At 40.8% G+C, this 288,358-nt stretch overlaps 2 protein-coding genes across 3 annotated transcripts; both read right to left on the reverse strand.

Moving 5' to 3' along the window:
- Positions 1-63,658: 63,658 nt before the first annotated feature.
- GAD2 (glutamate decarboxylase 2) lies at positions 63,659-104,419 on the reverse strand. Of its 2 annotated transcripts, XM_051611901.1 has the most exons (16): positions 104,323-104,419; positions 104,013-104,072; positions 103,715-103,864; positions 102,379-102,612; positions 97,492-97,582; positions 96,574-96,686; positions 92,697-92,812; positions 82,767-82,846; positions 78,804-78,858; positions 77,304-77,420; positions 76,120-76,184; positions 72,140-72,218; positions 70,317-70,466; positions 68,764-68,871; positions 66,951-67,040; positions 63,659-66,260 (listed from the first exon to the last, which is right to left on the reverse strand). In XM_051611901.1, the coding sequence occupies exons 1-16, from the start codon at positions 104,396-104,398 to the stop codon at positions 66,087-66,089; spliced, it is 1,758 nt and encodes a 585-aa protein (XP_051467861.1). In that variant the 5' UTR covers positions 104,399-104,419; the 3' UTR covers positions 63,659-66,086. The 2 variants fall into 2 exon arrangements, with proteins under 2 accessions (XP_051467861.1, XP_051467862.1); XM_051611902.1 differs by lacking the exons at positions 103,715-103,864; positions 104,013-104,072; positions 104,323-104,419 and adding an exon at positions 102,978-103,016.
- A 1,790-nt stretch (positions 104,420-106,209) lies between these two features.
- MYO3A (myosin IIIA) lies at positions 106,210-213,043 on the reverse strand. Its single transcript, XM_051612236.1, has 35 exons — positions 213,034-213,043; positions 209,374-209,556; positions 204,869-205,003; positions 191,546-191,650; positions 190,676-190,775; positions 177,066-177,142; positions 175,692-175,837; positions 173,290-173,355; positions 172,737-172,892; positions 161,646-161,745; positions 159,547-159,663; positions 159,187-159,291; positions 159,018-159,101; positions 158,160-158,362; positions 155,768-155,866; positions 155,550-155,664; positions 152,083-152,209; positions 150,883-151,093; positions 149,001-149,148; positions 141,134-141,287; positions 139,982-140,070; positions 138,140-138,269; positions 135,624-135,703; positions 134,919-134,996; positions 132,747-132,952; positions 130,610-130,721; positions 129,724-129,886; positions 128,989-129,075; positions 126,604-126,727; positions 124,525-125,500; positions 123,682-123,820; positions 113,709-113,818; positions 111,192-111,232; positions 109,347-109,487; positions 106,210-107,559 (listed from the first exon to the last, which is right to left on the reverse strand). Exons 2-35 carry the CDS (start codon positions 209,539-209,541, stop codon positions 107,445-107,447), a joined length of 5,007 nt encoding a protein of 1,668 aa, XP_051468196.1. The 5' UTR covers positions 209,542-209,556; positions 213,034-213,043; the 3' UTR covers positions 106,210-107,444.
- Between the last annotated feature and the right edge of the window lie 75,315 nt (positions 213,044-288,358).

The following is a 288,358-nucleotide window of genomic DNA, read 5'->3' on the forward strand; positions in this document are numbered from 1 at the left end:
TGTGAAGAATAAAATATGAAGGCTCTTGTAAATTTGAATAAATGGGCAAAGGAGAGATGAGAGCTGATGAATCTATAGTGAAAGAGAGGTGATGTGGAGAGTCCAGAGATGGACTTGAAGATCAGCAATTAGTGTTTGATACAAGTGAGAAGCCAGTGTCAGCTGAGTAAACGGGAAGGGAAAGACCATATCTGGAGGACCAAGGAAAAGGATATGAAATGCGAGCCTTGCTTCAAGCTTTGACATATGGAAAGAAGGTACCTATTTAAGCACTGGAAAGGAATAATCAAGAATGTCTAGACGCAGCTGGTCTGAGAGGATCTGGATATATGTCTGAGCCAAAGATGATGCTCAATTTACAGCATGGAAGGAAAGCATGTGAAAACAAATACTTTCTTAAATCTCTTCATTTGCTCGTCTTGAACTTGAGCTGACGTCTGAATAAATGGAGAAATTGAAAAGCATACATTGCAAGTGAACCTGGAGCATATAAATGTGCATTCTAAGTAAATTCAGCAACTGGCATGCACTAATTTTTGAAGTGGTTAGTATTATCACGTACGTGGTATGCACTTGATTTGTGATTTGTGATGGCTGTGCAAAGCAAACTCTACATTTTGCTCTGGTGGTAGGGTGTTGTCACTGTGCTAGGACTTTCAGAGACCAACACAGCATCTTGAACTGTAATTTTTTCAGTATTCAGTTTTCTTTTTATTTCCTATGAAGAAAGAATTCCGTGCCTTCTGATGCAGACATAAAAAAGGAAGATGTCATTTATGTGAACATACTCCAGAAAAAAGTCTTAAACATTACAACTTTGTGAATATATGCTTGTCCTATAAAGTAGTCTTGCTTGACAACACTGCATACCACGTTTCCTCTATAAGGGTCATATAAAATGAAAAGTGTAATGCTCTTCAACCAAAGATGAATATTTCCATAGGTTTAATCTCTCTTAGGGGCTTCTTTTCCTCTATTAACTCTGGGTCTTACATTCTCCAATGCACCTGCCTCAAACATTTCTAGAGGGTAAGGAAGCCTGCTCTTTCCCTTAAAGCACAGAAGACTGATAATAATGGAGAATGAGAAGAAGGACATAAATGCACATTTGGAAGACCTGGATTTAATTTTCTGAGTCTGCCACTGGAGATGTGTAACCAATGCTAATGGAATTTAAAGCCACCTAAAAATGTCAAAAGTACTACATGTTGCCCTGGATTAAAAAATATCGTTACCTCCTTAGCTATGTGACTGTATCTAAATGACTGGAAATCTGCATCTCAGCTGTCTATGAATCAAATTATTGTGGATAACGAATAAAGAAGGAGCATTTTAGGTCTCAGATTTGTTCTGAACATACCTGTGTTGGACTGTGACCTTCTCACAAACTCTGGCCAGTTAGGTACTTCAGAGAGCTAGACAGGTGATTTAACCACAGCATAGAAACTCTAACACAGCTCCTGAAAATACTGAGCAAACACAGGATGTGAGTGAAACTAGTGTAGTACAGGAGAAGAAAGACACAAGATATTTAGCCTGCTGAACAGCCTGTTTCTTTATAGAAGCAACATTTTTGCCAGGTTAATATTATTTCTAGAAACAGAGGCCAAAACAAACACTCTTCTTGGACTATCTGATGAAAATCCATCTTGAGTAGAATAAACTCAGCTGGGTCTCGATCAATCAGTGTTTGAAATGTTTCCAGTTTGACTGTTAATGTGTTTTTTTGCCAAAATCGTAGGCTTTAAATTTATTTTAGATCTACATTGTCAAGGAAAAGTCTTTGTAATTGATCCTAGCCTATTTTTAGGATTACCAAAATAAGGTCTTGGATCTTGATGGTGGGCAAATAGCCATACTGAAAAAAGATCAATAAACATCTCACAACTTGGAACAAAGATCAATGTAAACTGTTTACAAAGGGTATTTGAGAGACCACCAAACACTGCAGCATTATTGAGGAGAATCTTGTGAGTTACTGTGCAGAATTCTGCACTAGGAACCAAGGCAGCTAATTAGCTTTTATTTTATATACAGCAAGAATGTAGTTCCTCTCCCAGGGAGAAAACGGAATTCTTCTGGTTGATAGAAAGGCACTAAGATAAGCTAATATGTGATGCTTGTTGCAAGAGGTTTCATAATAGGTTGGGAAACACACAGATCACCTGGTTTACATCTGTAGTAAAGCTCCTTCACATGGGGTAAATGAAGATCAAGTCTACAGTGTTCAGTAGCTTAAACAGTCTTAATTCAGTCATCTTTCCAAGATGAACCCCTCCTTTTTAAAAAATTCTAAGCTGGCATATGGAAACACACAGGTCTAAATGGTCAAAGGCTACTGCCTATCTTTGCTGAAGCTATTCATGGTGATACCCTTTCCATGGGTATGTCTGAAGAACTTTCCTGTATATGAAAAACGTCAGTTGTTCTTAGATAAATGAAGATGAAGAACTGGAAGCCTGTAGATGCTTCATGGTAATGTTCCCATGCTCTTTCTCCCCTCATTTGTCTAGAAAATGAGAAATTCTCATTAATTAAAAGAGAGGGGGAAAAGTGGCTATTGCAACTATTGCAACTGGAGTTTTCCCATTTTCACCCTGAACACAAAAGGCACAAAGATGCTTTTCTACTTTTCTTGTAACTCTGCAGCCTGGCTTTTTTGAAATTACACTGCTGTAAATTGCATGCATAAAAATTACCTGGGATCTACCTGCCTTCTTTTTTGTTCTGTTTGGCAGCCTCAAGACTGAATGGTGGTATTTTTCAGCACTAGTGAAATATAGACAACACTCAAGATTCTTGTCATTTTGAATTCCAGGTTCAAGCCCTAATTTTTAACAGCGATTGTACACTTGTCTAAAACAAAGTAGAAAAATTAACAGTTTAATACCTGAAATGTCTCTAGTCTGGAGTGCTCACTGCAAGATTTCATAGCTAATGCTTTCCTTGATTAGCTTAATTATTTAATTATTGGACAGTGCTTGACATAGTAATTGCTTCTGACTGTTAGACATAGCTCGATAAGGAGGAACATTGTGAAAAACTTTAAAAAATGTGAACTACGTAATTTCAAACACTGTTGCCTTTTTTTGTTTGTTTGGTTGGTTTGGTTTAAGTTTCAAGGAGACTAATCCTAACAGAATCCAGCAACTGAAGTGGAACAGAAACAGGACCATTTTGTCCTACTTCCATATTGACAAGTCCTGGTTAGGTAAATTTTGTAAGTCAATGTTAGATCTCTTATTATGTTCTTTTTTATAACACGAGTCAAAAGCCTCTACACACCCATTCTGTACTAAGCCGAATACTTTTTGTTTTGGAAAACATTGTTTTGTTATTTAAAGACTTTTAAAGATAAAGAAATCAGTCTTGCACCCGATAGCAACAGATTTTCTAGGATATGTTTTTTGGAGGGTTTTTTTCTGCATTGGTTTTCTGCGTGAAATGCTGACACCATTTATAGTTCTGGGTGCTTTACCATTGACTTAAGTGGATCCAGGACCTTTTCCTTGGTTTTAATTTGTATTAGCTTTTTTAAAAGATTTTATTTAACCACCATATTTTTCCCTTCAGGGCTTTTTGATGTTCCAAGAGTAACTGGTACATTTTAGTCCAACCTATATCATACTTACATATGTTTATTTTTGCAGGGGCCATGGAGTTTGAGAGGTGGTGACCTGCCAGTGATTTATTTTATAACCACTATCTAACACATAAGCATATACAAAACCAAAGCTTTTATTAAGGCTGCAAAATAACATTTTCATTACTTAGGAAATGCCAGAATTAAGACTGCTGATGTAAATTAATTTCTGACACATTCTTTGCATACAGTATATAACTTTTTATATGGCCTCTATGCTTTTTTCCATAGACTATTGGCAGAGGCAAAAACCACCTGAGTATATATTGGTCCAATCAGCTGAAAACTGGCAAAAGTATAAAAAACTCAAACCAGGTCTTATAATGGGAAAATCTGAGACAGGTTCACGAGTAAGTGATAGTTTCTGCTACTCCTGTAATGAAAAAGAGAGAGAATAGGTTAGATTTGAAGTCAGATGTTATAAACAACACATGAAAGGAAATACAGCAGTTAATATGGAACAGTTAGGTATCTCTTGCACTAGAGAACATTTATTTGAAAACATTATTTATGTCCAGGAGGGGACCCTGCTCCACAGTTTACAGTACCTCGAATGTACGTTAGTGCAATGTACCTCAAGCCCACCTTCTTTTCTTAGTAGAAGACCTTCTGTATGAAGGCTTGTGAAAATAATAGTCTTCCAAAGCTTAATTCTAGAGTTGCTCAAGATAAATCTTTCTCATCACTTGCATGCTGTTGCCACTACAATGATGTAGGGTCCCTGCAGAAAAAAAATGACAGACTCCTTATTAAGGTGGCTTGATCAGGAGAATTTCTGAGCAGGTTGGTAGTCTGTTTTTTACTATAAACCTTCAAATTAGAATGCAAAAATCTCTGTCCAAGAGATTCTCTCTAAGTATGAATATGTAGACAAGAGTTCTGTGCTGCACTCCTGGCACTCACAAGGAGTGCAATCAACAATTAGAACAGAGGGTGACCCAAAGATTGTTACTGCAGGAGGCTGATTGAGACTTGCAGTACCAAAGAAATGTTGATCAGCTAATATAGCCAAGGCTCACATGTTTTTATCATTGTGTCATCCAGCTATGAATGCATCTCTTTGGAAACGCCATTCTGCTGGAATGTTTTCTGTCAAAAGTTGCTGGTTCATTGAGAGTGAAACATTTCATGAAAGCTTATCTCAGCAAGCCTTATAATTGATTACAGATAACTTTTGATAGTGCTCTGCTAGGCGGGTCAGCTGCCAGTTTTCCATTCAGTCAGATCCACTCCTGTATGGTGGCCTCTTCCTTGCCTCAGGGATCCAGGGAATACAAGGATGTGCTGGGATCAGGGAATAGAAGGACCTCCTGGGATTCAGAGGTTCTCTGCTCTAGAATAATTTGTTGCATTTTGGAAATGCTGTGGATCTTTATTTGCCAAATAAGGTTCTATTTCCTAGAAAACATTTTAACAGTTTTCATTCTTAATTGAGACAAATGAAGATTTCAAAATGGTGAAATTTCTCAGAAACTATACATTCTGAGCTGTGACCAGTTCTAACCCTGAGCAACTTCTAAGTATTTGTAGTATGCTCCACATGTAAAATCTTACAACAAGCATAGTCTGAGAGCCTGAGAGCTTACCCAAAGGGCAGACAGAGTTCACTTGGAAGAAGCAGTTGCAGCACAGAGCACATCAGCAGAGCTGTGTGCAGTCCTGTGAGCCAGCATGGAGCAAATTAGCACACTCATATGACACAGCACACTTGTGCTGAGAAACTACACTGGGTTGTGGAAACGCTGTAATGGTGTCAGTAACCTTTCCGGCTGTGGTGTGTGTGTTCTGATTGGCTAGAGTACAATTAAGAACTATATTGTGAAAAGGATTAAGTTTTCTCTCAGCAACTGGAGAAAAACATTTGTATTTCCTGTCTTTGTACTATTTTAACCATAGAAGTATAACTTACAAAGACTAAACTTGGAGTATTAGCCTAGTTTCATGTGGGGTTTTTTATTAACTTATATAAAAATATTTTAGATTATTCCTTATAATTGTTTGGTTAATGAAATAATTCCCAAAATTACTTAGAAAAGGTGATTCCCTACTGTTTGTAGCTATGATGCAGAACTGTTGTTACTGCATCTGTGTGGATGGGGGTTGGCAGTAGGGGTCATCTGAGATCTCAGAAAGAATAACTCTTCTTTTTCCCAACTCTCAGTACCCATATATGAAGGTGGCTTGACTGCTTCTTGCATACAAGTTAGCAACAGTAAAGAATATCCTTCAGACTACATTATTTCCTTTTTTTATTTTTTTGCAGGAGAACCTCATATCACTGTGGGGCTCTTGTTTTATTATTGTCATTATTCAGAGGGGTTAGTGCATCTTCTCCATTTGGACAGTTGTGAATTTACATTTCTTTCCCCACCTAAATGCTAAACTGTTACCTTTAAAGGAATGACAATCTAGACATCTAGGGGAGGCTGGCTATCTCAGTAGATTTGTTGTCAGTTCTTTATGGAGGACATAGGAGAGAGAAGCACTACTTCAGTGACATGGCTCTCTTCTGTTTATCTAGCTGTTCAGCCCTCTAAGGTACAGTTACAGGCAAATTAATAATCACAGATATCATTACATGCCATTTTGGATGACAAAGAATCATTCAAGGAATGAAGGAATTAAAGTCTGAGGTCTATCCATACTGTATCAGCAACTGTATGTGACAGCTTTTCAGGAGAAACTTGTCAATCCCTAAGCAAGTACTATTAATCAGCTCATCTGTATGTTGATTAGGAATGTTTTTTACAATGTACAAGATAAATTCCTTGAAAGCCAGTCAAGAAACAGAAGACCGAAAGTTGGTAGACACTAAAAATATTTTCTAAACAGGAAACTAGCAGCTGAAAGGAACGAAAACACCTTGGAATTTAAATTTGATAATTAGGGTGTTTTAAATGCTGTCTGATAGTGAGTTTGCTATATTGTAGCAGGATTTGTTTTGCCTTATTTTATTTTTCTCTCCTTCTTAGCTAATGATCATGCAAAAATCCCAACAGCTTTAATGGAAAACTCAAAACTATTTGTATGCTTTTCATCTGGTTCATGGTTATTTCTTCATTTAATTATCAATCTTATTTGGAAACAAAAATTTATTAAAAATGACACAAATATGTGGTATTTTAGCTTGAAAATAAATTGAAAACAACCAGACAAAAATGCTTATTTTGTTCTGGTTTGGGTTTTGATTAAAGAAAAATGCATATCTTGCAAGGTGTGCAGTGTGAGTAGGCCTGCTGGTTGTACTGGTATTTCAGACTGCCAAGTTAATCATGTCTGTAAAGCCTGTAGGATCAAATAATTGCAGTACATTGCTATTGTAAAAGATTGTAAAAGGCAGGAAAGCAAAATGGGGTTTAGATGGCACCTGGCATGAAATTTTTCCAAAGCTGCTGCATGGTTACACTAGGGATTTAAGAAAAATGAATCCTATAGAGCAATCACGTTTATGTGTGTCTACTCTGGATATTTTATGTTATCCATATTGCAAAATATTGTCCAACTTCAACCATGCTTACACATGTTGTCTGGACTTTTGCAGAATACTGGCTCATGCAGAGAGCACACAAAAGGGAACGTTTTACAGCATCCAGCCGCCTCAACTGATCAGAAATAAGGAAACTATCAGAAAGCTGTGGCGCTCGGGTTTGGCGAAACAAACGGCCTTTAAGGATGCGGTGCCTCCTCCCTGGTGTCCCAGGAGAGGGATTCGGTGTCTGCCTGGAGGAGAAACCCCTCAGGGCCCGGGACTCGGGTCTGGACTTCACCGTACGGCCTCGAGAAACCCCGAACCACCGGCCACGGGGTGCAGAATCGGAAGGGAAGAGGCGGGGGAGTGCGGGGGAAGCGATTTCCTCGCTCGGGACGGGGACAGGACGGGACTGGACGGGCCGGGGCCGGCGGGCAGGAGCGGGGTCCTGCCGCCCTCTGCTGGCCCGGCCTGGCCCCTCCGACCCCTGCCCGGGAGAGCTGAGGGCCCCTCAGGCCCCCTCAGACCCCAGACGGGCTCTGGCAGGACTCGGGGAGGTGCTGAGCCGCTGTAAAAGGTCTCCTTGGCCTCGGTGAGATGGATTCCGCGGCAAGCAAAGCCCAACTCCCGCTGCACGGGACGTTGCTAGAGCTGCTGTGTCTTCTTGAAGATGGTGATTTTGGGTTCTTTCAGGGTTTGTGTGCTGATTCAGAGCAGCAGGGCTGTTTTGAAGCAGTTGTATCAGACTTCCTCACCTATCACATTCAGATTTGATGCTTGCAGAGAGGTCCCTTTTGGAGGAAAAGCAGTTTTCTAGACAAACACCAAATGGCCACCAGCACCTGGCTGGGGACATAGGGTTCCAGACCAATTCTGTATGCATTTAAACCATTGCAAAGGCTGACATAGTCCTGCCAAACTGCATATAGTGCAAATGTAGGGGCCTCCTTTCCTAGTTTGATCTGAGCCACCTTGGTTGTGCTAGAGAAAGCAGCCAAGCTGAAAAATGCCATGAAGAGGGGGGAAAAAAAAATAATAAAAAAAATAATTGCACCAAACCATCTTGGAAGCACGTGAAGTACGGGCTGTCCCTGCTTGCACAGAGCTCATGCAGGGAAGGAAAGCAAGGGCTGGATACCTACTGCTTTGTGTGTGTTGACATACTGACTTCTGCTCAGATCTTTGGCAGATTTGATGGGTGACTCCGGGGCACTAGTAGACAGTAGCTACCAATAGTGTTATATAGCTTTTATGCCATATGCTAGACATCAGCAGAACATACTTTTTTTTTTTTTAATTCTTTCCCCCACATTTATTTCATGCACAGGCTTTCAGTCATAAGAGATGGCATATGCGTGTTTATGCTGCTTGTGAAACTGATGGCAGCATTTCACACTGCTGCATTCTGCAGTATGGGCACCTCCAAGGTCAAAACACATGAGTGATTACTCTGCTCACACTATCACTGATACAATGTTTGCCTAACCAAAGGCTTTTTTTTTTTCTTTTCTTTTCTGCAAAACCAATGTTATTAAGATTCAAGTTCAAAGTTAAATTTTGTTCTTCTTTTCCCCAGCAGTATGTAAACACCTCAGTTTTGGTTGAGTTGCTCTCGATTTGTGCTGTGACTGAGAACATCACATGTCTCATGTTATTTAATATATTAGTAGCCTAGAAGTGTAGCTGTTCTGGGAATCATACCCAATCCTGTAGCATTTATATGTAATTTCTGAAGATGATCCAAAGATGAGTTTTCATTTTAGGTAGCTTTATATGTACTGGCATGGGTTCCCAAAATAGTACAGCTGTGGTAGCAATGTATTGGCTGCAAAAGCTATCAAGGAACCTGACAAAATACAGAGGTATTCAGAAGATGCATTAGGTCATGCAGACCTCCATACTACTACAGGCACGCTGTGGATTCCCTGAAGGGACAAATCCTGGAAGTTTATCCCCATTTATTCCATGTCTTTTTGTGATAGAAATATTGGAAACCACAGGAAAACTTAGAATCTCTCTGGAGTAGTTGATCCCAGAGTCCTGCTTCAGCTGAAGTTCAGGGCAGAGTGTTTCATGTAAGACTTGGTCTGGCAGGACTTCCAGGTTTCCCTGTCCTGTGGGAGGAGACCTAAACCTGGCAAATCACTAGCCCCGCAGAGTTCACCTGGGGTATCACCCCTCTCATTCTGGAGCTGCTCTTACTTCTGCTGCTGCACAGCATTTCAGTTTTGACAAGCTGGTGTTTTCAAGAGACATAATGCTTAGTCAAAAAACGGCCTGCCAGTTATAAGTGAGGTGATTGGTATGCTTTTTCTGTAGCAAGGGTAACAGTAGATCAGCCAGTTTGCATTAAAAATTTGAGATTCCAAACAAGTTTCAAATAGAATTTGTAGGGGGGGGGAAAGAACAATGTGCTGTTTCTCCTCTTTCCTGTAGACGTGATAGCAAAGTGACTGTGTGAGAGCATTGCCAGATACTCTGAGAGGTCGTTTATGTGTGTGGATGCAAGGAAGCTGAAGATAACGAATCATTAGATAGTATTTTCTGTAATTGTTATTCTGTCCATAGCTATTTTATCTGTGCTGGCCAACTTGCCAAAGACAAAATGCGGCATCGGAGTTAGTGCTGAAGTGGACCCATACTTGGTGTGGCTTTCCCCCAGCAGCATGTGGAAGAGATTAGATAAGTGAGGTGGCTCCTGCTGCGGGGCATTATTCACGCTTCGGAGCGCTTGAAAGGTATGCTGCTTCTCACACATCGGCGTGAGCGCTGCTAGAAAGGGTCTAGGAAAGTTGCTTTATCAAAAAGAAATACACATCACCGCAGCCGCACGGCTGATTCAATGTCAAAATCAGTCCTTCGCCTCCGTTTACAGTAGCTTCAGAGGAAACGGCAGCTGCCGATCGTGCTTATCTTTGATGTAGGTTCCTAGCGATCGAAGGCAGAAACAAGAAACCCAAACTACCAAGAACTTTTTCCAGCGGAGTGGAATTTTCTTTATTGGCAATTGCGTCGCGCGTGTACTTTATTCCTGTGGTTTCGGGGTCATCATTATTTTTTTTCAGGGGAAATAAAACCACTCGGAATGAAAGCCCACCTTTTTCTTAAAAGGTGGATCCGCGCCAGTCGCCTTTGGGTAACACGGCGAGGAAGCGCCGGCGGCTGCTGCGGGAGAGCAGGAGCCCGTCGGGAGCGGCGGGGCAGCCCCCTCCTCCGCCCCGGGCAGCCAGGAGGGGCTGGAGAAGCGAAGGAGTTAAAGGGAGGCGCTTGGGAAATCTGATGCTAACGAAGCCCCAGGAATGTTGCACATTTCCATTCCCCTCCAGCTTTCGGAGGAGGTCAAGTCTCTGTCCCCGCAGCGGGCAGCTGCTCCGAGGAGCCCAGCCCCGAGGCCGCACTTGCTCCGGGCGCTGCCCCGCACCTTCCCGCAGGTTACCCCGGGAGACGCCGGGGAGGGACGGGATCGGGCGGGGGGGCAGTGGATGGGTGGTGTAACAAGTTTTTCCCAGATTTGGGATGCTCTGCTGGGACCTGCAGAACCGAGCGGGAGGAATGTGGGGTCCGCGGCTCTGCGCACCCCGGGCTGGGGCAGAGGGAGCGGCGGGCTCGGCCGGTCCAGCAGAGAGGGGCAGCTCCCTGACCCGGCGCCCCTCTCTTCTCTTGCAGGCGCGGCGGAGATGCCGGGAAGACGGCTGTGGTGGGCGCGCTGCTGGCTCGGCGTCTGCCTCTCGCTGCTGGGCGCGGGGGCCGGCGGCGCCGAGCCCTGCCAAGGGCCCCCGTGCGGCGGCGGCGAGGCTGCCCCGCCACCCTGCCGCGGAGCCCGCTGCGGCGGCAGAGCCGGCCGCCCGGCGCGCTCCTTCCCGCACAGCGCCCCGCAGCAGAGCCGGGCGCCGCCCGCAGCCCCCGCGGCCGCCCCGCCGCCCCGCCCGCCCGCCGGCAGCGCCCCGCACCCCGCCGGCAGCGCCCCGCACCCCGCCGCCAACAGCACCCGCCGCGGCTGCCACGGGCCGGAGTGCCGGCTGCAGGCCCGGCTGAGGGCCCGGCCCCGCGGCCCCGCCTGCGCCGCGCCCGCCGAGGGCTGCCCCGAGCCCGCCCTGGTGCGCGCCGCCGAGAGAGCTGCCCAGTTCGCGGGGGACGACTTCGCCTACGCCGGCCCCGAGCTGGGCGGCGGCGCCCTGGGCGTGCAGCTCACCTGCGACGTCAAGCCAGGTGCGGGGCGCCCGAGGGGCCGGGAGGGATCCCCCGGGACGGCGGGAGCCGAGCGCCGCGGCCCGGGCTCTCCGGGGTTCCCGCGGACTGCGGCGGCTCCGAGGGGCTCGGCGAGAGCCGCAGTCGCGGGGTGCGGGGTCTCCTGAGGCCCGGCCAGACTCCGCCGGGCTGGGGCGTTCGAGCTCCTCTGGGAGCCCGGGCACAGGGAGCCCGCGCGGCTGCACCGGACCTCCTGCTTCTGGGGGAACTGGGAGGCACCTCTGGCACTGGCCGTCGTGGTGCCTGGGGAAATTGCTGCCCTGGCTCCCCTTCCGTCTCCCCTTCCTCTCCTCTACACATGCACATGTGCGCCTAGGAGACCCGCAGCAGATGGAACATGGCAAAACCTTTTTTAGTGCTATTTAAAATGAAGTGTAAGACCTCTAACTGTCTCTCCCCTCGCAGTCTGGTATTTCTAGGGTTTTAAATTCATAGCGACATTGTACGAGGCTTCAGTGGGGTGTCTGTGTGTGCCACACCCAGGATGAACGGACGGGTGGCATTGGTAAGAAACTTTCTGCTGCTGACAAATTGTCTTGCTGTAGTAGCACAACATTCAGAGCACTTGCCTGTCAGTTGAGGAGAGCACAACTCTGATCAATGCAGTATCCCGGTGGGAAGCCAGGTATGTCAATAGTTATACTCACAGGTCAGCAAGTGATTGTAATTCCCTGGGCTACATGGATCTACCCCCACAAAAAGCATCAGTAGATCTTTGATGACCACAATGCAGTTCAGGTTCTGGTTTAGTGGTGTATCTGAAATACATAAGATGTATGTGGAAGGGTGGTTTCATTGGTGATAAGAGCTAATGGAAAGCATGAAGAAGGTAATTTAAACCTTGTCACATCTGTGGGGCTAATCTGAGGCCCATGGCTGCTTCAGACACCAGAGCACATGCCAAGCCTCACTACTGATGTCTGCTTAGTGAAGTGACATCTCCTCCAGAGCAGACTCCAGCACTTGGTGGCAGCTCCAGTCCCAGGGCTGAGATTTAACCTGCCCTGTGCCTATTGCAGTGACATTGTCTTCCTTCATCTTGCCTGATACTGCTCCCAGATGTTTTACAGAACCTCTCTATGCTCTGTGACCAAAGGTGGACAGAAAACAGTGAAGTCAGTATGGTTAGCCTCCATCTTCTCTGCTTCTGTTCATACTCTTTGTGCTATCACCATAACTGCCATGCTTCCCTCTTGCAAATGCACCCAGGATATTTGCATTTTCTTTGTCCTTACCAAAATCCATCCCTGTAATACAAGCCCGAGGAAATAATAAGGGTATTCTGCACGGACAGAATAGACTGATACTTCTCAGATGGTGCTGAAAGCAGACATGCAGTATCTCTGTGAAGGTCTTACAAAGAGCATCCAGCTCAGCATGACCTGTTTCTCAAAACATCCTCTTATTCTTTGGCCATCTTTAGAGGACCTGGATCAGTCTCTGCTGCCCAGTCTCCAGTACCATCAGCACTTCCTGCTAACATGGTGAGTTGCATGCACCCCTCATCTCCTAGGCCATAGGGTTAGTTACTCTGTCCCTTCTGACATTGGTCAAAGGAAAGCAGAATAAGGGAAATCAATGCAAAAGGGTCAGAGGGTGAAGATTCTGGGGATTTTGGAGATTTGGCACAGAGTTCACTGTACCTTTTAAATTTTATTATCTTTGCAGGCCTGGTGCTGGGTGAAATCTTGGAGGAACAGAAGTGTGGTTAGAAGTTTCCCTTTGCAAAATCCTTGAGTGCATCAAGAATGGATTATACTGTATGGGCAGTGGCAGCCATGGATTTATGTATTCATCTTGTTCCCGTGGCAGAACAAAGCATCCTACATGTTGGAGGGAAAGTGGTGCACAGCACTGTCCACTAAACTGTGGAATCTCACGAAAGGCACTGTCAGCAAGGAAGCACACAGTGAGCAAACCCATGATGACACATGAGCTTCTCTGTGGGAGAGTTTTCAGATGAGGACAACCACATGGTCAGAAGTTCTCCCCTCTCACTGCTTTTGCAGTGGCCGGCGAGCGGCACGGGCTGGCACCATACCCAGGCCCACTGCAGCAATCATGGCAGCTGGTGTGGATGAGACCTGCTGTAGAGATACTTCTGTTCAGACTGGGCAAATGGCATATTGACATGTTTTGCCCATTCCAAAGGCAGAAACCAGGCCTCCATAAAGCAGCTTTCTCTCTTAAGAGTGGAAGAAAAGCATACAAGATTCATCAACGCCTAGCAGAAATTCCATGTAGTTGGCATCAGGAACAAAACAGTGCCATATTGACAGTCTTTGTTTTCCTTCAAGTCACTGTACAGGTGAGCATCCAATATTCTGTGCTGCCTGCAGACTCTAACACTCTCTGCATTTGCCTTTGATCTCCTTTTGAACACAGGTCAGTGGGTTTCTTGCATTAATGCAGAGAATACCTTATTCAATCCCAATTTGCAGCCAGAATGGAAATAAGCATGGTTCTGCATAGCAATTCCAGCATGGCTTGTCTACTAAAATAAACAGAATGAAAAAACACATGATAATCAGTCATCCAGGTTGTCTGGAGAGAGCTGCTAGTCAAACAACATGCAATGAACACAGTGGGGCAAATGCAGGTTAAGATCATTAAGAACATACTTCTTAAAGAGCCCTGCAAGGGGAGACTGAGAGTTCACTCGAACTGTGCCCAGTCTGGATGGTAGAGATGGTGGCTTTCTTGCTGTGAAATGTTGTAGTTAAATCTTACTATGTAGGTGTGGCAAGGAGCCTCTCTTATAGCAGTGCAGATGTAACTTTATGTAGAAGAATCAGATTCAGGGGGAACTGTCTGTGGTTGTCAGTAGCATACAGGGACCAGGAAGAGCCCCTCTGAAGGAGATCTAGGGACCTTGGGTGCAGTAGTGAACACGCTGCAGACAGGCTTAGCTGAGCTTTAGGGATCTCGGGTTAATCAGAGTGCAAAGAGTTGCCTCGAGTACTTGGAGTGGCTGCTGTGTGTGGGTGTTCTCAGTCCTCTTCACAGTGTCTTGTGAGGTGAGGCTGGTCCATGTGCTCAGCATGTGACTTGAGTCAACAGAAGGAAAAGAAAATACTGCAGGGGTTTTTTTTCCTTTTTTTTTTGTGGTTTTTTTTGGTGTTTTTTTCTTTTTTTTTTTTTCCCCTGTGCACCATACATCTTTTGTGTGACTGCATGGTGATGTCTGTGCAATTTTTGGACAGCACAGGTGTATGCCTCCAGTCCAAGCCATCATACATTTATTTTAGTCTCTAGGAACTTGTCACACAGTTGGAAAGAACACAGGTTTGTGACATTGTTTACCACCTCTACATCCTCACCCATCCTCCTAATTCTTCCTAAATTAATCACCCCAAAAGAGAAGGTTTCCCTACCAGCCATGTGGAGAAAATTTATCTTGGGGATTTCTAGTGTTTTTAGATCAAGGATAAAAGTACATTTAGTTCCTGATAGAAGGAAGAAACAGAAGGATGTCTGGTCCTTCAGTTTCACATCTAAGGTGCTATAGCTAAGAACATAGGAAACCATCTATTCAAGAAGTGACAGGTCATTGACTGTTCCTATCTTTCTCCTATTTTTAGGGGAACATTTCTATCTGGTTACCATTTCAGCATGTCACTCTAAGGCCAGCAGCATGGAGTGTTTCTTTGCCATTGCCCCCTCCTCAGACAGCAGGAGAGCTGGAGTATGCTGCCTGGGTGACCCTCAGGCAAATTTTCTGCCTGTATTAATTTAGCATTCACAGGTGGAGACCTGGATGCTCACCCCAGCCTGTGACTACCAGCTCTGTGACAGTGCATGAGTAGATGTGCAGTGATCAGGTCACTGAGAAAGACCACTTTACCTGGCTGTGTTTTGTTGAGCAGAATGGTCTGCTGTTCAGCCTGTTGTGTAGTTCCATTTATGTGAGGTGCAGTCTACTTGAATGCTTGCTGAAGACCATGCCTGCTATCAGCCTTCCAAGATACAAATCAGTGTCAGGGGCTCCAGCAGATTCCTACCACTGTGTCTGAGTTTGTAGGCTCATCTTCATGAGGCCAGGTGGCTGTTACTGTCCATGAGCTGCCTGCAAGAACCAGCACAGCCCTTCTGTGGAGATCACACAAACATCATCATCATTGTCATCTTTCAGCCGGTATCACCAGCAGCACAGCTACTATCTGGAAAGTTCCTGCCAGCTGCAGCTGAATCACCACTTCTGTTGGCCAGGTGAACATGCTGGAATGCAGACTTGTACGCCCTTTTCAAATCAGATGAGCCCATTCCTCACTGCTGTTTCTCAGCAGCACTGAGTACAACTTACTTCAGATACAAGACTGGCATCCCAAAAGGAGGAATGTACACGACCTGTTTTTTCATTGTCTTATCATTTTGTATTCCTCTGTATTTCTCTTGTCCCAAATTAATTGCCATTAAAACCTTCATTTTTCCTATCAGACCCATCTTTCTGTATTTTTCTTTTGGGCAGACTTCTCTGCACCTGCAAACACCTACATTTGGGCAAATAATGTGCAGCTGCCATATCTCATACCTGCAAAATCTGGTGAGTAAGGTTGTAGGTTCTCATGCTGTTGCTATCTGTGCAGTGTGCAGTGCCTGCAGCCCACTGCTCTCATCTCCTGTGGTTACCAGGAGTGAGTGGCATCATCAGATGGCCCTGTGCTCTTTGTCCCAATCTACATCTCACCTTCCCTTCCTCACAGTAGGATAACTGCCTGGTTTTAGCCTCTGCACCTTGTGCTGCAGCAGGTTGTGCCCAGGAGCTACCTTGTCCATGCAACATTATTATGTGTCATTTCCAGCCATACTGGGGAAGTTGCATTGGTAAGTGTATGTTTAGTCATAGTACTGCAAAATGGATAAAAATGAGAGGGAAAAAAAAAAGCCACAAAGGAGTTTTAGGCCTCGCATTCTCACCAACTGAGATTTAGATAGCCAAAAGCAGCAAAGTTAAATTGATTGACTGGAATGTAGCTGTTGTTACCAAGTGCTGTAAGGCTGTTCAGGGCAGCAATAATGGAAAGCTGGTCCATCACGTGAGTAAGCTTCACTGCAGTCAGTACTTGAAATCACAGCTGATGTTACTGCCAGCAAGTCAGACAGTTACTGTCTGAAGACAATGATCCTTGGGTATGTACTAAAAATAAGGTTTGTCTCTTCCTGAATCAGGACTTCAGTTAGCCTTTCTTTGCTATAATAGTTTGGGTCCTGTGTGTGAGAAAAGTACAGATTCCCAGGAGGGGGATTTTAGAGCGTAATAGCCCTGTTTTAGAAGAGTCTGTATGCTCCCTCTTGATACATTTGTGGCTGGAATAAACAAAACTGTTATTGGTCCCTGAATCTCTGCCACTGAGAACTGGAGGAGAATTGTTTTTTGAAAAAAGTGGGTTGATAATATATCCTTGACTATAGGATTCACTCCCTCTTGCATTTCACCAGAGGCAGTTTCCTCAGCTGACTTTTAAGTTGGACTTTTCCTCATCTCTGTGGAAGTTATTTCTGTTTGGTCCTTTGAGAAAGAGGATCAAAAGGCCTAGAAAGGGGCAGTTTAATGCCATTACTTTCAAGCTTAAAGTCGAGGTAATCTCTGAAGTTACTGATGAAGGCAGACATGTACACAGCTCATTTGGCAGTAAAAGTCTGTTAGTATTATGTAGCAGTTTCCTAGGGGAATGCATTTAGATTTTAAGTTTTCTGGTATTATAAGAATATTGTGCTCACTATTTACTACATTTATACTATTTGTATTGCTAACTGTATTGCAGCATTAGCGTGGAGCCCTGTTCTCACATGTGATCCCAGCATGTAAGAAATCATATTAATGCAGGACAAGAGAATGAAATCCCTCTCAGAAAACTTACAGGGAGATCAACCTATCAGGAAACAATTAAGTAAGAGTAGTCAACATGGCAGACAAAGCTTCAACATGCCAGCTTTCATTGGCTATTTTTCTGGTTGCATAAGCTTTACATGGCCAGGTAAGGGCTGTCCTTTTCCTCACAGGCTTTCCATCTGCTTTGAAGACAGAACTCTTGCTGATACCCGGTGTAGTCCTTTTACACTGTGTTGTCACTTACAGAGCCAAAATACTCGGTAAAGACCTGAGCTTCTCTGCCCTGATTCTCGGTTGTAAGCCAGACTTCTGAGAGCAAAAGTTTTGTGAAAAGGAATTTGTTCATGTATTTGCAGCCTTAAGCATAAATGGAGCCCGTGTAGGTTGATGAGAAATCTTGATAGGCACAGAATGCTTGTAACTGCCTTGCTGTCCAGTAGGTCAAACCTATGGGCTGGTTTCAGGCAAATTTGACACTTGGTAGAGGTATTAAAAGTAGGCAAGGCTGTATAAACTTTGTAAGAGGTGATTAAGAGGAGAGAGGGGAGTACAAGCATTTAAAGTTTGCCTCTAGCTTTTAATCCTTTCAGGTGTTAGAACAAAACCAGCTCAGTTAGTGCTCAGTATTGTGAAGAAGAAAGGTAGTGAAGCTCGTGGTGCTTATTTAGACAGCCACATGAAAGATACAAATTCACAGAGAACCAGATGACATTGGTATTACTCTTCACAGAACTACTTGGAAAGAGATCTTGGGGTGTATTTTACCCAATATTTCAAAGTCTGGAATTTCCAAGTTGTATGGGGGGTGTAGCTTTCCCTGGATCCTGGTCTTTGCTTTCTCAAATCCAGTACCCTGCAAATCACCTTAATATTTCAGTGAATACTAAAAAATAACAATGAATGTGTCCCTTATGCCGTAAGTTAAATTAACTGAAGGGCAAAATATTTTAGGAAATTTAAACAGGAACTGGCCATGGTCTTTTTTCATTGTCTCATCCTTGATGTTCTGCACCTGAAAGAAAAAAATTCAGTGCTACATAAGAACAGATGAGTGACTGTACTGGACTCAGAAGTCTCTCTCAGGCAGTGTCCAGCAGTGGATACTGTGGAAAGTATGGCATGACATTTGCCTAGATAATTTTCCCAGCTCCAATAGTTGTTCAGATTTCCTGAACCTGATTGATGTCTGTGCATCTTTTAGCCCCAGACTGACTTGATTTTATATATTGAGGCAACAGCTTGCTGGACCTGATTGAACTTCTAACATATATTGAAACTGCTGCCTTCAGTTAGTGTCCTGTAATTCTTGTATTGGAAGAAAGCTGAAGAGTCTTTCCATATCCACTTGCTTTGGGACATCTGTAACAGTGTTTGTTACACCTGTAACCGTGTTTGTTACACCTGTAACAACCTGCATAGTTGTTTGGTTTCATTTTTTATTTCCTGAGCCTGAAAAGTTCTACATTCTCATATGTCAGGTTTTCCTTGCTGCCCTTTTGTGACCTATTTGAGTTCTGTGCCTTTTTCTTTGTGATGGGGAGCCAGGACTGCATGCTGCAAAGATGCTCAATTGATTAATACAAGGTCATAACGATAAATTCTCTTCTGTTGTGTACTTCTAATTAGTCCTGGCATTTTATTTGCCTTTTTGACCTCTGTTGGGCACTGAACTGATGATTACACGTCTCTGTAGCCCAACATCTGTACCTAGAGATATTACCTCTTTACAACTTGCTTATTTTCAAGTGGTAATGATAATGTACAACATTTGATTAAAAAAGCTTAGATTTTTTTTCAGTGGGTGCCTCATTTCACCTTTATCTCCTTTGAGTTTCTTTTTGCTGTTTTATTGCTGCTACTCAGTATCGTAGACTCCTTTTGTAGCTCTTTGCAATTGACCCTTACTTTTACTACCCTTAATAGCTTAGTATTCTCAGCAAGTTTTATCACCTCATTTTATCACCTCTACAGTGAAAATTGGTCATTTACTCTTTACTGTATTTGAACATGTACATAGGAATGATTAATCTCTTATTGAAGTCCAGTGATGATTTATGCCCTGAAGCATGGGGCTTGATTACAATTTTTATAACATCTACAATTATAAACGTTGTTTCTTATGAAATGGAAGACCTTGTGGCCCTATGAAGGGGCTACAAAGATAGTAAAGGAACTGGCCTTATAATAGTGACTTGAATTTAATGGGACTTTTTGTTAACTTGCTAGCATTTGCATGTCTTTGAAGAGATAACATAGCAAGCTGGAAAATAACTTTTCTCGGACAATAATTGATCATTTGTATTTCAGGAGAAAATGAAGTTCCGTCTGAAGATGCCCTAATACTACAGCTGCACCTTGCAAAAGGTCATGAGAAATTTGCTGAAATGCTAAAAAGCCAACAGCAGATCATTGTCGATTTGCAGCAAAAGCTTGCTGAACAGCAGCACATACTGGTTAGCCAGCAACAGGAGATTCTGGAACAGCAAAGAAAAATGTATGAGCAAATGGATCTGATCAAAGTCCAGTATGGCATGCTTTTTGATACAGTGAAACAAGTGTCATTTCAGAGTTTGCAAGAAGATATTCAAAATTATTTTGAAAGTCATCTTCAAGGACTTCAGAACCAGGTCAGAAATAATCTCCAGAAGTCATACTCTGTGCATAAAGCAGAAGTGGATGCAAAAGTGATTAGCGTTGGGGAGTCTTTGCTGGACTGTGGCCTTTGTGAAAATGATGAATTTTGCAATTTCCAAAAGACACCATCACAATGTGAAAAATGCACTTTGTGTCCTGCTGGTTTTTTCCAAACGGCTGAGTGTTCTGCAAACTCTGATCGGATTTGCCAGGTGAAATATAATTCTGTATCTTTCAGTTACTGCTTACAGACTATTTTGTTATACATACCGGGATAACATTCTGGAAATAACTCCTTGGAGAGCTAGAGAGATCCCATTTGAAGCATGTGTTTCACTGAATGGCTCTGTGGCACTTCAAAGTCTACCTGAAGTTTTTTTGTGGGTTTTCTCTTTACAATTTGCTGCTCTGAATGGGGTGCTAGTTTGTTCCTGTTGGGTGTGATGCTTTCCCAAACCTCACAGCTGGCAACATTTTGATTCTTTTAGTCACAGTACAAAAGGACATCCTAAAACATCTGTACTCATGCACGCTGAATTTGTTTATTTAATCCTAGTTCACCCTGCAGAAACTTCTAGACATCTCTGAAAAGCAGAGGAAAGCTTTACTAAGCAAAACTAGGGGTCAGATACTTATTTATAAGTTTGGAAACAAAAATTGCCAGTTAAAACAAGACTAGTTCCATCTTAAACATAATGTACAAACATCACATGTAGAACACAGATGCTTTTATTATTAAAAACATTTTATTATAAGATACATTTTATTATACAATACAAAACCTACCATGTAAACAAACTAAGATGATTCTTTGGTCACTTTCTCTTGTTTAGAAATCCTAAGATACATAGGGAACTTGATATTTCAAGCAGTGTCTTGTTTGCTAAGTGTTGCCCCCACTTTTAGCTTAACATGAGCCTAAGCAGCTGGTGACTTGATCCCAAGATACTGGGAAGAGAACATCTGTCTTCTGTCCCAGTCTGTCCTCAGTTTTCTTTAGTGCTACCATTTAAATGCAAATCTACCCGGTTATTCTTTCCCCTCTGCCTGCTGTGGGGTGAAAGGAGGACTTGTTGACAGGAAATACTACTTTATCATTTGCCTTTCTTGTATCTTTCACTTAGCACCTTCCTCCCAGACTAAATGTCTTTAAGAGCCTTTCCTAACACTGTCTCAATTGTTACAACATCCTTAAGACCAACAGAGGGATGCATCAGCATCTCAGCAAGTGTGTGCTGTACAACCAGTCCATTTAGCTCCTCATCTGCACACTAGTAGTTTTATGTAGTCATCTCAATACCTTGCTAAAACAGGTGACAAATCCAAAACGAGTTGTCTTGCTCCAACATGCTTATGCGATAGGCTCCCTCTATGTCCCCACAAATGCCTTTTACTGGCAGATGGGTGTCACAGAGTCTGAAGAGGTGCCTGCTTCAAATTTAATTTGCTTTAAAGTGTTTCAGTGTGATTCTTGTGATTTACAGGACAGAGATGAATGCACTGAATCTCCAAGCATTTGTGGCGACAGGATAAAGTGCTTGAATACTCCAGGTAAGTTATATTCTCTGATAATTAAAGAATGAAGATCATCAGATCTTCAGAAACGGGCTAGATAGAAAGAAAAAGACTCAGGCCTGTATGTTTGTAATGCCATTTGCATCTTGCTGAAATCAAAGGGGTTGAAAAACACTCAGCTTTAACTTGATAACAGTTCTTGTGGACAATGGGCTATTAAGGACATACCATCCACTAGGAGCATTGGATGGTCCGTTTTACCTTATTTTTGTGGGGTTTTATATGCTTTGGTTTTACTTTTCACTTATGACCTGACTTTTCTTCTTGTTTATGCTGGTGCAAATGAGGTCAAAATCAAAGGTATTGTTCCTAATGGAGAAAAATAGTTGTAATTTCCTTCCACTGCGCTGGGGTAGATATTTTATTTGATCTTATAAGGTTCTTATAAGGCCTCCTTCCATCCATCTTATTCTCCTTTAGCAACAGTATTATCAAATACTGAGAAAATACTGAACAGTTTCAATCATTTGCAGGGGTTTGGGGGAATTTTTCAGGCATTTAAGAAGAGATTACTTGGCAGTCAGACACAGAAGAGCAAAATTAATAGACAAACTGAATGAATTATATCCAGTACTAGGTTTCTTTCTACTTGTCTAATTTTTGGTCAGGCAAAAAATCTTGAAAAGGAACTCTGTGATCAAATAGAGCATTTCACCAGTTGTGACCTCTACCTGAGGGCTCCCAGTCAAATAACTGAGGCAGGGCTTGGTTAGGTCTTATGTTTTTCTCCTCTAGACTTCTGATTTGTAAAAAGAGGGTGGCCTCTCTGAGGGGTAAGGGCTGTTTTCAGCTGGATATGAGTGATTTTGTACTATTCCTGCCTTGCCACTGGTGGAGACAAAGGTGGGAGGGAATTGGTTTTAGGAAAGGATTAAAAGAGGACACAGGCTCACTTATAATGTCCTTACTTTCTCTGGGCAACCCACCTTCTGTGGTGGGTTGGATAGTATTGCTACAAATATCACAGGAGACTGAAAACGACTAGGGGAAGAGAGCATTTAGTGTTGCCTTATGTGGCAAATGCTGTAGAGTAGGTGCCATCAGTCTTCCAAAAGAAGAGGCAAGACACTGTTAGAAAGCTTAAGTGATAGGCAGTTAGAGGCAAAGCCGCTTGCTTAGGGCACAAAGTTTGAGACAGAGGATTGGAAAGGTGTAAGGCTTTATCTCTTCTTTAGTAAGAGACTGGGTTTGGTTGGGCTGGTGATTTTGTGGAAGGAAGCCCACAGCCCTAGGAGAGAAGAGCCACCAATGTGGTAGTCATTTGGTGTTGCTCTATTGTGTGGCTTGGAAGAAGGAAGGCTGTAAGGAATTTATCCAGTGGCTTCTATTGGGGACCCAGACCAACAGTGGGTCTATACAACTGCTGGAGGAAAGTAGGTGAGGGCAAAGTGCTGCCAAGAACCAGATGGGTACTGGTGGTGTGTCAGACCATAGGAAGGCAGTAGCAACGTATTTGAAAGGAAAAGACTCTTCCATTGATTCCTTCTCTCACAGTTTTAATGGTGGCTGTAAAGATGTGAAAGCAAATTATTTCCCATTTCCTGGATCAGGAGGCAATGTCCTGTCAATGTCATCCCTGTCGGTCATAAAAGAGAGAGCAATCTTTTTATTTCTTATTAGAGAGGACTGCTACTTTCATCCTGTCTGTTCATGATAGCTCATTATCTCATACAAGTACGATTAACTTGTCAAAAGGAAGGCTGAAGCTGAATGTCTGTTTTGGGTAATGTAGGGGAGATGAGGATGTGATCTGACATATGAGTTCCAGATGTTACTTGTGGTTTCTTGAGTTGCACGCAAAGGTTGTTGCATCTGTAGCAACTCATGTTCACTGTGCAGTGTGAAGGGAGACAGAACAAATAACAATAAAGAAACATGAAACCACAACCTTCTATTTCTTCACCCTTCCACTTTCCTCTACATCATACCTTCTTCTACTGCTGCTTTTTCTTGCTTTTATCTAGGATGAGAGTTGTTAGGTTATTTGATTAAGGGTGAGTCATCCAGGAGCAATGACAGTTGGAGGTACTTAATCAGTGAAAGTGGAGTCTAGTGTATTGTTTCCTTCTTAGACAATCACAGGAGGGTTGTCAGACTTTTATTGTCTTTGCTGTGAACTCACCAAGTGGAGTCAACCAAAGACACTCTGCCCAGAATGCCATGCAAGCTAAAGAGGACTTACTGTAGAGCTTACTATGGGATGCAGGGGGAAGAGGAAAAAGAACCTGAGAAGAACCTGATTTGTAATTATCTGTGTTGATTTGTGGTGATCCAAATTTGACGTAGATAATTAAAAAAAAATGGATTACCATACTCAGTCTGCTTGAATGTCACCTTTGCATCAGCTGGTTATGAGTAGTAGCAGCACATAAATATTTGCATGGCATGCTATAATTGCCTTGCAATTGCCTGGCTTCTGTGCAAGGTGAGGACTGGTGAATGTGCTGCAGAGATACTTGGTTTCACAAATCCTGCTTGAGTACAGCTGGGCTGCTCACTGTTAAACCAGGTGCAGAGCAAGATGCAGGAAGAAGTGGGAGTGGTTGTCAGGCAGCTAAAAAACAGTAGGAAGCAGTCACAGCAGGCTGCTGTGCTGCCTTTCTGATGTTTAGCTATCATTTACTGCTTGACCTCTTCTGAGCAAAGGATAGGATGCTGCTTTTGCTGCTGTGTCTACAGTAGAAAGCAACCAGTGTGCTGCTTTGAAGTCACTTATTTGAAGTACATGCAGGGAGAACACCTGCTGCAGATCTAACCAATAAAGGACTGGACAGCAAATTGGTGAGAGGAGTCAGTGCATGTATTTGTAAGACTTGGTATTTATAAAAACCCCTAAATAAGCATGAAAATATTTTAAAGAAGCAAATAACATTAAAAGTATTTCTAAGCAGTACTAAGCACTACTATCTTCTCTGCTATGTGAACCAGCTGTGTTTGTGTCCTCAATGGCAGTTATCAAATATTTCTCAGTGATGGGGGAGCCACTGGTATGAGAAGTAGAACTAGTTGAGAAGTGTCATGAGAGCAGTTACACCATGGTTAAAACTGATTTCAAAAGGGCAGTTTGTCTTGGATTTTTTTTTCTGTATTCCCTCTAGAAATTTATTAGTTGAAAAAATGTAATCTTATTTATTTGGCTTTTCCTTCTTGTAAAAAAAAAAAAACCCAGATACTTTTAGGGGGAACAGTGTGTTAAGTTCCTCTTGACTTTTTTTCAGATGGAAAAATTGTACTGTTCTGCAGTGAATTCTTTTGAGAAAATGTTACCTGGTCTCAGGGAGAATGTTCTCACATCATAAATCTCATATTCCTACATTATCAGTGTTAGGGGAGAATCATTGCTTAAGTGAATGAAACATAAATGGATAAAGAGATAGGAGGATGAATGTATGAAGCCTGTATAAATTAACATGGTGTGTGGTGTTCTTTGCTGAATAACATTGTATCAGAAGTCAGTTTTAGGCAATATTCTGACCTCCCTTGTGGGCCAGGTGTGTGTATACTGCTCTGTCTTGCAGTTTGCAGTATGTGTGGCAGCTTTTCTGCCTGCTTCAGCAGACTGCGTGGCCAGCTCTACTCTGGGATTAACAATGGAAAAAAATGGCTTGTGAGGTCCATGTCAAATGCTTTTAGTCCCAGGCTCAGAGCAAATTGCAGCCCAGATATAGCAGCTTTCCAGCTGAGGATTAAAGTAGATGTATGACACAGTATTTGGATAGTAAAGGATATTTAAGAAGACATATAAGAAAGACTATTACTGACTTTTTATTATGGTGGTAAAAAAGCATAAGTGAGTGCATTAGTTATTGAGCTTTGAGGCACAAACTGCAAGTGTTGTTCTTCAGGGTGCCTTGAATCTTGTGGGTTTATTTAGATGCTGAAGAAACCATGCACAAAGATTTTGGGCACCGGTCGCTACAGCTGGAGGCATTGGCAGCTGGCTCTTGGAAAATTGCCATAGAAAATTACAGGCTGTTTTTAAAACCTGCTCTTTGTGTGTGCTTTCTTTGATCCTCTGAGGTCATAGTGTACCATTTAGCAGCACAAAATTGCTTTATGTCAAATACAATAATTTCAAATGGCACCTCTAGATATTATATTTGCTATTTGCGGCAGTGTTTTATTTTAACTTTATGCTGTCACAGCCACTACTGTCCTGTGTCTTAAGGCAGTGGTTTGCCACCTTCTAAATATGTAGACTGCTGCATGACTTTAGCCTTGTTTTTCCTGCTTGTCTCTTGCAGGTTCTTTAACAACTTCGCTCAGAATGCCTACGGTTCATGTCCCTTGGGTTGAAAAGCACTGCTTTAGCAATCACGGCTACAGCAGTGCTGCCCCATAACATGGCTGGGCAGACAGGGCACATTTCTCCTTGTATAGAATTCTCCATTAGCTGAAAGTATCTTTGCTGCTCAGTGCTCCAGTTAGTTACCATGCCCTTCACCGGGGGGAAGAGAGAGAGTGCCCTTCAGCAATATCATTGTATCTGATCCATTACAGGGTTTGGTTAGAATTGCCCCCATGCAGCCCTCTTTTGCTCCTTTCCCACTCTAAACCACTGGATTCAACTTGGACAAGGTGAGTTACCCCTAGTAGTTCCTCTGCTTGCTATCAAGGATCCTTTAACAGTGAAAAGTGATCTAACACTGTAACTGTCTTCTGTTTTCTCGCTTCTAATCAGATGCATTGTCAAAAATACTTGATTTGTGGAGTTACAGAGTTCTTGGATTTATTTGTTTTAAAGGTATGACAATAAAAATTGTCCATTTCCTGTGAACAGGTGGTTTCCGGTGCCTTGGAATTGCTGAGAAAGATGCAGCTTTAGGACTGTGTGGAGAGGAGTATTTCTTTAATAAGGAAATGCAGGAATGCCAGGCATGTTTAAAATGTGAAGATGGAATGGTGGCCACACCGTGTTCCCTTGTCACTGACACGGTTTGTTCAGCAAGCAGTGAAAACAAGCTCTCGGGTTCCTGGGCTGCAAACATCATTCTGCCCTCTGTAAAGTCTGGCATCTCTCAGGTCTACTCTGGCTTGAACTTGAAGATAAAGGGGAAGTATCCCTGTGAAATCCTGTCTGTTGAAGATAACAGCCTTGTATTCAGGCAACATGGTCTGTTGTGGATGGACCTAAATTTTGCAGTAAAGCACAACTGCAGGAATTTTTTGCAACTTTCCTTAAAGCTAAACAGCAGTGAGGAAGGCTATGAACTGAGTGGTGTTCGCGTTGAACAGCCAGAAGGAAAGTACTTCCAGAGCACTAGTTTAAGCAGTGCTGCTGAAGTGGAGCCCAGCCAAACTCTTTCTGTGTATCTGAGAAGCCCAAATCAATTCTGCAATCAAAGTAAAGACTTAAATATTTATGATCTTAGTACCCCACTCAGTTTGTTTTGGTTGTCACATGACACGGGTGCTGTGGCACTCAGTGCACAGATGTCAACAGCAATGCATTACCAAACCAACTATCGACCTGCCTTTAAAATAGTATCTGTTTCTGATCCTTACATGCTAAGTTCATCCCATGATGGCAGGGCTATAAAGTTCACTGAAACTGGTGTTGTCAAATTTGTGTTCCACCAAGCATTGTATTCTATGGGTCATACCTGTGTCCGGGAGGGTTTCTCCTTAGTTTCTTACATCAATAGGAATGGTACCAACAGAGAATTAATGAATGTATTTAAATCTGGGGTAAATTACAGAGACACATCAATATCTGCTTCTGGAGCCACAAAAGTTAGTGCTGGAGACTTGATTAGCTTTGAGATACTTTCTCCTGCACAGTGTAATGTTCGGTATTTTGGAGATAGTTCTGGAATTAGTATGTTTAGCCTCATCTGGATCCCTTCAGCAGTTTCTAGTGCCATATCAGCAACAGTTTCTGTTACAGGTCTGCCTACTGGAGCTGTGAGAAACAAATTGCTGGATTTCACCCAGGTCTCACCCAGTGAGAAACAGATACAGCTGGTTTCTTCAGGACAGCTTGCTCATAAGTATTTTGTTTTTACCGAAAGGGGTGTTGCCAGCCTTGCCTTTAACTTAAAGCTAATCCACTCATGCAATGTGCTCAAAATGACACTCAATCAGTTGACCATGAATCACATGCAACCCACAGCAATTGCTCAGCAGATTGGAGGTCAGATGCCAGAAGGGAGCATATGGACCAGTGTGTCCCTCCGTGCATCTTTTGAAGTACATAACGGAACACTGATATCAGTTTCTCTTGACTGTGTGCGTGGAAGGATCAATCAGATCACTCATGAACACGGAACCAGTATATCTATTTTGTGGATTTCATCTTAGCTTCTGTACAGTGAAGTTAGCACAGAACTGGGGTTTAAATTGCGTTTGGATTCTACTTTGATTCTATACATATTTGACACCTTATACTGTGTCGACATGAGCATGTCCCACGTCAAATGCTCTCAATTTTAGGGATATTTAAATGTAATCCTAATTGAGTCATCAGTATTTAAAGAAAAGAGAGCTCTCAGTAATCTGAGGGTTTATGTCTTTTAATGTCTTCAGGCAGGGGAACTTTGTATTCAGGTCAAACTCTCTTGCTTTTAATAAAGCAGTCTCTTAGAATGAATTATTTCTGGACCACAGGAAATTGCAGGTGAGGCTAAATACATACGTCTTAGTACTGCAGCTGAAAGCATCACAGCCAAGTAATGGAAACCTATGTTCAGTTTCTTCACTGCAGCTAACAGCAAGACTAAAAGCACTTGGAGGCTAATTTCTCTACATCTTATAAAATGATGTGCTTTCTATAAATGGAGAGAACATGCCTCAGACTGGAGGTTATGCTATGGTGACACTGGAGTATACGTCCTTTATATTATAGAAGTGGACCCAGGTCAAAAATGGAACATTGTTTTGACAAAATATAATTGCTCTCAACAAAAATGTTAGAACTAATGACTGTTCTAGTTTTATTTGGAAGTAGTGTTAAGTAATTTGGAAAGGCCCTTTCCCATTTTTGCCACTGAAAAGCTGCAGGATGAGAAGGAAGGAATTCTGTTCTCAAAATTAAGAGTATATAGGAGAAAAAGCGACAACTATTAGAAGAATGTCTTGAAAATGAAACTTCTGGAAAGTAAATATATTTTTATTTCGTTTCTTATAAATGACATTATTTTTTCACCAAAAAGGAACACCATTCACAAGTATACTTCGCTGAACAGATACTTAATTTTAAAATGGTGGGTTTTTTTTAATTGGTTTTTGTTTGTTGTTTTGTTGTGTTTTTTTTGTTAAATCACACAGTTAATTTTAAAAAGAAATTCTATATTCAGTGGCACTGATTTTTGTCTTCTTCCAGCTCTTCCATCAGACTATTCTTTTCCTAAAGTGTAGAGGGTTTTCTCTCATTTTCTCCTTTTCCTCCACAAATGCTCCTTCACTCTTCTTTCTTTTTTATTTTGTTAGGAGTAAAGGGCATACCCTGTCATGTAGCTCTACTCTTCCCAGCCTTCTTTCACTTTTCTTTACTAAAGAAGAGATGTGTGTATGTCACATGCATAATTACAGAAGAGGGACATTAATAAGGTACCTGCAGACTGCCTTACATCAACATTGCTGAAAGGAATACTGTGCATGATAAAATTTTAATGTAGATGTTTGTCTGAGTATGTATATCTAAAATATATGCACTTTCCTGTGTTCTTCACCTGTTTGGAAGTTTGTCAGACTGCTTTTGCTGTATAGTCTCCTCCTATAATTTTCTGTTGAAGCATGAACCCTGATGCAAGACATATCTTGTGGTTCTATTTTTACTTGTAACTTTTTAACTGTCCTTAACACTTGTGGTTGTTTTTCCTTCATCCTTTTTTTTTACAAGTTTATATTCAAAGATATGCAGTCTTTGGACAAATTACTCTCCTGCCCCAAACAGAGAACAGTAGGGTTGTTTTTGCTTTCAACTGCAAAGTCTAGGGAGTCCATTACAAGGTAATCTCACTGGGTTGTGTTGAAGCCAGCCTAAGTATGCAAACCACAGTAAGTTCAAGTCTGTGATGGAGGTCTCAGTGCCTTTGTGTAGCCAGGCTCATTTGTTCTTGCAAGAATATAAGGAAGGATAGAGTAAAGCTAATATTATAGGTGTTCAACATTTGTGAAATACTTTTATTATTACAGAGGATATTTTTTAGTGGTACAGGAAGACTTGTGGAATGAGAGCACATGTATCTGTTATGTACAGAAGAGCTGCAATACATAGGAGCAGAGCAATTTTTCTGGGTTCTTCAGTCTGTAATTCTGCTGAGACAGAACAAAGATGAAATTCCACAGGAGTTAAACTTCTCTGACATATCCATCTACTTATTAAGGCAAACTAGTGAAATGATTCCTAGGTGGTATCAAGGTCATAATATCTTCCTGAACAAACTCCTCTATAGAGAGGTGATTTTGTGAGGAGGGAGCCAAAGGGCTTCCTTGTTACAGAAGCAGGTGTCTCATTTCTGTACAAGGATACACATGACATAGGAGGAGTTCTGCAGAGAGCAGGTCTGGGTTATTTCTAAAGTAGGACTTCAGGGGAAGACAATGTTGAAATTATATGCTTAAGGTTTTGTTTTAGAGGAAGTTAAGAAAGTCACTTTCTCACAGACAGGCCTCCTTATTTTACTCTGCAGTTGTGTTCAAGGCTGCCATTCTCCAGTATGATGACAGCTTAAGACCAATTCTGGATTTAAACCCGTGCAGCAGGTATCAGAACCTGATGTTAGACATAAGCTGATGCATCTTTAGCGAACTGCAGGTGTTACTTTATAATAAGCATTTGCCTGTATATGCATGTAGCAAATTTAATGACATGATGTGTAAGAGAGTGCTTTATTTGACTGAGATTGGGGTATTGGTGGAATTGCTTGAATATGGAAGAGACTGATGCTCAAATCCAGCATTATGCACGTGTTGGTGGTGCTGCACATAACACACATGTTGGCTGGTGGCACCTGTGGTGATAATGTATCCAATACTGTTTTGCTAATGTCATCTGTAGTAAGGTACTCAGATGAAAAAAAAAAAAGTCCTATTAAATACATAGTACTAATTGCAACTTACAGCAAGCTTAGCCTTATTTCAAGCAAGAAACAGCTGATAGTTTGAGCCTCTTTTGCTTCTTTCCCTTTGGGGAAAAAAACCAAAAAGCATGAATCCTTAGTTCAGGCCACTCACTGACCTTGGTTATGGTAACGTGAGTTTGGAGTAAGTGTGTTGGACTCAGTGTGGATTTACAGTAGTCTAATTAACAGCACAGTGTATATAGCCTTTGCATCTATGAGAACAATATATATTGTCTCATACCATGGAACATTAAGTGGTGCACCATGATCCTAAATAGGATCAAGTTCAAGAGGAATCAGATGGTATGCAATGAATGCTAATTTCATGGCACTTAGCCCATTCACTGTAATAAATCGCATGTTTTATTGACAGGTATATCTTATTAATTATATTTACAACTTCTGAACTTTTTAAATTCATTTTTTCCTATGGCTTTTCTCTCTTTGTACCGCTATGTAATACTGTGAAGTATGGAATTAATTAAAAGTGTTTTCTTTTGGATCTTTTGATACTACATTCATGAATATGGTTAAAATAGCTGGAGACAGTCTCTCCAATCCATTCTGCCTGAGAGCATTTCCAATGGAGGTATTAATAAAGTAGTACAGTAAGTATGGGGCTGACAGGATCTAGCTGTACAGAAATAGTTGAAGTTAATACCTCAAGGAAGGCAGGTGGTTATTTCATTTATGTTATGCAGATAATGGGCAACAAGGTTGTTATAGAAAACATGATTATTACAGGTGTATAGTGCTGCTCATACGAGGGGAAATAGTATTTGACTTCCAAAACCTGCATAATTTTGTATTGTGAAACATTTTGCAAATTGAAAGACTTCACCTGAATGTATTTTATCACCTATACATTTTTTTTCATGCTTTCTATGATGTCAAAATTGGACAGGATATGTTAAATCTATTTTAATACTGTGGATGCTTCCTCTGTTCTGTGGTCTCTGCAGACTGCAGTACACTGTGAAAACTACAGTAGCTTCAAGTGGTGCTTTTTAATGGAATTTCCTACTTGAAATATGACCTCGTTTTAAAAATACTGTTTAAACACCTGCATCTGTTAATATTATATTGTAATATGTTTTAAGAGAACTTTACTGAAATAAATAAACCAATAAGTCTTCATTGGTGTTTGTGTTCCATTCTGGGGAAGGGTAATTGTGGCTCTTGTGATTTTTGCCACTGACTCTTTTGGGGTCAGGATTTCACAGATGTTATCTGAATTAGGTACCTGTGTTTTCTGAAGTGTGACTAATCCACAACAGTAATAATGCACATTTCTAGCAATCACCTGGTCTCCTTCTCCATTCCCACTGTCGTATCTGTAGATGTGAGAAGGTGAAAACTGTATTTGATGCTGCTACACTAATAAACACTTGTGTCAAAAGAGCAGTACAATTTATCTTGGTCATTGCTACCACTCTAGTAATACAGAGAAGAAAAATGATAATACATTTTTTAAAAGAAAAATTGTGTCCTGCCTTTGTGCTTCATAGGCTGGCAGTCAGATGTAGAAGCTTTGACAGTGTTGAGGAGGTTATCCTCACCAGACCATTTCAGTAGCACAGCCATGTTTTTGTCAGGATCTGTGCTACTTAAAGCTCATATGATCTCAGTAGAGGTTCTTTACGATTATTTTAAATTACACAACTGTTTCTGCTTTCTGGAGATCTTATTGTTTATTAGATCTGAATGAAAAAGAGATGGTGTCAAATGACCTCTGTTTATAAATTATTTTGAAACAGATTCCTCAAAAAAACAGTTTGAGACCAAACTGATATTTATTTCAGCCTTTTCCATTGAAAACAAAAAAGTGAAATTTTACATGATTTGTTTTTCACTGATTGCATTTGTACAAATGCATTTGTGCATTTGAAGGGCTCAGAAAAATGATTCCTATGAGAAGGGGATTACAGTCTTATTAACATAGCCTAAATTAGCCAAGGATGAAATTCAGAGGAAGAAGAAAAAAAAATTTGTGAAATACTGGTGAAAAGTCATTTACTTGCACAACATCCATACATACATGTCTAGAAGGACACTGTGCAACCAAGGCTCGTGCCCCTTCCTCTGCTTGGAGGGTTTGCCTTAAAATGAGGCTCAGGAGATACTACCTGTGCCAGTGCCTGTGCTGCTGTGCTAGTGATGCCTGACAGAAACAGGTAGTGAGTGGGCCTCAAAATAGGTACCTTGTCAATATGCTGGACTTCAGCACCTCTATAATTATACATGTATCCATGTCTTTCACAGTTTGGTTTTCTATGTATGAAAGACGAACGACTGCAAAAGGGGGATTTGGGAAATTCTTGTTTGCATTAAATAATTGAGTCATTATTGCTAAAACAGAGCTTCTTGGCCCGCTACAGTTTGTGTAGCTTTCTTTAGTCCTTCCTTGGAGCTCTGCATGCATGTTGAGACCTGCAGGATTGCATCTCTTGTTTATAGGCTCTTCAGAAGAGAAATGAGCTGCTCTCCAGACAGTCTAGTGCAATCCTGTTAAATGGCATCTCTTGAAAGTAGCTTTAAAAGGCTGGATGTAATTTCCTCAGTAGAAGGGTGTTAATGCTTGCCTTTAGCAGAAGCTTGAGGTAAAAGCCTGTCATGTTAAAAGTATATATATATTTGTGTTAAACAGTACTTTCTCTAAAAGAAGATTTGTGGAGAAAGGATTTTCAAAAGTTCCTACATCTTCTTTCTGAAAACAGTATCTTTGACTTTCTCCCTTTTGCCTTACACTGGAAAGGTAGAGGAAAGGAAGGAAAATAAGAAAAATAAAGGCAGAGGGAGTGGAGTTAGAAGGGAAGAAAAGTGGGTGAAGGAAAATGCAATCTCCAATGTTTAGGCAATTAAATGTATGAGAATTTAAACTAGTTTTCTTCAGAACTTCCTGAAGTATCTTTTTTTAAGCATTTATAATTGAAAATTTGTTGTATTTGGTTTGAGTGACAAGGTTTTGGTAATGGAGGGGCTACAGGGGTGGCTACAGGTGAGAAGCAGCTAGAAGCTTCCCATATGTCCGATAGAACAAAGCCAGCCAGCTCCAAGGTGGACCTGCTGCTGACCATGGCTAATGATGGTGGTAGCACCTCTGCCCTTGGCAGGAGAGGAGTCCACACTGGAGCAGGTTTGCTGGCAGGACTTGTGACCCTATGGAGTACCCACACTGAAACAGTTTGTTCCTGAAGGACTGAACCCCATGCAAAGAACACACACACTGGAGCACTCCTTGATAGACTGCAGCCCATGGGAAGGACTATGGAGAAGTTTGTGGGGGACTGTCTCTCAGGGGAGAGACCTCATGCAGGGGAAGAGTGTGAGGAGTCCTGTCTCTGAGGAGGAATTAGCATCAGAGAGATTAGTGTACCCTGAATATGCTGAAGTATTTTACTGAGTTGGAACATTATATTGGGAAACCTCTGGATATACTTGTGGGTTTTGGCATGCAAACCTCAGTTTTCCTCATTACCTCTTAACTGTGTTTATATTGGGAACTGCTTCTCATTAGATAAATGAGCCTTCTCTGAGCTCTGTGTTATTATCACTTGACTGCTAATGGTACCTAACATTGCTCATTTACGTCTCCTTTGGGTATTTTTCTATTGCAGTCAATAATGTAGACATGTAGTAAGTGTCTTCAGGCTCTCTGTACATGTGGGCTGTTGAGTGTTCTTGTCACAGTTAGTTTTTCCAGACTTGCTTCATTGTTTTAAATCAGAAGTTAAAATCAGTTCAGGAGTCCATATGAACGATTTGGGCTTTCAAAGCAAATGTGACCTGGTGAGTTGATTTAGGCTGGTAATCACATCTGAGTTGCATGATGGCAGCCTTCGCTTGCAGAGTATAAAAAACTTCTGAGAATATTAATAGATTAAATGCAGGTGTCTCAAGTAAGGAGCTGGAGGTGCTTTGCATCAAACTCAAATAAAAGCCTCACACTCTACTCAGAAAGTCAAAAAAGTCAAAAGATTTAGTATATACTGCAAAATATGCTGTTTATTGAAGGAGAAGTACTTTCATTGGTTTTATTAGGAAAGGAAAATGAAAATGTGTGCTTTATGCCAAGTAGATAAGACAAATTGCCTTTGTGCCTGAAAATGCTCTGTACTTCAGTCTTTCTTGAACACTTACCTAGATTTGTGTAAACCTTCCCTTCAAACTATTGCCGTGTCAATAACTTAATACAGGCTTGATTCATGCTGAAACCTCCTTGAGGATATTTTTCCCTTGTGTGCCAGACAGACATAATTCATTTCAAATGCACCTGATCAGTCCTTGGAAAAAAGCGTCTGATAATGTAGGTGTCCCAAGAGATAGGAGCCCTGTGATTCTGGCTGCAGCATGCAGTTGCTATCCTCATCTGCTCCAGCCTTCTGAAGCCCTTGTCTCGAGGTGGTCAAGCTTTCCCCCACCTTTTGGCATTGCTAAAGGGGTACAGTGACAGCTGTCTTGCCTGCAAAGCTGCAAATACTTGTTTCTGGATCAGCCAGAAGTGTGTTTGTTTTTTTCCCCTCTGATTTCTGCCATTTTGCCTTCCACCCTCCTTTCATAGTTAGCTATGAAGCTGAAAACCCACCATTCCCACATCTCCACCCCTGACATGCACCTTTGCTTCTGCTATCTTGTGTTTCAGAGTGTGACTGTGGATTAATTTACTGTTTTGTTGGCTGTAGGCTTCCCTCTCATACTCATCTGTGAAGGACCATGTGCACTTATGCATCACATAATTCTGAGATACATGCATAACCAGAGATGTTTTGTCCCATTTGGACCTCACTACACCGCTGGAATACCAGGGTATGGCATTCTGCAGGAATGATAGGAGTCATAACAGCAGCATTTGTGAAGAGCACAAGCCTAGCCATGAAGGTCAACCCAGAGCCTACCATGTGCTAGCTCCCATGATGAAGCTTGCAGTCATTCCTCTTGTGTTCCATAGTTGAGGTAAGATTCCAAGTGGATTAACGGTTTCAGCCACAGGCCTTGTTCTTAGCAGAGGTATGACTTGCTCAGTTTCCACTTCTGGAAGGATATAAATTCCTTAACAGATTCCCATATGCCGCTTTTCATACCTAGAAATGACCAGTTTCCACAACAGTGCTTTTGCAATATTCCCCACCTCTTGGTACCATCCGTTGCTCTAGGCAAGGCTGTTGAAACATTGATGTCCTTGAGAACTGCTTTCAGGTCTATGTGTGTGCATCTGCACTGGAGAATTCATTTACATCCTGGGAAAAGAGGGAATACCTCTCTTTTCTTACCTTTTCAATTGCTCTAAAGTCAACCACACAGAAAAGATCTGCCTTCATCAGAGGCCAGAACACAAAGCAACATTTTTTCTATTCTGCATATAAGATGTTGATAAATACCTACAATATTATTGGTGTGCTATTGTTTAAATCTATTTCAGAATTTATAACCTTTAACTTCAGAGTAATCTAAATAATCGAAGACTTCAGCTGGTTTAATTATGACTGTGAGGCTAATACTCCAAATGTCCTAATACTAATGTTAATATTATAACTAATAAAAAATAAAGTTATCTAAGGTTTGCAATACATGGTTGGAGAAATGGACATTTTAGCTTGTGTTCACAAATACATTTTATAAAGGCTATTTTGGTGGAAAGTATCATAAAGATGCTTTATTTCCCAGCCCCAGTTTTTTAGATATGGTATCTGGGATTAAGTTCTACATCATGTAGAACAGTTTGTGGCTTTTTTGAAGTTATGCCAGATGCCATTTTATTTTTAGTTGCTGTTGGGGCCATGAAAGTGCACAACTGGATTAAAATTTTTTTTCTACCAACCTGCTCTGCTCCATACGGCTCATCTGGTATAAATCTGGCAGCATTATCAGGTTCTGGGTCAGATTTATAAACAGTAAGAGTTCCAGTGGGGAAAATAAATTGAACAATCCTTGATACCTAGTAAGAGTGGTTGGGCAGTTATTTCACATGAAATATCCCTTAGCAAAATCCTTTCAAGTAAATTTTTTGTGATGAAGAAAAGATTAAATGCAGACTTTCATGCTGCAAGGAATTTGTACAAAAGGTGTAAGTGTAAAAGTGTAAGACCTAGAGGTAATGGGAATATTCTTGTGCTCAATAAATGTGGCTGATGATTAGTATCTGGGGGACTTTAGCTGTAAATGCTAGCATTTTATTTGCGTAAGGCAAATGTGGGAGGTGTGTGATGCTCAATGACTGGTCTGTCACCCTTCATCTGTTAGCTTGACACTTGTCTACTAAAAGGCACCAAAGTGTAAAAGCACTTTTGTAACTTTAAACACAGGGGATAATGAATTTGGCCAACTGTGCAGGCAGTATTTAAATCGCAATGTAGGTATTAAAGTCCTTGAAGCTTTGTTTCTGTTCAAGCTGAACACAATGTTTTTTGACCAGGAACAGGCCATAGAGCACTTGGAAACACCAAGTAAACCAGAGAGGCTGGGTCTGTGAGAGAGACCCCTTGCTGAAGCTCAGGAGTTGGTGGTCCTGCTGCAGCCTGGCCCTTGCAGGAGCAGGAGTTTGTGGGACCTGACCAACCTCCAGGAAATGCTAGGCTTTAGGTATGGCTGGGGTGCTTTGAGGCTGTTTTGCTGTTGTAGTATTTTTGTAGCAGATGGCTCTGCTCCTAAGAGTAAGTAATGCTTTACTTGAAAGTTTCACCATATTCAGTGTTGTATCTAACTGCAACTTAGGGGAAATTTGTTCCAGGAGCCAAACCAAGTCTGAATGTCTAAGCAAAATTCCTGGAAATTAAAGATGCTGTAACATGGAGATCTTCCTGCAGTGAGTTGAGTTTTCACAAGTCAGTAGGGGCACAGGACCTGTCACTTGATGACAGACTTAGGCTGGAACTGTAACATAGAGCCTTAATTGTAGTACTGTGAAAATGCCACTCTGGAGGGTTCATTGTAACATGCTAGTCTATGCAAGTATCCAGTCTGAGGTCTGTATTAGGACTGGGGGTAATCTTGGGGATAGTCCTCAATCACTAAATAAAAACTGGTTCTAACATAACTCAATGAAGACCATTCACTCTGTGTGTGCTCCATTTCACCACATCTGTAGCACATGCTACATACTTCAGTGTCTCCCAGGAAACCAGAGTGTATAAATTCACTGGGCTTGACTTTGATGGCAAAGTGTTGAGGGCTCCTAGTCACATGAATCTAAATTTATGGAGAGAAACTTTTGAAATCTCTTCTGTAATCATTATTTCCAGCTATCTAAAAGATCCACATGGATCTGCTCTTTTCTGATAAATAACCCCTTTAAAATAGGTATTTGAATTACAGTATTTCTGGTATATGTTCAGTATAACTGAACATGCCTACCTCAAGAGCACTATTGTTACCAACTGACAAGCTGTATCACTGAGGTCTGCATCCTTCCTTCAAGTCACAGCCACTCAATACATATCCAACCACCCAATCCAAACTTCAAAACCAAAATACTCCAAATGATCACTAAAGTAGCATTGCAGTAGCAAGATGCTATTAGTGACAGCATCTTAGGAACTGGCAATGTCTGTCTCTACAACACTAGGAAGGTGAGTAGCTATCTGTAAGTGGGACCTTACAAAAAGCACCAACCCCTCCCTGAAATGCTCAGTGTCCCCATTTGTTAGCAGAAGCTCTCCCACCTGACACCAGTATTTCCTCTGCCGCAGCTGCCTCAGCCAGCACATAGGAACATCTCCTCCCAGTTTCATGTCCTTGCCTAGACAGTGGGGAAAGCCAAGCTAGGCTCTGCCCATGGCATTTGGCCACACAGTGCAGTTCCTCCTTGCCCAAGGAAGGCTGTGGATGGGAGCCTGCAGCTGCCTATTGAGAAACAGAGCCAGGAGAGACGGTTTCTGATTTCAGGGCTGTTAAGTGCTGATCACTTTCACATTGCCCCACAGGTGTTTCTATGCCCATCAAGGCTGCCAGTAGCAGGTTTGAGGCCCAGAGAGGATTTTTTTCCTTTCAGTGAAGAGCTCTGAGCAGGCAAAATCTTATTTATCACTACCCTGACTTGGAAGTCATAAAAGAGGTAATTATAGTTAGCTGATAAGGGCAATAAGAAGGTCTCTAACCTTGAGGAAGGTTTTGACAAATGGCTGCTCACCCCATTGGAGGTGTTGCTGGCTTGGGGACAGATGAGCTCATCAAACAAATGAAGGCAATGCCCCTATCGAAGTCACAAGGTAAATGACAGAGAAATTACTGTAGGCGTAGTTGTGGTAGTTAGAACAATCTCTTAATCTACTGTTGGCATCTTTTGCCTTCATAGCTAACTCATTTTTCTTTTAAAAGAAAGCAGGGAGTGAAGGATAAGTGAGCGCTTTGGGCACAAGGAAAAGGACGGGGTTTTATTTTGGTGCCACACATTAAACAGCTGTGTTTGTGACAAGTCTTTGCCCCAAATTATTTTGTTTCAAGTTACATTGGCTTCTGAATCGCAATCTGTTCACGATAGATTCTTTTTGTAGTCCTTACTTTTACAAATTTTTGTCTTTTCTGTTTCCTTAAGTAAATCACAATATGAATCAGCTGATATTCACTGTAACCATTTGTTAGATATTTCCGTACAGTAATAGATGAGTGGTAAATGAATGTTAACCACCCATACACACTCATTTGAAAAGGAAAAGAATGCACAGTCTGCAGTTTGCCTTTTATGATGTTTTGAGCAGTATAGATTTTGTTATATTTCTCCTCTCATATTTCTGAATGATCAAATAATTGTAAAAACAAATCATATGTTCCAGGTAGCTTTCTTTTTGTGTTTGAGTTCTGAACATCCATGCTGACTTGCCTTAGGTCCCCTGAGGTTGACACTAAAATCTCCAAAGACTGAATTAATTTGACATAAGAAAATACTGCGGACAGAGAGGACATAAGAACCGAGGCAGAGAGGTCACAGTCACTCTGATCCCTTGACTTCTGTTGATTCCAGCTACACCCTGAACCTCATTTGATAGAACAGGATGTGTTAGTCTGATTTATTAGAAAGAAGCAGCTTGTGTGGGAAGAAATCTGGGGATTTCTACATCATAGGTCTTTAACATGTTTTGAGGCTTAAACTTTCATGGCAGAAGTATTTAAGAGTGTTTCTAGAGGCAAATTAGATGAGAATCTATACTCTTGACAATCACCTATTTTTATTTGTCTTCTTGGAACTTGTTTGTATTTTATATTTGAGAAAAATCTGAGAAAAATATTTCTCATGGGTAGATGAAGAAGTTCCTTAAAGAAAAGTAGACACTAAGCATCTTCAAATATAGTTTTAAGACACAAGTATTTTTCCTTTTTGAGGACTACTGAATTCAGGTCTGTATCAATAATGACAAAAGTACCCTATTCACTGTGGACTGTTATTTAGCTTTTTTCAGGTGGTCTTGCTGCTTATCTCCATATTACTTAAAAGGGCCTGGAAGGCTATTACCTGTATTTTCCTTGTATTACCTGTCATCTGCAGCTTACCCTGAGAGCCTTGCACTGTTTATTCACCAGGAATCTAAAAGTTATGTCTGAGCATAGCAATTTCTACTATAAGAATGAGGAGTACTGATTGTTCTAATTGTTTGTTTTGATAAGAACAAAGTTTGCTGGGCATGTGATAGACTAGAAAATAAATTTTAAATAATGGGCAAGAAAATACAGCCCGAGCATGAGGCAGCATATCAAATGGTCTATTTGCCTGTGATTGGGCCATTCCTTCATCTTCCTGAAATGGAGAACACCTCCCCCCCTTTCTTCTCTTCCATACTTATGGAGAGCTGTGCTGATATGCAGGCAGAAATGAATGGAGCATGATAAAACATTAGGTTTTAATGGACACTGTCTGATTATTTCCTTATCTCTAGCTTTCCATTGAATTTTATATCAAATTACCAGTATGCTTAGGATAAGAGATTTTTTTTTTTCCTGATTTTTTTTTTTTCTGATTCTGAACTATGGAGCCCTAAACCACACTCATGTTTCCCTGCTATGTTCAAGGAAGAAAGTGTAACATACCCTTGGAAATTAACCTGGCACCGTTTCCTGGCGATGGTTTGGGGGCCAGTATCAGGAGCTGGAGTTTAGTTGTCTTTATGCTCTTCCATCATAGTTTATTGTTGACCCCTATCGAAGTCACAACACTGGCTGGATGACAGGGACAGCTGCTGTGTTCTTGTTTAGATTTCAGGGGTCTGACCATGGGGTGCTGATATGACCAGGCAGGTGACTCCATCTATCTGCTTTTGCTCCTTTAAAAATGGGATAAAGTACCACTATACTACAGGGGTAAAATTCACTATTAATGACTCAGAGGTATTCAGATGCAGTGGTAATGAGGCTATATGGATGTCTGGAGTATGTGCTCCACTGCACATCTGAAGCAAAACATGTCTGTTTCCTTGACAACCACTCTGCATCTGCACCATTGTAGCCGCTCTCCACCGTACGTGGAAATATCAAGCATCATTACTGAAGCTTGCTCACATTTTGCTCCATTCATGTTCTGCTATTAAAAAGATTCAGCTTGTTGCATTGACAGAGTGCTGCTCTGAATGGTGCAGGCCTGCTTCTCCCTGTTCCTTCCTCTTTTCCTCCCTCTTCAGGAATGCAGACCCCCCTTTCTCTCCACCATCACGATTCATGCTCACTCCTTCAGGAGGCCAATTTGGTTCACTTGACTGGTAGCAAACTAACCTCCAGAAGAAATGAAACAGAATAATAGTTTTCTGCAGAGCTGCCTTTCAGGGGGGTCAGACCAGCACTTGGTGCTGGTTTATGATTGATTCTATGATTTATTCTATCAATCTATGCTGTGGGGGCAGAAAGAGCCAAGCAAGAGCAAAGAGAGGCAGGAGAGAGGGGAGTCATAGTCTTGGGAGCTCAGCTTAGCCCTCTTCTCTGCCTACAGCAGAAGCCTCAGGGTCACCCCACCAAAAGTGGGAAGCAGCAACACTTCTCTAAGCAGTGCACGAGTGTGGTAATACAGAAACACATCATGTCAATGTCCATGCATTGCCCCTGCGAAAATTAAAACAACATGAACTTTCTGAACAACAATTAGTGCTGCCATCTGTTACTGTCAGCAGATGTAGCTAATAATCTGCTGTTTGCTTCCTTAGACAGAGTTGTGTGTATTTCACTTATGTTATCCATAAATGTTTTCCTTTTAGCAATGTAGAGATATGTGGTATTATCTAGGAGTTTTATAGTGACCTGTCATGCTTATATGAATGCCTTTTCATAAAACAAAAAGCAAAGAGATCTGCTGCAGTTCTGAGCCACATATGGTCACCATTTCTAGACAGAGCAGAGTAACCCAAGAACTGCTCATGTGAGACAGCACTCACCATAGTGCATAAAATTAGTGCAGTCTCATCCACCTAATAGAGCCAGTGTCTCTGTCCTGCTTTGAACTCCTGCGTGTTAAGACAATATGTGGCTGCCAAAGATCCAATCCTACATATGTAGAAAAGCAAACAGGTCATATTTAAGTAGTTATCACCAATTTAAAATAAAAACTTCAGGTTTCAACAAGTCGGTTCATCTCACTGTCACTCTATCCCAATTGCCACGTAAATTATAAGGGGAACGGGCAAAAAGGGATATAGGCAAAAAGTGTTGGGAGGGGACCTGAGTCTAAATTCTGAAGCTCTGCTTGTTCCCAAGACCTGTGTCTCTGCAGTTTTAATTGCACTGACTAGTTTGTAATTTGCTTGCACCTCTCTTCATGAACAGGTTTGCAGCTCCGTGCATTTGGACTTAGTGATGTCCCAGGAAAAAGTGCCAAACCCGACTGTTAAGGTGTTGCAAAACTGAACATGAAAAATCAATTTCTGGTTAAGAAATGGTTTATGATTAAATGGAAAGGAAGCACAGGATGTGGGCCACAAAATCTGTCCTGTAAATCTGCCCATTCATTCAGTGTTTACGTGAGCATGATATTACCACAATTATATCTCTAGAGCTAATAAGACCTCTTTCCATTTTATAAAAAGCTGGAATATGAATAACTGCAAAAGAAAGGAGAATCTTGCTTGAATTTGTCAAGAACTGAAAGCAGGTCAAGGAGACTTTTCTCTGTGAGACCTAGGAAGACTATTCTAGCAGGTCCACCTTATAGTGCATGTTCTACCCCTTTCAAATTTATACATCTCCTTTTGCATAACAGAGGTTGGTCCCAAATGAAATATTTTTCTTGGTGTAGTATTTTTTGCAAATCAAGACATAAAGAGCTGCACTACAGTATCCTGGGAGACCACTTTCCATTTTAAAATTGATGCTAATTAAGTGTACGTATTTCTATGTTAACATAAATCAGTTACAAATTTACATGCTAGCAATGCCATAAAAAACATGATTTCCCTGGCTTCAGATGAGATGTTCCCTCAGTGTGTTTTTGTGCAAGCTAATTAAATAAGTGGTTTTCTTTTTACATAAATACATACACAAGCACACAATATCTACACATGGATTACAGGGACTAGAAAATAAGGAATTCGCTATTTGGGGCAGATGTGTGCTGAAATTAGATATAGGATCCTACTGAAACCAAATAATCTACAACTTCCTACATAGACTACTGGGAAAATGACATTGTTACTACTTAAAATCTCCTTATGTGTGTTAGTGAGAGGCACTGCCACAGATGTCTAATTCCAGGATAAGGCTCAGGATTGCTGAGCCCTGGCAAAAGTCATTCTGCAGCTTTCATGTAGGAGCCAAAATTTCTGGAATCAATGGAACATATCTCCTGAGGGTTACTGACCCTTTAATGTACAACCCCAATCTGCAGGCATACCAACTTTTGTTTGCGATGTTCAATTTCTCTCAAAATCATGAAGGGACTCCAGCATTTTCATGCCCAGCAGTGATTTTAAACAGCTGAGCATGGCCACGGTGGTAGAGCTGCTCTGTAGGAAGTGTACAGAGAATGGCAGAATGTTCTGTGCATTTGTAGGTACCAAGAAAGCACTGGCTACATGACAGAGATCTTATGGTACGTTTACTTTAATAAAGGGCGGGGTAGGAGAACATACACACATATATATACACATATATGTATATACAGACAAAAATATACTCCAGAAATACAGCAGCCATATGGGGAAAGATAGCAATTACCTGTACTGGGAAAAAGACTCAAGTGTGACAGAGACCTCAGTGAAAATAAACTTTGAGTTTCATTAGGCACCTCTGCAAGGGATTAAAGAAGCAAATGTGGACTTGCCTTTAACAGGAAACAGAGTCCTAAATTCAATACAAACCAATTAGCCCATTTTATTTGGGTCATGGCAAAACTGAGAATCAGGGAAGCTCACCCCTTTGCCTCACAGTTTGCTGTAGCTGTGCACCATGTTTCACACTGACTGGACTTCTAGATTCCCTTCAATCAATGAGAAGACAAGGTCTGTCCACCTTGCAATGCCTAATAGATTGTGTTTATGTAGGGAATCGAGTCAAGCCTGGATGCTGACTCCAGTGGGAAAGCTGGTTTAAGAAGCTACTTCTTTCATAATAGCCATGAAGTGTTGCAGTGCTATGATGAAGTTTACTGCCTTTAAGTTGTGAAGTTACTGCTGGTTTTGAGGCCATGCTAGAAACCAGGTCACTGAAATGTTTAAGATAGTCACAAGGCTCCAGGGCAGATACCTCTGAAGCCACCTTTGTCACCACAGCCAGCACTGCATAACTGCACAGTAAGTATCATAGCTGAATGCAAGTCCATGAAAGAAGCACAGAAATCCATGAAAGACCATGAAGAATGAAGAATGCAGCCTGCCTGTGCCTTTCAGCTACACAATAAATAGCTACTGGCCACAGCTGTGGAGAGGAAATAGAGCAGCATCCTGACCTAATTTTAGCTACTTACAGCATATCTGATCACACTACATTCTTGCCAGCTATAAATTTATTAGCAACCTGCAGTTGGTTCACAATTTTGTCTGGACTTTTAGAACTGCTGGTGGGTAAAGTCCTGTGTGGTTATCCTAAGGGTGCTCTTTTTTGGCTATTCCTGAACAAAATGTTTCCATTTCATTAAATGGCTTATTTCAATTAATTTCAAATTAAGAAGAACCAGCAACCTTAAAATGCATTAATATCTAAAAATGTTTCATTTCACCCCAGATCATCTGCACCCTTCTGCTGATAGACTTTCACAACTATTTGGAGAAGGAGGGGCTGAAAAACTGATGTAAAAGCACTTGTGCGGTGATCAATGATCCTTCTTTCAGAAAACTGCCTTCTTGCAAATGCAGCAGTGATCTTTAATACATTGACTTACACTTCTGACCTATGATTTCAGCATCTTCTAAATAATAATCTGGAATAGCAGTTTTCTTGTTGGCAGACCTCAAATGCTTCTGTAGGATTAAGGAATGTAGTCATAGTGTTCAGACCTCTGATTTTGCAGGCAGCTCTGCCAAGGTCCTAGAAATGAACACCAAAAGCAGCTCTGGGACATTCTGACTTGAGTCCTTGCCCTTACAAGCAGATCTGGAGGATAACAAAGTAAAAAAAAAAAAAAAAATCTCTGTTATCCTTAGGATCAGGAACCCCTTAATAAACTCAGTGGGGCAATGCTGTAAGACATAATAACCTAAAATCTCTGGGTATGAACATTATCCTGGACCAAACTGGGCTTCTTGATACCAAGAATGTGGGAACTCCATGTTGCTCATTAGCAGTCCGCAACACTCTATGCCTTGGAGGACTCTTGATTTGCTTTAATTTAAATGACCTGTATACTCCATGACAACTCAGTGTTAGGAGGCTGCAAATGTGACTTATATCTCATATGTCTGTTGTGCTTCACAGAATTTTCCCCTTTTCTTGCCTGCTGTGCTTGGTGGTTAATTATTATAATTACTTTTAATAGATGCAACCATGCAGTGGTAACACAAGTCCTTTGCTGTAGTCAAGGCTGCAAAATTCTTCATGTCTCTAAGACATTTCAGTGGATATGGTGGAGTCAAGGTATGGGCTGTTTAGGTCATTCTTCATGAGTGTGTCCATTTACAATGAGAATGGAAATTTAATTAGGTACCAAGAGGTATTGTCTTCAGGCTGTGTTTTCCTTAAGTTCCTATTCTTTTAAGGTGGCTGTCAAGGGTTATAATCCACCAGTTTGAAAAATATTACTGCTTTGATACTACCCTTAAAGAGGACTCCTCCATTCCAGTGGGCTGAAATAGTTTAACATCATGAGCTGCTCTATTCCTGGATCACCATGTGTGTAATAATTGCCTGAAATCTCAGGCTTTCCCATCTGCTTTCACTAAAGTACAGTACTTTTCTGCCTTAGAGAGATTAAAAACAGGCCTTGTACTTTTTTGGACTGTGATCATCAGCCACCAGAAGGAGAAGACACTAACATTTTTTTTTTATTATTTATTTTTTTAAACAAATTCAGCGTAACAGGAGCTTTCATGGGGGAGTTGCAGTGTCTATGTGTATTTAACATATAAATTATACCTTATACTTCACCAAAGCCAAACCCCCAAAATATCCATTTACACTGTTTGAAAGTGTCTCTGAAGGGGTACCCTAAAAACTTGGTTGGGGGGAGGTGGTAAATCTTCGTTTGCTAATTTAATGTTAAAGACTGAGACTTCTTGAGAACAAATCTTAAAAGTACATAGTAATGAAGAATTTCTATTAGGTTGTTTCTTCAATTCACTTGTCTAAAATGGGCGTAGAGCAATAAGGAGGCTAAATGCCCAGGCACTAAGAGTCCCTACTGATACAACATTTCATAGACACTCACTGAGCCCTTGAGTGGCAACAGGAGAGAAAGCAAAACACACATAGTGAATATTAGCTGCATCACTTGATGCACCACTGGAAGATGTTCAGATTCTCTGGTATTACAGGAATGCACAGAAAACAGCACATGATTTTAATTCTTCTGTTTTTTATCACCAAAGCTACATTTTCTTGTTTTATGAGTTTGAACTTGTCCTTTGCAGTCTAATTCTTCTTGACTTCAAATGGAGGCAACCATGTTCACTTGTCCACAGGGCAACTGCACAAGGGCACAGATGATGCATAGATGAATTATTGAAATCTCTGCATTTACAGACTTGCGTTGTGGACAAGTCCCATGTTCCCATCTGTCTTTGCTTCTGAGCAGTCCTCTTCAGTCAAGCCTGCAGGAGATACATGTGCCCCAGAGACAGCTGTGCAGTTGTCCTGCACTTGCCTTTTCTGCTTCCTAATTTTTCCTAGTGTTTATGTAGGATTTTAAGATATGGAGTCACAGAATTGTCAGAGTTGGAAGTGACCTCTAGAGATCATCTAGTTCAAACCTTCTGCTAAAGCAGGGCTGCGTAGAGCACATTACTCAGGACTGCATCCAGGCAAGTCATATTTTGATGAAAGGCCAGTTTTTACAAAAAAAGATTGCATTGTGTTCAATGATCTTTGAAAGAGGTGCTAAAACACATCTATAATTTAGTAATTCAGAAGCAAGATAGTATCACACATAAAAGCTTAACTCTGCTTCCAACAAAATCAGTGGCAAAGTCTCATTCGTCCCTACTGGCATAGAATCTGGCTGTGTCTTCTACAGGCAAGAAGTGTTTTGCAGTGAATACAATCAAAGCACAAATACCTGCTAGAAAAGCTATACGATAGTCAAGAACTCAGAAATACAATACTTGTAGTTAGTTAAAAACCAATAAGAAAAACATGTACGTGTCATTTGCTCTGCTCAAAATACAATCAGATTTAATCAAAATTTCTTAAAGATTTTAATAAAGAATTATTTAAATATAATTATTCAATGGATTATAAAATTATTTTAACAATCTACATTTAATGCAATATTTTGGCCTCCCTGTGGAGCACACCGCTCTAGAGTGTGGCCAAAACACTGTTGATAGCACAGGGTAACAACCACCTCTCATGTAACACTGTTCACCATGTACCATGTTTATATTGGTTAGACTCAAGCATGTGGTATTGCTGTATAATCAATACTACTACTGTTCCTATTTGTTCTACTCCAAAGGGTGACACGGGCAACAAAATCTGAGAAGGCTGTGAATATATTTCTATATTAAAGTGCAAGCTGTATTTTCAGATTTGTGTACACATAGAACATGTGGTGTGCACATTAAAATAACTTGTGAATGAAAAGACACAGCCTTAGTTTTATAAGCATATGTTAATTATTTTTAGGAAATGTGAGCAGTCATACTCATCAATCTGAGCTAGAGGAAAGCTTAAATCCTTACATGTAAATATACTTTTCTGGAATAAGGTTCACTTACCATTTTTTACTCAAAAAGCCTATACTTCTTCCAGGGGGAAAAATAAAAAAAAAAGGCAGCTCCAACAATAAGCACCTGAAAAACATTTGTAGTGCAAGGTACTTTTTCTTGAGGTATGAAATGGAATCTATTGAAGCAGAGGAGAGAATGACATGTCATTGTCCTGTCTCTGGCCATGAAGTTCTGACAAAAGGACAGAGCAGCGTCTCCATGGCTGCGTGCTAAACCCTGCCTAGTTTTTGTACAGGAGGAAAATCTGTGGGAGGAGTCTATGGAATGAGATGGTAAGAAATCCAGTTTGTAGTCCAGAAAGGACTACATTGAGCTTAACACTCACCTGATTAGCTACACCCATATGTAGGTCTTTCAAGGCATGCCCCAAACACCACATAGTAGGCTCCTACAGTAGTGAGGACACATGCCTCAACATTTCTTCTGTTTCGAGGTGGGGCTGGAGATTTTTAAGATTTATTGGTGATGAGATCCAGGTGCTTTTGTTCCCTGTTTCATTCCAAAATAAGCCTCTAGCTTGTTACGCTACACTGACCACAAGAGTATTTTCTGTTAATCTACCTACGAACTAGGGATCATACTGATGTTTTGAAATACTTGGATTTCAAATGTTAATTTTTGTAACAACCATTAAGTGCACAAATATTATGGTCACTTTTTTACAAAAAATACTACTTAGTATCATGCCATAAATACCTGTATATGGGAGGTTTGCTTTAAAGACAAGAAGAGAAATATGGTTCTGCAGAGATGATCCAGGATGCCTTCTTAAAGGAAAGTGCTGGCCAAGCAGCTGTAGCTGGCAGGATTGTGCCTACCTTGTGGCCTGGAGAGCCTCTTGAATAAGGGTAGTTTAATACAGCTTCCCTTTCTCATTAGCTATTTTTATTCTGCATTTTTTTCACAGGAGAGTACTCCCTGGTGCCCCTCTGACTCCATCTTGCTGTTGAAGAGACAAGAATGCAAACAATGATGCCTTCTTTACATGCACCAATAGCAATTTACAGAACGAAAAATCTCAGCCCAAAATATATTTTTCATAATGGTGTAATTAAGTTTGCAGAGAAAAAGAGCCTTGCTTTTTGTATAGTTTTGGATTGATTTTTTTAAAATCAAGCAATGACATACAAATTGCTCTCAATGAAGTAATTACTTGCAAAATTTTCAAAAACAAAATCCATCATTTTTTCCCCTCCTAGCTCTTCTTATTGGTAGAAATATATCATTACCTTTGGCAGAGTCTGAGAGTGTTCACACTTGCCTTTTGCACAGCTACTTGAGCTTTTTGCAGCAGCAGCAGGTAAGATGAGGGTCAGTAACCAGAAATTGGGGTCAGTTTTCCAGGTATCACATTACATATCTCAATCACAAGCTCTTTCTATAATGTTTCATCTAAAGACATTAAAGTTTAGCTGCTTTTTAAAGCAAGGTCACTCAGTTCTCTGGATTCATTCTCCATCCTGTGGCTTTTTACACAAAGACCCAAATAAGATTTGCTCACAGATGTAGGAATTTTGCATACAAGTTGCAATAACTGTGTGCAGTTCAGAAAGCATCTTTTCTTGCTTTCAGATGGGAGGGATTGATGCACTAAGTAGCTGGATTACAAAGAGAGCAATAGCAATGTAACACTTGTTCACAGTGTGTGAAAGTACAGGGAAAAGAGAACTTCGCCTGCTCTGTTGTAATGTTTGACTTTCCCTCTGAGAAAATCCGGAGCTCTAACCCCTGGTCCCCACCGAGGAGCTCTCCACAGTGGACAACTGCACAGGGAGCTGCTGCAGCCAGTCAGGAGTGAAGGGCACAAGCAAAGGCAGGGCTGAAATATCTGTCTGACGTGACTCACAGGAGACCCGTGTAGCCAGCTCCTGTTTATTCGCTTTAGACCTCAAACGGGTTGGTATTTTTCACAAAAATTATATGATGACAAAGCCTTGAAATATAGTCGTTTGGTGACATTAGACCAGTGAGATAAGGCTACTTGCCATTGGTGTCCAGATGATTTGAGTTTTTCATTACAGCCATACGATAATAAAATCAGAGTCCGGAGAAGGAAAATGACAGACAAAAGCAGACGCTTGCCAGTAGTGTGATATAAAAAAGTCCCTTGCTCTGTCTGGAAATATAAGCCTTTTACATCAGTAGAACGCTATTTAGTTCATTCTCATTAAATTTATTGGTAGGGTGACTTTATAGAGGTTTGACACAATGACTGGGTAAGGCTGGCTACTGCATTTTTCTAAGTGTTTTTTTTTTTTTTTTCAAGCACTGGAATGGCCCATCAAGCAGTAAACCTGGCTCTAGTGGTCAACTGTAGCAATTAGTGGGAGAAAATAGCCAGAAGATGCTGAGGTCTGCAAAGCAATTCTGTTGTCTATTTTTATCACATCCTTCTAGAGAGATACTGAAAATTTGAGAACCTGCTACCAGGCTATTCAAGTTCCAGCACTTTTCTCTGTATGTATTAAGAACTATACTAGCGAAAGAGTAACAAAAAGGTAACAAATGTTGCATGGTTTGGGTAAATGAGAGAAGCTTGCCCTTGATTTAAAGCAGAATAGTAAAAAATTGACATTAAAAAGGGTCAGTTTTTTCAGTTGAAAAAAGCTGAGGTCCAGCTCACACCAATCTGTCACATTATTTTGCAGTAAAGATACAAGGGTCGTAGCAGGGGTAAAAATGCTAGGAGGGTCAGACAGTGCTTGGGAGGGATATTTAATGAAAAGGGCTATCTTCACAGTAACAGTTTCTCCCTCCATAAGGGAATCCTCAGGAGATGGGAACCCAAACTTCTGGCACAGAGGATAAAGCAAGACCATGTTTGTCTGCAGCACGGCTGGGCCAACAGGCATGCTCTAACCCTGCAATACTCCAGGTCCTCGCTCCAGCCCTTGGCTCTTCCTACCCGTTGATTTTTCTTGCTCTAGTCCGCGTCTGTGCCCAGACTCTGGGAGGCTGAGCCTGCAACACATCTCTCAGTAGGGCCTGACTTTTCAAAAAAAGTTATCCAACTGGTATTTTTAGCTCCACATCTGTCACTACACTGTATTTTAGATGACATGACATTTTTCAGACTGATTTCAGTAGCTGCCTGATAGCTTATTATCCACATTCGTTTCAGTAGGAAAGCTTGTACTTGTGAGAAGAAATAGCTTTTTTGGTTTGTATCCTGAAAAGAGCAACAGTGTTGATGATGTTAGCCAAGAGAGGAAACATGCACCAGAGCGTGGAACACAGCAAAGTCTCCCAGAGCTCCCAGAAATACTGCTGCACTATCTCCAGGATACTAAGAAGAACCAAGTGAGCTGAATTAATGCTGGACAATTTATTGTGGAATATTAAAATGTCCCACTTAATTCAATGTTCAGAGTGTTGTCATTTTGGGGAAAAGGAGGCTGAGGTGAGACCTTGTTGCTCTCTACAACTACCTGAAAGGAGGTTGTAGCGAGGTGGGGGTTTGTCTCTTCTCCCTAGTAGTAAGCAACAGAACAAGAGGAAATGGGATCAAGTTGTGCCAGGGAAGGTTTAGATTGAATATCATAAGAAACTTCTTCACCGAAAGGGTAATGAAACTCTGGAATAGGCTGCCCAGATTGGTTGCTGAATCACTGGAAGTGTTTAAAAGACATAGAGATGTGGTGCTGAGAAACGTGGTTTCAGCACTGGACTTGGTAAAGTTAGGTTAGTGGTTGGTACAGTTAGGTTATGCTTGGACTCAATGATCTTAAAGGTCTTTTCCAACTAGAATGATTCTGTGATTTTAGGGCCTGGCAAAGGATAGCTGGGAGAAGCATCAATAGACTCTTGCTGTAAAGTGTGTTATGCTACTGATTTCATTTAAGCAGCCATTTGTACCTTAAGGAAAACAAAGATTACCTGCTTCCTATTTGTAGAAGAATATTAAAGACTATGAAGCACCAGATAGAATATGAGGACTGGTGATTGCTCCTAACACATTAAGCATTGTAGAGCAAACAGTTATACACAGCGTGGCTGCACATTTTCTGTGGGTGTCACTTACATCCACAGAGTTTCTATTCTCATTAGATAACTGTGATAAATAAGTGCCAGTCTGAATACACTAATGGCCACCTGATTACTCAAATGTGGAGTTTTGCAAGCAGATTTTTCTTCTGGTTCTTCATCCAAATAAGAAGGAGGAAAAAAAATATGCAGCAGAATTTTGTTGTAAAATAGAGGATGACTCTGAAATATTTCTCATGCACTTTTCTCAATAGTTTAGCTTACAAAGCAGATTAAACAAACTGAAATCTATCACAAAAGATAAAAAACATATGTCTGAGAAAGTAACTTCCCATACTAGCATCAGACTAACACAATAGTTTCCATTTACTACTACATATGAAGCCAAATCCTTGTAATTTTCTTGTAGTTCTGCAAACTAACTCATGACCACTTCAGAAATATCCTTGTCTTAATTAGGTTTACAGAAGACTATAATTAGTTTAAAACCACCATTTAAAAACTGAACCACGTGGGGTTTTTTTCACAATTTTAGAACTGGGAGGTTGTTAAAATTACAGTTCAACCACAGTTCTTTACTTTTTTCATTGCATCTCTGTGTAGTAAGGCCTCTAGCTTAGTAAACATTATGACTATACGCAGCTGTGTTTATTTCTTCTTTAAACTGCAACTCTCACAGTAGCAGCTAGACTAAGAACATGTAAAATTCTTTCATTAGACAAAAAAAATCATTATTCTTTCTTAATAACACTTAGAAAATGTAGTGATTTCTTGGTAGTCTTAGCAGCTCATTAGAAGGAAGACGTATAGCATACTTCTGAGTATTTTCCAAGTTATTTCTATAAAAATATAGAACAAGTAGCAGATTAACCACTAGCCATGAAAAGCAGATGACTCAGTGGAGTTTATGTAAATGCTAACAATCATTAATGCTTGTTGAATAGTAAGGCATACATGTATCATCCACTTTATTTTACACGTAAAGGCACAAGCTAACACAACATAGGTTAATGTGTACTTCGAAGTTTTCATCATCCTAGTTAATTTTGTCTTGATCCATCTTCTTCTGCTTAAAAGGTCTCAGGCACATTCCACCTAAAGCTCTTCTAATAGGAAACATCAGCTTAGGATAGTGAATGAAATATCTCATTGACTCACATGAGTTATTTCACTTTTAGTTTTCAACAAATGCTTGAATTCCATAGGTATTTTGGGTATATATATCTGAGACACTGAGCAGAGCTGATACCTATCCATGATACCTTTCCAAAACACTTCAGTTAGCTGGCATTATGGAATTTTGCAGAAAATAAACCACACTGCAGAATTATCAGAGAACATAATCCCTGCCACAAGGGTCTGCAGGATGCTTCCAAAAACACAGGCGGGACCTTGAACTCTCCTTTGAATGTTGCAGTTTCTGTTAATTTATATACCAGTGCAGTGCTTCTGTATAATGTATTCACTAAGTTTTCCAAATACTATTTTAAACATTATGGAGCAGTCGTTTTGTAAGTATTTTAAAGCCTTTGCATGTGTTTTGCTCTTATTCAGGTGAAACTCTGGGCTTAATTTTTGGCAAAGAATTTTTTTTCACTCTGGTCCACCGAGAATAAGGGTCAATGACTTGCTGTCATATCCAGGAGCTGGACAAACTTACACAGTTTAAATTCTTCTTTCTTTTTGACTTCCTTGTGGAGTAAATCAGTATTTTGCAGGGTGACTGCCAGCCCTCTCTTACCCCTACCCCTGGAGAATTGACATCCACTTTGCCCATCTCTGTGCTAGGCTGCAAGTTTCTGCCCATCACCCTGTCTGGAAGCAGCAGGTTGGAAGCAGATAATTTTACAGCCTCAGGTCCTTTTATCTTCCCTGCACGCTCAGGGTGGTTTTATGCCTGAGTTTAGCTCTTAATAGGCCAAACTGTCAGCCTGTGTCAAGTTTGTCCTTTTGAAAAGCGCAGGGTCTGGAGGGTACCACATTGTCCACTGTCAAAATGCAGTCCCTCTGTCACTGCAGCTGGTCAGCATGCAAAAAAGCACCAACAAATGCAGCCACCTCTGGTGGGAGCAAGCAGCAAAGGTGAGCTCTTGGGACCCCTGCAGTCAGAAGCACTTTGACTTCAGCATGGTCAGGATTTCAGCTATCAACTGATTCGACAGTTTGTAGGAAGTGTAATTAGCTCTGAAGCACCTCTAATACTTGCAATTCTTTTCTAACATCATCTTCTGACACTTTCTTGATCTAGAGGAAAGCATTACCTTGATGGCCAGCTCTGTGGCGTGTAGCAGAAGGTGCAGACCAGCCCTGCTTCACTGCACACAGTACTTGCAGCAGAAGGCTTGGCTGGAACTGGTAATACTGCAAGCAGACATCAGCTCCTCATCCCAGGGCTGTGTCCTCACATCCACTTGCCTTGACTTTTAAAAAACTTTCACAGGCTTAATTTGTATTGGTGCAGGATTGAGAAATAAAAGCACCAGAAAGCTCTTTGGTCTTTGTTAGTGCCCACCCAAATCAACCCTCCTCCTGTCTTCAGCTGTTCCTTCTTAGCAGGCAGTTAATACCTGAAACATGAAAGCCTGACTTCATGCCCTGTCATATTCTCCCTGACTCACTCTTCCCCAAATCAGTCTAGGTGCCTCTGTTTTGAGATTTAAATTTTTTTAAGCTACATATGTAAAATATCCTCTACAGAAAAGTAACTGTTTTGAGGCAGAAAGTTAACTACAAAGTACAACTATGTCTTCTTTTATTAACAGCCTAGTAGGTTTAATTCCATGTTGTTATTAATCTCTGATGTGTGTCTCATTGATAAAAAAAAAAATATCTTTATAGGCATATGGCAGTAAAAATTGGATGAATACGAAGGATGATATAGGTACAAACATGAGAAGAAAAACATACAGAAGAGAATGAGGTACTGAGGAGAGACAGAAATAAATAAGAAAATGAGAGAAACGGTGGTTTCATCTAGCAAATTTATAAGCACTAGTTATTACAATGCTTAGATGAATATATGTGACAAGGAAAAAGTTAGGAATAATTGTAATCATATTTTAAAAGCTGTTTAATTGTATCAACAGCTTTCTCCAGCTACCAAGTAATGAAGGATAAAGTATATCCCAACTGTTTCCAATATATTACGTCTATTTACAATTTAAGAACTTAATTGCACATTCTGGGGTCAGCTTGTCTCTTTTTAAAAATAATGGCATCCAAGGTGAAAATGAAACAAAGTATTCCAGGTTGTTGCCACAAGGCGGAATATTTTAATAATTTCTTATGTAAAAGACAGTCTCAGCTTGGTACCTCTTTTTCCTGCTTCTAAACTGAAACTCTTGTAGTCAATAAAAATAGCTCATTTTCCATGTCATAAACCAGCAATTGATCTATAGATTCAAAATATCCAGCCTAGTGTAAGGGCTGCATTTCCACTTTTTCTGTACAAATTTATGTTGTCCTTGGCTGCAAAAAAGCAAAATATTTGCATTCATATGAAATAACTTTCTGTGCACTTAACTCTTCTCTACCCCTTTAATTTGGCGCACAGTCTGAACCAAGGGGGTCTTTTCTGAGGCCTTGAAGAGGCACCTACTTTTTTCCATGAGCTTTACAAGGAACTTGGAAAAGCTGAAATTGGCAAATCAGTGTTGTCAAGCCACATTGGTTTAACTGTTTGGCTACTTATCTGTTTTGCCCTAAAAACACTGTTCACAGGTAGAAGAATTCCGGAAACCATTACATATAAAGTTGAGATAGGGCATCTGGCTACAAATTAATGACCCTGTGCTCTCACAGGCTGGCCAGAAGCAGAGGCACCACCACACCTCTTCCTTTGCTGCTTCAGAGCACTATGAGAGAGGGAAAACAGCCTCACAAAAAGCAGGTGGTAGGTGTCTTGGCCAGCTGAAGAGACTATTGCAAGCCCCAGTGTGATGTGAAAAATAGGCTATCCCTAAAATGAGGGCACTTGCCACTGGCTGAAACGCCAGCACATGACACCTTTAATTTCCCTCCCCATCCAAGTGCTGCAAGCACACTCACATGCCAATTCCTATCTTTTGTCTCAGTGCACAGTTTAAAAACACTAGTCTGCAGCTGTGAATAGAGGACTTTTCCTTGGTAAATGAGTGTCTGCAGCATTGTTTATACCAGATGGGCTTTTTCTCCTTCTACTCCTTCAATCAAATTCTTGAAAATACTCAAAGTGGAAGATACCTGCAGAAAATCAGACATCTCCCAACTATCCATTTCCCCACTTAGCAGAAAAAAAAATAAATACAGTAAGCTAAAAACATACTAAACAAGCCAGCAGTACCTGTGGGAGCATCAGCTGTCCTTTGAGCCACCCTGTCTCCTGCCAGCGGTTGTGTCTATGCTGTGCATTTCAGTTTTTACCTCTGATCTCTTCCACTGTCAGATAAGAAGTTTTGGCATTACCCAACAGAATTCGGTTGATTTCCCCTCATTTTCTCCCAGCTCTGAAGGGCCGGGCCCCGCGGTCTGAGCGCAGGAAGGCCGGGGTGGCCACATGATGCTGCCCTGCGTGACAACCCCGCCACTTCGTGTGGGGCTGCCTGGCTGTCCCTCTCCGTGTCAGGCTCTACCCACCTGCCTTCCAGGTAATTGTCGTGGGGAGTGAGAAACAAATTTACGACTTGATGAGGCTGAAACTGAGGGGATTTAGACACACACAGTAACTGCTTTGGTGGAGGTTTTTATTGAGGGCCCACCTTTCCAGGAGGAGGTGTGAGGAAAAGCCACATCTGTCACAGGTGGCTCTGGGGCTGGTGAGGGGTCAGGTTTAAAAGGCTTCTTCTCCCCGCACCTTTGCCTTACCCTCACCTCACTGTCACAGGCAAAACAATGCAGGAAGAGAGAACTGACTCACTTAAAGCACAAATGTGGTCCCATGAGGAAGCTGTGTGAGACCACTTCTGTCCCCAGGTACCTAATGGCTGGCTGTGATGGACTGTATCCCAAGGGTTTGTGAAGTGTCTGGGACAAAGGAAAACTCCTCCAGAAATGAAGCTAGGTCTGGAGGGAGAAAAGGGCCAGGTGGGGTCCAACTCTAACTTGGATCAAACCAACTTTGATCACCTGGTTATGCTGGACAGAAGTGTAGTTATAATCTGTACATGTTTGAGAAACATAATTTCTGCATTTTAAAGCTGAAACCTGGCATTAATTTTGACATAACAGGTTTTGTTGAAAATTTTACCAGAATTAAAAAGACCCAAAATGCACAACAGGTTTAAAGGGCTAAATAATCCTAAAAGAAAACACTTTCATTCTAACACAATAATTCGGTTGACCAGAAATTAAACTGTGGGTTGATGTATATATTTTGTTTTCTCTATAAAAATTCATTTCGGGTCAACTTGGAGGTACATATACTTTCTCAGATGGACTGTCAGGATATAGTAGCTGGGATCCAGTGTCTGGTGCCTATTTTAATTCCCTCATATACACAAACCAAATATTTGCCTCCAAAAGTATGTGCAGGTCAGGAACCAGTCTTTTTAATCCTGTAGACCTTTTGTAATGGTTTGGCCACATCTTACCGGTCTAGAAAGCAGACCAGCACCTGTCACCAGCCACTAATACAGGGTATGAGGACCTGGTGGGGCAGTGCAAGGAAAGGCAATCTACTGCTTCCTCCCATTCCAGCTCACCCTAAAAGCACCCCCCTGCTCAGGTACGCCCCTGGCTGGGAGGTGTAGAGCCAGTACCTGAGTGCTGCTCTGGGGGTGCTCCCTGAGAAGTGGCTGTATCCAAAGGGCTGCTTTGCAGCAGCAGTGATGGACCAGGATTCCATTTGGCATTTGCCTCTTGGGCCCTGTCTAGCCCCTGACGTCAACAAATTTGTTAGATGTTGTAAATGGCATTGAAACAGATGGACATTAGTTCAGGCACCCACAACATCCTGTAAATTACGTGGCTCATAAACTTGGCCCAAGTCCATTTGCAGTCGGGGAATTTTGCCATGAACTTGGGCAGGGACTGGATCAAACTCAGCTTGTGTGGATGTAGAGGAGCAGGATTTACAGCTACCTTCCTCCAACACTTACCTGTCAGTAACTAAGGCTGCAGGGATATTTTATCACCTGCTCACCACTGCACTAGGTTAATTTTCAAGACAAGTCAGGATGAGAGAGCATCCAATATCACCCAGCTGGAAAGACGAATTAAAGAGGAGTCACCACCAGCTTCATCTGGCCTCTGAATTTCGTCTGGGACTAGACCAGGACTGTCCTGTGACATGCGGAACTGGTACCTCTCCCCCTTTTTCAGCCCCCAGGCAATTCACACCTTTGCCCAGCTGCCTTGCTCATACACCCATCCCTCCCTTCTCCCTCCCCATCCCCTGAGGGCACAACCCAACTTAGGAGGGCTGTCAGCTCCATGTCCTGTTGTATCTACTTAAAGTCTTGTAATATCTACATAAACAAATTATTAATGTGCCAGCACATAGTGTGGTGAGAATATGTGCACAAAACAAGCTGACAAATTTGAAATGAACATAGAAGATTGAGTCTGTTTCTCCAGTCCTGGTTTTAAGGGGTTAAGATGAGCCCCCAGGCTGCTCCTCCAGCAGAACTGTGGGGAGCGAGTTTGAACTCACCCCCTTCTCCCCCTCTTCCTGTTTTACTTCATTACCTTCAAAATCCAGTCACAAGTGGATTTCTTCTTCTGTCCTTTCTCACAGTACTCAAATTGGATAATCTTTTTTAGGAATTTTCTGCCGTGTTTTGAAACATTTAATGATTTAGTAGTAGGCAACTAACAGTATGATTAACACAGGGTAGCAATACTCTGGGGAGCTGGCTGTTCAGAAGGTCACTCCTTTGCTACAGGAGGGTAATCAGTACATTTCCTTACATTTGTTATGACACATTTCCTGAGATCTCTAAAACTCTCTTAATACACTGCATTTCTAGGAATTAACTACATGTTGATTCACAGCACTGACACAGTCTTGGAAAGTGTCACTGAAAGGAGCTACAGGTAGTCACAGCCCAACCCAGGGATGCTGCCTTGAGTCACCGAAAAAAATAGTGGGAGTGAAGGAGGGTCCCCGGTCCATCCCTCTGCTCAAAGCAGAATCAGCTTTTCTTTGTTTTATATTCATCCACCCTGTTCTGAAGACCTCCAGCACCCCAGTGTATCCCAAGGTAACCTTTATTACCCTTACCACTGGAAAGCTATTTCTAATATTGAGTATTTTCTGCTAGAGTTTGATCACATTATTTCTTGTCTGAAGCTTCATGACAACAGAGAAAAAAATTCCTTCCTCTCTACAGCAAACTTGTACATATTAGAGGACTTTCATTAAAAAATATGAAAATTTTTTTTAGGCAAATGGTTCAACTTTCAGTATTTCACTGTAGATTGTACATTTTTAGCTTGCCAATAATTATTGTTACTGTTGTTTTCATGTCTTCCTGGAAGTGTGATGCCTAAAAAACTATTATATCCCAATTGAGGTTGTACCAGTCATTGCTTGTGACCAGATCAAGGGATGACTCAGGCTATGGTGAAAGCCATTTTTCCACTCCTATATTCCAGAATTACTACATCCTTTTTCCCTCTGATAGAACATTTTTCACTAATAATTGAGCCCCTTTCTTGAAAGGCAGCTGCCTAGCCTACCCCCACTGTATGACTGTGGTTAGTCCTGTTTGAATTAACACTTTTCACTTGACTTTACTGAGCTTCAGACTATTTACTCAGACTATTTTCCCAGTTTGTCAAGATTGATTTTAATTCAGCTGACCCCCTTCTGCTCTTCCCAGACTTCTGCCTCTCCTTGCATCACACCATCTAGGCACTTGATAGACATAGTCTGTATTTCACTGTCCAAGTCATTAGTGGGAAGCTGAACAAAATCAAGTCTGTGACAGATTCCTGCAGAGCCATTCTCTTTGTGACCTTCAAAGCACTCTCTGAGCACATTTGTTAAGCAGTTTTGTACCAAGAGTATCTCTTGCCTTTTGAGCACTTTATTGGAGTGTGCTAGTTTTCAGGTTTCATTAGACAAACTCAGATCAGAGACATGATTGTGTTTCTGAAGGTCCCAACCACTGAACAAGGAACAAGTGGGGAGACCTCTTCCTCTGTGAGCCTTTCTTTATCTTCAGCCTATTTTGTCTGATTTTTTTTTTAATCTTCCTGTGACAACTCTTCAATGCAAATAACTTGGGGTTAGTTCACATTCAGTGACTATGTAGTCAGCAGAGATGATAGACAACAGTCATTTCCATTTGATTATTTTATGGCACTGAGATAAATCCTGGAGCCAATGACTGCACACAGTCATTGTCCTGCAGAAGAGGCAAAAGACAACAAAGAAAAAAAGTGCTGGAGTCCTTGCTGCGTGGAGGAACAGAAATCCTGCAATTGCTGCAGGGCAAAGCCTGGCTCCATAACGCTGTCCCTTCCTCTCTAAATATTAATGTGCCAGGTAATGGAGCACAGCCATTTGCCCGCCATCCCTGAGGAACTACTCAAGCAGCAACAGAGCAGCTTTGTAGGAGATGTGTTATCAGTGAGAGCCCTGCAGAGATGCTGTTGACATCCATGAGGTCAAGCCATGCCCCATTTCTGAGGATCTCCTTCCTGTCAGCACCAAGACAGCCGAAGATAAAATGAAACCACTCACCATCTTACTGTAGTGCCTTACTGGATCCATTTGTAAAAAGATATCCTGGCATAGGCTAACCCCTGCTTCAAGGTGGTTTTCTGGAGCAGGAGAGCTCTCAGATTAATTTAATGCATCACTCCCGTCACTATATCTGTGGTACCTCTGTGGACTGATCCGACAGACACCCTGGCCCAGCTAGATGGTCTATCCACCTTGCTGAAGACCAGCATGCTGCCCACATCCACACTGCATAGTACTTTGACCAAGTCTCTTTGAGGTACTGTGGGGTATTCCTGAGGCATAATGACTACTTTTTCAACACTTCTTGGTCAAAAATGCAGAAGTTAGGAGAGATCTCTGTTATAGCCTGCAGAATGATGTCTGGTATTATGAATGGCACTAGGGTGGTTTTTTTGTATCTGAAGGAGAGTAGGGGTATTTTTGAAGTTTCAAGGTCCCCTAAGATGCAGAAGTCAAACTTGGTGCAGTCTGTATCTATGCTGTTTTCTTGGATCAGATTCTGTGATGACCTGTCCTGTCAGATGTGCCCGGTTTCCAATTGAAAAGAATTAGTTGGCACACTCTAAAAAGAAGCCTGGGAGCAAGTGAGGCTGCCTACAATGTGGACAAAGAGCCAGACTTTCTGTATGGGAAATATGAAGGTCAGTGATCAATAGCTACAATTTATTAGAGATTCCTACCAGAGTTAATGCAAGAAAATTGCATTCAAGAACTATAATATATCAGTAATTTCAGCTTCATTGCAATTGCAGCATCTACAATCAGACCCAATCACTGCAAGGTTTTCTGAGTTTGATTATTTTTATTTCTTTTTTTCATAACGACTGTAGCTGAACTAACTGAAGAAAAGTAGAAAAGTGATTGCAAATTGTCATATGTAGAAGTTAAAGTCTCTCACAGTGGTAAATAAAAAGCAGGCTGTTTCAGAAGCAATGGCAAAGTAGTGAGATGATCTGTGCATACCTCTTGGGTTGCCAGTGTCATATCAACAATACGTGCTTTGCTTGTAGATTTTCCTGCAGCACCAACTCATAAAAACATGACAATGTGAATTAAGAAAAATGGCAGTGGGAGAAATGAATCAATGCAAATTGAACTGTATTATGCACAAATAAGGCACTAAGTTAAGTGTGTACATCAACTGACATTTTTGAGCACCACTGTTAATTGTACATAATTTGTATTTCACTTTTATGTGATAATTTCTTTCAACTACTGACATCTACTGAAATTTTAGTAAATGTGTTGAAAGTAAAAGGACAGAGTGAGATATGGAGGCACTTGTGCTATTTCATAACCTCACCATTTGTCATTTGCCTGTTGGCTAGTAATTCCTGGGGGGGATTATGGGGTGTGTAGGCTACAAATAGGAAATTATTGTATTTTTATCCAAAGTTATTGCAGAAAACAACCCAATTATGGTCTTGCAGTCTGAATGTTTCTATTGAAGTCTCTGTTCAGAACTGTCGCAAATCTCACTGAGTAGTAAGAGCTTACTTAAAGACACTTCACATTTTATTGATATCATCCTCCCCAACTCTCATCAGTATCACTATTAATAAGATTTAATTCTTATTCTCCTAAATTTAATACAGACAGGCTTGTCTGGAGTAGCTGCTCAAAGTGTTTGTGCCATAGCTATAGAATAAGGGATAGGGATTGTATGCAGAAATAAATCTGTTGCAGGAGATTTATAGCTCACCTAGGTCTGTTCTACTCCCAGGAGCGACATCAGTATCCACTGCAGAAGGAAAAGTGCACTATCCCACCTCTTCCACAAAGGACAGCCTTATCAGACCAGTCTCTGGGAATCCTCTTGGCAGGCAATATGCAGAGTTAGTGTCCTGATCTAGAATCATGGAATGGTTTGGGTTGGAAGGGACCTTAAAGATCACCTACTTCTAACTTCCATGCCATGGGCAGGAATTGACCGGTTTCTTGGAGCTTTCTTCAGTGAGGAAAATTTATCAACATGGTGGTGGAAGTCATGTGTCTGGCAACTGGTGGAAGGAAATAGAGCAGCTCTGAATTATCTGTGTCCCAAAATCAAGTTTCTTGAGAGATGACTACAAACAGAACTGCCTGAAAGCTTCATATGTTATTTCCACAGTCTCTCTTGATAAGAAGGAAAGATTGGTGAAAGGGAAAAATCATAATGTGAGACAAAGTCCTGAGACAAGTCTCTTCCATGCTTTCAGATCTCAAGCAGGCAGTGCTACAGCTTTTATTGCTAGAAGGCTTAGGCCTCAGCTTGCAGTTTCATTTTTCCTTCCTTGAGCACAGCTGGGACTCTGCTAGACTGTCACACAAAGCTGTTCAGGTGCTCCGTCTCTCAGGGAGACTCCATGAAGCTCTGGGTGAAGCAGGCTTACAGCAAAGCCCAGCCTTCAGGCACTCCTGTGGGAGCACTTAAAAATAGCTTCACCTGGGTAAGGAAACTACCTTATTCTCGCATCTTCTTCCTCCCTTTCCTTACAGAGCTCCTAGCTGGGCTCTGCCCAGGTGCTTGGCATAGGCACTTGCATCAAATCTTGCTGCAAACTTAAATGATACAGAAAATCTAATTTCAGGCACAAGCTTTCTGACCACTGCTGCTTTCACAGTATAATTCAGTTTTCTCTCTCTGCTACTGGTGTCAGGCTGGGCAGCACTTCAGAGGGTGGAGGGAAAATTGAGCAGAAAGGTGTCAGATTTTGGGAGATGGAGGCCGTGGGCGAGACATTAGGATTAAAATATTTTTTTTTTTGTACCTGTTGTTTCTTATTTCATGTCCTTTATTTAATGTCTTTGGTATTTCATGGCCCTTTTAAAATTGTTGCCATTATATAGTCTGTGTTGTCCTGGAAAGTGCCTAGACTGCTTTCACTGCTGTGCCAGAGGCTGACTGGAGTCTATAGTTAATTTGGGGGTAAGTGCTGGTGAAATAAAAAGACAGAATCAAACATAAAAAATTAAGCCTGTTTGAGGAGAACAAAACAACTAAATCTGTCTTGTAAAGAAAAGGTGAAGGGATACCAGATGGCAGATTTACACTTATATGCTAGTATTGAGCATTGCCTCAAATAGGGTCTGGTGATGGAACTGGGTGTTTTATGTTACAAAAACTAACAGAACGCATCTCATCATGAAAAAAATCTAGCAGGAGACATGGAAAGTTACAACTAAACATTCTCTTTATTGGGGCCTTGTTCCAAAATGGCACAAGTGATAAATGCTCACAGTGCCATCAGTGCTGCTAATGAAAAGATCCACAGTAACATTTACACTTTTATTTGGATTTAGATTAACACCACAGATAAAATACTTTGGTCAAACACAAGAACAGGTTACTATGCTGCTCCTTCCTGGCTGCAGTAAGTACAGTAACGTGGAAAAAAAAAAACAAAAAACAAAACTGGTTCTCCTGGAACACCAAATGTAAGTCTTGGATTGGCACATACAGCTAATAAATATATTGTTTGCACTTAGCACTTTAAAACGGAATTGCACATGCAAGATGTAACCAGGCTACTGATCACCTTCATCATTGTCCCTGTACTACTTTTACTTTTTAGCTCCTTCCTTGCCCTTTTTTTCTTTTGGCCAGCAAGAAAGAAGCATACAATTTGCTGTTCTACTCAGTATTTCAGTAACTAGTCTGCTGATTTTGACTCACTTAGCAAAGGTCACATTGAAGTTCTTCCTGATAGAATTGGTATCTCCTCTGTAGCTTGACTTGCAAAACTATGCGTCGTAGGCAGCAATAGAAATCCACTGAAGTGAGGTGAAAGGTCTGCCCCAAAGCTGACGAGGAGAGGTTAATACCAAGCAAAGATACATAGTAGAGGGACTGGTGTGAATGCAGTTCTTACAATATCAAGAGTCAATACCACTACCACACAAGTAATGACATATCAATAATATATTGTACAAGCTTATACAGCAACACATGTTGATTTGCAACATTGTACAGCTTAAATCTAAAGTGCACAGCCTCAATCTGAGGTGACAAAACAGTACTATCAATATAATAAAGGCAACACAATTACAGACACGATTTATTTCCTCTTACTTCATGTTCTCATGATATTACATTGAATCAATACTCCATTTATCTATTTTAGATTAAATTAAAACCACATTGCACTTTTTTTTCTCTTCAAGTATTTTAGAGACAGCAAAACAATATTGCTTTACAAATAAAAGTTGGCTGTTCAGGCAAGGTTAAAACCAAAACTTTAGTAGGGTTATAAGCAGACAGGCCTGAGCCACAGAACTCTTACCAACACTTCCAGATGTTGGGGGAAGAGATGATAAATGTCAGTTTCCATGCCAGAGTCACCTCTAATGTTAAGGAATGATGCAACACATTAATTCTGCAGGAGCTGTGCCCGTGGTTTCTGAAAAGGCCTGAGAGGCTCTGCCTGGGCTGTTTTAGCCAGATGTAGCCTTATTCAGTTTTTTCTACAATTTCAAAATCCTTTGCCTATAAGGATGGAGTCCAGCACTAGGAGAAACCTTTCACAAAGCGGTTTGTTACTTAGACCCCATTCCAGTCCCTCAGATTACAGTAATGTGTAATTCAGGCCTTGTCTCAGATCTGTACATCTGTAAGAAGTTTCTACCCTCTTAATGTAGCTGTGAGGTTTCATGCTATTTTTTTAGGAAGAATTAAAATAAATTTTAATTTTAGTGGTAGTTTTGTACTGCTGATAGAAGAAATGGTTCTGAGACAACCACTGAGTCAGACGTGACTTTTTTTGGATTGGCTTTTTTACCACAGAACACAGAAAACATCCAAATACAACCTTATTTCAGTCTTGGTTAGCACTGTATATTGATTGTGCGTCTGCTTAGTTAGACCAAGTGGGAAACATAATTAGGAATAATAGCATCCTATTGTTGTACTGTAGTTGATCTTATTAAGTGGTTTTAAGAGCTGCAGTACTCTTGAGGTTTTTAAGTAATCAACCCTGGAGATGTACAATCCATATGACATGGAGAAACGAGGTATTGGTACCTCTTAAGAATGTGTATGTGGACTTGCATTTTAAAAGAAGCAGTAATAAATATTTGAGGCACCTCCATCAAAAGAAGAAGAATCCTAGTTAATTTTCAGCTTCTGTCCTTGCAGTTTTATAACCCATATAAAATTAAAATATATAGTTTATAAAATAGGATATTTTTCATATATATATATATTTCCTTTTGTAAAACTATACCTATTTAAATACAATTGAAATGTCGCTATAGGTATATTAGAAATTCTGTTCTAATACTACGAAAAAGGCAAAATGCTTTCACATTTAAACATACAACTTGTATACTCTGCTTCTCACCGCCCCCTCCCACTTCTCCCAATTTGATTTTGTCACCATTTTGGGCAAATGTGGCATAATTCAGTCTGATTGATTTTGATTTGATGTAGTTGTGTTAAAATGAGGGATAATAATTTAAGTATCTTCTGTTCTTCCTTATTTGTTTTAATGCAGCTTTTTGTGCACCTAATTATTAAGGAGGTATTTTAAAACTCAGGAAAAGACTTTAAAGGAGCCATGTTTCTTGATTTTAAACTGTACTCTATTCCAACGCCACAATATAGAAATAGATTTACTTTGGAACAAACTACAATTACATTCGCACAGTTTGTGACAACTTAATTGTCTAATTAGAGGTCCAGGAACAGATTTTCCCACCCGATTATTATAAATCTTGTCCCAGGCGTTCTATTTCATCAATCAGGAAATCAATGTCTTGGTGAGTTGCTGCAGGGTTTGAGATGACCATCCGGAAGAAGTTCACTTTGTCTCCCAGCGGCTGGTAGCTCACCATGGTCGTTCCATACTCCATCATCCGGGCTTTTATCACTGGTGCCACCTGCAATGTGACAAAAAGCAGGGGATTACGACAATGATTGAATATAATAATAATTATTAAATTATTTTAACAATTACCACTATCCTCATTATTATAATAACAAAACGCAGAGTATGTTTTATTTAAAAAAAAACCCCACACATTAAGAGCTACAAGAAGCAGTTTAAGAATAAATTACATCCAGTATTGCTAAAAAAGTTGACATCAATTAAGCAATAAATGGCTCATTGAAAAGAAATGGGGTTTACCCTGCTTCTTTGTCCTGATCTCAAAATCACTGGGGAATCCTCCCCCTTTACTTCCTGGATGTTGCCAACAGCCACACAGTAGTTGTTTTTTGTAGTGCTCAAAACATACTGTTACAATTGGTTTCCACCTTCTTTTCATACACCAGAGTGCCATTTTATTAGTAAGCTCTTGCTGCACTTGCTGGGTTTAGCAATCACAATCTACAGTAACTTCAGTAAATATACAGAGTTTCTAATTACTCCAGAAACCAGGCAAACCCAGGGAATACCAACCTTGCAGATGAGAGGCAGGTGGTGCCAGCCTAACCTGCAATAAAATGACCAGCGAGGTGTCATTTGCCAGAATATCACATGACCTGTACCCTGGGAGACCATTTTGAGGATTGCCTGCGTGCAAGGATCCCAGTGTTCACTACATGATGTCCTGGAGGACGCTCCTTACCTTCATAAGGCGGCTCATTCTTTCCTCGTTGTCCTCCATACCGCGCAAGCTGGGGGGTATGTACCAGAAGCAGACGTTTGTGTGCTGAGGCTAAACACAACAACAATGGTTTACACTGTAAGAAATGCTCGTAATATCTCAGCTGCAATTAAGTTCATGCCTTCCCCCAACTCTCATACATCATATTGTGACACCAGTCAATGGCTTTCATTATTGTGGTCCACTGAGAGTCACCATCATTATTATTGCAGAAAAGATAATTTTAGGCAATTTATTCCCAGGGTGTCAGATGCAGAAACACATCATCCTGCTGTGCAAATTTATTTATCCCCTGCTGAGAGGCATCTATATCTTGTAGGTGCTGTCCCCCCCAGAGGCTGAAGGGTTTGTGTGGCTAAGGCAAGAGTCTATTACAGATAACTTAGAGGTGAGGACCATTGTCATTTACTTTTATTACATGACAGAATAATATAAAATCTGGTTCTGTAAACAGGAGTCACAGGTGGTTCATAAGACAGTCTAAGATTTTTCTCATATTTAATGAAATCTATTACTTCTCAGTTTGATTCAGCTAGCTGCTGTTTTAATATGCATGCACTGCAGTGTCTTAGCTAGTTTAACTTACATGGGAGCACCAAGTAGAAAGGCCTAAAGTAAAAAACAATTGACATTTTGTGTATTTTTGAAATCTCCCCATAGTTGTCTGCCTTGCTATGTTCCTCTTTGCTGGATGCTGGATGTGTGAGTTACAGCAACTCCTACTGCTGTCGGTTCCTTTACTCATCATCAGACCAGTGGACCAAATTCCGTGATGATGTGTGAGGTGCAAGAAATAAATCACACCATACAGGTAAGAGCCTGTGATCTCTGTCTGAAGAAACATGGTGACATTTATCCTTGTGCTGCAGAGTGCTTAGGCATGCACTAAGCAACCCTCTGAGAGACAAAAACTTCCAGGGCAAGTACAGAGAGCAAAAATGATCACAAGTACAAGGGAAAAAGCTAGAGTGGGATTTTCTTCCCCACTCTTTTACAGGCAAAAAAACAGTTAACTTTGTAACAGACATCTCTACCAGGCCTGACCCCAGCTATTGTAGCTGGAGAGGGTTGCCCACAAAGAGATGGCTGGGACAGTCTGGTGCAGTTCAGAGGTACAGACACACAACCCAAACTGCACTCCGTTGCCCTAGGCACTGCTCCCCAGCTGAGCACCCAGGGATCCCGTCTCAGTTGGACTCCCTCAACAGAATCAACAGGCCTATAGATATTTGTACCCCACATCGTGGTGTAACTCCTGCCACATGTGCCAACTGGGCTCCTGAGCAGCATTAGCCCCTACCCTACTGTGCTGCACCCCATCACAGCAGGGACTGCAGTGCAGACATCTCCCTGTCACCCCATGTCTCCTGGGACTGCCCACCTGAGAATGCTGATAAAAGCACTTTGCACAACCATCCTTTCAGAGTTGTGTGGGGCACTGTAACCACATAACAGACCCTGCTGATAGAAAACTGCAACTTTTTTTTTTTACTTAGGAGCTGGTCCTAACCAGGTTTGTGTAGTGTTAGCCTGAGATGCCAGTGTTTAATTTCAGCAGTGAAACTGTGCAAACTGAAATCTCATGCACAGCTGCCTCATCTCCCTTGTCCCTGGATTCCTTAAGGAAGACACATATTGGCAGAACAACAGGTTTTGTTACCAAGAACACTGCCTTCTGTCACATACTGTTTGTTTTTACCTGTTGGTAGCATCCCAATAGGTGACTAAGGGAAGTGCTGTTGACCAACTGGGAAAAAGAAGTTGCAATACATACCTTACCATCAAACACCATTTCATACCCTTCTCTGTTCTTTATTTTGTTGTACAGGTACTCTGCAAGTTCCAAGCACTTATCAATTTGTGCTTCAAATCCTGTGGTTCCCTTCAGAGACACAGAGAGAAAAATGTTATATGACTATCTGTTCTGTGGAGTGTCCTGCTGTTTTTAGAACAGGGGATTTTAATCTTCCAGAGGTGATGTGCTGGAGGCTTTTCCAATAATAGCTCTTCTTTTTCAGTTAAACACAGAACAAGCAGATACACTTTTAGAAATCATCCTGATGTGTGTGAAAATGCACATTTTGTTTGGATACTGTTCTGCTGCTGTAGTGTTTTTCTCTCTTCTTTTCTAAGTGACACCATATACACTCAGAAGCTGTGTTTTTAAGAGCTGAAGCAAATTCTGTTTTTCCTTCTCTTGCAAAAGCCATAATCCTCTCTCTGTGACATCATAATTGTTCCTGCAATCACCAGCTGTGATGCCACAGACAAAGGATACAGCTTTATGAGGGAAGAAGGGGAATAAACAGCTGGAAGAGATAAACCGTTTAAGAAACAGGCATCCTATTTTGTAACACTAATATTACAAGTGGGTTGTGAGAAGAGAAAAAGCAGTGCAAGGCATATTGAAAAAATGGTGTTTAGAAGACGAAATGTCTTTGAGTAATGGACTCACATCCCTGTTAAATATTTTCTGGCAGTACAGAACTGACTTAAAAGCCCATGTCATTATCCCTCTGTGTATAAGCGATTTCAAAACCAGGCAGAGCTAGCACAGCCATGGGAGAAAGGCTTGGAGTTAAAGAGAGACATGTGGCTAAAACTGCCTGCCACTCTGGAGACCCCAGTTAGCCCAACGAGCTATTGCAACCTCAGAAACTTGCATCCTCCTTTAGACTCCCACACTTGCAGCTACATTTGATGTCTGTCTCAGAACTGTTTTCAGAGTTTTAATGAAGCACATGAGGATCTCTAAGGCTTTTTGGAAATGAAAACAGTGATGTCATCTCCTTTGAACAAACCTGAGGCAACTTGACATAACAGACTGGATAAATATCTGGAAGAACTTATTTAGCAACTTTCTACAAATACAGACGAATTAATAATTTGAGCTCGTGTTTTCAGATTTTCCAGAGAACAGATTTTTATGAGTTTTCCTCTCCACCTTCAAAAGATTACTTTTTAACTACTGCATGGAATGAAGTGAGGTATTCCAGTCTTGAATTGCCTTGTTTAATTTCTGCTGTCATTAATACGTATTTTTATTTCCAGTAATCTTACTAACAACGTTCCTAGGTGTATGTTTTATGCTGTTAGACTCCTACAGTTACACAAAGCAAAAGCTATGCAAAGCCACGAGGTTTCAAAATCACGTGTGTTGCTTTGAAGCCAAATTGTTAAAGGTATAAAAAAACCAGAAAATAATAATGTTCTTTCTTTCATGTTCTATATGGGACATGCAGGTCAGATACTCTCTAAAATGATGATTACCTCTGTATCTGGTGTGCATTATTTTAATGCAAAGAAGTATCTTGCAGGCAGTCCTACCTTTGCCCTCCACATCAGCCACAGCTTGAAGACGTCAACGTGCCGCCCACACTGCAAAGCCTTGTCTCCCGTGTCGTAAGACAGGTCGTAGTGCTTGTCTTGTTGAAAGAGGTAGGAAGCGTGCATTTGATTGCAGCTCTGCATCAATCCCTTAGAGAAACAAAGACACAAAGCGATGCTGCCACAGATGTGACTACTGATTTGAAGTTTGCTTTGGTTGAGAAATCACAAACACCCAAATTCAGTGGAGTATCTGTTCAAGCACAAAAGAAAGATAAAAAACTGGACAAACCAGACTTAGTTGCTGAGTCAACTAAGTTTTTCATACCCTATTCGGTGCCCAGGACACCTTGGTACCTGACCTGGCAATGTGTAATCCACTCCCAGAGCCAAGGCATTCTTTTAAAAATAACTGGACATTGTGCTTCCAAGCATCATTATGCATAAGTGGATTTTTGGATCTCACTTTTTATTCCATGTTCTGGTTCCTTTTGCTCCTTTGCTTGGAAGGCTTTTTTTTTCTGTTTGAGTCAGACCTTGACAATGTGGTGACTAATCTAAGTAGTATCACACCACTTTTCTAATTGCTTTGGTATCAAAAATTCTGATTTTCATTGTTTTCTTTCTTTGTAGGCTCAGTTATTTTCTGCAAAGCCCTCAGCTGCAGTTTGGATCCTTAAGTGGTATAGAAAGCTTTGAACAGACGTATGAGCATATGGCCTTTAAACAGCCAGCTAGAGCTATTTCTGGGCTGCAAAACACCAGTTTGAGAGGCAGCTTTGTGGGAGGGCCAGAAGCCAGCAAGGTGAAGCTACCTGGCTCATGAAAGCATGAGGTTTCCTTTTTATCTTTTTAAATGAAATGCAGAAAGTCATGTTCTGGCTCTAGTTAAGTCCTCAATCCAGCTTAAGGTATACCTAAGGACTGTTGCCTACAGCTGCAATTTCTAGTGCAAGAAGAATCAAAACTTGGCTGTTTATCATCAAGTCTAATCTTTACGTGTAACTCAAAACAGAGACAGCAAAATCAGGGGGAAAAAACTGGCATTCTCCTAGTCTGAGCCATCTGTTCTCACTGAAGGTCAAGGATGGTACTGACTTCAACCATGCAGGATTTGTCTCAGGGCACCGACCCAGAGGGCAGATAAAAGCCAGATTCTCTCTTCGTAAGTGCAATCACTTTGTGTACAATCTGTTGTACAGCTGTTAGCAAAACAGCAACCAGCTTTTTGTTAGCTGGCCTAGTAAGTGGTGGTTGTATTCAGCTGTCTCAGTAATGATGGTTATATGGAAATTGCAGGCTTGGAGGATAATTCAAATTCTAGTACTGAATGAAATATCTACTTTTTATTCCATATAGACTTAAGTCTTCCCTTTTTATTTCCATGTTCCCCCAAGTGGATCAAAGCTGGGCTGAATTATCATAGAAGTCTAGGAAGTGCAATGATGCCTAGATTCTGGACCAAATGTCATGCTGCCTGTATTCCAGATCATTCGTTCTAAGAGGACTAGAGTTTACCTACAGTTACATTTTGTGCTTCACAGAAACTAGTGGGGTTACACAGTTATGCACCCATGATTTCACTATGGATACAAAACTCTGTGAAGACATTGCCATTTATTGGATCTATCATTTCTGCTAGACAGCTACTTTAGTTCCTTTTGCAGTCACAGCCTGAGCACGTGACTAGGTATTTCTCCATTTCTTTTCTAATCCTCATCACATTGGCAAATATTAGCTATGACAGTTATAAAGAAAACATCCAGGATTTTCTGAAGCAAAATGTTAGAAAGGATCAGAGAACCAAATACACTGAGTCTTACCTCTTCTCTCACTAGCAGGGCTGAGCACTGCAGCGGGACACCCATCATCTTGTGAGGATTCCAGGTCACCGAATTAGCCCTGGGACAGCAAAACACATGAAAGTCAGACATTGTTCTGTGGTGGTGAAACCACAGAGACATTTAGTAATAACAAGAGTAATAATTAACATGTTGCAATGCACACTCGTTTCTTTTTCTGAGCCAGCAAAGCTGCAAATGATCATGGCTGATGTCAGGAAAGCAATGCCTTCATTAAGGGATCTAATCCACTCTAGTTGTTTTTTGGATGACAATTCTGCTAGCTTATCATAGGGTAACTGCTCTATCCACTAAACCCAATCAGCATTAAACTTCCTGGGGAGTCATCTATACTTCATAAACATAGGGCAAACTTCCTCAAAAATCCTGACTTGCTGATGAACTTTCTAAAGTCACAGGGCTGATTGAAGTTGCACATAATAAGCAGACAAACTAGTGTACTCCCTACCACCGATTCCAATTTCAGTAAGATTTTAGTTAAGTGGCTTACATACACGTTTGAAATTTCCTTTATATACTTCTGGGTACCTCTAAGACTCTGAATAACTTGGAAAACTTGGCTAGAAGTAATTTTTCTCACTGCTCTGCTGACAGTAAATTTTCTTAGCTCCTTAACTTTAGATTGGCTATGACAAGTCACACAGCTGGAGGACTGAGCCCAAAACTACCAGAGTGCTAAAGATAGAACTGACCCACCCTTCCACAAAAGAGTCTGATCCTGTCTCCCTTCAGGACACGTTCACTGAAAAAACAGCTGTCAGCCCAGGCAGGGCACTGTCACAACACAGCTTAGAGATGAGATGTTTGGGACTGTGGCTGAATTAAAAGATTGTCCAGTTGTTTATTATTTTAATGTTGCGTTATGCTTGACTGGCTATTTGTTAATATTATTACGTATGACGATTAGCTGATAGATGTATATACTTGCATCCTATTTGGCAGGCTGTCAAGGATGCATAGTGCACAGGATTTCATGTAGTGCAGTGATTTTAGTTTTGATGGTATAAATTGGCATAAAACAGTCAAGCGAGGCCTGTAAAAACTTGAAGAACCCATGACACGCTCGCAGATAACATTTATGTGAACAGAGATGAGCATGTAGGAATCTGGCAGCATTTTCCTTTGTAGGATTTGGAGACAGCATTAAAGGTTTATGCATGTCCTTATCATTTCCTGCCAAATTGCTTCCACTCCTTCAAAGTAAGCAACTCCAAAATTCACATGGACAGCGTGCAGCACTCCTGTGCTTTCTCCTCTGCTATCCAAATGGGACTGTGCAAGTGCCTTATGCAAAATCTGTAGAGAACAGAACAGGCAACATCTGGCCACTTGGCTCAGTTTTTTGAGTATTTGGCAGCTTTTAATCAGCTCAGTCAGTCATCTGATTACAACACCAAAGCTAATGACTCTGAACACACACTCAGGTCTATGTATTTCCTTTGATATAATACTTTTAAATTTTTATCTGTGCCTGTGTGGATCAGGCAGAAATTCTTTTAAGAGGCTTCTAGGTAATATAGTAGTGGAATGGGTTTTCTCAAGGAAAAAATAATTATTTACTGACAGCAGCCAGATGTTAACTATCTGCTTAAAACATTGAATTTACCCTAAGGTCATTTATTTCCCCAATTACATCCCAATTGCACACAGAAGAAAAAAATAATTATGGAAAACAAAAATGCACCATTTTTCATTTGTTATCAGTTTTTCTGGGCTTCAGCCATTAATAAGTCCTTGCAGGAATTGCTGACTGAGACAAACAGTGAAGGAAAAAAGCTACAGGGATCCACAGATGTTTTTTTAAAGCATCTTATGTTTGCCCAAATACCTGAGCACCAATCACCTATATGTTTTTTTTGCCTGAGAGTCACAGGCAGAAGAAAAAAAGAGGAAAAGTTTTCCTTTAGAGATCCCAAATGGATGACAGGAGAGATTAAAGAGTAGCAGAATTTGGCCCTCAGCCATCATTAAAAACACACTGAGGTGCCTTCACCACCCAGGGGCAGCCCCAGGAAGGAAGAGTGCTCAGACCCTGCATGGCAGCACTCCTTCAGATCCAAATATGCTGTTCTCACACAGCCATCACCCCCTGCCCAAGCCTCTGGGAGTGGGACACCAGACTGAAACTCCTGATGATGGTCAGACCCCTCTGCTCCTGATACCAGGGGACTCGCTTCCTTTAGGGTGCCTTGCAGCACCTTGAATTTGACATTTAGGGACTGGAAGGCACAGTAAGGTTGGTCCTGCAACTCCTCCTGCCTTTGACAGGACTACTTTTTCTGGAGTGACTCTTAACAGGATGGGGATCTCAGAGCACAAAGTGCTCCACTGAACGCTCCCTCTTTGTACCTTTCTCCTCTGTCCAACCTGACTGAGTACCAGCTCCAGTTCTCTTCTACCCAGACCTGTAATATCTGGGTTGTGCTTGAATATCTACCATAAAACAGGAATGTCAAAAAAATTACGTCTAGTAAGTCTACGCTAAAGGTTCCCACATTTGAGAGCTGGACAAACTGTAATGAGCCGCAGTATCCATCAAGCAGCGGAACAGCGCTGGAAAGGACAGATTTCATTAATTCACTGTCAAACATATGGAGATGGTGCTTATCAAAGTACCAGATAAAATCCAGTGGAGTTCTGGGTCTAAAGCACATTATTTAGAGATTTTTCCAATACAGATTCAACCTGAACTTCTCATACCAGCAGAAATTTGGACAGCAATTTGGAAGGCAAACTCTTTTTTTCATGCTCTTGTCTTCACAGGCAACTGGGTAGATTCTTCTAACTTGCTGGATGTTTGGACTTGTGTCCTTTTAATGCACAACATGTAATTTTGCAGTGCCAGGGGCAGTCCTAACTAAATTGAATCCATACAGCTTTTGGCTGCTTTCCAAATTTTGCATGTGAGCTGTATAAGAAAGGTATCCTCCTAATCTTCAGGAACAGGATGAGGAAGTTGTTTGTAATTTTAATTGGCAAGGAAGAGCAATCCATTTTAGAGATAAAAAAGGTGGAAAGGAGTAATAATTTACTCTCTTAACAGCATGAGCTTCAGACGATTTGCAAATGTGAGAGTGACTCCATCTATCCCAGTACAGTGTCTCTAACAAGTGGCCTAAATCAGTGTCTGGGAAAAAAACCACAACAAAACAGGGCAAGCATATATGACATTCCTCCAAATATTCTCTGAGCACCCAGTCATTTGTGGCTCACAGAAGTCCCACTTTAATTATTTATTATTAATTTTTATTTATTTCCCTTGAATTCAGGTAAATCTTAATGTCCTAAGGCAAGGAGTTCCTCACCTTAACTAGAAGTTTCTAAATAAGCAGCTCTTTGTATGTTTAAGCTCAGTCTTTCCAGATTCCAAACTGGACTGATGTCACTTATGATCATCTGTGTACATGTGCAGTGCTCACAAGTTCATGACTCCAACTGTGTATACCAAGGCACAGATCCACTGAGAAGTCACCAACATGCCTAGAAGGGGATATTCTCTCAGAAGTGACAGAGCAGTGGTCAGTGACTGCCAGGAGCCCTGTCCAAACTACAGGTGCATCCACCTTTTATACTTAAGACTTCAGCATGCAAGACCTCCCTCCAAGATTAATTTCTTAGAGAAATGGAATTGCTAATCCATGTTTGACACTGTGACAGGGGATGCTGCAGAAACCACTCTGGAGCTGCAATGTATGGCGGAAGGGAATGCAGACAAGTTTCTGCAGTTTGTACTAGCAAACAAAGTGCCACACTACTGTAGCATTGAACAAAAGCACTCAGCAATGCTGTTACATCTGGAAGGGCAGTTTGCATAATCTCTCCATATTGCATTTTGGGAATAACATTGATTTGTATTTTTATTTATACATATTGCTATGGTAATAAAAAGTGTGTTAAAATGCATTTAATAAATGTGTTTAATTAACATTAATAAATCATACCTTTCAACACCATTTAACTTCCATTTGTGTTTTCTTGACATCAGGAGCCCACCTCCCCATGCTCCCTAGAAGGCAAGACACATTATCTTAATGAGAGGAGAACTCTGCATTTCTCCATGGTGACATCTGTGCATTCACATCAGTTTGGGGCCTTTCTTTTTTCTTGTTGATGTGACACATTTCAAAATGACCAGGCAGATGGGGCCTGAGGCATCAGCTATTCTAACAATTTTCTTCCAGTAGCTTGGAAACAGCAGTTTATAGCCCATAATCTGAGTATCAACCCTCATCATCTTCTCACCCCTCCCTCAGCACCTCCTCTGACACTGACACATTAGGCTGCCCCCATGCTGTAATTAATGACTTGCAGAGCTGCTCCTGGGTGAGCTGCCTTTTCTCTTTTAGTGACTAAGTGATTATAACAAACCAGACTGGGGTCTCAGCTGATCTGGTGAGTTTTCCTTACATTTCAGTTCACTTTTGCTTGTGACACCTACTCATTCGCTTTCCCTCAGAGATCTGGGGCAAGCTGGCATTTCATACGACTGAGAAGTAGTTGAAGGTAAATATTAATTCTTCCTTTGAATTGGGAGTGATTTTGGCTGACAGAGTAATCCAAAGCAAGATACCTAGCCTTACAGAAATCCAATTACCAAGGCTTTCTGGAAAATGGATTTGCAAAAATGATACAAAAGCCATTCTAGGGATGAAAGATGATCCTTCAGAAAGATTTATTGGCGAGAACCCAGATGAAGTTAACTGGCCAATCAGATAAATTCCTCTAGCATTTGCACTAATCTGTTCAGCAATTTGGGTACTTTACCCCAGACAACTGTAGACGTTTCCTTACATATTTATTTTGCAGCTGCTGCAGCTGAGCCAGTGATCAGTATAGTTCTTATGTATTCCTTGTACTAATGGTGTTTAGAGATAAAGCTGAAGGCCAAAAGCATTCAAAGTAGGTCATCTCAAGTATCTCAGCTGCTACAAGTACCACACAGTCACAGCTCCTGAAATGCCCCCCTGTCCTGAGCCTTTCAGAGGAACGGGAAGTCAGGGCTCGGATGTTAGACTGAATTACAGGAACAAATACAACCGGTTTGTACAAGATTACACTGTCTAAAATAAATTATTTAATGCTAATACACCTTGCAATCACCCCTGTCCCCCAAGATGATACTTACATCCACGTGCATCCAGATTTTGTATTTCTTGCAGATGTCTGCAATAGCTATGAGAGGATCAAATGCCCCGTACACTGTTGTCCCAGCTGTGGCACTCACCAGAAAAGGAACAAATCCCTGCAAGAAAAGAGAGGTATTTGGCAAGCGCAGAGAGCTTCAGCCTCCTCAGCCTGCAGCAGCCCCGATGCCTCTTGTGCTGCCTCCACAGTGAGCCCACAAGTGTCTCCTAGAGGACGTACCGACCATGTTACACGGCTTTTCTCTTAGTTTAGATGGAAGCGTATTACAGTTTCTACCTTAAGGTGGCAGCAAACTTCCAAACCAGCATCCTCCAGTTGTTAGGATGCATGAGACAGGTGGCTCAGAAGAACAATTCTGCTCCATGAAACACGAAGGTCGGCTCTTCATGATGTCGAGGTAAACAAACCTCACTCAGGCACCACAGTGCAAGAAATACCTCTGGTGGCCTGTGCCATTATGCCAGTCAGTGTCTGAAGTGTGGTGGCCCAGTCCTGTCAGTGGGACAAGGGGCAACGCACAGGGGAGGTGTAAGGCTCACCTCCAGCCCCATCCCTCGAGCAGAGTGAGGAGACAGCCACCTCCACAGAGACCAGGGACCATCTCTTGGATTCCCTCTGCTAACTGCTGTGCCTCAGAGAGGCGCACTCACTGTCTGCCACATGCCAGAATTTATACCAGTGCTTAATTTTAAATTCAGTGGTGGTTCTGTTGATTTCATAAGCAGTACTCACAGCAGCAAAGGTAAAGAGGGGCTACGTTTTTGCAGAGCTGAGGATTAACTATAAAAAAGGTTTGAACTTCCCTCTGCAAAGTTAAATATGTGGTCAGTAGGTGTGGTCCTCCACTGCCACATTGCCTTCCATTTCTATCTATTATATCATTTTTCTCAGACAAAGTAAGCTTTTAATGAAGATTTTTCTTATTAATGAGCTTTGAATGCTGTGCTTCTAATTATTATTTACATAAATATTGTTGAAGGCACAGGGCTAGGTTCATTGCATACTTTAATCTGTTGTTTTAATTCTAGCTTCTATTAATGAGCACATACAAAACTAGTGCATTTTTCAATATGTGTGGATTTTAGTTTATCTTCCATTGTTTTGATCACTATGAGGAATACTTTAAACATCTTAAAACATATAATAAATTACTTGGATGATTACTCTGTTTTTGCCAATACTCAGCTGACAAACTGCATCACAGAGAGATAATATGAAAAAGGAGAATGTTATGCAGAAGAACACCTAAAAAAGTCAAATAGTAGATGGAGATCATAAAAAAGCTCTAAACCTATTTTCACAGCAACTCTTGCCTCAGTAATTGCCAGCCTCCATTTTCCATTTCTGAAAAATAAATCAAAAGTTAATGGGCAAGCCTATGTCGTTTTACCTGGGAAAGCAAAAATTTAACTAGCTGTACCATTCTTTGTTTGTTGGTGGTTTTTTTTCATTTTTGGAAGAAGAAAGCTAGTAAACTTACTTTTTGTTTGGCTTCAAGAATTCTTCTTTCAAGGTCTGATGGGATCATTTTCCCTCTGGAGCAAGAGAGAGCTATGTTAGACGTGATCTTGAAATCAGCTCTTACTGTTACTTCTTCATTTAAGAGGAAACCCAAATAAGAAACAAAGTGACTTTTTTTGCCCAGGCTTATGTAGCACTGAAGAGCACAGAAAGATTCTGACCATCAGTCTGAGTTTTTACCCTAACTATTCTGTCAACCAGTCTGCACCAACCTGGTGATGGTTACTGAGAGCTTACCTCATAGCCACCCTAATTAGACTTATGCTGCTCCATGGAGACTCCTGGTCCTGTTTGACATTAGAGCCCTGGGAATACGCTCCAGACTCCCAGGGAGATGCTCAGCCCAGGGTCCCAAGAAGCTTGTGGGTGCCAAACTCCAAAGTCTCCTTTCAGCAGGCACAAAAAATGCCAGCTGAGCTGCACAGCCTTGAGCAGCACAACTCAGCTGGGGTGTAAGCAACTGTCTCTGTTTCCATCCCAGGGATGAACTAATTTCAGGGCGACTATTCCACAGTTTCGTGCACTACATGTTCACATCTGCTTGAAGCAGGATACAAGAAGAAGTGACCAATCGACTCATTAAATGCACTGTCAGGCCCTTTGTATTGACTGTGTTCTGTACTGGCAACACCTTTATTAGGAACCATTCACCTGAGATGCAGGCACAGTGGTACAAGGCTTGAAGTTTATGAAATCCTGTAAACGAGTTAGGTGCAAGATAAGACAGTGCTGATACTGAATACTGAGGTTAAGGTTTTATTTGCTTTGGCCACAAGCAAGACTATCTAAGAAGACAGTACACAAAACAGCTATACAAACATGACAGCTCCCCACATTACAGGAATCAAGTCTTCACTCATTTTTAATGTTGCCCATTTAGACTAATACTATTTTTAAAGTATTTTTTCAGTTCTCAGTGCAGTTGGACACAATTTTTCTTTCACTAAGCATTGATTTCCTGTTGCTATAAAGAACAACCTTTACTAAAGCTCAAAATAATAGCTTCAGGGAAATAAAAAAAACTCTTTAGTTTTAGTTTTGATCTTGCATAAAAAAAACAACCTGAGGTGTTTTCATGACTTTCGGATAAATGTAAATAAAACTTTAAAAATTATTAACTGCTTCTAATAATATTCTGCTAGTTTTTTCAAGTTTTTATCCTTACACAGTAAGAAAAAATTAGTTCAACAGAAATGGGTTTGTACTGCTGAACTTTTTCCAAAATCTGTCCTGCCTTATTTTTCTACTGAAAAATAGCTAAAAATTAGCTCAATTTTTTCTTGCACAAATTCAAGGTCTAAAGAGCACTCAGCTCATTGTGAGTTCCCCTGTTACATGTACATGTTCCAAGAAAAGCGGCAGCTGACTTTTCTTCAAAAACTGTTTCTGGGATCATTAGAGGAATGAAGAAAAAAACCACAACCAACCAAAAAAACTTGCCAAAGGAAAGCAATGAGTTCTTCCTCCAAACATATTCTGATGTTGTGTTTTAATGGCTTCTAATTTATTGAGCTTGTGTGTAGAAAGACATACAAAGCTGGGCAGACCCCTTCATTGCCAATTTTCTTTTTACCAAGGCAAGTGATTACCCAGCCCCTGGTAATGCTGAGTATGTGTATGTTCATGGCCAGGAGGGTGCAATGTCCAAGCAAAGCCAAGCTTTACCAAGGAGCAAGCAGTAGGTTGGCTTTGAGTATAGTCCAGAAAAATCCTGAAGAACACAACTCCAAATCTAGCAAATTACCCACCAGCACTGCTTACTTGTACAGCATTTTCATGTGTTAGCACTTCAGGTGACCTCAAACACTGAAAATGCATTGGATTTGTCCTCAGACAAATCACCCAGACAACATGGCAGGGGGTTACATGAGATGTGCTGGGCAGCAACAGAAGCAGGAGGCCTACTGGGGGAGGCAGAAGAAACTCAGCAGCAAAAGGACACTGTGGATACAAGGGCATGTAGTGACAGGACAAGGGGGAACAGCTTTAGGCTGGAAGAAGGTAGATTTAGATTAGATACTAGGAAGAAAATGTTTACTGTCAGGGCAGTGAGACATTGGAACAGGCTGAACTAAGGAGCTGTGGATAACCTGTCCCTAGAATGTTCCAGGGCAGATTAGATGGGGTTCTAGGGGAAGGAATCCCATCCCACGGCAGGGGGCTTGGAAATACATTCTTTATGGTCCCTTCCAAGTCAAACCATTCCAGTTTTTTGATAGAATGAGTGTTAGTGTCAAAGTTTTCCCACATTATCCACATCTGCACAAGGTCTTCACTGCAGCCACACCAGAGTGAAGTGTTACACCCCCAAACCTGCAGGTAATACACTATTGCAACCAATATGTCTGTGTGGTAGTAAAAGAGGCAATGGAAATGTATGGTTGTCCAGTCTCAGGCATGATCAAGAACATGATTTTCTGTCTGTCTTCTGGTTTGAAATTCACCGCATATTTATGTAGTCCTATGATATAGCAAAACCAGGCAAAATTGCTGGGCATGGGTCAGGATGGGGAAGAGAGGAGCCACCAAGAAGTGTGCTTGGTCTTGCTGGAAACATCAAAAAGATCTCCTGGTGCTTTCTCACCCTTTTGCAGGTCTGTATCTTCACAGAGGGTGCTCTCTACCACACCAGCCCACATCCTGTGCAAAGAGCCTGCCTTGGTCTGGTGGCATCTACTGGGATTTGGTGAGACATGCAGTAATCCTGCTGTTTACTTCCGGGTGGGCAGGGTAAGCATTGTGGTCTTCACAGAAAACTATCAAGTTGAATTTGCACAAGAAGAAGAGGAAAACATGACTTCATTGATCCACATCTGCCTTTAGTAAATAGAAACAATTGGAGGTTTTTCTTGATGTGTGTTGGTTGTGTCAATGTTGTCATTAGTTCCTCTTCAAGGAGTGCTCAGTCTTTTGTTAACAAAGAAATAATAATTCCATAAGTCAATTTGAAGCCACTGTGATTAGTACTGTAAATTACTTAGTTGGTGCTGTTCTTTTCAGGTATGAGTGGAATATTTTGGTAGTAGTAAGACCTTTCATTTATGCTAGAGCCATAAATAATTCCTTATAACAATCTGATATTTGGGACTCCTAGTAAGATCATTTTCTCTTTAAAAGAGTCAGTAAGGACTGTTTTATTAATTTTTGTCCCATAGAAAGTTATTTCCCCATAAATCGAAAATCTTAATCAGAACATATTGATTTTTTACACCTTTGTTTTCTCAAAGTGGGTTTTCATAGAAAATCAAAAACTTTTAGTTGGGTGAGTTAAAGAGTTGTCTACCATGGGTTTTGCAGTGCCTATGGACCTGTAGGTTAGGTGCCTTCAGTGCTGCTCCTCTCCATGGGTCATCCCTCTCCCTGGCCTATGCCAAGATCCTTCTCTGCTCATCCTATTGCAAGGGTGTCCCCATCAGGGGCTCTGTGGGAATGTAATCCAGCAGAGAATGATGGTAGGGCATGAAGTAATAGAATTACATTAGGAAATGTGGCTCAACACTTTATTCCTTTAAGTGGCACATTACAGCTCATTTTATTGGATTGAAAATGGCAGTGTCTAAATACCCCATTTCAACCAAAATGCACTGGTTTTTTCCATTTCAGAATGTGTAAAGAAGCCTGACCTTTTATTTCACTTCAGGGTGAAAGAAAAACAGTTAACAGAAATTCTTGAGGAAGGGAAAACGAAGATTTTTGATTGGCTCCAAAAACTGACTCTTAAAGAAGCTACTGATAGAGCCACTAAAGAGCTACTGATAGTTCCTCAAGTGGGATAAGTTAATTTAAGGTTGTTGAAGATGATAGTGCTGCAATGAGTTATAGCAACTGTTGACTGCATCCTATATGCTCTCTCTGAGCTCAGAAATTGATGATCCTCTTCTGTGTACCCACAAAAAGAGCTGTATTTGGCATCTTTACTTACCTTTCATCACATCTAATCAGAATCACACTATCTGTACCAATACCCAAAGCTGCAGCTCCTTTCTTCACAGAGAAGTGACTCTGGAAAAATACATTGATTATAATTTATTATTTTTATTATTATTTCTTATCCAGTTTAATATAAAACACTACACTCTCACAAGCCCTTCAGCAATTACTCCCACACAGGCTATTCTACACATAGACTCTTCGGAAACACTGTAATTTGAGGCTTCCTATCAGGTCACTACAGTCAATCAGAGACAAAGCAATCACTCTTAACCTGGATTTATTCCTCGAATATTAAATACACAACTGTGGCTGATGATGAACCCAAATTCTGTCCTTGATGCATACCTGCAGCTTCCATTGCTTGTACAATGAACTTGATTCACTGAAACAAAAAATTATCCCCTACAGAATTAATTTAGTTCATGGCATCCACAGTTACGTGCTTCTTCTATATAACTCCTGGCCAAATAATATACTGAGAGAAATTAAGATAGGAAGCTAATTGTGATCTCATGCCAGTGAAAGGTAGTAATAACTCCCATTAATAAATAAAGCTACTGCAGTTTAAAATCAGAACTGGGCTATTAGTAAGACTATTAGTTATTCTGTATGTACAGAATAAAAAGTGGAAGTTGTATTTGGGAGTGCAAGATTTTCTCCAGCTCCTGTGACCAAACTCCTGAGTCAGTGTTGGTTTATAATTGTAATTGAAATCCTAGTGATTATGATTCTTAAATAGTTTTACATTAAACCACCAAGAACCTGATTTTATTCACTCAAACATGGCTATAAAAATACTGCCCAAAGCAATTTTATCTATGGATTATTAAACTTAAAAAATTGAAATTCTTTGTATATACTACAGTACCATTAGCCCGAATGTAACACCATAAAAAGATCAAGGAGATAAAAATCTAATATGGTTTTTTAGGTGTCTGAGATGTTAAAGAAGAAAGAAAGACATATAGTCTGTGAGAGTAGTGAAGCTAACCACAAAGCACAGAAGTAATCACAATTGCTTTGTCAAGTGAGTATTTGGCTTCAACTGTAGTAAGTTTAGTAGAGAGCTACAGGGGAAGAGATGGACAGGATGGGTTACACATGTCTGCTTCACTCAGAGGCTGTAAAGTCAGTGGGAGTTCACTGCATACTTAAGGGCTCCCTTCATATTGAACACTTTGAGAAATGAAAATAAATTCTAAATCAACTTCATGAAAGAGAGAGGAAGAAGACTAGAACTGCAACATGAACCTTCAAATCAGTAAGTAAAAAACCCCTATGTTTTAAAAATCACTTGAGGAATGGCAATTGCCAGTAACAGTCCTGAATGCTGTGTTTAAGGTTGCATAAGAGGTTCCACTCCAATTTTTTTTTTTTAATTTTTTTTTTCATATACATGTATCTCATTGTTTTGGCTGAAATGCCTCAAGTTTTCATGAGGCCCAAAGTTTTTCAATTTTGAGACATTTTTTAAAAGCTCAGCTCATTCCTGGGCCATGACCCACTGACGATACATAGACAATTTGAAAATACTTCTTCAGGTGAATGATATTTTTCATATTATGTTAAGTTTTTTTAATGCAATGGGTTGTTAAAGCTTTCCCCCTTGGGTCACGGCTGCAGCGTACCAACAACGTGTACTGAGCAGCCACTGACCACCCTGTCTAGACCTACAATCCTTTTTTAAGGCCCCAGTACAACAAGCCGTCCTAGCCCCTGAATTTAGCACATTCTGAAATGTAAACATATGCACATCAGACTGACTTTTGCACAAGCTGGTGATCAAATGAAACGCATATCCATGTGCTTAAACGACCAACAAGGGATTTGTGTCTGTGCTTAAATGTTTTGCTGAATTACACTGGGTTCATTGCAGCTAGCCTCACCAGGCTTCAGTCATCAAGTAGGCTCACTCTGCAGCCTGGCGGGAAGACCTGCAGGGAAGGGCTGCTGGATGGAGTGGGTGCTCAATGACACCAGGTGAGGAGGTTTCTACTCCTTCCCTATGCCCAAGCCCTGTGACATCTGCTGTCTGGGAGAGTGGAAAGTGTGTAGCACCTGCAGGCACCAGCACTCTGGAAATGGCTAGATATTTTAGTACACTGTTACTGCCTAACCTATTAAAACCACAGGCTGGTGGTATCCTCAAAATAGATATGGAATTCACCCTGTTGTGCTTCTAGCTGGAGTCACGAAGTGCTAGGATGTATCGACAGAGTGAAAATCACAGGCCTGCTCAGCATCACACTGTGATTTTTCATGGTGTGTTCTTTGTTTCATGAAAGCAAATCTGTGAACACACACACTTCCAGGAGCTGCATCAGCTTTGCTACAATCAGTGGACTTTCTCCTAGTACAATGCATTGCAGAGTAAGGCTTAGACTGTGACCAATCCAGAAAACTCTGCATGTGGAAGATACAGAAGTATCTTCCCAGCCCTGCAGGTCTCCCTGAGCCCTGTGGTGCAGCAGTGCAACTGCAGAGAGCAGAGAGGAAGGAAAGGCCATGAGCAGGCTACTGGTATCAGGAGGCTTATAAAAAACTCTGAAGTTTGGGAAGATACTTTTGACCTTTACAAAAACTGAAGCAGAGCTAGGATATTGCCAGCATAATGATAGTTCATGTATATGCTATGTGAAGCTATAATTGAATATATATACTTAAAAAATTAATCTGCTCTTTATTAGTGTATTATAGACACTCGTGCACATTCTGGGTAGTGTAATTTATAAATACTGGTAGAGATGGAGGAGTGAGAAGTCAGATTTATATTGCACTGGGTTTAGATTCAATGACATTACATTGATTAATTTTGCTCCTTATTCCATACTAGTTAAAACAGATTTACTATTGCAATTTGCTTTTCTAATAGAAAATAGAACTATACAAAGTGCCTTATAAAAGAAAATACAGATTTGAATGGTTTACTATGAGGACGAAAATTAAGCCCACGTGCTCAGAGGCCTCTACTGGAATATGGCCAAGCTCAGCTGCCTCACTGAGAAGTCTCATGGCTCTGCTAAAACAGCAGTGGGGGGAAAAATGAATGTAGTGCTGGTAGCTCGGTGGCCTGGAGGCTTTTTACAGATTGAAGGGAACTCAGCCATCAGGAACCAAATCACATTTAGGGACAAATTGGGAAGAAATACAGAAATCTGTGCACAGAAAGGCAAATGCAATTACAGTTTCTAAACAACCTTCAAATATGAAATTGGTCGATCTGTGTACACACTCACAGGTATATGGCTGCTGTTATGATTTTGCATCTCAGGGCAACATCAGAGGAATTACTCCAACTCCAGGATGAAAGTGAAAATTTTAAAAAACAATTGTTTTAAGAGCCAATAAAACTTTCCTAATGATAATGAATATTAAACTTGATTTTAATATTCCTGGGATGATGCTGAAAATTTGTTTGCCTGTGTAATATAATGGTAAACAAAGAAAAACATAAAGGTCAAAGAGAAGGGAAGATTTTCAGAAATAAGCCTGGTTTGACAGAACTACTGACAGATTCAGCTGGGCTAACAAGGAAGAAGGACCTCAGCTGTGACCCCTTTGTAAAGATGGGGTGTACAGGCTGTTTGGCCATGCAAGGAAATGAGCTTGAACACCATCTTTCATGACACAGCCATGCAGGAGTTACACAGATCTAAAGCCTTATGGTGGGAGAATCAGGGTCAAAAAGGGAGGACAGGGCAGACTGCCTGATGTGAGTCCTGAAGGAAAAAAAAAAGTTAGGAGAAGCTAGGATAAGTTAGGAGAAGCAGGACCGGAGTTTCATCACTGCCCTGTGCTTGCCAGTGACCAGAGGAGAGGCAGTGGGACTGGTCTGTCACTGCAGCTTTCTCCTTTCCTCCCTTTATGCAGTGCTGCACTGCAAAAGGTGCATGGAAGACTACAAATGTTCCCACTAGAGAGGAACCTCAACTTTTGTCTGAAGGAAATATGGTTAAAATTCAATGGTGAAGGAGAAGGCATAGAGTATTAGTCAATATTAGTGACAAAACCATACTATTATTTAGGAGAAAAAAACTGTGATCTTGATCCAGGGAATTTTCCCTTTGTCTATAATCTCAAAAGCTGTTAGGAATAAGTGTTTTTGTCTAATAGTAACTTCTTCATAGTTAGCTTTGTAAAGTAAAAACACATTGTAAATTTATCACAGGTGCAATAATGAATAGGCCTTTTGGGAAAAGGAAGAATTAGAATAATTAAAAATCTTATGATGGTGAAAAGTATGGCATTATTATCTTACATGAACAGTGCTTCAATATACAGATGCTTCTATTTTTATAGCTTGCTAAATTAATTGCTCATAATCTAGCATGGCTGAAGCTGTCAGAAAGAAACATCCTAATGCTGTGAGCCCCAAAGGCCATGGCTGGTTTTTCAGATTGCGATTTCTCCCTGCTCACATAAATCCAGAGTGGCACAAGCTTTGTGGAAGAGCTCATCAGGAGCGAGTTCTCCAATGACGAGCAAGCTGAGCCATCCAGCAGCCCAGACCCATCCGAGTTCTGCAGCTTTGGTCACTGGCACCCCGGTGCTCTGCAGACCTGGACCCCCAGCCTCACTCCATCAACCACACGCCAGCAAAGGAGGTGCATATGCTTTCCTCTCCCTCTTGCCTGGGCTTTAAACAATTTAGGATTCCTGGATGTGTAGGCTGGGCCACTTGTCTCTTAATTTTAATAATCTAAAAATGTGTGTCCAGTCCAGGCTTGTTGTCTGGGCCCCCTCAGTAGTGGGGAAGAAAAGGTACCACCAGAAAATACCTCATCCCCGAGGCTTTGGCATCCATTTTAGACTAGGATGAGTTGTCTTCTGCAGATCTCACTCTCCTTTTATTTGCTATAAAAAGTGCATAGACTAGCCTAGATTAAATGTTTACACTTTAAATGATTAAAGTTAAGTGACATGAATCCTATCTTTGACATCTCATTGGAAGCTACAGCTTTTCCTTCAGTTGTCTACAGAAAGAGTATATTGGGTCCTACCACATTTTTAAAGACACTGTAATGATATATATGTTTGCTATTATTTCCTTTAGCTACTGCTATTCAATTTTTAAAGTTATTTGTTAGTGTCAGGGGAGAAATGAATATATTGATGTTTCTGCACAACAGACTAGTATATCCATCTTTTGCATTTTTAAAATGTGTAACTTCGTGCTGCTTTTGTAATCCAGCAAGACTCACGACTTGTGTTTTTTTCTGGTGCAGATAGTTTTATAGCATTATTGTACTGATTTCAGGAGGATCCTGTGGCAGTGTAAAAGTCACAAGGTATCACCTGGATGAAGGTGTCTCCTTTGGGACAGACTGCACTGGAGCATTGCTTTTCTGGAAAATGGTTTTGCTTTGACTGGAATGGAGTTGCTTGAATTAAGTTGATCCTCAAATAAGACCCTTTTTCACTGTTTCCCTCTAGCTTCAAATACCACCAAGCAATACTCCCCTGGTTATTTTGTGTAAGGTAATGCAAAGAAAGAATGTGTGAATCCATGAGTTTGATTTTTAGTTTCCCAGGTTGAAACAAAAACATTTCCTACTTAATCTGTATGCCTAGAAGTAACTTTTGGATTCGTAATTTATGCCATCAAATAAAAAACATGGTCTCCAGGTTCCTCAGATCTTTCCCTGGAAGCCCCACAGGCCACCCCACGAACTGCTTCTTCCAGATGCCAGTCCTGGAAACTGCCTCCTAAGCAGCCTGCCTAGAAGGCAACACTATGTGTCATGAAGGGGTGGGACTAGAGATCAGCTTTTCATTCTGCACAAAAATAAAACCAAAATCATCCACATGCTGTGTGAAATGGAGGTGTGCTCAGCTGTCTGCTTTGAGACAGAAGTAACTTTTAAATTTCCGCCTCAGAGCCAAGAACCTCCATTTTAGATTTCAGAAACTGTTCAGGCAAAAACTTTGCCATAGTTTCTGTCTTTTACCTTTCTCTCACGGCTTCTGGTACAGTCTGCTTTGTGGACTGTATTCCCTTCCTTGTCCACAAGGAAATCAACGTGCAAGAAGCTGAAGTGGGGATTTACTGCAAACTGCTTCTTCTGATCTAATGGATGTGTGGATGTTGATGTTGTGTGTGCTCTGGCTGTGAGGGTGCTCACCTACCAACTCTCACAGACACTCCCAGTGCTCCTCCAGAGAACAAGGTCCCCCTGAATATGTCTGGCTTTCTGCAATGCTGACACCTTACACAGGAGCTGCCAAGAGATCCTCCCTTCAGTCAGTGGCTGACAGAGCCATACTCCCTGTGAAGCCTCAGGCAGGAGCCACTTCACCCCAAGAGCTGTGCAGGTAAGGGGATGCCAGAGACAGAGACACCCTCTCTGGGCTCCCATTGCTCTCTAACTGGGAGAACTGCCAGTTCTTACTCTATGGTTTCTCTTCCAAAACTAGGGCAGGAGTTGTACTGTTATTTTGCTGGTGAGTACCTGACGTCATTCCTCCTTGCAGTGACTGCTAGATGGGGTGGGAAATTAGGAAAGCTGATGTGCACCACATGAGCACAGCCTAGTTGGGTTGAAGAACAGCAGAGGTGAAGAAATCCCCATGTCTTTCTAATCATGCTCAGCTTTTTTTCATTCCCTAAACTGCAGATTGAGTCTGTACAGCTTCCAATTAAACACTGAGTCCGCATAAAAGCTGCAAGTCTGTCAGCTATTTTTATACTATCAAATAGTGTAAAACGGGGCTTGGACTAGATGATCTTCCAAGCCAAATGACTCTGTGAATAAAAGGACCAAGGACTGTTTTGTAACATGAACTCAACCAGTTCTCTACAGCTAAACTTCTCCTCTCTGCATCCCTCTCCTCAGAGTCGCATCTTTTCACCTGTCAGGGATGATCCCTGCTCCAAGCTATTCCCAGCTACTGCTAGATGCTGTCCAGGACTGCTAGTTGGCCAGATCAAAATTGCAACAGGGAATGGGTTAAAATTCAATAGAACTTGCCTTATAGACAAATGCATCAAGAAAAATAATCTGAGGAGACAGCTCTTCCTTTCAGCTGCTTTCTCAACACTGAAAAAGGGATGAGCTCAGCGGAACACTCACAGCAGCCTGAAGCTGATGCACCAGCACACAGGAGGAGGCCTTCAGTCTTGGTTTTTCATTGTGTTTGAAATGATACACTAAAATTGGTTTTTACAACTGGCATCCATCACTTTTAACCCTCTGAATCAAGGTCTCCTGCATCACATGCAGTCCAGAACAGCTGTCCTGAAGGACATCACTCTGCTCCTACACCAGTGCAGATGAAAGAACCACTAATGACACACTGGTGAATACAGTGGACTGAATTCTGTCCTGAGCAGCACGTCTCAGTGAATTATACCTGGGCCAAGACTGACATAAGCAGTTACATTCTACTCCACCATCACTGATGAAACAGAAATAAAAAGAGGCAGAGTGAGTGGTAAGACATGGTCCTACTGAGCAGCTCAGGGAAGATCTGCTATCTGGGAACATGCGCAGTTGGAATAATCACATAACCTATTTTAGGCACCTAACACCGTTTGCATATGTCAGGAGGCTGATCTCCTTTGTATGGTCAATACTCAGAAGTAGGTAAATCCCTCCCAGAGGTGATTTTAAAAATCTAAATTAAGGAATATTTAGGTTCCTAATTTGGATGCTCTGAGTTTCCCTCCAGCAGTGTCTCTTTTCACTGATCGTGTAGAGACTGAGGCTCCCAATTTAGGAACATGACACACTCCTAAATTAGGAAGGGAATTACTTAGGAGCTGTGAATTTACTCCTTCTTTTCCTTCTCCTGCCTGGAAGTTGAACCTATCACGGCATCAGACTGAGACCAGATTCTGATTACAGTAATATTGGTGGCAACTGTGGAGTAACTTCATTCATCTGTAGTAATGGAAGCTCTAGATAGGTAAAGATAAAAACAGAGTCTGGTCTATGATGCTGAAATTCTTGTCTCAGAATTGCTGATACTAGAATATTTGCTTCTCACTGAAAATTTTGAGACAAATTCTCCAAGTTTCTATACACATAAAACAACTGTAAGCTTTACAATCATGCCACATCTGCAGGGTATGGGGAAATGATAGTATCTCGTTAATGTTTGTTCCATGCCCATCATCCAGCTGTGGCAAAGAGAAACCAGAATCAGGCTGGACAGTCTAAAACTAAGTAGAAGATCTGAAGTGCTAGATGAGACAAGTAACACTCTCGTATCTTAGGGTCTAATTCAAGGCCTGTATTACATTTCCTATCTAAAAAGCTATTATACTTCTAGGCCTCTGCAACTTTTGTAACAGTCTCTGCCATTTTGGGGGTCAAACTCTGATCTCATATCCTTTCGGCAATTAAGGATTAGTAGCGTAGTTTCCTAACTTCCCTAGAAGACGTGCCATTACATACTTTATAAAAAAATTGCTTGAGGAAGGGACAAAACTGCAATTTCAAGATCCTTTTCAAATGTAACAGATTTCATGTGCTGTTCTATGGATTTGCTAGTATATTTAACTTTGGAATGTTTAATTTGCTAAGGGAACTACTTCTTCCCTGGCATGAAAACACAATTATTACAGCTCATTTCATTATTTTGAGACTGATAGCACACTTTGGTTCATTGTTTAACATTCCACTACTATGAATACAATAAAATTCTCAAATGATTAATAGGATTCGTTATTTTAAATAATCACACTGAACCTTATTTGCAAGACTTATTAGGTCTGTAACTTCCATATGAATAATGCATTTCTAGCTGTACAGCCAACTGTGGAGAGTTGCTACTCATCTGTACAATATACTTCTCTCCAACTGCTTTGGGGACAATTGCTTTCCAAGATGGAGCCTGAAACTGTATTGGATCTCATCCTATTGCCATGAAAGGCACCTTCACACGGATTTCCTTCCAGACATTCCTGATCAGTTTTTTTAAGACAATTTGTTCTTCATGCTTGCACACAATGGAAATGCATTCTCTGGTAAGCCTAAAAGGCAGCCAGGAGGATGTTGTCACTTAATGTGGGCAGTATCTTGCTGAGCCCCAGCCATGAGAGAGTTCTTTCTGGCCCAGCCCACACAGCTGGAGAGAAACTGAGAAGGGGACCACCAAGCCCTAAGAGAGCTCACAGTCCACCCTGTGTATAACCCTTCCTTTTCTCCTTCTTCATGCATATACATTCTCCACTGAAAAATGCAAGGAGGTTTAAATGGCCATAAACCCAAACCAACCCCTGCAATACAGACAGAAATATGACTTCAGTATGGTAGTTCAAAGAGCAAAACCCTCTGCATTTTTCCCAGGAGGACCACTCTGACTTTGCTGTGCCCACCTCCCCTCACCTCCTGCCAGATCCTGCCGGTGCCTGTCAGGAACCCCGGGGTGCTGAAACCTTTGCTCACAGGCAGAAACCCACAGCAAAGCCCAGTTCCCCACTATACAGCTGCTCTGCTGCACACACACAGCACTGCTGTACTACTGTCTTCATGTGTGTTATCACCCTCTCATTAGGTAACAGCAGTAGTTTCAGTTAGAAACATCTTGATTCACAGTGATTTTCTGTACCCCAGAGTGATCTGAACAAATATCACTACTGGCAGAACGTGCAGAAGCCTGATGATAAGCTCCCACGGCCTGATGTGGTGCTTACCATTCACATCAACATTTATACAGACACAAGTGAGAGCAAAAAAAAATGGCAGTGGCTTGTAGATTCTTCTCTCCCTGGCTTTCAGCCACAGAAAAAGCTCTTTTTCAGCACAGCTCATCCCTGCATTTATCAAAAAGCCAGTCTCCTCTCTTTTTTTTTTTTTCCTAGTGAAACAATAATAGAAATTAAGACAGTTGGCTCCAAATTCCTGTTCACTTATTTTCTTCATCATACAATCATACAAGCAGAAGTAACAGATAGGAAAAAAACCAAAACACATACATGTTCTGATGTGAAGGCAACCAGTCTGGGAATAGCTGCCATTCCTTTTTCTTTAACTTCTGGGAACATCTTGAAACGTGCAATCAACATAGCATACATGTTAGATATGGCACCACCTGGAGTCCACAGTAATATACTGTTACTTTTTCTATGCATTGCAATATTATAGCAGAACAAATGACAAGTCTTGCTACACTTTTTCTAGCTCTATGTTAATGTTTCTGTCTAACGGCAGATTGTTCTTCCTGATGCTCCTCACAGCTGGGTTGTGTAGTAACAGGATCAGCTACACCCAAATAACGATTTATGCAAAAAGTACTGCCGTGGAAAATGAATGGGATTTCCTTTCATTCTAATTTTTGTGACCATTTCTTCTTTAGTCCCCAGTCTTCTCTTTCTACATGCCATCAACACACAATGACCATTCTGTTCCACCTCCCAGATGGACCCCACCAGAAGGCAACTTCCAAAGGGGCTTCCATGTGCAACCTCATCTGTGCTCTCCCCTCCCAAATCAGGGTGGCATTTCATGCCTTGGCTCTGAGGAAATCCACACAATGAGTCCCAACAGATGCTACCTTCTGGACAACTGGAGTCAGGGGAGGGAAGGAAAGATGGTTATTCTAACAAATATTTTTATTTTTATTTATTGCCTGATGGAAGCAAGGGGGAAAGGTTAGATGTCCCTAACACTAGCCTTAAAATCATTGGCATCTCAAGATGGGTATTTTACCCACTTCAAGATGGGTATCAGATGACAGCTCTACACTATTCTGTTCCCATATTTAAACCATCAATGTATACATTACAATAAGCTCTTTTTTTCCTTTTTGAGATTTTTACAAATTAAGCCTCTGTGTTTACAGTAGAACAATGTCTGGTTATATATTAATGCTGCATGAGCACTATGGGAATATAATGCAGAACCTGAGGCGGAGTCTGAGTACTTTTACACATGAACACACACACAGAAAGACATATACACATAAAATCCATGAAGTTTATCCTGTGTATATACTATATATAAAAATATATACACACAGTTTGATTATATATTGATGCGTATGCACATATATTTACATAAAGCAAAGGTGTGTATTTATTAAAGTTTTAGGCTTTTAAATTAGGAAGTCAGAGAGCAGTTGAGGTAGAGTTCAACTAACCCAACTTTCACCCATCTAAAAATGGAGTGAAGAGCAGAAGACAGGCACTTTCAGAAGATGGTTCAGCTCATCCTAAGGCAGCTGCTGTGGTAGGAGGGATGAATCACCCTGCAAATGCATTCACCCTTTTCCCTTAAATACATAGGAGTCCAGGGTAGACACCCAGCGCTTGGATAGCCAAAGCGAGACAAGATGCAATCCACCCTTTAAGAGTATCAAGGTAGCTTTGCTGAAAGCAGTGATATTAAAGCATGTTACACCAGCAGGGTATATTTGCTGGTAAACTGAACACTGCTGTGGCTTTTGTAAGATTCATATTTATCCCACTGGAGATATATGGTATTCCACAGCCTACAGAAACTGTGCCTTTCGTTTCTAATCAGTGTCTTAGCTTCGCTCTTGCAGTGAGGCCGCCCCTGCTCTGGGATTTCCCTGACCTCACTGGCCCTCCTGTGAATCCAAGGGAAAATGTCACAGAGGGATGACATCACTGGCATGAAGATCGGGCTTTTTCTTCCCCTTTCAACTATCTTGAGAAGTATGAACATATTTCTACACCTCTTTTCAGAAATGACAAAACAAGAAATGGAGAGATTAAGAGAAAACATTTGAGTATTTGTCCCTAAAAAATGCAGATGTCATATAATGGCTATTGTTAATGATTTGGGTGCCTGAACTAAAGTGTCCATGTTTAAGAAATATGGCCTATCTTGTCAATAGTCATTGGCTCAGCATCAAAAGAATAAAGACTGAAACATTTAAGTTTCTTCAATACCAAACTTCCCTACTAGTATTTATTACCTAGCCATTTAACTTCAAGCCAGTGGTCTGCCTTTAATTTTGCAGCTGTGTTTCCATCCAGTTAACTGCAGTCAAGGAAACACACCTATGGAATCTGGAGAACTTCATCAGACCTTTTTGTTTTGCATGTATTGATACTGTGTACTTCATTCCAGAGGATGCAGAGAATGAGAACCTTTTCTTTGCAACAGAAAGGTATTCAGCTGAAGCTGCAACAGTTTGAAATGAGAAAACATCATAGAGATTACTTTGGTTATTGCCTAAGGAAGCAGAACCTGCACCCTGGGTATTGGTGTCTTAGAGACTGAATCAGAAAGATGCACTTTGCACAAACCAGAAATTGCAGAGAAAGAAAGGATGCGAGGGGTAGCACCACAAATGGCCAGGACGGGCACATGTCTGCCACAGCCTGCCCCGTGCAGGTTTCAGCTAGATGAAGTAAGCTCCAGTATCTGATATCAAGCTGGCCCTCAGCTCAGGCAGGACCTCTTGCTGACCCAGGAGGGACAGCAGGTTCCTGAGGCGTTCATCTCTCCTGATACACATTATCTCAAGCACAGCTCACCAGACTTGTGCAGATGTGCTGCTTGCACTAAGCCTTTCATCCCTGCCTGCCACCCTGCCCAGCCTCTGCCCTCCAGCTCTGGCTAAGCAGCATTGCTACTGCTCTTCTCTTCCCTCTAAGGTCCCTGACCAGCCCAGTGGGGCTCTTGCAGTTCAAGTCTACAAGGTGAGGAAATGAGGACCAGCTGTACCAAGTCAGGCCAGGTACTGGACAGTAACCAACCACTGTCCAGTTTCCAAAAAATCTGGCTTAGGTCTTGAGGTTGTGATACATGTTTAGATGCCGCCCTGTGTAACGGAGGCCACAGTTTTGGTGAGGACCTCTAAGCACTACAGTAAAAGCTGTCAAAGCTTTTGCTCTCAGTGCTTTTAAAATAAGAACTCAGCATTCAGATGTCAGAAGCTGAAGATGACCCTTGCCTGATCTGCACACCATGAACTTTACCACTCATGACCCCAGAGAGCTGAACATCCTAGGCTGTTATCAGTGATGTCTTCCCTTTCTTGATAGTCCACTCTTTCCCTCTCCATTAAGTCAATGAACTTTCTTTCCAGAAGGGTTCTTTCCCCACCAGATATCATTCTATCTTCTTTTTACAAGCCAAGATGCTATACCCAAAGTAAATTCTTTCAATTTTTTGCAATCCTGTGACACAGATAGGCCAATATTTTTAGCAATGAAGTTCCAGAATAAGATAGGAGGTGATAGAGAGTATAAATCAAAACACTAAGTGGAATGATTTAAAAAAACAAACAAAAAGTCTTAACAATGTAGTGTTTGTCAGAGTCAATGACTGCCCTACAGTTAATCACACTCATTTTTGACTTATTGACTTGCCCTGAAGAAGCCAGGTTTCTGAGCGTTTAAGCACTCAGACTAACTACTCACCCAACTACCCCCACTGCAAACCGCACGTTGTAGTGTTGGCAAGACCTTAATTACTCCACTAAAATGACTTAAAGGGATGCTACATCTCTCCCTTTTTACTCCAATTTCCCCTGTGGCATTGCCATGTTTCTTCCCTCCATTATTAATAGATAGTCTTTCTATCTCATGTTATCCTTAAAAAATGGGGGCAAAGCAAAACTGCAAGGCAAATGTCTCTTCTGATTATGCTTCCCATGTGCCATTACAGCTGCTCATAATGCAGTGCAATTTGCTCAAACAGACCCCCATAATCACATCCCTGAAATTCATAAACATGCAATACTTTATCTAAAAGAGGCCACTGGTGGTTATTAGCAAGTGTCCTCTCAAACATGCATACTTAATTATGTTTACTCTTTAACTACAGGGGATGTCATATAGCATAGTCTGAAAAATAAAGAAAGCTTGAAATATCATGTACCAGGTGAAAATATACCATCGCCACAGCCCCCTGGCCAGCCAATCATCTCTCTCATTTTCCTTAGTGTGACATATTCCAAAAGTACAAACACTGGAGCAATTTCATAGGTGAACCTGAAATGCAGTAATGTCCATATTTAATGCTTTCATCTACAACACTAACATATCTTTTTCCAATATTACATTACATTATAGCCACAATATACTCTATCTTGCACTGGGCAGAGTTATGTTTTACAATGCTTTTTATAATCTTCCTTCTGATTTGACATCAAATGTCTAGAAGAAGAAATGCTGAGAGTGCTTGACACTCCGTTTCCTTCCATTTAAGTGAAACAAATCTTTCCCAGACTGAAGGCTTTGCCCTGTATTCAAGAGCTGCTGGGCAGACCTGTGTGCGTGTCTAGAAGCACACACGTCAGCAGCCCCAGTGACGATGACAAGACAGTGCATGAAGATAAGCAAGTGCACAAAAATGCTTCTTAGTCTCAAAGCGAAGAAAATCCCACCCACACCTTCAATTCTGCATGTCTTTCTCACAGAAAGCAATGGGTTTAACTGCTCTGAATATGGATTATACATAACCCCTCTACATGAATTCAACTGTTCACTTGGTACACCTTTCATTTTACATATTTATGCATGCAAAATATTTTTTTCTGGATACCTTTTTGGGGAGGTAGCAAAAACAACACCACATTATTATGATGAAATACTATAGAAGCCAACCTACAGGACAATGCTGAAAGTCATCACATAAATAGCTGTAGCAACCATTTAAAAAGCTGACAATTGTTTTCTGAGCCACTTTAACAAAAAGTATTATGTTTTTCCATTCAGCTACAGCAGCTAATATTTTAGAGCATAACTGTAAAATTATATTATATATTATTATGGAAAAAAAAAATCTGTTACTTACATATTAGTATTTGCTGCTGATGTCAGCCAGTCTGCTGCCAATCCAACCATGTCCAATCCAGTTGAAAGTTGATTAAAATATCTAGGGTGCCCTGCATAAGATGAAAAATGTTATCCAAAAGCTTATGACTCTGAATGAAACTAATTCAGTACTGAAAGGTATTTTTACTGCTGGATTTCTATAGAGAAGGAAGTGCTTTCAAGGCGTGAAACAAAGCAAATGGTAATAAATACATAAATACATTTCTTGGAAAAGGCAGGGTTTCTTTCTCATTCAAAACTCAGTAAAATCGAAGTAATTACACTGAATGCAGAATAATGAATTCCAACATTCCCTATTATCCTCTCAATATGCCTTGAAAATTAGCACATCGTTGCCTCACAGAAATAGCTGTTTGCTCCTGTTATGTGTCACATGTTGTCACTGGATGTGTTTTTGCCTGGCTAGGTTTGAAAGGCACACATGAGACACCATCTGAAAAGCTTGCCAGAACATACAACATCAGTGATGAATGGCTAATGATTACAATAGACAGAGCGAAATGAGAAAATGGACCATTCTGGTAACTGCTTTGCACATGACTCAAAGGCTGATGATTGTACAAAGATGGCAGGGAAGGTGGCAGTCCTCGTCATTTCTTCCCTGTCACAGTGCAATTACAAACAGCCTGCCTGCTCGCAATTGTGATTTTAAACAAACCCCACGAAAACCATTGTTGCTGCCCCGGCAGAATGAGGCACAAGAACATACTCAATGAGCTGATGGTCCCTTTACCTGCTTAATCTAATTGGCTCCTGATCTTCTTCTAAAATCCTGTTAGAGATTTTTCTTAAAAATGTGCCTAGAGCCATTAAAATCAGTTGTTACTAGTTGCTCCCCACAAGCCCCTGTTAAGTGGCATAATTACTCGTACAAATTAGAATGGTTCACAATTTCTTAAACACCATCCGACTCAAAGGACAACAGCCTCAACTTGGAAAACACCTCTCCTGACCCACAGACAAATGTACTGCTATTGCTGCCACACAAAACAAAAGATAGCGCAAGATGATTGAGGAAATGGAGATCCAACACCAAGAGAAAACTTATCTTTGGTCTCTGGTGGCCTCTTATCAGGCAAAGGCACATGGCTGGCAGAAGAGCACAGGGAATTGCTCCCCAGCTCCTGCCTTGCAGCACACAAAGGCAAAGTAATCGGGATGTGCAGGCAGACTGTGGCGGGGGAGAAGGGGCTGGGGGTGGGGCACACACATAGAATCTGGCTTCCTGCACCCTGAACCTGGGGCACAACCCATGCTGTTGCTCTCTAGCCCAACTGTGTTTTGTACTGACAGGAACTGCCACCTTCCCCTGGCACACCCTGCCCAGGACAGGCGGTCAAACTCCCTCCGGCACTGAGGGATGCTGCTGAGACCCAGCAGGATGAACTGAATCCAACCCCTGCCCCACATGCTCTCAAGTGGGGTAGGTGAGCCTTGGGCACCTGGGTGCTCTGCCACCACTGCCAATGCAACAGTGACCCTGCACAAGGGGCTCTGCCTGCAGAGGACTGCATCTCCCTGACAATGGGATTTTGAGAGACATTTCGGTATTATAGCTCAGGTTCCATCTCACAGCCAGGAAAGCGTGTTCTGAAATACTGCTGGAAAGCAACAGAAAATTAGAAGCTAAAAGCTTTCACTGGATGTGGGCCACAGGAAGGTTCGAAGATGCCAGAAAAAATCCTGCTTTGTAAATAAATCCACAGTGAAAAGCTGTGGGATAGCAAAATTCATATTTGCAGCCACTGTCTTGGTGGCTCTCTGTCAGCTCTGTACCCAGCCCCAGGCAACAGCTCTGTTGTCACTGCTTGTTTCTTCAAGGAAACCTGAGCACACCCCGAGCACACCTCCTGCTCTGGGAACCGCCTTGGAGCGGAGCCAGCTGCACGCAGGGGTCATGGCAGCCATTCCCGGGAGCAAGTGAGGCGGGGAGAGCAGGGGCTGCTGCGTGGCTGCTGGCAGCCCCCACACCTGTAACACGGCCCCTCCAGTCTGTGCTCCTCCTGCTGCAACGTGGCCTCCACACGCGACGGTGGGGAATGTGATGCCCCAGTCTGACCACAACCACAGCTCCAAGGGTTTGTCCGTCCCTGTGACACCTGAGCCCTCTTCCCTCAGGTAGATGGCCAAGGAAAACGCGGCTTTGCTTAAACGACAGTCTCCACCAGCCAGGTAAGAAGAATTTGGGAGAGATGCTCAAAAATCACTTCCTGGGGGCTATCTGCCAGAAACACACATTCTTTGATGTGGTTGTCACAGAACAAAGAGATGATTTGAAAAGAGACTGACAAGGTGCGGGGAAGGGGAGAGATGTGAAAATAGCAGATGATTGCTTACTGGTTGGTTTAGCAATATACAAGGTATTTATGCATATCCCAGAGTAAACTGGGAGATGATGGGCAAGAGCTGGGGCTGAGGCACTGGGACAACCAGGGATGGGCTTTCCCAGCTGAGGACATGCCTTTACCCCACACACTCTCAAACACACCCCTGCCTGCACTTGTTTTTAGGCACAGACATCCCCTCCCATTAACATGCAGCCTCCGCAGCCTGGACAAGGAAGCAATGACAAAGGCTGGGCAAAGCCAGACAGCAGGGATAAAGGCAGGGCCAACAGTGCTGACTTTGGCCTTGCTCGCAGTCCCAGCACATACACAGCCTGCTGCTGGCATCAGGGCTGGCCAGGGAGCAAGGCTGGATGAGTGTCAGCTCCTCACACCCTGCCTGGGATTTCCAAACCATTTTAAATGCTCATACTTCAATCCCTCAGCGAGCACTGCACAGGAACTGAATTTCGCATCCATCTTTCCCTGCATTTGCAGATGCTGCCTTTTACATTCCCTCAGACAAAATTAATGCCAGAGGTGGATGCCAGTGGCTGATGAGGGGACAGAACCCCTATGCAGCTCCCCCAGGGAACCTCAGAGAGCTGCAGCACGCACATAACACCTGGGAGCATCCCACACCTGCCCCTCAGCCAAAAAATGAGCTATCCAGTACCTTGAATTCCAACCAGGGTTAAGTGCTGGGGGGGGGAGAGGGACGACTTGGGGATCCAGCTGTGAGGCTAGTCTAAGCAATACAATTTATTTTCCAATCAGCCTGCCAGGCCCCTGCAGCCAAACGCAGCCCATGGGGGGACATGTTGAACAGGCTCCTTCAGAGGGAGCAGAGGCAGACCCCACCACCAGAAACCTCACTTCATTGTCCCTCCTCTGAGGGTAATTTCAGCCATTTACTCTGAAGCACATGCCGAAGGGATACGGGTGTAAATCCCGCACGTTTTGTGAGCCCCCCCAGCCTGGAGAGACCCGCCCCCCCCCGGACGCCGAGGAGCGGCAGCAGCCAAGCTGCTCCTCTCCCCCCCCGGCCCTGAAGGCAACCCATCACACACCCCCCCAAGCACTGGTCCTCAGACCTTGAGAACATTATTCTTATTAAAACAAATAAAAAATGCCAAAAAAGGAACGTCTCATATATTTATGGGGAGGAAGTGAAATTGTAAGATTGTTCTAAAGGGTCTTTTTTGGATGCACAAAATGAAGTAGGTCCATTATGTGAAACAGGCTCTAACAAAAACAGATTAACAAAAACCGCTTAAGAAACCCTATTATGTGAATTCCCAGATTCGCAGATCCTGTGCTTCACAGCACCCTGTGAAAATACGTTTCCTGTGCCCTACACAGACACATCACATGGATCACTGGACTGATCGACTTTGCTCCCGTGGACATCATTTATCTAACTATTTATTCCAATATTTTACAGTCGTTTTGACAGCACCCGACTCATGCACCAAAAACATTCATCTGGACATTTCCACATCTGAACGAGAAGGACTACACAGATGACCCACAGTTTTCACTGGGATCAGTCTGTTGTGTTTCCAAAAGGTGACAAAACCTGTTTTTTGCTTTCCTCTCAACCTCTCTTCACAAATCAGCCTTTCGCCTCTTTCAGTAATTGCTACGCATTTATTTTTAAGCAATTTCTCAGTAATTCAAATTCCCACTAAGAGCTCCCTGCTTTCCACACGATTTCCTAATCACAGCTGTAATTGTATCCCCGCTTTTTGTGCGCTGCAGTTTATTCAAGCCAGCCACGGATGCAGAGCAGGGAGCTGCCCCCCGCCCGGCTGAGCCCCATCATGAAGCCCCCACGGGGGGGGGGGTGTCAACTCACAGGGGTCCCGGCAGGCAGGACTCATCCCATCCTTGCCCTTCCCAAATGAAAAAAAAAACAACACACAAAGACTTTGCTTTTATTGCTTGCGCCTGAAGGTGATAAAAACCCCACAACCCTCAACACTACTGTGCACAGTTCTGCCAAATTTTCCTATTTTTATGTCCCGCTGGTATGGGGCGAGACACGGGAAATGGCCGCTCAGAGCTCCCATTTACAGGATGTTTATTGCGATTTTGGCTGTTAAATGGGCTGGTCCCTGCTGCCCCCCTCCAGGGACGCCCTCCCTCCTCTCGCCCCGGCTGCCTCCGAACTCCGCGCCCGACGCAATCCACGGGATATCACAGGTAAAATGGATGGAAAGGAACCGAGGAGAATCGCCAAGGTAGTGAAAAGCCTGCTCAGTGGCACGCTCGGCAACTCCAAAACACAGAAGCATTTTTAAAATAAGAAAGCGCGTGCGATGCTGCCCTGACAGCTACAGAGACGGGGCTGCTGGAGTGTTTTATCAGTTAGGAAAACGATTTCTGTCTCTGCTAGAAATTGCTTGTAACTGACAAAATACAGTCACTGCTTTAAGCTTTAACGTTTCAAGATAAAATGAAATGACACCTTTGATCAATGGACGAGACCGAAGAGGGCAGAAAATGAGCAAGGTAATTACCTGTTTTAATTGCATACTTCAGAGTTGTTCTGCAGTTCAATAAAATTTCTTCCAAGGTCTGTGGCTGGTCTGCCAGTTCCCAGTTATACTCCTGGAGCAGCTCATTTGGATAATGGAAATCAATAACTTTCGTTGATCTATCAAAACTTTTTGCCACATACTGAAGTAAAATGTCCACAACGTCTTGTAAGAAAGACATGGTTGTTATTTCCCCGTTGCATGCCGGCAGAAGATCTGGGAACAGAGAAACTGAAAGTTAACTTCGTTTTAAGACCATACACATAGATTTTGGACAAAGGCTTCTCCCATTTCTGTTAGGAAATCTTTTCACTGTGTTCAATACAAAAAGACTGCTTTCATTCGGTAAGTAATTTGGATAAGACTGCATTTGAAGGGACGTTCTGAGAAAGAACACTTCGGTTTTAATATCCTCTCTAAACCAGCAAATTTTGCCCAGTGTATTTCAGACCGATTTTTAAGACAATGAGAGAGCAGGGAAGAAGAAAAAAGGGAAAACAGCTCTCCGGAAAAATAAAGATTGGGAAACAAAGGCTAGAAGCGGCACTCTAAAATCTGCCATTTGCCTTGCAATAAAATACCTTCATTGTGACTCTCCAACGCAAGTAACTTGTTGATAATTTAATGCCTTTTTCCGAGGCGAACATCTTTTGTTTAAGCTGAAGTGCAACGGCTCAGCGAGAGCCATCGAAAGAGAGCCGAGCTGTAGCAGAACCCCCGAATTCGGGGTGACCCGGGAGCGGTGGGACAAGCAGCAGAACAAGTGCAGGGCTCTCAGCAGCGCCTGCCCCGCCGCGCCAACGGGAGCGCGTCTGCCCAGCGCGTTTCTGCAGGAGCTGGGGGCGACGTAGGAGCGGAGCCGCTACCTCCAGGGTCAGGGAAGACGAAGTGCAAAAATACCCTGAATTAAAATAAATCAGGAAGACAGCGCTCTTTGTCCCTCCTCCCCTCAAACCTTAATTACACCGCAGGGACTCCACGGAGAAGGTCGCGGCTGCCCATGTTCCTTAGAAAGAGCAACCTGCAGGCTCCAGCAAGCCGGGATTTTATTCTTTCCCCCCCCCCCGGGATCTTTTTTCTCATTGGGGTTTCGTGTTGTTTTTTTGTTTGTTTTGTTTTGTTTTGTTTTGTTTTTCCCGGCGGGTCTGAGAAACGTCCAGCGCCAGCGGGTGCCGGGAAAGCGCAGGAGCGGGCCGGGACGAGGGGCGCGGAGCTCCGCGGAGCCTCCGCGCACCGCCGGGGAAGGGCAATTTCCCGACCGAACCCGCTGTTGCATTGTTAGTTGGAAAGATGCGGCGTGGCCTGGGAGCAGCGTTACCTGTTGAGTGCAGAAAGGCGTAATTCACCTCCGCTTTTTGGCAGCCGCAGGGTTTTTTGTCGCAGGTACAGGCTGGCCGCGGCTCCGCTGCTCCCGGGGCTGCCCTGGCGCCGGTTTCCACAGGCTTCTCGGCATCTCCGTAGAGCAGGGCTTGACAGCGACATGGATACACGGCCTCAGCACCGCGGCCTCAGGCCCCGTCCCCCCACCGCCCCCCGCCCCGGGGCAGGGCCCGCGGCGCTCCGCGGGCGCTCAGCCTTGCTTCCGCCGCGGGATGCCGGGGCCTCCCTACCCTTACCGCAGAGTTTGTTTCCGATCCCTCCCGTGAACTTCTGGGCAACCTGACACCAGGCTCTGGCTGCAAGAGAAAATGGAGCGGAGGGTCCGTGGGGACGGGCATGGGCCGAGGGCGCCTCGTCCGACACCCGGCACTGCTCCCCAGGACCCCCCTGCCCAGCTGAGCTAGAGCCGCCGTCGTTCCCCGCCGCCCCCGCCTCTCCGTCCCGCCGGTCGAGCTGCTACAAAGGGGTCTCCGGCGACCGGGCAGCGCTGCCTCGGCGGCTCCGCGGCTCCGTCGGGCCGGTCCCGGCTGCTCGGAGCTCCCCTACCTGTGCCGGGGCTCTCGGCGGCCGCAGAGCTCTCCTCGGCCCCGAAGGGCCAGAAGCCGGAGCCGGGGCTTGCCATGGCAGAGGCGAACCGGCGGGGCGGGCGCGGAGCGGCGAGCTGCAGCCCAGGCGGCCTGAGCCGGTGTGCGTGAGTGTGAGTGTGCGGGTGTGTAAGTGCGCGCGTCTGCGCCAGGCGGCGGCAAGCGAAGGGGCGGGGGCGCCCCGGGCCCGCCTGGGTGGGAGCGTCCCCCGTGGGCGCCCCCGGGCCGCGCTCCGCCGCTGCCGCCTGCCTGGGACGGGGCGGGCGGCGCCGGGGGAGGTGCCCCGGCCAGGTGGCAGCGGCGGCTGCCGCGAAGGGTCCCACGCACACCCGGCACCGAAAGGGCTGGGGGAGGCGCTCGGAGCAGAGCCTGGGCGGAGGGGAAGCCTGCGTTGGGGCTGTAGCTGCCCCGGGGGTAAAGGCGAGCGAAGCGCCTTCTTGCCGCCTTCACCTCACCGACGTGCAGCCTCAGACCGGAGGGGCGGGAGCGGGAGGCCGAGCCCCTCCGGCACCGTCGAGCGCTCAGCGGGGGGTGCAGGCTGATTTCCCGGACCTTGGCGCGGGCGCACGCGGGGGTTCAGTGCGGTGCCCCGAGGGGAGGGATGGGACACCGGTCCCTGGGCCTACGGGGAAGCGTCCTCAATCCTGTCAGCTGCAAAGGGCCGAAAAATTTCGTCCTCCTTACTCCCCTGCACCGGGGCACCCCGGCAGCTTCGAGCTGGGGGGCTCCCGGGAGGCGGCGCCGAGGCCGGCACAGCCCCTGCAGCTGCCAGTGAGCAGGGGGCAGACCAGGGCGGGAAAGGGACAGCCCTCCCCGGTCACGGCTTTGCCCCGGCTGGGCCCTGTCCGCAGCGACCGGCGGGGACCCCGTCGGGCCGGGCTGGCGCGGGGGGGCCGTGCGGGGCTGGGGCAGGGGCGGCTCCCGCTCCGCGCTCCCGCGGAGGTGGCGGGAGGGATCTTGTGAGATGCCGCGGCTGCCTGGGGGACGGCCCCCGGCTCCTGCACCTGGCTGGCTCGGCACATCTCCTGCCATTCCCAGGCCGCTCCCGCTGATTTTCCCCCTTGCCCCCTGGGGATGGAGAGCCTGGTGGGGCCGTCCTTCCCGCTTCATCCCCATGGGAGGCAGCAGGTCTCGGAGGCAAGACTGGAGAAGGAGGACAACCGCTCCCCTTCCCTCCCCAGCTTCGGTTTTGAAGGCAACCAAACTCCCCTTTCCACTCAGCTGGTTCCCCGCGGGAGCAGGGAGCCCTTCCTTGCCGTGGCTGTCTCTCCTCCAGCACAGGAGGGATTTCCAGCCCTGAGCCTAGGAGGAAGACAGGTGAGATCGTGCCAGGCCAGGATTTGGCCCTGCCGAGAGCCCTGGTCACCCAGGACCCCCACTGCTCCTCGCATCCAGGCCCTGGGGGCTCCCGGCCTTGCTCTGCCGAGATCATCTCTCTCCACTTTCCACATGAACGCACATGGTTACTGGGACTGTCCCCTGTGAAATCTCAGGGCAATGTCTTGATGTTTTTAAACACAGCTGTGGTGGGAAAGTAAAAGAAAACCAGCCCTAGCACCTCTGAAATCACAGGTCTCCCAGTTTCCACATCACAACAGCTTTAAGGAAATGCAGCTGATACCTCAGGCTTTCCAAGGAGAAAGGCTGCTGTGAATTCTTCCCTGCCTTGCTCGTTCCTGCCCCAGTCCATAGTGTTTTGTCAGTCCTGGGTGTAATTCAGGTGCAGCCAACTGAATCACTGCCTCGTGCATTTTTATTTACTTTACCATGTTAACAATATATAAGAAAGCAACTTTTAAACAGATTTTGAAATTTAAACACTTTATCACAAATTTTACATTGCAGCAAGTTTTAATCTGGTGCACAGCCTTAAAATTAGTTACAGAACAGGAAGCAATGGTTACCTGTCTCTGGGGAAAGGGCCAAGTGTGTGTGGAGGGAACAGACTAAAACGCAAACCCTGTGGCTCGCTGCTGCCGCCAGTCGTAGCATCTGGGAGAGCTAAGCAAGGGAGCAGGATCAGGCCTTTCTACTGGCATCATGAAATCTGCCCTCTCTTGCTTTGCAGCTGGGAACATGCAATTATGAATCCTGAAAGGAAGCACAGCAATTATCGGTGTGGTTTCTGTGAAATAAGGTCTTTTGAATAAGGAGTCAGGGGAAAATTTTAACACAGTGGCTATTGCTTTTATTTCCGCTTAATTTCTAGTGGAACTGATTAAGAATGATCATTACATTTAGGCAGCAATCAACCAGGGAGCGTATTTCTATTCCTTGCTTGGCACCCCAGAAATTACGATTTCTAAAAATCTAATGCAAAGGAGAACAAAGCAAACACGATTTAAAAGTTCATCACTTAGTCACAAAGCTCAGAGGCAGAGGAGAGGGCTGGATATACTTCCCATAAACGGACATCTCCAATGTAAAGATTATACATGATATTGACCTTTAAAACTGGCTACTAGCTTTACAGTAAAGTCAATAATAAAATCGACTGCCATAGTATGCTATCCAATTAATACTTTATGTTTGTTTTCATTAAAGGGACAGTTGCCACAAACAGTTAATCTCAACATTTAGGCATTGTACACATAAAATGATCAGTAATTCCTCTATAATGTGCTTGTATTTGTTTTTCCCATAAAACAATTTATTAGAAACAATAACTAAGGTTTTCTGAAGGTGCATATGGGAATTTGGAAGCTTAACTAGGGAATTATAAACTAAATTATCTATTTTAATTGGTTGAGTAATGAAATGCAAAAAGGAAAGAAATACGCACTGAGGAAAGTAAACTTGATTTAAGCTGCTTATTGTCTAATAATTTCAAGATGTAGCAGTGGCATCTAAAAGAAAGCTGATTTTTATATTAGGTTTTTTTAAAGTATATGATATGCAACTGACAGTGTCCCTTTGCAACGGTGTTGGGCTGTAAACCACAGTAATTCATATTCACATGAACACACACGTTGTAAACTTGAAACATTGGAGATTAAAAAAAAAAAAAAAGGAAGCACATGGTATAAAATGATAAAAAAGATTATGCTAATAAGAGCCAAATGGCAGCAGGAACAGCAGCAGCAGCTAAAACTGCTGGATAAGGCGCCGGCGCTGTGAGGTCTTCCGCAGCAGTCGTCTGTAGTCATAGGGATTATCTTCAGTTTTACTCTCTTCCAGGGGGTTTTCTGCAATCCTAGGCCTACGGATTAAGCAAATAAGTGTTTTAGAAATTAAAGCCAAAACATTTACCTTGGCAAACACTCCTAATCGACTGCTTCACCACCACCCTTGCGGGAGGGGGAAATAAAAGGAGAACGAAAAAATATCAACTGACCTTGCTAGGCCTCTTCCTGTGCTGCATAGAGCAGGCACCTCGGAACAAACACATTATATACTAAAAGCAGATGAACACAGAAGAACAAGATGTTCTTCTATGAAGGGGACATAATAAAAGGACATAAAAGCACTGAGAACATGGGGGTGCTTTGCAGTAGTGTTTGCCTGATGGTTACTGAATCAGCTTTTCAGTTGGCGTAAATTTGTTTGCTCTGTTTTTAACTTGCCTGTGGGGCTCACTCTAAGTGTCCATCTCGGGTTTTTTTCCCTATTCCTTTTTTTCCTTTTCTTTTTTCAGATGGCAAGATACATTTTGGAAGCTGGCTGGAATGGTGAGCTGGCACAAGGTGTTATCATGGAGCAAGATTAAAAATCAAACTCAGTTATTTTAAAGGTATATTACTCTGAAATAATTACAAAAATCTGTAGTGTTCTATACAAGATATGCACTCTACTGCTGGTCCTACACCGGCATCAAAGGCAAACTGCCAAATAAAAAAATACTCAATGCTTCACTTCTCTGGATTGAAATGACTGTATATGATCCCATTTGAGAGATACTGAAGTGCACAAATGCTTATTAATTGCATTCATCAGCTCTCAAGAGGTAACAGTGTAAATTTACAAGTTACACAGATTTTTTTCACTGTGGTAAATTAGGATGGAATCAGAGCAGCACCCAATAGTAAGCTCAGTGGCAAAATTCTCATTAATCTAAACCAGAGCTTGGCATGACAGATTTCATGTAATGAGCCACGGTAGAGACATTTTCCAAGAGATGTAAACTACATGGTAGGTCCCTAATTATATTATTTTTTATTCCATGTCTTCAACACCTTTCTAAAACTATTTTAGACCCTACTTGAAAAATGTAAAAAAACCCCACAAAACAAGAAAAAAATGGGCACAAAACATTCTACAAATATTTTCTCTATTATTATGGATACATTTTCAATTCAGCCATCATCCCAGGCTTAGTGTTTCCCTTAAGCCTTCAACCTAGATATTTTCCAAGTTTTTCTTACATATATGAAGACACAAGAAGATACAAATATGTGAAGATACATAAATATGTGTTTGCATGTACAACGTATGTGAGTGCATTGAAAAAGTGAGAATATGAATTTCCTTAGCCCAGCAGAGATCAAATTCTCTGAAGTCTATGTGGGAAGACAGGAGATGGAGCAAACCCTTCCTTGAGGGTTCTTCTCCTGGCTATTCACCTTGGTGAAGTCCACCACATCTATAAACACATATGCTGACACAGGGCAGCAGGAAAAGGAGGCAGTCAATCTGGTGTCTCATCTGCAGAAAGCAGGCTGAAAGTTCTCAGGAACAGAAGGTTTAGGTTCTGCTGTAGTTTAGTTTGATTTTAGGTCAGAGATTTACAGCAGTTTGTCTATCTCATCTGGCACTTGGGAAGCCAAAAACTAGCAGGCAGGCTGAGCAGCAGTCATGCTAGCATTTGTCCCTGCTGCCTAAAGATGGGGAATTTTCAGCGATACATTTTGCAAGTTACTTTAGCAAGATTCCACAGGTACAAAAAATAGATTTATGTCTAATTTCAAAGTGTATCTTACTTATAAATCTTTTTAATATCTCAGCAAGGTTATGCAACTTTCCCCCCCGTTATTATTTTGTATGAATTACCGCTCAGAAGCTCTTAAAATTGAAGTCCTGCGCTCAGCTGGGTGTCTCTTCTTTTTTGTGGTAGAACTGCTGTCCTTTGAGGTGGAATCAGTAGACGAAATTTCGCGGTAGTAGATATCTAAATCTAACACTTTGTTCATACTGTCAATAAAGAATTACACTGAGTTAGCAGTTTCACTTTTAAATATTATATTCAACATTCACAAACAAGGCAATCAAACATCATTATCAGTTGGCTTTATGTGTTGAGGATCTAGGGAAAGATACATATAAGCACAAACAATCAGTCTCTCTGAAATGGCACTGCTGTATGATGCAGAAGTTGAGAATTTTGAAATGCTAAATACTTTTAGATGTTCATAAGGCAGACATGTGACTGAAATTGTTTGGGTTTGCCATTATACTCAATGGAGAGGCATTTTTATTGTATAATTTGTATGACCTATTTTAGATATCTCTTTGAGGAAGTGATTAATGATTTTCCTAAAGATGACTATTTTTTCTCTGAGTACAAAAAGAGAATCTAAAGCAACTAGTTCAGATATTGGTGTCAGAAATGCAGATGTCTTATTTTGTTAGATGAATGCTATCCAGAGTATCATATGTACAGAAAAAAACAATCCTGACATCCAGTTTAGGATGGCTAGGGAAAAATAATATAATAAAATAAAAGAAACCTGGGGAAAAAAAAAAAAAAAGCAAGCTCTGAATTTAATTCTCACATTGGTAGAAACCAGAAATAACTCATTGATTTCAGTTGCCATGTTCTACCAAAACAGAGTCAGCACATGTAAGACATGGAACTGGTCACCTAGATTTAAAATGAGTGAAACCTGAGGGCAAAAGAGAGAAAACACTCAATTTGGGTTTGTTTTGTTTTTTTGGCTAAAACAACAGTTTTTTTCAAGATCCAAATGACATCAAAAGAAGAGCTGTAACAGACCAGACAAAGGAGACATGGACCTTAAGTGAATCCTTTAAGCAGTGGCACAATCAAATGCAATTTAAACTATGGTTGAATTAAGCCAGATGCTGTGAGCACATAATACATGTATATAATGTATGTCATGTAACTTCCTTAAAGATATGTATTTTAGATACAGAGTCTGTATTCTGCAACCTCAGCCAAGGATAGTGCTAAAAGGCCGTTCATCTTGCATCTCTGACCAGGCTACGATAGCACACATGCTATCAAAGCAGTGTTACTGGGGAGCAGCAAAAAAAAAAGCTGAACTATAGAAACACAAATAAAATAAAATTATTATATATGTCAGGAGCTGTGAAGCTGGTGTACAGCACACATAAAAGGTTCTAAGATACAGAAGGGTAGAATATATCTATTGTTTCATTTCTGCAGAGATCCATCAAAATAGGTTAGTTACACTGTGAATAAAAGAACTCTGAAATTTTGATGTCTACTCTTCTTTACCTGTTATAAATAATTATTTTTAATTTTTTAAGTATATATTTCCAAACAGTAATGTATGAGAGCAGTCTTTGTATTTTCGCTAACAAAAAAACCCTGGTTGCTCATTTGCTTTGACCGGAATTTTAAGCACCTTCAATTATTTTCTATGTCAGAACTATCTTTGATGTGGACCTTATCTTAACTTAGTATTGTGCTTACGTTGCCATGGTAAAGGACCATGCTGTAGAACTGAATGACTGAATTCTGTAATGGATTTTTGTTATTGAAAATTGCGTATTTTAACTTGGTATATGATGCCCTTCCTGTTAAACACCAAATTACCACGCATTTTTAATGCTTTATTCTCCTTGTTAAAGTACAGCTAAGAACTAATTCTAGAGTACAAGAATGACAATAGTGAGATAAGAAAAAAATACCTTTCTTTTCTTGGTCTCCGTTTTTCATCTTGTATTGATTTCTAGGAAAATACAAAGTAATTACATATACTAAAAGGAAAGTTTATGCAAAGATACAATTCATCAATATGTTAGGTAGGAGAGTGTTGTGTATTTTTTGTTAAAAGAAAATATAGATAATTAATTTGTGGAACAAGTGCTCCCAAAAAATCTTTGAGACTAAGTGTTGGCATTGTTACTCCCAAATTGCAGTTGCCCTGTGGTGCAGAAAGGATGAAGTAATTGTGATCAGAAAAAAAAAAAAAAAAAAAGAAGTTCTAAAACTTTCAAATATATCTAGTTGTTTTAATGAAGTTGGCAATGCTATCTCACTGAGACAAATTTACTGTGATGCCCTGAAAATTTCCATGAATATAGGCAACACAGTGGGAGCAGGCATAATCCTCTTCTCATTAATGTCAATGCAGTCTTGTCACAGGTTTTAGTGGAACAAAATGGACATCTAAGGAGCAGCACACTAGGTGGGAAAAGCACCTTTAGGATACAAAACACTGAGAAATGCAGAGGGAGATTTATAGGGAACGTGAATAATTTCTTATCTCTATTAGATTTCTGTCCCTACACCCAAAACAATGCCATACTGCAGCATCTAAAGCATCATGCTTCAAACCCACTATTTTTGAGTGCAGATGTTCTTGATTTTGGTCCTAACTGTGTTTCTTCAAATGAGTGAAAGCTTATTAAAATTAGTGAATCGTACTATTCCAAAGTGACTGGGAACCAGAAATCCTGATGGACGGACACCTCTTAGGCAGGTAAATGCACAAGACATATAATTTCAAAAGAACTGGCTGATCTAAGGAAACAAACCCCAAAATAAACTTTAATGCCTTGTATGATCAATGAGCTATTGTCAGACTTCATTTGTATCTATGCACCACTTTAGCTCATTTGATAAAGAAAGAGATGAGTGAGAACGGGAGGTGTCTGATTAGTGTTGTGACAGAAACATCTGTTTTTGCAGAATGTCTTCACTTTTAGGTGATCTGGGCTTGATAAACATCTGTGAACACATCTGCAGGTCACAGAGATTTTTAATAATGTAGAAAGTTCATAATAGCTGGAAAAGTCAACTGCCTTCAAGTTAGAGATCAATGAGTTGCTCAAGGTCTAAGAATTTAAGAACTACCAGGTCTCCTTTTTAAGTATCAGCGAATAGGTATTTATACTGAAACTTTCCATTATCAGTGTGAGGAAGACAGGCTTCTCATTTTTCATGAATTCTTGAAAAATACAAGTAATTGAAGGTAATATTGATTAATGCCTTGAAAAGCTGCTGCTGAAAATTTGTTTAAAATTTCCCCAGTGTTACTGCAGTTTTTGTTTGCACTGAAGCAATGGCCGTTTTCTGATACGGAGCTGGCCGAGTAACAAATTAGCTTTCAGAAAATACTGTGTTCCTGACTGTATGGTCTCGGCTTTCTAGATATGCATTTACTTCAGAATTACACCTTGCCTCAGAAATTTCCTAATACAGAACTCGGTGTCATGCCTTTCATTTCAGTCCTTTATCTCACCAGTTTTGCTTTCACAAAACAAATCTTACGTGCCAATTTATTTTTAAGAAGACCATTTCTTTGCAGAATCTCACTGTTCCAAAGCTGTGTTTTTTCGAAGCCCCCATAATAAAACATAGCCATATTTGTCTTTTTTGGTATGCCAGACACAACTCTCCCTAAAGGCCCTGGTGACACCTTCTGTTGAAAGGAGAAGCAATTGCTACGGTTAGTTTATTAGCTGGGCTCTCACCGGCTGTTAAAATAGGTCACTAAGATACAGGCACCTCGAGCAAATCAGTTTAATTGCTTTTTTTGTTGGAACTGCATTCTGAGCTGCTTTTACATTTCCTGTCTTTCTGCCTTTTTTTTCTTTTTTTTTTTTCTTTTTTTTTTAAATATATAAGGGCACTGAAGTCTAGAGGGGAAAGCAGCCCCTGGTATCTGAGCTTGAACCAAAGGTTATATATAGAGACACTCATATCCATTAGTCTCCTGAGGTGTTGGTATTTGCCAATTCCTTCATAATCACAATCTGACACATTTGTAAAGGAAGTTACAGTGTGCATACTAATACAGCCTATTTTAATATTTGCTCTCTCTGCAAGATCAAGCACTAATTTAGACACCCAAAATAGCTCTCCGAATGAACCTGCTCCTCTCTTGTGACTTACAAAGAAACTAGAGATTGGGCACTTAATTTGTGTAAAAAAGTGCAAATGCTGCCTCTGCACATAATGAATTTATGTATGTCTAAGTACAAAACTAAAAATTGGCCTGACCCAAAGCCCTAATCAGGGTAACTCTGAACCTTAACAATTTCAAATCTAGTTTGAGATAGAAGTTTGTGGCCTGCCTCCTTTCAGCAGGTCACAATTTTTATGTTGTATCAGAAAGGAATACAGGAAATTGGGCAATTAGAAAGAAAGTTAAGGTAGGAATTATCTGGCAGTTTTAGTCCACAAAAGCTTAGTAAACTCACATGTATTAGAGTGTAGTAGGTGGAGTCTTCTGGATTATTTAATGTTTTAGGCTTCCGTGGCCTCCTTGGAGGTCTCTGCTTTGGGCGTGATTCTTCTACTTTGGCTGCAACTGTAAAAAAGCAGAAGATAGCAATGTTTATTTCTTTACAGAACAGGAGGCTTTTACAAAAACAGGAGATAATTTCACCAAAGAGAGCAGAAAAATCCACATAGCGACTCTTACGGCTTGCAGGAATCCAGAAAGCAACTGTTTGGGGCATTTCTATGACCAGATTGGAAAGCAGAATAGGTTTATCCATTTCAGTCCTGACTCCCACACAGACACATGCCATATAATGAATGTCAGGCTGGAACAGCCCAGCAATCTGCCTGGCACAGGCCTTTCCTCATGAGAAGGGCTGATGCTCCACATTCAGAAAAGGACTCTGAAAAGTACTGGCTCTGGAAGGTGACCATCTCATAGCAGGGACCTGGATGGTGGGGAGGTTGTATTTTCAACCTTAGTTCAATCATTAAGGTAATGAATAAGGGAACTAGCATTAGAACTCCAATTCACAGGTTAGTCCTCTACATTATCATGGTGTACATTCTCCCCAAGGTCTCCTGCTAAGGCTGTTCTGTTTCAAACCCAATCATGTACCACTGGGAAACACAGCACGACCATGTTCAGCACATCCAGTGTAATCTAGTTTAGTGTACTTAGCTTCTGGTCTATTTCTACAAAAACTTTCTGCAACCATGAAAAAATGTTTTCATTCTACTGGAAACAAAATCAAGATTTTAACATAAAATGGAACTGCTGCCCTCTGGCAGACTCCAAACTCAGAGTTAGACGCTGATTTGTGGGTTATGTTGGCTGGGACATGAGGAACTAGACCAATGCCCTGGATAATTGCTTGTTAAAAAGCTATATGCAATTCTGACAGTGCTAAGATTTAGGGCTGGCAAGGGTCCTTAGGCTCATAGCTTCTGAGATCACAGAACTGATTCTTGGGGGCTGAGGAATCCCAAATGTACAGTGTGGTGAGCATGATCACCTTACATAAGAATCACAGAATGTCCTGGGTTGGAAGGGACCTATAAAGGTCATCTAGTCCAACCCCCCTACAATAAGCAGGGACATCTCCAACTAAAAGAGATTTCTCAGAGCCCCATCACCTTCAACTATAGAAAAAGTGAATAGAGGGCTACAGCAATTCCTTCATGATGAAGGAGGTGGGGATTGCAGGGCAGCAGAACACCTATGATAGAGATGGGTCATGGAGGCACATACATGAATGAAGTCATGGCACAGGATGTAGGCATGGTGAACAATGTGTATATTGCATTATCCAGTGAGGCTTTAGATTGTTCTTGTCCCATCACAGAAGTATTCAGAGGACAGTCCATGAGAAAAAGCATGTCCTTACTCATAAATGTATCTACCTTTTGAGTGGACTGAGGATCTAGCTCGCAATTAATTACTGAACTGTATTCTGCTGGTCTTACCCTCTTTCATATGAAGTGACTTTTAACTCCATAACCCCCATGTGCTAACTATATGTGATTGAGTCTTAGAAGGAAGAATGTATGTTGTTCTTTAATGACCATCAGAAACCCTTTTACATGATAAAAATAAAAACTCTCCCATGTACGTCAGACATCTTTTTAATTAAGGAGGTGGCACAATCATTTTAAATGAGAAACGATCAGTAATACATCAGTGTTGACTCCTGCAAAATTAGCTAAGTTTTTTGTTCTGTGTGATAAATAAAGGCTTGTAAAGGTCATGGATATACAGAGGAGACATGATGAATAATGTTAATTTGAATTGTAGCTGGATAATGATTACATTTATTGTTTTGGTTTCTTACCTGAAAGGCAGACTGCTTCTCATGTAATGAATGAACAAGTATCTTTTAACATTTTGCACTTAAGAGAACAATGGTGTTTTTCTAAGCCAGGGTATGGATAATTCACTTTAAACTATAAAATGTAGATGAAATAAATTCATTTCAGTAACTTGTATTAAATATAATTTATATTTTTTATTTGAATAGGAATAGTAGGCCTGACTGTGCTCTTTTGTGGGCTGTTGTCACCCTGCTGCATTTCAAATGAGTCACCTGGAGTTATGTGAGTTTTCATTTGTGACAGAGGAGAAGCATATCTTCTGTATTTTATTTTTAAACACAACGGGAGCCTAAACTGGAAACAGTACCTTAAAAAAAAAACATTAAAATTCAATGTAGTTGAATAGAAACACCTAACTCCTTGTCTGGAGGGCATTTTCAGAAATTGTGTCAAAGATCACGACTGTACGAAAATCTGGAAAAAGAAAATTAAGCCGAATTGGGGGCTTTAGGAAAATCCCAAGGAAAAGGCTCTCATAATGCCAAAATTTGTTTATTGTTCCCTAGGAATTCATCACTATGCATGCTGTTCTGTTATTTAATTTATCACTGTCAAACACATGAAGCATTATCGTATTCTAGATTAAAATTATTTCCACTGAAATTCCTTGTATTAATAATGTGCATATGCTTTGCAAAGAAGACTCCCCTTGCATTCAAAAAAATAATTTTGACAATGATAAGGGCTTCAATAAGAAACATCTTTTCATTTCAGCATGTGTTGTGCATACCTATGAGCTATGCAAAAGAACAGAGGGGACATAAATACCATGTTGGGGCAGACAGCCTTCTAAGCTTGAACCTCTGTAATTTCTTTTTACAATTATGTAAAATGCAATTTGGAATGTTGTCTCCAAATTTCACAGCGAGTAAAAAATAGTTTGATGGATTTAGTTTTCTTTGTTTCACCAGAAAGTGAACCTGTGTTTTCCTTCAGCACTTATATTTGTGTGTTCACTGCTACTGAAATAAAGCTGATGAAATAGTTGCTTGTATTGGATAACTCACTGCACAAGGTAAAATTTGCTTTTTCATTAGTTGCTGATAATTTGAGAAATCATTTACTTAGTAGACGTAAAGGTGGAAGGCAGATTAGATACCCAAGCCTGATAAATGGTGAGTTTGATGCACTTCTTTTCCAGATGGCCTGTACCCTTCTGCAGTAGGCAATGAAGCAGAAAGAAGGAGTAAAATCATTCACTTATTAATAGGCCAATTATCTTGCTTCTAGAGTCCATTACAAAGAAAAGGTTTTTATTTAAGCTCAGTTTCTCCATAGTAAAATATCTTATAGCCTATTTTTTCTTAAGACTTCAAGTATCTCTAGCAAGATCTGACCATGCACTTTATATATAAAAGAAAACAGATGCTTTCTATCTAAGAAACACTTAAATATGTATGTTACAACATTGATACAAAAACCATTGACAACAGTAGCTGTTAAAGCACTTTGGAAATGTAAGGCTGGCATTGTCATCCAGCAGGGGAAATGAGATGCACAAAGCAAGACGCTCTGAGACTTGCTTAAGGTTATGTCCCAGTTAGTCACTAGCACAGCTAAGGATCTAGACTAAGTACAGTCAGTACTCAGTCAAATGAATGAGGTTTTGCTCTCATGACATGGATGCTTTGCTTTTGAAGCTTAACAGTGAATTTCAGCTATGCTGTAACCCATGCCCAGGAAGTTACATCTCTGCTGCCCAAACCTGAAGCAGACTGTCAGAACACAAATTTGATTAAGTGAGGATGGGAAGTTTAATAAAAGTGAAGGTTATTCTCCATGGGAATGAATGAATTACAGAGTTAAGGGTCAGCAACGGCATGTGAACACTGTGGCTGCCAGGTAACGCTATGGAAGGTTTAGCAAATCTATGGAAAATTCCTTATTCCTATCAGTATCTCAGCTAGCTCATTTAACACTACCTCAAAGGTTTCTACGTAAGTTGCATACACACTCTTCCACTCTATGGTGTTCAGTGACAAGGTATTACTACTTTCATACTCAGTCCTCACTGAAAACTCCAAATACACTGAAAAAATAAGAAGAGGGATGATGAAATCTGGGACCAGCTCATTTAATGTACGTGAATCCTGAACAGCACCACAAACTATGGAAACTGCAAAGAGCTGCATGTGCTTGAAACATTCAAGTATGAGCAAGAAATGTCTGAATAAAGATGAGTCAGTATCAACAGCCCTTTAGGTTGAATTGTGTCTGCACATTCAGACATACAACAATAAGCTTGGAAGACAACAATCTCAAGGAATCAACATCCATGGATGCTAATGTAAATCAATGTATGACTTACAACAGATCTTATACTGAAGACTGGAAAAATAGTATGGTTACAGCTGTGATAAGCATCTAAGTGATCAAAAGTCTCTATTTATTAGGCTACCTGGAGAAACAGATAAACCTGTCTTCAGGTCGTTTAAATGAAATGTTATATGCTTGATTCAGTGCTATTCCACATCTCATGGGGGCAGGAAGTGTAAAGCCAGGCTCACAATAAAGCAGGAAGAAAACAAGAGTAAGAACAGTAATAGTATAGGGTTTGTAGAGGGGTTTGGAAGTAATCAGAAAAATGCAAATGTGGTAACTGGAATTCCAGGACTTGATAATGAGATGTGAACAGCTATTACTGCTCACATTTATGTGCATACCTTTTTACTGTCCTAATTGTACACAGTATGAGGATGTAATTACTCACGTATGGGATTTCCACATAGAAAAGCACTGCTTTTTAATACTCTGGTTAGTAATTTTTAGGTATTGTTTATTCATGGGATATTTACCATAGCCAGATTTTGAAATTAGAGTTGATGGGTGCAAATGCTTAGCAACCTGGAGAAAACAGAGGGATCATTCTGGCACAGACCTAGAACTAGAAACTGCAAGAGATGGAGAACTTCCCAATTGCATCCCACAGAAAGTGAGAGTGTTTGATCTCTCATGCCCAAGTCCTGCTAGCCCCACTGAGGGAAGTGGATTAATCCTCTGACACTAATACTCTCATTTTGGAGAGTCTGGTGACCTGGGATTATTGCTATTTAGGAGAAGATGTTTAAGGAAAATGGCTGTATTCTGCTTCCACAACCTCCCAAATCTCATGCTCAGCATGGATCTGATTAGCTCCCAACACAGCTATGTCCTGGCTGCGCAGTGTCCAAAGGCCCACTGTAGTAGATGAGAATGACCAAGCAGTAGTTCTTGACTACCCTGATTTTCTCCAGTCCCATGCCTGGGTGCTCCCTGGCTGGCCACTCACTCACAAAGACCAGCCAGTGGATACTGCTGTGCACACCCAGTGCTACACAGGCTCTCTTTTCCTTGAAAAGGCTGCCCACAAAACCTGTGCAATAGTGCTGCAGCAGGAGGAATCCTGGATGAAAACCCTGCCTGCCTCACTGTTTTGTGTACCTGAAAAGATCCTCAGCTGCACCTGAGTTCCATGTGAATTTCATTCTAAATATAGAAAATTCTCTTCCTGAGATTTTGTACTTGAACTGTCATTTAATACTTACAAGGATGGGCACCATTATTCATCTGGAGAAAAAAATATAAATAAATTGCTCCCATAATGATCAAATTCCCTTGATTTCAGGCTTGGATCTCAAAAACTTTGACAGTGGCTATTTGTGCGTTTATTCTGTCACCACTGTAACCCAAGGCTCACTAGCAGTCCAAAGGTGCAGCCCTGGGATGCAGCCATTATGTTTAGCTGAATGCATTTAGCAAGCAAATATAACCTACCCAGATATTCAATCCACAGGGAACATTGTTTATTCCAGGAACCTTCTGCAGCTCACTTTATGCATTTTTATAAACACAAATAAATTTACTTAAGAACAAGTTAACCTTGTGGATTTAGCATTCATTTAGCCTTTTTGCTCATATCTTTTTTAAATGGCAGGCTTTGCATTTTAAATAAAATAAACAGTTTTGACAAGCAGAACATTTGTCAAAGAAGGCCATGCAGCTGCCCCACAGTTCCTCCCCTTCTATGGATAGCAATGTAATAAAATATTTTATCAGAGGAGCCAGTAAATTCTCAAACTGAACAACAGCCACCAAGCCACAGATGAAGGCAGATAAGTATTCTTATCTGACATACAGCTATAAAGTACAATTCACATGTTATAGCTGTAAAATGACATATAAAACTAGTGAAGCTGAGGAAGAAGTGTACATAAATGTAAATGACCAAAGTAATTACAAATGGCAAATACATGATTTAAAGAGCAGCTAAAGCTCAACAATCATTGCCTTCATAAGGGTAGGACAGTAAAGGTAGCCCTACAGGGTCATCTGCAGAAAAAACATCCTTCTGTAAATATGCATGTATAAATTGTACTATAACACACAGGGTAGGCAAGAAGACAGGAAGGCTTCTCCCTGTTTAATAGACAGTGGATTACTGACCATGTCTACCTGCTTCACTTTAGCATGATAGCCTGTGATACATTACCTCAAGTCTTTGTTTTATGTATTTATCTTAATATATTGCATACAGAAGTAAAGTTCAATATCCCAAATGCTGGTAATTAATGTGTTGCAAATAGTACAACCTAAATTATATGAACACAGGCCTGTTTTTACTTAAATATTCTCTGTATCTAGTTAGATCATATTTGCTCGAATAAACATCTAATTAAGTTTAAACAACACAGCTTTGTGATTAAGCTCAGTAATGCTTAGGCTCCAACTGACTCTCACAGGCAAGATGGGAATTACTGCAGCATTTTCTCTTCCTTCAGTACCCTGTTGCATTGATCATAGCTGGAAAGGAAATAGTTATCCTCTTGTGTGAATTATGTTTGAATGTAGAAAAAGAAATTCACATTCCACACCAAGAAAGATCTTCCAGTGGACTGGTTAGTAGTTATAAATATGGCTGTGGGGATGTGAGGAATCAGGGCTCGGGTTCCTGCTGCCATCGCTCCGTATCTTAGCTGAGCACTGAGCCTGGCACCCACTGTCCAACCATGCTGCAGAGAGTGAAACTTCTCATCATGGCCAGGAAGTCTGGCAGAACACACTGTTAGACTAGAGTCCAGCTGGCCTTCCTTCTTCTTTTTTTTCAAAGTTCCATGTCTGGCAAAAGCCAGCTTTGTTACATTTATAAGGAGTAGCCATGTCAGTTGTACAAGGTACTTGGGTCAACAACAGAACACAGCAAGCACAAACGATGGCTGCCTGGCTCAGACCAGCTAGGCAAGAAGGGCCAAGGAGGCAGACCCAGCCTAAAATGTAATACTGCCTGTTGTATCAAGGACAACCTGGCTACAGAAAGATTTGGAACATGAGTTCTAATGAGAACTGGAGGAGGGCTGTTTTTCGGGTGGTTTGACTTACTGAAGCAGAGCATTCAAGTGAGTGACGAGGTGGGCAGCAGTAAACAGGCTGGAAGGGCCTGTTTGATTTGAGGTGGAGCGAGGTAGCTTGTGCTTTACAATGTTTAAGGGCAGGTCTCAGCAAGTAGGACAACTTCAGCTGGCCTGTGCTTTAGTGGCACATTTTTCTGTAGTGAGCTCAGTCATAGCTTCTCAGTCAAACAGCACCGACTATTTCATTTAAATGCAGTCACCTTTGAAAAGAGTAACTTCTGAGCTCTGTATTCACCTTGTCTATGTGGCAACTTGCAGAAATTTAATAAAAAACCCAAAGTGTGTGTTCACCATATTTATTTGGGGAATAAAAAAAGTGCAAAAATTCTGCATGAGCCATTTTGTAATGAGCATGCGTTGACTACACAGTATGTTTTTATCTGTATGAATATGAGCATTCAGGACTCTCTTTATGATGCTTCCTACTGTTTAAAGTTATGATTACTGTTGCTGACACTTTTTGCAAAAGGCAGTTAGTCAAGGTAGCAAGCATTCAATTTTTGCATCCATTAGAAAAAAAAAAAGGGGGGGACTTTGTAAGTAATCAGAATTTCCATAAAGATTGTACCTGGTGTACAAAAGAGCTAAGTGCTGTCATGTTGCACATGCAACATATATTTATTGGGAGAAAATATAATGAAAATAAACCTTCCTTTTGTTAAGACCACAAAACATTAGCTTGTAAAAAAAATATTATATTTGCATCTAGTTATTAAAATGAGGCAAAAGACCCGATGGCTTATGCAACTCAACAACTTCTGTGTTGCCTTAAAAAGTATTTTGACTTAGTTCAAAGAAATGTATGACATTTTTCTTGTTGATGTTCAAAAGGATACAACGCAGCACTTCCACACTCTTTACCATTGGAAAAACACTGTATTGTGACATGACAGAGGTTTAAAGCAGTGGGACATTTTCAGTGGTAAAGGGAAGTGAAGTGGCTGATGGGTCTACCACTTTAAGCAGGTGTGGGAAACTGTTCTTTGCTTCCTGGCTTGTGACAGCAGGGTTGCATACACAGAGGACAAACTCTGGCTTCCTTTTGCCTCCTGTAGAGCTACTTAAATTTATAGGAATGTGAAGGGTAGACTTTGCTCCATTCTGCAAGTGGCATGAACAGATTGATACATTTTCACCTGGTTCACTTGGGTAAGTAATGAGATCTTTAACTGATAAAATGGGGATTTGAGTATCCCTCTATCTACCTCTCTTCTCTAGCTTCTGTAGGAAAACATGTAAGAACCAAGAGTTATTCTTCCAAAGCATGAATTTTAATGCTTCAGGTTTATCTTATTTATTAAATATTCCTGTTTTTTAACAACTCAGTACAAACCCATTAACGACAATCACAAGCATTGCTCTGTCTTTAAGGAAAGATTATGGTACTTGGTTCTCCATTTCACATCTGTCTTATCTTGCAGTGTTTGGTATTAGAAACAGGTTGGACTACACAGATTACCTCCTGGCAGTCAGTATACACTTAGAGATTTAGATTTTGTAAACACCAAGCTCCCATTTTAGCAGCTTGCCCATTGGAGAGGAGTGCAAAGTGGGGCTGAAGTACTCTTAGGATATCTTCAGTGTAGCCATGGGAACAGAAAGAAGTTTCAGCATACATGACAACCAAATCCACAGTGTTATAACTAAAATAATAGTTAGCTCTGGGCAGCAAGGGACACTCTTGGATCTGATCTCAGCTGTGCAGGGGTGAGCAGAGACCTCCCCAGAGGCAGTGAAGTGGCACAGGCTGGCACAAAAGCCCCTGCAGAAATTGAGACCCATCTAGTCATCTGCCACATTTGTACTCATCTTCCTCTGTATCTGTGGCCCAAGACAGACTGAGGAAATCTCCTGTTACATCTATGCCAGCTGAAGAGGCTTGAACATCTCAGCTCTTCGTGGACCTCTCTTTGGGGTACAGGTCTTAATGATCTGCATGCTCTGAATCCCATGTCTTCCACCTTTATTCTCCCAGTACTCCTCCCCACTGCCACCTAACTTGCTCCAGCTGTGCTGGTGTTTTGGGAACCCCCACCAGCCATGTTAATTGGAATATAAATAACTTTGGAATGTATTTTCAGAGATAATGTACTCTTAATTGTGTGAGTTAAATGGATGCCAATTACTAATAAAACTTTGCTTGCAACTTTATGGACACACCCAGTGGCATGGGTAGGAGTTACAAGTTTTGATAGCCTCAGTTGCACTTGTGGATACCTAAACTTTACTCAGCATAAATGTGACAAACTTTGGTAAGTTACTCAGCATAGTACCTAAAAAATACTTTGTTTTTAAAACATAGTTCCATACCTTACCAATAGCACAAAGAGTTACACAACATAGCAGTAAAAAAGAGCCAATGCGGAATTTTTACTAAATAAAAGTATTTCTAGAGATGTTATGTCTAGGTCTTACAATGATTCGTTCATCAATCTTAAGCAATACTGAAATAAAATTCCAAGAAAATGGTAAATATGTAAATTCCAACCAGACTTGGATGTATCTCTGGAAACTATGTTCCAGACATGCCCTTATATGGGGTTTAGTACAAAAATGAACAGTCTGAGGTATACAAGAAGCCAGAGCTAAGTAATCTGTTAGTTCCCTGGCTTTTAAAAAGATGACTGGGAGTCACTTCTTGACAGTCCTGTTTACAAATGAAAATTCTGCTAGCAGCAAGGTTCAACATTACCTGACTGACAAACATGAGAAGAAAGTTGGCCATTAGCTTGCTTATCTTTGGAGAGTGTAATGGGTCTCAGCTGATGTGACAATATCATTTCATTCAATTTTTGCTGCAATGCTAAGTAATCTTCAGATAATTTTGATATCTGAAAAATATAATACAGGATTTTACATTATTTTATAAATAAATATCTATGTTCCAAGGTAACAAAAGGTAAAATAGTAGACTACAGACTGAATTCAAAAAGTATTGCTCTACCCACTGCAGTGTAGGCCCCTACCACAGTTACTTCCCCATCCTCCTTAAAGAAAAAAACGAAGAAGAAATAATAAAGACTTGTATGAAACTCCACACTGCAGCCCAGTCCTGCAGCTGCTTCATGTTGGTTCACACAGGTGAGTGGACAGTGCCTTGCTGATGCAAAATAGCTGCTACAGCTGAAGGCATGCTGCTGTGCACGTTGAGTCCTTGACATCGACACAGCAACTTCTAGTTTCATTTGTAGAGACATTTCACAAGTTTACTGAATTTTAAGGGCCTTGCCAGGTAAATGTGCATTTCAACAAACAAAGGCAAATCTTCTTAATTTAACCTGAGCCAGGTTAAAAGTAGCATATATGTTTGCCAATGCTCTAACTTTGTCTTTCCCTCCTTTCTGAAAAGAGGGAGGGAGGGTTAAGGAGGTTCTCTTGCAGCTCAAAATACGCATTTTTAGAACACTCATTACAACATCTCAGTCTCAGTATAGAGAGTAAAACCTTGGTGCCCCTGAAGGCAGCAATATAACTTTACTATTCTGTTATTGCTCAGGGTATTATGCTCAACACATGTGGCTTACAAACTTCTTACCTGCCGTGAAAAGGCTGCTAAATCACAAGCCTCTTTCTCTGAGTCTCCCTTCAGTGTCTTAGAGTCTTCAGCCTCAGTACTGGTGCTTTCTTTATCTTTTGGTTTTTTTGGATCATTATTTTGACGCTCTGCTGCTTCTGTTGTCTCCTTTATAGTTTTCTCTACACTTTTGCAAAGTAGTTTCCCTTCTTTTCTGAGTTGTCCCCTCTTTTTGTAACCCCGGTAACTGCTCTGAATAATCACTGCTGCCTTCTCTTTGTCTTCTGAACCTTGTTTTTCTGCCTCAACCTGCTTCCATGACCCTCTTAGTGACTCTTTTCTCTCAATTCCTTTGCATCCTGTAGGCATCACTGCTTTATGTTTCAGGTGATTTCCTTCCACATCTCTGTCAGTCCTGGGCTGGTCCACCGCAGATTCTTGATTTTGCCCATCAGCACTGAGCGTGTCTTGATTTTCTTGCTCTTGCTGGGGACCAGGTTCAGCTGTGATTTTCAGAGATTTCCTAGACAGCTCTTCCAAGGAGGCCTGTTCTTCACCTTCACCAACATGTTCTACTACAGGGTTCTCCTTCACAGGAGCTCCTTCTCCTTCACTAGTTGTTTTCTGTTGCTCCTGTGTATCCCCTGTGTGACTGCACTCAGAGCACTCGCTGCCAGCAACAGCATCATCTTCATCTTGAGTTTCCTTGTTGGCTGCTTCTTCCAGTGCATCATACTGAGCTGGCTTCAGTTGTGCTTCGAGGAATTCCACAGCAGATAATTCTTCCTCTGCTATTTTTTCACGCTCTTCCTTTATTATTTTACGGACTCTGTAGCCTCTGTAATGGCTCTGAACAATGATGGCTGCGTTTTCTTCTGTTTTAGGAAGAGCACCCTTCACTCCAGCTGGGCTTTGCTCATTGTCTTGAAGTTCTTCATCCTTTTCCTTTTTGCTAATTGATCCTGTATTTTCAGTTTGTTTCTTTCTAAGTGATTCCCTGAATGAAATAGAGTTTTGGGCAAAAATTATAGCTGAAGGAGATGAAGGATAGTCACAAAGGCAGTTTACAACTGCCTTTTCTGGTGTTTGTGTACTAAATGGCAATTTGATACATTGCAATATGGGAAACATTTAGTGCATGTAGCTGGAATTAAAGACAGCAAACAAAACTCTGTCTTTCTGATGATTATTAGTTAAACAGAGAAGGGACATCCCTGTTACACTCTTAATAGAAAATTGCTAGGGGGACAATCTAGGCTGCATGAGGGCTGATAAAATAGTAAGTAATTAATTTAATTGTTAAAAAAAACAAGGCAGAAACTTTCTAGCACCCCCAGTATGTATAAATAAACACAATGCTAGATGTATTCATGAAAGAAAACTGTGTCAAGTCACACTAGGAATGCAAAAACAATGATCCTGGGCATAGGTCCAGGTCAAATTTTAAAGACCTAATTCCTTAACTGCCTTTGGGACCATCAATAAAAACTTAATTGCCAGGGCAAATCTGCCAACCTGTTCCTTCCCTCAGAAAGACTCTGGACTTCTTCACAGCTGTTTTGTTCCTCCCTGGACTAGTCTTCACCTACTTAAATGCTGTCACTGAAAAAAACGATGGTGATGAGCAAAGTGCTACTAGCTCCATTACAGAGAGTGGGACTACAACCACATAGCAGATATTTCAATGTGTATCACCTCAACTAACTTTTAGCTGTGTGATCTGAGCAAGGCATCTGGGTTCCCCCTGTCATCACCTATGGTCATCTCAAACAGTGACTTGAGATGAACAGTTCCTTAAGGCCTATTTCTCTTTCTCATCTCAGCATTTTGTATCATGAGCTAGTTCCAAAAAGAGACTAATCTACAGATTACATTAACATTACAAGTAAAAACAGTATTTTTCATCTTTCTCCTAAATATTTTATTCCCTGGGCTTAAAAATATGAGAAAATTTACTACTGATATTAAGTGCTCCACATAAATGTGCATTACCTCTGTGTATCTATTGCTCCACTTTTAGTTTACATTGCTGTTTGTCAGCATTATGGTAACTGAACAGGGACACATTTGAGTGACATAAGAGATAGAAAAGAACACTACCTTCTCCTTTTGAAGTTCTTCCTCTCCTTATATCCTCTGTAGTGAGACTGAATTGTTATTGCTGCTTTGTTTCTTGTCTCAGCTAATTCTTTTATTTTCTTCCTGAGTAAGTATCCTCTGGCAACTGATACAAATTGTAATACAAAACAACCTTAGGCAACAAGCATTGGGTGTCCCACACATTTCAGAGAGTCAAATGATAACAGCATTAAACATAAAACAATATAGAAACACAGGCTGAGGTGGTTACATTTATTTTGATTATAGTTACGTTTAATCTGAAGTTACTCCATCCCACAAAACTTTTTGAGATTTCAGAAAGCTGCACTCATTCTACATGAGGATACAAACAATCTCTTTCTTTGTATGTTATTGGACTAAATAAAATACAGGAAAATGTAGAATGAAAGAGAAGCACAGTGCTGTAGAAATGTTTCTAGAACACAGTGCTCTCAGCTTCATGTACCTGCTTTGCCTGATTCAGGCAACTGATTTGATTTTCCTTTCCTTGGCAAATGCCTGATTATCAGGCTATAGAGATTACCGGGCTTTCTGGCACAGTCTTGGAATTAGCTGAATATTCACTAGATGAGAAAGAAACTGAAACTTTTATAGCTCAGCAGTTACAGCAGACTTAGCTCGTGCTCCTTTTGCAAAGGTTTGTTTTCAAAATGAAAAAGCTCAGCATGAAAGATGTGCTAAGGTCCACGGTAACCAGGGGCACCGTGGCAAGGGTACTTGCTATTGTGCTTTGTGGGAGGCACAAGTTCTAGTTTCTAGTCTGAACCAGAGTGAATAAGGACTCAAACATGGGTCTTCCCCGAGACTTTTAGGCCCTGACTAGTCAGTAGGGGCTTGATGCAGTTGCAGGCAGACAGATTATCTAGTGCCATCTGAAGTGCTCCAGGACAGCAAAGGCTCCTACATGGAGTTGGCTGAAAGAACAAGAGAGATGGGACTTTCTGGAGAGAAAAAGCTGGGTATACCACATGAAATAAAGCTGGGGGCCAGGCAAGATAACCTAGGGCATCTCAAATTACACTAGATACCAATATGGGGGCAAATGAGATGAGCATTTGGTGTTTTTAAATAAAATGGATCAAGCTCTAGGCTCTGCTAACTGTAAGAGGAATTTAGATTCCTAGGTCACTTTTAGACACCTGCAATGGAGCGTCTTAGTCAGAAACTGAACTGCATTCAGAATGTTGCTTCAAAAATTCCTGAACTTGCAAATAATTTCCTAATGGGAACTGGCACAGTCTCCACAAAACTGTGACTTGGACAAGTCTGCAATTCCAGGAATTCAGCACAAATCCGCTAATTCCTGGCAAAATAAAAATAACATAGTGTTTTGTCAAAATGTTTCTGCTGTACTCTAATTCCAAATGCAGTACCAAGACTATGGGGGTAAAGGATTTAGGTGATTTAAATACCATGGGGAGATGGTAGATACGGGAGCTCTTGCTCCAACTCCACTGAGAGTTCTGCATCACAGAGAAACGTCAAGCTCCCTTACGAAGAGGAAGGGAGCACAGGCAGTCTGTTCTCACACATTCATATAACTTGGTACTAGGTTGTATTTGCTTTAAGTGTCCCTACTTATTTTTAGACCAACTGGAGCTCCACTAGATGCAGTAGTTCAGTGTAAGAAGCACAGTAAAAAAAGGACATAAATTACATCTTGATAATTTGATATAGGGTAAAGAAACTCAAATACTTCTCAGAAGTGGCACAATTGGTTTTTATGCTGCAGTCTGACAGGGCCTCAGAAAAGTGCAAATTGTAAAGTACTTGAAATACTTCTAGAGATTCTTGGACTTCTAAGCCAATCTTCATTCCATTTTCATATAAAAGCAACTCAGGAGGAGTTATTTTGAAATAAATCAAGTTACATTGTCAATGGACATGCCAATATAAGCTAAGTCTGAGGCATGTGTCATAGCACACATCTGGGCCCAAGGTGATACTGCTGCAATTTTGCTAGGTTGAGTTGAGCGATGGCAAAAAAGAATCCAAGACATGAGTGAAATTACAGGTTGAATCTCCTCAAACATAACTATTACTGATACATAACAAAAGCTACTCCTAATAGAACAGCACAGACACACATTATATGCAGACAGCATCATATGGTACTTCAAGAATAACATTTAACCAGCCCACCTCACATCTGTGGAAAGTGCCCCTAAGCCACGCTGAGGTACAGGTAAGGGAATACATTGACCCTTCTCAACTACTGTATGTAGATACATAATAGATAAATTATACCTCAGAATGTGTAAATGAGCATACTCAATCACTATAACCAGGTAACAGCAAAGAATCTGGATCAACACATTGTGCATGGATAGTATATTAAAAGCCACAAACGCAAACAATTCTTACTTGCTTGAAGTCTAGTAATATATTCTTCCACTTTTCTATTACGTTTGGCATTTCTGTATTCTTTACGAGCAACAAATCCCCTGTAAGCTGAAAAGAGATGTCAAAAATTAAATAGTCTGTTAGGTACACAAAAGGCTGCAAGAATAGGAAAAGTCTAGAAGGAACTACAGACTTCCATTAAGATAATAATAAATATTTTCCAGGTTTTTCCTTTCAAAAAACATGGCTAACAAGCACAAGCAGTAAATCTACATAAAAACTGTGTTTTCTGGTGAGTAAAGTTATTACAAATGAAATTAATAAAAACCACATGAGAATCAGCATGTAAAATAAGATGATGTTTGAAATGTATTAAAATTTCAGTTGATGGCTCCATCAATAGTGTAATTGGTCTTATTATCTAGGACAGTTAATAAATTTTATTTTCATTATTATATTATACAGCCTTGACAGAACATGCCAGAATATTATTAATAACAGTATTATCTGTGCAATTGTGTCCTTCCATTGTTAAAATTGCCTTTTAAATGTAACATTGATCAATGTAGCTTCAGTAAAGAGATTGTCATAACCTGGTTAAAACAAATTGTTCTTTGTAAGAACAGATATCACCAAGTATAAGATGTTTTGTCAAATACAACAGCAGGAAAACAGCAAAATCCACATCCAGCGTGCACATCCATCTACCAACTGTACACACACACAAGCAAAATGTTACATTTTTAAAGCTATTACCTGACTGTATTTTAATAGCACTTTGTTCCCTTTGTTCTTTTATCTTTTTGTATCTCCTTGAACCCAGCCATCCTCTGACACAAGCTTGAATCAAAATAATCATGTCAACAGTCTCTTTCCGCATTAAATTTAACTGCTCCACGTGATAGTATTTGAGGAATACCTTAAAAAGAGTAAGCAGACAATGGAAAGTTTTAGTTACCCTCCCAGGCCCTATATTCACTCAATCCATTTAACATCAACAAGAGTTACAGGTTGGTTTCAAATGATGAACAGACTATTCAGCTGTAGTATCTAAAGGTTCATTCATGTTAGAGATGGCATTCTGATTGTTTGGGATATTGGCACACTAACAAGACTAGTAGTGAGCTAGAACCGAAAGCAAGAGTATGAGAACAGACATGTTTCTTTATAATAAAGTCTTCTCTCACTTCACATATATGGGATCATCCTCCTATCTCCTCCCGCAGTGCTCAGCAAAGCCTGCCACAGAGGCCTCTGGCTGGAAAGCCAAAACCTTTTCCTCTCCCTTTGTGAGTCTGATTGCTCCTGGGAAGAAGTATTATTTCTTTTCCTTAAGAAAGCTTGGACTAAGCTCACTGGGATCCTTACTACCACTCTTTTTTGAAATAAAATGCAAGCAGTGTTATTGTCACATACTGCTTTGCACTGTGGCCTCACTAAAGCTAATCAGGATTTTAACAATTACAGGGTCAGAATTTCAGCCAGATGTCAGGGAACAGTACCCAGCAAAGACTGTTTTCTTAAACCAACACAGACTAAGAGCTACCCCAACCAGTAAGAAGTAAGGGTGAGAAAACAAATTGCTTAATAAGCTAACAGTGACATACTGCAATAATGCAGATACAGGATATTAAAAAATTACTTTAGTTTTTCCAAGAACCCAGTTGTCAAGATGGGCTTTTTCCAAGATGGCAGCACAGGTTTCTGGGCTGACTGGAGGATCATCATTTGTTTTGTAACAGATGAGGTAATACCTAAAGACAAATATACAATTCTTTATTCCATTAATGGCAAGCAATAGATGCAAATACATTTAAAACATTGATTTAAATAATAAAAGCAGTTGCATGAAACAAAACATAGCACAGAAAAAAACAAAACAGCATATGAAAGAAATTGCTGTGATTTATATGCAGTACTGAGAAACTCAGTCAAAAGTGGATGAGTGACATGTTGCACACCCTGGGGGGTTGTATAATTCTGTATCAACACCAGAAGGTTTTTAAAAAGTGTGCAATCCAAGTAGATTTGTGTACCAGTTCTTTTCTGCGCTAGCTCTCTGGGTTCTGTGAAAGTGATTTCAGTAGAAAAATATTTTTCAGGTTATTTTACCTAAATCAGCTTATCTAGAAATATAATGAAAATTTCCTATCTTGTCTCATGTGACAGACCATCTACCTTTAAGATAGTTAATATTATGTGAGATACAACCCAGTTCTTGTTACCTCTTTGGATTTAGCTTTGTAGATCCTTTGCAACGTATACATGCCATTATGACACATCATAAGCATTTAATCTGGCAAACTCATTACTCAGAACTAACTCTAACTAGGAAAGAAGGTCAGAATGCTCATGAATAAAAATTACCTATAGCACACCAGCTCCACTGCTGGGTAGGAAAGTTTTTGCATTCCAGGACTTTTCAAAATGTTCCCTAACAAAATTAACCATACCTATCTTGTTTTTTCTAATTCAGGAAAATTACATTAATTATGTGTATTTCATGACAGTACATTCTGCTTTTTTTCTTGTTATTCAGCCTTTATACACAAGGCTTGGGTGGTACCAGCTTTAAATTGTCCTAATGGAACCATAAAAAGAGACAATGTTGATTCCTGCGCTATCACCAATTCCTACAGCTCCTTACCATTATTCCAGGTCTACCTGTAACTCTTAACCTACAAAAAAACAAAACAAAACAAAAGACAGGGAGATAGACACTTAATAAAAATCCATTTTTGTTTGAGGGCCACATCCTCAGTACTGGAGATCTGCACAGCATCTCTGCAATCATCTCTGCTCTCTGGAAAGATACCCTGTTATGTTCAATGTTTTCTTCTCTTATACCTGAACAGTAAAATGTGTTATAAAAAGCAGTGACCAAAAGCCACAGCACACCTTGTTGATGTTGTTGCAGTGATAACTACTTTTTCCCATGCTCCACTCTTCCAAAACAGTGACAGTCCTAGGATTAGTCTTTCCAGAAACAGTGCTATAAAAACATCACTTTGTCCTTCCTCTCTCTCCTGTGCACCTGCAGCACTCTGCTGCTAGTTTCCCTACTGCACTATTATTTTTAAGTGCATCTGTCTGCCTGGGTGTTGCTCACTTCTTCCCAGTTTTGATCTCCATTCCATAAGTCTCAGATCAGCTTCAGGAAAATACTCAGGGTCTCTATTTGTAAGAGAGACGTACAGATTAAGTGGTCAGGATTGATTTTTTTGGGGATGGAGAAAGGAGATAGTTAAAGGAATTATAAAATCACATTGGGTTCATTACTCTTCTTCTTAACAAGTGACTAATACTTCAAACTTATATTTTAAACAAAACTATGCACTTCATGTACTTCTTAGCCCTAGATTAGCAAAACCGAATTACCACCCACCCTGCACAAGTAGATGCTGCACAATGCTGAACATCAGGAGCTAGAGAAACTGGCACTCCTCAGATGCTATTGCTTGGCTTTAATTTGAAATATTACATTTCTAAACCTCAAGTCTTTCAGAAAACTCGCAGATTATAAGCAAGACATTTTTTACCCAAATGCACAGGGAGCCTGAAACAATAATCCTGAGATGCATCATCTTCCCCTGTCAATCCAAATGAGTCACTCATCTTGTGCCTGAACTACTCTTTGTCATTTAGTCTGTAATCTTCTTTGTCTCAGGAAACGCCTTTACGTTTTTTCTTTAAAGACCATACCAAAGACACTGCTGATGCACAGCAAACATTGGGCAGTAATGATAGGAGAGAAGGAGGCTTCTTCACATCAACGTTACCGTTTTATGAAGTTAGCAAAGAGTATACGGTGTGAATAACCCTGTCTTCGAATTCTTGCCGTCTCCAGAATTCCCGTGTAACGCAGCTGAACCAACACTTTTTCTTTATCAAACTTGTTTGCCTGCCGGTCATTGTTGGGCTTGATGCACCTGACGAAATGAGGCTGCCCCACGACCATTTTGGATAGCAAATCCATCAGAGAATACTGCAAGAAAATAACAAGATTACTGCCACCAGGATATTTATAAAACTTACACATAGGTCCATGTGCAGCTGAAATTTTATTTCATGTGATCAGAATTATGTCCAAAGGCACTGGTACTTTAATAGTAGATGAAGTAAACAACCCAACAACAATTCTAGCTTTGATAAGCTTTCTGAGTTACAACCTGAGAGAAACACTGATTCCTAATGGATGTACCAAATTCCACCCAGAACATTCTCACAAACTGCCATAATGTCTAACCTACAACAGAAACTCTCCTTTTATGTATTTGCTTCTCTTGGAGCATTGTTAGATAATTACAGCTCACTTTTTTTCCTTTTGTCACCTATCTGAAGATCCTTATTCACCCAGAGAGTAAATCATCTGCCTACAGATGGGAAGTGGAAGAGCAACAAGTCAGTAAATATTGCCATCTCTTCATTAGCCTGGAGGAAACAAAGGTCATCCTGGAAGAGGAGCTGCTTAAATTGCTCTGATCTAGCACACCATGCCACAGAGGCTGATGGTGATCCTAGAGCTGCCCTTCCAAGAGGAAACTATTGAGGATGGCAAAACTACACAAAATCACAGTTCCAAAGTCACAGTTTTCCCACCTCACTAGGGTTCCAGGCGAGCAGAGAGGATGCAGTTTTTACCTCCCCATGCCAACTGAGGAGAATCTGGCTGTAAACAACATTGAGCGGTGTTTTGGAAAATTGCTTCATGGGAGGATCTTATTAAAACACAAATGAAGAAACTCATTCCTCAAGATACAACCTGACTTAACAGAAAGGAGGTAATGCAGTTCAGCAGTAGGTTGGATACATGAAACTAGTGTAGGACATCAAGAGCCATATGTTTCCTATTAAAATGTGCAATTCCATTCTGGACAGATGCTGCACCATGCAGCAAAGTGCATAATTAGCTTCATCACTAGTGTGCCAATTGAACACAAACAAGTAGGACACACTAATGGATATTTTTTTTTTCCACTCAGTCTGAGGTGGCAGATGCTTTTCTCAATTACCCATAGACTTCTGCATATGAGTAAACCACTGGGGCTGAAGCTGAATCTTCATTTAAGAGCATTAGCTAGCATGATCTGAGCAGAGATTTCCACTGCAGAATGTAACAACAGAAAAGTGTAAATATAATTAACGAATTTGCTGATAATGCACTGAATCACAGACATTAGATTTGAATGAGTTTCAATACACTTTTCCATCTAGAACTTTAAAATACCATCCAGCTTTGGACTAGCATGATATCTAAGGTTAAATTATCCTTTACAGTCTACAAAGCTGAGCAATGGCATCTACTGAACAGAGATGTTGCTCCTTACTGTTCTCTGTCATAAATGTAAATGAACTCTTACAGGTCATGAACATCACCTCAGCCAGCTTTATGTTTTTGTTGGGACACATGACTAAGTAAGATTTGGAAATTCAGCACTGAGCCCAAATGAAGCAAATCTGTGTACCACTTTGGAAGAAAGAACGCTCTTCACAACTATTTTCTATTGCAGGACCAGCAGCACAACTAGTGCTTGGGAAGGTTAAGAGCACTGCTGAAGAAACCACAAGGATGCCCTCAAGACAGCCTCTGAGCAGTGACCATCAAGATCTTTCTCTGGAGCTCCTGCTCCAAATTAACTTTGCCCTCCTGCTTTTTAAATTCCTAAATAAATGCCATACCACAGAATCACCCTTGGTGGAAAAACAAGCAACTGACAGATTAATATTGATCATCATGACAGAAATGTGGCTGTGTAATCAAGGACAATTAAAGATGAAACATCACAGTCTTCTCTAGATCCTTGTACTGCACAGACTGCTGCATCATATATGCAGTTCACAAACTAAACGGATCACTGTTAACTCTAAGTCAACAGGTGCATTTCAAAAGCTGAAAGAATAAACATTCATTCTACTCTAGAAAAAAAATATTAAAAGGTCTGAAATCTTACTCTAAAGTAAGAAGCGACTGTCTGTGTCTTCATGCTGGTTGTCTCTCTTGGATGATGTCCAGTATCTCCTGCTTCATTCTATAAAGGTGAAGAAAGAAAATTACATTTTTTATCTCTGTTGAGCCTGTAGTGCCCTTTACAAGGCCAACAAAGCACACACAGAAAACAATTAATTAAAAAAAGAAGTATTATAAACAGAAAAAGTTATAGCATGATCACTAGCACAAACCAGTTACACCAGTACGTTACATCACTTCACGACACAATACACAAACGTTCACACACAGAGGACACAATTTGATAACAGAGCATCTAAATAACTGCAACAAATAACCTGACAATGTCTGAAGTCCTGTCTCTTACTTCATCATCACTGTTATTTTGGTAGTTCTCTAAGGAACTTGACTATACTCCACACCAATGTTGTACTTGAGCTTTTTGTTACAATGCAGCTAGGAAATAATATTTTTTTCCTCTGAAGTTGTTATAAAACTATAGCCAGAAAGAAGGGAAATGTTAAGTTTTTACCTCACGGAAGGAATATGTATTGCACAACACAAAGATATCCAGCTAAACAGAAAAGAAAATAGGAGAGGGAGAAAAACCAAGGAAGGGGTTACTTGCTTACTTTTAGCACCAATAACAGTATTGCCTTTCTAGGTTAAATTAGGGTTCAATGCAGAATCCTGGAATCAGTTTTCTTACCTTTGTATGACTGATGGATTTCTTGGGGGTCCACATCTGGTAACTGATTGTAGTTTTGCTTTTTGTGTGTGCCAGGTTACCTATGGGAAGATGAAAGAAAGCAACCTACCAAAATGCTTACATCTCATCTAAACTAAAAACTATGCTGAGCAACCTTAGTCATGCCCCCAGTGTAACCATGTGATTATAGAGGTCATTGTCTTTTTCAGAGTATGTCCTTACTTGCCCTGTCAACCTTGGGATGAAACAAGCTCTGAAGAAGTTGCATGAAGATGGAATGTGGACTGAGTTTTTCTCCTTCACTACTTTTATGTCAACTCCGAGAGCAAAAAAATAAACAAGCAGACTGCTGCAGCAGGTAAGAATGATGCATCTTAGCACATCCATGTGGTTTTACCCTAAGGATGTTATTGTGCTATTCTAGTTCTAAGGCTACATATATATTAGTTTAAAAAAAAAAAAAAAAAAAAGAAAGAAAAAAAAAAAAGAGTTCTAGCACCCTTCTCTGGCCTTGAGGACAAGTGACATGGCATGACTCAAGTCTATACAGCTAAACTGTATATTTCACTACTCTTTTCACTTCCTGGTAAAAATAAAGTTGTATCTTTCCACAAAGGTTGTTGGAAGCCATTGCTGGCCTGTGCTTTCTCTTGAAGTGTGTCTGGGTATTTCTGGGAGACTGTTAGCTGACATGGTCCAAAACTGCTCTAGGGAGGGATGGTAACAATTAATCAGAATGGGAAATCCTGTGGAAGCATTTCAGCTATAGCTCACTGGCTCTGTCTGGTTTACTAGCATAGACACAGTCTTAAGACTCTAACCTTGGAATCCTTAATATAAGTAATACTTTTACTATGATGCCTTGAAGGACTAGGTGCATTGGAGTGGTTTACACAGACACTGGTCTTCTAAATGAGTAATGAAAATTCTGATGAGCTTCCCTTCACTCTATGTTGATAAACCCCAACGACTGCTGCATGCTGCCATAGCTCCTGCTAGTAACACCTCTGGAATCTCACTCTCCACTGGGAGAGCCTGTAATCTCTCTGTGTTCAGCTACTATCAGTAAGATGTGGGTAAGAGACGGTTAAACATCTGCAAATACACAACATGCTAAGCTAATGCGTCATGTATTATGTGATGATATCAACTGCTAAATCTCCCTTGTGCTTAGCTGGATATCTCAGAGTGGGAAGCTAAGAGAGAGGATTACTCACACCTAACTTTAGTTATCTGAAAGTGAGGTGTCTATAGGATTGCTGCTCTATTCAGGGGAGAGACACCTTCAGAGGAGATTTTTATTCCCTCCTAAGAGAAACACCTGAGATAGGCAAGATAGGTTGTCCTCTGGGTAAACCTCTATATTTCTGCTGATTCTAGATTAATAACTTAGATGAGAAATCTAACTTTTAGTTGGCTACAGATGGATGGCTTGGGTCCATTTTGAAAGACTACACACAGTGTTTCATAACATTTAACAAGAAGACTAAAACAACCTTCAGAGTTATCTTGCAAAACATAACCTAAGACTTGGGATCAGTTCTTGGGACCCTTTGGGCCCTGACTTTGGCTCTTCAGAAATTATAGTTTAACATCTTAGCAGATGTTAAGTCAAAAAGTTCAGGCAAGGTCATTCCCAGGAAAACCATTTAAAATAGACCTTCAAGACCAAATTTTGCATTCCACCAGCAAAGCTCCCTTTTCTTTGTAAAGAAAAGGAGCCTTGCCAAAACCTCAGTTTCTATAACAATGATAACATTTTAGAGACATTTCCATTAGGCTCTTCCAATTTAGCTTTTCTGTTCTGTTTTCTCCCTTGTAGTTGTAAAAGAAAGTCATGTTGTAAAGTACTTATTGTATGACATCATTGCCATCACACAGGGAGTAATAAACACAACCAGTTTGTTAACTGGTTGTAAGGAGGCTTACGCAGTATCTTAAAATGGCAGGTAAGACACTGTGCAAAGACCTGTCTCAGCTAAGGTGCAACTCAGGAGTAATTTCTGTAGAGCCAGTCATATTCCTTCACCTCAACTTATGAACTCGCCCAGGAAGGACTCACTACTAGACCCCCATCAGTTACCTATTGTGAAGGCTGGGAAACTGGGAAGTGTCTCCTCACTCTTTGCAGCAGATGATAGGGGTTCTCTCCTACTTTAGAGAAAAGTTGCACTGAAACAAAACAGGCATATTTATGCCCTGTCCAAAAAAGGCTAGTGACTTACCCGATCCTTTCTGTTCAGTCCTCAATTCAAGGGATGCACTGGACTCCCTGTCTTGCTTCCCTAACCTGAAGAGAGAACCCTGAAGGAAGCCTCTACAACTTCCTTGGCACTTGACCAGACCAATCCCTCCCCTGCAGCTTGAGATGGCTGGGGGTCCATTCTGTATAGATTCTGGAGTTGGAAAGTTAAGCCACAAAGTGTATAATGTCATCAACAAATGGTCATAGGAAACCTAGTGGTGATCATAATGAAGTCTAGAGAGGAATAAGTTGATTACCACAACAGCAATACCTGTTTTTGTAAGAGGGTGGGTTACCAACTGTCGCGTCAGATTGTTTTCAGATGATCGAAGTAGCAGCACGATATCAGCTGGCAGAGTATCTCTGTTTTTGGCTAGGAATCCACTTGCATTATATAGAACCTGTTTAAAAAGTGCATTTATGTATCTTCCGGGCTTTTGAAAAATACTTGTAAGTTTCAGCACTCTGGCGTAGGGTTTTTAATATATCAAGATACAGAAATAGTTTTTCAGCCATCAGGCTCACTCTTGCTTACAGTCTTTTCACCACTCAAAGTTCTAACTTTTCAATACTGAGAGCCATTATGATGCAGGCCTCTAAAAGCAAATCCATCATTCCAAAGTAGCTTGAGACATTTACTGCAAGTGTGTTTTAGTCAGTGCGGATTTATCACTAGGACAAGTGTATTGTAGTCCTCCTTTACACTACTAGTACATGCGTAAATGCACTATTAACAATACACTTGATTTAAACCACATCACACAGGATTACTCATATGATTGTACAAACCTTCTGTCCCATTCGTATTGTGCTGTACTAGAGCCAGGACCTACCACTATTCCTAGGGATCTGTATGAATTATAGAGGAAGTTTGCAAAATCACAAACTGCATATTGGCAATTGAAATCTCTAAAAATTCCAGGAACGGTGGACCTAACTCAAAATATACCTCCAGGACTCTATTTCAATGCTACTGTAATGGATGTACAAGAAAACCTAGCCTCTGAAGGACAGAAGATATTGGTGTATTTAATGTAGACAAAAATCCTCACAAAATAACCCAGTAATAGTCTTACATTACAAAAAAAAAGCTTGTAAATGAAGAGGAAATAAATGTTCTTCAGTTCCACAGTAAACAGGACTAGGAGTAATTACCAGGAGTAACTGCATCACAGCAATGGAGATATAAGTTAAGACAGTAGAAGAAACTTCCTAATGAAAACTTCCTTTTTGAACATTGGAAAGGGCTGATGGGGCACTGGTGGAATCCCCGTCTTCAGTGGCTGGTGTCAGGAATGGTACAGGGAGAGCTGGATCTCCACTCCTCAGTGGCAAGATACACTATGCTGGTGAAGCTGCAGATGAGGTTCAGCAGAGTTACTGCAGGGAGTTTTTAACTGGCTGTCTCACACAAGGGGCAAGTTCCCTTCCATCAGCTGATGGGCAGTATGCTGTCTTTCCAGGGCAGCTGCTCCAGCACTGCACAGACTCAACATTACCTCCCATGTGAGACAGCAAGGCCCACACCATGCCCTTTAAAAGAGTTCAAAAGGAGGTAGGAGCTCCTGCTTTCACACAGTTCAGGTGTGAAAGTGGCATCTTGCTGTGGTGTGTCAGCAACTCCTCAGTTTGAAAGGCATATGCAGAAAGTCGCCTTGTACAGGAGAGCAAGATGCTGCTCATCAAATAAAACAGAAAACAAGGCCTGCACTATATATATGGCTGATGAGAAAGTACAGAACTAAGAAAGGCTGATGGGGTGCAGGAGGCAGTAGAAAGAATGGAGCTGGATCCTGATTCAAAGCAGTGGAAACAAGCATGGCACAGGACTTTGAGGAACTGAGGGGAAGAACACTGAGTTGCATGACATAATGGTTATGTTTTGGTTCTTCTATAATACAGTCAATGAATTTACCTAGTGATATTTAAGAAAAATACACTGCTGCTATAGGTTTGGGTTTTTCTTATGAGGAAAAAAATATTTTAATTTGCTTTTGACATGTAAGGCACTGCCAACATTTCTATGTCAGGCCTGAACAGATGAAGGTTGAGAAACAACCCAGCTGATCTCTTCTGTTTCCTAATCCGCAACTGGTATTATTAGGTCTCTTACCTTTCCTGCATAGTGATAAATCCCAAAGGTTAGATCTACTCTTTTGGGTCTCCAAAAATATTTTGACTTCAAATTATCTTCGAATTTTTCTGAAATGAAACACACAGCTTATCTTATTGGAGTTAGTGTGCAATAATTGTCTTATGAAGCTGTATCTCCTTAAGGATATTGTCTGACTTCTCAGACAACTCAAAGGCATGAAACAGACACCGATTTTTCTAAGAGCAAAGATGCCATAATGGTCTGGCCAGCACTGGACAGGGAATATAGGGGCTGTTGGATCAGTTACTTACTTTGTACCAAGTTTTTTCTGTCTGGCCTCAGAAAAATCACTTGACTTTCTAAGCTTGTGATCTTCATATATGAAACATGTAGTAATCCTATCTACTCCTTGGGGAATTGTGAGGAAACATTTACCAGTTGACTGAGGGACTCTGTACTGTAGACTAAAAAGTATGAGGATAGAAAGACAAGCTCATATAATTGCTTGAGCATGGGCAATGTTACTGGGTGTTACTAGGTTTTGTGATTGGTTAAAACTCCCATCTGACAATTTGGACATTCAAAAATGAATGAAACAAGGATTTGTCTACACAGAAATCTCACTGAAATAACAAAATCAACTATAACTGCAACTACTCAGGAGCAATGAAATATTCTGGATCTGAATTACAGCTTATGTAGGTGTTATAATTTTAATTTCTGAATAGAAAAAAACAGGAAGCTTAACTTGCTGAAAGGCACTAGGGCAGGTTTGCAGTCATTACCCTCAGAAAGTACTAAAATTCCTGTTCAGATACAGCTCATCAAAAATCTCAGAGCTGAACATGACTCAACTTCGAAAACAGTGTTCTTGGCACATGAACCTAGAGTTTTAACCCTGTATGATCTTCATCTTTCAAGCCTTGTAGCTAAAAATTCCTGAAGGCAGGAGAATTCAAAACGTGGATCAGCAGCTTAGGTTCAGTTGTACTCATCACCTTTCTTTATAAATTTCAAAGATGCATCCATTCTTGCATGCATGCCTCCCTCAAACATAATGTGACACTGGAAAGTGGGCTTACTAAAAATGTAATTAGCGTATCATCTAAACTGAACATGCTAAGAGATACTTAACAGGGAGACACCCTGTGAAATAAACCATATACTTACCTACAAGTGTCTGATCGGTTGCTTGTGGGAATCGACTTTCCTCATCCAGCAGGGACAATAAACCCATTGGTTTCTGCAGGAACATATCTAAGAGTGGCCTGTTGTCTTCATATTCTATAACTCTTGCATCAACACCTTCATATAGGTATTCATTCTGTAACAAGCAACAGAAGGCATGTTTTGTCCACGCACACAGAACCACTTCAGAAAATAATTCATACACTGTCAATTGCAGCAAATTAAAACTACACTGAAAAAGTATGCCCTGGGGCTAAAGACATTAGGATTTTACAGGAACAAATGTCAGTTTGGATGTATCACACTATGAGGCTATAGATTTTAATTTGCCTTTGGATATGTAAGTGCTTCCTATGGCATGTTAGGTGAAGTAAGATGCTTTCCAGGAATATGAAAAAATTAAAGAAACGGAGTTGAAGAAGATAAAGTATAGAGTTTGCAGATGGAGACTGCAGTGTCTATTTACTTCCCTGGTTTAATGTAATGTAAAAATATATTTATTAATAATTTAGAGTTACATTTACATTGCAAATTCATTGCTCAGATCTATGTGATGTACAGTGGCCAAGATTTACAAAAATGACTACAGTTCACAGAGGCCTCCACCTGGTAAAGTTCTTCTGTGGAGAAGAATGATGCACACACTTTCTAATAGTTAAAGAATGGTGCACATACTTTCTAAAAATTAAATAAATAGACTCAGGTTGGCCTCTATAACCATTTCACTCCTTCTAAGGAGCTAGGGAAAGGGATTCAGCAAGATTAAAAAACCCTAGAAAAGCTGGTGGGCTTTTTGTGTGTGTGTGTTTGTTTGTTTGCTTTTTTCCCCCCTCATGAATAATGCAAATACCTTTGGATTCCTGGCAGACTGAGAAAAACCTGATAAGAAACACTGTGTCCACAGTGCGTTGTGGTGGTTTTATCTTGAAAATAATTTAAATTACAGCTGAAGAATACAAGCATGACTTTCTTCAGTCCTTCAGCAAGGCAGAGGACAGCTGTAGATTTAGCAAGAGAAGGATGCTCTGGGGACTGCCACCCCTCCATCATGTTCACCTCCATTAGGTCATGCAGTAGCAGCTGCCCACTGCACAGAGCTCCCGAGGGTACCCAGGCTGCACCTCAGTCCTGTGCAGGCTATACTGTGAAACATGTAATTCAGCCTTTTGATCTACTTTAAAAATCACCCCTCTTCCAAAGGATAGGACTTTATAAAAGTGTTGTATTAATGTATGGTGTTAACATCACAGTTGTGCTATCCTGAATTCATTGTGAGAAGTGTGTCATAAACATGAATGATGGCCAACATGAATGAGTTCAAAGACCTTTGACCATGAAAGACCTCTCCTTGTGTGTAATTAGCTTGAGTGTGCATGAGTGAAGAAGGCAATATATTGAGCATTTAAAAAATGAGCTAACTGTACATACAACAAAAAACCACATGTATTAGACTTCATACCTCTTAATCTCTAAGCTGGAGTGACCTGGAGTGACACAGCAAAATGAATAAAATAATTAACACTGCCCTGGAAATATAGACCCAAATATATAAATAAGCTGATCCTTTTGATAGAGAACATAGAACATGTATCTAAACCCTTCTAGGATCCAGACTGATAACATTTCCCAGGACACACTTCACTCTAAGGATAGGTTATGGTCAGCTTCTATGCCCCTACAAGGGTGTAAGCAGCAAGAATCTCTCCTACAGCCCCAAAAAGGCTCCTCATCTCAGACACATAATGTTAACTTCATTCACGTCTTCCCTGGAGCAACGGACAGGTGGAGTTTTGCTTTTTATTTTAATCAATGACCTGAGTAGCAGGAGAACACAGGAGAGTAATAAATTTATCATTGATACAGGCAAGAAGTTAATTATATACCTGTAAGAGCTAGTGTCAGGAAGGGAATGAGTCTGTGTGTTATCTCCCAAAGATAACAGCGGAGTAGGGGCAGCTTCACCAAGGGCTACAGCTGTACTGACACACAGATGTTAGGTTTATGAAACCAGCTGTAACTGCTTAGGATTATCAAGAGTGCACTTAGCAAGGGGGGAAAGGGAAGAAACTGCTCAGGATGCATGTATCAGAAGCATGTTTCTGTGACACTCGGACATCCTCAAACAAGCTCTCACAGACAACCTATCTAATGATTAACTTTTTTCAACTTCAAATGCTTGCAAGAGAGGCTGGCTTAGAGCTGATAAAAGAGTTCTGCTTGAGACTGAAAGGAGGTCTGAAGTAGCTGTGCTACTACTACACTGGAACAGCAACATTGGCCCCCCCACACACCTGGTCAGTGCATGGGGACTGTCCTTCAAGCCTGCAGCATATGTGACCATTCAGTCTTTTGTGTCTGCACCTCAACAACTGAATGAGTGTCAATGCTGATGGTCTCAGTAATGCTGCTGTGCACCCAGTAAGATGTGGAAGGAGTTCACTCCATCACTTCCCATGGGCTCTTGGAGGATGGGCTGATAGCCGAGTCTTCAGGCACCAGTGTGACAGATGGCTCAGAAATAAGATACCATATTACATTTTCTTATGCAACACTAGTCTTCAACCATATTATTAGGACAACACAAAGATAAAAGCCTTAACAATGCACATCATAAAACTGTAATGAAATAGATCCTGTTTGAATTAACAAGCTGAATCAGCTGTAGGATTCTGTAATCCCCCATGATGTTTTATGACAAGAAAGCTCCTAAAATTAGCAGCTGCTTATTGAAATTCTAAAGCATAATCCACTAGAAAGTGTTCCTGTGGATGAGATTTCAAAAAGGAATGACTGAGTTGCACTAATACTTGGACTTCTATCTCATCTCAGTATCTTTTCTATGATCAAAACTAGATAATATTAGTTCATGCAAACTGGTTTCACTTACTAACAGAATAATTATTTAATGTATTAGGAAATGGTCTTCATGTTTAATAAAAAAGGTAATAGCATTTTGCTGAGAACAGGGTACGATGACATTTTGGTTTAAATGGGAACACTGGAGACTTATTCAGAATTAACTTTTCCAGCTTGAACAGATTATAAAATTTTCATATGAACGTAAAGTAAGTATTGCACATAATTAATGAGAAAATTAGCATCCTTCCATCCAACAGTAAGCTTGTCACTTTCTGAAATATTTTAGGTATTTGATATTACACCTTCTACTTTTTGTGGAAGAGTCACAAATAAGAAAGAAATGGGAATTTTGTCATGCTATCCAATGTTACTTCCAGATCATGGAGCTGACAGAGAGCTAACTTACATCACTACCTTACATGTGAAGGAAACACTTCGAAGGACTGGACTGAAGGTGCAATAGTCGTGCTTTGCTTAATAAAAGCTTGTGCTAGCATTCATTCCACTTAACTACAGACATGTAAAAGAAGTGACTAAGTTCAGAGGCCACCCTTCCACCCAGTCAGTGGAGACCAAGATGTATCTGTTTGTCTCCACTGACTATTGGGAATCTAAATTGGCTTTAGTTAGCTATACTCCCCACTTCAGCCTTTCAATCAAATTAGGGAAAGAAGATGAAATTCAGGATTAAAAGCCTTTGTTCTTAAATGCAAACAGTAAGTCAACAAGAAAGTCCATTAATTTTTACTTGATTTCTCCACCCTGACACACAGACTCTTTACTCTAAGGGACACACTATGCCTCAAGTGGCAACAGTACTGTGTTACTCCCTACTATTCCTGTTACTCCTGAGGCAATATTGTTGTAGGCCCCACTTCCAAGGAAAGCAAAACAGAACACTTTTCAGATTCAGATACAAAAAAGAAACCACTGACAATGCTAAAAACATGTCGCCTTCAACTCTGAAAGTACAATTTAGCCTTATGAGTTCATTTGCTAGTTAGCTTCGTTGCTGAAGTTGCCAAGAAATGATTCGCCTTCCCTACTTATACAATTCAGAACTAGACTACAATTAACTGACTTAGGTCTTGACTTTCCACTAGACATGACAAATTTTATCTAATAACACATGATATGGGATTGAAGTGGGTAAATCACGGAAAGAAATAAAGATATAATATACCCAAGAATTTTTTCTTCTCTGAGGGGAAGTACGAAACAAATTATATTTCCTAGTCTTCTTTGGTTAGGCCTACTGAGTGCAATGCAGTGTCATGTCAAGAGATTTCTGAGATAGCACAGAGCAATCCCACATGCCTTCTGGCATTCATAGGGCTGTGCAGAGATATTAGTCTGGGTCCTCAGCAGCTGGGTAGCTCCATCAGCCTGACAGTCGGCTTGAGATAATGAAAAGTCAACACAAAGGTCTCAGTAACTGTTGGCATCTGCCTTCTAAACTCATGTATTTTAGCATTAAGGACACAAACACAAGTGTGTAAAGCCAGGCAGCCACAACAGTGAAGGGCAAGGGTCATCCTATTGTTTGGCTTTTATGTAAGTGATACTTTCTATCATAAACAAGAACAGTCATGTGCTGACCTTTTAATTTCAGTCAAATGGTTTTGAAAATATTTTTTTTTTCCATGTACAGAAAATTTAGGAATTCTATTTTATATTTTCCTGCACATACCCTTCTCTCATTTGTTTGCAGGGAGGGCCTATATTTACAATTAAAGTACATTACTGGTGCTAACACAGGAGTCCTTACAGTCCTTACAGAAAAGATTAATGATTTTTTATGAATCTATGATTCTATGCTTCTGAAGCTACCTGCTTGACTGTTTGTGTGATATAAAATTGGAACCACCACAGAATAGGTAAGTGAAAAGTGATACAACTATGAATCATACTGCAAATCATCCAGTGCCAATGGGTTGTAATGCAGAATACTACATTTGTCATTTCTGGGTTCTGAAAGTGGGGGGATTTACATCCACACTTGCATGAACTTAATCTACATAGTTCATTCTGCACTGCCATATCTTTGGAGACTACTACAACATAATATAATGAAGCTTGATATAATCTGGTGTAGTGGTGTCACATAAATTACAGGAGACATCTTACTCAATCACTATTACACGCAGGATGTGAACACTTGTTCACTGATATAAATGAAATATTAATGGCAATGTGCATATAAGCACCAGAAGAAAGTCTTGGAAGAAGGGACTATGGTTTGAATGAAGAACATCCATTCACAGCGATAAAACTGAGGGAAGTGCTGTTTACATCACGATCAGAAGGCCTGAACTCACATGAAAACATAGTGCATCCAGCTATTGAGTGGAATATCCTCTAAATCTGACAACAGGAAGATGATGGCAAGGTTATGGGACATCACAGGCACCAAAGAAACAGGCTGTAGGCATAATGCTTTATATATTCCAAACAAGCAAAGCCAGATACTGACCTTGCCTAAAGATTACAGAGGCTGAAATAAGTAAGGGTCTGAGGCAAAGAACTGCACCCTAAGAACTGCTGATTGCTAAAGAGTGTAAGGGATTTCTCCAAAAACAGGGCAAGAAGAACCCGAGAGACATGAAGACCTGCTAGTAGGTGTCCATTATTCTGTGTTGCTCAGAAATGATCCTGGCTTGATCAGACTACTTGATCACATCTCGATGCTTTCTATGTGGGTGTCAATGACATGTAAGAAAGAACGAGTGTGAGTGGGTAAAACTGACATATGTAGAGATTCTGTAAATGAAAATAACCTTCCCCTTCCATAAGGTCTGTAATTGTCATGTTACTTTCATACAAGGAGAAATGAGTAAACTGTATGTTGCCAAAATCAAAGGTTTATTTTTTCTCTCATCTCTTGACTAGCAAAATAGCCACCCAGATCTCTCTGCAGAGGGGTGTGTGCAGGAGAACAAACTGTTCCTACCAGATGGTGACATCACAAACCTCTGCATTATTACAGGTGTGGCCAAAATGTTCCATATTAGGATATCTAGAAACAAGTAAAGGCAGATTACACTGAACGGAACCCACGTCTAATTAAAAAAGGGAAGGAATATTAAGACAATTTTGGTTGTACAGGTATAGGGTTAGGAAAACCAAGGCAGGTCCATCAGCAGCAAAAAGGCAACTAGGGAAAATGTGGGTCTGTTGCTAAAGAGGCATGGACAACATAGAAAAGGCTGAGATGCCCAATGCTGCCTTTGCCTCAGTCTCGACTGATAATCCCAGGTCTCTGACATGAGAGGGAAAGTCTGGACCAAGGAAGACTTACCCTCAGTGGAGGAGGATCAAGTTAGGGAACAACTGAGCAAAGTGGATGTACACAAGTCCATGGTGTGAATTTATGTACTTTGGAAATAAGGCGCCTAAGTAATTATAGCAGTTCAGTCTAATTTCTCTCTGAATTTTAGAAGGTATTAAAGACAAGGAAATACTTGTGATTGAAAATGTCCCATATAAATCTATAAAAACAGCTACAAAACCTAAGACTGCAAGACAGTATTTCCAGAAATAATTTGAAATAGGATAAAATGTTGAGCCATATAAAAAGGACAGGGAACTGCTTGAAATTGCCCAGCACGGAGCCACAAAGATGATGAAGGGAGTGGAACATCTCCTTGATGAGGAAAGGCTGAGGGAGCTGGGTCTCTTTAGCTTGGGGAAGAGGAGACTGAGCGGCGACCTCATTAATGTTTACAAATATGTTAAGGGTGAGTGTCAGGAGGACAGAACCAGGCTTTTTTCAGTGATGTCCAGTGATAGGACAAGGGGCAATGGGTGCAAACTGGAACACAGGACGTTTCATGTAAACATAAGGAAAAACTTCTTTACTGTGAGTGACAGAGCACTAGAACAGGCTGCCCAGAGAGGTTGTGGAGTCTCCTTCTCTGGAGACATTCAAAACCCGCCTGGACACATTCCTGTGTGATGTGCTCTGGGTGATCCTACTCTGGCAGGGGGGTTGGACTAGATGATCTTTTGAGGTCCCTTCCAACCCCTAGGATTCTGTGATTCTGTGATAAAAAAAGTCCATAGTATACACCTGTAGAATGACACATGCATGTACACACCTGCATACACAGACACATTCCAAGCTTGTATACATCTCATCCTTACAACAAGCAGTGATTAGAAGTGACAAAATATTCTTTTGCTACTAATAAATAAAATTAGTATTCAGGAAGATTTTAATCTATGTAACACAAAGCAAATAATTTCAATAAAATGGAGAATGCATTATTTCACCTAAAATTTGAATGGCTGTTCTGCTCATACAGAATTCTGGAATACTTCTATTTTCAGCAAGATTAGTATTTTTTTCCCCAGATGTGGTATTTCTTCAAATAACAATATTGAATAATAATTGAAAGATGGTTAAATTAATCTCATGGAATTATTAAAAAAGTTAAGATGATCTTTTTTTGAGATTTCTCTTGCTCCAATGTCATAAACTTTTATAATACAATTTTATTCCTTTTCTCTCTTTTACATCAAATTATTTAGATTAAATCAATTATTATTTAGCTTTGATAATCCAGTTTCTGAATAAGAACAATATTGCAAGATTTTTAGTTTTTAATAATGGAATTTCAGTGTTCATTAAGCTTGTCAGTAAGCTATTATAAACACTGCACTTTAAAAATTACGTTACCACTAATTTTTTTTTTTTTGTAGAATCATACATTACACCACTCATGTTATTTCTCAAGAAAACAACACTGCATTTGCATCAAACAGATTATCACTGTGTTATGTTGCTTAGATACTGTACATTTCAAGTTTAATGCATTTTATGTAGGCATTTTACTTGCAAATAGCAAGCACTGCTTTGCATAATACATACTCAGGAAATGTTTGTTTTAATTCACAATTTACAACCTATTATGGAAAAGGAACAGTGTAGTTTCTTGAGACAAGGTTTTATATGTTCAGCAATATTAAAGCTTTGTCAAAATAAACATACCTGTTCCCAGGCAAAGACATGTTGATTGAAGTAGAACTGAATTTGTTCATTGGCAATGTTGATACAGAGTTGCTCAAAAGAATTTTTTTTGAAGTTCTCAAAGCCAAAGATATCAAGAATTCCAATGTTCAAACCATCATCGTTTTCACTGCAAATATTAAATAAACTTTCTGTTGTTGTATCTTTATTTTACAGTGATTAGCTTCATTATTATTTCACAAAAGGAAATAATGGGCCAAGTCTGTATGCCAGTTAAACAGGATAATTTTTGCTAAGCCAGCTTTCTCTTAAAATAATCAAATTTTGTTTGAAATACAATGAATGCACATAGATCAAAAGATGACTATTTGCAGATGAGATACACTGAATCATGTAATACCAAATCAATAGGTAAGTCTACAGAGGATTTAAAATTTTATTTTCAAACTAATATTTGCTAGTTATTATTCTATTGTAAAAACCCTGACTACAGTACAGGAACACCATGGAATTCTTTTTGTTTCTCTTGTAATAAATCAGGCTTTACTCACCAGAATAATGAAATCAAAGATTGCTGTCATTAAATACGATTCCTTAATATTATTTATTCATAAAATTAAAACTGTTTATTTTAAAATGCAAATCAATAGAATGAAGAGCTAGACCTTGCATGGATCTAAATATCTACCTCAATATTGGAGTCTGATATGAATTTAAATTTCCTATTAAGTCCCAGAGAAGTACTACTAGCGAAAAGTTCAGTTTGAAATTTTAGCTAAGGCATTCTGAGAGATACGTGATCATTTCTGCAACTGGAATAAAGCTGTAATATTTGTATTTATTTTCTGAAAAAAAAAAAAAAAAGAGGATATAATTTTATATGAGACTGAAGTTGACATTAGCTTTTTGTCCTAGGTAAATTAACAACAGATCACATTCCAGCTATAAAACCCCTTTGAGGGGCTATCTGTAATCACCTTTATTTTTTCTCCCCTATAAAACATATAGGAAATCAGATCTGAAGATCTAGTCTCAAGATGCTCATGAATAGTACGTGAACCTCTTTGAGAAGCGTGTCTCAAAAATGGAAGCATTTCATTATTAAGGGATCAAAGATATTTATCAATTTTTAATTTAATTTGGTGACTAGTCTGTCTGGAAATGAATTTTTTTTGTGAATAGGCTGTTGAAATTTGTCTGCCCCATTCCTTCACAGAGCTAATTATGAAAAAATAGCAAATACAAATTATTTTGCCACCACAAAGCCAAAGCAGATTTCTGGTGGGTTTATTTTCTAGAGTAAACATTTCAGGTCAAACTTTCTCCCTCCTCACCAACACATTAAGTATTCAGTTTCAACAGGGCTCTATAACAGGCAGGGATGCATGCACTTTATCCTGTCACTGATTAAAGATCTGTTTGTTGCTGCTCTGCTGTAACCTTAATCTTATTCTATCTTCATTCCCAATATGTTTTCTGTGTGTTCAAAATGTCACCCTGTAAGGGTAGGGTAGATATTAACCTCAGTAAATGTGTTCGGAAACTACTCTCATACAGATAAGAAACCATGCTCATAACAACAGCAACAGCATGGGTGCAAATGAGAGCGGAATTTCACCCACGTAATCAACGTCAAGAGCTGACTCTGCATATCAGGAGAAACAGTATGAAGGAAAAAGTAGTTAGTATTTATTTTTTAAGTGGTTAAATGAGTAAAGGTCAAACAGAAAAACATAACACCTATGCTATCCATATCTACTTTCACCGCATACTATGAATAGGATAAAACCTTTTTAATGTGGTCACAAACAAAGAGGTAGCAGAGAAAAAGCAGATGAAAACACTAGTAGAAGTTAATATTTCCACAGAAAATCTCTCAATATTCTGGAAAAGCTTCTTTTACCTTAAATGCTTGTCAGGCTTGAGTAAAGTGTTGATGCGATTGACTATCCAGCTGAAGAGGCGCCCGTACAGAGCTTTGGCCATGGCATCTCTGACATCAGTGGCTTTTTCCACAGTGTTGGGACGAATAATTGTCTCTCCTCGAGTCACTACACAGTGAGACGTGAGGGCCTCTTGCAATTCATCTGCCTGAATACACAGCAAGGATGCACCTAGGAAGGAAGGGCACAGGCATAGCTCAGAGGCAAATTTTGGAAGGAAAAATAAGCTTTTTTGTAATCAAGGCTGCAAGTGCAACATATTAAAAATAAGGGGCAAGTCAACGTCTTGAACTATGACTAATGAGGGTGTTCACACCAAACAGCTGTCAGTATCTAATTTAGTCACCAGCCTTCCTGGCTTCCACTGCAATCAATGAGTAAGTGATTCAATGCAGATGCCTTTAGGTTCTAACTTGTTTTAACAAGGAGGCTATTTCCTCAAACTGTTTATGGAGAAATGCTAGGGAATCCAGCTGAAAATGTCAGAGGTGTGTGAGGTGTGAATATCCCCTTCAGTTATAACCCATCCATGTAATTCATTGCTGTCTTCCTTCTGCTCCAAAAGGAGCGCTTCTTTCCCAGTTGCACAACATTTTTTCAATGTATGGCAGGAAAATGTGAAGGAAGATATAAAGAAGACTTAATTATCTCTCCAGCTGTAATTACTGAGAAAGAGCAGTAACTTCCTTGAAAATCTTTGCCTATTTCCCTCCTCTGCCTCCCTGTAGCCTATAATAAAAGGTTTCCCTTCCAAAACATTAGTGAGCCATATTTCAACAGGCACATACAAGAAGCAAGTAATGAGTATCTGAGAAACAAACTGGGGAAAAACATATGCAAAGTGTCCATGAGGTTCTCCATCAAATATTCAAATAACCTTGGAAAAAATCCTCTTAATTTCTTTTCAGGCATCTGCAGTATTAGTTGTGTTTCCTGAATGCCAGTGAACTGGTTAGTCAAATAAGGTGCCTAACATGTAGATTTTTTTCCTTTTGCATTTGAATTCAGGTGGGCTTGGAATTAATCTATCTTCAGCATTTAATTAGTCTTGCAAAATTTCTACACGAATACAGTTTTCACTGATAATTCTCTTGCAGTAAAATAAATTTTCTGTCAAAGTACTAAATGAAAGCAATCTTAAATAAAGAAAAAACACTCACAATTCTCAAGGGCTACTGGGTTCGAAATGTTGCTTTTGTCAATCATGTGTTCAGATACCACTGCAGAAAATTCAATGTTACCCACATTTAAAATGGCAGCCAGGATACTGTACACACTTCCAAGTTCCTGCAAAGTATATTTAAAAAGGTGCAACACTTAATAGCCAGACAGATGATTTGACACTTTGGTTTGTGCGATGGGCAGGCATGTGTGCTGTTCCCTAAGTCTGGAACAATCAGTGTCTCTCTCTTGTCCACCACATGCCCACGACTTTTATGAATACTTTTTTCAGTATAGTTTTCCAAGAGTATTTCGTTTCACACCCAAAGAGGACAAGATAAACTGCAGCCTAATCTCTGTTCTATACTTTCCTACCAAGACAGGATTGACATGGGGTAAGGGAAGCACAAAACAGTGGTGAGTGTAATCCTCTTACACAGAAGGAATTCAGAGGTTATCTACAACCACACAACATTGTGTCTGCAGGTATAACTGTATCTAAAAATGTAATAACTAGATCAACAAAAATATTTAAAAATTCTGTGTTTCTTGGATCATGGAAACAAAGGCACTTCAAATAATAGATCTACAGAAGCTCCCACCAACATCATCAGAAAAAGTTTCACTGGGAGAAGAATGAGACCTCACATGTCTGATTTGAAAACCATTTTATGCTTCAAAATATCACATAGGAATCGTGTACTCACCAAAGCACCTTGGTACAGACTTTACTTAAACATATTTAAATTTCAAATTTTTTAGTAGGTTCTGAAGAGGGATTCTGCCTTGAGAAAGGACTACCATTAGTCTTGACTTTGAAGGGGTATGTAGAGTAAATGATTTTAAATACTTATGTATAACAAATAAAATCATATTTGCAATTAATGAAATAATGCTTTCATATCAGGTTTGACTCAGATTTGAACTGTGAATGTTTATCAGTACACTTGATCATATCTGAGTATTTTCTACTCATAAATGCTAAGGTGTTGTTGTAAAGTAGACTATGCTTTAAGCTAGGATTCTGTGATACATTATATACTGAGGTACACAGCAAAAGTATATTTTGTAAGTAGAAGTTTTATAAGTTTTAGAAGAAGAAGTTTTGTAAATTTGTAAATCTGATTTTGTAAGATGGACTTCTCATAATTGCCCAGCACTTTATCCCTACTCTTCAATATTTGCTCGTTCCCTGTCAGGCATCATTTACTCAGATAAAGTCGTTAATTGCTCTAGAATACTTGATCTTGTTTTCAACACTTTCAGAAGTTAATCTAGCAGTTAATAGATTCATTATTGCAGTGACAGCAAGAAAAACTAGATAAACTTAATCTAGAAAAATATTCTCAGGATAACTGGGGCACGGTTTACCTATATTTCAAGCAATCATTTTCATTTTAAGCTAAGGGACACAGATGAAATGTAAAGAAATGGACAGCTTAACTTCTGCCATTATGCTATACAGTATGTATAGCTGCTGACATTTTTGTGCCCTTTTCTAGTATGTTTGAAATCTGACTTGATTTGTCTCATACAGCATGATTATTCTTCACCTCAGGCAATCCTCTCCTATTAATTTTGCCATGCAGCCTGAAACCAAACAGTGTGACTTTAAGACAGGGAGAACTGACAGTGATTAATATTAAAGCCTGCCAGTCAGTTTAAAACAAATGTCAAAGAACTAAAGCCTTGTTTAGGTCTCAGTTTTAATTGCAGTGGAGAAGATACTCTGTCCTATATTTTCTGCTAAGAAGACATGGAATGTGCTTATATAGAACCTTCTCTGTGCACTGGGATGAATGTCAAAGCTGCATTACTAAGAAGTGAACTTAGCAAAGGAACTAATTGTCTCACAGTATCTTTTTGTTACTGCGAATAAATTGTCTCTGCACGTGTATCTTACATCAGAACCCCTGTGGGGGAAGAGGACTTCTATGTTCATTCACTCTAGCCAGCACAGCCTCAGACAAATTCACCCTTCCTGTTGAGAATTCACCCTGTGGAGAATGTAGGACAGGCTAACATGGATGTGGCTCACATGGAACCACAGTTAGATTGCCTATGGTACTCAATCTGCTTCTGAAGCTGTGGGGGTTCTACAGGTAGTTAATTCTTCACAGATTCAGCTCATGGTGGCTTGCTGAGTTAATCAAGTGAAGGTCCATGCTAGAACTGCAATGCAGGCAGTGATCTCGTTCTGACTGGATCTTCAATGTGGAAGGAAGGTCTTCTCTTTTGGATGATCAGGATTTTTGTTTCCATCCATCCAAGTGAACAAAAGAATTGGAAACAAAAACAGACTTGCAGCTTTTCATTGTCTAAACAAGGACTTTTCAAGGTCTCTGGTACTGCAATAAAAGTGCCATCAGTGCTGAACTGCGCATAACTTCCACCCTGCTTCTGGAAAGGTGAAAGTACAGGTGTGAAAAGATGTGTAATATTGCAGGTGTGATATTAGGAAGTGCAGTTGTGAATAAGCATGTAGAGGAGAACTCTACTGCTACTACGATTAAATGGAAAATAAGTATGGAGAAACAGAATAGGTGAATAAATGTGTTCTGTTAGCTATTCAAATATTTACATTGAGGGAAACCAGAAGCATTCAACTGAAGTGAGTAACTTTTTGTGAAAAGCTCCTTAAAATATGCTGTTTTGTCAGAGAAATTAAAAAATAACATAAATTCTGCAGCACTAGTGCTATATTTCACAGACTCTGCATGGATCATCACTACTATCATTTGTGATAAATAAGGTCACTGGTGAATTACAGCTGTGATGCACCACTTCTCCTAAAAAGAGAGAACTAGGGTTCAGGATGGGGTTTCCTTCCCTTGCATCCTACTTTTTAAATCCAGAAGCCTGTTTTTATTTTAATTATATCAAAGACAGTCTGAGGAGAGGGGTTTAATGGCCAGCAGAGCAATGATATGAGAACATAAAGAAAGAATGGGTTCAGTTAATGTTTAGTAATGAGATTGACTCCAAAGGGATGTAAAAACTTCATTCAACTTTGCCCCTGGAGTTGTGAAAATGTATTGAGTTTATCAAAAGTCAGAGAATATCAATGAATTTTTAGAACTCTCACTATGGACTTCATCTTAAAACAGAGATGAGGCTCACATTCACAGGCCTAAAATTATAGGCTAACAAATAGTTAAAAAAAATATTTTCTATGCATTTAATTTGCAAAAAACCTTTTTTTCCCCAATTACTCAGCTGTGCTGTGTTCACTCATTCAAAATCTTGTTGACTAATACAATTTTATTAGTGTATCACTGCCTTGAAACTTTAATAATATAAATGTGGTAATAGTAAGTCGACCATGCAATATTCTAAAACATAAACACAGTACTGTGAAAGGAAGAAAATAACAAAAGAGAGTATTTGAATGCTTTATGTAAGTTTTTCCTGATTAAGGTAGCAAAAAAATTTCACAAAAAAAAAAAAAAGGGTTATCAGCACTCACCTCCAGTGTAAAACCTATGACTTTGAAGCACTGTTCAATTAATTCAAACTGAGACTTATAAAAGCTATTGTTCATGAAATCTTGCACTATTCTGAAATGATCGTTTTGCAGATACCTGAAAGAGTTGATGGATACAGAGTTACAATGTAAATGAGGTTGAGAATCCAACAACACTGCATTTCTTAGTAATCAATTCATGTAGAAACAAACTGCATTACCTGGGAGGTCTATATTCTGGCAGTTTATAATGTGCCAGTTTTTTCTTTTCTGCCAGACCAGCATAAATATAATAAAAAATATGGAAATTTTTCTCTCCTCTGAAACAATAAAAACAACAAAATGAGTTAGTAATGCAACTACATTACATTAACTGATGACATACATGCTATTATTAAATGTTATTTTAATATCAGGCAAGGCTCATTCAAACTGACAGAGGACTCTGAAAGGAGCTTCATTACACGAGTTCCTGTGAAGTGAACAACCTTTCTGTGCCATAGTGTGTTTGTTTGGAAGCTGCCAGGGCAGCTGCTCTGCCTTTGATGCAACTGGGAGATGCTGCGTGAGATCTTGCACGTCACTCACACACCCACATTAAATGGGCTGCTTAGCCTCCAGTTCTTTTAAAAATTCTTCTGACCATAGGAGAACTCTATACTCCTAATTCACTGAATCCAGTGTATTTGCTGTGTGTTTTAGCCCTGAAACAAGAAAGCACTTAGCAGACATTCTGCTAAGGGCTTTATGACTTGAAATACTTTGCCTTGAAGTTAGGTGCCCAAACCCAGGACAGGTTTCTTTGCACATTCAAAGTTACTATGCACCTTATGAGGAAGAACTGGATGCTTAGGTAGAAATTTGCAGCCACTGCTGAACCCTCAGATGGCCAAGTCAGTCACTGTGAAACAGCAAAAAGGATTTGTCTTCAAACCCCTGGTTTCTGCATGAGGTGAGGTGTGTGTCTCAGGAACACCATTACATGCTTCAGTAGAGCCCAGTGAACTCTCTTCATGGGGGTGCTTAGATCAGAGTCCAGCGCCAACTTAGTTTGCATATTTTACTGTGGACAGTCAGTAGCAGAAAACAAGCTCAATTTAAGGAGCAGGAGCACATCCCTTATGTTCACTATCAGTGTCTTAACCATGAGGTTGTACAGCCATGCTTTTTCTGTTCTGTGAAACCTCACTGTGTCCTGATGGTTTGTGTAGTCTCTTGGAAAGGTAGGGGAACCTGTAAATTCAAAATCTCTTGGCTTGAAGTGGGTCTGGAACTTGGATCTCCCATTTTCTGGGTAATCATTCACTGGTTTTCTGCAAAAAGTATTCCTAGCTCTCCATTTGAGTTTGGGAGTCATGTTCTCCTAGAAGAGTAGAAAAAACTTCTCTTGCAGTGCAGGCACCTGAATGCCAGTTCTCTGCCTTGCCATGGCTGTATGGACCAGCCACATGGAGAGCTCAGTGAAGAGGAGAGCATGCTCAACATAAACAGCTTCAGGTGTCCTTGGAAGTTCATGCCTCCAAATTTAGCCTCCTACAATGGCTCTAACGCTAAACACTTTGCTGGCATTTTCCTTGTGAATGCAGACATCTAAACACCTACCTAAGCAGCATGTGAAGCCTGTAAAAGTTTTGCCGACCTCCTGTCTCAGCATGTGTCTAAATATAACTAGGAACTGAAAGCCACAGAATAAACCTATGAAAAATCATGAAAAAGTGGTATTTTTAAGCAAAAAGCTGTTTTTCTTTTGAAAAAGCAGTTGTTATGCTTTATGTTTGACTGGGAAATAAACCACTATTTCATAAAACTGCCTCTAACTTTAAATTGTTTCTTGAAACACTCCAAGGAATACTTAGATGTTCCTCATGTCACAGATCTACAACAGGCAACAAGGTCATGTGGAACTACAAAAAGAGCAAAAGTGAGTGAGAGATCAGCAAGGGGGAAAATTTAAATCAGTGACAACATTCCTTGTCTTAAACTCTGTTTTTCCCACTGTTATGGCAGAAATAGAGTTGTCAAAATACTTTTTATCTGGATGGGTTTTAAATATTAGGATAGAAAATACATTTCAGTGATTTAAATTAATTGGAACTGACATTTATTTTTTCTGCCATTTTATATTATGAGATAAACACACGACAGAGATGGATCTGTACTGAATTTGGTCCATAACCTTTTATAACCAAATCCTACTAGATACTCTAAAATGGAAAACAAGCACTTTGCAAATAAAAGCTACAGTACTAGAGGAACTGTAGAGGAATTAAACTGAATAGATAGACTTTACCCAATACAAAAAACTTACTTCAAAAGTCCACAAAGAAATTTATAACTGAATTATCAGAAAGTTTTTAATACTTTATGCATTCTCATACACTTTTTATTATCACATATAAATTTTTATGAGATTTAACTAATCCAGGAGGCAATTAAAAAAAAAAAAAAAGTTTTGTCCAGATAGTTCACAGATTTATAAGCTTTTATTACATTATTTACAGGAAATTAACCCAGTAGTTTATTAATCTTTGTGTTTTGTCCCACGATAATTTCCTGTATTGTAGGCTTGCTCTGTAAACCTCAGATCAGGTCAAGTATAATTTTTATACTTACACTGCCTGGTGGACAACTCTGGATTTTTCAAGGAGATACTCTGAAATCTGAGCTCCTACTACAGTGCCACCACAAGTGAATTTCATTTCCAAGTATTTCCCAAATCTGCTCGAGTTATCATTGATGATAGTGCCTGCATTTCCAAATGCTTCTACGAGGTTATTCACTTGGAGGATCTTCTCCTGTAGAGTCCTGTTATTAGCCTAGATATGAAAAAGTGTGACATCACCAGCCATTTCCATGCGAATCATACGGGAAGAAAGGAATGTATATACAATGGAACCTGCCAGAACAGCAATATAGGAATCTGCTGAATTAATGGCTGGCTGGAAGAGATAACACACAGAATTATAATGACATCATCAGAACTAATCAATTTCTGTGGTCCAGCACTTGGAGGTGGCCAGCCTGTTTCTAGGATCCCTGTTAGCACCTGCTTACTGCTGTGCTGTACCACACCAACAGATCAGTTTGCTTGCATCTCACTTGGGACATGAAAAAGTGGCATTTCATTTAGACAATTACAGTGGCCACTTCCCATAATGACCATGTCCCACTGAAAGCAATCTGGTTGTGGAAGGAGGTCAAAAGCTAGAAAAGGATTTTACTTAGTGTAGTTTGGGTGATTTGAAGATACTCTGTTAAACAACGGACTGAAGAAGTCACAGCCTTCATTGCAGTGGGTACCTCTTTGTTGGATCCCCAAAATATTTCCAGCCATAAGCATCATGTTCCAGTCTGACCTTATGGAAGTTCTTTGGAAAATGTCGTGTTCTCCTACCGATACCAGGTACACAGGCACAGTCAATCTGGCCCAAGACAGCGAAGTCTTTCTGAGGCATCCCCTTTGAAACACACCTTGCCCAGGACAGTGAGCTGTTGTACAAGCAGATGGGCACTTTGTGTCTTGCCAGCTCCACTTTCACCAGAAATAACGATGCACTGCAGAGAACAAGAGCAGGAGTCTGAGCTCACTACATTATATCTCAGTCTCACAAAGGATATAATTAAGACACCTCATCTTTACCTGATCAGAGTTGTATGTCACCATGGACTGATAACCTATATCAGCAACAGCAAAAATATGAGGAGGGTTGGCAGTCCGTTTGGCTCCAATATAGAGTTTGGAATGCTAAGTTTAAGAAAAATGAAAATATTATCAGTGTCCCTTAATTATTTTTTTTTGGTACTATCTTATTAAAGTTTAGTTTTATTTTCAGATTATTATATAACATGCGCTTGAATGGACAACAGTATTGGTAATCCTGTCTTGCACAGTGAAGTAAAGTAAATCTCAAGAATAGTCTTACTTTATGCTGAACACAAATAGTAATATTTTAATGGAAATCAGTACTAGTTTAAAATAACCAAACCTAGGTTTTCACACCTGTGAAGAATAAATATCTATGTTCCGAAATGGATTGACAGCAATGAGAATGTCCCCAACATATGTGTAGATCTGATCCTTGGCATAACTCTTCTGCAACTGCTCCGTTACTGTATTCTGAGGGAGAAAGAACATTGAATCACATGGGGGAAAAAGAATATTAGGAAAATGTATACATTATTTATAGTGAGGATAAAGAGGGAAGGTATTAATAGTCAGGAATACAACTGATCATGCCCTAAAGTGATTAACACTTTTAAACACACTGGCAATCCTGATTTCTTGTGTCCAAACTCAGTTGGAACAATATATACCTACAGATCCCCAAGCAGCTGTAGAAAAATTAGTTACTAACTACTGCTTTAATTCAACTAATCAAAGGTTTCCATGAGATAGTCCTATCTTCATTTCAAACACCACAGAAAGGTCCATCAGTGACATACCCTATTTCTTGACATAATTTCCCTCAACTTCTTCACAAAAAGCTGGGAATGCAAGGTTGCCTGCTTAGGTTTCCAAACAAAACAGGACATAAATCTGGCAGAAGAAATGCAACCAGCTTTTAGACTATTCTGAGGTACATGTGAAAGTATTTAGGCCCTATTCTCAATGGAACGGAATGAGAGGTAAGAGAGGACTACAGAAACAATTGCTTTCCCTCCCTGTCCATCTATTAGGTTTTGTGCATTGCTTTCTGCTTAATGCACTTAAAACCTGAATTCTCAACAGTTGGAAGAGGTTACATTTCCTTCACAGGAAAGCATAAGGAGAAAACCTTGGTTTTCTACTGTCTTAATAAATTCTTTCCTTTCTAGTTTTAAATCATACTTTGTTTTTGGTCATAAGCAGAGTTATATTACAGAATAATTTAGGTGAACTTCTGCCCTTTTTGAAATTATTTCTTGCATTGATAGCCAAAATCCTGGAAGGTCTCCAGTTTTGCGTTTCTGATGGGCCTTCCTAAACTGGAAGAGAAGTTTGAGCAGAATAAAGGAGACAGTTCTGAGAAGATGCCATCCCTATGTGAAAGAGGTTTTAAACTGGATTTGATTTAGTAAAATATCGCATAGTCAAGTAATGCCTTTTGGTGGAGACTTTGTGAGGGCTTTGAGATACACTTCCTGCTTGTCTGGTTCTTTTATTTTCTCTTTAGCTCAGATTGTTTATATGCTTCACAGCAAAAGATAAAAAACAGTCTTGCTAGCATATGGCTATTCCATATTTAAAAAAAAATAAAAAATGCTTACATCTGAGCTTTGTGCAGTAGACAAAGCCTGGATTAGTATTAACTGAACATTACGTTACTTTAACCAAGAGGTATACCAGCTCAAGAGTGACATTTAGTATCCTGGACTGATGAAACAATGTATCACAGAAGTTTTAAAGATAGTAGGATGTGAATTATAGATAGGTAGAGGAAGAATGACACTTTGTTTACAAACACTGATGGCCTCTAAGACCAGCAGACAATGTGCCGTGGCCTGATTCTTTCAGGTTTTAAAGCGTAAACACATTTCCCTCCTCCCTTATGCATGTTCCCCTGCTCCAAGTGGATTCATTTTCAAACTCTGAAAAACCAGTGAGATTTGTATTAAGAATTTTGTTAAAAGTTCACCAGAAGACACTGGTTGGTCAGAGCCTCATCTGACAATAATGGATCTCAATGCATCTCGACACCAAAGTAAGTCAGTGGGAACCCAGCCTAGGAGAGTATGGTAAGCTATTTTAAGATAATTATAGAAGTCCAAGCAACAGGGGAAGAGGTGCTTTTTCTTGGACCTGGACCAATTTCAGGTTAACATATTACAAACTAGATATTTAGCTGTAATAAAATCCAGCAGTATAAATCCTGTTAAGTAAATGATGCTAAAATACTGCTCAGTCTGAGGCTTTAACTGCAGAGGGTGTTTTAGCATTGAGTTGGAAAAATTCCTGACACAGAAAACCTTAACTAAAATATTTGATATAAAGTGGTAAAACACCATGGTACATTTACACAATGAAATGTGACAACACAGTTGAACTTGGAAATTAACACCACACCAGTGTGTTTTAATACACGATTACCTCTCTTCAAGAAAAAGTGAACAGGTTCTTACCTCATCCAGTACCTCCAAGGTTGCTAAATCATCTACCTCTTCCTGGTTTGAAACAAGTGACTTACTGTAGTTCCCTTTCTTTGTATGAATGCGTTCAAATCTAGAAAAGAAAGACATGCAATTTCCTCATGAAGGAAACACAGAGCACATCTTGCATCTGTAATGATCTTGAAGGCAATTCAGCCAAAACATTCCAGCTTTCCATTGTTCTGAATTCAAACACAAATGTTCGAATAAGAGGACAGGATATAATTTTTTAATACAGCACGCCTGCACTTGCAATTCAAAATCTATGGCTTGATCCCACAACTGATACCATGAAGACCTTTTCCGTGTACAGATCCCTTCCTCATCACACCCCTACATCAGCTTCAGGACTGGAGCTATGCAGTGCAGTAAAAGAAGAACGTATTTAAAAAACACAGAGCAGTCAAACTCTGGCAGCTACCTGTAAGAAAAATTACCCAGATGGTTAAAAATAATGGCTGGAACAAAACCAGGGGTGTATGATGAAATAGTGTGGCAAAGATTATGCAGATAAAGTATTCAGGGTGGAAGTACTTCTAACTTAGTTATGACAATTCTCTAAAGCCTGGCTGAGATGGTCATTGTAGAGCAAAGTGCTACAGAACCACTGGGGTATGTGTAATACATCCTAACCAAAAATTTTCTCAGATTCTCCAGGAAAAAAAATAATACAAAATAAAGAAACAAAATTTCAAATGTTTTTCTTATCAGGGTCAAACTTTAATTAAATTTGTCTTAAAGTGAAATTTCTTTTCTGTTTTAATCAAATAAGAAAACTTTATGCAGTCTTACAGAAATGAGCAAGAAAATTCCCAGAGACTTGGATCATTCTCTATCCAAGAGTAAAGGCATTGCTAAACAAAGCAAAAGCAGAAGAAAACGCAAGGTTACAATTCACATTAGTTATATTAGCTTTATGAGATGGGGGAAAATCAGGGAAAGGGAAACTGGATAAGTCACAGCAGAGTTCACAAAATCAAGCTCAGATGTGCAATAAGACACATGCACAGAAAGACTACCAAGTAAATCAGATCTCCTGATATGACCTCACTCCCCTTGACACTATAGGTAGGAAGGTGCCTCTCAAACACATGGAACATATACCTTGGTAAACTGAGACAGCAGAGAAACTATTTTGTGTGAAACACACTCTTTACCTTGATTCCAGAAAAGACCAGGAAAAACCTGTATTTAATTTTGACACTTGGAGATACAGCACGAGTAAAAGCAGATGGGTGTTTTCTACCCAGACAAAAACTTGAATATACAGTGACCAGCAGATGGGCAAAAGAAGGCAGCTGCACCAAGACAGAAAGCTAGAGAGAATGAACATCATGCAGATAGGACAAGCTAAGTCTCCTGAACTCCCACAGTAGGATTTACTGCAGAGTTTACTGGGCTGTATCCATTCCACAAATACCACCTACTCCATGGGTGCTATCAGGCCATGAAGGCTGTGCACTGATGTGGGATGCAGGTGCAGAAAGTCAAGTAGGCTACCAATTGGCAACAGTTAGTGGTTGCCAGGTCTGAAAAGCAGCTGGAAGAAATGGGCAAATCATGCTCTCCCAAAGTGTGACTGCAATCAAGATATGAATGATAGAACCACAGGCATGAGTGCACTTCACCTAGCACTTCTTCCAGTTTCTCTTGCCTCTAATGATCATTCCCTGATGGTGACAGAATGGCCTGTCACCACCAAGATGCCAGTAATACCTGGGTATTTTGCAAACTACTCTCAAACTTTCATTAGAACTGGGGAGTTGCATGGGAAAGCAATCCTCTTCCAAATGTTTTCTTTCCTTCAGTATTTACTATCGGCCAAAGACTGTTTGTAGATACAATTTTAAGGATGATGGTGAGGATGAATTTCACATGTGAAAAGCAACATGAATACTGCACAGCACAATACCAGACCCTTAATACTGCCATGCAACACAGAACATGCACATGGGCTTATTCCAACATGAGCAGTGCAGACAGAAAGAGATGCAGGAGAAAGCATGTCTGTGTGGGGGAACAAAGGCAGGTTTTGCTGTACTAAGTCCGTAACTTGGCTGTCATTTGGTACGTGTTTAAATATGTTGAAGCAGAAAACACACAGGAACACAAGCAAGCAGCATCAAAAGGAATGGGCCTTGTGTAAAGCAATTACACATCTCCTAGATCAAACCTCTTCTTCCCTTCTTTTTTGCATCCTATTTGTATTGTGAGAGCTGTCCCAGTAGTACTGTCCTTGCAATAACACTGAAGCAAATTTTCATTGTATTTACCCCCAGGTTATTTTTTAAAGGATGTGGCAATATTAACATTTAAATTAACTCTTCAGCCTTGCATAAGCTGCTGCTTGATTTGCACTTACTAGTTAAAGAATACTACTGCATTCAAAACCAGAAGTGCAAGAAAATCCTACCCTCTCAACAGAAATCTCTCCCTTCTATAACGCACATGCCTATTTATACCTAAATTTTAACAGCTTCATTTGAAAATTTAAATTTGGACAGCAGAAGCAAGTTTTCCTTTATTCCTGCATAAAGGCCATTTTGCGTCCAGAGGATGCATCCAGTACCAGTATGCCTCTGAGAAAGACCTATCAACATGCACGTGAGGGAAAGAAGTGGGAACTGCAGGACTACATCAAGCACTGCCATTCTATTTTTTCCATTGCTGAAGGAAAACCCAAAACAGGACATCTGTCAAGTTATGCTTTCTATTTCTGGTGGAATTGTAACACATTTAATATGCCTTTTTTTTTTTTTTTTTTTTTTTTAATGCTACACAGATTAGGTGAGAGACTGGTATTTCCCAAGTTTTGTTTCAACTTCCATTTATCATGTAATGTAGGAAGTCAACAAAATGCCTTGCAGGAAGGGAGGGGAATGCTCCTGTCATGGATACTTTCCTTTTTCTATTATTTTTTTATTTTAGGAAACAATCTCTATGCCAGGGAAGTTTAATTACATAAAATTGATTCTTCTGTAATCCTCTTCAGCTGACATTGTAAGAACACTAGTGCTTGTTAAACCAGATTCTATTCTCCATTCTCAAGAGTACTGCAGAGTGGCAGATTTGCAGAGCACAATATTTTTCTGCTTTCTGTCAAAGGGCACAGACCCCTCAAGGGCAGTTATACTGCTTCACTTTCTAATACTCCAACCACTTAAAAAAACCCCACATCAGTGCTGTTGACATCAATGCTGAAATTTCATTATCGTCATGCACATAACATTGTGAACTGAAATAACCATGTTTCTCTCTTCTGTTCAGAAATTATCTGTTGAAGGCATTAGATCTTACAGACATGCTCAATAAGCAATTCAAGCAGCTAACGGCCAGAAACATCAGCCCAGTATGGACAAGAAAACGAGGCAAGGCAGCATTGTTTCTGTGCATGTTCCCTCACAACCCCCCACTTATCTTTCAAAATTCAGTTAAATCAAAATGTGGCAACTGCAGCTTTTTCTTCCTCAGATTGTCAAAATGTATTTGAAAGATTTCGGATAGTTCCAAAAATATCATTAAATGGGAAGTGTGACTCATGATCCCCTGTTGAACTTTGCCTAAACCGGTTGGAGAATCATCTACAGACTAAGAAGTGACAAGAAAGAGGATGGCCTTAGTCTGGGTGTAAAGATATTAACAATAACCAAGTTTTCTGTAAGGTGAAGGTGGGAACAGTTGTACACCTCCCAGCAGTTACAAACAGCATTAAAAGGGACAAACAGAAAAGCAGCAGCACAGAGAAACCTGTACAAGTTCTGTCATTGCTGATGATTCTGTTCCTCTGGAGGCTATACAGAGCAGTATTAATTTACACTTAAAACCAAAATTTTGTCTTCAACAGATGTATCTGGTGAAATATGCATAAATGAAACTTCAGTCTTTTACCTATACAAAATCTGTACCTGAATTGAGAAAAGCCTAGTGATAGAGTCCAGCCATGTCTGCACAATCTTTTGCAGACAAACCTGTGCTCCTTCTATGTCTGAATGATTGCACAGCACCAGCTGCAGTCTCAGGGAGCTGTGCTCAAGCTTATGCAGTGTTGCTGAGAGCAGGGTGCCCAGCAGAGCTACAGGGCTTTTGATTCAGAGGTGGCCCATGCCCAGTCAGCTGGGTCACATCTGTCCTGCACAATCTGTTTGCCAAAGTTTGTGTTGGTTTACCACGCCCTGCAAAAAACTGCACACCCTGTAGGGCGCTTACTGGTCCTTCATAATAAGCTCATGAAATGGCTGTATCCTCTGACAAATTTCAGGGGAAAATATGTGTTCTTATCAGAGCAAATAAGAGATTTCTAAAAGGACTTATTTGGATCAGTTTTTATTGCGCTCATGCATCAGGCCCATACTCTGCAGTGAGAACCACACTGAGAAGAGGAAGGGGAAGCTTCAAAAGTGAGCAATGCCTGGTGAGGTATCCCACCTTCAGGAGAAATGAGTTGCTGAGCATGTGGACTGACAGAACAGTAAAATAGCAGTTGCAAAGCATTACTCCCAGGGAGTCCTGGGTGCAGGAGGAACTCCTTTCTCCTGTTTTTCTTCAGGAGGTAAACTAGTCTCCATTCAGGCATTGCTATTGCCCATTGTGTTGTATGGAAGGAGACTATTCTGCTATAAAGATAGATACTAGCTAGAAGCATGTAGGACTGGAGATCTTTTTATTCTAAGGTCTGTGTCACCAGAAACTCCTTATTGCTTCTACAACCTGAGAGCAGTTCTCAGCATAGCCATCCTACAGGGAAGTGTCTTCAGTGCGGGACTGAATATGCAGTACTTGTTGGTATGACAAAGCCCACACTGAGTTACAGGAGAGGAAAAAGTGGCTTGTTGTGCTCAAGAATTAGTCTGGAACTCCAAAGGCTCAGGTTTAAGCTCTCCTCTGATACAGATTTCATAAGGAAACCTTGACCAACTCAGCACTGGATTCTGCGTGGGCTATCTTACTCTGCTTCTCGTACTGCCTTTGTCAAGCTAGTGTGGTGATGTCCTACTTTCTGCTATAGCCTGCCCTGCAGAGTTGAGCTTGAAGGATTGCTGTCAGCTGCTTTCCACTGGCAGGATGAGTCAGAGAAACACAGAGAGAGAGAGAACACCCAGAAAATAAGTGACTCAAGTCTGCACAATCAGGGAAAGTCATTGAAGGAAACTATATGGTACTCATTGCTTTTAATTAGAGCTGAATACACTGATAGCCACCTTTATGCATGTTGTACATGAACTTAACATGAACTAACCTCCCTGAACTTTCCCGATAGTTAAATAGGGCAACTCTTTTGCACCCTGTCACTGGAATTCAGTGCTACCCCTACATGGACAATACAGAAGGACAAACTCTTAGGAGTTCATCCACAACCCTTGCTCTGAATCACTTTGCATAGAATGGGTCTCTTTCCCATATTTAATTAGAGGGCATGTAAAGATAAGGGACCAGAGTCAGTTGCTGAAATCTAGGTGCAGTAAATATTCCTTGCATACAGAGCTCATTTTGGAATGAGTCATAATTCCCAGGAAATACTTGTTGTACCAATCATTGCATACTTCTGTAGAGATTACTGTAAGAGCAGTCAAGATGTAGACAGCCGAACAACTCAAGATAAAAGTCTTACAAGCCAGCCTGTCAGGTGTAGATGCGACAGTTCTGAAGGCCATTTCAAAGACAGCTATTTCTGTAGCAAAGTAAAACCCTTTACAATGCAGCTTTTCTCCTCATTTGGCCTAGCAGGGAGTGTATTTTTAGAACAGTTTTGGGTGCATGCTGCAGCACTCATTCCTAATAATCATTTTCATCACTAATTATACATTTTAACAGCTATAACATGACTTACAAGAATGAAAGTATGTGATTGAGGGATTGGCTAAAAATGAGGGGGAACTTAAGCAGTGTCCAAAGGTGAATGATAAGACTCAAATAAGGCTACTGTTTCTTCATTAGAGAATTTTTCTTATTTTTATTAAAGATTGTGCAATAAATTCCATTATCATGACTTCTGTGTCACTGTCAACACTGAAAACAATTGAAATACTGTATTTAAAGAGCTAGCTGGTCCTATGGACTGGAGTAACAGATATGGGATGAAGTTTATTTGTATTAAACCTCAAGATCATACTATGAGGATGTAATAGAATTATTTCTACTTGGTGAAAGTTCATCAATTTGAAAAGTCTGAAGGAAAAGTAGTAACAAGATGACTAGTAGTCACTAACCCCTCCAAAAAGAGGGGTTATCACCTTATGAAGCTGCACGATTAAATAGGCTTTTCTTGCTGCAGCCATGATACAGTCAACTCCTGCAGAAGCCCAAGACCCTTGTCAGAAAACTGACTCCACTCACAAGGAATTCACATTTCAGTGGGAACCCAAATGCTAAACAATGAACCCACAAATTAAATACACTTGCTATGCAACTTGGCCATCTTCACTCCCTCCTTAACTTGAGTTTATCTGCCATAACTTACTTCATCATTCCGAAAATATGATTTTAGAAATGTTTCAGTCCAGATGCTATGGGAAATTATTAATCTATCGAGGGACATTTTCTCAGGCTCCTCCCATAGTAATTTCTCCAATGTGAGATCTGAGCTAGGAAAGGCTAAGTTGCAAACTTATATATATATTTTTTTTTTAGCATAAAGAAGTGATGACTTTAAAGAAATATGTATTGCAGTTGCTCAATGTCAAAATGTAGAATCTAACGAAGCTCACTGAGGTTTAGATTGGATATTAGCAAAAACTTCTTTACCGAAAGGGTTGTCAAACACTGGAATAGGTTGCCCAGGGAGGTGGTTGAACCACCATCCCTGGAGGTATTTAAAAGAAGTGTAGATGTGGTGCTTAGGAACATGGTTTAGTAGTGGACTTGCCGTGCTGTATTATTGGTTGGACTTGGTCACCTTAAAGGTCTTTTCCAACCTAAATAATAGATTCTATGACTAGTGCTCTTTTGAGCCTTGAGCAGCACAAGACATGTTTGTGCTATAAGACTGTTCAGAGGCTACTGAAAACCACGTACTATCTCCCATCACCTTCAGTCTGTAGCTGCTCTATAGCATATTGTCTGAAGCTCTACCAGCGTAAGTTGAGATGTCTCCGGTTACTCAGGAAGTTGATGGGCTCTGTTTCTCATGCTAGGTGTTTGGAAAGGATGCAGCACAAAGAACTAAAGCCAGGTTCTTCTTCACTAGAATAGCAATAATGAAGAGGTACAGAAGGCTCACTGCAATGCCCTAATGACTCAGGGATTCATAAATGTTGGAAAATACCTCAGGAAAAATGGTGCTAATGGGAGTGACTGTAGGGTGGCTCCACTCTGTGCCTAGAGATCACACACCCTTCCTAAGCAGATATGGTACACAAAGACTAGACCTGAGGACCTGGGCTTTTGCAAAAATCTCTGAGAATGTGACATGAACTAACCCGATTTCTTCTTTCTGAACTGCCAGAGGGACGGGATGCCATCCAGAGGACCTGGGCAAGTTGGAGAAGTGGGCCCAGGTGAACCTCATGAGGTTCAACAAGGCCAAGGGCAGGGTCCTGCACCTGGGCCAGGGCAACCAGAGATATGAATACAGCCTGGGGGAAGTCATGCCAGAGAGCAGCCCTGTGGAAAAAGACCTGGGGGTACTAGTGGATCAAAAGCTGGACATGAGCCACCAGTATGCAATTGCAGCCCAGAAAGCCAACCACATCCTGGGCTGTATCAAAAGAAGTGTGGCCAGCAGATCAAGATAGGTGATTCTGCCCCTATACTCTGCCCTGGTGAGACCTGGTGTATTGTGTCCAGCTTGGGAGTCCCCAACACAAGAAGGATGTGGAGGACTTGGAGTGTGACCAGAGGAGGCCAAGGAAAATTATCAAAGGGCTGAAGCACCTCTCTTATGAAGACAGGCTGAGGGAGCTGGGTCTGTTCAGCCTGGAGAAGGGAAGACTCCAGGGGGACCTTATAACAACCTTCCAATACATGAAAGGATCCTATAAGGAGGCTGGCGAAGACCTGTTCGCAAGGGCATATAATGACAGGACAAGCGGTAGTGGTTTCAAGCTAGAGAAGGGTAGATTTAGGTTGGACATTAGGAAAAAGTTCTTTAATATGAGGGTGGTGGATCACTGGAACAGGTTGCCTGGAGAGGTGGTGGGGGCCCCATCCCTGGAGACATTCAAGGTCAGGCTTCATGTGGCTCTGAGCAATCTATTCCCTGCATAGGGACTATTGTTGGACTAGATGGATGACCTTTAGAGGTCCCTTCCAACCCTATGATTCTATGAACTTTACCAACTGCACACACAGCAAACAGGAGTACAGGATCACAACCACAACAAAACTACCACTGCAGAAGGCAGAGCAAAATTACACACCAGCACACTCAGCAAAGATGGTGATTTGATATTATGGAGTGAACAGAAGAATAGTGTAGACATGAAGACCCAGTGGCCAGAACTCAGGTATTAAGTTCCATTTTACATTTTTCTTTTGAAATAAAAAAGTATTTATTAATAAGTCTGATTTCAAGAGGAGAGGAAACACATACTGAGAAAATAACTGGATTCCTTACTTTCAGCTTTAAGTCAATGTTACCAGATTTCTCGAGGTTATACGGTTATGCCCATTTATACAAGATGACACAGGCAGGAGGATTTCTTCCCGGGATGAAAGGAGGGTTCTTTAATCCCTTAAACTGCCTGCCTCCCAGTGACAGCAAGCAGGAGAACTATGCCTTCAAATTATGAACTGAGAGCATCTGAAGGGAGCTTTGCAAGGAAAAGTTGACAGCAATTGGTGAAAGTTCAGGAATTCTACAATAAGGCCCTAATACACCACTGAAAAACAGTCCTAGAAGAGGATAACCAAGAAAAGAAAGTGAGGAGATTTTAAGATTAGACTCTTCCAGGTGACTTGTCACTACACAGCCTATGTCTTGACTCTGGATCAGATTAACAAAGTACTTCTGTACACACTTCTTTTGACACCATTTGCTCTATGCAGACTGAAAGTCAGAAGATACATAAGATTAGTATTTAAAGACTTTTTAATAAGTCTGACTATTGAATTAAAAAATCTATGTGTAATCTTTTTATCATTTAGCAGAATAAACAAATGCCATTCTGTACTAATGTCCTTTACAGGCCTGGAATTCTGATTTCTTCTGACGTGAAATGATGTACAGACTTTACTACAATTTCAACTACTGGAAAAGAATGTCTGTTTTTCTTGCTTGTACAGACGTAACAGTAGATATTAAGATGGGTATTCTTAATATTTCTAGGAGAATGCTAATCTATTTATGCATTCACTGCTATGAAATACAATCTTCCAGCAAATGTAGTCAATAACTGTATTAAAGCTGAAGTGATTATATGTACAGTAATTGTAAAATGTTATTTTTATTTGCGGTATTTCATACTACCTGCACTGGTATCGGGTATGAAAAGACTTGGTTAAATCAATCCACATGAGATTTAAATCAGTATCAGCCTACTTTTTAGTATTTAAACTACTAAACTGAAATATAGACATTACACACCAAACCAAGCTGCTAGTTTAACCATGCTATTTAAATTACACCCTTAGTTAAATAAGTAATTTTTGAGCACACAATTCAGATAATAGATCATCATTATTTTCAGAGAGAAAATTTCATCTTCCTTTGGGAAAATTGACATAGAAATTGCACTTGATCAACTGTAAAAGCATAGGTAATACAATCTCTTAAAGTCTGGTTCATATGAAGAGTGATCAGTTAATAAAGAACAGTCCAAAGAGGACAAAGTGCCAATAAATTGTCCTGTTCCTGTGCTATTTGACTGCTCTATGCACATGCAAATTGGACAACTTTCTTTATCTTTGTATTGTATAGGAAAAGAAAGTTCTTTTGCTTTATGCAGCATTTACATTTACATGAAAAAATGAAAGGATTTTTTTTTTTTTAAAAAAGGACTTGGTAGAAAACAAACGATTAAAAAGCTCACAATACTTAACTGACTTAGAAGCTTTATTTTCAAAACTCATTTAGGCTTTGAAAGGACCATTGTCACAAGTGTTATAATATTATTTATTGGTTTGGACTTATTTTACCACATATAATTTATTTTTATAAATAAATACATACTTTTAAAAGTCTGGAGCACATTGCTGTTTCAGTGCTCAGCACCAACATCCAATAGACTTACTTCAATTCCAGAATCTTTCTGAAATAAGCAAATGACAAGTCTGCACCATATAAATCAAACATACAAATCCAGTCTGAGGTTTAAATTTAAGCCCAGTGCACAGGTTCTTACTGAAATGCTAAAAGAAAGAAAATACTACTCACCCTTGTATATATTGTTATTATAAATATGTGCAAAATTAAATGTGGTAAACATTTTCCATACCAATGATAATGCCAAAAGGTCTTTTAAATCTGGTGTTCCATTAAAAAAATAAAATTGTCATCCTTTACCTTGAAGCACAGGAGAAGTCACACCAGTACATCAATATAAATCTGCTACTACATTTCATATCTGATGGGTTTTTTTTAATTGTAAAATGGAGTCAAGCCATTTTCAGTTGTTTTAAATAAAAGCCATTGGGTGCTAAATGATCTATGCAGAATTTATATTGCAAAATATTAGAGGAAGAAAGAAAATATCTATTCAATAAGGCATAATATTTCAAGCTTGCAAAACAAGGTCTGGTACCCCTGTGCTCACTTCTTTCAGTCAGTAGCATCTAATTCTTGTGGGAACCTGACTAGTTATTTTTCACATATTTGCTTAAACTAAACATTAGCTGACCTTGCAAATGTAAAAAAATGACAAAAATTAATTTCACTTACCCTTAGCTTTCTAAAAGCTGGGTTCCTAATCTGCATCTTGAGTCACAGGAGAATCTAAAGACTGTTTCATCCCATGGGTGAATAATTATGCCCCCTCTCTTTCCCTTGGCTCTGTTGGGGACCCCAAAGATGAAGCTATTTTTTGACCAGCTAAAGTTATGTGAGCTGACTTTTTCTCTGAGTTCTAGCCATTCTGAAACTGTTAAAGTATTAAAATTATCCCAGCTGGTCTACTTTTTGGCTACTTTTACCTTGCCTTTTCAGTGATTCCCATTTGCTGATGAACGTCAATAAACTCCATGAGTTGCCTTTGTAGCACGTTTTCTTTTCCTTCAATTTGCTTAATAAAATCATGCTGCAAGAGACGAGATACTGTCGGACGCTTCTCATAATCTTTAGTCAAGCACCTGTGCTGGCAGAAAAAGGGTATGATCACTGAGGGATCACTGTTAAATTCTGAAGTTGTTGTCAGTGGTTCATTTATACCTCCACAATAAATACATCCACCTTAATCACAACAGCTCTGTACTGAAAACTATTAAGAACTGATGAGTTCAAAAGTTAAATTACCACATTTAAAACAAATTATTCTCTAAATTAAGAAAAATAGAAATGCTAAGTGTGTTAAAATGTTGTTACTTCATGTCTTAAACCTGGAGCCTCACCTGGAAGTCAAACTGGATTTACTAAGTTTTTAAGGAAAAACATTAGTAGCAACAGATTTCCACAAAGAATACAAAGATATTTTACACACGACATTTACACGTTCCATATTCAGCTATCGTGGTCCCAATTGTTACTCACTTGTTAATGAAGTCATTGAATTCAGGTGACCACAGTTCAGGCTGCTGTAGCGTTGGAGGAGGATTCCTGCAAAGGTCAGTGTGATGATAAGTTAATAAGCTACTCCACAAAAACAATGTGTGAAAGCAGGCTGAATAATGAATTTTGGAAGGCCACTGAAAAAAGGTATTGATTTCCATTAGTAAAACGAGCATGGGTAGATGATACAATGCCTCACTGGTTCTCCTACTTTACATAACTAACAAGGAGAAATAGCAAGGAGATGATCTACCAAGCATAGCTAAGAATCACTATATTTTTTCAGTCAAGTCAATAAACGGAAATTACTTTAACAACCCATTAATCACTATTCACTTGTAATGGCAAGTTTCTCTTTTCAAGCCTGAAACAAAACACTTTCTTAAGACAATTTTAAAAAATAAATTATATTTTCAGTTTTCCCAGAAGGACTGAATTAATCAACTTGTGGAACAAAGTGTCAGAAGGAACTAGCTCTTTATTAACTATTTCTCATTCATCAGGAGAGAATCAGAAGTCAAGTGAAGGACTAAATACAGACCTCTTGTAAATAAATACTACTACTTTCTTTCCTATTGAGTTAGAGCTGTTTATTCTAGGTGTTAATTTGGTTCAAATTGTTTTAACAGTCTTCTTACATTCAAACAGAGGTGCTACTTTCACTGAAGTCATGAAGACAAAAGGCATTATCTAAAGATGAGGTGACTTCTCTGTCTATTTTCAATCAATCATCGTAACTGCTTTTCTTTAACTGCTGCTTAATGTTTACTCTATCACTTTCAGGTTTTACTTAATGGCATTACAGAGTATTGATCTTATATTTGCTCCAGGGCAGAAAGGTGCACAGTATTTGTATGGGTACAAGTCAGATGATTTTTTGAAGACCTAGCTGAAATGACTGACCACAGCAGTTTCTCACTGCTTTTTCAATAGAGTGTAAAGGTGAGAAGTGCATTCATGCTCTGCTTCAGTACCAATTCAGCCAAGATTTCTTGAACTGGAAGGTAATTTAAACTAATTTGGGTGACTAGGCTGTAAAAGACTTGAAGCTCTTACGTACACTATGTAGTCTCAACTGTTGTGGTACTGCTCCAGCTGTTAGGGTGAAATTCAGAAACTGCTCTGTGATCATCCCTTACAGACTATGAGATTGATATTCTTTGAAACACTGTAAGTGGCACTTTCAGTACTTTCATATCCAGCTTCAAAGAAAACAGGAAAGAAGTTGCTATTTGCACTGCTCGAGGACAGCAACATGGGAACTACCAGGAGCAGCACAAGCTAATGAAAGGTGGTAACCTAAATGTATGTGAGTGGTGGAACAATACCTTGCTTCAAAGGACATGAGATAACTCTTGAAGTCAGGTATGGGGCCTGTTCAGCACAGTGACATACTCAGACTATTTCTATCATAAATCATTCTCTGTAACAGAGTACACCAGACTCAGCTAAGTCCAACGCTCACGTATTTTGGACAGCAGTTCACTCGGGAGAAGGCCTTATGGCTTTTTCTCAGTGTAGCCACAGTCAACTCTGAACTTCTCCAAGTGTCCACATGGTTGAAGCAGAGCCTGCAGAAAGTGCGGCTGGACAAAGTATTTTGGTCAACAGCTGGCTGAATATGAGCCAGCAGTGTGCCCAGGTGGCTAACAAAGCCAATGATGTCCTGGCTTCTATCAGAAATTGTATGGCCAGCAGGACTAGGGGGTGATTGTCCCTCTATACTCAGCACTGGTGAGGCTGCACCTCGAAGACTGTGTTTAGTTTTGGGCCCCTCGCTACAAGAAGGACATTTTGGTGCTGGAGAGTGTCCAAAAAAGGACAATGAAGCTGGTGAAAGGGCTAGAGAACAAATCCTATGAGCAATGGCTGAGGGAACTGGGGTTGTTTAGTCTGGAGAAAAGAAGGCTCAGGGTAGACCTTGTCGCTCCCTGCAACTACCTGAAAGGAGGTTGTAGTGAGGTGGGGGTTGGTCTCTTCTCCCAGCTAACAAGTGATAGGACAAGAAGAAATAGCCTTAAGTTGTGCCAGGGGAGGTTTAAATAGGATGTAAGGAAAAATTTATTCACTGAAAGGGTTGTCAGGCACTGGAACAGGCTGCCCAGGGAAGTGGTTCAGTCACCAGCCATAGAGATACTTACAAGGCGTATAGATGTGGCACTAAAGGACATGGTTTAGTGGTGGACTTGGCAGTGCTGGGTATACAGTTGAATTTTATTCTATTAAAGGCCTTTCCCAACCCAAACAATTCTATGATCCTATGATTTGTAACCTACTGCTAGTATAAATAATAGCAGAAACACCACTTACTTACACAGTCTAAGACTGAAGAAAGGAAAAAGTTCAGTCTAACCCAGCAAGAAATAAGCACGTCAAGATATTACCTTGGTATTTTGAAGAGTGCCCTCATAGGGTGCAAATCAGCAAGGGGTGGGTCTCCATCTCCCAGCTCTATTGCAGTTATACCCAGTGACCATGCATCACATCTGGCATCATAGGAGCTATCTAGCTGCTGCTCACAGGCAATCACCTGTTGGAGTAAAAGACTGGGATGGTCACTAGATAGTAAAATTTCCTAATTTAAGAGTACACTCACACAGATGGAGGAATCTCTTATAGGACGGATATAGTGGGTGAAATAAACAGACTTGCAAACATATAGCAAGCTAAAGCAGCTGGTAACTGGAAAAAAAACAATGCTCAAAACTAGAGAAAGCAAGTGTCCATGAACACCAGGTTCTCTGATCAGATGTTTGCTGATCTGACAAAAGAGTGCAAATCCTTGGCTTTTTCAGCTGAAGGTGGCAAACTGCATCACACGGCTGAGGGAAGCAGAAGGAAACTCAGCAATCCTAAACGTATTTCCTCGGGATTATTCCCGCAAAATAACAGAGCTACTCTGCTCTCTCTGTGAAGTGAAACAATCAGGGAAGTAGTTAAATTCACTGTCTCCTGCTGGGATTCAGCCAAATCAGCCTATTTCAAGATCAAGCTAATTTCTCAATAATGTGTTTGCCACTGGATTACAGCAAATTAATTCAATTTCATCTACATTTCAGCTCATCCACAATGCTGGATGAATCCAGAATTTTTAATCCCATTAACTACAGGTCTAAACCAACGTGTATCCCACTAGCTACATGGCTAGAGCATAGTATATAACAGTAGTTTCACGTGCTCTAAACAGGCGTATACGCATGTGTTTGTGTGCACATAAACAATTCAATATTTTGTTATTAATAACAAAATATTTTTCCTGCCTCAGCTTAGAACATCTTTATATGCTTCAACTTCAGGCTGGAAAAATCTCCAAAGACACATAGTACATCTTATTTCTTCATAGTAACTATGGATATACAGTATTAAAAACTTTCCAGGTACAGAAATCCAAAAATAAAAGCTCTAATGTAGCACAGTACCATCCTGGGCTCCTTCCATCCATGGGGAGATGAGATACCTACACTTTCAGAGCTTGTATGGCAGGAAAGTATTGATGGTAGTACACTCTCCTCTTTAACATTTTAGGAAGGAATTCAGTATCTTGGTCTCTGGCTTTTGCCTTGTAATTTCAAAAATAAACACCATTTTAACTTTATCTTTGCAAAAATATAAGAAAAAAGGTAAAATCACTTTTTTAAAGGACATGGCTATCTCATTTCGTGAAAGGTCCAGTGGTCGGAAGGAAAGACAAAGAGCAGAAAAGCAGAAAGCAGCAGCTTGAATACCACTGACAAAATGTTTTGAAACACGAATCTAACCTCAGGAGCCATCCAGAATGGGGTGCCCACGGAGGTGTTCCGACGGAGACGAGTGCTGGTCAGCTGAGCAGACACACCTGGAAGAACGAAGGGAAGATACTATCAGATCCACTGCTATTTCAGTCCAAGACAGCCCTTCTGAATGGTTCCATCCTCATTTTGTCACGCTCCAACTTCCTCTGCAGGCAAATCTCAAATACATCGTTCCCATTCCCTGAAAAGAGAGGCCCAGTCCTCAAAGACTCTCAGGACTTCAGCTGAGGTTCTCCACATCCTTTGTTTCCAGCAACTTCAGCAGGACCAGGATTAGTTCCAAACGTGCGTTTCATTAGTAATCCGACTCCATATATTTTGACTGGCTAATTACAGTATTTCTATAACCTGATTTAGGAGAGCACTTCTGGGGGGATGCGGTGAGGGGAAGTACTGAACCTTCCACAGATTCTTTTTTTCTTTTAATGCTCAGTACTGACACCAGACCTCTGTTTCATTATTTACATATTCAGGTTGAACACTAGAGAAGATACTTATCGTCATCTCTTAGCTGCTCTGCCGTAAAAAAGAAACAATAAAACTGTGATACCTCAAAAATTCTTACAAAAACAGAAGTCTCTCCATGCTCAAAGCACATTCTCAAAGCAACACCAAATGCCTGCAAATCAGCTTTGTAACAGGAGCTGTAGTTTAAGGAATTAACTATTTCAGGCTAAGGGCTTGAAAGTGAACTCTGAAGTCTGAAGATTTCTTGCAGTTTTAAATTAAAAGACATTGAAATATTAGGAATTTGAGCGAGCTGCAGCACACTTCTGACCAGCTTTCAACCAATTTCCTGCCTGACAGAACAAGAGTGCATTAGCTGGAAATATCTACTGTATGCAAGGGAAGAGTGCAACATGTGGAGAAAACCAGCCCCTCAGCTAAGTATGTGCTGAACTCTCATGGATTTATGAGCCACAGCCAAGTGTGAGGTCCACCAGAGGCATATTCTGAAGTGCTCGTATCATGGATGGCAAGAAAGGTGCTATGTTTTACTCCTTCCAACCTCCTTCTGATTGACGCTGAAGCTCATTTATTTTGCCTTCATACATAGACCTTCCTTCAGTTGAAAAAAAAAATATGAAAAGACTCAGTTTCACTCTGTGAGTGCCATTTCATTATTCTGAAATATATGATGCTCCAGTGATCACCACTGGCCATTTTCAAATCTGTATTGTCCGGTTTGAATGCACTTGACTTTACCTTCCTGAAAACTTTGCAGATGATTCATAATTCAGATTAACTGTCTGGTGGAAATACTAACTGAATCTCTGTCTATTTGATTCTTGGGTTTTTTCAGTGGAGGTCAAGAAACCATAGAAAGCTCGATCTTTTTTTTGTACTCTAAAAGCTAAGTGTTCAGCTCTGATTCACGAAGTGTCTACATTGCATTTGTGCATCACAGAAATGCATGCAACTGCTGAAATTAAGGCAAGAAAGACCCTGTCTCAGACATGCAATGATTGCTTTTGTGGCTGCCTCCCTCTAATCTACACCAGGTTCCAGTCTCTCTCTCTGTCAGTGCCTGCAGAAAGTTCAATACAGTGTTTACAGCACCACAGAAAGCAGGACAATGCGAGGCTTAGCTCAAAGTCCATCAATCCTGCTTGGGCTCAGCTAAGCAGAGTTTGTTTTTGCTACCTCAAGGAGTTGTCTGAGGTCCAGCTTCCGGCTCACAGGCCTAGGGCTGTTCCGAGCCCTCAGAAAAACACAATCTTCCAACAGCAAGGAGTAAGCACACATCACCGCTGGTCTGTCACATTGCAGTGATGCAAATAGACATCATTGAGGGATTCCCTGTTTTGGAGGGGGAGGAGGCTACTGTTCCCTCTCCCTTTCTATGAGTTGTAGGAGTCCCTTGTGCTAAGCTCTTTTTTGTAGCCTTGGAAGAGGAAATGGGATTCAGAACTGCAGGCAAACAAAGGCACTAACTAAATCTTTATTATTCCAGCATCCAATTTTATAAATAATCATAACTTTCTGTGAAGATAAGGAACAAAATATAAAAGGAACGTTAACGTGTACAATCTTCTCTATCTATGCACTGTTGGTTTTTTTCCTCTTTGAACTGTAATTATTAAATAAACTGAAGGATTTTTCCTCCTCCTCCTTTTTTTTTTTTACATCAGTAAAAAGCTGATTTAATTTGAATTGTTCACCACCACTTTCTTTAGGCTCTTGGGGCTTTTTGTGTGCTTTTTGGCTGTTTGTTTTTTTATCTTTTTGCTCTTAGCAGTAAAGTGGCATTTCACATTATGAAGTGTAGGTCTTATGACAAATGATATTTCCTTGGGCTTTTTCTGTGTCTAGAGGAAAGATGATGTAATTCCACACTTAGTAACATTTCTTCCAGCATTTCAGTGACCAGTCAAGCATATAGCTGGCTGACTTTTTTTCACTTGTTTATTTTCTAACCAAAACATCTTGCTCCTCCTCTCCTTCCCCTTTACTACTGCTGTGTTGCAAAATATTCTCCTAAAATCTAAAAATAAAACATGAGTTTTATTACACACAAATTGTAATTCTTATGAAATATAGGAGCTAAATAAGTAAGTGCATTAATAGTAGCAATGCACACCATACCTGAAAGAAAATATTCTGCATATAGTTGGAAAAAGGGTGGTGGGATTTTTGTTTTGGTTTTGTTTTCTTTTTATTTTTTTCCAGGTGTTAGTTTACTAACAAATCCTGGAAATTAGCAGAATTACACCATTAGCACTATTCAAGTTTTTTTGTTGCAAAAACTGGCATGTTGGAGTAACACTGAAAGGAAAGCCACCTACTTATGACCTTAGCACTCGACAAAAAAGAAACAGTGCAGAAATGAGCTGCTTACTCTTAGGAAAGACTTGTCTCATAGTAGCACCCATTCTGAGCAGGCAGTGTTCTGATCTAAACTGGGAGGCTGTATGGCATAATTTTATGATTATGTCCTGTGACAGAAGTATGCCTCTTGCACTGGTCGATGATAATGGGGGAGTAGCAAGCCTTAGCAAATTCTACTGGATTCACATTCAAACACAGCAGGGACACTGCACTCCCACCAGGCTAGCCACTCTAATCAGGAAAACATGGACCCTATCCCAAAGGAATTACCACACTGCCTCTGGCTACCTCTTCCCTAACAATTCTTCATTTGTGCACTGTCCACTTCCCTACCAAAGCATACTCTTTGTGACCTTCTTTGGATTAAGAACATGCATTTAGATCATTCCTCAAGCTAGTCTCTGAACCAAAAACTGTTCTCAGACTGAACCTTGCAGATCTAAACAGGATGAAATGCTTTGAATTGTTTCCCAACATTTTTTCAAACTCCTAAAGAAACAGATGTCAAACAGCAGCAGCATCTTACACTGCATTCCCCTTAAACCCACTGACAGATATGTTTTGGCATTCCTGTTCCATGCTGTTTGCTGCAAAAAGTGACCTCTCCATCTTTGCCTCTCTGTCCAATGGTGTGAAGGCAGCCCCTCAACTCCACCTTTTTATTAGATCTGGAGGCAACAGGTCATAATGGTTTCATGTTTTCCTTTAGCACCCTAAGCTTCACTTTGAGAAGAAGCCACCATTCTTGTCAGGATGCAGATAGGGAAGTAGCTAATTCCCACACAGCAATGGTGGGGTCACAAATCCACACATCTGTAATTGCTGTCATCTTTGACAGTCTCATTTCTTTGTTAGCGTCTTTCAGGTTATATTAGTGTCATGGTACATATCCAGACAGAATAATTTCAGGCAGATCAGTTGAAATGCATAAAAAATGCTAAAAAAGTAATAGACATAATTCCTTCATACTCCATAATGACAAAAGATGAGGGAAAGAACAACACTAAAACAAAGGAACTCTGATAGTCCAAATATCAAACGTCACAACACACCAGCTGTGTACCAACATACAGCTGTATTGCAAGTATGGAGGAATCCCCACTATGACCATAAGAGGATATCAGAGAGCTTCTCCCAGGTTTAATTACTTAGCATGGATAGTAAGCATAAAGATATTTAATAGAAAGTGTTGCTAACAGGCCATAAAGACACAAGTGGTTGGTTTGATGACTTTACATGAGGTATTTCAGAACCTTTTTGAAAAAATGTCAATACTCACAATTCCTATCAACTGAGCTCAAAAGACAACCTTTACACAAAAAGAGCACAGAGGCAATATTGCTTTCCTGGGTGAGCTGTTAACAGAAAAGCATGCTTGAGAACTTCTGCTCAGTGATAAGTGCTCAGATTAAATCTAGAACTAAAATCAAGTCCTGACCAATAAGATGGAAATAAAGAAATAGGAAACAAAGGTGAAATAAGGAGCAGAAAAATGATAATTTTCAGCAGCATTTTATAGTGAAAGGTGTTACATTACTTTATGATGAAGTATGACTTCCTTTTCATAAATCCATGCTGCCTACTCCCAATGACCTTGTCCTTCATATGTTTGGAAATGATTTCCAGCATTATTTGCTCTATCAGATTATCAAGGATCAAAGTAGAGCTGACCAGCCTATAGTTCTCTGAATCCTCCTTGAAGATAGGAGTGACAATAGCTTTCTTCAAGCCCTCAAAAACGTCCCTCAGTCTCAAAGACCTTTCAGAGATTATCAACAGTGGCCTTGCAATGACATCAGCTGGCTCCATCAGCACTCTTGGGTGCATCCCATCAGGTTTCATGGACCTGTGTCCAATTCATTTCAATGCTCCCTAACCCAATCCTCCTCTATGGATGGTAAGTTTTCCTTGCTCCAGACCTCCTACTGGTCTCAGGGATCTAGGATTCCTAAAGGCCAGCCTTACAAGTAAAGATTGTGGCAAAGATGACACTGAGTGCCTCAGCCTTTTTCATGTCCTCTGTCACCACATCCCCAGTCTTTATGTATTATTTTCATGCATACAGTGTTTTAATGATTAAAGCCAGAATTTCTCAAACACTCAGGAAAACGCACATTGCAGATACTAATCTTTAACTGAAATAGGGCATATCCAAAAGATAAGCAAATAGCCCTTTACAGCTCCAGAAATATAAAAAGCTTAGTATCTAAGAAGACCAAGCAGATGAACTGCCTGGGAGATGAAAAATCCATGGTGTTTACTACAAAAACAAGAGGCACAGAGTAAAAGGGGGATAAAAAAGTTAGTCTGTCCTATAAAATACAGGAATAAATGGAAACTAAGTAAATCAAAGTCCAATGGCTTTCACAGAAAATTCACAATGATTAAAAACAAAGAAAAGGCGTTTTTTAGGTATATAAGGAACAACATGAAAATCCTAAATCAGATACAGAGTCATTACTACATATGTACTGATAATAAAACAGCAAACAGTGATCTAAAAAAAAAAAGCAGAACGTTCACTACATCTGTGAGAGATATAATCTTTTTTTAAACAAAAGGTTTTAATACAGCTTCTAAGAATTCTGAGAACTTTCTTATTACAGAGATTGGGCAGGATGGTGTGGCGGTGTAACCTAGCTTCCCTTAGTCTATGATTCTGATTGTACCCTTTCTCAATGGGCTCCAGTAGAGCAGGCGACCAAATGCCCTCCAAATGCTCCTGACAGTTCAGTGCAGCACGAAGCCAATGATTCTAATCAAATCTCATGCTTCAGGGCTTCAGCTGGTTTCCTGAAAGAGATGCACAGGAACATTTGTTTTCCTGATGCACAATTGGCCAGATGTATTTAGATAGGAGATCTAGTCTCCTCTGAAGCCTCGGGGATTTGTGCAGCTATACACAATCTGGTGCAGCATGCTGGTGAGAAGAGTCCTCCTTCTTAGATGTTATCTTCCTTACATACTAGATTTCAAGTTGACTGCCACTTTTGAGACCCAAAAAGGTTTTTTTTCCCAGTATGACTGGGAAAACCCTGGAGATTTTTCTCCTTGTTTTATGACATTGTTTTCCTGTTAAGATTATCTGGGTTACTGGCAACATCTAAGCTGATGGGGCAGAACATTTAAAATACCTAAGGACTGGAACACTTCAGTAGAAATGAGTCACTAGGTTCAACTTTCAGGTAAAAATGAATGGGATTTAGTATACACAAGTGGTATCAGAGGGTCTCTGATAATGTCAAGAGATGACTATTTTGTAACCCATAAGAAAACCAAGAGGAATTCTTTGCTGGCCAGAAAGAGCTATTTTCTTGCTTCATGTGTCTCTGGCATATGACACCAGCTTTCTGTGTCAAGCTTCTTTAACGTTTAAGCTGTCAGTGACATCTCTATGTGAATTAGTAGAAGAAAATATTTGAAAGACCAAGTGAACAGCTTATCCTGGATACAGCATTTGGCCACATGATTTTTTTTGTTGTTGTTGTTGTTACTGGACAGAACAAAGGTTTTCATTCACACATGGCCCATAAAATAAGTTTTTAAGGACTAAGCCTTCAACAAAGAATTAAACATTCAACAATGAAAATGCTCCACAGCTCAAGTCAATGCAATCCATTTTATCCCTGCTAACTCTGTATGAAAAAAATTGAATTATTACTTTGATTGGGTTCAAAGCAGTTTGATAAGCTTCTCACGAAGAAAGCTTTCTTCATTGTCTTTTACTTGTATTGGCTTCTGCCATAGTTCCCTAGTAAATGCTTTTTAGAAGCAACATGTGAATGTCATGCTGTATGGTGTGCAGAAATGACAACACAATAAGAGTCGGGCTTTGATCTGAATCAGTGAAGCAGACAGCTTTATCATGGATTCATGCTAGACTGACTAAAGCAAATACAAGTCTTGCTATGATTCATTGCTTAAAGTAAGCTAAGGGCAGAAAGAAAATTATTTTATTTCTGAATACTTTCAAATTAAATTATTTTAATTAATTGCTTTATTTTTGCAGAGTGATTCAGACAGCAGGGCCAGAAGAAAGAGATGCAGTATGATATTCTGACTACTCCAGAATAAATAAACAACAAAAGTTTGGAAAATTACTCCAGGTCATGCTGAGCTCCTCTTCAATGTCAGCAGGAGATGTGAGGCTGGGAACTGTGATATATATTAAAAGGGACAGAGATTAAAATGTCCTTCCCCAAAATGTCCCAATAGTCAAACCTGAATCACTCACAATTGACTTCTCAACCTACTCACTGAGCACAAGGTGGCTCTAGACTCCCAGTCCATTGCAGCCCGACCTGTACTGCCTGCATTTGCAGCACAGTCCTGGGAGCCTTCTCTCCCTCTCCAATGCCATGTGCCATACAAGGCTTGCTAGACTGATTTCAAGCCTGTTTGAGCCTGGGAGAGGCTGTAGCACTATGTCACAGGAAGGGAACATGAGAGTTGGTGAGGTGTCATGATGAAAAGATGAAGTTCAGTGCTGTGGTTCCCTCCCTAACCTGTGACCCAAGTTTTCAGATTCTTTCTCCACAAGACCAACAGAGAGCTCCATCGTGATTCAGAAATCCAGGAGAGGTGAGCAATTAAGCACATGGGACTATTAAGATGGAGTCTTACCATAGAAACACAGAATCACAGATGGTTCTGACTGGAAAAGAGCTTTAAGACCATCAAGTCCAACCATAACTTAACTCTACCAACCGTTAACCTAACTTCACCAAGATCGGTGCTGAAACCATGTTCCTAAGCACCAACATCTATATGTCTTTTAAATACCTTCAGGGATGTTGATTCAACCACCTCCTTGGGCAGCCTACTCCAGTGTTTAATTACCCTTTTAGTGAAGGAGTTTCTTATAATATCTAATCTAAACCTCTCCTGGCACAACTTGAGCTCATTATTATTAATGACGTGCTATTCCATTCCAAACACAAAAGCTCACCTCTGTCTACCTGCAGTTTCCAAACCACAAGGAATAAATAGTTCAAGTAATAAACAAAGTAATGTCAATTTTCAGTATGTCTAAATAAAGCAACACAGTATTCCCTCCACCCATCCATTTTTTCCCCAATGAGTCACACTCAGGCTAAATCTATAGTTGACTCAGGTAACTATACACCCATGATAAAACTGTGCTAGCTACATGCTAGGTGTGATATCTGAAACTGTGTATGGAATTCCAAGACAGTATTTACTCACAGCTTTTAAATGCAACAGTTCTAACATCTGAAACAAAAGCAGAAAAATGCAAACTAACATTTGAAGTACAAAAATCACCTTCCTTCCCCTGTATATTCCATTAATGTTACAACACGTTTTAATTATGCGGTCACTATGTCAACAGTACTGAAGGAACTCTTGAAGTCAATTATTCTATTACCTGTATGCAGAACAGCTTGTAAATTTTCTACCATCTGCCAGCAGCAGTGAGATTGCACTACTTTCTTTCCATGTCTTCCACTGGAACCTGCTTTACCTATTAAAAACCCTTAGATCTTTCCTATGTATTGCTTTTCCAGAGACTCTTATTGATGGAGAGTTTTAGATACCATTAATGAAATGCCTAAGAAGATACTGAAAATGAGCAATGCCAATCCTTTTTAATATCCCTTGTCCCACAGTGACAGTACTAGGCAAACTGGAGGGAATTATGGAATCTCCTGTAGTTAGAAATAGGCTTGAATTCAAAAGATTTTAGTGAGTCCTCCAACATTTTATTTGCATTATGGGAACTTGAATAATTCTAAGATACACCTAGATGTCTGACTTCTTTTTCTCCAATGACCTTTCATTGCAATGATGTCAACAGTCTAATTACATTTGGTATTAAAGTATGTTTTCATTTGATGCATAGAAGGACATGGCCTTCAGCAGGGAACTGCAATGCTGGAAAACTGTATGTTTGCTTAAGTGGTGAAGTTCAATTTATATTTCCATTTTTTCTGGACACTTTCAGAGCAATAGCTGCTTATCTTGAGATATTTCTAGTCTGTGACAGCAGGATTCAGTGGTCCCATAGAAGTATGAGTTACCTGTGCTCTTGTTCAAGACTATCAGCCTACAAGGTCAACTCTCACAAACAGCTGAAAAGGAATTTTCCATCAGCATTACACTTGCCTCTTTTTAGCTAAAAGAATCATGTGACTGGAGATGTTTCAAAACTTTTAGTGAAAAAATGGTTCTTTCCTCCATGACTCCCCACATGTCAGCAACCTGTCTAGTTTGCTGATAGGGAATTGTGTCCTCTAGCATCCTCTTCTTTCAATAACATATAAGCATGAAAAGTTCTGCCTTTCAAGTTCCTAGACTTACTGCAATGGCAGTGGATTTCAGAAACACATCAAATCTTTCAAAATGAAATGTCACTTGGGCTTTTTCAGATGACAGTTAAAATAATAACAATAATAACACAGCTCAGTTTCTTTTCTCCCATTTTGGAACAACGTGTTACCTGACATCTCCAAATTTCCAGAAAGGAATTGTGTCTTAAGACTAACATTACTTAATACATGAAAGGCCCCATGCAGCATTCTGATTTCAATAAAAGAAATCGGACTGAGAGGGTCTATTCAAAGAAGCGTTTGTCAGCATAAGCAGATGCTGTACATACACTCAGCCTATGAAATTGGTTACACATTGTAAGATGCAGATGAATATATGAATTTTTATTACGGATGACGTGTGCTATGTGTGCAAGTAACTTCAGGCCAGTTTTTTAACTGAGGAAACAAGGTCAGACACTGAAACATATTCAGGCTGTAAAGGCTGCAGATAAATTAGTTCCAAGACTTTTGGAGGGTATCTATCAATAAACTAATTTGGATTTAGATGATAGATGTTTTTTAATATTTTGTTACGTGCTTTTTTTCACCTTTAATGGCTAAATTTCTTTTGAAACCAGGCTCTTAAACATCAATCCACTGCATACAACCAGAACTCTGAGAAGCAGATGTAAAAGTTTTCCTTCGCAGAACACTAATAAGTAACTGTGAATATAATTAAGCATATTTATAAAAAGGTAAATTGCTTCACACCTTGCTTTCTTCCAATTATTTTTATACAGTATGTGATATAACTGTCACCCTTTAAAGTGCTCCAGGGAAATTAATGTAAATGCATATTTTTCTATCAAATCTCTATTCTATGCTGAAAATATAGCAGTTACACTCGAATACAATGCAGCTATTTGTTATTTGTATTGATGTGGCAGAGGATGCTCCTTTCTTGGAGCATAATTGCTGCAATTCTCAGGCATAACATCCTTCCCCAAAGGTTTTTTACCAGAACAGCTTAATAGCTAATTCCCACAAACGTTCAGGTAGCAAAACTGCCTTCAGGAAAATAAGGACTGTTAATGTATTTAGAAGCTTAATAAATTAAGAAACTGAATCTGTTATCACATGCCCTTGGGTGCTACTCATTATCTGTAGTAAAAAAACCCAAGGATTTGGTTTATCTCTGCTAATCTAAATTATCATGCTGGACGCATGTGAGGAGAGAGGATGCTTCCCTGGTAACACTTCAAACTCCTCGTGCTTGAACAGTTTAAACTAAACCTTCTATCTGGCAGTTCCTTGATAAGCAATTGAGCTCCAGAAGCATTGGTGTGGAGATACTATAAACTCATTTACTTGATTTGATCATTTATCTATCAACTGGGATTGGGAGTTTCTTAGATACAAGAGTACCTCTGGGATGATTAAGTAATATTACAGCAGCATTTTATGGGAAAGCAGAAATGTCACTCTTCAAAGCAATGTGAGATACTCCCATGGTATTGATTCGAAGTTTTTCTCTTCTCTTTAACTCTATTATCTCCACAAAAGCCAAACAGTACAGACTCATAGCCTGGATTTTGGGAGGGCTTTTCCACACACTTTCTGTGTCACCTCAAGAAACTCAGTCTCTCAAAACTTCAGATCCCCAGCTGTTAAGTGGGAATTACAGTAATTTAAGTCCTCATAAGAGTGTTGTGAAGGTCATCCATCACAGACTGTGCAGTGTTCAGAAACTATGGTCACAGCATATATAAATACCTATGACACAACCATAACGCAAGGTGTACAAACTGTGTCACAAAACAAAGCTTCTGGAAGGTCAATGCTGCTGTTCAAGAAAAGACTCCCACTGGTGGTACACTATACACCAATCTCATAGAGAAAAAGAACAAGCGAAATAAGTGTCATTCTAAAAGGTGATTAAATTATCTGAAAGTTGGCTGTTTTTTCACTTATGACTCTTAAAAAGTTCCTAAGTGTTCTTTTAAAAAAAGGTCTCAAGTTCAAGTTATATGACCACACAACACATACAGAGAACAGGTCCTTCGCAAGTACTGTGCTCCATAAGGCCCTTCACAGGTCCATCTTTCAGATACAGGTTTTATGAACCTGTTTACATGAAAACTGCCAGAAAGAGCACCAGGGAGGAGAGCAAAGGGCTCTTCAGGAACAACTCATCATCAATCAGCATCCAGGAGAATGGCATAGACTGAATACCCTTGGGAAGGGCTCACTTCCTCTGTCCAGTGTGTTTTGTGGCTGAAGAAGTCCTTAATCCACTGTCTCTGCTCCACCCTCTCTACAACAGAAAAGCTGTGTGCATGCTAGAAAAGGGCTGTGTGATTATTTGGGTTGCTTTTGTTTGTTTGTTTGGTCCCATGTAACGAATGGTTCAACCTAAAACAAAAATTTTCTTTCCACTGAGTATTTACTGGGAGAAAAGGAGAATCTGTGGTTTTATCTCATGCTATAATCTGCAGATTCACAGGTTTATATAATAAAAGATGGGTACAGGTTTCAGTTTTTGATCCAGTAAGTGCTGATGTTCAACAGTCTGTGGCAGTGCCAACCTGAGTGATTTTGATCAACTCATATTCCTGGATAAAAAATACTCTTGGAATCTGATCAACGTGGGTTTAAACCCTGTTAGGTAGAAGACACAAATCTTCAAAATCTTAGCTGAATAACCTTAAACATCAGCCTGAAGAATGAATGGTGTACCTTCCATGATGATTTTATGAAGACTGTATAAATTTTTCCAATTTGGAACTACACATTATTGGCTTCAGATTGCTTTTGGGGGAATAAAAAATCCAGATAAATTTCTGTCTACTCCTCAACGAAGGTGCAGTTCCTGTCTTCCTTTGAGAGGAAGATATTACAGGCCACTCTTCAACCTACATAAATGTTTTGTTTCTTGCACACATTCTCATCTATGCTTTGCCATTACAATTTTTCCCACAAGATTTTAAGATTATTTTACAATTGCAGTCTTAAAATAGTTTGCATTAACTGAGGAATAAAGAATGCAGGTCCTCATCCCTTCAGCTTTTGTATGTTTTGACATCTGCATAAGTGGATTAATTTCAGAAGCATTGATCCTCCACAGCTCTAATTGTCTTCACCTTAAAAAAATTAGTATCCACAACACATTAAAAACCTGTGAGCAAAAATATTGACTTTGCAACACAATAAACTTCCAGACTATTAAAAGAATACTAGAAAGTGTACAGCAGATCATCTAGGAAGTCTGAAGGCTCTTCAATGGAAGATTTAATCTGAGTAATAAAACAATGAACATAAATAAATGAATTTTCAGAAGAAGTAGCAACTCTTAACAGTTGTGCGGGTTTTGTCTGTGAAGTCATGAAAGTTGCATAAATACAGTCTACTGGTAGGAAGGCAGTAAGAGTGTGAGAGTAGAAGTCCCACAATTAGTTTAAACAATTGTTATGTATCAATTGAGTAAATCTCAGTAACAAAATAGGAGGGTAAAGGAAAAGTAAAGATTTTTAATCTGCCATGGAATCATGATATTTACAACTGTTTGCTATGCTGTGAAGTAGTGACCAATAAACCGAATTTAAACATTAGAAGAGTGTGCTATCAGAGGATAATAGTTCATATTAACAAGCAATGTAAATTTTTATACCCCCTTATATAAACAGTCAATATACTTTCAAGGCAAATCACTGGTGGTATGGCTGATAAATAACAGTTTGCATCCACTTACCTGTGTCTCCGCTTTTCCCTTTCAGTGGCGAAATCAGATGGCAGCACTCAAGAATCACTTTAGGCCCAACAGACTTGAACAGACCCTTTTCATGTAATGCCAGTTCTTAGGTTTAGACTTGTGAGAAGTAATCTGTTAGTCTTTGGAAAATGGGGATTACCTGTACAATTACCCATGTAATATCTCCCTCTCTGCTGCCTTGAGGTAGCATCTCTGGTTTTGCTTCAAATCAAACTAATTAAGTGTATGTGACTGAGGTGGAACTCTATCACTTTCCACAATATCTAGCAAATTCTAAGACCTATTATACACAACATGAAGCTTTTGTCTATCGGCTTCTAATTTCACTGAAGCAGCACATGGTTCTGGAGGAACTAAATACCAAACTTATTTTGAACTCCATTATTTCACTTTGACTCTTCACTTACTGTATTTGCCCCAAAGCATTTGGCAATTGCTACCACCATATTGTAATTTTGATTTGTTAGCCATGCTACTGAAACAGCATTAGCAAAACTGCTGGAAAGCCCAAAGTGTAAGAACACTGAGTCTGTGAATATTTTATTTCTACTAACTTAAAAAGTAACTTTGGCTATCCGCGCCAGATTTTTAATGAAGAACTCAAAAACTTAATAAAAATGTAATATAATTCATCTTTTCTGAGTCGTTTACTCTATTTTCCATACTTAGATGTGAAACATTGGTTTTATATGCAAGTAAACATAACATACCAAAATCCACAAGCTTGACTCCTCCATCAGTGGTCAAGAGGATATTATTTCCTTTAATATCACGGTGGATAGTTTTGTTTTCATGCAAATGCTGAAGTCCCTGGAAGGTGAGATGTAAACATGAACTTTTTACTAACTACTCTGTCCCCTGTATTACATTTGCAGAAACAGAAAAGAAGCAGAGAAGTATGAAAAAATTTAGAACTTTTTTTTTTTTTTAAATCCAAACCCACAGAAATGTCATTCTTTCTGGAAACAACACTTGGCATGCAATGAGGAACAGGTATTTGACTTTACGTTAAATAGAAATTTTAAGATAAATGCAGAAAAAAAAAGCACACACTAAGTCTACATTATATTTTACACCTTTAGAGTATAAACTCAAAGAAAACTGCCAAGGCCTAAATTCCACTGCAGAAAGTCACATTCCAGTTTAAAAAAATGGAGAATAAAGACACTTGATCATTCTTGGCAAAAAAAGGAAATATTCTTGCAGCAGTGTTTGAACTCACTAGATCAGTTGATAATTTTGCTATAAAATATTTTGGATCTAGACATTAAAGTTGAACTGTATTTTGGGTATATTTTTCAAAAGAAAAGTGATTTTGGTGCAGAACTGTATTTAATAAGGAGATGAATCAATTGACAGAAATAAATTTTCATTCTCTTAATAATGAAACAAGCAGATTAATTGTTCTTTATCTTGCTTGTTTAAAAAGAACCCTCTGAATTACACATTATCTTAATTTCATTAAACACCACTATAACAGACGACAGCAAACTGTGTTAGTGGGGACATGATCTTCATTCATTCAAAGAAAAAAATATAAGCTGAATATCGACTGTCCTTTCACCGAGAGCTTATCTTACCATCAGAGCTTCACGTAAAATGTAAGCAATTATAAGTTCATTCATCCTTTCACCTCTCTTCAGAAATCCTTTCACCAGATCAGTCACAGATCCACCATTGCACAGCTGCAAAGCATCAGGGGAATATAAAAAGAAATTAGACAAGTGCTGGAGTAGCCACCTGGTTTAGTTTTCAGTAGTATCTGTAGCCAAATGAGCTCCTATTAAACTGGTGAACCACAAATTTGTCCTTCTTTCTACTGTTCATACAAACATACAAAGCAACATTTGCCAATTTTTTCCACTACTTGCTGCATTCAATTCTTCTTCCCAAACACAAGCACAGCAGTCAATCTCCTTGTTTTCCTATATACGATTGCTTTTCACTGAAACAGAAGTAGCTGATAATGCAATAAATCTGCTGTGAAAGCATGTTCTGTGGGGCACACTAATTGCTTCTTACATTCATCATGTGCAAATCATCAGCAATGCAGATTATTACAGGATTAATCCTCAGGTACAAAAGCTCCATACAACATAAAATGGATTTAAGGCATTGGAAGACAGAGAAACTCCCCCAACAAGAAAATCTTCCAAGGGGAAAGCTGCCCCCTTTGCCAAGCAACACTTAATTCCTACAGCATAAGGATGTTATTTGCAAGGGATAGGCACAATGAAAAATGATAAAAGCACTGTGGAAATAAAGGTCTCATCTTCCACCAAAACAAGGTGGGCCACTGATGTAAGACTAATTATAGCCCTTGTAGCATCAACCTTGTCAGCTTCTTGTTTGAGATGCACAGACACAGTCAACTCTGGACAATCCCTTCTCCTGTCTAATGTCCAGTTAGACTCCCACAACCCCCTGTCCTGTCCCATACACATGGGAGGTTTGCTTTGCACAAGCAGAGGTTTGGCCTTGCTTCCTAAAAAGCTTAGTGAGAACATATTACTAGCAGATTAGTTTAAACCTGCACTATACAATATGTACACCTACAATTTTTCTGCAGGAGGAAGCAACAATGTAAATTTAGTGACTAACTCTGTAGCAGCTACATACCTGCAAAGATGAAGCCAGTACTTAAGCCCTTAAACTATCCATAATACACCTAACAATACTCATTGATTGAGGAGCCACTGCCTCTCTAGAGGAGAAGTTGCTTCTGACAAAACAGTGAAACAAATTGCAAGTTTTATACTGTATCATCCAGCAGCTTTTCATATGAAAATAAATACCCATAGAAGACATTTTACCAGTGTAGCACAAAACAGTAATTCCTTTTGACTACAGATTTTGAAGTCCATTCAAATGCAGGGCATAATTTATCAATAAAGCCTTTCAACTATAGAACTCCAGACATCAGAAAATTTTGTATATGATTTTAAAAAATATGTTACTGTATAGCTTAACATTTTTTATGTGCTGCAATTACAAAAAGACTTGCACCTTACAGGAAAACACATTTTATAGCCTTTTGTATTCAAAAGTAACAATATTTTTCTGACTACCTTTGGAACCCCTGGGTTGAATTGAACTTGCACCACATGAACACCTACACAAATACCATTTGATACCTAAGTCTTGTTGCAAGATGTGTCCCCCACAAGGTCAAGGAAGGCTCTACTCTGATAGAAACTGAGGTCTACAGCAACCATCTCTGAACTCACATAATCCCACCCTTCCTTCAGTGGGACACCATGGATGCTTAGAGAGTGAAGAACTCATATGCTTAAATGATGAGATTAAGTGCTTTGCTGGATCAGGGTCAGAATGCCAAGCAGGATTTAATTTACTGTCTTAAGCCATGCTGCTCTGCCTTCTCTGTTGACTTTTTCTAGTTACCTTTTTTTTTTTTTTTTTTTTTTCAATGACATTACCTTTCCAGGCTGTCCATTGTTCTAACTTTGCCACATGACCAACATGTTCAATCAAACTGACTGGATGATGACAATTCTGGTTAATCTAGTGCACTTGCATTTCAGGGCACTGAAACTGTCTGACAAGTCAAGCCAATTGTGAAATAAACTACACATACGATCTTCAAACTATTTCTCTTCATTAACTAGTATTAAAATTTTGCTTCTTATAAAGAGAATTTCTGTTTTATTTACAGAGCTGGATATATGTTAGTCTTTCTGTTCAAGGTAAAGAAATCTAACCCAGAAAGGAATATATTATGCTTGGTGGTGGGCTCAGAAACCAACTTCTTCAATGTTTAGGCCATAAAGCCAAGACTGAATTTATTTGCCTGGGTCAGAAATGTTAATTTCTACTTTCATAAGCATGACACTTTAACTAATTTTTCTACCCCTCATAAAATATAAATGCCTATTGTAAGATAAGTATCTGTACTGTAACATAAAACTTACCTAAAATATCAGGTAAAGTAAGATACTAAAACTGTTATTATTTTAGACCACACCAAAACTGAAGCTGGGTATGGAAAAGGTCAGCTGAGCAGGTCTTGAAAAAAAAAAAGCAGAATTGACCCACAGCACCAGGGAAATGCTCCACCAACTCCCAAGGCAGGGTGGTTGCTTAGGCAGAGTTCAGCTGAGAATGTTATAGACACAGGTTCTTGCACACACAGGACAACTTTTGCTGCTTCTGTCTCAGAGAGTTGTACCTTCACTTACAGCAAACAACTTGTATTTTTTCTGAGGCCACAAGCATAGGAGGAAGAGGATAAAAAAGGCTAGGTATTAGAATGCAAGCAGCTATAAGGAGGAAAAGGGATTACTGGAATCCAACTATAATTAGAAAAGGAGATTATGGCAGACACTGTTTGTGTGTGCTCTGAGTTGCGTGGGGCAGGAGGGGGGAACAATGACGACAAGGATGACACGTTTTAGTATTAACCTTGTTCTATTTTCTACAGGCTACACAAGTCCTCATGGGTAAAATGTTGCATATGGTCTCATTTGCTATTTCTATTGTCTATTTTTTGCAAGTGAAGCTGCCGTATGTCCCTAGAACCACACACATAACTAAAGTTCAAACAGCGATTCTTTCTCTGGACTCAGGCTATCAATATGCATATGTGTTCAATGCAAGCCTACCATGAACACCTCAAAAAGTCCCTCTCATAACCAGTCAGGCTCTTCAGTCTCAAAAGAATAAGTTACAGAAAACTACAACACTCCTGCCCAGTGTAGTGCTGGACCATGCTTCCTTGGGAATATGAGTAGACAGAGAGATAAATTATCCTTGGGAATGGTGACCAGGATCTAGATCTAGTTCATGACATAAAAACCCACACATGCCCTCCCCAGCTATAAAAAAAACCCCAAACAAACACCCCCCAATATATATATAAAATTGCATTTCCTTAACTCCTACAATCCTTCAATGAGAGATTATGGGATAATCATTATTTACCAGTACTTCCTGACTGGAAGTTTCCTGGGGTGTTGTTAAATATTGCAGCTTATAATTATATATCATAGATAATAATATTTGCTGCTTTTTTGTACCATACTGTCCACAGTAAAACACCTGTGTGGCCTCTTACCAAAGTTACTGTGTTTGAGTTAAGCTAACTGTAATGCTTGGATGACAAGAAATCATGAAGGCAGCCGACATAATTTTTTTAAAAAGATCTATGTATTTTCCAGTGAAGTACCTAGAGAAGAGGGGTGCTGGTAACTATTATTTTGTTGTAAGCATTGTAAACTCACATGGCCAAACAGCTAATCACTCTGTGTCAAAACTCAACCTAATTTAGTAAAATCTCCTCAGAATACTTTGATGAAAGGCATTATAATCAGAAAATACAAAACACATGGAGAACTCAGGACACAGACATACAGTGGAAGCTACGTGTCTATCTGAGCTGTGCCACAGGGCTCCTTCCTACCCTAAAGGTCAAAGTAACTCACCAAACGCAAATGTCCTTCAACCTGTCATAGACATGGGCTCTTCTGGGAGAAGAGAGAAGTACTTCTACTGCTCTCTCCCACACTCCCAAAACACACACACACACATTCCCCCTTGCACGCACAGAGGCCTTTGCTGTGGTTTGTATCAGTTTTATAATACCTATTTTAAGCAACTAGTAACCCCAGGAGGAAAACTGAGTACCAGAGAAGTGATGGTGGTGCCTGTTAGCTCAGGTTTGGCAGCAAAAGTAGAAGATGTAAACTGAATGGACTTTCTCTGTTTGTTTCTCAGATACCACATACTCTGCTATCTGAAATGCATGTAAAACCAAAGCCCTTCAGTCTGAACTGTTTTTAGGAAGTCTCCAAATGCTGCATTTTCCCAGTGATGGATATAAATTCTCTTTTAAGCTTTGAATAAACTTAATTTAGAAAGAGTCCAGCCTATGAGGCACAGTTAGGGAAGACATTAGTGATCCTCCCACAAGCATGTTACTTAGAAATGTCATCTTGATAACTTTGTACATAAGCAATTTTCATCAGTTTAATGTTATTCACTTCTTCTATTGTTCCCTTGTGATCTACAGGTATTTTCTTTACTGACAGTATTTGCAGTATTTGCAGTGCCTGCACTGATTGGATGCAAATATTACCTGCAAACACAAGCAAGTAAAAAGGGGGTAAACTGAACCCTCTGGGATACCTAAAAGGGAATGGGTAAGACAGAGACAGATGTTTTACAGAGGCACACAGCAAAGGGTGAGAGGCAAGAAACCCCAGCTGCAAGATAGTAGATTTCTACTGGATATAAAGGAAAAAAATTCCTACTGAGAGTAGCTAATCACTGGAACAGCTTGCTTAGTCTGTATTATCTCCTTTCTTGGAGATATTCAAAAGTTCAAGGAAAAAGACCCTGTGTAAACCTGTAACACTGAAGTTAATCTTTGAGCAGGGGGCTGGACCAATTAATTTCCAAAGGCCTCTTCCAAGCTAAAATTTTATATTATTCATCATATTTGGATTTAAAAATACTCAGTCCCCAGTTTGGATATTTAGACAGCAGAAGCAGGGGGAACAGACTAAGGAAATCTTGCATACTCAAATCAATGGAAAAACAACTAGACAGGAAGCTTGATCCATGCAAAACCCTGCCTGGAAGGGTGTAGCTCTGATGGCCACACAGAGCTGTATCAGAAGAGGTACTTATGATAGTGATAACACAGGGCTCCTCCCTTATGATTTTCTGGCACTCCGAAGGCAAAGACTCATACTGGGATGACAGTCCTCCACCCACCCATCTGCCACAACCCTGTGCTACTGTAATTGAATTATTAGTAGGCAAAGCTATCTTTAACAATAGATTTATAAAATAGCATGATCCCAACACGTGAAATGTCAGTTAAAATTGCCACCACATCCCAGTCATGCAGGTGTTCTCTGTAGGTCTTACTCTTCATCTGACCTATGCGATACATTTCTCTCTCTTCTGGATTCTGATGCTCTTTGAATAAGAATTCAGTACCAGCTTTGCTTTTAAGAAAACTATCAGTTGCACTTCTGTTAGGGCTATTACAGCCTTTAATCATCCAACTTCTCCTGGTTTAGGTATCGGTACTAAGCTGTCAGGTAACATTTGCTTGCATCCTGCAGTTGTCAAGGTGCTTTCATTTTATTTCAGGAGCTTGGATAAGAATAGCAGGGCAACTACAATTACTATCTTCCCTCTCTTTACAGGCTGAAGACACATAAATGACTGGGTAGCAAATCACATCTGCACAACTTAGATCATGCATGAATGATAGTTACGAAAATGTCACATTGTTCAACCTTGCTTTAATTTTATCACACATAAGGATGCTAAAAAGCATCTCAGGCACAAATATATATATTTTTTCTGTTCTTAGAATAGATCAATAATCTGACCTATTCCACTGAACATGCCGCATAGCAGCTCTGCCCTCCTCTGAGCTGACCATACTTTCTTTTCAGTATTGACTGCTGTAAGAAATGATGCCATCATCCCTCCTTTCCACAGGAAAGTAAACACAATTATTTTGAGGCCTTTTTACTCAAATTTCCTTCATCTTCAACTTTTCAAAACAGAACATCTCTATTAGAACAGAATCAACCTGATACAGCCATTTCCAGAGTCACTTTCTTTGCCTTCTGTCTCCAAAACAGAACTTGATGGACTGTAAGTCTCACAGTCCTGGCTGTCACAAAGGGTCAGCTGTGACCAGTTTAATTCCTATGCATTGCCTACAGTGGGAGGTCTTCACAACTATTACCACCAAAGAGCAGATCCCACTGACAGCACCTAACACCCAGCACAAATACCTGAAGGTCCTTATGAAGACTTACAGGGAACTAAAACAGTTTCTTAAACAGGTCAAGTGCCTAAAAAGAGCAAGTGCTCCTGTCTGTGCAGGGTAGTTTTAATTTTGCCTCAAATGGAAGAAGGATGTGCACTGTGGCTCCTCCTTTGCATAACAACAGCACAAGATAACCCTTAACCAAAAGAAACCATAGCAATGCTCTATATGCTTTTTGGTAAAGTTGATTGCTTTCAATTTAGCGTGAATGAAACATATCACTGAAACATACATCTTTCTGGAGTTATTTAGCTTCAGTGATCACAAACCATGTGGTATTTATAATTTTGCTCTCCTACATCATCTAGCACCTCCAGGGCTGTATTAGTCACAACCTCATGGGTGTTTGTTTGCTGCTTCTGATTTCTTCAGTTTCGGTTTGGCTTTTAACTTCTTATTTTCTTTGTCAAAAGCATGCACTGACAAGAGAGCCAGCAAGAGGACTTATGCAATGCTGGCCTTCACAGTCTCTTATCTTTCTCAGTCAAGACACAGACATCTCTACCTCACACACTGGGCAAAATGGAAACGCACACATCTATGCCAATATTTTCTTTTCCTATACAAAAAAGATTGAGGCTTTAAAAATGCAGCATTTCATCATATCACTTCTCAGCTGTAGAAACATTAAAAAAGAAAATTTCTTATTTTAAGTGATGGTTCTTTGGGCTCGTTTGTACTTCTGGACTGCATCAAGTCATCCAAACATAACATTATAACCCTTCCTGTATACAACAATCCTGTTTTCCATTACATTTCCAATACGCAAAATGCACTCTGCTCTTGAAAGTTCTTCTTTCAGACTCAGCACAATTGAAGCCACCAGGCTTTACACACACAAGAAAAAAAACTAGTAATCCCCTCAAAGGAGGATTTTGGATGTTCTAAAACATTTGTAATAGTGTTTTGTCTCTAACAGAATGAAAAAAGGGAGTTAGGTGACAGTGCTGTACAGTTTACTGTCCCAGTTGAATTCCACTGCTAGGTCTTCCTGACACAAACTTCACACTGCATCATCCCATAATTCACAATCTTTCTTCATGTTATGATGTAATACATTTACAGACCAATGAAATTGTTAATGAAGAAATTAATGTATCACGTGTCCACATCTCCTCCTCATAAACAGTATAGAGCTGAAGGGGTATCAGGCTATGATTTAGAACAGTGCAGTGTACAGCAACTGAGATCTAAATAATAATATACTTACAAAAGAAATTCTGAGGGAGCTTTAACAATAGCTTTGCAGCCTGTAAACAGCAAAAAACTGCTGTAATTTTTAGGGTTTTTTAAATTAAATAAATGGAAGGATCATTTTGCAAAACCAGGGCTAATCTAACTGCAAAACTGAGAGGCACTGGTAAAGAGTCCAGGGCTTTGAGCAAACACAAGAGGCAGCTTACCAGGATGGAACATTTTGATACAGAAAACTTAGTGTAATTAATTTTACTATACACAAGGAACAGTAGTAAAAAATGATTTGGAGTGCAAAACCCTTCATTTGGCTAGAGAGAAAAAGCAGGGCCTTATTTTGGGATCAACAGTGTTAATGGAAGTATTTTTATCAACTGTTACAAATGTAGTCAAGGCTCTGGAAAACACACAATCTCATAAGCAAATAGGACAGCCTGCAGTAGCAGTGAGTAACAGTGAGCACTTCACAGCTTTTATTGCCTGCTCAGAACCACGTTGCTTTTGTTCACTCTTCATCAACTGGGAAACATCTCAAAGCATCTTCCTTTTTTTTTTTTTTTTACCATCATTTCTATATGATTCAGGGTTCAGACAATAGTCCAAGTTCTATCATATCCACATTACACATAATTCATTTTATGTCTGTGTGCCCAGATGAAGACAATAATTTAGTATAATTCACTGTAATTTAAATGACTGCAACAGAAATCTTCCCTATTGAGTCTGAAAGCATGGTTGGGGAAGCACAGAAGCAAACAATAGGTCTTGTCTAAAGGCTCTGAGTCTGAAAGCACGGCTGGAGAAGCACAGAATACTTGAATTCAAACATTTACCCTTAAGGTGTCTGAAGCAAAGAGAGAAGCCTTGGCCCAAACATTCTTATGATGACGGATGCCACCCCCCTCTAAAGCTAAAGGAGATCTGGTAAATTGGAATTCAACCAAAAGCTGTGCAAATATGGGGTTTGGTATTGGTGTTATTTTTTTGTTCGTTTATGTGTTTGGTTTTTGGTTTGGTTCGTTTTTTTAAATAAACTCACATCTTTAGTAAAGATGTGATCAAAAATATAATGTGCAGAAAGCAAAGTGATCTTAAATATTAGAATGTGAGAGGCACAGTATTCCCATGCTATCTAATTACATAGTGGAATGGTAAAACTCAGGGTTTTTTTCCTTGGCTTTTGCTTTATTCCATGGTGGCAAAAATTCTTAGATATTACTCAGAACCAGCTTTTTGTATGTGCAGTATTCTCCAGCAAGGTGAGCCATAACATATTCTCACCAGCTGTTTAAAAGATGTGTACTGTGCAAACCACAATGTAATATGAAATACTCATTATGCAGAGAAATTACAAGTATTTAGTATAACTTCAAGGCATGAAATGAGAGTTGTAGCCATGCATCTTTAATCTTGAGAAAATAGGATATAATTCAAGACTGAAAAATTGCTGCAATTGGGAAGCAAAGAGGGACACATTAGAAATGGAGAAATCAAGGCTGATTCAGACCTAATGGATCAAAATATTCAGTGTTGGTCTGAATGGAGCAATTACAACCAAAGACATTACTGAAAAATTACCCATGTTAAGAAATACAAAAAAGCAATTTTCAATTGTTTTTCTTCTACATATGTCATTTGGAAATACCTGACAGTATTTAGACAAATGACAACTCCTTTCACCCAACGCCCCATAAAACCCAAATGGGGAACAGTTATTTTCCATGATGCTAATTTCCTGAAGGATTACTGTTTTACAGTAAATATTCCATATAAAAAGCATATCTGCTTTCTTATTATAACTCTTGTTATATATTCCATTATATAGACAAACTTACATCCAAAGGTTTTTTTGAACTCTACAAATTTGGCTTTATTCCCTTAGATGGAAACACATCTCCTTACAGTAACTGCTGTATCTAGCAAAAGCAGATTGCAATCATGCCACAGGAAAATCCTAAAGAAATTATTTGTCTGTGCATACCACAAGGCCCTCTGTGATTCCTTTGAGACTCACTCCAGCCAGTGCTTGTTACTCGGAGAAGCCTCACAGGAAAATACAGGTCACTGAATTGGGATTTTCCCAATCTTGCCAAAATTATCATTGCAATATAAACAACTCCAGTCTTCATACTCCATATTTTTTTAAAGACAAAAACTTCAATTGAATGGAGTTCCACGGTTGAAGTTCCAAAAGCTGCAATGACACAAAATTGCCCACTAGTCTGTCACTCCCACCATGCAACATCCCAAAAAGAGATTGCATGATCAGAGTTTCCCCTGGTTCTGAGCCTTCCTGCAGGCTGCAGGCTCTGAGGCTGCAGATTTTTTCAGCCAAATGTCTTTCCACATCAAGAACAAGCATTAGCTGCTTTGCAACACTGACAGCAGCTCCACTCTCCCTCTTCCAAGCACTGAGAGGTGCTGTGAAGAGTGACAACACCATTAGCTGAGAAAGGAAAGAGATGAAGCTAATGGAGAGAAAAATGCTTTACTGCCAGCCATCAGGACTCTTACATGGTGCTGGAAAGCTCAGCAAGAGACAGGGACAGAACTACCCACCTTCCTCTGACCTTTTCTATGCCTGGATGTAGAAAAGGAGCAGCATCTTGGGAAGAGACTCATTGTGTTGTCCACGTGGGGATCATAGCACATTCTCACTGCAAGAACCATACCAGTCCCCTACCCCATCCATGTTACTGGACTCCTTGCCCTATTAGACTGTGATATGGGACTGAGGTAAAGGCACTCCATCCCTGGTCAAGGAAGGTTAGCTAGATACACAGATTTCTTAATATATTGATCTATTTACCTAGCACACAGAAATTACCAGTCCCCCTGGAGAGCTCGTAACATCAAAATTAAGGAGTCAGAAATAAATACATTATCATGTACTGAAGAATTTGAGATTTAGAAGTATACTGTATCTCAGCTCCCCAGTTGAAAAAAAAAAATCTCTCCATTGCAATTGGACCTGCTGAGACTGGTATTTCTTTAGATGCATAACTGTACTTCCAGATAAGACATTATATAACAGAGCGACAAAAAGACAAAAAAAAGACACACTTCAGTGAATCAGACCATATTTTAGAATTACATGTGATGTCAAAAAGGCAACATGATCAGAAACTTCCTTGTATAGTAGGTCAGTGAAGTATCCAAAACTATTAGCCACACAAGATTTGGGCATTAATTATATTAATTTTTCTCTAGCTGACACATATGTAAATTGTGCTGTCAATGTTCATTTATGAATTTGTGAGGAAAATTTATACATATTTCATGAATTTTAGGGCTCTCTCTCTGACCACAGTTAGCATTTGCAAACATCTGGAAGCATCTGGTTTACTAAACTTCTCTCCAAACACCAGATACAACAGTGCAACAGCCCAGCAGACGCACTCCAGGCCATAAGCAGCAGTGCAGATGTATTGTACATAGAAGTCACTGCAACACCTCCTTCTCTTGGCCTTTGAGAGCTCTCACCTAACTGGCCATGTCTGACCATGCAGCTCTTCCCTTGAACCCTCACACCGGCTGCCACTTCTGAATCCTGTAAGATACCAGCTAGATGTCAGGACCTGTAGCAGTCCTAATACCTCCCCTCAGCAACAGATCTACTCCTATCCCTGATCAACTCAGAGTGCTGGCATCCATCACCAGCTAACTGTAGGCATAACATGTTTTCCTTTCTGCTTTGAAGGAGCAGCCAAGACAAACAGATATATTCCTTCAAATCATCCTCAACAACTCTCCTGCACATCAACGCTGACAAATGCTTGCAGCTGCTTGAGATCATGACTGCCTCCTGTTATCTCCTTGGTTCTCCAGTTCCAAATTCATTTGTTCTGCTTAGCTTAAAGCTTTGATGTAAGCTTCCCGCTATGAAGGCTGACTTTTAGGGTTGGAGAGGAGTAACTGATGCTCTACACATTGCACTGGGCTCTCCATCTCTGGGCAAGATCAAGAATGGTAATTCTTCTAAAGGATCTGCACAAAACCGGAAAGGACTTATATCGGGGGATCTCAGCTTGTCATATACTCAGTGTATGTAAGTGACTGACCAGACAATTGCAACTATCCTTATTATTGGTAATTGAGTAGGAACCACAGTGGTTTGCTACCCTGTGCTTATCACACACCAAGCCTTTGTCAGATACATTCCTTCACAGTTCTTACCCTGTTACAAACATTTCTGGTAGATGTGCAAGCTTTCCCAGGCCAGGTAAGCCACTAGAAGTAACCTAGTGGCAATGGGCTTCAGTTACCCTTGTACAGCAGGTGGGCATACTGGCACTTTATTCCTTTTTTCCATATGGGGCTACAGTGTCCTCACTCAATTAAATGGAATCCACACCAGGGGTTTGTACTTCGTCTGTGCTTGTGAAGAGAACAGGGGAACTGAAGCACTACAATTTTTTGTGTCCTAGTTTAGTTCAAAATCCTGAGAGCTTCTATTTATTGGCTTTAATGGTTTTGCTCTTTCTGAAATAACAAAACAAAACAACAAAAGACCCCCACAAATAGAAATGTGCCAAGGATTTGAAAAGATAATTTAGATATTTGTACACTTAAAATTTTCCCTCTTGATGCTAACTTTAAGAGATCAAAGTTAAGTAACAAGTTTGGATCACTTCAGGTAGATTTTAAACTAGCAAACATAGCTGCCAACTGGATCAAAATAATCCTTGAAGATAATATTTCTATAATTCTTTTGAGTTACCAGTGTCTGGTTAGCAGGTTCAATTAACATCAAGAAACATCCAGAAGACTGAATTAAAAATATACATCTTTGCCTGCAACAATGTAGAATTACACAAGTTACCGATTTAATTAATGCATTTATTTTCACACATTATAAGGCTGAGGGAAAGGAAAAGGCTAAAATTACACTTCTTTAGAGAAGCACATTCCAAGCACAAGTTATTCTCCAGTTTCGTATTATTTATCTGATTAAGATTACACTAGAACAAGAATATTCCTCCTTTTCAACTGAATAGGATTTTAAATTCCTTACCACATATTGAAGAGTATTTTGATTTGGAAGTGTTTTCATAATGTGGAAAACTTTATATTCTGGTATGTGGAATATTATATTTAGTAATAAGCATACAATAATTACACCAAAATTAAAATTGCATCCATATACGAAGGAGACTGTATAGCATGACAGTATTATCATCAGGTTTACTGTGTCCATAGGCCATAAATGGATGCCAAACAGAATAGCCTGAGACATCCTTAATACAACAATCATGGGTGCTGGAAAGCATGAGGGAAATGGACTGCAAAAATTTGTCAAACTCTTCCTGAACACCATCTTCCAGTGCCACCACAGGAGACAGAATGCTGTGCTACATGGGCCATTGGTCTAACGCAGCAAGGCATTGTAAATGCTTTTGAAATGTTCGGGTACACACCAGGAGAACCAAAGACCTCAAAGAATGCTTTGACAGTCTTCTTGACATTCAGCACAAAAAGCATTTATTTCTGTAACTTCCTGGAAATTCCCTCCACCTCTCCAAAAATGGAGAGGTTTCTACAACATGCTTGATACCACAAAACTTTATTTTTAGGTGGGAAGTGACTCCCTCCAAACTTTTTTTTCCATACTGAGCTAAGAAAAGAAAGATTTTAGGCTGCAAATCTTAAGAAGTTCCATTAGAATTTGTATCCCAATTCTGAAGGCACAGCACTATCAGTGTAATATCAAAATAAGAAGGTTGATTTCAGAGCAGATCATTAGTTTAGAACACTGAAAAGACTAAACAGCATTTGTCACTTCACATGCAACCACTCTAAGGAAAAACATCAAAAAATCAATTTCATCTCATTCTTTGAGAGTATACTCAACACAAGTATGCCAACTGGAAGAAAACTCTTATTTTTCTGAATTATTTACCTCAAGAACTAGCCAAAGCTGATCTCCATTTTTCACATCTTTCTTATAGTACATGCCATAGAATTTTACTACATTGGGATGATCAGAGAGAGCTTTCAAAATGTTGTACTCAGCTTCAATTTCTTCATCAATATCCTAGTGTCACAAACAAGAAATACATAGTGATTAATAAATACATAATGATAGCCATTTAGAAAACAAAACAAAACAACAGTTTTCTGGCTATTCAAACATAGCTTAAAATAATGCAAAAGTATAAAACAAAGAGAACATGAATGAAGCATTCACAGGACTACAAAGCTTGGTTCTGTCTACTCAGTACAAAACAGTCATCTGAATTTTCACTTGGTCTTTATCAATTTCAACTAACAAGCACACCAGGTCCGGCAGAGCAGCCCTCAGGAGAATGGAGAAGGAGCATTTGAAAGCAAAGCCAGTGCAATCCCACAAGTAGGTATTCACAGACTGGTGAGTTTTGGGGAGAGCTTGCAGATGCTTTGGGAAGTCACATGTTACTTCTTTAGTCTCAAGGGTATCCCCAGCTAGATAAGGCGCAGCTGGAATTTCCTCTCTATCCCTCTGTGCACAAACAAGTATGACTGCAGCCACATCTTACTCATTTGCCATCCCACTTCCTGGGAATAGTAACCCCAGGACAATCTGGGAATTTTTCAATGTTTTTTGTTTTTTGTTTTTTGTTTTTAATCACAGAAATTGGCAAAATCCATGAGGTCTCCAGCTTCTCTTACTGAGCTATAAGAGTTGTGCCTTTTTGTCAGCCTTTCATTATAGACCTCGGGTTTCATACACAGTGAAGTAAATCCATTTGGAGGTGAGAGATGAAGACAAGTTTTGCTTACAAATGTACTAGGAGCTGTGCAAGACATTTCAGACTGAACACAGATGCGAGCAACAGTGGCCACAGGATGACTACAGTAATCCCTTCCACTTATGCACTGGAACTGCTTATTGATGGACACTACCAGACTGTGTTTCAGTCATGCTGAGAAAACATTCAATCCATACCAGCCACAGGTAGAGGCAGAAGAATAGTTGAAGTAATTTCCCTCCACAGTTTAGATCTCAAAAAATTGTTAACACACTTATTTCCAGATTTAAAACATTTTTAATACAATTTGCTATTTACACCCACCCAAAAAAGAAACAGAGCAATGAAAAATCACTTCTAGAGGAAGGCTACCTATGAACTCTAATATGCATATGAATGGGTTTCACATCAATGAAAGCCACCTACTCCATGACAAAACTTGTCTCACCACTGCCAAACAGAAGTGACCGTGATAGAGAAAAGGGATGCTTTGCAGTCCCAGTGAATGACACTCCTCATTTTGTTCATCACCAAAGGCATCTGACCCTAAGAGGACTCTGCTCACTTGTTTCTTATAGAGGTCTCCCCAATGCTAAATTCAATTCAATTTCCTCATATTAGACTTTGTTTCTTGACTGGTCTCAAAGAACTTTGTCTGTCACCAGTATCTTCAGGGCTTGGGCTGCTAAACTTTTATATTGAGATTACAAGAATAAGTCTTCTCACAAGGAGGAACTTGAAGAATTTTTTTTATTTGAGCAGCCAAAGCCAGCAGAAATTTTCCTTTTTCAAAAAGGAGAAAATAGATTTAAGTTAATTTTCCCCTAAGCAAAACAGAGGATACTGCCAATTAAAAAACAAACAAAAAAAAACCACACAAAAAACCCCCCAAACCAAACAAAATCAAACCAAACAAACAAAAAACCCACACACACACAAAAAAAGGGGGGGAACCAAAGAAGGAAGAAAGAATAAGATACTGGAGGTGGCAGAAGAAGGAAAGGAAGGAGTGGAAGAAAAGGGGGGTTGAAGAGAGAGAACATATCTGGTAAAAAACAAAAAGAGAGATCAAAAAGAAGAAAAAAGAAAAGAAAAAAAAATCAGTAAAAAACCCCACACCAAAAAACTGAAGAATTGAAAGCCAAAAAACTACACAGAAAACATCCAATAGCCTGGCTGTCTCGGGGAAACTGGAAGAAAATTAGCTCACTGCTCTACTGTAATTTCACAGATGTTTGTTTCCTGAGGGGTACTCAGATTTTACAAGATTTTTAGTATTAGGAGAAGGAACGAAAAGAGAGAGAATGAAATTAATAGAACATTAATCCTGTGCATACTAGAAAGAAAAATCTTCCTCTGCATTTTATCAAGGAAGAGAACTTGAAATATTTGGTTTAATTTAACATATTTACCTTCATAAAACATAGCCAAAGGGAATAACTCTTTTAGAAACAGTAGAGGAAATATTTTCATGTGAAGTTAGACATAAGGCAATTTGACTAAGAGCCCTAAAGTACAATGGTATTTATTTATAGCCCTGAGAGATCTAAGAGCATTCTCACTTTCATCTTCATGCATTCTCATTTCAACACTTTGGCTTTCCTGTTTCAGTTTCAAAAATCTGAGATGTTATTCAACACAGAGAAAAGCTCTAAAGGATTAAACACTAAATGCTTATTTCAGTCTCACATCACAAATGATAAAGCAGTTTCCCATTTTAATTTGGAAACACCAATTAAACCAACTGATATAAAACCACATTTCTTCTGCCCTTTTTTCAGTCTACCTGTCATGTGACACAATTCTGAAACCATCTTCAAACAAAAAAAACTGTAAAATTTAAAGAAAACACAGAAAGCACTTTTTTCTTCATTGCAATGGCTCCCTCTGCAGCCATTAATAATACTTTCAGTTTAAACAAGAAGAACTAGTTTATTCTTTTCACCCTATTTCTAATACAGGATTGCCATTTTAAAGGCAACACAGAGGTACAGCAGCTACTCCAGACCTCTGTGAATAGGAAAGGGGAAAAAAGAATAATATTCTTAGAATATAGTAAGTTAAAAAACTTGAGTCTTGCAGTTTCATATTGACTGCATTACTGACTTCCATCTTTGGAATAATTACTCAAATAATTAGTCTCTTTTCATTAGGTATACCTCCTTCTCTTCTGCAATTTCTTATATCACATCTTTATTCATTGTATTTCTTCTGGATTCTTCACATTCTACTCTTATTTTCTTCTCAATTTACTCCTTTTTTCCCTAGTATCACATTTACTTCCTCTTCTTTCTTCCTGTCTTCATCATTGACCCTTTTCTTACAACATTTCAACATGGAAAGTCTTCCTCATGCCTCCAGTAATCCCTGCCTGTAGCCAGATGCCATTTAAGAATCACTCCTGGACATTTGTGAAATACATGAAAGCTGAAGCATTTCCTGCCATTGAGGCATTCAGAGAACACCAACTGCAAGAAACTCCTGCCTATTCACTGTAAGCAGGAGAATCTTGTTTACAGAGCAACAGGGTCGAATGCATTTGAATTCATCAAGATCTTTATCACTTGGCTTGGAATCATGTTTACTTCGGGAGAGGTAGGTGGTACTGAATTGAGGTGAGTCTTGTTGCTTTAAAAGCATGCTGAAACGAAAAGCAGCTCAGCAAAAGACAGCAAACGTAAGGTGAGATGCTATACTTTCACAAACATATTTCATGGATTTATGGGCCATGGGTTCATAATTTGACTGTAATTTGTGTGATACACAGAGGCAGACAGAGCCCTGTGTGGCTCCAGACCAGCGGCCTTTCACATGGCACGACTGGCTCTTCCTTTCCCCCGAGGTCATGCAATCGAGTCCCTCACAGCACCCTCAAAGGGGCCACTTCAAACACGAACAGCTCCTGGTCCATGTTACTGTAATCCAGGAAAATCCCATGCCACATGCAGCACCACTGAATTTAATGGGATATGCCTTTACAAACCAGACTAATGCTCTTCCCTACTCTGAGCATTAATCTGACACCCAACAAATACCAGTTATTGAGAACAAAAACATACTCTACAACATAATTGCACCTCTCAGTCACCTAGTGCTTTGAGTGTAGGAGCTACTGCCTTTGTATTTTCTATTTGAAAAGATGGATCCCTCTGTGATATCTATGTATTTTGGCACATTGTGAAAATGCAGAAGTAACAATAACAATAAAGTATGCTATTTTATCTTTACAGTTTCACTCATGGCATGTAACTCAGCTGAAAGCATGTACTTAAAATATATGCTTGAATGTTATCTAAAGCACTTACAAATACATCACTTTCTTACTGGCTAGTATGTAAAAAAACCCAACCAAACAAAAAAAATCAGCAGAAAACAGAAGCTAGGACTCCTGGTACTGAAAAGGAAAATAATCAGCTCTGCTTCTGAAAGAAACAAACAACAGTAAAGCAAAAGAAACACAAAGTTTAGGTATACTTCTACCTTCTATCATATGCAACCACTTTCAGAATCACTTATATAAAAAATAAATGGATAGCTAGCCTGATACATCACAGATTTAAGCAGTTTATCTCCCTATCACTTCTAATGCAAATGATCCACCAAGCTTAAAAGAAAAAAACTACATAAATTCACTTACAATTAAATAAGCACAAAGTAAGTAATTTAATTAGCTTACGTGAACAGGATCCAAAATTTTGACTGCTGCTTTGCTGCCATTTTTCTTATTTAATACCTTGAAAACTTTTCCATATGTTCCTTTTCCAATGGTTTCAATTATTTCCCAGGTATCTGAAGGATCAGGAAAGCTATCAAATATTATTGTTTTTCCAGTCAATGGAAGCATCTCAACTGATGGTTCCTAAGAAAAAAATATTTCAGTATTCACTCAACAAAAGGTTAACAGCACTTGTAAATGGTCTCAAACACTAGAAATGGTTTTACATGTAGTGTGTACATGCACTGAAAGCATAATGAACAAGAAATGCTTAATGCTTAATACAAGCATGTGCAGTCAACACCATATCAAATAAAGGGAAGTTCAAATAATAATTCAAACTAATTTCAGTCTTGGGTGAAGTCAGTAGATGTCTTCCCATGCACTTCAATGAAACTATAATGTGACTCTGGGACTTTCTGAGGGGCAGGGGAATGGGAGTTAAGTTCAAAAAATCCAAAAGAATTTGGCTTCATTACCAAGAATCAGGCAAACAGGGGAAAAAAAACCCAACACCACAAAACATGTTCAATAGTAGCAGTAGGTTGATTCAAAGCTTTATAGCAAACAGTCAGTTTTATAATCCTATTCTGATTTGAATTTTTAGATAGACATCACAAGGCCAAACAGATCATAGTGGCATATCTTTTCACAGTATTATGGTCTTCCAACAACCAAGCATTCCTAGTCACAGAAAACATGTTTATTTGTGTGCATTCATTAGTAACTGTTTTACATACTGTAAAGGAAACACCTTTTACAATGATGGGATTGTATCCATCACTGACCAGGTTACACCCATGGGCTGATCAATGATGGATACAATTCACTTATACATGCCTCCAGCAGCTACAGTGGTAAAAACAAAGCACAGTGCCCCCAAACAACAATAAAACAGAAACCCACCTTTACCCACTGTTAAGAACAGCCAAACAATCAGCAGAAAGATGTTTAAAATTAAACTCCTATATTTTTAATTGTAGAGTCAAGACTGAAAAAGAGAAAAGGCAGGGAAGAGGACAGACTCAAGCCCTTAATAAGTAAGCAAGCAACAAAGAAATGAGCTAGCTACTGAGTGCTTAAGTCCTTCCTGAGTGCAGTATGTACCAAATAAGCCAGGTTTGGAGAGTCATTTTCACATACCCATTAAAAAAAATAATTAAAAAATCAATAAACAGACTACAAGGTAATTATTCTTGGACATTTTTATATCAACAGCACAAATCTACACAAAGCATTTTCTAATATACTACTTGAGTGACAGAAATTGCACTGTGATACCATACTACTTGTTTTGGTAATAAAGACAATGGCTTCAGTTTCACTTTCATCCAAGGCTTTCAGCATACTAGCCATATTTTCTTTATTCATCTGCTTATTCCTATAACCATGCCTATCCCACCATATGTGCAGCATGTATATCCAAAACATACAGCACCTAAAACAACTAGCAGCAACTGCAATGGACTACTATACAAACAGACATTGTACGAGCTCTTCCAGTTATCTGATATACACACCGGCACATCACGTGTGTTCAGACTAATTTTCTACTGAATAATACAAGCTTGCCTGGGGAACAAAGGGCTCAGGATTCTTCCCATCATTCTACTCTTGGTTGATTAGCTCCCAAGGACTGCAACCAGTACTGGCCCAGCACCTCCCTCCAGCCCTCCCCCTGGGATGCAAAAGACACAAATCCTCCAGGACACTTGGCTGCAGTCTCTCCCTAAGGCATTAGTATTTTCCTAGGCATCCTCATGCTTAGTATTTGTCCATGCCTTGGGAGCTTTACTACTTCCAGGCAAAGCCAGCCATCTCTTCCCCAGAAAATGAACACAAATGAGTTCCAACATTTTTTTTGGAACTTTTTCTTTTGCCTACAAAGTAGTGCTCAAATACAATAGTTCTGGGGTTTTTTAAAATCACTTCATATGTAATTATCTGTACAGATATGTAAATATCTGTACATTACATGTACGTATAATTACATTGAAATAATATGTCATTATCTTATAGTAGGGATGATAAAGGGATTAGGACTCATAATCCCAAACCCTTGATTTGAGGGGCTCAATAATGATGGAATTTTTAAATTTCTCTATCTAAGCTTTAAGAATTGAGGTTAATGACTTGTTTAAAATTTTACTGGATACTCAAACAATAACTACTGATTTTTTGTGAGAAAAAAAGTAAGAGAGCTATCAATGGGCACCTTCATAAGAATGGAGATGTCCAAATCTTATTGGAGCCTGGCTACATGCAAACTATTTTCCATAGAATATGTAGTTTTCCATCAAAATCTAGGGCCTACTATGTCCCACACTGCAAAAGTACCCAGTAAGATGCTCTGACCCGAGGAGCTTACAGTAGGAGATATGCTGAAGTTGAAGAAAGGAAGACTCATTTCCTCCTCTTCAAACATAAGTACTTAAGATGCAGGAATGCTTCATGTATTTAGCCCATGCCAGAGACAAGCGGGGAACTCTGATATGTTGAATCTCCAATTATACCCTTAACCAAAGGTCTGCCCCTGTGCTTAGAGGCCTTGAAGAAGTAGAACATTCTAAGAAAAACCATGTACTTCAAAACCTGTAGCTTCAGACAGCTTTCCAGGCTTCATTAACTTCCTATACACTAGCATAATGCACGTGAATTTAATTGAACCTCAGTATCAATTGCTTATTTGTCTGCGCAGACTAGTACACAGAGGACCATTAAAGGGCTGAGGAAATATTATCCTGCAGATGCTATTTGGGTACCAGAGAATGACGGAGACACTGTCATCTGCTTGCATTTTCCTCTGCAATTCACATCAGTTGCACATCATCTTGTCTTAAAAGAAGTCACTACATACTTAGCAATAATGCATTCAACAGATGCCATACTTAGTTCAATAATTTAAGAGTGCTATTCCAGAAATAATTTTTCACCCTAATCCTTTGTCTTTTGATTCACAGCTTCAAAATTGTAACTTGAATAAGTCCTATTGAACTTCATATTTCCTCACTTCAAACATGTTTAAGAACAAGGCCCTGCAGATAAATTTTTAGCTTCCACTTCCTATTATTAAAAATATATTAAATAGAATGATCCTATGTGTTTTGTTCTGAGTGATGAATAGTTTTATAACATCTCAGTGAAGCTGGGAAAGCTGATAATGATTTAACCTCATATTTCAGCACTAAATTGGACTGTCTTTGGAATACATCTGGATGCCCAAACAAATGGGTAATTTATCATACCACTCACCATGACAAATTTACTTTAAAAAACACAACTTACAACTTGATCCAAACTTCTGAGCTAGGAAAATACCCTTGAACCTCTGTAAAACCCCTTTAAAACACGTGGTGTGCTCAAATGTGACTGATCCTTCCACTCCTGCTCAGATTTTGGCTAACCCTGCTCCTGCCAAGATCCTGATGTACAAGGGAGCAGTGCCAGGGAGGCAGGACAGGTGGCTAGAAAGAGCTAAAGGGCTCTATGCATCATTATCACCTGCAAATCTCTACCTCCTGCAGTCAGTATCTTTTGTCTGCCAGTGTCCTCGGAATCAGCTGACTTTGGGAAATGGCATGGACAAAACCCCAAGCTGGAAGGTATAAAATATCATCTTACCAAAAAAGCTTTTGAAGTGGATCTAGCAGTAGCTGGACTGCTGAGGTTTTCCTGCTTCCCAGTGTGATATGGGGGATACCTGCACCCTGAGCCAGGAAGAAGGATGAGCACAATTAAGAGTTACAGGTTATAAGTTATGAAACCTTATTACTTGAATGCTGAATAAGTGAATCTATGTGACAGACCAGACAGTCTGGGCAAAAGGTGATTGAGCCCCTATTTGTTGTTTGTTTGTTGTATTTCTTAATGATCTCATGAAATAAAGCTTATATTGCAGAGTACATTGCCTGTATATTTGAGACCCACATGGACTGTGACACTTAAAAGTGATTAAATTCAGGGTATTTTGGAGAGAAAAAGAGTTTTAGAGTTCCAGGACAACAAGCCAATGTGGTTGGGTTTTTGGTTTCTGGGTTCTTTTCCTCTAAGAGGGAGATCTGGTGTCTGTGACCAGGCTGTCACAAAAAAAAATCTGATGAGAATTCTTATGAGCCAGCTCTATGTAATGTTTCACTTCTAGATCACATCAAACATGTACACCCTATACAAAGCAGATCTCGGGTCACATACTAGAGATATCCAGAGATGCCCCATTCAGCATCAATGCTGGCAGATCACTGCATTCTCCTTCATTTTTGGTATCTAGCTATTTTGTAGAGGGAAGGGGAAGAGCAGCCTCATGAAGGACACAATATTATCTCCTGTGGACTATTTGATTGCTGCAAAGGAAACTTAGTGAAACACATTTATCACACCCAAAAGTTTATACACATACCAACTGCACCGTTAAGGGCTTTATGGTCAAGGCCACACAATACTACAGACAACAGAGTCAAGTGGGAATAAGCAGTAGGTTTTGCTTCTGCAGGCTGTGTTGCAAGCACAATGGAGCCTGAATTTCACATAGAATATGACAGAATCACAGAATTTTTTTGAGTTGGAAGGAGCCTTAAAGATCATCGAGTTCCAACTCCCCTGCATGGGCAGGGACACCTTCCACTAAACAGGCTGTTCAAAGCCCCATCCAACCTGCCCTTGAACACCTCCAGGGATGGAGCCCCCACAACATCTCTGGGCAGCCTGTTTCAGTGTCTCACCACCCTTACACTGAAGAATTTACACCTGATCTCTAACCTAAATCTCTCTTCTTTCAGCTTAAAACCCATTACCCCTTGTCCTCTCACTGCAAGCCTCTGTAAAAAGACCCTCCCCAGCATTCCTGTAGGTCCCCTTCAGGTACTAGAAAGCCACTATGAAGTCCGCCCAGAGCCTTCTCCAGGCTGAGCAACCCCAACTCCCTCAGCCTGTCCTCATAAGAGAGGTGCTCCAGTCCTCAGATCATTTTCGTGGCCCTTCTCTGGACACGTTCCAACAGGTCCACATCTTTCTTGTGCTGGGGGCACCAGAGCTGGATGCAGTGTTCTAGGTGAGGTCTCACTAGGGCAGAGTAGAGGGGCAGAATCACCTCTCTTGATCCGTTGGCCACACTTATTTTGATACAGCCCAGGATGGAATTGGCCTTCTGGGCTACAACTGCACATCGGTGGCTCATGTCCAGCTTTTCATCCACTAGTACCCTCAGGTCCTTTTCCACAGGGCTGCTCTCAAGTGTGACCTCCCCCAGCCTGTATTAATATCTTGGGTTGCCTCGGCCCAGGTGCAGGACCTGCACTTGGCCTTGTTGAACCTCACAAGGTTCACCTGGGCCCACCTCTCTAGTTTGTCCAGGTCCCTCTGGATGGCATCCCGTCCCTCTGGCATGTCGACCACACCACCCAGCTTGGTGTCACCAGCAAACTTGCTGAGGGTGCTCTCAATGCCACCATCAATATCAGTAATGAAGATATTAAACAACGCTGGGCCCAGCACTGACCCCTGAGGGACACCACTTGTCACTGTTTTCCATCTGGACTTAGAGCTGTTGACCACTACCCTCTGGATGCGACCATCTAGCCAGTTCCTTATCCACTGAACAGTCCACCCATCAAACCTGTATCTCTCCAATTTAGTGAGAAGGATGTTGTGGGGGACTGTGTCAAAGGCCTTGCAGAAGTCCAGATAGATGACAACTACTGCTTTTCCCTGGTCAACTGATGCAGTCACTTAGATGTAGAAAGCCAGTAGGTTGGTCAGGCAGGAACTGCCCCTGGTAAAACTGTGCTGGCTGTCCTGGATCACCTCCTTGTCCTCCATGTGCCTTAGCATGTCTTCTAGGAGGACCTGTTCCTTGATCTTCCCAGGCACAGAGGTGAGGCTGATAGGTCAGTAATTCCCAGGGTCCTCCTTTCTACCCTTTGTAAACATGGGCGTAACATGTCCTTTCTTCCAATCACCAGGGACTTCACCTGACTGCCATGACTTTTCAAGTATCATGGACACTGGTTTGGCAACTACATCCGCCAGTTCCTTCAGGACTCTGGGATGTATCTCATCAGGTCCCATGGACTTGTATATCTTCAGGCTCCTCAGATGGTCACAAACCTTATCTTCACTTACACTGGAGGGGACTTTGTCTCTCTGGTCTGCATCTTGTGGGCCACCAAAGAGAGAGCTGTGAGGAGAGGGGTTGCCAGTGAAGACTGAGGCAAAAAAGCTGTTGAGAACCTCAGCCTTCTCCTCATCTGTTGTTACCATTTCACCACTGTGGCTCATCAGGGGGGGTACACTTTCTTTAACCTTCCTTTCCTGGTTTACGTACCTGTAGAAGCCCTTCTTTTTTTTCTTAACATCTCTTGCCAAGTTCAGTTCTAGCTGTGCCTTGGCTTTCTTGACCTCATCCCTGCATAACTGGGCAGTGTCCCTGTACTCTATCCAGGATACCTGTCCCCTCTTCCACTGCCTGAGTAGGTCCATCTTGCCTTTTAGTTTGACCAGTAGGTCTCGACTCAGCCATGCTGGCCTCTTACCTTCCTTGCCCAATTTCCTATAGCTATTACATGTTAATTTAGTATTTTTACTACTCTTTCATACCACCTAAGTTTACAACTTCTTTCTAAACCCTCCCCCCTACCCTGGTAGTTTCTGCATGGACCTCCATCTCACTTAGATGAAAACATAGCCATTTCCTCCATAAGGAGCTGATATAACAAGAGAGGCATCTTGCCTCACGTCATTCATGCTTCTTGTGAAAGGGAGTACACCTGAATAGCAAAGCCAATACCTATTCATATAGGACTAAAATTAATCTAGCATTTAGGTTCCCATCAGCATCTTGTCTCCTGGCTACCAAGATCTAGTTTTTAATCTCTATGGCCTGGTACTGATCACAAGGCACAATGGAGCCTGGAAATAATTGACACTACAGCACAATAAAATCCCACAACACTTTTCCTCTTATTTAATGAATTTTATTTGCATGAGTTTATGCCACACTGACAAGTACTTAATAAGAAAGTTAAAGGTTGCTGCATGGAATTCATTCAACAAGGCCAGAGCATGAGGCTACAGCACTCCTCATGCTAACATCTAGTGCTCTCTGGATAAATGTCCAAATAATTTCATTGTTCAATTGTGAACATGGATTGCAGCTCAGATCCTGAGCTAGTATAAATATAGCTGTTAAGGAACATACTATCTCATCCATCATTTGAAGAGTAAGTTTTGCTCTGGAAATTCTAATACCACCCCCACTTAATTCTGGGAGATATTTGGCCTCTGATTATGATGACGCAACCTATATCTGAATATGAACTATAGTCAAAACCAAGCTTGGTGTGAGCAGATTATCTAGTTTGGCAATTAGTTAAAAACAAATGTTTAGAACACAACCGTATTTTTTTTACTTAATTTGTTAAAGGCTGAATACACTTAATATTATAATTTTCCTCTAAAACAGCAACAATAAATAATTTTGCCCTACTTCATGATTTTTATACTATCCATATGTGTCTGCATTATCCTCTTTGATTGCACAACACTTTGCTTACTACTTTCCATGCTATACAACCCCCAGTGTTTTCCCAGAACTGAACAATTGTCTCTCTCATCTGGAAGAAACTTTAAAGAGGGGAAAAAACCTCATTTCTTTAGCCCCAGCTATAGTAGATGAAGAATAAAAATCAACAGTCTTCTCTGTCAGTGCACTTCTTTCACTCACTAGTAAGAAAGGTAGGAGAACTGGGATTCACCTAATTTGACATGTGTACAATATACCTATTGGAACCTAAGCTAGATAATAAAATCCTTTAGTCAGTCAAAAATTGCTTTACCTGACCTGGTTAGCATCTACCTTAGCATAAGAACACTTGGTCTCCAGACTCTATTGATTATACTGGCTAAGTTTCCATTGACTACAACAGGAACTCAGTTACACAGCTTCAGATGTAGACATGTTAGGTGAAATTAATCCTACCTTACTTAATGGCAGGAAACAAACAGTTATAGCTTGACAACTAACAAAATGAGTATCAGCTCCACGCTACAGTCAGGAACACTGCAAGCCTGCCACATCTCATCACCTGAAAGCTGGCAACTTACACATCAATGGTGCAGAGAAAAGGCAAGAACCATGCAGTGACATTGCCAAGCAAACTTTCAACCCAAAAACCGAACCCTACCTTAATGTAAACACAGAAATAAATGGTTACTTTAAAGGATCTGGAGGCAAGGAGTGGTGATAAATTTAGCTTAATTTCAGGCAATATATGTCCCGGGCACAATTCAAAATATATATGTTAATCCTACAGCTGCTCAAGGAAAAAAAAAATAAATCCATTTTTGAGGGCACTTTCAGTGTTGACTCTCTGAAGGGCTGAGTAACTGCTTCTTCTGTTTCTTAGAAAGACTTTTACTCTTTGCTGACTGTTATCCAGCAACAACTTTCACAGAATTATTGAGGCTGGAAAAGACCTCTGAGATTATCAAGTCCAGCCTATGACCTAACACCACCACAAACAAAGCAAGACAGCTTTCAGAGAAATTTGATGCCTCTGGACTCCTTGACCTTTGTAAAACTTCTACACGCAGTAGAGAAACAGTACTGTGTGGTATTGGTACCTGATCTGATCTCCTTCTATTGATAAATGCATATTGGGTGTCCACACTGACATTTCATCTGCTGATTATAATTCAGCTGATCTTGACATTTTGACTTGCTGCAGACTGAACTGGCAAGCCCCACTCACGGGAGGCTCCAGCTCTTCACTGTCTGAACGTTCTTAGAGGGCACTGTTGGAAGAGATCTACATCAGTGTTAGGTTCCACCTTGGTTTTCTTCCACTCCCCCCATGCCCTGCAACAGTAGAAGTCGTACAGTATGCCGAGGTTCACAGTTCTCAGGAAACTTCATCCAAGGAGAGGGTTTTTTTAAGCAACAGGTTCAAGAATCAGCAAGGGCTGTAAGCATACGATCTAATCTCATGCACAGGGGCTGCCCACTGGATGACAATCCTTCAGAGCTCATATATGAATGACATCAGCACAGGATCCAAAATTTTTTAAGCCAACCTTTAGTTATAGGAACACTGTATGAAAAGAACACGCTACATTTCATTGTTGTAGTAAATTCTAAAGGCTCTGATATTTTGAAAACAAATGAGAGATGTAAGATTTTTGTAGTAATTGTCATCTAACAGAAAATATTTATGCAGGGGCATTACAATCGTGTAAACAAGATTAGTACCAGAAGCAGGAATGGTGTCATTATCAAATTGTATTTGGACCTTGTGCCACCAGAAGTAATGAACTGACATTACCAATCCATTAACTGAATGATACCCAGCTCATTTAGTGGTTCCCAGTAAAGAGCAACTTCAAGCTTTGAGAGCCATTTTTCAATGACTACACACTAGATCAATACAATAGCAAAGACCTTAGACTTCAAAGCTAAAGAATCACTTAATTTTCCTGTTTTGACATAACAAAGCTTTATCAGGCCATAAAACCAACATGGTGCAACCCCACTTCCCATTTCCCAGTACTTCTAACAGCAGCAAAGGGACAACTCGGAATTAATTTAGCAGCGGTATCAACAAACTCTGGCAGAGCTTGAAATTAAGGTGATATTGTCACCTGATGGCGAGATTAGCAAGGCACTACAGACAACGGAGCCAATCTGCTAGCACTGAACAGCAGCCGGCAAAAAGCGACGGAGCACGAGTGCGCCCGGGGCGCTGCGGGGCCCGGGGCAGACTCAACGCGCGTCCGGCCGCGCCCACGGTCACGCTGCGGGCCGCTGCGCCGCGGGTGGGTGCGCGGGTGGGTGGGCAGCGCTGGCCCCGCTCCGCCTGCCCCAGCGCCCTCACTGCAAGCACGGAGCCGTGCGGGCGCCTCTACACGCTCTCCCTACCCGGAAACTCACTCAAAAAAAAAAAAAAAGCAGGGCCAAGAAGGGCTCACCCGGGCCGCGAAGCAGAAGGCGCCGGGGCAGCGCCAGCCCGCGCCCTCCACACGCCCCCCCGGGGCCGCCATCTCCCGGCGCCGAGCGGCCACCTCCGGCCACGCCTGCCCTGCCGTGCCCGCAGCGCCCGGGCCCGCACGGCGGGGGCCGCGTCCCGGCCCGCCCTGCCCGCCGCGCAGCCCTCCCGCCGCCGCGCCGGGGCACGGAGCGGGCTGTGCCGCCCCGCTTCGGGGCAGCGGGTCGACGTCGCTGAGCCATCAGTCAGTCAGCGGCCCCGGGGCCCCCTCCGCCTGCCTTGCCCACCGCTCCCGGGCCGGGGATTACCCGCAGCGAAAACTACGCTCCCCGCAGAACTAGCCCCGCCGGGGGCTGCGCCACCTCCAGCGACCGTGCCTCGGATTCGCCCTCCTCCTCCTCCTCCTCCGGACGGCCCCGGGCACAGTCCCGCCTTGGGGTCAGCGGCGGATGAGCGGCTGGCCCCGCTAATCTCCCGCAAGCGCCTGCAAAGCCGGACGGGCTCGGTCCGCCCCGGGCCGGGCGCGGCGGGGCGGCCCGGGCAGGCTCCGGGGGCACAGGCTCCGGGGCCGGATCCACCCGACGGGGGATTTACCCCGAGCCCGGCCGGCAGGGAGTCTCCGTGGCGGCTGCAGAGTTGGTACGGGAGAGCTGCGAACCCCGCGGCCACGCAGCCCCGCAGGAGCCTGGTGCGCTCACCTGGTGCGCTGAGAATAAGCGATCTGGTGCGTGCAGCGAGCTCACGTTATCCATTGCAAAGGTCACTCACAGGGGCAGCACAACGTGAGCACAGTACACGATAGCAGGGTGAAGTTGCCAGACAAAGTACTCAAAAATTGGGAATTGATGCATTGTATCAGTAGAGCTCCTACATGATACATGAGCCCGTCTCTAATTATGCTTCTTGGGTTTTCTTTGGAGGAGCCCTGCCCCATCCACTGCAAAGAAGCAGACAAGGGACATGGTACTGCTGTCAAAGACTCCTGTTGTCACAAGGAGTTTGTCTCCTTCCAGTTTTCTAATAACATTTGAACCTGTTTTTTGTTTTCAGACAGATCTGACTTCTATAGAAGGGTTGCTTTAGAGCTATCTATGTTTTTCACAAAAGCAGAGTAGAGACCAGGTATTTGTGGATGCCCTTTCCATGTGAATATATCCATGATGGAAAAGACTGCTTATCCCATCCCAGACAACAAAGAACGCACATGGACAAGAAGCCTTATAAAATTCCTCACTGTGGGAAAGTCATGAATGGAAACTTCCATATTCTTAAAGCTAAACTGCCATGAGCCAGGTATGTGTAAGAAAAAGAGGCCTCCTTCATTCCTTTCATCAAAGCACTACTTATTTACTGTTAAATTGTTAACACTTTTACACTGTTTGCAGCATTTTGCACATAGGAATTTATGAGGGAAATTTTATGATGCCATATAGTCTTTATTAACTGATTTAATTGCTGGCTGCTCTGTCCCTTCATAACCTTTGCCCCTCCCCTGGTTGAGACCCTATAAGAATACAGAATGAGCTTCCTAGTTTTATAATCCTGTTTTACTAATAGAAGTTGGAAGCACTAGCAGAATAGGGCCTCAGTGGTAAAAACATCACTATTTTTTAGGCTTGAATTGCTACATGAACAGCATTTTGACAGGATGAGAGAGTTTGGGCTGTTCAGATCAGAGAAGAGAAGGCTCTGAGGAGGCCTTACAAGGGCCTTCCAGTACCTGAAGGGGGCTACAGGAAAGCTGGGGAGGGGCTTTTCACCAGTGTGTGTAGTGGTAGGACGAGGGGTAATGGTTTTAAACTGGAAGAGGGTAGATTTAGGTTGAACATTAGGAAGAAATTCTTTACTGTGAGGGTGGTGAGACACTGCAACAGGTTGCCCAAGGAGGCTGTGAATGCTGCCTCCCAGGAAATGTTCGAGGCCAGGCTGGATGGGCTTTGAGCAACCTGGTCTAGTGGGAGGTGTCCCTGCCTATGCAAGGGGGTTGGAACTAAATGATCTTTAAGGTCCCTTCCAACCCTAGCCATTCTATGATTTGTGAAAGCTTTTCTCTCCCTGAGCAAAGCTCTTACTGATATTAGTTGTGCTTCTGAGTGCCTAGCACCCACTGCCTTTAGGCTGTGTGGCTGACTGGATGGCAGGTCACATGCATAAGCATAGCAGTCTGATCCTCTGGTCATGCAGAAGCTTGACCAGATTACCCCATGAAAAAAAGGTTAAAAGCCTCTCAGTTAGAAAAAGGGGATGGTGGACACTCACACCTCTCCTTGAAGACAGTGCTGGCATGCATCTGAGGTCTGGACCAAGATGCTGAGAAGTGCTTAGACACATTCTTAGGAGCCAGAAAGGAGAATAACTTCACCGATTGGCTCATAGTTCCATTCCACTCCTACCAGTGCATTCTGAAAACAAATCACTGCTGCCCACCTTGTCAGCAACTAGATATCTGTGTGCTGAAGTCACTGTCCCTTAGCTCAAAGACCTGAAATTCCCTGTGAGCACTCCCTCTTCTGTAAAAGGGACTTCAAATGCAAAAATCCATTACATGACTCTGCTGAGACCACTTGGGGTGAAGTGTTGTACACACTTTGGTCTTCTGCATTAATTAATTATTCAGGTGAACTGCTGTGTGAAACTCCCCAAAACTAGGATCGGTTTCATTTAGGTGATCCTGAATGATATGTGAGTGATGAGAGCATGTTGCTGCAGAAAGGATCCCAGTTTAAACCAGTAAAGGTCACAACCAACCTCTGAGGCCTTGATAGGTAGGCACTGTTCAAACAAACAGGGAGTTTCAGCCCTTAGTGAATTACAATCTGCATGTCAAATAGTTACTGATTGTGCTGAAAAACCTAGACATGAGGTGACATTGCAGGTCATGCAGCCTCATCACATTCCTCTTTTCTCTTTATTTCATTCCTTTGTGTTCTTATCTCTCCATCTCAACATGCCTTGACTTTTGCACCTCTTTTTCCCCGAATATTTGTATATAAAGATAAATTGTGATCATCTCCAGCTGTACCTGGTATGAGATTAAAGATGTTTGTAATGCTACAGGGCAGCATCTGTATTACACTATCTTCTTAACAGACTGTGACTAGATTGATTTCAGACTCTTCTTGCTTTTCAACATAGTTATAAACTTAATTAGAAATGTTGTGGGTGTACATCTGAAAACTATTTAAAATTATTATCTGAGAAATGTGAAAGCAGTGTGAACACACACCTTTTCATCTTCAACGTTAGATCACAATAGACAATTGCTTATAGGATAAGTCTTATTCTTCATTGTAATACTATGGACCAGAAGCATACATAAGTAGAATGGACCTCTTTTACTTCAGAACTGATAAACTCAGACCTTTATATTCCTAGAAGCTTCTAATGACAAAAAGAAAAAAAGATGCTCCTGTGATTAAGGCACCAGATGAAAACTATAATTTATTTAATAAATTATTTCCTGTACTGTGAAAGTCCTTACTACATGCAAATAAAGTCAGAATCCTGCTGTGCTGGACACTGGACTCCCCTAAAAAAGGAGGTCTTCCTGCTGTTGAGCAGAGCTCAGCCATGGAGGGCTGTGGGACCTAAAGTATATGTTCTCTGTTTTCATCTATTGTATTTTCTTTATAGCTGAGCTTTTAATACTATTCTACCCATGAGGAGGTCTTTCAATGGCTAATTATGTACATATGCAAAAAAAAAGTGAAGCACAAAAAGATCAGCAGATACATAAATGATAACTTAAGAAAATAAACAAGCACATTTAACTAGCAGAAGAAAGACCACCACTATAAGAACTAAAGAACTTACCTCTCTGGGGAACTGCTTTTTGACCTCTCTGGCTGCTTAACTGAGCACAGCCTGGAGCAAATATGAGGAACTCCTCCCCTTTTGGTATTTATTACAGAGAAACAATACTTCCTGTGACACCTGAGTAAATATCCTCTAGGAAAACCTCCACATAGTTTGTCGACAGCTAGCTTGTTTTTCCTTTGATTATAAATACCATCCACCATAATGAATTACCGAGCATGCCAGAAAGCATGAGCTGTTTATTGAATGCATGGGTTCCTCTGAAGCAACCCCGAGCTTTACCAGATATTTTCTTTAGTTGATAAAAAGAATTTTTGAATGTCTTAGATGCGTGATCCTTGTAATCACATTTAAGGGGCTGGTTAGCTCAGGAGATTGTTAATAGGATACGAAACCTTTTACATCCAACCCAGATAAGTACAGATGAAAACTTGTGACTATTTAACAGCTCTTTCATGTCCTGTGACCTAAGCCAGTTCCTAAAGGAAAAATGTTTGTATTACTTTACATTTACAGAATGTGGTTTTCTGGCTTTTTTAGCTGCACAGATAATACAGAACATTTGACAAACAGGAAAATAATTAGCAAGCTCAGTGGTAATCAATAAATCCAACTAAAACTGCAATCTAAAGAATTTTCACTATTCCAACTCCAAAACTCTGTCGACAGTTTTAACAGGCCCTTAAGTACAGGTGAGGGTTATATTAATCAAAAAGGAGGATTTGCTGGAAAGTAGAAGTGATTCAGAAAACTGACAGTTCTTCACTAAAATTTCATTGTATCAGCCCAGGAGCTTCACATCCAGCACATAAGTATTGCCTTTGAATGGTGGTAGCCCAACTCAAGCTTACTGTTTTATATCCAGTAGGAAAAAAATCTACAAGCAAACATATGCAAGGAATTGTATTGAAATGTCACACCTGTTTCTGCTTTGCAGGGTTTTAGGTAGCAAAGTTTTAAGGTTTTGCAGGTATTTGTTTCCATCTAAGGAAGTCTTAAGTCAGACCCAGATTGAACTCAGATCTCAAACTCAATTGAAAAAAAATGCTCTTAATTAATTTCTTAAAAATAAAATAAGAGGAAAAGAGGTATGGAAAACTTGGAATATAAAAAATTCCACAGACGTTCTAAAAAAATCACAGGAGAGAAGGGCTGGGGCCAAGAGATAGCTGCAGGGGAGATTTGTGCTACAAAATGGCTTCTAGTATCAGCAGTTACTTAAATAATACACTTATCCTTTCCTTGGAATGCACTGATGACCAAAAATAACCCTAAAGGATTTTGCTTACGTGCAATGATGTGAACTAGTAAGAAGGCTGGACATCTGAGGATTGCTGCTTTCTGCATACCTGGCTTTATCGTGAAGTGCCAGTCTTGAAAATGTGCAGGTAGAGGTTTGGGGCTGCAGTGCTGGCATTTCCAAGTGTGCACAACAGGCCCCTCAGAGTCATGAAGGTGGCTTGAAAACTGGGATTAAAAAAATAAACTAAGCAATAAACACCAGTCATGTGGTAATATTGGTCCTGTGGCTTTTGTTGTTAATATAACAATTCCCCTACTAAGTGATTAGAGACTTCAGGTTTGGCATTTCATTTTATTTTTTTGCAAAATAGTTTTCCATCAGTTGTACAGAGGGTTTCATTTATATTGTGGAGTAGTAGTGCCTATATTCTACACAATCCAAGTGAAAAAAAAAATGGAATAGATAAACTGTGTATTTCTTTATAGCTGTATTTCTCTGTAGCCCCTGAAGCTCTAGGTAATCAGCAGTCAGGCATTAAGAAAAATACCCATTAAACAAATATCACCATAAACATTGCTAAATACAAATCTACTTTGTTATGTAAATAGAACTGTGAATAATGAAGTGTAAGCAGCATCAATGTATTGATAATTCAAGCAATTAAATTCATGTTTGGTATATACATCTAGTCACTACCTGTGCGGTTCTGGTATGTAGTTACAGGAGAGCTGAATAAACCTTTAACTAAAAAAAAACAATCAACCCAGCAGAATCTTTCTATAAGGGTATTTATACTTTTTTTCCCACCCTGAATTAAAATAAGTCCTAAAACCCAGAAGCTGTTTAGTTTAAAGGCTCCTACATAATATATACCTGTACATCATGTAGCACCCAGTCTCCTGAGTTCCTTCCATTTCAGGTGCTGCCACTTAACCATGTTTATTAATGGGAAAAATAGAGGTATTTTCATAACAGGTGATAAAAGACGGCTCTGCATTGAGAAAGTATGTTGTTTCTTCTGCTTCTGAAAGGGTCACAGTGCACAAAGTCTTATCCAGTAATGATAGATGACATTTTGCATGAGTGAGAACAAGGAGGAGTCAGTTTTGCTCAGTAGCCAGAGCACGTACATTTCTGTACAGAAAGCTGCCCATGGGATCACCTTCACCAGTAGGTCTCCATATCAGTTGTGTCCTTTTCTTCTACCTGAGGTGATTTTTTCTTTTAGCCTTTACTAGTGACAGAAGATTCTCCATGTTTACAGTTCCCACAAACACCGATCACAGTTCTTAAAATTTAAATTTCAGGCACTAAAGACATTAAGAACAACTTCTCTCAAGAATGAATCAGTTCCAGTGGCCTTGGCAGAAGTCACAGGGCACCAACTCCCTAATCTGTGGATTAACTGGACGTTGAGGTTACCATTTGGAAAAATTAAGCTTCTAATCCTTGTAATATGTAAGGAACTGTAAAATTTAATCTAAATATTCAGGAACAAGATGGAAAAGAACTATAACCTAAGAAATTTCATGAGTTTTAATTTTTTATGCCTTCTTTTTAATACCATACATTTTAAAACCAGTTCACTGATTTTCAAGGGATGTGACCTGGGAGGTGGCAAATGTGAAACTGGAAGTACTCAAATTACTGTTTTTGGTAAATTTCAAGTTATCACATAATATGCAGAATTCTTCTAATGGATAAACCAAATGTCTCAAGCATTCTTTGTTCTCCTCATTTTTTTCCTTATTTTACACTGTTTCACACATGCCAGGAACTTGCTGTCAGGCTGGATCTTTCTCCCCTTGAAGCCAGAGGTAGCAAGAACAGTGCCAGGCTTCACACACTTCACAAATCCACACGTCACAAATCCCAAAATAACGACCAAATAAATAAACCCTAGAAAATTATCATTTTCTTTCAAGCACAATAAAAAAGAGACAAGTTGTTTGTGTCACACTAGCCCCAAATGAAGAATGACAGCATAATCTGAGAATAACCTGAAAAGTTTGTTTTGAAGTTTTTCTCTAGGATTCTGCTGGTACTAATATTAATTGCTCAGCCTCCTAATCCAAAGGCACACCACAAATGAGTCTTGTAAACAGTTTCCTATTTGTGAGCCTGTCATTAATCTCTAAGGATGTTCCAAAGATAGCCCTCAGAGGATTTGGATTTGTCATCTTTTTCTTTCTAATCCTGTTAGGGGGTGTAGCAAACAGTGACACAAACAGGATTACAGTTTGCAGGGGCCCATGACTGGTTATGCGAGCAGCATACAGACATGATCAGCTCCAGTTTCATGCTCTGCAGTTTGCTCTCTTCCCAACTGCTTCTCCTCCTCCTTTCTAATTGGTTGTAACCATATTTGGGGGAAAAAAAAAAGTTTTGGAGAAATGAGTGATTTAATAGGAAAACAAAAACCAAACCAGAAAGAGAAGGAGGGAACCTGTGTGACATTCTGATTTTCAGCCTCGTATCTGTTTTTATTACCATAATGTGTCCCAGTGTTCTCCCAGTTAACCATATGTAGCATTTCCAACATTTTATTCTCCTGAATGATGGGACAGCCTTGTCATCTCAGCAGCTCTCAGAAACAGAGGCAATTCCTCTCCGCTCCTGCAGAGTTCTTCCAGCATTTCTGTGATGGTTCTTTTAGAGCTAAATTGCCACTAGGACTTTCCAGATAACAAGCACTCTTTGAAATAAGAACACTGATTTTTAAACACTGAGGGTAATTTAAACACTGAAGATTAAAGGCATCACTAAATTATCCAGCTCAGAACACCTTAAAATCAAGGCAAATAATTTAAAACAATGAGGAGCTGTTAAACCATCAAGAATTGTGTGTTCCTGGAAGTATTATTTCCATATTGATTATGGCAGTGGGTGTGCTAAATGGTCACAGTTGCTCTATCCATTACCATCTCTCTCCATTATTTATGACTCCTTCAATTTTTCCCATTAGCTGTAAACTTTATCAGAAAATATTTTATTCTTTCAAGCTATTGACATGAAAAAAATCTTTAGAGCTAAGACTGATACAGACTTTCATTGGAAACATACCTGGTTCAGGATAGTTTCTCATTTTATATTAGCTTTTGAGACCTACAGTTAGCCAGTTTCTAAATTGTCTAATGCTGATGGACTGATTTTATACATTCTTACGACTAATATAGGTTATCTATAATCACTGGCTTTGATATTTCATGTAAGCTGCTATAGTTAGCAAGGGTTCACATTTAAGAATATCCCTGATAATAAATTCTGTCAAAAACACTCAGAAGGCAAACAAGGTAAACTTAACCTCTCCATGTTTTTCCAACTAGGGTCCATAGCACATTATCTGTGCTATGCTATGGTTGGCATTATAAAAAACAAAACAAAACAAAACAGTCACGGAATTATTTTCATAAGTTTAGATATAATTTCTACATCCGGTAGTACTGTTTTTGTTGTTTATATACACTTATTATCTGAGATGGTTCAATATGACTTGTAAGTCACAACAGCATAGCAATGTAAATTGTCTGGAGTAAAGGAAATAAATGAATAAGCTCTGAAGTTTTCGAGAAACAAGACTTAAGTCAAAAAGCCAACATTCAAAATCCCAAAGCCAACAGTCTAAATAAGCTATTTTTTTTTTCTCCATTACATTATCCAGATAGCAAAGACTGTATTGTGTGTGCATACACCTTTGCAAAGCTGATGTAAACTTAGCTGGCTGTTCTTTAAAACATTTAAGTTGCAATTAGTGTAATGGTCCAGCAGTTACTGTGTTTAGCTCCTCTTCAGTGCCAGAATTAGATCTTTAGTTTGTTTCTTAAAATTGCTTTTTGAAAAGGTTTGCTAAGCAAAACAGAGCAGAGGAGCCGTAACAGGTCTAACCCTGTACAAGTTTCCAGTCCTGGAGATGAAAATATTATTTATGTAGATGCTCTAAGGCACAGGTTGAGTGGCATAACTTTTGCTTCTCAAACTGAGCAGCCTTTGCAGCAAATAATGCTGAACTGTCTCTGAGGAATGGATCATACAAAGTGAAAATTAATTTCAGTCCACCCTAAATTGTAAACATCTGGTTTTCCCTTACAGAGTCCTGTGAACTGGACTTGGAACTAGTTTTCACCCCAGAGGACAGAGTCTCAAGGAGTAGGAGAACAGGGGTGGAAATGTGTTGCAGGAAGTAAAGGTAGGGCTGGTTCACCCACTGCTACCAAGCCATGCATTGCGAACAGCTTTGCCCAAGATGTGATCTGGCTTTGCTTCTGGGCAGTCTTAGGCACAGCCTGTCCTAATGACAGTTCTTGACTTTGCAACCATAGTAACGTTCTTTTCATCTAAGCAATATATGCTATATATAACCACGTATAATAACTAATCTATTTCCACCCTCCTCACCTGTCCTTACACGGCTGTGAACCCACAAACACACTATTGTAAAGACCAGACAAATTCTCATTTCATATGTCAAGCCAGTTCCACATTAAGAATTAGAATGAGGTATTTTATATGGGGCTGACTTATCCCACTCTGATCAGTTACAGTGTTTCCTGTACCTGTCTTTGATGGAGCTGAAATCCCTCACTGCTGGAGGCTCGATGTTGACCTTTGTCCAGTTACAACACTGAGCAGCTTTTTTTTAATTTTCCTGTCTCTTTGTGTTCCCTGAGATTTTTATCAAAGAAGAAAGTTTCACTGAAGTGGTAATGGAACATTTTTATTTACTGTTTTCACTGCTGGAGACCCAGTGCTGGACTGGGTGGCCCCCAGGTTCCGTGCACAGCTGAGGAAATTTGGTGTTCCCACTGCAGCCACTTGGCCTCAGGATTAGGTGTTTTTCTACCCTGTTTTTGTTGCCTGCTACAATCTCCTGTGGAGAACATCCCCAGCACAAGCAAATACTGTCTGCTTTTCCCCTTCTTGCTAAAATACACTAGTTAATGATTGCTTTCACACACAGTTGAGGCAACAATGCAATTTCTGATTGTTTTGCTAAGCCGTGCGGAGGTCAGGACTGCTGCTGCTCTCCTGCTGCACGGCCATCCTCAATCAGCCTGTCTAGTACAGAAGAGGTTGTTTTTTTCCTGCAGATGGTTTTGTGTCCTGAGGTTCTATCTTTGATTCTGGCAACTGCCTTACTTAGCAGGCACCGCAGGACACAGAGGGAGAGAGCTGGGAACAGCAGGGGAGGCCAGCGCTGCCCGCAGAGGCGCAGCAAAGAGCTGGGCCACCCACTGCCTTCTCTGCTTGCATCTGACAATTGAACTCGGATTTCTGCCTTCACTTCTGCTTGAATCCAAAGAAAGGAGCTGTGTGTAGCAAGCAGGAAATCGCCAACAAACTTCCTCAAATACAAACAATTTCGAATTATTTTTTTTAAGGGACTGCAGCTTAGGTGAGATTCAGAATCTCATCCCTGTATCATGCCACACAACACAAACCTCCTGACTGCTCTGTTTGTAAGTGCTCAAAGGACAGTGAGCCTGCTTCTGTGCTGCCAGTACCTGTCTGACCTGAAAAGGAACTCCCAAATTCATTATGTGAATGCTGCCTCGGCTGGCTTAATGTTCAGGACACTACTGCATGCAAGTAACAAACAATTAATTACTATATTTGTATGAGGTAGTTTGATACGGCACTGTTTTCTAGTTGGGGAGCAGATATGGGTTTCTGGTTATCAGATGTGGCCATAAAGATTTACATTAATAACCCTGATCTCACTGAAGGTAACAGGAAGACTTGTGTTGGTTTGGAATGGATTAGGGACTGACCTTTGACAAGCAAGATTTTACAATGAAACTCAGTTATTTCCCTGACTGCCTGTTCAGACACATGACAATAATACGGAGGGAATGCTTTACTTTTTCTGGCACTTTTTATTCCCAAGATTTCTCAGTGTGCCACAGCCTATATGCACAGCATCAGCCCTTTGCCAAACACGTTGCAGCAGGCAGCAGATTTCTCCATCCTTACAGACAGCAGGAAATTTCCAATTTTGAAATCTGATTCAGAAGACCTGTTGCACAGAAAGCCACCTCACATGGCTGTCTCAGAAGGAGCAAGGCGTGGGATATGATATATGATGTGTTTTGCACCTGTTATGCAACAGGGAACAATTTGCCAATTAATTCAGGTAGTGTTAAAGAGAAGAGATAACATGTCTTGGATTTCCTGCTCTTAATTTATTGAACAGCTAGGCCCTTGGGACTAATAAAAACATTCCACCCGCCTGCAGGAGGTCTACAGTTTCTAATATAACAGAAAAACACCATCTTTCAGAATAGTAAAGAATCATTAACTGATGCATCTCTGATGAACTGTCCAAATTAATATTCAACCTTACCTTTATACTCCCTGACAGGCAAAATTATAAACAAGGTATATGGGGTGAATATTTACTCCTTACCTCTCTTCTTAATTTCTTTACAGTGACCAGCCATGAGAAGACAAGGTATGAAGTAACTTTTCCACCACTTTCTGCTGGCACATAGGTGACAGGAGACATTAATTTCCTAGGCACTTCTTACATGGGACTATGTTCTAAGACTGAGGTGACAAACTGAGGTGACCTAGGCTCTAAACCACTACTGAGGGAATATGATTATAGAGTACTCCATTACTTTGTGTGTTTACTTAGGGAGTAACAGAGAAAATAACTAGTAAAAGACTAACTCACTTGTTAGTTTCTTTCTCCCTGCAGCTTCATTAATAGAAATCAGAAGAACAGGTAATACAATAGAAAGTCTTTTGGCCTAACAGCAAATTGCCAGAATCTTCTCACTTTCAAACTGATAAATAAATCAAATGTTCCTTATTCATGAAGATGGCAGTACCATCTTACAATGCTTGCTGTGATGCCAGCTGCAGTTTAACTCAGACAAAGCGTCTTTTTTTTTTTTTCACTTAGAGGCAGAGGGCTTATTAGGTACTTGCTGCTCTAAAAGTGATAACGTTTGTCTGCAAAGGGGCCTTTAAAAATGAATCAATGTTGACTTAATATTCTTCAAATAACTGTTTCCTTTTAACAAGTTCTAGTTTATACCGTATTTATAGAGCCTGTCAGTTGGAAGGCCTGTACCTGAGCCTGGATGATTGTCTCCTGATCTGTAGTCTTCTTGTGCGAGTGTGCTAAGATGGATTTTTGAAGCAACTAGTGGAGTTATGATCGGTTAGACCAATAAGCCATTCTGCCTCGTCTTAGCAGATGTTTTATCTCTGTTCTCCTCTTTTCAAAATAGGCAGCTCTGTCTTCACTTGTTTAGGGACATATTCCCAGTCTGTAAAATTGTTTCTCAAAGTGCTGAGGTTCAATCTCAATTTAATAATGAGATTCAGGACTGAAAGCTTCAAATCAAACTGCAGCCAGGTTGTCTGTTTTCTAGTTGAAGTAGTAGTGCTTTCTTCCACAGAGAGGAGCATGTATCCTCTGAGGTATGTGTAATTCATCCTAGAGAAACTAAGAACTAAACAAAACCTGTTTAGATTGCAAAGCGGGTGATGTGGCAATTTGTAAAAACCTTTGATGCAAAAGCACTTGGTGCTGAAGCCCCCTCAACACAGACCAAAGTGCTTACAGTAAAAGACACAATGACAAATTAGAATTATGTCCAACCTCCAGCCTTCAAAGAAGCTTCTAGGAAGTCAGTGTGATTCATGTGGCTTCCAGGCCAACCTCACCAGCAGGAGCTTTTTTAAAATTCAGGCTCACAAAATTTGTTGCAGCTTCTGACTGTCTTTTCTAGGTCTCCTTCACATTTGTCACCCTGGGTCAGAGTCTCAGGTTTGCTGTAATCCAGGTTGGCTGTTTTGGATTTCCTCACAGGCTGCTAGCAGGATCAGGGCTGGTGCTTTTGTTCTCCAGATAGCTCAAAATACTTTTTCTTCTCATGTATTGTATGTTCTCCAGTTCCTAAATCCAACTAGGTAAACTGAGATGATCAGTAACTGATTATAGTTAACTTTGCATCTAAACTTACCTTGAGCATCTTCTTATTCAAGAACAGAAACAAGAAATTTGTATCAGATAGGCAGACCTCCAGAGCAGAATTGCTGTTGAGTGACCTGGCTCAGAATCATCAAGAGATTTTTGAAAGTAGCTTATTACTGCTGATGTGAATGTGACAAATTAATCTTTCATGTACAGATGAGAGAACAAATCCATTCAGGTTCAAAATAAAAATAGTGTCAATGTTTGAGAAACTACAGAAACCTGAACTACGTAACAACAACCAGCAATAGAAAAATGTCTTTGGCTTGTTAGTAACATGCAGCCTAAAATCAGCACAGATATAAAGATAATGCAGTGTGTCCCTCCACTCTTCCACCTCTGCTGGGATTTTTCTTTTTTGTATCACATCGGTAAATTGCAGCAGCATTATTCCAGCTTCTAAGAAAATCTGGGAATAAGCAACATAAATATTTAGCCTGAAATCCTCATTTGTAAGGACAAAAACCGAAAAGACAGTATTATTATTTTTTTTTTTAAATCAAAGAGAAAAAAAAGCATTTATTTCCTTTGCTTTGTTAAAAAAAGTAAATTTTATATTAACCTGTTTACTCAAAGTATAAGCAGAAATGCCTGTGATAAACACGTGCATGCTTATTTGCAATACACAGCAAGATGCTCTTCAGACATTTTCTGTGTTTATAGTGTGATTTCGTAGGTTCTTCCCAATAAATATTATTTGTTTACAGTTGTACTCCTTCAGTTCCAACAAAACAAAGATGCTTCGATGTTATAATGAAGTCCTGCATATTTACTGTTATCTGGGAACCATTCCTACCTGGATGTCTTTCAAATTTCCTTCTCTACTGCTTTAAAAGTGTTACACTAAAGGGAATATCATTGGGACAACTGTCAGATTTAGGTCTCTTAACTGGTTAGTACAGGACACATAAGTATCTAAACCAGGAAAAACACTGTAAAAGCCTATGATGGGAGACATCTGAATATGCTGCAAGGATAGATGAGATTTTGTGTTATGAAAGTTTAAATGTTTCATATCTGCCCTTAAGAGGCAAAAGGTTTCTTGTTCTGTTCTGCCACTTGCTTATTCATGAAGAAATTACTGTATTGTGAGAATGTGTCTGGAGCGTGACGTGACCAAGCACAAAACCCTCTGAGATACATCATGTGCAGTGGTGTCAGACACTTCAGGAAGGCCATCTTCTCCTGGGAGTATCTGCCCAGCAAAGGGGAGCAGGGTGTCCTGCCAGGAGTGTCCCTGACACTACCTTACTGTTTGCGGGTGGGACATGGGGTTGAACAGGTTCCCAGAGGGGCCAGATAGGCTGAGGACACTGCCAGGACCAGCTGCTCCTCAGGTTTCTCCCTAGCAGTGCAATGGGAGTGCTTATAAGACATTCCAGAGGCAGCCCTACTGAGTAGACAGCAGGATTTGGGAATGCCCTTGAAGGGCCCTGTTTGGATCACTCTGTCAGGGCAGCCTCCATGGAGCTGTAGGTGGCCTCCAAGTGGACACCTGGCTTTGCCCAGTGGTCATACTGGCAACACTTCTTATGTGAAGTGGGGAGTTAACCAACTCAGGTAATGTTACTGCATACATTCCAGTGTCAAAAATAGTGCTGATGTAGCAGCATTTGCTAAATATATAAATAAAGACTTACTGCTTTAGCCTAACTGATTTAGCCTAATTCAAAGCCAATCAAAAGGACACTACAAAAGACATCAGCTAAGAAAAAGCCTCCTGTGGTGCACTGAAGCAAAGTCACCCCTGTGGAAAACAGAGGCTGCCTTGGTGGTCTGCTTTGATGCTGGCATGGTGTTGGTTAATGAAATATATCTGAAGAGTTCTGTTCTGCTGTCTGAACTATGAACGATGCCAATGGAGGTGAGGCTCAGAGTGTTTGAAGACCTACAGCCTATGGATACCTTGGAGGTCTTTCAAAATGGTGAGGATCCCAGCCAGCAAAGTCACAGCATTTCTTGACAGAATGAGAGCAGAGACAGTACAGGAAGAAAGGGCTGGCCAACTACACTTGAAGAAGCTCTTGTGCCACTCAAAATAAGCTAGCAATCATCCATTTCTTGTCACTGCTACAGCTGCATTAAATGTATTGCTATTTGAACATTTTAACATACAACCCCTAAAAAGTCCAGGCTTGCCCTATTGAAGGAACTAGAAACACTTTTGAATTTCTTCCAAAAAATAATTTCAAAATTACAGTTAATCTGTCAGTTTCTTGTTACTTTTTACTGGACTTTTTCTTTTACTCCTGTTTGACTCCCCCAGTTTATCTTCTGGCTGGCAATTTAAGCAGCATCCATCATGCAGTTCTTTTTGTTAAACTTTAATCTTTCTCCTTCTGGCAAGGTAAAATCTCAGGACTCCAGGAGTTTTGTGATTTACTATAATGCTGCTGTGCTCTCCCATACTAGACCCAAGAGCAGGGCAGCTGCTGTGCCTAAGTTAATACAATACTTTCTTAGTTTGAAAGATCCAAACTGGGATTTCTAGATTTTGGCTACGTGAAGTTATCCATGAACTGCCTCCTCTCTTGCTGGAGATAAACTGATGCCACACAGTGAGTTTTTTCACTATAAAAAACCTACTGGTCATGCACACGGATCCAATACCTTGTCTGCAGGTGAGCTGCATTAGTCATGTTTGCTTTAGTAACTCGCTATAAAGGTTGAGGTTCATTTCACATGTACAGAAAATTCAAGGAATTACAGCTAGCTGGAAGCTGCAGTTGGGTGCTTCATCTGTCATTTAGGCTTAAAGTTCAGTAATCTGTTTTCTTCCCCTTTAATATATGTCCTGCAGAAGGTCTAGATTTTAAGCACAACCTGGGTAAGAAACGCTTCTCACTTCAGCCTTGGAGCCGCACTCTGTCAGTATGAGCTGCTAGGATAATTTCTTTCAAACTGCAGAAATAGGAAGAGGACTTCATAATCTTAGATCAATCTATTTTGCTGCATTAGCCTTGAGCTTATATACTTGCATGTGAGACCAACCTTCCAGTTTATCCCACTGTCCCAGTTTTGGGACTTTGAGTATGAAGTGAACCAAGAAAGTCAAAAAACAGCAAGGCATGAGAAGATGTGTGTTGTCTGAAGCTCATCTCCTGTCATGCCAGATTCCATGGCCATGGAGACCTCTAGTCAACACTGGACTAAAAAGATGTAGTAACTTACCCACTTAAAATTACCAAGAATAGATTAATGGAAATGGTGATATTCAAGGTAAAAAAATGTTGCATTTGGAAATCCCAAAAGCAGTGCAGCGTTGTAGCCAGGAACCTGGCCCAGAAAAGGATTCTGGAACATTCATGATGTGTGTCATCATGTAAGAAATGTAGCTGCTGGAGGTTGAGATATCCATTAATGAAATGCAGAGGAAATTCAGAAGGCAAAGCATATAAGAATTGTCCAAGCATACCTAGGTTTCTGGTTGAATTATCAGAAACTTCTCCTGAGATGAGACTGGCTAAGCACATAGTTTTGGACAGTTGCACACCACAGGCCAGCAGTGCCGCGATGGAGCTTGAACCACAGTGTGCTCACTCAGCATGGCTTTCCAGATCACTGAATACCACTTAACAGCCATGGCTCCTTTTTACAACAATTTCCTTTGCTACATCAGCTGAAAACATATATCTAAGCCTGCCTATGTGCAGTTGTACAGGACTGCAGAAGGTCAAGACCAACGGGATAAAGTGTATTTCACAACTAAGACAGAACAACAGAAATGAGAGATCTATATATTGGAGCAATGTCAGAAATACATGTGGCAATTTTAAAAGTAAATAATTGGCTTTGTGAGTAAATATGCTTTGTGAGTGAGAGACAATAGGCCCTGGAGTAGTTAAAAAAGCCATTATGTATGAGGAAACTAAGACAGCAAGGTATGCTACAATACTGCCTGACAGACATCCCGCTGCAAATGGAAATACAAATTGGGCTATGGGGAGAAGATGGAGAGCTGCATCAAAGCTACAAACAGGAGAGGGCTCTGGGCCTGCTAGAGAAACAGAAAGCAGCTGCTTGATCCTATCTGGTAAGGCTTGTTTCCAAAGGGGAGCAGTGCAGGCTCATCCAGCCAGTCTACAATGGTGAAATAGCCACCAGAGTGACAGGCTTTGTGTGGCAGAATGAGCTCTTTGGTCTTTCTGTTTTCTGAATAAAAACAAGCATTTAAGACTGAACTTGAGACCCAGTGTTAGTATCTGATACACTCAGGGTCCTCTCCTTTACAGCACCTCATGTGCCCAGTGTTCCCCCTTCACTCTGTGCTGTAGCATTCTTGGATAATTGAATAAGTGATTTCCAGACAATTTACCTTTACCAAACATTTAACATTTTGATGAGCTGTGTTAATGAGTCACAGGTCAGTGAATGGCTTGGCTTCTAGTATACAATTAAAATACAGAACAGTCTTTCACCTATCCAGGATAAAGCCATCTCTGTGGTCTCCATTCCCACAGTCCTCCAACTAACTAGCTAACAAACAAAACCTGGGGGTTTTCCAGCACTTGTGTGTAGGCAAGATTTGAAGTATTATTTAATATCCCAAGCATAACACTGCAGGGTTTTTTAAACCAAACTTTGTATTTAAATGCACATGTGTGTACATATAATGCAGGTGCTAGAAAGTGGTTTACAACTCCGGAAGGCATGAACCAAAGCAGTAGGTTCTGTCCAGGAAAAATCACACACAATGGACCATAAGAAATATTCCAGAGCAACATAGTTCACAGAGCAAGCCAAGGCTTTCTGGGATACCAAAGGACAAAAAAGCCAAGTATCATCCATCCAGCAATGAATTACTATGTTGTTAAAGGTCTGACCACTGCTAACATGTCTTTGTGTCCAAAAGGAGCCACAATAGCTTTTCTCCCACTCCTGTCTTGCTGAATCATTTTTTCTGTCTACATTAAATATCCTCTGAACTATTCTAAACCTTCTGTAAATGTCTCCCTTAAAAGAAAGAGGTTTTTTACATTCGTTCTGGCTGCATTTTTATGAACCAAGATAAATGTGAGTTGTTAACACACTACTAAAGTGCTTATTCAGGTTTCCAGGCTTGAAGACTCAAGCTAAGTACAGGAGTAATAAGTCTGTGTACAGCATGCACAGCATCTATCTATATGACTGGATCCTAATTCCTTCACTCTGGGACTAAATACCCAATAAACCGTGTCCTGCAAGTCTTGCAGAAAGTAATTAATGGAGAGAGGCTATATAGAAGGATATCATAAATTGGCATAAGGATGAAAGACCACATTTAAGGGGCCAATCTGTCTCTTGATTCCTGTAATACTTAGCTTGTAATTATTTGCTGAAGTGTTAGAATACAAAAGGAAGAAGTCCAGTCTAATACTGATAAATAAAAGAATAATTATCCTTTGAGTAAGAGATGCAGTTTTCCAAATTATACCTGCATATACAAACACAGATGTTTTCTGATTTCTATGCAGGTTGACTTTCAAAATCAGAACAGTCACTGGGTTGGTGTGGATATTGCTTGGCTACCTGGAGTTTTGTGGTTCATATCGGGGATGCTGTACACACTTACCCAGTGATTCAATTTCCCTATTAATACTCAGTTTAAAATTCCAAACAATAATAAAATAAAGCAGAACTGCAAACACTCAGATCAGTTCTATCAGATCATCCACACACAAACATTTGAGGAGAGTATTCCGAAGGACTTTATTGTGAAGCTGGATGCAGTAAACTGCTCCAGTGAAATGCTCTGCATTAGGGACAGGTTACAGCAAACACCTGGCAAATGATGTGAAGCAGGCTGGGAAACTGCAATGATCATATGCTAGCATGTGTCTTGTATTTCAAGAAATTACTCCTAGCCACCCATAATAATTTTTTTCAGTGAAGTACTAAATGAGCCTACTATGTGAAATACTTAACATTCCAGATGAGGCAAGGATAATGGCAAGTTACAATGCACGTAAGCGCAAGACAAATCACTTTAGCACATCTGAAATACAGTTCACTAGTGTAGTTCCAGGGAGCTGACTGGTAATGCACCCCACATCTTACAGTTCACACAGAGATCCACAGAGGTTTGTCACAGCCAGCTGAAGTTGCAGGGAGCATTTTCACTACAATAGGTCATAATTATGCGAAGAGAAAATGAGAAGTTAAGCTGAGTGGCCATTTCTTATGCCAAATGTATATGTGGTGGGAGTTAGAGACAGACACGCTAGGCCAGAGTTCTCCCAGACATTCCTGTGCTCCTCTGGGTGCACAGAGAGTGCCCAGATACCTCTCGTTTTATAAAAGTAAACATAACATAACAGTAACATGATGTCCCTAAACCATTTTTCTGAGGTGCCACATCAGACAAACATGGAAAGAAGAACACTACCTGATGCCTTTCTGCAAGATCAAGATGTCCTTCACTATGTTTATGTTGGAACTGATACAGACCCAGCCTATACAGGCAGGTCTGGAGATCCAGCATAAGCAGCACAGCCAATGCCACAGTTCATAAATAATAGCATTATTATTTCTATAGAGTCTCTGAAGGCACATTTTTCTTATGTACACTTAAGTAAGAAGTGGCTATGACCATTTAGGTTTTATGGTCACCAGGGCCATGTAATTTTCTTGGTATATTTCATAGAATCATATTTACTGTAGCTGTATTATTCTCCAGAACTGAGATGTACTTACTGATCACACCATGTATATAATATCATAATTTCTAGAAACTAATTTGTTCCACATTGGTCCCAGGTTACTTTTCATTTTCTGTTTCCTGCAAGTCACATGCCATTATGTTCATGTACAGTGAAAGGAAGGAAGGAGTTTATGTAACCAGGACAGGAATTATCAGGCCAAGCATCTGAGCCCTTAAACTGGAAGCATCTGACAGCACTTGTCTTAGCTCTCCACTCTGAAGGAGGCTTTCTTAACCCTAAACATATGGGCAATAGGAGACACAGAAGCACTAAATCTGACACATAGCAACTTGCTAGATCTAACAGCCTTTCAGTGTCTTCCTGCAGTGCAGCAAATATCACATAAACCCTTTTGTGTCTGAATCCTACTTTTCTCAGTACTCTACTTCCTCACAGGCTTTTGCATTCTCCTTAGCCTTTGTGCCCCCATGCGCTGCCTGTCAGATACCTCCACCCCCTGAGACAGCTGTGCATCTCCCAGGGGTGGGGTGGTCTTCTCCTCCTCTACAAGGTTTCATTTGGTCAGGAGGGGAGCTGCCAGGAAGAGGCTGAAGAGCATCCATCCACCCCGCGGCCCTCTCTCTCACACCCTTTTGCAGGAACATACTAACACACAATAAGCAATTAAGCATTCTAAACAGCTGTTTCCCTCAATTAAGCTGGAGTTTCTATGTGGGGTCTGCCCTGACTGAAAGGGCTGCAGACAGATGACTACCAGAGGACATAATAGGCTGAATCAGTAGCATTTCCAGACCTGTGAGAGTTGGGTGCAGTTTCAACCTGTAGTCTCTAAATGAAGGGAACAAAACTTTGCAGGGTGCACTGCAGGCTGCAAAGTGTGACTAGGCTTCCTCTACATCAAACCTTTTCTCTGCTCTTTTCCCAGTGACTGGGAGAGAGAAAAGCCAACATCTAAAGCGCCTCTCCTACAGAGCAAGGCAGCTCTGCTATAGAAATCACTGATGCCATTAGGAATAACTTTTCAGCCAGGAACCATCAAGACAGCAAGGGAGGTAATGGCCAGCAGTGAGTAGGGAGCAGTGATTTTCTTGGCTCCTTGATGCCTGCTCTGCCTGCAGAAGCACAAGGGGAGCCCAACTCACTCCAGCCCAGCAGGTGGCAATCCCAGCAAATAGCTCAGGAAATCAGTGCTAGAGCTGGGGTTTTACTCCTCTGCAAAAGGCAAAGGTTTAAAAAGTAATAGTGCCACAGCCACCTGCCTGCTTGCACCTCCCTGTGACCCCCTGCTGCCTGTGCCAGCCCTGTGGGTGAGGGGAGGGTGGGAGTTGGGAACAAGGAATGTGGAGGGATGGCCCTCTTTCTGCCTATTTTGAGTCAGCTTGTGACCTCAGGATCTCTACCCCTTTCAAATGCTTCTGGAGGTTATAAGGGTCAATGGGATCAAGACCCACTGGAAGGAAGAGTCCTGGAAAGCCACCAGATTTTGCAGACGTGGGCATATGGAAAGAGTCAACTTGGAAGGACTGTAAGTTAAACCTTGTTAATGTCTCTCTTTTTTTTGCACATCTCCTTTGTACAACTTCAAATCTTTTCTAGGCCTGCCTGGAAGAATCTTTGCAACTAAAAGAAAAGCAGAGCAGCTTAGTAGGCAGACAATTTCTGGGTGCTTATTTCCTCTCCTAAATGGAGTAACAACTTTTAAGCTTCCAAGTACACTGAGCGTACATTTTACGTGCACTCTAGTGTCAGCAACATTTTTACCATAAATCATATTAGCTAGTAATGAGCTCTTTTTGTCTGTAATTTAATGGAACGTGTGCAAATCCCTGCTAATCTGTATAGGTGCTTGTTTGTACATCTAGGCAGTTGATTAGTATTGAAAGGCAGAGATAGCACAGAAGTCATGCAATACGAAATCTCACTGTATCACTTTTCTATATAGAAGAGAAATTAATTGTTCTTAGCAGTATAAATATACATAACAAATCACTAAAAAAACCACACCATACCTATTCGAAGTAATCTTGCAAGAAGGCATCTGATGTTCCCTTCGTCAGCAGCACTGCTCAGCAGACGACTTAAAATAGTTGCACTACATTAGACAGTCCTGTGGGAGACAGAGCCATGGGTGAATGCTGTAAGGTCTGCAGTCTCTTGGCCAGCCAAAAGTGATTAACAGTAACACAGACTTGTGTACTGCTCCTTAAAAGCCGCTGCAGAAAGGCAGGCTGGACAGGGCAGAGATGATTCCAGGAAGCGGTGTTCAGTGGAGCTCTATGGCATTAGGAGAGGGCTCTGTTTTAGTGGCATCCTGTGTTCCATGTGGGAAGGAAGTGATTGCCTGCAATGCCATGTCATTGTCACACAGGCCGTCACTTACCCCACAGCACCAATGAGTAAATGGGGGAATATACAGTATTGTTTGAGATACATCATCTGATATTTTATCTCTGACCTACGGTGACAAGACAGGATTCACAAGAGCCCTTAAGGAAGCTGTGCGATTGTTTAACTCCTCTCTCCCCCATTTTAGGAGCAAATCTGCTAAAATGCAAGTGTTCAAGTAATTATCCACTCTAGCCCTTCTACAAATATGTATGTATATATATTCAAAAGTGTACATACAAACATACGTATTCAATAACATTTCCCTAAGCCTCCTGGTGCACTGTGTCATACCTATGTTCATCAATGCACAGTCACTTTAAACAATAATGAGATCAAGAATTGCTTAAAATGTTCATGGTTAGGTACTTTGCTGGCTCATTTGATAATACTCCCTCATTTTACAGTCAGCCTAATGAGAAGTAAAAAATCATATCAGTTCTTCAAGCCCATCTCATAAACCCTACAAAGAAGTAATTAACCACTAAAGAACATATTTAACATCAGTTGGCCATTAATTAATTAGTAGAACAAGAAAGGGGACTATAAATTTGTACTAGAAAAAACAAAAGCATTAATACCACTATTAAATTAATAATATACAGGAAGCTTGGTTTTGTAAACTGCACTACAATTTTTATTCCAAAAAGTAACTATTAAACATTCGAAAATTTCTTCACAGCACCGAGATAAATATTTTTTTTTGCTTCATGTCACAGTGTGTCATTACTTGGTTTTCTCCCAGTTAGGAATAGAGACACAAAGAAAAGTCTCATCTTGTCAATGATAAAAAGACTGCATCATTTTGAAATATGAATGTAACACAAACATGCTGGTTTTAACTATTTCTAATTATGCATTGTGTATGCCATTTTGCTGTGTACAGTGACTTTTGCTGAAGACTTTTGACTGCAGCAAGAGAATATGTCAGCCACATATGTAGTCAAGGAAATATATACCAGTACTTTGGTACTTTCTATCTACTGAAATAACAAGAAAGGAAAATGTTGTTGTTTCATTGGAATGAAAGGGATGGAAAGATCAGATCAGAAACAGACGTGATTGGAAGAGCTGTGATGAGAAGATTCACAGAAAACTGCTGACTCTGATTTGGATTATTTCTACAGTTAAAGTTGCACTTGCAAATCAGTATTAAAATTATAATTTTGTAAATAATTGTTGATGTTCTGATAAGCACCATGAAAGAGAAGAACTGAAGGGGGGGGGAAAGTTTGGGTAAATCTGCAATATTTGGGATTTTTTAGGGTGATGTTGTGGGTTGCATCCAACTATTAAACACTTACAGAATTGAAGACTGGCACCTGCCTGTCCCCCCGTCATATGGAATTGCCTTGTCTCCAGGCCAGCACATCCATATTGCTCTTGTTTCCTGATGTGTTCTCAGCTCCTTCATAATAATCACAGTGGGGTATATGACAGTGGTTCTTGTCATGCCAGGCCAGGAGAAACTGCTTGTCCTCAAGTCGTATGTATCTTGTGTGATACACAAGTTTGGTGGATGTGCTGAGTCTTGGACATGAGTCTGGTGCTATGTCAGCAGAGAAGTCAGCTGCTTTTGTACAGATGGACATCTAGGGTTGAGGAGCTGGCCCTGAAGTGCTTTATGTTGTTGCACAAATTACTCTTTAAAAGAAAAAATGATCGAATTTGCCTTTACTATCTCAGCTTGCCACTTTGTACTTCCTTTTGCCAGACCAGCCAGGATAGGGCTGTGGCCCATGCAGCATGGATGAACAGACTGACCCCACAACAAATATGGCCTGAAGCCCACGCTGTTGACAAAGTGTGTAAGAAGTGGCAAGACAAAGTTAATTTACAGACTGTGTTAGCAATCTACTTAATTGTCTAAGAGTATCTTCTTATGGTGTTTGCATTTAAAAGAAATCTGGGGCTCTGAGAGCCTTCCTCCTTACACTGACAAGTGTTCTCTTCTTCCACAAACTTTGGTCATTACCCTCTGTTCTGTCCTCTTGCTCTGAAATGGCAAATTGCCTTCAAACAAAGAAACATCTCAGATTCTTCTCTCAAAAGGCCCTTGAGATGATTCAGCTCCTCATATCTAGGGCAGAACATTTCACTCCCAACACTTCCATCCCCCTCTGTGGGCTTCCTATGGTCCATCTTAAACTTTGCCCTTCTTCGTGGGGTGTCTACTGGGGTACTCACTGGAGCTGGGAGGGAGATCATTACACTTTATTTCCAAGTATGACTTCTTCTGGTAGCCACATCTCCTCAAAACCCAGGCAGATCAGGTCCTCCACCTCAATTCAGCTGGAATTGCGTCCAATAGGGAGTATGAATGCCTCCTCCACATGGACTAGCTCTGCCTTCAGGGCAGTCCCTAGCTGAGTAACAGACCCATGTCTCAGTTCAGGGTGGTCTTCACTGGAGCAGAGGTACCTGGCATCACGGGGGAAAGGTCCAAATCTGGTGAGGGTGAGCTGCATAATACCAGCTCAGAAAGGAGAATGCAGACAACCAGGAATGGTGAGCTTGGAGCATTGTGGGGAGAAAGGAGGGGTGAAAAAGGTAAGTGAAATGGCCTGAGTGAAAATAATTCCTTTCCTATGTACTACAGAAATGTGCTATCAGATCCAGATAAAAGTTAGAATTATTTATTTTTTTTAAGATTGTTTTGACAACTTTGAGAAGACTTAAGTGGTTGAGTGCTTTGAATCAGGTGGTGACGTTGCTTTTGTTATGGTAGCACCTCCCTTAAACTGGTAAAGTAAAATGACTGTCTCTTTTCATTGCAAGGAAACACACAGGCTATTTCATACTGCACTTGACTTGGGAACAGTTATTGCAGTACACTGGACCAAGCACAGAAAGTATAAGCAGAAGCCTCAGTTTTAGACAGTCAAATACTTTAAGTCTCTTCTAGAAGCTGTTTGACTCCCTGTTTTTCACATGGGACCTCCCCACACGCAGTGAATTGGGCTCAGTGTTTTTTGGTTGCATTCTACCTTTGAACTCGGTAATCTGTCATCTCTTAATCTCCTTTTCTGTAGGAACTGGCAGCCTGCCTGGCTTTATGTGGAAGCAATGCCAATGATTTTTGGGTTGGGGTGCTTTTAATTTTTTTTTAATTTTTAAGGCACCGCTCAGTCTTGAACTTCATCTGATAATCAGTTGCAATGACAGAAACAGAGAAGAAAACAAGCTTACAATCAATCCAGGATGTCTTGCAATATGGGAAGCAGTTATTCCTCCGAGTCCTATGAATTCCAAGATTTCCTTGATAGGCATTTGAGAAAAACAACAGTGACAGCTGTATTTCACAGCTGATCTCTTGTGGCATATAAACGAACAGGTATTTCCAAGTATAAAACTGGTGGTCCCTGGGGACATAGTATAAAAGATCTGAAGTGTATGTCCTCTCATTAGATGTTGCTCTCTGCTTTCTTCTGTGTAGACAGGCAGAGCAGTCTTCCTGCCTGTGTCAGTTTATTTCCAGGTCAGATATGGTCAACTCACATTTGGACTTTCTGTCTTTCAGGTCCTTGTTCCATACTTAAGTTTGAAAAGGTGTATTTTGAGACACAGGAGAAAATCTGGAACATCTGAGAGTTAAGTCAGCATTGAGATCTTCCTTTCTGAAGACATAGGTGTTTGAAGACTAAAACCATGGACTTTACAGTGGTAGACCATTTATTTTTCCTTAGCCATCAAGGCTTGGAATGCTTTCCCAAGAGTGTCAAAAAAAGAGGAAGCCACACGCTGAGGCAGGGGCAGCAGGTAAAGGCTCTACAAGAAGTGGAGAAGTGTCACCAGGCAGGAGGAGGGGACTTAAGGGACAGAGGGAATGGAAACAGGCCCCTTCTTGGAGAGGCAAATGAAACCCCTCCCAGCCCCCCCTGACCTTCCCAGTTGTCCTTGCACAGTAGGTATGGGGCCTTGGAACTTGAGGGCCAGGCAAATGAGGATGAAGATTAAGATCCATCCAGTGAGTCGCCCAGGGCTGGTCACTCACTCCCACACCTTAGGACTTCTTCAACTAAGAAAAAAAGGAGAGTAATTGTAGTAGGGGACTCCTTTCTGAGGGGAACAGAGTGTCCCATTTGTTGACCTGACCCATCCCACAGGGAAATCTGCTGCCTCCCTGGGGCTCGGGTTAGAGATTTTAAGAGGAAGCTCTCTGGTTTGGTGCAGCCCTCTGATTACTACCCTCTGTTGGCTATCCAGGTTGGCAATGACAAGGTTGCAGGGAGAAGTCCAGCACTTCAAGGCATTGGGGCAGCTAATTGAAGGCTCGGGTGTGCAGGTGATGTTTCCATCAGTCCCTCAAGTGCTGAGGAAAAATACTGAAAGAGAGAGGAAAACACACCTGATTAACATGTGGCTGAGAGGCTGGTGTCACCATCAGAATTTTGGGTTCTTTGATCATGGGGAAGTTTGTACGACACCAGATCTGCTGGTGACAGATGGAGTACATCTGTCTCAAAGGGGGCTCAGTATTAGGACCACTTCTTTTTAACATCTTTATCAGTGATCTTGATGAGGAGATAGAGTGCACCCTCAGTAAGTTTGCAGACAACACCAGGTTGGGAGAGAGTGTTGATCTGCCTGAGGTGAAGGAGGCTCTTCAGAGAGGCTTGGACAGACTGGATCAATGGGCTGAGGCCAATTGTATGAGCTTCAGCAAAGCCAAGTGCTGGGTCCTGCACTTGGACCACAACTCCATGCAGTGCTACAGGCTTGGGGAAGAGTGGCTCAAAAGCTGTCCAGCAGAAAGGGACCTTGGGGTGCTGATCAACAGGTGGCTCAATATGAGCCAGCAGGGTGCCCAGGTGGCCAAGGCCAATGGCATCCTGGCCTGTTGTAGAAATAGTGTGGCCAACAGGACCAGGAAAGTGATCATCCCTCTGTACTGGGCATTGGTGAGGCCACCCCTTGAGTACTCAGTCCAGTTTTTGGCACCTCAATACAAGAAGGACATCAAGGTACTGGAGTGTGTCCAAAGAAGGGCAGCTAGGCTGGTGAAGAGCCTTGAGAACAAGTCTTATGAGGAGCGGCTGAGGGAACTGAGCTATTTAGTCTGACGAAAGAGAGGCTGAGGGAAGACCTTATCTACAACTACCTGAAGGGGCATTGTAAAGAGGTAGATGCTGGTCTCTTCTCACAGGACACCAGTGATAGAACAAGAGGGAATGGCCTCAAGCTGCACCAAGGGAGGTTTAGACTAGACATTAGGAAGAACTTTTTCATTTAAAGGGTTGTCAGGCATTGGAACAGGCTGCCCAGGGAGGTGGTAGAGTCACCATCCCTGGATGTGTTTAAAAGTCATGTAGATGTGGTGCTTGGGGATCTGGCTCAGTGCTGGGCTTGGTAGGGTAAGGTTAATGGTTGGACTCGATGATCTTAAAGGTCTTTTCCAACCTGAGAAACTCTATGATTCTAAATCTTTTATCATTCTTCCAGTGTGGCTTCTGAAGGACTTTGGCATATTGCTCCTAGGTCAGATCTGTCTCTGCTTCCTGACACACATCATGATGCTGACATGGTTCCTGACTCCATCCATTCAATAAGGTAGCAGAGCAAGGCAGGATTTTCAAGGGTATGAAGAACATCTCCATCACTCCTGCAGCATCACGTGAAGTACATTCCTAGCAGAAATATTGTGAATGAAAATAATATTGACTGTGTGATGACAACAGTGCTGTTGACCTTGAGATTTACTTTCCTATTCTTTAATGTTACTACTCCTTTAAAATGACAAAGACTGTACAAAGTCTTCCACTATTTTATTTGTTCCTTTTTTTAAAAATACAAAATCAGGCACATCTCAGCCTCACAGAAACTGGAACATCAGCCTCATGGGAAATTAATTTGCTGTTAACTCTTCATTATAAGAGATAATAATAAACAGCTTGGGATTTGGGGGAATACAATGGAGAGATACTGAAGATGGTCAGCAAGAGTTAGGTTGAATCCAGAAGGTCTGTTAGATATGACCATGCTCTGCCTGTGCCAGATGAGGCCTGCTAGTGTGAAAAAAATAATTGCCTTCATAACTCTCCAGGTAAGAGACAGTTCTGAGCATCTATCTTCTGTTTGCCGGGGTATCTTAGTGCATGCAGATTGCATGGAAGATAAGCTGTGTTTTCTCTTGCTTTACAAGCGGTTCTGTCCCCACATGTCTGTCACAGGGTGATGAGGGGATTGGAATTGCCAGCTGATGGGATGGGAAGGGCCTGGCTGCTAGACTGCCTGCTGCTGCCCTACTGTTTCAGACATATGCATGTACTGGGGCAGAAGAGATGTCCTGCTGGGTCACAGCTTGACAACCAGCCCTCTGGCTCTGCCAGCATCTACCAGAGGGGCTGTCTGGGGAGAACATCTAAGCATGGCCACATTCTGGAGTCCCATCCTCTCACACCTCCCCAGCATCCACGACTGTTGTTTTGGGAATGGTAGAAGGACTATCCCAGCCTAAGCCTTTTAAGAACTCCCTATGGTCTTGTCCAAAAATTGGCATAAGTGCTTTTGAAGCTACTGACACTGTGCCTCTGGAACCTTGCATGGCAGCAGGTTTCTGCAGCTGGTTGCTTCCTGCTGTGTAAGGAAGTGCTTTCTTTCATCTGCTTTTTGCTTGCCTCCTACTCTCTTCATGAAACCCCACTCTTCTTGGATTGTAGAATTTTTGTGAGTAACAGGTCTGCATTCATTTTTTCCATGACCCTCACAATCCCATAAATGTTGAGCACATCCCCAGTGGGGAAATTACAGTTGCCTTACAAGGACAGACTGAAAGGCAGGGCTCTCCTCCAGTGCCCCATTTGAAATGTGGCAGAAACCCCAAGACCCAAATGCTAGGCTTTAGATTTTTTTGCTGCACAAATTGCTGCCCACATAAAGAGGGCATATGTGAGAGACAGCCTGAGTACCCCATCTCTGAAAGAGGCAAACAGATCCAACCGAATAAAATGATCTTTGGGAAAGAAACATATGTCAAATGATGCTGTCATTGACTAGTCTTTATCACACATATCTGCATGCATTATAAAATATGAAAAATGGTGAAAAAAAGAAGACAAAGCCAAACATCTATGAGAACCATTAATCAATGATAAGGAACAGAAGAAAATAAAAAAGAAGAGAATAATGACTTTGACAGTTTATCATATAAGACTGCTATTATCACTTAATAGAAAAAAAAGGGGTGGGGGGAAGAAAAAAACAAAGTAAGGGATTGTATTAGCATTGTTGATTCCCTCTGTCATGAACTGTGAGGACTGCACAAGGACTGTTCTTGCAACAGGAAAAATGAGGTTGCTACAGCTGTCTGGTGGGCAATGGTGGAAGGCTCTCAGCATGTGCACATTTTAAACCCCACGACAGACAGTGATACAGAAATCCATAATAGTAACTATTGGTCTGTACTTTCCATAGTGCCAGCCTAGAGATCAAACTGCAATTATGTGTAGTTCTAAAGGTTAGTGTTTCAAGTAAAAATGTTAGTCAATGCTTTGCAAATTTGTGCAAGGGAATGAAAATGAACAAAAGGTATGTATCAAAATCCCCCAACAGCTGTGAAGAAATTTCCAACAAATTGATATTTCTGCCTAGATGGCAGATTGCAAAGAGAACTATGTGTTTTAAAGGCCAAATGGGACTGTTACCTTCCTTTGGTTATGACTTCCTGCATAAAATAGCTACAAACTTTCATCCAATAGATTTTTTTAGAAAAAACATACCATATTAGGCTTTCATATAATGGAGAAACCACTGCCTTTCTAATGCATGAATTTGAATCATTAACTATCACATACCATGAGGGGCACATACCTTATCCAGTACCTGATATTGTCCAGTTTTAATTTCTCACTATTCTATTGTATTGTCTGTAATACAACATTTTGATTAAATATCTTAATTTCCTGAAAAAATTAACCTTATGCTGTGAGAAATCTTCATCCCCTCCAGATGCTTACAGACATCAATCAAGTCACAGTCAGTGGTCTATATAAGGTAACAAAAAACATTTATATTACTGTTCCACATTGTTGTATTTGATAACTTAATTGACAGTGTTTAATTCCCAGACATCAAATCACTTTTCTCTCTTATTTCTTCTTTCTCTTATAAAAGTTCTCTTTTTGCTTCCTAGACAGAATTTCCCTATAGAAAAATAAAGGTAAAGCTAGATTAGTGCATCATCTTGTCAACAGACATTGAAAATAGCCTTTTGTCAAGAAGTTTCTCTTTCAGTCCATATCAGTGCACTAGTAAAGCTTTCCTACCTAGAATGTATGTTATGAGAACACTTGCTATGCAGAGAGGGTAAAGGGGGAAGATGCCTTTATAAAGTGAATTAAACGAGTATGATCTCTAATACTATTCTTTTTGCTTTTCCTAGAAACATCCCCTTCTCCCCAGTTGTTGCATCCATTAGAGAGAGAAACAGATAAGCTAGCAAGCATCTTTGCTGACTACCTTGTCCTTAAATCATCTTTGAAATAACTTGTCTCCTTAAGCTGTCTCTGTCTCCTTAAAATTATCAACCACAGAAATTTATTTAATTATATGATACAGGAAGACTGTATACCAACTTCTCCTGCCTACTCTCTCTCACATGGGGTACAAGTGTGCTCCTGCCCTGCCATCACACCCTCCCACTGGTAGCTGAGTGCTGAAACACCCTTTCCAGCATCACCCTTCTCCTGCCTGCTTTTTGCCCATCTCCTGTTGCCTTGCACCAACAGCCAGCCCTGGCCACAGCCTCTGTCACAGCACAGGCTGCTTCTGGGCCACTGCCTGCTGAAATCTCTCTTGATATTTCTGGTTCTGCAAACAAATAGGAATTTGGTTGATTAATAATAGCTACAAACATAACTAAGTGGGTTCAAATACTACCTTTTCCCCTATTAATTTTGTCCTATTTATGATTGGAAAATACCTAGAACAATCAGGAAATAAAACCTGGCAGTGACACACCCTTAGCTGGCAAGGCTACCCCTCTGCATATCCTCAGGGATAGAAGACAATTCCATAGAGTAGTTCAGACAAATCCTATCCTTCAAACAGGAGTTATCTTGAATGTCTAAAGATGAAACAGATTTCTTTAGAAGGTGGTCTCAGCTTGAATATCAAAATACCTAAAGATGACCTTTCAAAAAGCGTATGAGAAACTAAATGTCTGCATTTGGATTACAAGTTAAGAATGCAGCTTATTCCTCAGGGTAATTTAATTGCTTTGTTACTAAGGGAGACCCAGTCATACAAATTCCATAAAGCAGCTACGGAGGAAAGAAGTAAACATGACCATGCAGCTGAACTTCTCCATTTGCTGGTGGATGCCCAGAAGGTAGAAAAGAGAATAGCAAGCCCTACATGACACACAAGTCCCTTTCAGGAAAGGAAAGCCCTTGTTTATGTAAATACCCATTTCTAGCAATTTAGAAGCAGCTGCTAACCACAAGTGTTTTAATTGCCACTGCACTATTTCAGTTACTAATCTCTGCTTTGTTCCTGTGTCTCTATGGACATGCTGTAAATTATTATAATTGGTATGATGGACAGCATTAGAATGGCATCTATTAGCACTTCTATAGTCAAGAGACCCTCATAAGGTCTATTAGCAACCCTTGCAGGTGATGGCAGTGATGGAGGGGAGGGACACCATCATGTGTCTTCTGTAAGCAGAAATTCAGCAACTGAGTTCTGAATAATGACTCTTTGGGATTGTTTTTTGTTGTTGTTGTTGGTCTTTTTGTTGTGGGCTTTTTTTTTTTTTTTTTTTTTTTAAATCTGTCTTTTCCCCCTTTTCTTTGTCTCCCTTCTGGACATAAACATTGAAATATGTAAGTAAACTCAGTCATGCTACAAACCCTATAATAAGGTTCTGCAATATTTTACTACATTCAGAACTATTTTAAAATCTAGTGTTTCCAGACACTGAGTTCCTTATAAGCTTAATGCTGATTTTTGGTACTTAGTTTCAAATATTGAGAGTAAGTTAACGTTTTAAAAGATAGCAGGAGGATTATTATACAGTGGGTAGCAACACAGAGTGCACTAAGGCAAGACATCTTTGTAACCTTGACCCCTGTAAGCTCTAAAAATCAATAAGAGAATCACACCAATTAAGGGATACCAAGAAGTTTACAGAGGCTGAAAATGGAACCAAGGGACACAGTCATTGATTTATTGTGATGGAGTGATCCCAAATAATAGATTTATAATTCTATTGTTTGCCAATGGGTTATTTTTCTTCTTTAAAGCAATCAAATACAAAGCCCTCTTCTGATGCAGGTGCATTAGGTAATTATCCTCGTGAAAGGTTCTTTTGTCCTCCTTCCTCTGTACAATACTTTAAGATTCTCTGAGACAAAAAAACAGATGACTGAAAGTGGTTTATGGCTCAGTAGGTGAGAGCATCATTCTCACTCTAGCTCTGTGTGGATGGCAGGAAATGTAAATGTTAAAAAAAATAAATCTGTAAGAAATGTATTTCCTGCTAACACTCCTTCCCTAGTGATAAATACCTTAGAAAGAAGTCTGGGAGGTGTCCTGGTCTTGAATCCATGCAGAGGAGAGCACCAAAGCTTTCTTACCACCACCCCATGTCCATTCCCCTAACAATCCAGCCAGGTGTCACTCCTCTTCCCTCAGCTGCTTTGCACTGCTGCTCCTTCACGAGGCTCCTTTTTCCCCGTATGTACCCAAACAAGATTGTTTCACTCTGAAGTAAACACTTTGCAGCAAAGCAGGTGCAAGGTTTTCAGGACTCTCTAGTGACAATACTTGGTGCAGATGTACTGGCACTGCCTGTTGATTCAGAGGCACTGGTACAGGGTGGCTCCCTTCATGTTTGAATTGGCTTCACCCTTCAGAAATTTATTCTGTTGAATTTTTATGTTAAATAGATACAATCTTGAGTGAAAAGGTCCTTCCCTAGGTGTCACAGCTAGCTATGTAATACTGACAGCCACTTGCCATCAAGGTGTTAGAGTCACTACACAAGGCAGCTGCCTCTGTTTGCGTAGAAGTATCACTGAATTGGGGGGAATTTTTCCAGAATTATGTCTTGTTTCAGCCTCCCTGGCATCCCTCCTGGGTAAAGTACTGGCTGCCCTTTCTCATTTCTTGGAAAATGGGATAATCCAGCTCAGTGAAGATGCCCTCCCTGGGTATGATCTGTTCGTGTGTGGTCCTCCTTGGACTTCCAAAATTGGAGGCACTGTGGGACACAGTTGAGCAATTCAGGACCACTTTGAGAACTGAATTGCTGTATCTTTTGCATAATGACCTTTCTTAACTTTGGATTACATTACAAACGTATAGTTCTCCCACAGAGGTAGAACTAATCACACAAATGTGTAATTCATGTCTCACTGCCCTCATTTCTCCAGTATATGACCAGGGGACTCTGTACCTGGAGTCTTACACCAAAACACAATTTATCCTCTGAACTTTCTCTGAGTTCCATTCCTGCTGATGCCCTGCAGATGCCCTTTTTTCCCCAAACAAGATCTATTTGTGATATGCAATTTCTCTGTCTTTTTAACACAAGAATATAAATAAGTATAGAATAAAATACAGCTTACCTGAAAATGACAGCACAGGTGAATTTAATTATTTAATCCCCCTCTAAGGGAGAGGGGCTGGTGAAGGTGTTCATGAAGCAGCTGACTAGGACAAGGTGTGGCTGAATTTGAGAATGAGGAAAGAGGAATGTGAAAGGTCGTTAATGCAATTCCTCTGCTGGTGGTGGTATGTGAAAGAGGGTAATAAGTGCTTTGGGAAAATGTATCAAAACTCTTTTGAAAGTAATTACATTTCCATCAGTCTTTGCATCTTACTTCCTTCTTGGATAATTTCTTCTACCATTTAGTAAAATGCAACCATTCATGAATAGTCAATTCATTGATCCCAGTGACACTGTCCAACTTCAGCCTAGCTAGCACCTAAGTGGCAATAATCTTATACTGAATTTGGGAAGTGTTAACGTACATGAAGGGCCTTGTTGCTCAGCTGTATTCTGCAGGCTGTGAAAATCAAGCAGCAGCTACTGGATGTGGAGATCTATAAGCTTTGTATTTTATAAAGCTTTTGCTCTGAATGTGCTTGGGCAGTACAAGGGGTAAAATAGATGCTGTATACCAAGGGGTTTGACAGAGCCCTTGTCCAGCAGTTGGCATCATCCTGTTTGTAAAAAGAGAAATATATTTGGTCTTTTATGACATACAAATTACCTGAAGAAAGCAAAATATCCACATTCTCCTAAACACACCAAAAAGGCTTAAAACCTCTTATTGAAAACAAATATTTCACAAAAATGGTGTTATGTCTTGTTAAAACAGTTCAGAGTTATGACTTCATTCAGTGATATTATACAAAATCAATAGGCATAGCATATCCCTGGTGATGAACTATTTACGGTTTCCTGCTAGATACTAATAAATGTACAGTTTCCTGCTAGATACTAATAATGGTATGCATTTTCTTCTAATTAGAATGACAATAGCTAATATTGGTTAGTAATATTCTTCTTGTTTCTCACCCGTTTATATGCTACCACAGTGTTAGTGAAGCGTGACACTGCCAGATGTGCCAGCAGAACTGAAATGAGGGCACACAAGTAGTGAAAGACTTGCAAGCCCTTCAGCTAATGGACATCATTGTGTGACCAGGAGGATGGAGGGGTAACACCAGAACAGTAGTTTGGTTCTTGACTAGACGTTCACTGCAAAGCCACAGTCAGAGAATCCTGCTGAACCGAAGGGCCTTGATCAGGAGACACTTCCTCTAGTTTAGTGTGAACTTTCAAAGATTCAGGTTCTTTACTGACAGCAGGATTTTAATCTTTACTATATTTATGTTTTATTAGAACCCAAGTAATTATTCTGGGTAATTGAATTTTACCTTAAGGGCACATTATAGAAGAAAATGCCGAATAAGACACGTTTCTAAAACCAGTATGACACACAATTGTCTAACTTCTTATTTTTTCTTTTTTTTCCCTACTTCTTCAATGCACATCTGGCATCCATTTTACATTAGAAATATGTGTGGGCAGTGATGCTGAAGTCCAAAGGGGTTATTCACTTTAGGTATCAGCTCCTCACACAGGCAGTGTCCAGCTCTAAGGGTGAGGAATGAGTCTGCATCTACATCCATGTATCATAACATGGTGGTTTCACCTGGAAAACCACTTTGTTGGCTACACACATTACTTTGCTCTGGACCTGTAGCCAGATGATGCCACAAGGATGCCCTGCTGGCAAACCAACTGTGAAACTATCTAGTCCCGTACAGAAATAATGTACTGCCTTTGTTCTTACTGTGATACTCAGGGAAAGGACATTACACCTCAGACTACTTCATTCCTTCCCAAAAACTTCATGTGTTACTTATTTGTGGTTTGCCCTGACCCCTAAATGAGGACACTTTACCCAAAAGGGAGACTGCAGGCTGTTGCATACACTGCATGATAGGTGGTGATGATTTGCCAAACAGCCCTCTCCTTATCAGGACCATGGTGCTGATGTGGACACCCACCCACCAATGTAGCACAGAAATGCCACAGTCAAGGAGAAGCACTGCCTGTGACAATAATCATCTCTGGGTCCTCAAGGAGCAGGAAAAAAATCACAATTTATGGTTCCCGTGGCCAATAGTGTAACACTTTAATATGGACTTGGGCTTAATCAGTTTTGACATGGTAGCAAGATCTGGCTGAATGAGGGATGTGTCTTTTTGGATCTCTAGGACATGCAATTTAAGTCCGTTATGTAAAAATTAATATACTTACATCAGCAAAACTAGAAATGCTGAAACTTATGGAACTTTATTTCTAACAACCTGAGAGAAAATGTTGCCTAATAGCAGTTCTTGTCTTCTCTTTAGCAAAGCTAATCTTAGTTTTCATTTGTTTTCTAAATGACATTATTATTCAGTAAATAGAATATGAAGCCAAGGAGCAGAAATTGCTCAGTTTCTGGCAAACTTTCTTCTCGTCTTGCTCAATAATCATTATTATAATGATTTTATTAATAAATCAAATGAAGTTTTTCCCTACGGTAAAATTAAATGCAATGGAAAGTGAATGATCTATTTCCTAAATGGAAAGCTAAAAGAAATACATCTTGCTCCTACATAAAACAACCATATTTATGCTCCAGATAGTCAATGACTGAATCAGAAATAATATTCTGATGAACCCTGGCATTCAACTCTTCCTTTTCTTTTTGTTTAACAGCAGAACAAAATGTCAGTCTAATAAATTAAAGCATTGAGATCTTTTTATATGAACACCCCAGAATGTCAGAATGATTGATATAAAATTGCTGGATTCCAGGTAATCAATGTCATCTGAGAGATCGGGATCCAAGAGTGAAACATGACACTGAAAAGATAGATTTGTGCTCTGTTTTGTTCTAAAACATTTCCACCAGACTGGAAGGGACCAGCTTTAGGACTAAAATGATACATCAGTGTGAACATATTGTTGAATTGGGTTATCCTATAAAAGCAGAGTCTGGACATAATTAGTTCTTACAAGGGGAGGGAATGCTCTGAAAACCAGACATGCAAGGAAAGTACCTGAGATCTGAGGTTAGCAAGCAAAATGTAAAAAAATTGCACCCTCTTAGTTCACTATTGCCTAGTGAAGATGTGTGGGGTTGCACCAGGACACCTTCTGAGGGAAGCAGGATAACTGTGCTAAAGCCAAATCATCTTTTTCCTTTGGAAGTGAACCAGCTGATTTCTGGAGGAGGAGGGCAAACAGCAGCACGTTCACTCAGGACTTGACACAATCCTGAACCTGACAGAGGACACAGAGAACAAGAAGTAAGAAAGGCCGCAGTGACTCATATCAGAAACTTGCAGCCTTGGGAGGTGAGAGACTGATGTGTTTCTAAAAGGCACTGCATTTGTTTTATAGTTGCTTGGCATTTGTGGAGGGTCAATCTTCTGGGTTTATACCTGTCACCTACAGCAGACTGAGGAGATTTGAAGGAAAAAACTGAATAATAAATCTGCTAAGACTGTGTGAGTATATAGGGTTCTGTAATAACAATGGCAGCATTTACCTGAGGTATCTGCATTACTGGGGAGAAATGTTCACACACAATTTACAATTGTGATGTCCATCAACTCACCAAACCTAAACCATGTTTGATTGTGCTTTAATAATATGTATTACTTTAATCAAGGCTATTGCATGTCCTTGACAAAACTCTTGGAGAAGGAATGTCTCCACCAGTATTTTGAAGGCAAAATTAGTTGAATTCATGGGATCATTTAGCATAAAGAGGACATGTAGTCCCATTTAAATTACCCTAATACTGTAATAAGTGAAGTCTATTGGAGACCAAAGCAGTACAGCTAGGCATGCTACACTGTGTCTGTCTCACCCAGCATATTTTCTATAATATGCTGAGTTTTCCTGAAGTGTTACTGTTGAGGTCCTTTTTAGGATTACCATTTGTTAGCTTGGGAAAATTTATGGTAATTCCTTGGGGTAGTGTGAAACAGACAGACTTAGGAAGACAGCACAGGAGCACATCACCATGTCATCCTGCCCTCCTATTAGTGAATACACTGGGCAAAAGCAGTTCTGACAAAATAGATGCAAGCTACCCAGATCTGAAACTCATGGGGCTAGGAAGCCATGCTTAGCCCTTAAAGGGGGAAATGCCTTAGGCAGATAAAAGGAAATTAGAAACCAAAACCATCAAAACCATGCTGGGCCCTGAGCAGGACTGCAAAAATGATCCCTTGGCTTGTTCAGAACTCTGCTGCCTTAGAATAAACCTAGGCAAATAATGACATCTATTTCTTTATTCATATCTCTGTCATGCTTCCAGCAGACTAGACACTGGGAATCTATATCTGTCTAGTTTATGCTGAATTATATAATTTTTATTGATAGTACCTGAAGGAAAAGGTGATGACTGTTGGAGCCACATTCTCCCAAGTAAAGAAGTTAATGACCTCCAGGAGTTCAACATAGAGCACCATGTTGAAAAGAAACATGTTTAAAAGAAACATTTAAAATAAAGAAGAGCAACATGTTCAAAAGAAAAAAGGCTTTAAATCACTTACTTTCATGTGCATGTGTGTATACATGTATATAGTATGTGTAAGAGCTTATATTATATAACATTATATATTACATTATATAATATAATAATATAACATATTATTATATAATATTATTTTATATTATATATTACATTATTTTACATTATATTATGTTATGTTATATTGTATTATAATTATGAAGAATATGTCCTCTTTTTGTGCCATGAATTTATCTCTTGAACTACACAAGGAAGAACATTAAGATTTACAAAGCTATTATAACAGAAATATTACATTTCATGGGGATATATATTTTGATTGATAGCCATAAAGGCAGTGCAGTAAAGGTTATCTTGCAACTATATTTGGAAACAGCTTTAGTAACATCCCTTAATCCCTTTAGAAGCTATCTTTTATCAAATTAATTCTTTGCTGATACTATTACACATATTTTATCTGAAAGTGGTCCTATTTTGTCTTGCTGTGACCTTATCTTATGTGTGATCCAGCAAGAATGGGAACTCATTTACTTCCCACAGATGCTTTTGCTTCATAGATCTTGCTGTGATTTACATTTTGCTGGAAGAATATATGTTGACAGAAAACCAAAATAATGCTGTAGCATTACTTACACATATAACATAGAATTGTTTTCATCATGGTGCTCACACCACCATCCCTACAGCTTCTCTACAACCACCTTTCAGCCACCTGGACATGTCATGGTGACACAAAGTTATTCAGGGAGAAAAAGACAGGGCCAATTGTCAAGAGCAGCAGTAGAACTGGCAGATGCTGAAGGGCTGAGCAGAAAAAAAAAAAAAAAAAGCAAATTAGTCTGAATATAGATAAACATAAAGGACAATGACAAAGGTTTGAATGCACTTGCCCAAAAACTCAAGCACTAAGTATCCCGTTAAAACTGTCAGTTCAAAGTTCGAAAGCAGTCAAATAAACACACCAAACATGAGTTACAGGAAAGGAACAGAGCACAAATCAGAGAACATGGTTGTGCCTCGCTGTAAATGTATGATGTGTTTGCATCTTGACTTGTTTATGTAGTTCTGGTCCTTGGAGTCCAGCCCACAGGGGGCATACTGGAACAGGAAAAAGTTCAGGGTGGTTATTGGTACAGTGCATCTTCCATTTAAGCACTGATTAAGTACACTAGGATGATTTTGCTTGGAGTAGCAATAAAAGGGTACTCTGTAAAAAAATGAGTGACCCAAACAGAATAAACATTAACAGTGAGGAAAGAGTAGATGGACTTCAGATGAACAAAATTGTAGGCTCAAAGAAAATCAAATGAGGTTTTTTACCCCAGATGTACATAAAACTGTTACTCCTTGATGCAGAATTGTTGCTTCTAAGTATTGCTTTCATAGGACAAAGGAGACAAATTCCAGGAAGAAAAACTGAAAGGTATTAAATATTAAGTTATTTCTGTTTCAAGAAGTGTCTGAGGTCTAAATTTTTAGAGGCTGGGATGGTATAGCCAGGATACCTCATTCCAAACTTACCCTATGGTTTTACTGTACTCTAGTTGCTGAGCACTGCTCAGGGCAAAGTCCTGGGCTGCCATGGGTTGTGTTCTGGCCACTATTACCAGTCTTATGAGAAAAAGTATCAAACAATAAATACACTTTTCCACATTTTACAATAAATATTGAAATACAAATAGAAGAATTCTAAAAGTGGCAAATGGACAAATGTCTTACAGTGCAGTAACAGATCCCATGGTAGCTGCTGTCCTGCTAGAGCTGCATTTCTGTACATTTCTGTATATTTTGACCATCTGTGGTAGGCCTGAACATTTTCACCAATGATAGATGGAAAAAACAGATACTCTGTGGAGTAAACCTGCACTTTTCAGCCTTGCAAAGGAACTGAAACATATTTTATAACTGGCTCAGGTCCATGATTCTCCTCTGCCAGTACAGAAATGGTCAGAGACTGGAGGACTACCCTGCTCATATTAATCTACCAGCTAGGGTAAATAAAAAATTTTTGCTTATATAAGATTACCAAATTAAATAATTGCTGGCCTTTATGCTACTGTTTGCAGAAAGTGTGCTGGGGCTTCTTTATTCTTCTGTTATTTCTTAGGATTGACTCAGATTAATCAGAAAGCTCCTGGAACCTTTACATAGTATTAGAGAGATTATGCCACTTCATCAGCATCTTCAGTGCCAGTGTTTTGACTGCATAACAAGTATATATCTTTTCCTTTTCCCCTCTGGGAACTGCACTTTCAGTGAATCAAACACATGGAGACGGAAAAGTTCAGAAAAGTAGAGATGTATTAGGTGGAAAAAAGAAAACAAACAAACAAGAGTCCCTGCTAAGTGACTTCAGAAGCATATAACCTCCCATGGGTCCTGGTTGAAGACCAGACAGTCTTGGTGAAAACACATCTGACTTGGAAGAGGAACCTGCAGGCAAAAAATCTGAGAGAGAGAGAAGGTGTCAGAACATGCCTTTTGGGGGAAAAATGTGTGTTTCAGATATGAAGAGACAAGTGTTCTCATGAGGCTCTCTTTAATCATCTTTTGTCATCACATAGCATGTGAGATATTTAGGATATATCTTATATCACAGTTGTTGTGGGTTCAAAAACCCTGTAGAAACACATCCTACTAAATTCAGAAGAGCATTTCCCTAAAATAAGTATCTTCCTTTCCCAGCTTTTTTCTTTAAAGGTTTGTGTTTGAGTAGATCTTTCTCCTTCAAAAACAGGCATTAAGAAAGCAACACTGCCAAGAAATCCTAATCAAGATTTTAAAGACCCTGTTGCTATGGAAATAGCCATGGCATCACATGTTCAATATGACTTCTGCTGGGTTAAAAAGCAGGTTGGAAAAAACAGAAAACTCTGACCTGAATAGAATCATCAGAGTAAACTAATCAAGTGAATTATATCAATGATATAGTAACAGTGAAAATTTAGCCCTTATTAATTATGCTTTATTCTTTTTTTTACCTGCAGACAGAGGGACTGCTTCCCCACCCCCCAAGGCAGGGGAATTGCAGCAGAGAGGACTTGCACCCAAGCACCCAAAATGAGCTTGTTATTTTGCTGAATGTATGTTCAGTAGGGATGGTTGTATCTGCTCTCACTCAGCAGTGCTGACACTAAAGGTTAGAAAATTACTTAATTTTGCAAAAATTAAGTAGTTTTGAAGAGCAAAGGTACCCTGCTCCAGGCAAGTATGTGCATGTGGGTTGCAGTCACGAACTGACAGGGCCACGCAAAATTCTCAGCCCCACAGGAACCCTACGACATGTACATCCCAAGTTAATCCAGATGCACCTTCCAGGGATCATTTCTATCTTGTCAAAGTCCAAGGCACTGTAGCCTGCATGTCTAGCCTGCCAGTCTGACAAGTCACATGCACCAGTTTTGTCCTGTCAGCTCGCCCACATCACATCCATTAATTTAATTTTGACCTTCTAATATTCATCTGCTATGACAATTAAACTGAGGAAAAAACATTGTGCTGTACCACAAAACTGACCACAAGTTCAAGAGTAACAGGGTCTAATCCTAAGTCTATCACAACATAGAGAGACTATAAAATAGCCCCCTTTTTGTTTTGTTGAACCCAAGTTAAAAAATTACTGAAGTTGAAGATATAAATCTTCATCTGTGCCTGGAGAATGAATGACCTTGGAGTTGAATGAGGGTCATTGCACCTCTCTTTAGTCCTGGGTCAGGATGTTTTCCATTCCAGGTAGATCTCATCACTTTGGCAATGCTCAAACATGTGGAGTCAATGTAAAGATGAAAACTCAGATTGCAGAACAAGAGCCAAGTAAGATGAGTAGATGCACATCCATTTTAGGGCTGTTCATGGACATACAGAGATTGTAGGCTCAGTGGTAACTGAGTTATTTACAGAAGTGGCCTTAAGGCACTTCCACATGGTATGCAGGATTCCCCTGTATATGTATAGCTCAACTGTATGCACAATGTGCAAACTTTGCATTTCTGGGTATCCTGCAATTGAATATCTATTTTCAGATCTGGGAAATAATCTGACTGCTGCAAAAACGTCCTGCAAAATTATCCAGTCTTGGAGAAGGATGTGATATTTGATGTGCAACACGGAAAAGCCCATATTAGACAGGATGCTTAAACCTAGTATTGGCAGATGGATCCTGAAAGTCTTTGGTCGGTGTTCTATGAATCCATGCCTTCACACCAAGCTATCCAGTGCAACTCCTTGTAAGTTGTCTCAGTGATGACTAGAGTGAAACTACTTTTAAAAACTAGAACAAAATTGTCTAGTTATCTCAACTGAAGTTCTGCACCTTTTATTTTAACCTGATATGGCCTCAGGAGGAAAAAAGAAACAGGAAAAATTAAATCCAATGTTGGTAGAAGGACATGCTCTAAAAGCCTGATTATCCAGATGGAACAGATAAATCTGTTACTCTTTCTCTAAATATCAACACTGTATAATTAGCAGCTGCTAAAATAATGGAAGCCAATTGAAGAAAAACATGGTATGCTCTACATTCATTTATTAAATACCTTATGTTTCCAAACAAAGCTTTCTATATTTGCCACAAAACTATGTAGCTTCATACTTTACAGAACTGAGCAAAGATGACAGCACTGAAATAAGCTATTACTATTTCTGTCAGGAAGATATGGGGAACTAGTCTGTGTCTTTGAGGCAAAAATATATATTCATCAAATGGAAAAGATTTAAAAAGCAGCACTATATAAGATATCAGCATCTCGTCTCCCTTGGAGACAGCTAAACCCCACATTTATCTAAATTATCTTGGTAATATGACAGAGAGATTGCTCACTAATGGTCAGTAACAGTTTTCTTTGTCATTTTCCTAGTCATTACCTCCTCAGAATGAACTCCAGAATAAACTGCTGAGGCATCGTGACTGGAATATAAAGCGTCCTGTTACAACAGAGACCATTTCTGTTCAACTCATGAACCTGTACATTGGACTTCTGACATTTTCATTTACGAAAAATAATGCTCATCTATTACAAACCCTGATGAGCTTAGAGATACTTTATGCTTAAAACAGAAGCAAAGTAATATTTATTTTGCACAGCTGTCTTCTATTTTTTTCCTTCCCTCCCACAGCTTCTTGCACATAGAAGCCGCATTATCTGCCAAGTGAAGAGCACCTTTCAAAGAAGGCTAGTTTTGTAGATACTGTGTTTCATGGCCCATTCAGCTGCAGTTTTTAATTTGGGTGTTTAAGTCTATTTGCCCTTTTTCAGGAGCTGGAGAGAATCACTGATTACACAGTCTGCCTGAATCTCATTTCCCCTGCTGAGTGTGAGAAAAGCCCTCACAGAAGGTTTGTGCAAGTGGCAGCTGCTTATTGACTCCTTCTATCAAAGTGGAAATTTTCAGTGCTGAGATCCATTGTCTTTATTTCAAATTGAATGGAGATGATCTGTTGAGTTGCAAAGACAGAGGAAACAAAAAACTTGAGCAGAAGTAGTAAAGGAGCCGAAGAGCTGCCATGCGAAGCTGCATGTTTTTGAAATACTGCATCAGCCTAGAAAAAAACAGCATTGGGGTGACCAAAACGGAGGATCACATCTTCCCCAGTGTCACACCAACCAGAAGCATACTGATTCTTCAGGGAGTCCTGAAGGCTGAAGGATTGGGTAAATGCTGTGGAGCTGCTTCCCTGCATCGTCTGATCTTCTTTTCTGCAGGACAGCATCCTGCCTGTTTGCTGAGCAAATGGGCATTGACAAGGTGGACAGCCAGAGAGTGACAGAAGTGCTTCATCCTGAGGGCTGTGAAATACTCTTCCAACCCTGCAAAAAACACATGCACCAATAAACTGTACCCACAAAAAGTTATTAATACTTTTTTTTTAACCTCTTTTGTAATTAGGAGGGAGGAGATGATCACAGCCTGCTCTCACTCTGAAGACAAACCCACCTGAAAAGGCTGATATTTCTAAATTGTTAGGGCACAAGGACTTGAAACATTAGATCAAATTTCTCCTTTTCTTAAAAAGCCCATCAGACCACATAATTTCCCTTGTTTTACAGACAATGCCATGTGCCTTTGCTAGCCTAGCTTGACTGTGGAGTTCAGGACAGTAACACAGAGGGGTTCAAGTCAGCTTGACCATGAAGTTCATGACCATGGACATGTAGATATGGTACTTAGGGACATGGGTTAGAGGTGGACTTTACCATGTGCTAGGTTAATTGTTGGACTTGATGATCTTAAAGGTCTTTTCCAAACAAAAAATGTCTATGAATCTGTGACATTCAGGTGAGGACCTCAGTTTAGCTAATCCAGAGGTACACAGTTTACAAAAGAAAAACAAGACATAGGTTATGTAAAACAGTGCAGAGCCTTGTGAGGTGCCTCTCATAGCTGACCCCCAAGAATAGGAGGTTAATGATGCATTTAAATGCACCCAAGTTCTTCCAAAAAGTGCCATCTGGCAGCATCAGGAACCCCAGTAACCCTGTAGAGAGGAGCAGCTCCAAGCTGGGCTTCTCCATTGAGGCGTGTCCCAGGGCTGCACAATGTTTCCCTTGCCAAGGTTTTGGCTTTTTGTGGCAGTGTCTGATACAAAAAGCTTGTTGCCAGCAGCTTTCAGGTACAACTTCCCATGCAATGCAGACATAATATTTCTCTTTTAACAGGAGAGAAAAAGACATGGAGCTGAAGTCTAACCACTATTACACTTTTTGAGTCCAGGCTGCCTCACTTCTGCTGCCTTCCCTGAAACACAGTGTTGAAGATGTGCATATTTTTGTGTATATGCAAACAGTAGATCTCCTTGGCAAGCAAGGTGTATACCTGAGAGAACAATGAAGGACTGGCACAGAAAGGAAACATTTTCCCTGCCAAAGTGCCAGTCTATCATGGCTTTTCATGTCTATTCAAATTCTGTTTTCTTTTTTTTTCAAAGCCATCTACCATCTGAATGCCATTACTTTCCTTGAGGGCCAAGTAACAAAACAGTGCATCTGTTCCACGTGGACTATGAGACTAGGGCTGGGAAGTCATCCTGAACCACAGGAGTCCTGCCCCTGTGGGGTCAGGGAGTTTTGCTTCAGCATATATGGTAAGAATTTCCAGTACATCCATGGATTAGCATGGACTTACTTGTTATCTAATATTCTGAAATTTAGAAATTAATTTCTATATTTTCTAGATACAGGGTAAGAAGCACAAGAAGAACCTGAGAGGGTAAGACCCAGCAGGCTGAGCTGGACAAAAGCTCAGATCGCCTCATTATCGTATCTCCGGTGCTCAGCATTGCATGGGTATCCGCAGTTGGCATTTTGTGGCAACAACTGAGTTCCACAGTTTAATTATGTATTCTGTGACCAACTGCTTCATTTTTTGAGACTTGCTGGAAATGTCATGTAATGCCCTTTAGTAGCTGCATGTGATAAACAGTCACTAATGTTTCACCTTCTCTGTACTTCTCTATCTTCTCTCTCTCCCAAGTAATTTTTTTTAAAGCTGATTTTATATGGATCATATTCCCATAAACAAGATTTGAATGTTAAACAACTGATTTGAAAATCCAGTAACTTAATGAAACGCTTTAAATAGGCCTAAAATGCCTAAGAAGAATAAATATTTGAAGATGGAGATCAGTTTAGATAGCACCGTGATGAGCAAGATTATTTTAATTGTTTAGTTCTTTGTTCTGGGAATAAATTAAAACACCTGGAGATTTAAAAATACATACATTGCAATAGAGAAGCAGGAAAAATACTAGCAGGAAAAATATCAGCAGGAACCACCTAAGTATGTGTGGGAGAGGTAAGAGGAGGCAGGAGGAAAGGGAAAAGGAATTTCAGCTGAAAAGGAGAAGGAGTTTAAACTAGCATAGAAAATTCCCTCCCCAAAATTATTTGAACACAGTAAGAAATTAATCTGTTCTATATATTTCCCACTACAATTAGTTATTTTTGCCTCAGGCTGCCAATCAGTTCTGCTGACAAAGACACCAAACCTTAAAATGTCTTGCAACACACTCTTACATAAACTAAAAATTTGCACTTAAATGTAGCAGAAGGTTGGGAAGGGACACTGTAAAATGTTGCTAAAGTTATCAACTAGAAAACTGACAATGGCTAATTTATAAGAAAATAATTACATTCTCCAAGGTGATTTAGACTCTCTGTCTTTTATCACTGCATCTAAGAATTTACCAAGCTACATAAGCAAAATAGCTCTTCTCAAAATGTGCAGTAGATCTGCAGACAGATGTTTTGACCCTTAAGGAGATTTTAATCTGTGTTTGCACAATCCTGAACCCAAGCTTCATGGTGGCCTTACATGAAGGGGAAAATAAGGTAAAGAAAATAGTTATGTTACAAATAAACACCACTACCCCAACTTGCCCAAAGGAGAAGTCTAGTGAGAAAACAGCCCCATGCCTGGGGTATGCCCCACTGGTGTGAGACCAGGGTGCCAAAGAGGATTTTCACTCATGAGCTGAAGACTGGGGGTACCTCAGGACATCCCTCTGGAAGGGACAGCACAGAGTGATCACTGAGGAATGTATGTAGGGTGCTTCCCTTGCCAGACTGGCCTCTGAAGTGGACAAAAGGTGTCTTAATTTTCAGCATTACACATATGGTTGAATTTGCAGTGAAACGGAATTTTTAGGAAAAGAAGTTTTGGTATTTTGAAAATGAATGGGAGATCTTTTTGACCTTAAATGACATGCACAATTCTTTAATCCTCTCAGAAGCACCCTTGTCATGCCAAAAGAACATTTTAGAGGAACTCCAGGCCACTCTAAAATCAGGGGGCATATGATTAGCATTAAACCAAAGAACACTTTAATCCTGCTGCAAGATTAAAAGGGTGCTGAAAAACAAAGTGTTGTTCCTGTTTGCCTTTGAATGGAATATCTCATTTGACAACAACAGGAAGCTCTAAAGAAGAAATGACTGCACACTGGGGTGGATGAGAGTGTGGGTGAAGGGCTTCTCAACTTTTATGTACCCAGCTATCGACTTCAGGGAGGTAGCTCCAAATCTGCACCAGTTTTGCTGAGGGCAGACCCTGGTCTCCAGCCCTCAGACTTCACTGAGCTCACAAATAGCTTATCTGTAGCTCACTAATAGAGAGGCTTACAAATAAGTGGCTCAGCTCGGTAAAAGCCACTTTATAAGCTGCCTGCTACAATACAAAGCTTCCTTTTTTGATTAAAAGGTATGGGAAGACAGCAGTGGTAGGCCTTCCCTTTGCTTAGTAAGAGTATGCTGTTTTATGAGAGAAGTCAATAAAAATGTATAGGTTGAGTCAAAAGTACTTTGATGGAGCTGAAAAACATGGTTTTAGGTGTTTGCAAGTTATGAACTGCATCTTGGACCTAGAGACACAAATTGAGCACTTTAAAAAATTTCTCCACCTTCCAAACTGTGAACATGAGGCTGAAGTTATCCTGTTTAATGACTACTGGATGACCATCATCAGCCTGGGCTATCTTTTGGAGAAATGGGATCAAAAGTGCTCTGAAAGTGCCTGTTTCTTTAGACAGGACTGAGGGATCCTTGGTGATGAGCCTTCTAATTTTTGCAACCTGGAATAGTGCCTGAAGGTCTGAAGTCCAGGCCAGAAGCTGAAAATACAAGGAAGTATTACTGCAGTCCTGCTGTTCCTTCATTATTTTAGCTGTTTCATTTGGTCTTGAACCAAGACTTGACAGAGATTTTCCCTTACTATCTGTCTGCAGTATCTATAATACATGTAACGATAAGAAAGAAAATCCAGAATGCTGTGCTACAGTAAGAGTACTGGCATTTATTCTCCCATCCATTTTCCATAGTTCATGGTAAATTCCCATTTCAGCTGAAGGAAATTATACTACATTGCTGGAAGATTATAATTCAACATCTTGTAACAGAGGAGACAAAAAAAATCAAAAGGAAACTTGCAGGTTCAGCATCTTAATTACAATATAACAAAGGACAAGCATATATTTTCTTTTTAAGACATTTCATTAACATGTGACTTGCCTTCAGTTCTTGAATTTAAGAAAAAAATTCTTAACCAGCACCTGATGGGAAATGTTCTGTAAGAGGAGCCCTGATGCTATGGTAACAGCACTGCATGCCTGTGTGTGCTGCACTGATGCAAGAGTTGTGAAACACTGGCTTGGCTCCCATATTGAGTCCAATGGGAAGAGACTCCACAATTTCAAGTGTCATGAAATTATTACTTTTGTTTCTCTCCAGATAATTTCCCATTCCTCTGAAATGTTTAAGGGAGGATACGCACAAATGCTGTATGTAGAATTGACTTCTTTGAAAAGAACTCCTTTATTTAGGGTTGAGCACCCAGAGACCTATTTTTCCTTCAGCTGCATCTTAGATTTTGTCATGTTGCTATTACCTAACTTTCCATATAGTCCATGAAATGTAAGAAACTAAATATGTATTCCAAAGATCTGAAAAGCCCATACACATCTTGCCTGGTATTTAGTAACTGGCTGGTGGTCTCCTGAGTCTGCATTTCCAAGGTCTGATTTCAGGCACCACAATAGGTGTGTACAAGGCAGGTAGTAATTCCTTCATATTAAGCTTCAATTATCACTAGTCATTTCTGAAAATCTAAGCTGCTGACTGTGTGTGTGGAAGTGCTGGTCTGATGAGGGTCTGGTGGTGGCTGACAACAGAGATCTTATGAAAAGCCCTCAAATTCTTAAGAAGATTGCCTGACCTGAACTACAAATCTCTTCAGTTATTTCTCAATCTGCATGTACTTTCATATCCTGAGACAGTTTTACTGAAAACAGAGAAACAAACAAACCAAAGTTGCTAATTTTAAGTTGATTGCAAATACAGCAGTACAACTAATTATGCCTAATGTCATAACTCAATAAACGGGTCAGAGCAGAGAAGGGAAAGCTATCTAGCAGCTCACTGTTTCTAGGGTGTGAGGTAGACTCCTTTAATTTAGGAGTTTATTTTGGGAACTGCATCTCCAGTATTTTAGGGGAAGGATCACTGACTGTTCTGGTTTGGTGGGTTTTTTGGTAGTGGGGAAGAAGGTGAGAAGCTCCCCCCGCTTCCAAAACCCAGCCAAAGATCCATTAGAGGGACAATAGATGCGCCTCTTCCATTAACATAAGAAAGAATCAACATTAACACCTGAGCAGAGAAGCACTTAGGGGAGAAGAGCTGAGCTGGGGAAGGAGAGCGGTGCTGGTGGTTGGTGAGGAAGAAGGGGAAGAAGGTGCCCGAGCAGAAGTTTCCCTGCAACCCATGGCGAGATGGCAGCTGTCCCCCTGCACTCATGGAGGAAAGTGGTGGAACATTCCCTGAAGGCGCCAGGAGGGGTGAACTTGGCCAGTGGACTTGGGTGTTGTGGCCAGTGGATTTGCTGCCTGTGGACTCTGATTATGCAGCTTTGGGAGATGATATTTGTAATGACTTTCAACCCTACCCATGTTCATGGCTAGGTCCCCTCCTGCACCTCCTTGGTTCCCTTGCTTCCTCCTGCAGTGCAGCCATCCTTCTCCTGCCTCTCAGGAGTGAGAAGCCTGGAGCAGGTACTGTGCTACTTCAAAAAGTCACATATAGAAGGAGCAGCTGAGAGCAAATTCCCATCACTCAAATGTGTTTCTGATGTTCTGATCTAAAAATAACCCCATGCAGCCTGTGTGATATGACAGTCCATTACAGTCTCCACGCTGCCTTTGCTCATTGTGTCCTCACAAGGTATGGAGCAGAACATCTGAGCTGATCAGAGTAACCCTGACTATGCCCCAACAAGTAAAACAAGTAGCCACTGAAAAATTAAGGTGGATTTTTATGTGTGTGTGTGATGGTTCAATGCAAACAGTTGTCTAGACAGCAGCATAAGACAAATCAATACCTGTAATAAACCTCATCATGCTTCAGTAACTGCTGCAATCTGCAGAAAAAGACTCATACTGGACAAAAAGGAAACCTGTGCTCATGAGGGAGAAGGCCATTATGAGTGAACTCCCATTATGTGAAAATTATTTGCTGATGAAGGATTAAGCCAGTTGACAACTGGACAAAAGATGAGTGTATGGCAGGGAAAGAGCAAATAATTTTTCCTAATAGATGCAGCCGAGTTTGTGGTGGTGGTGTTCAATGTAAGCAGCAGAAAATACTGCAGCTTTGCTCTTTTCCTGTCAAGCACAGCTACATTAAAGTTTCTTTTAAATTTAGCCCACTATTCCTACAGAAGAAATGAAAGACAGACCTGTTAGAAAATAACTGGAAATATTACTTTTCTATATTTAATTAAATATTTTAAGGAAGTACATTTCCAAGAGAAAAATGTGCTCATATTATAGTGTATGGTTTTTTTTTTCCCCAAAAATGTGTGGTTAGGCTATTAGAGATAAGAGCATTTATGATTTTCTATATAGATCTCATGGAATAGCTTTTTCATTTACATTTCAAAGAAGGAACTGGTTGTGTGAATCATGCAAGAAAAGCAAATAAGAAAGAAGAAAAAAAAGAAAAAAGAGCATCATACAGCTACAAATACCTCCTAGAGTTACCCTGGAAAGAAGACTGTTCACAGCTCACTGTAGCTTCATATCTGACAAAGGGCACTTAAAATGCAACACATTTTTACCATTTTAGTGCAGGAACAAACGTGTGCATCGCGTTCAGGGCATGAGGGAGAGGGTTTAAAATGCTTTAATTTCTGAGTGTTGGTTTCACACTCCCTGTTAATGCCTCTATGTGTGCCGCTGGCAAGTAACTCTTCCTGAGAAACCCGGGGAGCTGTAGACCCATGTCAGATGCAACCCAACACCCATCAATGTCCTTGGGTCCCACTGATGTCCTTGGAGAGCTGGACCTGACATCCCATGGGACCATGGAGAGCCAGTCACCTCTGGCACTGCACTCCCACATCAAGTATGCCTTGATTGCTGGGGGAGATGGTGCAGAGAAAAGATTCATGTTCCCTCTGTCTGCTCTTGCCACGACTAAGTAGCTGAATCCCATGGTGGAGAGAGTGTCTGTCTCCCATGCTCTGCCTCCTGCCACCTGATTGCCCAGCCATTCAATCCCTTGCTCTGCCAGCAGCAGGCAAGAGCCCACAAGCTCCAGCCAGAAAAGGAACAGCCTGGCCAAGACCAAATGAGCATGATCATTTCAGCAGAGAAAGTTGGACAATTGTCAATGGAAAGGAAATTAGTTGAAAACTAAATCTAACTAAAAGAAGCCGCCCAGATCACCAACACTGTCAATTGGATTGAATTAAGTCCTACAAGTAAAATCAATGGAAAGTGATAAGGTAGTAAGTCAAAATGACAGCAGAATATGACAGACTCTCTCTGAGAACTTATTCAAGAGAACTGGTCTGAAGTAGAAAAGAAAATTTGACTGAGCCAATCCAAATCTAAATGGTAGTAAAATAAAGGGAAATGGGAAGAGATTAAAGACAGGACACAAGGAAAATATTTTTTAGAAGATCATAAATCAGTATGCAAAACAGAATACAAGGGAAAAAGAAAAGAAATGAAAGAGTCGATTTTAGTTATGTCTTAGAGTGAATGAAATTAAGTGCCCCATAAAAATTTTTTATACCCTGCATTTGTTTACATAGAAGTAGGCTTTGATTGACATGCAGATGTTGTTATTTAGAAAACAGGCTGATTTTTTTGCCCTGAAGATGCGGTTACAAAACCTGTGAAATTCATGCGTTCTCACTTCAAGTTCTGCAAAACGCCCATTTTTTTTTGTTTTTCCCTTTCTCTCTTCTCTTTTACAGGTGAATCCATTGCAGAAGCGCTGCCCCAGTCTGTGGGCAGCTGGAGCTGCCTGCGTCCCGCCCGGCTCCTCCAAAGGGCCGGGGCACAGAAGTCTGTCCCAGAGAAGGCTTTACCTTTCCTCGGCTACACCTTCAGTACCACTGGATGTCACTGTTGTTTCATGAAAGACAAAAACTTGCAGGCAGCCTTTTGACAGATAACGTTTCGTAAATAAACGTATGTATTCATATTCCCTTCCCTGCAACTGTTCTGCACAAGGATCGAAATTACAGAATGACTGTGCAACCCCCTGGATCTGACTCACATGTTTGATGACTATTTTACACTGATTGTGTCTATGGGTCCTTTTGTGGCACTCTAAGAGACATCTTTTCCATAAAGAATTGCTTTCTGCTGTGGCAGATATGGAGTATTAATGAATTTCAATTATTTTTTTTTTTCTTCCATTTATAGTATTTCCTAGGAAATATGTTGACTCACCTGCACTGCACTGCTTGCAGCTGTGTTGGGATGGAGCAGTGAGGTGCTGGCAGGAGCAGCAGTACCTGCTGGTGTCTGTCTGCAGCCCTGGAGATGCAGGCATCGCCGGCGGGCAGCGCTGCCACGACATCAGGATGACTCTGGAGGTGTCTGCTTCTCTCCACCTCCATAGAGGAGTGTGCAGAGACTCTGACACTAAACTAGGCATCTCCTGTACTAAGAGGCAATGCAAAACCCAGGCCCCATTTCTTACAAAAGGAAAAGCTTTTTTTCCCCGCCAGTTGCCAGAGGTGGTGTTCAACCAGCCACATGAAGACTCTTTAAAGTCAGTGGAGAAGAACAGGCAATTCCAGGAAAGTGGCTAATCCCAGCTGAAAGAACTCTTCTACTAGATAGGTCAGATAGGTAAAGGTTTGCAGGCACCTACTTCTGCTTGTTGATGCTGCAGGAGCCTTCAGTGAAGGGTAGACAGTCAGAAAAGAAGAGTCCCACCCATTTTACCTGGTATAGGCGCCTCTACAGCAGGAGTTTTTTTAAACGCTATCTAGATATACTTTAGTCCACTGTCAACTGTCTTTGACCCAGCTTGCTACATATTTCTGTAACACTAAACATGCCAGAAGAGGCATATGATACACCCCAGACCAGCCACCACTAACAGTCCTGGGCTGTGCTATGTCCCCCAGGACCGAGAGTGTTTCCCGGGAGCTCTCATTTGCCCCAGCTGAAAGCAAACCAGGAGCTGATCTGATAATCTGGCAGTATGGACTGCAGCATTCCCATGCCCATCACGGCTCCCAGTGCTAATTCATTATCTGTGCTGCAGCCTAGGTATTAAAAACAAAAATCCTGTTGGTGGCAGGTACATAAACCCGAGTTTCGGCACAGTCCTTAGCTCCTAAAGGCTTATCTGATATATTGAGGACAACATGACATGAAATAGGATGCTAAGGAAGTGGTCCTCTATTTGCATTAATAGACTGGCTCTGGTAGCTGTTCTCCACCTCACACCCATATGAATTTCAAGCAACACTGCTATAGACTGTCTTAAGACTTCAGTGACCTCACCCATCATGAATGGTCCATGCAATGAGATAGCAGCTGTGGACCTCTGTACAGAAGCAGAATATCAGAATCCAGCTTGTCTTAAGAGGTCAGGCAAGTCTGAGCAGCATAACTAAGAAGAAAAGGAGTTCATGATAGTTGCTGGAATCACTTCATGGGAGAGAACTTGAAAAAGAGGCAGAGCCTGAGAATTAAACCCTAATTATTCCAGCAAGAAGTCAACAAATTTGAGGCTAAAGGTCACTAACACAAGCTGGCCTAAGAGATTTGCCAATTTTAATTTAAAATATAGCCAAAACCACTAGGAGGAATAATGCTAGTTGAGAAAACTAAATAGGGACACTCATCAGTTCCTGCTGGTTTTAGCAGTTCTATTTTCATTCTGTATCCATAAATAAAGGATTGTGGAATGACTACCATCATTTAATAGGGCACAGCAAAATGTGTGAATCATGCAAAATTGGTTTCAGTGAATCAAAATGACTAAGACATTTCCAAAAACGAGGCTTCCAGGAGTAACTGTTTGGAGTGGGTCTCCTTTGGGGTATGACAGGTGATTCCTGTGCTTCTCCATAGCACAGGCCTCTGCCATCACCTGCATCTTTTGGCTAGCGGCACCTACACAGACAGAAGAGGTGTATGCAGACACCCTATTTTCAGCTTCTGGGTCTTATTTGGATTGCCATCCATAGGCTTGTATCTGCCAGGCAGATTAGGGCACTCCTTGGGGGTGTAGGGTTCTCTGGGGCTCCAGTCTGTGTTTCCCCAGCCATGGGCAGCTGAGCACACAGTCAGTGGCTGCCCTTAAACCAAGACTGCTGTGCTCCCAGCCCACAAGCCTGACAGACAGAGCTGCATATAAATTAAGTGTATTAAGTGAAGCAGCATGCAGAGCACTCAGAGAGATGCTGCGAGGCGTGGGGCAGGATGCAGTCACAGCCCTCTGCCTCCTGCAGTGCTGGGGTGGTTGCAGCAGACTCCAGGGATGCAGGGATCTGAATAACATCCCTGCACCCTCACTTCTTTGCCATGTCTAGGGCTCCTTGGGGCAAAAGGCAAGGCTAAACATGTCAGCTTCTCCGTATGCATCTTTATAAGTATTTTTCTCTAATTTTCTGCCATTATTTCCATTATCCAAAGCGTGACCAGTGATTTGCATTGTAAGATGGAGCAAGCCTTGATCCTGCCCAGTAGAGCTTGCATCGTTGGCTTCCCGGGCTTTTTCCTGGTATTTGTCCCAGTGGCGGCTGCGGTGAACGGATCCGCTTCACGCTCGTGGCTCCGGCGCTTGGAGATTGTCACAGGCAGGGAGCTGCGAAGTGCTCTTCCTTCGCACTTCACTTGACAGGGAGGCTTGGAGACAAACACAGCCCGCCCCGGGGAGAGGACTCAGGCCGACACGGGAGCTCCTCCTGGCAGCTCTGGGCATGCCGAGGGACACGCGTCAGGGAGCCCCCGAGACGGAGCAGGCAGCCAACAGCATCGCTGTGCACCAGCCCTTCAGACAGCTTTTTCCATTTGCTGTTATCTCCGCAAGTTAAATGTATGCAAATTAAACATGGTTGGTGGCTGCTAAATAGGTGTTTCTTGGTAAAAGTATCTCCTCTCTGAGGTTTCCACCTCTCTTGCATTTGCAGGCTGCACCAGATGCCATGTAAGTCAGTCTCCAAAATGTGCTGACACTGATACCAGTATCAGGCAAGAAGTTCCCAGCCTTCAGTGCCTTTTCCCTTTAATCTCTCCTCACCCCCCGCCCCCCCCGCATTATTTTAGGCTTTTCCTTTTGCATTTCTAAACAATTAATTTTTTGGCTCCCACATAGGATCAACAGGTGTGGAATGACTGACACAGCCCTGATACACTCCATCTGGTTGCTGCTGATAAGGTAATCCTGCAGGCTGAGGAGCGATAGCTCCAATAAGCTTAAGAGGCTGCAGCCTAATCTATTTGCAAGTAAGCACAAGCCCTGCAGCCAAAATTGTTATTCCGTGGGAACAACTGGGCACAGACAGCATTTTCACAGGTGCAGTGGGCAGGCTTTCACCCAGCTATTTTTCCCCTGGGAGAGATGATTCACCCAGTGCAGTTAAAACCCTTCTTAGGAAAAGGAAAATCTTTGCTCTGTGAGTAACTTGACCCCCAAAAATCATTATTTCAGAATCAAACCAACCGTCAGTTTGCTTCTTTACCTCCATAAACTCTTAGGTCCTTTTTTAATCTTCTGCTAATCAATGGGAAAATATTACTGTCAACTTTGTATTGATAATGTTTCTGTAAGTTTCATAAAACCATTGCAGCCGTTGGGGTCTTAATGCAGGGTGTGATGAAAGCAGCGAGGCTGTGCTTGGGGTGCCCTCTGCTGAGGAAGGGCTCTGTCATTTCCGTGCGGTTGTGGGTGTGTGGTCACAGCCAGGGGAGCTGTGCAGGGACGCTGAGTGCCCCCTTGCTTCCCCTCACTGTGCTGTGCAGGCTCATGGTGTGTAACTGTACCGAGAGCATCACAAACCTATCCCTGCGCCTCTCAGGGTGCCCATTTTGTGCAGCCAACAGTTCTGGGAGTTACTGATTGTTTCTGTTCTTAGCTTTTACTCTGCACTTACGCTGTTCGAATGCAGCCCGTAGCTTCCCTGCAGCAAAGCACGTGAAGGTGCTGTGTGTTCAGCAGACAAGCTGCCCCGCTGAAGGCAGCCAGGCGGCCCTGCTGCACCTCCTCGGGGAGCCATGGGAATTAACAGCCTGTACTCTCCCCTCTGGGCTGGGGAAAGCACAGAGGACGTTTTTAGGCTGGTCTCCAGCTAGAAAAATACCTGGGCAGTGCTCTGGCAGGCACATTTCTCCACACCCAGGATGGGGTTAACCCACTGCCATGACACCAGGGCACTGGTGTGATGGAGGCACCTGGCTGCAGATCCACCATCCTGGACTTTACGCTCCAGTAGTGAGCTCAAGCAGCGTCACTGGCAAACATGGCATTAGTTGGAGTGATGGGAGTTATATTGCATCACATTTTCTACCTCTGTTTCTGTCAGCCACAGTCATTTCTGCTACGTGTGTGTGCAACAAATACGCTTGCCTGTGTCTGAGAGGGCAGCAGCAATCCTTCACTGTGAAGGGGAAGGAGGGAGCATACAGGCTGTCATGCAGGAATAATTAAGCTTTTCCTCTTTCATACCTTGAGCAGCTGCTGGTGTCAGAGACTACACCATCTGCTGGTGAGCTAAGCAAAGGAGCTCACAGCAGGACCGAAGGATTTCTGCCTTCCTATACCCTCCTGCGGGAAGGAGGCGTTGCAGGGGTGTCTCGGCCATTTCTGGTGCCTGGGGCTCCCTGGGGGCACTAGCAGCTCCTTAAGGGGCTTGCCAGCCCACTGCGAGGGACCCCTGTGTCTCCACCTGCTGCCCTTTAGAGGGTCCAAATGCACCCCAGATGTGCTGGGGGGACCACTGCTATCCCATGCAATTAAGGCACTGTGATGTCATGGTATTAGTCTTGCTGTGAGGTCCTGAAGTTGAAGAGTCAGGGAAGACTCCACAGGAGTAGGGTGGGAAGGTGACCTGGGAGAGGTGGTCCTTGTGAGGGATGTGTGGTGGGAGATGAGGCTGCTCTTTGTGGGGTGTTGTAGCAGGAATGCTGGGCTATTGCTGGTGCTCACCCCTCAGCTATGAGTGGGGTGAGGCCAGGAGCTGCACTTTTTATGCACTTATCCTGTCCCCATGGTTTGTGCCATTCATGGATTTACCAGATGAAAAGTTAAGGTTATCAGATTGAATATACATAGTTGAATCTTGACTCAGAGAGAGCTTCACCTCTGGTGCTTCCCTTTAAAATTCCCCAAGGATGTCTGTGCATTGAGACAAGACTTCCAGCTCCCAGTTAAGAAACAGGTAGTGCCTCTGCTACACTTTTAAAACTGACAGGTTACAGATGAAGAGTGTGGCTTTTCACTCTCTCAGCTCTCCCCCTGCCCAGCCTCAGGCATCCCCAGGGAGAAGGGCTCTAGCTGCATCTGCCTCAGCACCCCATTTTTCTGGGCCCTCAGAGGTTCTCTGCCACCACTGAACCTGTGCTCACACCAGACTCTCAGCCGAGGTGCTCCTGCTTGCACTGGAGATGGCAAGTGAGAGAAGAGTGAGCATCAGTGATTACTCAGAACAGCTGGTGCAAGGCTTGTGTACGTGCCTTTTGGGACAACTATGGGGCACAGACGTGATGGGAGAGGTCTGTGTGCTGTCACCCCATCTCAGGCAGAATGGATAAGACCAAAATTCTGATTACTTTTGGGCATGGGTAGCTTCACTGGTGTTAATTAAGTGGTGGAAATGGAGGATTGGTGTAAGTAAGATTCAAATCAGATGCTGCTATTTAGCTCTGCTTCAGGTTCTCTCTGTAGGTTTGCTTCTGTCAAAGTGAAGAATGAAACAAAAGAGCGAAAAACCTAAATAGTGATTAATAAGGAACCATCCATAGCTAATCACAGCTTTCAGTTCAGACTTTATAATTTAAACTTCAGTAATTGTCTTCACAATTTTGGCATCTGCTCGTCCCAGCCTACACAATATCTTTGAACTAACAGCACGGTTTATCGTTGCAATTAGGCATTCAGTGTAGCAACAAATCTTCAATTTGGTGTGAGTCACTCAGCTGCAAAATCAAACAATGTGTCACTAAACAAACCAGTTTCCTCCTGACCTCATATGATGATAATAATGACTTGTGAAACTGTCTTGAGATTTCTTTGGTATAATTTGCTGGTACTTTCTGACACATGCGTTTTCATAAATATAATTGGGTCCCGCGTTAGAAATGGGATACAGCAGTACACAAACAATTGATGGTAGTTATTATCATGGAGATGCAACCCACCTCAAAATCAGTTGCTAAGAAAACAAAACAACTTTCTAAAAGTAAGAGTTTAAGTACTGAGTGAGCCAAAGTTCCAATGGCATCAGCTCCGACAGGCAGGTGGGGATCTGGACTCTGGCTTTGGGGGTGGGCAATGCTAGGGTGGGTGCTCCAGGTGCAGACATGAGGCCTCTACCCCCATCCACCAGCTGCACGCCCACTGCTCTACGTCACAAGTGCCTGCATGCGCAGTCAGTATTAGATGTAATCCCTAATCTCCAGTTTAAATGCAGTCAAGGTGACAGTTGGTGACAAAAGGTTACATTACCTAGAAACTCCACCCCTGCATTCAATCAGAGAAGAGCAATGCTGGGGTGGAAGATGTGATGCACAGTCCCAGGGCAGGCTGGGCTCCCAAAACACACACTGCTATTTAACACAGCTGAAGTTTCTCACAGGCTGAATTTGGAGTCTTGGTGGACGGAGATAGTTGCTTATGCCAGCAGCTCTGTCTCACTGTAGCCACAGATCACTGGAGTTCAGGCTGTCCAAGGAGATGGTTAAGCCACCATCCCCGGAGACACTGGTTCCAGGGGATAGGGTTTAGTGCTGGATGTGGCAGAGTTAGGGTAGCGGTTGGACTCCATGAAGTTCTCATGTCTGCATGTCAGCTGGTGTCAGAAGAATTTTGCAGCTTTTGTGCAGCACAAAATGAACTTGGCAATTTGAAAAACATGGCCCAGAAGCTGTGCAGAAGTCAGGATGTCATAGTCATGGTGACCTTCTGCATTCAGGTGAACATATTAATCTAATTGTAGTATTTAATTAGTTTAATTGGATTTTTCATTGTATGGCATCACTCTATTTAACTTCTCAAAATTATTTCAAAGGGTAAAAATCCTTTTGCAAGAGAAGGAGGTTGTATGAAGAAACAGGATTCAGCATTAGATATGGGCCATCACCTGCTGAATGAACAAATGAACTCTAATAAATAGACAGGAAAGAGCCAGTTACCTACATAATTTCACATTTCGATCAATACAACTGAGGTGAAATAAAATCAAGTCACTCAATTTTGATAGCAGTGCCAAGAGAAATAGGCTTTGTGCTCTATATTTTCTTTCATTCTTGTCTTTGTCTGGCACAGAAATTATATGAGGTACCATGAATGCTGTTACCTACTGACCTGTAAAAAAAGCAGTATGATCAGATGCCAGCAGGGAAAAGAGAAGAGTTAAAAAATCTGTTATTTTTCATAGAAAGAAAACAGATTTCAGGATAGATAACGTTCACCCCAGAAAAGACAGCCACTTAGAGTGAGCCCAAAGGGATGACAAATCTCACTTGTTTTAACTATATGCATTTTTAAAGTTTTGTTTTGGAAACCTTCACCTTTATTCATACCACTGATTTTGCCAGCAGCACCCCTCCAGCAGCCCAGGCTTTCCTGGAACACAATCCCCTCCCCACCACTCCGAACCTGAAAGTGAGACCGCTGCCAAACCATCTCATTAACAGGCAAAAATTAAAACGAACTGACTGACTCGCTTTACAGTGGAAAAATGACAGGTATTCTCAGTTCTGTACCTACAGACTGCTCCTGCATTCTATCATGTCTTTCTTCACAACCTTAGTTATTTCTTAAAAGGTGAAAGCAGACATCTGTGGAGATGGTCCTTAAAAATCAGTGGGTATGTGTAAGAACAGGAGGTTCATGAGCTTTGCAATTTTATCTGCTCAGGAATCCAAACACACACAATCTGACACAGCTCTGACATGTTTGCTGTGTTTTTTCTCATCAGCTAAAGAGTAAACGGGTAAATTAAATCAGAATACCAAAAGGGCAGCTCCATTTGGCTGGTAGCAAAGAAAATATTTAAGATATGAGATAGAATTGAATATCTCTGGGGGCTACTTTAAAATGAAGACTTAACAGCTAGCATAATTCTCTTGTGAAGTCGAAGTACATCAGCCCTGAGGACTCCCTCTCTACCCCATTAGCCTTGTGCAGCTCTTCAGAATGCAGCCTTGTTTGTTGAGAATTTGGTGCCATAGGATATTTTGCAACTGGAATCACTTAGACTTGCTTGGCAACTGTGTTCTAGCCATGCTGGCAGCTCCTCAGGCTGGCAGCCTTCCTTGGTCTCCCTCTTTGCTGCAGCCCTTCCATGAGGAAACCAATTGCAGTTTTGCTGTATGGGTGTGGGAGCATTGCCCAGCTCAGCCAAGGAGAAGGGCTCATCATCCTGTGGTCTTCTGATGGTCATGCACCATCTGGAAGTAGATTGGCATGCAGTGTATGCATGGTGTCCCAGCAACAGATGAAGCAATCATGATCTGGCTTACTTTTTGCAATGGAGAGAACATGTAGCATAGTCCTTTATGAGATGTCCTCAATGCAGAAAGAAACTGTTTTAATTTATTCTTAGTTTGCAGGAAAATAAAGGAGCATTACAGCTCTAAGAAGAGCTTCCCTATCCGTTAGCATGGTGTTAAGCTGTTCCAGCACAGGAAAGCTGAGGTGTTAACTGAGGTCACTCTGCCTTTACACCCTCAGTACACTGTGGTTTGGCAAAGTGTACTCAGTGCACCCAATGAAACATAAGCAAATACAGACAAAATAAGCTCCACTGAGAGCTTCTTGGTGATAATCAGCCATAATTACAATGTCCGTGAGGCTTTGGCTGTCCCAGCAATCTCCAGGAGGAGCCTGATGTAAAATTCCTAATTAAGAGCAGAAGCAAGTGACAGGACTGGTGAGCAAGCCTGGGCCTGGAGGCAAATCTATAAATCAAACTGTGAAACTCACAAACCACCTCCTATAGCAAATGTTAATGGAAAAAACAGAGGAAAAAGCATGCAAAAAGGAGAAAAGTGCTTTGACAGCTAGGGAGAGAATTTCATACAAGGAAACAGAGAGGGCCCATGTCTGGAAAGATTTTTCCTGCATTTTCTGGAATAGTCACCCAGCAGCTGTGGTGCTGGCAAGAGGTAGGCTTGGGGAGAGGCTAGAGATAAAACAAGTGGAGGCGAAAAAGAAAGTCGTGGGAGTTGGGTATCTGCCTGGATTGTCCATGTCAAGGAAGATAAAACAGCCTGAAAGAAGTAAATGAAGAGTATAAACCACAGTGGACACTACTGCTCCTTTTCATAACTCAGACTGAAACTATGGCAGAGTTTTTAATATTATTTAACTGAGCTCTTTCAGAGATAACTTCTAAAAATTAACTTTTCTGTTTTTCTTTGCTGTAAACACTTCTGAATCAAGTGTGGAACAGTTTCTGATTTTATTCTGTCCCTATCCAATTGTATCCATCACAGCAAAGTTAGACTCCATTGATCTATTATTACCCTTGTGCTTCCCCAAGCAGGACCCCATCAACCCTCTTAGCACCAGGAGCTTCCCACTGGTGCTTGGCCAAAGATGCCCTGGAGAGTTTGGACGCACCATAGCAACGCACATTACTGAGAGCAGCCTGCAGGAGAGCATGGAGGCTGAAGCAGATCTCTTTCTTGATGTGCACTCGAGCTCAACAGTCATGCCAGTTTTCAGCGGAAAGGAGAATAAATTCTGGTCTGATTTACTCCACTGGGAAATAAAGCATTTGCAGAGGACAGGTAGCTATCCCCTAACCACAGAGGTTTAATGTTTTGCGGACTGACATCAGGTGAGATGCCACTCCCTGTTCAAATGAGGTTCACCCTCTCCTCTGTAATTTGCTCTGCTAACCTGCTCATGAGGAAGATGGCCTCCCCCTGCAAAAAAAGGAAATCAGAAAGTGCAATTGCACTTAAATTTTAATTCCTTAGGAGCAGCTCCAGGGAGGGGGGAGGCAGGGGCTGCTGGCCCCAGACCCCTTGGCTGCTGGGAGACCAGTGGCCATGTGCCACCTTGGGGTGGTGATCCCAGAGCCATGGTGTGGCCGGGGGCCTGGACAGCCACTCTGCCATTTAAACTGCTTCATTCACAGCAGCAGGAGACGAAGTTGATGTTCTTCTCGGGAGAAAGGAGGTGGAAGATGTGCTACCACAGCTCATTGCCAACACTTTATGAAAGTGATGTCCACCTGAGACAACAAGAGTGAATGAGGTAAGTCCACGTGTTACTATGGCAAAACCATGGCAGATTTTGCCAGATTTCACCTTATAAAGTAGAACTTGTTGCTGTTTGACTTTTGTCTTCACCCTTGAACTTGGACAGGGCAGAAGATGGGCATGTAACTCTTGGGAACATAATTTTCCCAGATCTAGATGAAAGACAATTCAAATGTCAAATGTAAACTAAGGGGGAACGGAGAGAAGCAGTGGCTGCCAAAGCAGAGCCTGAACTTGTTGTTCTCATACTGGCCTTTTGCTGAACTTCTCAGCTGTTGCAGCAAAATCTTTATTTAACTTCTTTAAAGATTCTGTGATCTGCCTTGGCAACATCTTGTGACAATGTCAGGAACAAGACAGAAACAAGTTAAATAGCCATGCTGTGATTTCCATGTCTGTGCAGTAAGTGTATGACATTTGCTTGCTCCAGCCCTCCTGCCATGACATGTTTCACCTCTGGAGCTCCCTTCCAGCCCAAGTGAGGCTCTGATTTCAGAGCTGCTCAAGCACAGGCTTTTATATACAGCTCTGAGTTACACGTAATGAGGACATTTGTTAAACAGCATATTTAACATGTTTAACAGCATGTCCTTTTGAGGTATGTTGATGCTTTTAGATTTCTTTTCATAGATGTTTCCTTGAAGAAAATATCTCACAACCTTTGTTCTAGTCACATAAAAGATTTATACTTGTCTTTTTCTGAGGTGAGTGAAGAGAGGCATTCTGTATGGAAAAAGGGAAAGCACTGCGTAATATGGTTCCTCTTACATATATTGAAATTAAATCTAAAAAGTATCTTATATTTCATTTATCAGCATGTTACCTTCTAAATTCTTTGTGCATGGAAAACTTAGAGGCCTTCTTCAACCCTTTTAGTGTCTTCCTTCCTTCCTGGAAACAAACATATCTCAGGTATTTCTACTGCTCTTTCACCAATATAAGGAAACAATTAATGTATCTTTAAGAACATTTTTGGTGCCTCTTTTTCATCACATGGTTTACACCAGCTCCGTTGGGGAATTTCCTACAGGGAGGCATTTCTGCTGGGGGAAGCAGGCTCCAGCAAAAGCACGTTTCCTAAAAGAACAGTTCACACATTTGTATATGAATAACGAATTGCTCCTGAGTAGTTTGTTGGCTTCAGCCACTGTGGTACCTGGTGGGAGTGATGTGGGTGTGGGTGCCCCATGGCAGCCCTCGCCCTGCCAAGCAGCTAGCCCTAGAGTGTGCCAGGACTACAAGTCCCAGGAGACAAAGGGCTGACACCACATGCACTTGGGTCAATTAAACAAATAAAGACATTTTAATTCAGAATTTTTATTTCAGTAGCAAAAAATGATATGCAGGTTAATCAACATATACCTTGAGAAAATCTGTTAAAAACTTGTTCTTGTGGGAAAACTGTTCCAAATTTTTCTCCCTTCTAAAGAGATTGGATATCTCACCTGTGGCATTTTCCAAGCATTAGTCCTTCAGGGAATATTATTTCTTTTGGTGAAGAAAGGCAGTGACCTCCATGAAGAACTACTACCTGCATGCAGGACTGAAGCCCCCAAGTACCCTGTGACATCTCAAAGCAGAGGAGGGAACCTGGTGGCTCTGGCTGGTCCAAGCATCTCCTGAAGGTACAAATTTCTCTTGCAGGAAGGGACTCTGCAGAAAATATACTCCAGTCCCTCTTCACATACCTGTGCCTTCTTGCTTCCTCCTCTGAGCTGTGGGAGAGCAAATTAGGCCAATCCCCTGTCTCCACCTCATGGTCACACAGTGATGGAGAGTTCCCAGAATAAATACCAACCTTTGCATAGCCATGAATTCCTAAAACTATCTGTATGTGGGCTTCACTGGTTAATAAACCAGACTCACAAAACGAGAACACATTTTTCAAATCTGTCCTCAGAAAGGAATAGAAAGTAATGCACTATTAATTGCAGGTTATAATAATTTAGATACTTAGGGATAATGAACAAAACAAACTGTACTGCAAATGCTATTCAGTAAACCACAGACATTGAAGTAAATGAAGCAAATCAGAGCTGTTCATAAATTTAGAGCTGAAAAAATTAAAAAGTAGGACACTGTCACAGAGCAACTACTTCTTTGCAAGCATATGGTTGAGAAAAAATATTTTTTATTCACAGCAGAGGCCAGTTCTCACTGTGCCGGTGTTAAATAATAGTCTTTCTTTGGTGATCCCACCGAGAAAGCAGAATCGATCTGTTGAGAACATTTTGCTTTGCAGTGAAGCAGATTTGGAGTATGACTTTGAGGGCAGACTGAAGGAAAGTGAGTATTCCCCATGACTTTTCTGTGGAAACACAACTTTTGAGATAACTGAATGTACTCATCCTAAGCCCACATCTTTCCCTCAAAACGTGACCAAAATGCACATCGTTTCATGCCCTTTGCTCAAAAAACAAAACCTTGCAGTCTAAATCAGTATTCTCTTCTGATCGTCTGAAACCTCACTGACCCTCTGGATCCGTTTGACTCCTGGTGGGGACTGAAACCTGCACCACTCAGCCCCTGGGCTTCCCTGTCACCTCCCCTGCTACCCCCTGCATTGTGTGTTTAATTTTCTCCTTTTCTCCTCTCACTCAGTGGCCAGTGTTCCCAGGGTTCTGCCAGGGCTAGCTCTGCTGCCCAGACCTGTCCATTTGCATTTTACGTAGTATTAATATATATATATATATAATTTTGCTAATTTCCTATAAAGTGCAGTTTTTTTCAAGCTAATATGGAAAAAGGATGTAATAGATGTGAGGGCAACAGGAGACACTGTTGAAGACACAGCACTGAATCCCTGGTTAGAATTTCAAGTATCTCTTTGACTGCTATCAAGCACTGGGTGGAGTTTTTTCTAGGACTCCAGGACCTTTTCCTCACTTATTCAGGGGCCGTCTTACATTTGCAACTTGTGTTTTGTCTCCTGCTAATCTTTCATCCCTGCTGCATGGGTAGCACATGGCTACCTGCACTACCTGAGAGGATTATGTGGGCCTCTGTGAGGTCTGGCATCTTGCTGCTGTCAGGACTGTCACACGCATTCCTCTTTGGCAAGATCAGTTATTTTTTGAAAATTAAATCCTTCATTTTTCAAACCCACGTTTGTCCTTGGTGACTTGTAGGCTAAACACCCTCTGGGAGTAAGATGATAATATGTCACTGAAATCATGAGGAGCTGGTGTGTTCCAGGTGTGACATCCCACGTGTCTCTGCTTTACTTTTCACTCCATTATCCTGTGTGTTTTACCGAAGGCCAGCTTTTGCTGTTATAACAAGACCCCCAGAGCCATCCATGATGCATCAAACAGATGCTTTTCTTGTTCTTGCTACATCCACCCTTGTTTGTGAAGACAATTTAATAGGGGTGGGAAATATGGTGCTCATTAGTCCATACCTAAGACGGACATGGTTAAATCACCCTTTCCTCCCACTGCCTACAACCAACTTGATTTTATGACTGTTTGCAAACATGTTATCACGGATGTCAAACTTTTTTGCTAGCATTCTTTACTTGCAGGGAATCAAAAAGCACTGGGACATGAGGTGCTGTTTTATTCTGTGTGATGAGCTCACTCAAGCCTCATGAGCCTCGCACCAAAGCAGGACCTGGGAAGTCAAGGGAGTTGTTCATAAAAGCAAAAGGAGCAGCTGGCAGTACCTGCAGCAACACATGCTGCTGTTAATAAGAATCTTTAGGGTCCCACTTTAATTTCCTCCCTGTTCTTTATCCTTTGGTCTTCAGTGCTTACAAACCCAGGAGGATGCAGTGGCAATTTGCTCTTCCCCTCCCATGCCTGCTGGGAGGAGGCTGCCACACAGGTGTGATGCAGTGTGTGGCCACACTGTGCTCTGCACCTGGACTGTGTGCTCGGGCCTTGGTGCTTGTGCCTGTCAGCTGCAGTCAGGGATAAGTGCAGTGCATTTCCATGGCACACTCATCTCCCAAAACTGTGTAAAATGCCTTGCTGGAAATGCAGCCAGTTCCTTTTATTCTGGTTACCAAAATGCTATCTGGAAATGGACAATATAGTAAGGAGGAAAAGCAAAAATACTGCACAGCATCTTTATATATTCACTCACTTACCTCGCACCTCTCTTTTATTAGTATTTTGTAGCCACCATAACAATAAAGGCATTTTTTCCTTCCACAGCCATGCACATCTTTTACTTTACGTTGCAATGGGCTTAGAAACCACTTGGGGGAACTTTTTGCATTGTAGTTCATTATGAGTTAAGAAATTGTGTTGTCTCAAATACCTACTGATCTGACTCAGCTCCTTTTATGCGCATTGAAAATGGTAGAAATCCAGCTGATTTCACCAAGAAATGCCAAATGCTTAGAACATTTGCAAATAAAGCACTCTTTAGATTCTCTACTCTGATCATCTACTTCAGGAAAGCTTGGATTTGAGTGGGTTCCTAATTAAGCATCCAAATGGCACTGAAAGAACTTTATTTATTTATTTATTTAAGTCTTGAACTGTATCCTGACCTACAGAAATGGGGAAATTTTGTTTAGATGCTAAGCAGCATTCTGTAGTGCTGTAAGGCAACAACCGGGAAGAGCGAGATGGATGTCGTGCTAGAAGGGGTTCAGCACAGAGCAGTGAAACTCCTGTGGGGCTTTTCGCCTTAAAACTTCTTCATGGAAAACATTGTTTAGGCCCTGATAAGCAGCCGCGAGCAGAGCGGCAGCGCTTCCCAGGGGCAGGCAGGCGCGGCAGGGAGGCGGCGGCAGCAGCAGGTGGAGCTCTGCCCCTCTCCGCCCGCGGGCTCTGCGGCCGCACGTCCCCCGCGGGCGGCGCCGCGGATTTTACGAGGCAGGTTTTAAGGCGTGTCCTTTGAAGGCGGTTCTGAATGCTCATCAGCAGCGTCCTGCTGTGCCCGGGCCCGGCAGAGGGAGGGTTTGCAGGGAGGCTCCTTTGGGAAGGGGGCTGGGAAGGCTCACGGGTGGGAGGCATGGGGTTTGCAGGTGGGTCTCGCTTTCCCTGCAGGAGCAGTAGATTTCGTTAGACACTTCTATTATCTGCAGTGGATGTTGTCAGTGGGCTGATCCAGCTGTCCTGTCCCCCTGTGGGCACACGGCAGCCCCAGGCACGGGGGAGCTACCAGCACGGGTGGTTTGCTGGGGTCTGTGAGACACAGCACCACTTCCAGACAGCTCCAAGAGAGGGGATGAAGCCCTAGGGAAGGTCCTGGCCCCTGTCACTGCGACTCTGCCAACTGCTCCAAGTTTCACTGCTGAACCCATTTCCAGCCCGGCTGCCAGGCACTGCCCTGATGCCTTTTGCCCGTTTATCAGTTTTTCCCGTTGGATGCCCTCCCCTGTCCCTCCCACCCTGCGTGTGCAGCCTTGTCTGGCCAGGCTGCCCAGAGCACTTCAGATACCAGGATTAGAAAATTTCTCATGCTGTGATTTTTCACTGAACACCAACACAGTGATCCAGTATCCTTCTAAGGATGGCAGAAATTAATAATTACCCAGTATGGGACCCAGTCACATCCCATAATGCCTCCAACTGCATCTAACTCTAGGAGAAGCTCTACTTAAAACAAATGGACAATTAAGGCCCTAATGTATACCCTTGAACAAATATCTAAATCCCTTTACCTTCAGCATATTAGGGAAACATCCATGTATGTTCCAGTTAAATCAATGGAGCTAAGGTCCATGGCTGAGGTTCAGCAGGTGACTGGCTGCTGGCCAGGGCTGTTTGGTCTGGCCTGGTAGGAAAAAGGGTTTCTGGAGCAATGCACCTGATAGTTGCTGAAAATGCTATCCACTAAGCTGAGAATGCAGATACTCCCAGGACAAGATGTGACAAACATGAGATGTGTGAGGATTCGACTTTTGAGATCACAGAGAACACACAGAGCACCTGGTAGTCCACAGTAGGTGCATAGATAGTTATTTTTACGATTGTTTTTCAGTAATAAATATGACTGTTGTCTTTGGCAGGTGATTGGATAAACCTCAGAGACTCAAAGCACAGCTGGCCTTATGCAGCTGCCCTTGGTGGAAGGTCATCATTGGGATTTTCAGGAATTTGCACTATAGAGGCTTGGCTTTGACTAGACCTTCAGGGGAATTTTCCTCAGGAAAAACAGCAGATTGGCATTTGGTATCTCCCTTGTATTACTTTACACAGTTAATAGGAATCAAATGGCATTACCAAGTGAGAGCTCAGAGGCCCAGTGCTGCCTGACCAGCTCTTGCCAGGGCTCTGATCTGCCCAGCACTGATACACTGGGAGAACTGGCAAGAAACCCCTCTGCTTCTGCTGGGGACATCTTGGGAGCCTGAGGATTCGTATCATCCTTTAAAATATTTGAGTCATGGCAAACATTATATCTATTATGACGAACTTTTGAATAGAGATTGAAATGATAATTTTTCTTCTTATTTTAGGAGTACACATTTTTCTTTGCCTCCTAGTCTAGAGGCTCAGGGTTGCCTGGTTACTCTGACTCAGAAGCTCTGTGAGGTGTCTCTTGATGAAGGAGCAGATACAATTTGGCAATTAGAGAAGCTCTATTTGTCATCTAAATGTAGAAATCCTTAGGAAAAAATAACCATTTGAAGAGCAGTTGTACAGAAACAGCAGTGAGAAAACTC

Source organism: Apus apus, chromosome 2, assembly GCF_020740795.1.
Source record: "Apus apus isolate bApuApu2 chromosome 2, bApuApu2.pri.cur, whole genome shotgun sequence".
NCBI lineage: Eukaryota > Metazoa > Chordata > Aves > Apodiformes > Apodidae > Apus > Apus apus.

Coding starts and splice junctions, on each gene's coding strand:
- GAD2 (XM_051611901.1), bottom strand. CDS start 104,398: ATGGCAAGCCCCGGCTCCGGCTTCTGGCCCTTCGGGGCCGAGGAGAGC. Junction 97,583..102,378: donor GAAGTATGCAATTAAAACAG/GTAATTACCTTG, acceptor CATCTTATGCAG/GGCACCCTAGATATTTTAAT. Junction 76,185..77,303: donor AAATCTGGATGCACGTGGAT/GTAAGTATCATC, acceptor CTTGCCTTCTAG/GGAGCATGGGGAGGTGGGCT.
- MYO3A (XM_051612236.1), bottom strand. CDS start 209,541: ATGCTTCCATTGACTGGAAAAACAATAATATTTGATAGCTTTCCTGAT. Junction 155,867..158,159: donor AGAGTTGTCCACCAGGCAGT/GTAAGTATAAAA, acceptor TTATTGTTTCAG/AGGAGAGAAAAATTTCCATA. Junction 129,076..129,723: donor TGCTATTAAAATACAGTCAG/GTAATAGCTTTA, acceptor ATCTCTTTTCAG/CTTACAGGGGATTTGTTGCT.